The sequence below is a fragment of the Diceros bicornis genome, chromosome 33 (genome assembly GCF_020826845.1).
Source record: "Diceros bicornis minor isolate mBicDic1 chromosome 33, mDicBic1.mat.cur, whole genome shotgun sequence".
Classification (NCBI taxonomy): domain Eukaryota; kingdom Metazoa; phylum Chordata; class Mammalia; order Perissodactyla; family Rhinocerotidae; genus Diceros; species Diceros bicornis.
Window position 1 is genome coordinate 13764381 of NC_080772.1, and position 277527 is coordinate 14041907.

Here is a 277527-nt window from a genome sequence, read left to right on the forward strand (position 1 = left end):
ACGACTCCACTTACGTAACTCCCACATACTTGCAAAGACAATCTGAGAACTATAATCTCCTCAAGGGCTCTTTAAAAAGTCTCATCCATTCCAAGGCCTTGAGCTCTCATCCAATATAGGATACATCAGGATTTTAAGTCTAGATCAGAATCAGAGTTATTGTAGCAAGGGAAGCAAACTTGCAAAGCTCTCCAGTGCAGCGTCGTCTCTTTACACGTATGGAAACTAAGACCAGAGAGGCTGTTCTGACTAGGACAACGATATTTTTGCTTAGAATTTTATAAAAGATATTCAGATGAATTATCATAGATCCTAATTAAAAGAATCTTGAAGACAAACCATAAGCCGTTTTTACAACAGCTGGCTTTTTTTCAATTACTTTAAAATATTTTTCATCTCAAAAGAAACCTTTATGTCAAACACAATGATCTTATTTCCTCGTTGAGAACGATCTCGTATTTTGAAACAGAACCTTTATGCCCTTCTTAGGATCCGTGATCTCGTAAAAGTCGTTTTCCCACCGCGGTGTTGCCACCGTTGAGAAGACTCCGGGGCCGGGGGACCGGCGGGCCGGGCCCCCGCTCCGCACCCATTTTGATCTGTGCGAGGGTGGCGGGCAGGGACAGAGACGGCCGCGACCAGACAATGTCCTGCATTCACGGCGGCCTCGGCCAATCACAGGCCGGCGCCTCCCGGCCCCGCGCGGCGCCACCGGCCACGGCGCGGGCCGGAGGAAAACCTGGCCTCTGGGCGGCCATCTGCGGCCAGCCGGGGGAGGGCGCGCCGCGCTCCAACTGCGCCCGGCCCCGAGGAGGGGGCTCGGGGTGGCGGCGCCGCAGCGTCCCCTGGGGCAGGGGTCGCGCACGGAGGGCAGGACGCGCCGCCCCCTCTGCCTCGAAGGCGGCGCTGTCCCTTTAAGACGAGCCTCCTCCCGGGCCGAGAAGCGCGTCGGCGGCCCCGCCGCGGGGAGCAGCGACATCCGGGCTACCGGGCTGGCGACGACGATGGCCCCTCGGGCAGCTCTCAGTCCCCGCGGGACGCCCGGCTGCCCGCGGCTGGGGAGCGCCGCCAGGGCAAGAGGGGTCCTTCGGCGCCACGTGAGCCGCCAGCCCGGGCGCGCCCGGCCGCCGCCCGCCCCCACCTCGCGGACGCCCGGGGCCCGGACGCCGGCACCGGCACGCGGGTCACGGACGCTCCGCCCGCGGGGCCGCGCCGCGCGCGCCCGCCTCGGGCCCGCCCCACCCCCTGCGCGTGCACGGGGGCGGGGCGTCGAGGAGCCAGCCAATCAGCGCTGGCCGGCTTGGGACCGCCTCTAAAGCCCCCGCGGGGGGCGGTGCGGGGAGGGAGAACTTCGTGGGGGGCGCGGCGCGGTGAGGGGAGGCGGGCGGGGGAAAGCGGGAGTGCCGGAGGGGCCGGGAAGCTCGGCGCGGAGCGGACCGGCTGGGCTCTGAAGCCCCGCGGAAGTGAAAGGGGCGGGAGGGGCGCGGCAGCGCGTGAGAACCGGCGCGGGCCGGCGGGCGGGAGGAGGGGGGAGGCGCCGGGAGCAGGTGGTGCGGCCGGAGGGGGCGGGGAGGCACGTCCCGGAGATAGGAAAACCAGGGATGGACGTGCCCAGGTACTGAGCGTAAACCCCGAGTCTGTCAAGGTTAATTTATGCAGCACAGAGAACTTAAAGAAGTTGTGTACTTACTGGTAGAGATGTATTATAAGATTTTCCTCTGTCCGAGTGTTTTTTCTTTTAAAGGAAAGTGGGTGCGGGTTTTTAACGTCTGGTGATATTTTTTAAAATTGAAAATTGATCACAAAATTTTTCATGAGGGTTGGCGAAAGAGGAACAAAAGGCATTTAAAAAGCAAAATCCATTTCTGTGCTCTACTAAATATTTGAGAAAGCATGTATGTTTCAGCAATCGGATACACTGAGTTAATTTGTAGGGTAGAGTAGGGGGTGTATTGGCCGGGAGACTGGAGGTCAAGATTCACCGCCAGGTGGTCATGAACAAGCCCCTACCCCAAAGTCTCATTTTCCCCACCTGCAAAATTAGACCAATGAATTCCCCTACCTATTTCGCAGCATGTTTTGTCATTCAGCGTATATTTGAAGAAAAGTGGGATATAAGCATTGTCCCGCCATATGGGTGGGGTTCCTGGGGAGCTGTCTTGGGTCGCCTTTTCTCTGTGCACGCTCTGGGTGGTCTCGTTCACTCGCAGAGCGTCATCCTGCTTCCAGACCACCTTGCCCTGAGGTCCAGGCATATTTAACTTGGGTGCCACAGAAATCTTATAATCTGTGTTTCCTAAACGGAGCTCCACACCTTCCCTCCAAACTTCCCGCGTTTCCCATCTCAGCAACTGCATCACTACACTTGGCGATCAGCCTCCCACCCCATCCTCCAGTCATGAAGCCCAGGATCAATTGTACTTCCGTGATTCTTGTCTGTTGTCGCTCTTGCCCACCCCAGTGCAGGCCACCAGCGTCTTCTACCTGGATTCAGGCAGTTACCTGCTCACTGAGGGGCTTTGCCCCTCCCCCATCTCGACATTGCAACCAGATAGATTATTTCAAAGTAAAGCTGATTGTGTTACTCCTCGTTTAAAATCTTTTAAGGGATCTCTGTTGCCCTCGGGATAAAATCCTATCTCCTTAAATTTGCTTTATAAGGCCCTCCTAATCCTGTTTCCGTTTACGTCTGCAGCTGGGTCTTTTACCACGGGCCACTGTTCCCCGAGCTCCAGCCTGCCTGAATTGCTTTCAGTTCTCTCAACGTGCCGAATTCTCTCTAGCTTCTGCAACGTTCCCCTGTCTCCTTTCCTGAGAGGTGGCTTCCTTCCCTTCCCTCGTCTCTCTCCCCAAAGAGAGGATTAGAGGCGCCCATTGCATTCCTAGCTCTACAGTGCACCCTAGCCCTGCACTGCCGTCGCCTGTCATCCTGCCTGAGTTTACATCCCACGCCTTCGGAGCGGGGGCTGCATCCTGCTCACCATTGTTCCCAGTTCCCAGGGTGGTCCTGACGATATTGGTCGGAGCCCAAAAACCCCCTTTTAGAATACCAAGTGATGGGCACCGGAAACCAAAAATAAGTAGCCTTAGGTATCTACTGATAGTCATTTTATGGATTGCTGTATTTTTCAGCTTTGAATTCCTCCTCTTAGTCACACGTTTCTCTATAAGAACATATTTTTTTAAAAATAGGATATAACAAATTTTACTTAAACCAATCTGGTGTTTTTGTCACAATTAACTATAAATCTTTTTTAGCAGAAATAGTGTGTGTGGTTGGTGAAGTGAAATTCTGGCTCAGTGCCTGGCTGTTCAATGCGAGTGGGCAGAAATGTTCATTTTAAGCTCAGACTCTGAAACTTTAAAACTGAGCGGAAACAAATGCCCCAGTAATGATTAAGGGAAGGAGTGGACGGCAAGAGTGTTAAGCTGAGACTTCTGGTCCCTTGTTTATTATATTAATTTTTAGGATAGCAATTATCAATATGTTAAGAAATTGCTCTGCTACTGACAAAAAAAAATCCTGATACTCTTAATATTTTTCTTTTGTTTTCCTTTGTTTACATGAGATGTCAGTGTAACAAATTGAAATTCTCATTTTCCTTGTGGTCACTCACAGCTGGCAATACTAACATATGTACATTTAGATCTGTAGTATTTCTAACCACCACCCTGCTACACTCTTTCCAATAAAGTTAAACAAGAATTCTTTGTTGAGAGATGTAATATTTAGAGGGGAGGATAGGGGAATAAATCTTAACTACTACAAATTGTTTCCCTCAGCCTTACTCTGAAGGAGATCCTTGTTGGTTTTCTTATTACTGTACAACTAGTCTGTTGACTTTGTTACACTTTGGTGGAAGGGAGTGGAATTTAATAAGAAATAAACATTTTTGAAAAGAAGGGAGGGAAGGTTTGTTTATTTAGTAAAATAAGCAAAAAATAAATGAGATTATATAAAAGTAAAAGTAATGTGTTTAAAGTATTTAAAGCAAAATAAATGCATTATAATTACTTACTGTTTCCACAAAAAAGTATTCTCCCAGTATGTATCATATCTGTTTACAGGACATGCCAAATGATTATTATAAACAAATGATAAGAGAAAAATAAATGCTGGAGAAATGGCTTCTCTTGTGTATGTAGGCTGGGATAATTTCGAGTTTAGAAAACATTTTAGACGCTGTGATTTGGATAAAGTCCTATAAGTACACTTAACATTTTAGCTGCATCTTTCAGTTTTTAAACCTTTTTAAAAATCTTATTTCCAAACTTTATGGAGTGCTAAAAGATTTTTTTAAAAGTTTATAGTGAAACATTTTTTTAAATAGCTAATTTTAAGAGTATATCTACAATGAAATACATTTCAGCCGGATTTAAACCTGATTAGGTGGCCACTTGAAAGAAACACACATTTAAGATGAGATCTAAGATTGCCATTTGCTACATTTGTTGGTTTTAGCAGAGATTTCAAGTTAATCGGGCATTGAAAATAAACTACTAGTCTAGTAGAGATACACAGATAGTAGTGGCAAGCTCATTGCAGAGTGGAAAGAGGGTGGGATTTGGGATTAAAAGACTCAGGTTTGAATCAGCTAGCTTTATAACTTCTCCAAATTATTTCTGAGACTAAGTTTCCGCATTTATGAATTGGGCAACTGTTGACCATCTTAACCTCCTCACGGTGCTGAAGTGAGCATCACAGGAGCATAATGGATACTGCGCACCTGAAAACACTGGACAAAGAGTAGTTACTGGTACTGCTCCACGCTTTCTGCTTTGGATTTGGAGACATTTGGTTTTCATGGAAATCATAAAAATAATATCTATGTACATAAATAATATGTATATAAAATACAAGCAGTATGAAAAAAAATCTAAGAAGGAGATAAATTACTTTTTCTCAAACTCTGATTCCCTACTGGGGTTCATATAGACTTGCCTTTGTTCCTGGGTAATCGCTGATATTAGAGACAATCAGGGCACTCTCTATAAAAAATCATCATTGTAGTAAGTTTACAGAGGATTCTGGGACAGTCTAGATTTCATTATGCTCTACATATTATACAAGAGCAAGGTGATGTTTATGTGTGTGTAAAACTAATAAAAATGGATAAAGAAAAATAAGGCAAATATTTAAAGAAGTATATCTTGTTCAGTGCTCACTGTCAAAGGTTAAAATATGAAGATATTCTTCAATGACAATATTTGTTTGTTGTTAGTGACCCAGGATAAATCTGAAGGGTAAAGTAGCAAAGTAGCAACAAAAGCACTTCTATTATCCTTGACTCCTTCACCCAAGTTTGAAGTATTAGGCCAGTGGTTTATCACTCTCCCAGATTTGACTGAGAACTATATTATGTGCAGAAAGCTTTGGGGCACCCTGTATGGATGGTAAAATAAATACAAGATGCACTTTCTCTCAAGGAAGCTAAAATCGAGTGCTGAGAAAGAAAAAAAAAAAAACCCTAATATGTTTGTGAGTGAGCCTGCAGTCTGCAAGGGAAGGAGAGCTGGGGGGCGGGGGGTGGTATTCCCCAGAGGCCCCTCTTTCTTTGCAAGCCCAGGAGGTGACTCTGCCTGAAGACTGAATACATCACCCTCACCACCTGCTATTCTACCATTAGAGTCTCATTCTCTTAGGTCCTAAAGTTTTCAATTTTCTAAAGTTGCCCCTTAAAATATAAATCTCCCTGGAGGGGGTGTAGATGGTACTTTAAGCTAAGACCTAAATAATCTTTTGCCTGCTCAGCAGAGATTATTCTTATCCTGCTGAGACCAAGAAAGGGAGCAAGATGGATACATAAGAGAATGTCAACAGCAATGGTAGAAAGGAAGAAAGGATCAATGACCCAGGGAGGTAGGACCCAAAAATGCTTTGACAGTTTTGCCTGGGGACAGTCCCTCCAGCTCCTTTTCTGTGTCCGTGTGGCATCATGCCATGGGATTCCAGCCTCTGCTCTCAGGTTTCCAGGATCTGTTCAGCTGGCCCTACCCATATTCCTTGTCTGCCGTGGAATTCAGCTGAATTCACACTAGCCTGGTGGTAAACATGGTACTAGAAGGAAAAACAGTCCGAAGGTTAGTAGACTTGAGTTCTTTGTGACTTTGAGCCATTCAGACCTTCTACAGACTTCAATTTTCACACATGTAAAAGAAGAGAGTGGGTTACATCCCTATTTTGCCCTGAGTTTCTCCCTTCCCCTGCTAACTTCTCTCCCAACTCCTTTGACTGTAATGAAGCCTCCACCACAGGTGGTGAAAAACACGGCAGCTCCCAAAAGGTGGAAACAACCCAAATGTCCCTGGATGAATGAATACACAAAACGTGGTCTATACGTAGAAGGGAATTGTGTTCAGCCTTATCCATATCACTTTAGGCTGCTAGGAATGCCCTGTGATAGTGCAGTGGTGTGTCATGTTCCAGCATAGTTCTACTTGAACAAACCTCATTTCTAATTGTCTTTCTTGCAGCCCTCCAAAAGTACTACCCTCCCTCTGTTCCAAGTTTCTGCCCCAGCAGATCCCACTGCCTGGCATGCTGCTTCTCTCCTCTTCTTTGTCTGACAAGCTCCTGTTTGTTCTTCAGGTCTCAGCTGGGACCTCATCTCTGAGAAAGCATTCGCTGGTCCCTACCTTCAGGGGGAGAGGGTATGTGCCCGTAGCACCCTCTGCTTATTCCTCCTATCATAATTGTCTTACAATTTCCCCAGATGTGAGATTCATGAGGGCAGAGACTGTGGCTTACACATCATGGCATCCTCAGAGTCTGATACAGAGCCTGACACAATAAACTAGGTCACTGAATTTACTTTTAAGAACACATTGTTATAGGTTTGGTCTAATAGATGATAATTTGGCTTACAATTTTACTTCTGTGATTTTATTATATTATTATAAATATCATCATTACCTTTTATATTATCTCTTTTTTTTTTTTTACCAGCAACTAGTTAATTTTAATACTTTGTATATCGATTAGGATTAGGTTTGGCTGCACATAACAGAAAATCCTCCAATAGTATTGGCATAAACAAACTAGAAGTTTTATCCCAATCCTGTACAAGTTCAAGGACAGACAGTGTTGGACTGAAATGTGTCTCACTCCAAATCTTCAGGGATCAATTCTTTTTCAGCTTCACTTCTCCAACCCAAGGCTGTGCCTCCATCTCTGTGGTTAGGATGAAAGCTAGACTCGAATACCAGGCAGCAGGGTGAAGGACGGAATACGGAAAGGATAAAGGACAGGCACCAACTGTCTTTCTGGAAGTTCCTCAGAAGCTCACATCCAACATTTTTTCTTGCATACTGTTGGGCCGACTTAATCACACCTAGCTGCAAGGGAGGCTGAGATAGACGATCTTTCTTTAGAGCAGCCGTGTGCCCAGCTAAAGATTCTATTAACATCAAAGAAGAGGAATAATGAATATTGGGAGACAAAAAGAAGGGTAGCACATACCTAAGTTGAAAAAGAGAGATATATATATATGTGCCAACACCATAATCCAGACAAATCCAGATTTCAAATGTATTCTTCCCAACTCTTAATCTCCTTTGTCTAAAGGTTATGACATTTAAACTCAGGCGTAGTTACACCAAGCAAGTCACGAAATCTCCAGGTTTTTTTCCTATTTTCAGGTAGTGTAAGAAACACCTTGTCCTTGGGATGAGGCTCAGAGATAGGGTGAGGGGGTGTGGAGGTTAAGGTGTAAGTAAAGTGAAGGGCTAAATAATAACAAAGAAAGGATTTGACATTTGTATACTTCTAGTGTGACCCTTGAGACTCACTGGCTGGATTTGCTTTGTCCCGTGTTTTTTCTGGCTCTCTGGGGAGTGTCCATGTCTCTTCCCTTCGTGGAGCACCTGCAGTTCCGCCCCGGGAAGCTGGAGGTCTCTATTCCACCGCGGGCCACTGTGGACGCAGATGCAGTACCGGGTGTCAGCCGACGCCTCCAATCGCCCGGAGGAGGTGTCTTCAGAGGCCACAGAACAAGCTCTGCAGCAGGACAGAGTGCAGGTGCTGCCTGCTGGGGACCCAGGCTGCAGTCCGTCGGCCTGCTCTTGATTAAACCAGCCTTGTCGTCCTTGTCATCCTCAGCCACCAGCCCAAGTGTCAAGCCCTTTACTCACTGCTTCTCTCTTTTACCCTCATTCCCATACTTCTCTGTGCTTCTCACTTCCCCACCTGATCTTTTTTTCCTTCGCAATGCCTTCCAGTGTTCTCAGAAACCCTGATTCCTCTCGTGGCCTTGTCCTGCTTTTATTCTCCAAATCTATTCCACTTAACATCAACTTCCCCGAATCTCTAGCCTCATCAGAGGGCTGGCCCTCCATCTCTCTTCCTCAGCTGAGGACACTATGGTCCTGGCTTAGCTTCCTCCATCGCCCCTCCCCGTGGCTTCTTCCTCTCTCCCTGCAGACTTGCAAGAGCTCCCGTACTTGGAGAAAGGGCTCCCTTGTCTCTGCTGCTCTATCCCTTTCCTTTCTTTTGTTGCCAAATAAGGAAGTACACAGTATCCCCTGCTCTCATTGCTTCGCCACCACTCCTAGCTCATCCTTGTCATTGGGTTGCACTTACCTCATCTTTATGAAACTAACATGTTGACATCATCAGTGACCTCCAAGTTACCTAATCTGATGAAGGCATCAGATTCCTTGATAATAATGTGACGCCATTGTCATGCCCCTTTCATCAAAATTTTCTCTTGCCTTCTGTCACACTACATGATCTAGTTCTTTTCTTACCTTTTATGATCACTCTGATCAGTAACAAAACAACAATGCTAATAGCTAATGTTTAATGAACACATTTGTGCCAGGCAGAATATAAGGTGCTTTATATGCATTATTTCACATAACCCCTGTGTTAACTCTATGAGGCAGATGCAATTATTATCCCCACTTCACCAATAAGGAAACCATGGCCTGTAGGCTTATCGAGGGAAATGATGTGCCCACGACGACAAAGCTAGTAAGAATTAGAGCTGGACTCAAAGCCGGGTTTGTTGAATTCCAAACCAGTGCTTTTTTGCCTGCAGAGCATGCTGCTTCTACTCTACCTGATGTTCCTCTTGTCTTGATTTCACCTTAAATATGAGGCTTTCCCAGGATCCTCTTCTGCGCTACCTGCTCACCTGTCTATAGACATTTACTTTCTCAAGGAAGTGTTTGACTTTCATTGGGTAAACTCTCTCCTTTATTTACTTATTTATTTTACCTATTTATTATGTAACATTTTAAACATACACAAAAGTAGAGAGAATTGTGTAATGACTCCTCCACCCCCCAGGAACCATCACCCAAGCGCAACCACCATCCATATATGGCCACTCTTGCTTCTTCTACACCCCACTCTTCCCCATGCCCTACCCCTACTGGATTATTTTGAAGCAAATCTCAGAAGTCATATCAGTTCATCTGTAAATATTCCAGTATATATTTAAAAATATAAGGACTCTTTAAAAAAAAAACCTTAACCACAAAAACATTAATATGTCTAAAAATGAAAAAGAATTCCTTAATATCAGCAAATATCCAATCAGATAAAATTTCTTCAATTGTCTCATAAGTTTTTTTAAGAGTCGGTTTAATCAGATCAGAATCTAAATAAGGTCCACAAATTGCACTTGGTTGATGTGACTCTTTAAATCTCTTTTAAACTTTAGATTCTCTTTCCCTCTTTTTTTTTTTTTTCCTTGCTATTTATTGAAAACACCAGCTCCCTTGTCCTGTGTAATACCCCATATTCCGGATTTTGCTGATCACATCTCCATGGTGTTAACACATTTGTTTCCCCTCCCCCACAAATTTCCAGTCAACTGTAGTTAGATCTAGAGGTGTGATCTGATTCAAGTTCATTTTTTGGTAAGAAGATTTCATAGGTGAAATTATGTACTTCCATAATGCATCTCATTTATTTAGATAGCTTCTATATCTGTATTCAGCTTCATTCCTTTATCTTCAGTTAACTGCTAGATCATTTAGATTGGATATTCTGCCATCATCTCAAAATCAACATGTCTAAAAATAAATTTATCTTCCCCCACACAAGCTTTCCCTCTTGACACCTTCTCTGTTTCTGCCATTTCTATTGTCCTTTTAAAACACTTGGGCTCCAGGTCTCAGAGCCATCCTCCACTTTTCCTCAGCTCCCATATTCAGTCAGGAAGACCTGCCAGTTCTCTCTCCATAGTGTTAGCATCCTTTCCTTTTGATTCTCCCACCCATTACCCTAGTATAGGCTTTAAAAGTATTACAATACCCTCCCCACACTGGTCTCTTTTTCCTCAGTTCCACTCTGTAAACTGCCACTGGATTAACCACCTATACATCATGTGCTCCTTTTTATGTACTTCCTACTCACAAACTTTCGGTGGCTACCCATTATTTATGGAATAAAGTCTAAATTTCTGAGAGTACTCCAACACAATCTGGTCCCAAACTACATTTCCAGCCTACCCAACATAGTTCATGTTGCTCAGCATTAGATATTTTTTCCATAGCCGTGGAAACCAATTGACTTGAAAATGTTTAGACCAATGTCATATCTGACATCCTCTTTTAGTGTTGAATGTTTGAGAGTCAGATGAACAATTATCCAAGCACTGGAATAAGGCAAAACTTCTCTGAGGATAATCCTGGATTTGTCTCAAGGGACACCTGTGGTCCCACACTAGGGGAAGGGGAAGTTGCCTGTCACCCTGGCAAAACACTGCTTGCTAGCTTTCTCAATTTTCCTAATAGGATGTTCACTCTTCTACCTGTTTGTCTGGTCCTAAAACAAGTGACTGGCCATCAACCAGTAATATAGAGTGTCAGCCACCGAGGCTCTGCCCTCAGGTCTCTGGCTCTCATTACAAGACAAACACACAAACACCCAACAACACAAAGAACTCTCAGCTGGGAGACACGATATTCATCCACTCTTTCAATATCTTTGTTAAGGTAGACCAGTGAACATGTGCATCCTGGAGGATCTCAACCAAGATGCCCTTGAACATTATCCTGGCTTACACTGATCCTGCCCAGGGCCACAGCACACTGTCTCCTATTTGAATTCCCATGTGACACTTTCTTACCAAATTTGACAGAAAGAACTGGTACTCAAAGAGCTGGTATGCCACCCTTCATTTCACAGGAAAAAAACACATATGTATAGTTTTCCTTTTTACTCTGGCCATCAGGAGGCTCAGATACAATTGTAAAGCTCAGTAAGTGGTTAATCGTTTTGGTTAGAAATTTTATATTTTCCCATAGGTCCTGATTTCAGTTTCTATTTCTACTTTAATAATTTTGTGTTGTTATTCATTTTATAAGCTTCTTTAAATGCATTTTGGAATAAGCTGGTGTATACATTAAGTAAATAAAATACTACTACATTCCTCCACCTAGGCAGAGCTCAATTGATCTACCTCATACAACTCCAAGTTTGCTTATTCTGTGCCTTCTAATTGGAATGCTGTCTGGTTCTCCTCTTCCACCAGCCCTCCCTCTCCTCAAAGCCACCCATCCTGTATAGCTCAGTTCGAAGGCCCCTTCCTCCTCCGTAAACCATCCTGACTGCCCCAGCCTAGAGCAAGCCTTCCTTCCTCTGAGAGCCTTTCATGTTGTTTGTACACTCTTCATTTACCACTTCCCACACACTGTCTTTTACTGTTAGTTTTATAAACATTTTTTTAAATTTGAAACTAATGTGTGCACACAGTAGAAAATTTAAACTGTACAAGAGCGGTTGCATAGGAAAATATTCTGTCATCCACAGTTGACTCAGAGGCAACCACTATTACTAGTTCTTTGTGTATTATTCCAGACATTATTCCACACACACGAATACACATATACTACATACATACATGTATATATATACATATATGTGTATGTACTTGTAAATCCTTCCGTCTTTTTTCCACAACTGTGAACATAGCATATACATTTTTCTGCAACTAGACTTTTTTTCCCTCATATAACATTATAGCTTGGAGATTACAGCACATCAATACATAAATGTCTACCTTATTCTTTCTAATACCTGTATAGCTTCTATTGTAAAGAGAAACCATAATTTATTTGATTAATTATGCCATCATGGTCCACATCACTCTGATTAAATATACTCTTCTGAGAGCAACAGAGGGAATATGTCTACATTTAGCATGTTCTCCCACAAATCCAGAGTATAGTACTTGCCACACTGGAAAAGCTTAATAAATAAATGATTGTCAATTTTTATCAGCAAATAGTCAAGTGGCAAGTAATTCTATTTTATAAAATATTTTAGGAGTAACTTGAGAAAGTCGTATAGCATTGTCTAATCAACCATGTCTGTCTTTCACTGAAATTTTCCATGTTATAATGTATCTTTGTTATTATGTACAGCATGTTTCCGAAGGGCTTGACATTGAGGCATACTAAGTTTCAGCTCATGAAGAGAAGGGCTGAGGGGGCCCGATCCTGCGTCAGTGGCTCCCGGGGAAGGCGTTGGGTCCAGCCAAGGTCCCGCATCTAGAGACAGGAGCAGAGGATCCGCAGGACTAAGAGAACCATTCCAAAGAGAGAGCAGAGCAGTGTGCAAGGAAGCCAGCCTCAGTTCTACTTACAGGAGGTGAGGCCTTCACCACAGAGTGGGCAAAGGGACAAGGGGAGCTGGCGTGGACCAGTCTCAGGGAAGGAGGAGTTACAAAGTGTAAGGACCTTGGTTGGATGGGTCCTAGTCTTTAAAAGGATGAGGCTACATCCATATTCATAGCAGCATTATTAATAATAGCTACAAGGTGGAAACAGTCCAAGTTTCCATCAACAGATGAATGGATACAGAATGGATAAAGTGGTATATACAAACAATGGAATATTATTCAGTCTTAAAAAGAGAGGAAATTCTGACACATACTACAACACGGGTGAACTTTGAAAACATTGTGGTAGGTGAAATAAGCCGGACACAAAAGGGCAAATATTGTGTGATTCCACTTATATGAGGAAATTGGCAAACTAGAGTTGGCAAATTAATAAAGACAGAAGGTAAAATAGAGATTACCAGGGGCTGGAGGGTGGGGAGACTGGGGAGTTCATGTTTAATGGGTACAGAGTTTCTGTTTGGGATGGTGGAAAAGTTCTGGAGATGGACAGTGGTGATGGTTGCACAACATTATGAATGTACTTAATGCCACTGGCTTTTACACTTAAAACTGGTTAAAATGGTATTTTTATAGCATGTATATTTTATCACAATAAAAAAAAAAGGCATGAGGCAAGGGAATCATATGCACTCTAGAATATAGTGTTGTTTCCCAAAATTCAGTCATTCTTGTTCTACTACTCTGATCTGTGCCATCTCTGTACCCATATGTCCTATTTTACCCTCAGTGAGTCATTATTATTACATTTTTTTTTCCTGAGAGAGGTAAACGAGTAGGCTGTTGGTGAAACCATACTTAATTGACTTTAGACCCGGGTGACTTAGACGTGACTCAAGGGCAATGGCTTGTGAGGGCCCCACACAGCCCTGTGAGGACGGGAATGGGAACAAGGGTGGATGGTGCACAGCTCTGCGTCCAGTCAGCGTCTGCCTTTTCCATCCCATGAAGCTCCACCCTCTGCACTGATGTTAGCCGCAGCATTACATACTGGAGAGACTCTGGAGAGGAGCTCAGGAGAGGGGTTCACAGGGATTCTTGCCAGCTTTCTAAATGAAAAGCCCTAGTATAGCAGCTCAATCATATTATAAACACATTATGAACATATTAAAAAGTAATTACTTTGGAGGAAGTTAACTAGGTTAAAACACAAATTAAGATAAAATTAGGAATGTTTCGCCTTTCAGATTCAAGTATGCAGAATATTTTTAAAAAATTATTTTTGCCTTTCTGTATCCAGTCATGGCAGCATCCTAAATGCCACACTCATTCCGTGAGCATTTGCCTCCTATATGGCAGGCACTGCACTAGGCGCTGGCATGGACCCAACCTCTCGTGAATCTGCGTAGGGTACTGAATAGGTGGGCCCTGTGACTGCCGTGTTTCAACGTGGAGCAGTTAGGTAGAAAGGAGTTAGTGTTTCCACCCGGGAGAAGGGATTAATCATAATTGGTTGCATAATTCTCAAGTCAGTATTATCCAGAGCTGCAGCCTGAGGCAAGAGCTTGTGAAAATCAGGGTGCAGACTTGTCAGTCAAATGTGACTTTTTCCCCTTTAGAGCAGAGGAGAGTGTAAACAATTGGATTTAAGGAGTTCAGTTCCCAGTGGATCACGAGAAAGACAAGTAGCCTTGTGGCAGTTACTAGATTTCTGTTTGGAGAGGAACACTGATCGGGGGGGTTAGAGGACCTGGGTTGGGATCCCATTTCTGCCATTTCTCAGATTCCTCATCTGTAGAAGAGGGTCGTATGTACCTGATCTGCAAAACTCAAATCTCATATTCTATCTCTTGTGACTATTTTGACCAAGGAGGAAGAGGACTGGAGTGTCATGTGCTAGCAATCGTTATTGGCACATCACTAAACCAGAGTTAAATGCAGGGGTATCACGAGTTCTGATACATGAAGTAGGGAATTAGGCAATCTTAAATTATGACCTGTTCTCTTTTTACATATCGAAGTGCAACTTTGAGTTTGATATAGTTGAGCGTAGAATTGTCCAAGAATTTGCAATGATGGTGTTATGTCCCACCGTATGACATATGACATTGACCCTACTGAGGTAAGCAGAACAAAAGCAGCACCCAAGGCCTTGGCCTGGTTAACCCTGGAATCCAACCAAACGAGCCAACCAGCCACCCAGGAACTCAATGAAATAGAAGGAAGAGGAGACATGCTTAGTTGTTTCTGACATATTTATTTCCAAGAAAAGGATTTGAGATGGCTGGAATTCTCTATATATCACATTATATCCACAAACAACTCATGTTCTGCATTTACATGAAGGACCCATGATTGTGGCTACTTCATCGATAAAATGCAAGCTGATCTTGCCTGGTCCCTGGGGACCCTACTCTGGCTATATGGCCAAGGATCCTCCTGGGTCTCACTCCCCTGGGTGAATCTGGCAATTCAATATTTGTATTCCTTTTCTCCAGGGGTGAACATCACTTAAGAAAGTCACATAACTGGATGCCACTACAATCTCAGCTCAGGACTCAAGGAGTCTCAGCACTCAGTGTGAGTCCTTTTACTTTCTTTTTGCAGCTTCTTTCTTCCCTGTAGGGACTATTCCAAAGCTTGAACACTTTCCTCAAATCTCTTGACCATCTATGAACATCTCAATCTCAGTATATGATTAACCACTGAAGTAATAAGAAAAATAGAAGCTATTATAAATGCGTTTGCTTAACTGTCTGTCATCTCTCTCTACCCCAACCTACAGACTACTGTCATTTTCATCAGCCTTTCTTTGGTTTCAGAAAAGCAGATGTCACTCCTCCCATCAACCCTGAGCTTGACGGCATCTCCTCCCCAAGCCTTGCTCTCCTCTGGAGTTATCCTCTTCCTCTCCCAGCTCTTGTCTCTTACTCTAAAGTAATGCTCATCACCCTATTTTTTTTTTCCAAAAAAAACAACTACTACCCTTTCTTTAATGTGAGTTCTTCTCTGGCTATTACATCATCTTTCTTCATTTCATAACCAGCTTCTAATAAGAGTCTGAAGTCTACACCAGCTGCCCGCACTTCCTCAACTTCCATTAACTTTCTCACCCTTCTGCGACCTAGCTTTTACCCTCAACACTTGAAATGAAAAGGTTAACAGAGACCAAATCCAATCAACACTGTTCATTCCTTCCCTACTTGTTCTCTCTGTGACATTTGACACCGCTGCCCCTTCCTTCTAGATACTCTTCTCCCTTGATGTCTTATTTTTCCTTTCAGACTGATCTTCATGAGTCTTCCTCAATGGATTCTCTTTTCATGTCTCCCTTTATTATTTTTTCTACCTCTCTCTTAACATGTGTTTTACATGGATAAGTAATGTTCCCCAATGAATCACTTCCCTGGGCAGTCATGCAGTTTCCTGCTCCCGTCACATTGATTCTGGGCTTGATCACATGATTTGCTTTTGCCATTGGGAGATGAGCGAACATGAAGCCATCGGAGTCTTGATAAGTGCTTGTGTTTTGGGGCTTGCCCTGTTGGAACACTCCTCAGAGTTTACAATGTCATCTAGATGACTAAGATGAAAGACCAAGCGGAGAGAAAGGGAGAGAGAGAGAAAGAGAGAGACAGTTAACTACCCTAGGTTTTCAAACTGAGCCCAACCCCCAGCCAGCCCACCATAGGAATAATAAATTTTTGCTTCAAGCCACTAAGTTTTGGGGTGGTTTGGTATACAGTAATAAATAACTGAGAAAACATGGTATTTTAAAGATTCCTGTTATTAGCCTGCTTTCATTCATGTTGCATGTTTTTTCAAGCAATGTCTTCCATTCCAATGGATTTAAGTACCACTCAAACCTATAATTCTTACACCTACGTTTCTAGACCAGCTCAATCTTCTAAGTTCCCATCTCTTACTTAATGAGCATCCCCACTTGAATATTCCACAAACAACCTCAAATTCCCACATCAAAGCACTGTGTTCTTCCACAAACTGCTCCTGCCCCTTATTACTTATCTTGGTTAATGTTGCAGCTAGTTAACAGTCACTCAAGGGGAAAACTTAGAAGTGAATCTTCATTCCTTCCTTCCAGTCACTTACCAATAATCATTCATTAAATCTTATCAAGTATGTCATCTAAATATCTCTCATTTTTATTCCCTTATCTCCATCACCTCGAATGCTGCCCTGGTCAAGGCCTGTCATGTTGCCCTTTAACCATCACCCGTGTCTACTCACTGTCTCCCTGCTCCAAGGTTTGGTCCACACAGCCAACACATCCATATTTGTCTTGATGGTCTTCTTGCTGACAATTCTTTCATGCTTCCTTATCACCTATGAAATAAGGTAAGGATTTCTTAATACGCTACAAAAACCCTTCCGGACCTGGCCCTAGTTACATTTCCATCCTCATTTCCTGCTCTTTCCCTGTCTATGCTGTGTTCTGAGCCAAATTACTTGCAGCGCTGACACTAGCCACCTGCCCCATGGGTGTCTCAGACAGTTTTCTTGCCTGGTGTACCTCCCCACCCCTGCCATCTGCAGAGTCCTTGAGGACTCAGTTTAAATGTTACATTCTCTGTGAAGCCTCTCTGCCTCTCTGGGCAGAAGGAAAATTAGTCATCCCTTCTTTGGAGCTATCACTGTACCCAATAATACTACTATTGACCACATGTCAATTGTAATGATGTACTTAAATGTCTGTCACCACTAATAGGTTCACAGAGCTCCTCCAGGGCAGGGGTTTGCTTCATTTTCGTTTTTAAAGCACCTAGCACAGTGTGTGGTGCACAGCAACTGCTCAATAACTATTGAATGAATGACAGTATATTTTCCCACTTTAAATGTCTTGTAAAACTATCCTATTATAATTGACTAAGTTAGCATCATGAATTTCCATATATTAGTCTAGAAATGGAGACAATGAGAGATTTTAGATATTGCCCAATATTATTTAGGATAAGTTCGGTGACAACAACTCATGGAATATTGGGGCTGGTAACTGAGGGGAGAAGAGGCGAAGTGGCTGTTCCAGGTTGGCAGCAGGGCCACGTTGGAACCACTGCCTCAGCATCCCCATTAGGGCTCCCTCCAGATGGAGCACTGCCTTCCTCCACCCCAGGGCAGAGTGTTTCATCAGTTCTGCCTTGTCTTCCCTATGGGATGACAGATCATGTGACAAGCATTTAGTAACGTCTTGAGTCTGAACAGTATGAAAAAGTGGGTAATTGGTTTTATATTCTCCCTTTTCTTGTCTTAGGAGGTCCCCCTCACTCTTCTCTCTGCTTCAGGTCTAGTTTCCCACATTCTTCACCTTATCACAGAGATCTCTCTAAGTACCGATCTGACTTGTTACTCTCTTGCTGAACTCTTCAATGACTCTCCAAAACCTTTGGGGTGAAGTCTAGAGCTCTCCTTGTCTCTGTCTATGTCTTTAGTCTAACCTACTACCTCTCCACCCTCACCATTTATATGAGTACGTAAGCATTTACTGAGCATCTTCTATATGGAAGGCTCTACGCCAACTGGGGGTACTAAAAGACAAGACACAGTCATTGCCCTCAAGTAGCTCACGACCCAGTGAGAAGACAGGACAGGAATTAATTATAATTTAATGTAAAGTTGTATAGATGGAGATGGGCGCCTTTGGGAGGACAAGGGAAGGACAGCCAACTTGTCCTTGGGGGATCAGAGAAGACTGAGGAGGAAGACTGGCTCATCTTCCTTGTTCCACTCAGTGTGGAACCACTTGCAGTAACCTGTACTCATCAGGCTTCGCAACCACTGGACCTCTTTGTTGTCTGTCGGGAATGCCTCTCGCCCTCCTCGTTCCAGTGAACCCCTGTGCCGATTCAAGACCCAGCTTAAGCCTCCCTTCTTCTAGGAAGCCTGCTGTGCTGTCCCAGGCAGTGAGAATCACTCCTTTCTTTATGCTGCCTCAAACCACGAGCTCCTTGAGGACAGGGAGCTAACCTTGTCCTCCAACGCTATTAGAGAGTCTGGCATATAGTAGGCATTCAGTAAATGTTTGCTGAAAGAAAGCAGGCTTTCAACAAAATGTTTGCTAAAACTTAGCTAAACATGCTATCTTTGGGAGCCAACAGTGGCCTAAATGGAGCCCTAGTGGCTTTCTTTTCACCTGACACCTTGACCTTACCAATATTGACAGTTGCCAGCAAAAGCTTGTAGCAAGTGGTTCCACTATGAGTGGAACATGGAGGGTGAGCTTACATATCCAACTGAATTCTTTCCATTATGAAAAAATTACAGAGGAATGGTATGCTGTTATTCCATCGATGCAGGAAATGCTTTTTAGACTTTTCTTTTTGGTGCTTTCTTCAGCATTTATAGCCCTCTAAATATCTATACATTTGTTTTTTAATATTTTCAATGGCAGTAAATCTTCATCATTTAAAGGCAAAATATGTTGTTTGGAGTATGCCAAAATGATTTGGATACAAATTTGGTAAATGATGAAGTAGAATAATACAGTTTTTAGTGGAAAATAAGAGATTATGGCTCTAAAGGAAGTTATTTTCTATGACTTGCCAACTGGGTCTGAACACAGTTTCAAAAGATGAGTTCCAAAAATGCATCGATGTCCTCAACACTGAAATTAGCGTAACTTAGGTAATATCGTTAAGTTCATAACATTTGGAAGAACAGATAGGGATCCAGTTTTAAACAGGAGGTGTCCTAAAGTTTGGGTAATTTTCAGTTATGTTGGATGTACAAATTATCTTCCCCTTTACTCTTCCCTCTCCCCCCATGGAGTATTATAGGTTGATATGTTTTGGCTGTCTTCCCAAACAGAGACAAATATTTATTTGTCTAGGCAGAAATGTAGCTGATTAGTTTGAGTTCTTGGAAGAGACTGTTTTCATCCATTTCATGGGGCCTGGAAAATCTTTCTCAAATTGTCTTTGGTATTTTTCTCAACTGCTTTCTGCTGGCACCCACTCCAGCCTTTAATGCGCCACCTCCCAGGTCCCTACTACCTTTTCATGGCCCTCTGGCTACAACGAATTCAGGCCTGTCCCATTTCCCAAGGGCTCAGACTCCAAAATCACCATTTTCTCTTATTACTAAATCAAAACTACCAAGCCAGTAGATTGTAAACTCCAAGAGGGCAGGAATTTTGGTCTGTTTTGTTCACTGCTGTATCTCTAGTGCCTAGAACAATGCCTGGAACCTCTTAGGCACTCAATGTTGAATGAATGAATAAATCTCTACATTTGTTAGTTTCAGCTAAGTGTTGGGAGGAAAACAACCCATTGAACTAATTTACACTCATGTGTGAATGACCAGAAGTCCCTTATCTCTCTCTAAGGTATTTACATATTTAAAGGGAAAGCTTGTGAATTCAAATTATTCTCATTTGGGAAAACTTCAATAGTGAAGCAAATGGAGAGAAAACATTGGAGGCTAACGGATAGTGCGGGGTGGGAGTTAAGGAGGCCAGAGCTGCTCAGGAGTTTGCCCCTAAGGCTTTCTGCTTTTCAAGGCCCCTAAAGCTCTGCACCAGCACAACTTCTAAAGGCTTAGAGACTTCTCCATCATGGCTGTCAGGATGGTGGTGGGGATAAGGAGGGAGAATAAACTGGAGAGGGGCTGCAGGCTGTTTGTTTCCACTTTGAGCTTTGGCTGCATTATTTTACCATTTCTCATATGTTTCAAAGGGAAGTGTCCTAACTTTCCAGTCAAATATACAAGGGCAAAGGGGCACTTCCTCATAGTCACTTAATACTATTTGTTGATTACAAGTTAACTAATATACTTTCACTATATGTAGATGTCATTTTTTTAGATCGTAAATGGTCTTGAAATATAGGCACATCTGACAAAGAGCTGGGCTATACTGTAAAAGATAAATAATTCCTTTCATGCCACTTTTATGTCCTCTAATATAGTGATTTCTTTGTAGATATTGTGTCCTGTCTTTAACCTACCTCTCTCTCTATCTCCCTCACTCTCTCTCTCACACACACACATACACACCCAAAGCATACCCCATATGCTTTCATTGAGAGAGAGAAACTTAGTGGACATGTGAACCTAACCTCAGAATTCTGATTCTTGGTTTGATATAGGGCTATAAAAAAAGGTAAAATTTGATTTTAGTGTTTTCCAATTTTTTAATGTCAGAATTTTCTGTAGTGTCAATCTTCTTTCTGCTGTTTATCTGTAAATCCTTTCAATGAAACATTTGCCCCTTTTAAAACACCACTCAAATATATGATGAAAGGAAGCCAAAACCAGTGTATTTCAATAGACACTATAATGTAACAAATATTTAGGAACTTATTACTAATATTAGGAAAATAAATATTTTAGTGATTAAATCTTAGATAATCAAACTTAGTTATTGAATAGTTGTAGCAGTTAAACAACAAAATAGTTTTGATTAATTTTTTGTTCAAATAGAAATATTGTGATTACGGTCTTAGCACTACAGGTGGTGAGTGGGGAGAAAACATAGTTTGCATAGTTTTGCAATTTTCTTAGTTTATTTTGGAGTCCAACAATAGCAAGTGGCTTTACTCTGTGTCTATTATAGGACTATCTTTGGTTGATATAATTTCCTTCCTTGATTTAAAAAGGAATGTAATCTTTAACCTAATAAAATCACCTTAAAGTGTACAACTATTGACAGCCTAAAAGATTTGTAATTGCTCAGTGTTTTGCACATAGAAGGTGCTTGATAAATGTTTGTAGATCTGTTTCCTAAAAGGAAAACTAGTAAAAAAAAATTTCTCCATGTTTAATATTCATTTTTGCACCGGGAAGAGAAATAGAATACGAGGCTTCGATATGTAAGGCTAGGAGACCATATAAAAGTGCCATTTTGGCCAAAGAATGATTAAAACATTCTAGTCCTGACACGTTTAATAATGGGCACACAACCTATTTCTTTGTTTCATAACCATTGCGCTCTCTCCCTTTTTTGGCATGGTAACACATTCAACACAATCAACGCCATCTAGTTAAACTTTCTGATTTACTAGTGGATCCCGCTGTCCCGTCAACCAGGAGGTAGGAAAAGCGATGTGGAGAGGCCGGAGAAAACTATTTGAAATGGAGTGTGTCCACTGGAGATGACTGCATGTGGGAAAATAATTCCAAGTTGAAGGCTAATTACAGAATAGACATCCAACCGCTCGAGCCGCCGCCGTCCGCGTCGCGTTGGGACCCCCTGGCTGTGGCCGAGAGGACGGCTGCCGGCGCGGAGCCGCCGCTTCCTGCCCCGGGGCGGCGCACCCCGACTCCGGGAAGGTGCGGCGCGGGAAACGTGGCACCGCGTCCAGCCCGCGCCCGGGGCGCTGCCGCGGCGCCCGAGCGCTCGGAGAGCCCCGCCAGAGAGGCGGCGCGGCCGCGCACCGGCCGGCCGGGAGAGCCGCCCGCAGCGCCGGCGCCCGCCCGGGACGGGAAGTGGCGCCCGGCCCGCCCTCCGCAGCCCGCGGCCCCGCGCCGCCCCCTCTCCCTCGGCCTCCGCCACCCCGGCCGAATTCTTGCATAAATTATGCCAGGCGCGCCTGACGTCAGGTGGCGGCGCGCGGGCGCGGGCGCGGCGCGGAGGGAGCCGGCGGCGGGCGCGCGCGGCCCCGCGGCCTCGGGCGCGCGCGGCGTGCCGGGCGCGCGCAGGCGCTGGCGTGCTGGGCCGCGGCGGCGGCGGCGGCGGCGGCAGCGGTGGCGGCGGCGGCGGCGGCGGCGGCGGCGGCGCGGGGGTTGAGCCGTGGTAGTGCGGCCGCGCTCGTGCTCGGGAACTATCGGATTAAACTTGAATCGAGTGAAATTACACAAAGGAGCGCCGCTGAGGGGGCGGCCCGGGGACCCGGAGACCCCGAAACTCGCCAGAGCCCCGTTCGCCCCCGGCCAAGTCCGCGCCCGTGGATTCAGCCCCCTGGCCGCGGCCGCCGAGCCAACTCCGGAGCCCGCTCTGCGTTTTGTTTTCCGCTCGGCGCAGGGCGGCGGAGGAGCCCGACCGACCGACCGGGTGAGCGCGAGAGTTCGCCGGCGCCTCCGGGAGGGGCGGCGGCGGCAGGAAATCGCTCCGGGCCGGGGCCGGGGCCGCGCGCGGAGTTGGGAGCGAGGAGTTGGGCGTGTGCGGGGCGAGGGGCGCGGGCGGGCGGGGGCCCGGCCGGCGCAGGAGCGCAGCGCCGCCCGTGCCGTGTCCCGGCGTCGCCGCCCGCGGGGCCCGAACCCGCGCCCCGAGCGCCGCCCGGCGCCCCAACTTTTGCCTGCGTCCGCGGGGCCGGCGGCGGCGGCGGGGGCGCGCGGTCCGGCCGAGGGTCACTTCCTCGCATGTAAATGGCTTTTTGTTGTGCTGCCGGCGTAGGGGGGGACGGGGGACAGGAGGGAGCGTGTCTGCGCGCGGGGGAGCGCGAGCGCGTTTCCTCCCGCCGGCGCCGAGCACGAGTTGCCGGCTCCCTTCGAAAGAAAAAGGAAGGAGGAAAAGTTGGGCTGCAACTCAAGTGCGAGTGGGCGATGGGCGCGCGGGCGCGGGGCGGCTGAGCGGCGGCGGCTCGGGGACGGCGGCGACCCCCGCCTCCCGCCCCCGCCCCCCGCTCCGGACCGACCACGCCGCGCTCGCCGGGAGCGGCGGCCGCACCGGCGCGAACAAAGTGCGTCCCTCCTGGCGCGGTGGCGCCGGCCCGCGCGGGGACGGCCGCCGAGCGAGGTGGGTCGGCGGCGGGGAAAGTGCGCGGGGCGCCGCGTGGGGCGGGGGCGGCGCGAACACGCGGCGCTGGGGGCGTCCCGAGCCCGGCCGGTGCCGGCTGCGGGCGCGGAGTTGCGAGCCCGGAGCCGGGGGCTCCCGGGGCTCCCCGGCGGCTCCAAGTGCGCGAGGAGGAGAAGAAAGGGAGCGGGGCCGGGGAGAGCGCGGGGAGGCGCGGCGAGGAGGGGACCCCACCTTGCCGAGCTGGCCGGCCAACGGCGGTGGCGGCTGCATAATAACGACTTTAACCCCCCGAAGGCAATTCGGCTCCCCCACCCCCGAGGCCGCCGGGGTCAGCGCCGCGGGGGGGTCACCAGGTGGCCCCCGAGGTGGCCCGGCTGCGCTCTGCCCCCGCAGAGATCCGCCGTTCGGAGCGTGAACGGCCGAGGTGGCTGGAGGCCAAGCGGTCAGCGGGGAGAGGAAGGAGGGCGGCGGGGGACGCGTTGTTTGTTTGGTTCGCACCGGGGACTGGGCTCGCCGGGGGTGCGGGGGCGCGGGCACCCTGTGGGCTGCGGTGCGGGGTGGCTGCGTCCGCGCGGGGCGAGCGCGGCCCGGGGGAGGGGGGCGGCGGGTCCCAGGCGAGGGGTGGGGGGGTCGGGAGGCTCCGGGGAAGGAGCCGCCGGCCCCGAGCAGCCATCATTACCGAGCCGCCTTTCTCCGGATGGCTCTGCCTCGAGGAGCCCCGCGCCGTGGGAGCGCACCCCGAACTCCGGGCCGGCCGCCCGCTTTGTGAGCGCCCCCGTGGAGCGGGCGGCGCGGGGAGTGCTCCTGCAGTGGGTCGGACGGTTTTCTCAGAGGGCACTTTTAGAGACTGTTCACGCCTCGATTTTAAACTAGTTTTTTTCCCAGTCTTCTGAACAGACAATGGACAAAAGAAAAGTAGCAACCCACATGGAGAGTTTCCTTTTGAATTGCTAGAATTAGATACACTATCCAGCTCTCCACTTGCTAAGTATACTTTTTAGTTTCCCATTGTGCGTTATCTAGCAGTCGATTTAAATAACTTATCTTGAAATGTGTCCATCCTCTGGGCTTGATTTCTGGGATATATTAAATATTTTAATCTGTTTTTAAAGGATTATGAGAAGGCCCTGATTTTTATTTTCTAAAAATACTAATTTAAGTCGTCTTTGCCGTGGGCAATACCTTTCAAAGAGGTTGAGTGTATTTCCCCCGAATTCTCTCCCCATAAGGGTAGGGGGGAGTACTCCCTATACGTAATAATCAAATAGAAAAAAGAAACTTCTCTTTATTTCCTTACAGATCTATTCTAACGATGACAAAAAAATCTGACTGACTGTGACCTTAGCAGCATGGGAACCTGATTTATCACAGTTATAATTCCATTTAGATTGTAGTAATGTGGAAGTACTAGATAATTCTTGTTTCAGAAATAACTCGAGCCGCGATTTTATGAAGTTGAATCCGTCTCCCAGCCCCCAGAGTACATCTGTCGCAGAGTGTTTTTGTCTTGCTGTTGCACAACAGAAGCCCTCCAGTCTTTACCCTAAAATGGCAGCTTTCATTTGACTGGGGCCCATTCATTGACAATGATAATAAAGAGGCTGAAAGCTAGATGCTTGGGGCACGGAGCAGGACTCGGTTTGCCTTTCTAGGTGATAATAAGTAGGAGACATTTTCTGTCTCCCAGATTTATACACGAAAAGTTTGTTTTTCCTGAAAAATCTGTACTGTAGAAAAAAGTTACAAAGTAAACAGAATTTGGAAATAGAAAGGGGCTTGCAGCAAATTTTATGAACTAAATTTTCTTATTTTGCCTAATAAGTGGAAATATGGTATTCCCCGCTTTTTGGTAACCTGATAAAGGAGGTAATGAATTTTTGGGAGGCTTGTAACAGGTGAATTTCCTCGCCATGGCACTCAAGAATTGTTTTCTAGCACTGTGGATTTTATTACTTATATTCTCTTGATATTTTCTATTTTTTTCCCCTCTGTGCAAGCCAGTCAATTGAAACTTGAAGAATTCTATTCCAAGTTTTTCCAGATTCACATGAGTTTCTAGATAAGAAATGATTAATAATAAAAAAGACTGGTATGTGAATTCCAAACTGGAATTATATTGGTTTAATCAATGGATTTATTTTTAAATTAATTTAAAAAATTAATTTCTATGTTTTAATATGGAAGTCAGGATAGAGAAATGATACAGGTCATATATAGGTGACAGTGATGGCTGAAAACTCAAACATTATTTTCTTCTTTTGAGGAAAAATAACACTTTTTTCTCAAGTTGAAATTATAGAAGTCAAGTTTAAAATAACACCCCTAGTAACTTAGTTTTAAAATAATGCTATCATAGATTCACCTGTATTCGGTCTAGTTTTTAATCCGTTTGGCTTGTAGTACCATTTCCAAAACTTTTTCACGAGTCTTACTTTTATTGAGTTAAAATGAATACCCTGAGGAGGACCTTTATAATACCGTATCAAAGAAATGTTACAACTTTTTGTTTCATACAGTTGCAGTCAATAATGTAATATTTATAGTATAGTTTTTAAGCAGTTAGGGCAAAAGAAAAAGAATATTTTCATTTATGCGAGAATACAATCTGAGTGCTTCTCTGTACATGCTGTGTAACCCATATGAGCAATATAAGTGCTGAGTTTCCAGTAGTTATTTCTTTTTTTTTTTTTTTGTGAGGAGATCAGCCGTGTTCTAACATCTGCCAATCCTCCTCTTTTTTTTTGCTGAGGAAGACTGGCCCTGGGCTAACATCTGTGCCCATCTTCCTCCACTTTATATGGGATGCTGCCACAGCATGGCCTGACAAGTGGTGTGACGGTGCGCGCCCAGGATCCGAACCGGTGAACCCCTGGCGCACCCAGGATCCAAATCGCTGAACCCTGGGCCGCCGCAGCGGAGTGTGCGCACTTAACCGCATGCGCCACCGGGCCGGCCCCTCCAGTAATTATTTCAAACCTAGGCTTACAGCATTTTATTCCCTGTGCTTTAGAAAGTTTGCTTGCCATGCGGTTGCCATCCATTGAGTTACTTTTGATTCAGCAGTCATTGGCAAGCACTCACTGTGCAGAACAACAAACAAGAGGCAGTGCTTCCCCTCAGCGAGTTTACCAGCCAGTAGTTCTATAGGTAACTAAAGACTCACGTTTGACTTCTAAGATTAACTTTGAAGGTAGTAGTTGTCTTTCATCCTTTATTATCCTTATGTGGCCTTTTGGGTTTGATAGTAGACACCATGAGCATCTTATAAATATCTGCTACAAATAAGGCATTGCGAGAACAAAAATGCTTAGGGCTGAGCAAAGTGTGTGATTACAAAAAATGGCCCTTAAAACTTCAGTTTAGTAATAAAGTGATTCACTTCCAGTATTCAAATGGTTTCTAGATGTAAACAAACAAGCACTTGAATAGATACAGGTCACAGGGCCAAATGCACTAAAAAAGATGGAGAGGGAACATTTTGGGTGATGTTGAGAGGATGTCAGGAGCGTGTTGGCCCTGTGTGACTCTTTGTCTTGCTCATTCACATGGACACGTTTGTGTATCTTTCAAAAAAGCTATTCTTTTTATGCCATTAGAAATTCAGAATTTGGTAGTAGTATATCTTATCAGGTTTTTGAAGACATTATAGCTTTGTTAGTTTGAGAAAATTTTCCTTTTTCTCTAGAAAATTTCATTGTTTTGTCTTAGTCTTAAAAAAAAACTTCAAAGTTCAAAGATATGGTGGATGATGATAAAATATAAAAGAAATTGAGAGTAATTGATCACTTAATTTTTCTACAAAAATATGAACATGTAATGATTTGTTTTAACTTGGGTATTACGCAGGTCGGGTTGCAATTATGGCAGAAGTCCATAGCTGATTGTGGTGGTAGTTAAGAGCTGGGAAGGTAATTAAAAACACTACTACTGCCCTTTTATATTTTACTTTTATCAATATATTAAAATTCTTAAATGAAGCCACTCTTGTGTGATAAAAATAATAAATAGAAATAGGAAATCAAGGATATTGTCAAATAGGAATTCATCTTACAATCATTAGTGAATCTTTGGATATTTAGAGCGTGAGGACCTTAGAGAGCTAGTCTAACTTTCTCATTTTACAGATTAAGAAACTAAAGCCCGGAGAGATTAATTAAATGAGCTGCCTCTGGCTGGTCACCTGGTTGTCGCAGAGCTGTCTGGGTCACGGTGGTCTTCCTGGTACCTAGCTCAGTGCAGATGCACGGAGGGCACTGGTTTGTCTCTGTTGGGTGACTGAGCTGGCTCTGGAAGAGTCTAGCGCTCCCTCTCATGTTCTGACTCAAAAGTACCTTTTGGCTTAAGAATCCTACAGCACATGCTAACATGGCTGTTAAAGGTGTTCCTAACCCAACAGTAATTTATTTGCCCCTACTGTGTAATGGTTGGGAGGTTTTTTTTTTGGAGGGGAGTGGGGAGCTATGATTATCCATCTAGAAAAATGCAGAGATAATTATTCCAAGATTTGATTACTGTTTTCATTTTAGAAGCATGTATTCATTACCATAACTAGATTCCTATACTTTTTAACCAATGTTAGGTGACTGCAAATGTGATTGTTTTCTCAGTGGAGTATTTTTGGAAGGTTCTGTTTTGTTTTTAATTTGGAAATTAAAAAGCGTCTTTTAAAAAGTAGAAATAATGTAGCATAGTAATGAGGAAGCATGACTTGGTAGTAAAAGGCTGATTGGTCCTTGGGCTTGTTTGCTTATGCCAGTGTGGAATCGCAGACACTTTCCTAGTGGCCCTTTTAGCCTCACACTGCTGCTGTAGGTGTCACGCTTGGCTCTAGTGGCAGGTGACTCTGGACTGCCACCAGTTTTCCTGTTTCCTCTGTTTTCTTGTTCATCGGTTCAAGTGTTTATCGAGTACCTGCTGCCTGAAGGGTGCTGTGCTGTGTGTGAGTTAGGAATACAGTGGTGCCCTGAGAAGACAGGGTAGACCCATACAGAAAACTAGACAGAGCTACTGCAGTGTCGTAGGTGCTACTCGGTGGATCCCGGGAGGAGTGAGAATGACATGGAGATGCAACCAACCGTGTGGGGTGATGCCTCTTAGGAAGTGGCTTTAGCACCGCCATCCAAATAATGGTGGACGAAGAGGGCAGCACTAGCCAGCCTGGAGGGAGGCAGGGTGTTTGGGGTCTACAGAGAGCAGCTAGATGAGACTCAAGAGGCAGGTGGAGGCTTTGGGCAGGGCTTACAGGATACGGAATTTGGGAGTTTTAGAAAAGCAGCAGAGCCGCTGATGAGTGTTAAGCAATGCTTGACATGAGCAGACTTGTGTTTTGAAGAAGACTGAATTGGTGGGTGGGGAAGAGGAGGGAGAATAGGTTGGGAACAGCATCCTACCTGCTGTTGTTGTGGTCCATGGGATGGGGAAATAATAATGGTTTGGACTCGATTGGTGACCATGGCAATGGAGAAAAGTGGACAGATTCGAGAAATCTTTAGGAGGTTCAATGAATAGGACTTGAGGATAGATTTGTTCTCAGGGAGAGGAACGTGTCAGGGAATGTAGGTTTCTAGTATATTCCCTGCTTAGCTGGCTAGTGATGCTATTCACTGAGGCAGGGAGCATCTGACAAGGACCAGATTTGAGGAGGAAATTCGTCAGTTCTGTAGCATATGACTGAGGTAGCTGATAATGGACCGTGATACCATTGTTTCAGCCTTCTTTCCATTGCTAGTGGTATTCTAGAATTTCCCAAAATAATCTGTTAGCTTCCCTCAAAAGATATTGGTGTATGGTGAGCCCACCAAGGATTGCTTGGGGCCGGGGAGGGGGCGAGGGGGGAGAGGGGGCATGTCAGTGAAATGGGAGAGGGAGGGAACCTTTGTTTCTTGCCTCCTATGTAGCACTTTATATGAGTTTGCTCATTTTAGACTGAGAATAGAATCCTGTGGTAAGCAGACATTGCCACATTTTGTTCTTCTGTATCTCCACGTTCTGGAGGCCGCTTTCTGTTGCTACTTATGTATTGGGACAAGGTCCTTGGGCTCCCAGCAGATAGCTCGTGGTTCCCCCTGTGCTCTCAGTGGAAGGAGTTAGCTGTATTTTAGGAGCTGGGTACAGTCATACATGGGTGTGGTAGAAAGAATACATTGCTTAAATAGTTGTGGAGAGAAATACCATCGTTGGTCAGAATACCTACCTGTTTTTTAGTGGAGTAATCAACTAGTTCAATATGTAAATTATCTTAAAAGTCACTTTGTTCAGTTATTATAAAAAGTAGATTATATAGCATGGTTGGTAGCAAATGAGAGATGCTAACTGATAAATCCAGAAAAGCTTCTAAGTTGCTGACTTTAATATTATATGAGATGAATTATGAAAACTCTGAACATGTATCTTGAAATAATTTTTTGGGGGAGGTGTTTGTATTTTTGTTTTTTTGCCAGCTTATATAGGTAACGCTATCAGGCATTTATTTGTTACAGGTCAGGCTTTGATCTTGGTGTGCATAGAGATTCTTCCTGGACTCGTCTTTGGTTAGGGGTATATTTCAAAGGTACTTTTATTGATGTTGTTCCTCATAGGCCTTTCTGATGGCCATTGGGACTTGGTTAAGTCCGCCAGGGTCCTTCCTGCCTCCTTCAGCGTGGGCAAGATTGTGGCTTTACAAGTTAATTTAGGGACTTACATTGGTTGTAGGGACATGCTTCATCTGAAAGTTTTACTGTCACCTCAGTGGTTTTGAGGGATTATTTAGATAAATTTAAAATTCAGGGGTAGGAATGTTCCCATGTGAAGGAATAGTAGAAAAGCTTGGTGTACTGACTTCAGCCTCACATGGACATGTGCCAGCTACTCTGTGGCAATTTGCTTCTAGTACTATTTCTTCAACTTGCCAGTTTTAAAATTTTCAAAAACCTTAGAAAACATATTCTCTTGTTTGGCTCCATCAACAGTGTATTCTTACAGTTTAAGAAATCATTGCCTTCTCAGAGATGTAGACACTAAATGGAAAGCTGCTTGCAGGTTCCTGTGATGTGGCTTTTAGTGGAAGAATAAAGAGGATGTTTATTTGTCGTCTCCTCCCGCCACCCCCCCCCCCCAGCAGTGGCCCAAGAGGCAGCAGATTGGAGTTTTCCACCATGTATCTCATCAACATGGGGGGTGGGCAAAGAGCCACTGTCGCTGAGCACATGGGACCTGGGTTGCTACACCAGGCCTTTGTGTAGGGAAAGGCAGGGAATTAGACATGTGTGTTAATTCTGACGTGTCGCGTACTCTCCCCGGTATCCTCCACTTAAAAGTCAGAGATTTCTACACTGTGTTTGCAGTACGTCAGATAAAGGGTGCATGGTCCCTCGGTGATTGATTTTTCCCCTAGTTCTGTGGCAAGTTAGGGGGACTACTCTAACCCATTAAAGAGTCCACTTTGTTTTCTTTTTATCCTTCTGAAAGAAACCATAAACATTTTAGAGTCTGTTCTGTTGATACTTAAAACATAATTAGCAAACTTACATATTATTTTAACACATCTAAAAACTATCATCTTTAACATGATACTAAGCTGACAAATAGTGAGAAGTCCCTTGTAGAATTATAAACCTGCCTTTAGTTTCCAAGGCAGCCTGCCATTGCACTAAGTGAATAATAAAATCAATTTGAGCACGGTTAGCTGTACAGTCAAAAATATTCCTTAGTTAGAGAGTATTTTAAAGTGGATGGGGCTAGAAATTATTTATGGATGGGACCAACAATATATTGAAACTGTTAAGCCTAGATCCTCAAGGTGAACTTTTTTTTTTTTTTTTTTTTTTTTTTTACTGTTTCTATTGCATTACTTTATAGTCTTGTGTAGTTGACCTTGTTTGTGCTTGAAATTTTGCTTTGGCCAATTGCAGGTGTATTGATCTTGTCAGAAAAATTATGCAGACTCATCTTGAGAATTTAAAAATCTTGATTAGATTAAGAAACAGAGTTTATTTTCTCTGTTAGGTGGATGTTGGGGCAGTCAACTAAAATAGTGCAGGACATTAAAAATAACAGTAATAACCGTAACAACTAACTAACAGTTATTGAGCATTTCCAGTCAGGTGGGCGTTATGCTAAGTGTTTTAATGGATTGCTTCATTTACTCATCAGAACAACTCGAGGACATAGTAGACTTATCATCCCCATTTTACAGATGAGGAGACTTGGGCTGAGAGGTGAAACTGCAAGGGTCATACAGCTCTAGCAAGTGGTGGAGGAGGAATTTGACTACAGATTGGCTGGTCTCCAGAATCTGCCTGCATAACCACTGTGCTACCTCGCCACCTAGACTGGCTCTGAGGCTTGCATCATTGCTGTCTTCATAGGTAAAGGTCCATTAAAAATACCAGCGACACCCTGCAGTCCTGTATCACGCTCTGTTGCTGTATCCTATCAGACCAGGTTGTTTCTCTCCACACCTCCTCTGTTAGTGTCTGCTGCGTTTGTGGGACCATGTGTCTTAGGATGTCTTGGCACCTAAGATCGCCAGCTTCCATACTTTTCACCCTTAATGCTCTCCCTCTCCCATGGAGATGAGGAGAACAGTTGTTCCTGTGGAGGTTTTATTCTGTGGTGACTGAGAACTTGAGTGGTCACATCAGACAGATCAACGAGTGAATCATAAAAATGGAAATAATAATACTATCAACTACCCAGGGTTATAGTGAAGAGTAAATGAGATACTCCACCTAAAGCACGCGGTATGGCATTTGACATAGTATTTGAGTAGTTATTATGATTATTAGCTCACTCTTTTTTTTTTTTATAATTTTATTTATTTATTTATTCCCCCAAAGCCCCAGTAGATAGTTGTATGTCATAGCTGCACATCCTTCTAGTTGCTGTATGTGGGACGCGGCCTCAGCATGGCTGGAGAAGCGGTGCGTCGGTGCGCGCCCGGGATCCGAACCCGGGCCGCCAGCAGCGGAGCGCGTGCACTTAACTGCCAAGCCACGGGGCCGGCCCTATTAGCTCACTCTTAATCATTGAACTTACAAAACCATGTATCTAGATTTTATTTTTAATTTAAAAAGTCTCCATAATCCTAAATTGTGACTAGAAAAGAATGAGTGGCCTGAAATGGTGATTGGCTGCATGGTTTTCACTTTTTCTCAAGAGTAGACATCAAATTAATATCTATATGTGCCTTTATCCAGGTGTATAACTAGATGTTATTTACCTTATCCAGAGGCATACAGAAGTGATTCAGATATCCCAGATACTAAAAGTGACAAGTTTAAGGGAGTACTTCTTCCCTTTTAGCTATCAAGATATTCATCTGCTAACTGAATTATGGCTGTCTTGCTAGTAGACCAGTCATTTGTTCTTTTTCCCAGACCTGCAATTCTCCAAAAATGGTGGGTGATATTATCCCAGATGATCAGTGGTGGGGCATATTCCATCATTTCTGGAATATTAGAACTTTCCAATACAGATTAGAGAGGCACAGAGTGTTCTCAAAATCTGTAACTCTAGTTCCTCAAATCCCTGAACATTTAATTCAGCCCTTTCCTCCCAAATTCTGTTTATTGCTTGAGGAAGAGACAAGATGGGATCTAAAATGAGAGTAGTTTTGGGGTTGGGTCTGGGATAGGAGGAGCAACTAGAAGATGAGAAGGTTCCCTTCCCCTGGAAGGGTAAGACTCTGGGGTAGCTTCTTTGGAATTTGACTGCTATCCAGATTCGCATGAAAGTGGAAGGGAGAGAGTGTGGACAACTTTCATCTTATTCTGTTTTACTTTCACTTAAAAGTGACACTAAGGGAAAAATAAATGGAGCAAAGTAAACAGTTGATAAATATGGATATATGAGAGTTTCTTGTACTATTCTTTTGTCTTTACTGAAAGTTTGAAAAATTGTGTCAAAATCAAAAGTTTCTTAAATAACAGTGACTTTAAGGGCTTGATCTCAATAGCTAACATTTATGGAGCATGGACTTTATGTGAATTCCCATTTTGCTAAACTATTTATTTACATGAACTGTTTTCACTGAATACCAAAGTAAGAGTAACCAAAATGCTAAGGAAGGAACAATAATTGGCATTTTATAGGTGAGGAAATGGAGTTTTAGAAATTGTTTAGTAAATTTGCCCAAGATCACGGCTATTATTCGTGGAGTTGGCACTCAAATCAGGACAACCTCATTTAATAGTTTGTAGCATTAAATTCTGCGGAAATAGCTTTGGATGGTCCCATCCAAAATGGCCCAGGCCTTAGAATGGTAGGGAGAGCATATATCAAGGTCTTACACACCTGTGCATTCAAGGGCTGGCTCCCGGAGAGAAGCTGAGAGGCTCAAAGGCGTCTGTTAGTGGATTGTAGTCAGAGAGGCTTCTTTTCCTCAGATGTTCTATCTTATCAATTGCCAACACTTTCAACCTAAAAGACACACGCTTATTGCAAGACTGACTTATGTTCCAGCCCTGTTTTCGTTTATCAGTCCAAGACATAGCCAACATCAAAATAGCTTGCTACAGAATTGGCCTTCCTCGAAGTTTCTTTCTAGTGTTTATTCACTTAGCATCTTTTTCTCACCACACAGGACTTGAGTTGCCAAAGATGGAACCCAGGATGCTGCTTAAGCTCCCAGTCATAGTGCTCGTCCTTTGTAGATACATTCACTTGGGTGACTACGCAGCCTCTGTGAAGTACTTGCACACTGCTTCTGCTGACACACAAGGCAGCAGGTCGTCTTCTACAGCGACACACTGCATGGTGGAAATAGGTGTATAATTCAAAAGTGTAAACCAGTAGACTTAGATATTTTGGGGTAGACATGTGTTCCCTTCCCAGGGGATTTAAAAAAAACTAATAATATCCCCAATCCTGATACTACTGTGCCTCATAGAAATATTCTCTGGTGATATATTTCTAGATTTTGTACATGTTTATAGTTTTTTCCCTTCACAATTGGACAAACTGTCGACTAGCTTGAGTACAGTGAGCTTCTAGTTAAAACTTAAGTTTTACTATTTTTGGTGCGCTTAAAATTTTAAGTTTTGTTTTGATTGTGTTATGTTTCAGAGCTAGGTTTATCACCAGAATTAGCATTTTAAGTTTTCCATTTTCCCTCTCATTAAAAAACAAAATTAAAAATCGGGGCTGGGGTTGGAAACAAGCTTCAAGTTTATAAAGAACTTCGTGGCTATTATGGGCTGCTGAGAGCCATTCCGTTTAGAGTCCAGCAGGATGAGGAGAACTCTGTCTCACGTGCTGTCAGATACTCTCGTCCGGACACGATACAATTACGTAGTCGGGTAACTTCCGCACACGGTTGAGCCCCGGGTGGTGACGCTGCTATAACTGAGTTGCTAGCTGACGAGCAGTGCCCCTGCCACAGCTGGAAAATGCGTGTCGAGGTGTTGTTGACTGTCTCGGTGTGGTGGACAAAAGGCCGAGGAGCTGCGCAGAGCACCGGCTTTTGCTAGCAGAATGGTTGACGTTGAGGACGGTTCTTGGTCATTCTCTGCAGCTCAGGCTTTCAGACGTCGGGAAATGCCCGCATCGTCAGCATTACCCTCTATGGGTCACTGCCACAACAATAACGTTAGTAATAGTATATTCACTTGGCAAACCTGAAAATGACTCTTTACTAACTTCACCACCTTTAAGAAACTCGGCTTGGGCCAGCTATTGAATTTGTTGATTTGTTTCACCTACCAGCACTAGGCTAGAGGTGAGAAAATGGGTCTTTTGATTCAAAGAATTACAGCATTAATTCATATCCTTATGAAATTTTCCTGTGTATCTCTTACTCTTCCAATATTCTATTGTTGTGAAAGGAACCCCAGCTTCCCCTTTTCTCAGTGTTTTGAGACAGTGGCATGGAAAACGCTCATGCAGAGAAGCTCCGGGAGTAGTCGCTACTTGCTGCTGGGGGCTGAAGGGTCAGCCGGCTGTGAGCCTGGGCGTCTGCTGTGGTGGTCTGCAGCTTTTCAGCAGTGGTCTTGTCCTCCTTCCTTCCAGCTCACCAGGATTCAGAAGGAACAAAGTGGTTGTGCAGAGATTCTGCATCCAGTGGTCTCTAAGGAAGAGTAGAGTGGTGAGCTGGACTGAGGTAGCTTTTTCGTCTGTTGTCTCCAAAGGACCTGTAAAATGGGTCTGTTTAGATGATTTTGAGGATCTTACGTAATTATTTAAAAAGTTCATCTGGTAAAATTAGAATGACTAATAAAATAGGTATTTATTGGGCCTTAGAATTAACACAGTCACCTGGGGTGCTTGTTAAAAATGCAGATTCCTCAACCCCACAGCAGTTTTACTCTTGGAATTTTGTCTAGAATCTGAATTTTTATCTAGGTGCCTCTTATGTACTCTAAAGTTTAAAAAGCCACATGTTTGACCAATATGTTAGTGACACAATGAAAATACTGTGGAAATACAGAACAATTTAGAAGAATGGTAACTCATATATTTTTACAATATTTTTTGGGATTTTGCAAGTAATGTTTTTCTCTGACACATAAATGAGTGAAATGTAGCTGCTATTTGGCATACCAATTAATATAAAAGGTAAAGATGGACAAATGGTTAAGAGTTTGAAAGCACAGTCCACTTTAAAGGTGGTGTTAAAAGGGGTGGAGAATAGCGTGTTTTGTATTTATCAAATTTTATTTTCATTTCTGCCACAGAATAATTAAAAACTTGTTTTATGTGTAGTTCTAGTTTATGTGGTGTGAAAAACGAACAGATTTAATATGCAGCAGTAACTATTTTGGGGCAACTCATTTCCAGCAAGTATTATTTCCAAGGGCGTGTCATAAATTTAAAATGAGAGTCATCTCAAAGGTAATTTGGTGAGTGGGTTAGTGCTGTCTTTAAGGACTGGGTAGCATAATTCTCCGTAAGAGACAGGATGCTCATGTGCAAAGTAAAAGGAAGCATATACACAGAGCTCTTTGCTCAGCTCTCCGTCTCCCTTCCTTTCTGATTTATTCCTCACTCACCACCCCGTCCTCTTGACTCTCGTCTCCCTGGAACTGGGCACGAGCACTGTTAGGGTCCTGGGCCTTCCCTCTGATGATCTCTCGTGCCTCCTTCCTCTGCTTCCTAATCGCCAGGTGCAGCCTGGACTCAGGGTTGTGATCTTGGCCTTGTCTGGGGTCTAGTCCAGGCCCACAGCCTCAGCTCCTGTTTCTATGTGATTAACTCCTAAATCTGTATTTTTGTTTCCAGTCTCCCCCTCCCCGCAACTTCTATCCTTAATGTTCCCAACCTAAAACCAAAGTCTTCTAACACCTCCTCCTTCTCGCCCCGCATAACACAAGCCCGAACCTCCAGGCCCAGCTCTGTCTCCTGAAGCTCGGCTCCGCGTCTCAAGCCTGCAGTGGTGTCGTCCCTTCCTGGCTCCCTGGGTCCTGGCCGTTGTTGTCTGTTGCGGGCTCCTTCTCTTCAGCGGGCACCGCATCCTTGTGTCCTGGCATCCTTGCTCCTTCCACTCTATTGCACCCTCCCTGACACACATTTGGCTGTTAGAACTCAGTCCCAGGCCTGCTGGGCCATTGCTGTCGTTATTTGCGCTGGAGGAGAGCGGAGCAGTAACCAGTGTCTAGGGGAACCTCCCCTCCCTCCCTCCCTGCTCCTCTATGTCCTCCTTCAGTGCCCGGGCAGCTGCTGCCTCATCTCCCTGACTGTTAGTCAGAAGGACCTGAGCTCCGGCCCCTCAGCCCCTGGCGGGGCGCAGCTGCCTGCAGAGCGGGGCCTGCTCCAGCTCTGCTCCTTGTGAGACGGCCTCCATGAGGGAGGCGGCCTCCATGAGGGGGGAGGCCTTCGCAGGCAGCTGAGCCTGATGGGTTTAATGTTGAGGCTCTGTCTCAGGCTGGGCAAGGTTGCCCTGGCCTCCTCAGTGACAGGTCCCAAGCCCTGCTTGGCTGTCTCCCGGTTAGTTCAGAACGTGGGTGGGAAGAGGAGGTGAGAGTTATTCTGGCCTCCTCAGACCCCATTACTGTGCTCCTGGCATCCGACTGGAACATGTTTTCCTGTGGTAGCATTGTTTTGATAAGGTGCTTAAGATGCACTGTGGGTTAGTCCACTGCTTTTTGTAGGTTAGCACAGTAATGTCCATGTTATAATATTGTATTGGAGGGAAAACTAGTAAACTAGCAGCTGAAATCCTTTTGGGAGGGACTCACTCGCTGAAGTGAGCATGACCTAAAGAACTGTTTGGTGACACTGGAATCAAGGCTGATACCTGCCTTACAAGGCCGCTGTAACACAGCAGGTTTTCAGGAAACTGGACCTGTCCAAATTCATGTTAGCATGAGCTTTTACATAAAGGGCCATACGCAAGTCAGTTCTAGGAAGGACTTTAATGAATGCAAAGACATGGCCTGTAACGACAAGGAAAAAATTTGATAATGTTTTCAGATGTACACTCTAAAGAGTAAATGGCATTTTGTGTGTGAGACTTATGATAAAATCTTTTTGGTGTTTGGAAACATGGATATGCTTGATGAAAGCTGTTATTTTACTAACTCCTTTCAAAGATAGATAAGAATTATGAGTGTGCTGATCTTTGGAATATTCTTGCTAACTTTTTGGTATGACTTTAATGTTTGACGGTTTGCTTGTGTAAAATAATAACTTTGCTAAGTTCTGTGGCAGATACTAAAAATGTTATCCACAGCTCGGAAGTGCAGGATAACACACATGGGGCAGTGTGGAGCAGGACAGCACAGTATGTCATTAGTACTGTATAGGGTGATGCTCTCGGTGTAGTGCAGCTGGGAGCGGCCAATGCAGGGCTTGGTAGTGGAGAAAGAAATCAGGAAGTATGGCCTACGCTCTCTTTTGATAGGATGGAGAAACTGAGAAATAACATGAACAAAATTATGGAGATGCTGTGAGCCAAGGGTCCTGGCAGGAAACAGCCAGCCAACCCAGAGCAACCTGCAGGGGCCAGGACAGGGACCTTCGTCCCCAGTGCCCTCCCAGAGAGAGCAGGAGCTGGGGGAGAGGGACTCAGCCACTGCCACACACCCGCCCCCTCCTCCTCTCAGCCTCCTGGGATAGCCAGCCTGGGCTGAGGGAGGATCAGAGTTGGCTGGGAGGGGAGGGGCAGGGGTTGGAAAAACAAGAGGGTGGGCCATGGCGAAATTGGAAGTTCAGACAGAGTGAGATCCTGACTTACATTACATGATGGAAATGGAGTTGAAAGGTTAGTTTGGCAACGTGTGATGAATTGCAGTTGAAGAGGCAAAAAGTCAGAGGCTGTTGAAGGAGCCCAGCCAGCAGGCAGGGAAAATTGAAGAGGGGAAGAGACTCATGGAGAGTGTGGGGAGATGGGATGAGGAGCTGGTCATTTCCGGGGGCCCGGCGTGGAGCTGAGAATGGCTTTGAAAGCCTCTTTTCAGAACTGAGGTTTGATATTTTGAACTTAGATTAGATCCAAAAATAGAAAACATCGAAGGAGGGTAACATGTATAAAAAGATAAAAAGATCACTTTAGAAAGGTTCCAAAATAAATCTACTTCACTGATGAAGTTGTGCAACTTGCAAGTCAAGAAATAGCAAAATATTAAACATTTTTTTTTTTCTTTTTAAATAAAGTCAGGATCTTTTAAAAATGATTTTGGAACTATTTTCACTTTATTTTTATAAATATCCTTACAACATGGGCACAGACAGAATTCTGTAGAATATTAGTATTACTCTTTTGGAATCAAAACAGCACAATGGTAGCTAGATTGGGAGAGTGTAAGAAGGCTATAGAAAGACAGTTCCTACAAAGTGAAGTTCATCAGTTTACTACAGTTCAACTTTCTTTTGAATGTATGTGTTCTGATATTAGGAAGAATTGTCTCCTGTTTTATACTTCAGTCACTCTGCTGTGTGCATGTGGGTCTATTAAAAAGACATCTACATATTCTATGAGATAATACAGTAGAGAAACAGTGGCAGTCTAATAGAAAAGCGATAAAGGGTATAAGTAGGTAGTGTGTAGAAAGAAAATTTAATTGCCAATAAACATGAAAACTTCCAGATTATGGAGTAATAAAAGAAATGCAAATTAAAATGAGATACTTTTTTCACCCTATCAAATTAGCAAAAAAGATTTAAAAAATATTCTTGATATTGACAGAATATGGTGAGACTTGCCCTTTCACTGTTGTCTGAAGTTCAATAAGTACAAACATTTTGGGAAGGAATTGGAGATTATATGTATCCGGACCTTTATTTTTTTTTATTTATTTATTTATTTTTTTTTGTGAGGAGATCAGCCCTGAGCTAACATCCGCCAATCCTCTTCTCTTTTTGCTGAGGAAGACGGCCCTGGGCTAACATCTGTGCCTATCTTCCTCCACTTTATATGGGACGCCACCACAGCATGGCTTACCAAGCAGTGCGTCGGTGCGCGCCCGGGATCCGAACCAGCGAACCCCGGGCCGCCGCAGCGGAGCGCGCGCACTTAACCGCTTGCGCCACCGGGCCGGCCCCCAGGACCTTTATTAATGGTCATTCCAGTTGTATCAGTCATCTATCCTAAGGTAGAATATGAAATCCAATCAACTATGATGAATAAGAGGTCACAGCATTTTTTTCTAACAGGGAAAAATTGGGAATGGTTAGATCTGTGCTATATCCATATCATATGTTAGGATATTATGCTGGCGTTACAAATCATGTTTTTGAAAAATATAAAGCTTAAAAGAGTACAAAATAATATATTAACTATGGTCCCAATTTTATACACATTAAATCATAAGCATAGGAAAGGACTAGGGACAATACATCAGTTTTAAAAATGAGTAGTTTCAGGGATTGGCAATTTCACTTAGTTAAAAGCTCTGCTTCCAGAGTTAAACAGATCTGGTTTGAATCCCTGCCCAACCACTTAGTGGCTGTGTGACTTTGGACAAGGGAATTACTCGCTCTGTGACCACAGGCAGGTGTTTTAACTTATCTGAGACTCAGTTTCTTCGGCCGTAACGGGGTTGATAGCAGTACTGACGTCTCAGGCTTATTTGGATTAATGCAGCAGTGCACCTGAATACTTCACACAGTGCTTGTGGCGTTGTTAGCACTCAGCAAGTGTTAGTTATTTGGACTGCAGATGGTTTTTATTTTAATCTTTATTTTTTTAATATTTTGTAAATTTTAAACTGGAAGGTACTTTTAACAGTTAGGAAAAACCACCACCATCCAAAGAAGCTCTCAGGTACCTTGTACAGAAGGAAGGACTCTGACAGTTTTCTAGTATTTTGTGGTGTAGACAGGGACATCTTTTAAAAAGTAATCGTAACTAGTTTTATTTTTGAAACAAATACTCTCAACTTTTGCCTCTCAGGGTTTTCCTTTTTTCTGGATCACTTAACAGTACTTGCCTTATTTTTTCTATCCCAAAGAAATTTTGTTCTGCAGTAGGCTGAATTTAAAAGACACCCCTCCCCCACTTTTAAGTTTTCTGAAGTCAAAACAAGAATCATCTTTTAAAAAATTTCTATAGATGAGATCTGAATTTGGTTAATATTAACTGCACAGTTAGCACTTAAATTTCAGACATATTTAGTGCTAGCTTCTGTACATCTCACCTGATTGTTTAAATATGTGATATGATTCTGATATTTGGGAGGTGGAAGAGAACCCTTGAGACTTTGGAGCTTGAGTTAAAAGGCATCTTGTGTCTTGGAGTGAGCTGATGTAAGCTGGTAGGAAGACTTGAGCATCTGGAACTCCTTCACCTTGAAATTGTTTCTTTCTTGTAGAAGAAACACATTTGGGCTTCATGCAGCCAGCAGAGACTTTCAGGCTATATTTTCTTCACAGGAGGGTAACAGCTTTGCACCTATAATAAAATAGCTTCAAAGCTTTGGTCTCCTTGAAGTTATGTTACCTTTCATTTATCTCAAACATTCTTTATTATATCTTCCCTGGCAAACAGAGGAGGATAGGAAAAGAAAAAACAGATAAGTTGTTAACATTGTCCCCTAAATTAATGATGAATGAATGGATTGATGGTAATATAAAACTTCAAAACCATAGAATCCAGAATATATGGAACAACATTATTGTATTTCATCAAATGTAAGATGGTATCAATTGTAAGATAGATCCTTTTTATGATATATTGAAATATGAAAAAAGTATGTCTTAGAATCAATGAAATATAGTAAAATAAAAAATCAAGAAACCTTCAGTTTGCAGTCACTTGTATTTGTCAATTTTATTTACTGAACAAAAAGGAAAATCCCCAGAATGCACCTGAAATTGGAACTTAAGCCTTTAATGTTGAGCAAAAAGATTTAACAGCTGTACGTCACTTTAATTACACCTAGTCCCACCCCTTACACACCTTGCTCCGTACGTCGTGAACAGCACATATTGTACAGCATAGATGGACTCATGAATCAGGTATTTCAGCATGATCCTGCTGGGCCGTTGGACCTAATGTAAGCAGACAGTGGGCAACTTTTTATAGTCTTAATCTGCCAGACTGCTGTCAACACATTGGGTACCATAAAACAGTGTCACCAAGACTATTCCACAAGAGTGATGCCAAAATCTATTAAAACTCACAGTAAACCAAGAAATGTACTGCTAACCACTGAAAACCTGACTTGACAAGCAATCAAGTATTTGAGTATAGATTCTGAGTTTAGTACCAGGCTAATGCCCACATTGTCCATGTGCAAAAGTAGTAAACAAATGGTTCTTGTTTATAAGGAGTTTAAAACCTAATTACTCAGTGATACAAAGCGAGGAAGGGCCCCATTTAATTTTTTGTATCCAGGATAATTTGAGAGGATTTTGCATCAGATAGTGTGAGGCCAGTATGGAAAGAATACAGGGTAGGTAGGCTTCTCCAGACCCAAATGTGGACCTATATTATAATGAACTCAGAGATTCTTCTTCCACCAGCCATAGAAGGAAAAACTTCAGATAAAATGATAGCAATGTAAAGATTCCTTAAATAGATAGAGTCAGAAAGGTAGCATGGCGTAAAGGTGAAAGCCAGGAGCTCTGGAGTCAGATGGCCTGGATTTAAAGCTGAGTTCCAATACTTAAATGCCTTTGGGACCTTGGCAAGTTAATTAGCCTCTGTGCCTCAGTCTCCTCACTTACAGCATGGGGTTAATAATAGTCCCTTGTTCAGTGCCTAGCACATAGCAGTCATTCATTAAAACAAGCAGTTATTAATATCGTTATGGCTTGCTTTGTTTCTTGGTAAAGAGAATATGAAAGTGAGAGGTGTCAAGATTTGAGAGCCTTGGTGACTATTAGTATGACTGTGGAGGTTTCAAGTAAAGATGGTAGATAACGCTTTTCTTGGTGTCACAGCATTATGCAGCTTGAGAGCAGTTAGTTATTAACGTCTTTAAAAGAAAAGATTGAAAGTATGATTGTGGCAACTACCTATAGGACATTTTGCTAGTGTTATCGTGGTGAGGGGTTTCTGGATTTCCTCTTGTGTCATGTAGTTAAATGAGGAATGGTTTTAACATGGCAGTGTGGATTTAGGTTATAATGAAGTGTAGGAATTGTGCTTTGTATGACATAACTGGCTTCTCTGTTTTATCCCATAAATTCCTATATCTTAGGTGATAAAACCAAATATTTTAATGTCACCGAAAAATTCTAGAAGAAAAATCAAGAAGCACTGAGATGATTTCAAAATTGCCAAATACTGATATTTCAACTGTTTTGTTTCTAGTCACATAGAGTGAGCCACTGTGGATCACAGAAGCCTGTTATGTTGTACAAAGCACGGTTCCTACACTTCATTTAACCTAAATCCACATTGCTGTGTGATAGGTGCTGTTTTGTTAAAAAAGCCTAGGATAGCCTGTTGTGCTGTGGCCAGCCCTGTGTCTCCTCCATTTCTGTGGGCTATGTCCCAGCTCCTCTGTTTCCTTCCCGAGGGCCTTCTCTCTCCTGTTGGATGCGGTGGGAAGGGAGGTCATAGAAAAGTAGAGTAAGAAATAGGGCAAGACTTTAAGGAGCTTATAGTTGAATTAACTTTCATCTTGTCTTCAACCCCACGCTCCACTAACTTCTAGGATCATCCCTCACATTCTCTTCTCTCAGCCGCATTGTGGGTTAGATGACGTGGTTTTGTTTCTTGTTTGTTGTTGTTTCATAGCTAGAGATGGTTTCTATGGAAATATTTTAGATTTCAAACAGCCGGATTTCAGAAGATCATTAGAAATAAAACTAAATACTAAATTGATACTTGGTGATTGCTTGCCTTAGGCTCTTTCTAACCATACTGGCAGCTTTTCACCTTCACGAATTGTGTCTAGGACATTTCTAGAAGCCTGCCATCTTACAGTAATTGTAACAGTTAATAGCCATTCTGGAATAGATATATGCTATCTAACAGGTTATGGACCTTTTCATTTGATGCTGTGCTGAGACTGGATATTGACCTGGTGAAAACCAAGGTTCGTATATATCTCAACCCAAACTAGATGAAGACAGCATTAAACCCACAGGAATCAGAACCAGAGAATTAGGAGAATACTGTGTTTGGCCTAACATGGTGAGATGATGCCACATCAGGTGACTGAATAGTTGTAGAAACTTAAAAATATTGCCAGCTTTGATGGTGGCTGGGTACTGATTTAAACCAATCAAGTGGTCTATAAATATGACAGTTTCAGACGCTATGTCTGCTGTCAATAACCATCGGAGGCAGTATAACCTAACAGTTAAGAGCGTGGGTTCTGGAGTTAGAACCTGGTTCTAATTTAGACTCCTCGCTATACCATGTGACCTTGGGAAAGCTACTTACACTTTCCAGGCGCTGTTTCTGAAGAGAGGCCAGTGCCTGGCACACGCACTCTAAGTGGAACGATGGGATGGGGACGATGAGGACGACGGAGTTGCAGTTTTGGCAAGTCTGTCGTTACTTCAGAAGGCAGTGCTTTCCAGAAGTGGTGGGCTGGTTTCACAGATTAGAACAATCTGTTCTTTTGAATTTTGAGCTGAATGAGGCTTGTGAATGTGTATTTTTGGGCAGGAAAATAATCTGATGGAAAGTGAGCACATATACGCATGCAGACATAAACCTGAGTAATTCAGAATATCTTCTGTGATGGGACCAGATATATAGCTGCAGTTCAACCAGATCAGCAGACTGTGGGTAAAACTTAAAAAGAGTCACAATTGTGCATCTTTATAAGCGGCAACAATGGTTTAGTCACTCTGTGTGTGAGACAGCATGTGTACAATGGCCATGAGAGTATATGGCCCTGAAGCCTCAACAAAGTACTCAGGACATGGTAGTCGTGACGGAAAAGATCAGGGCTAGAGAGCCAGTCTTTTCCTTCATATGGCTTCATTAATCTGTAGAAAGTCTTACCGTCTCAGTATCTGAAAAGATCTATGGGAGTGAAGACTTGCACTTTTCCCCCTGCAGTGTTGGTTTTTGGAGACAGGACAAAATAAAGGAAAAAGCAGCTCCACCACTCACTGGTTTTGTGATTCGGAGATTACTTAATTGTTTTGATTTCGTTGTTTTCCTATGGGCCAATAATACTTCAGGGGTAGTGTGAGGATTATATGGGAGAGGGAGGGTGTGTGTGTGTGTTTGTGTGGGGGTGTGTGTGTGGGGTGTATAAAGCACCTAGCACAGTGCTTGGGCCATAGTGAGCACTTACTAAATGTTAGTTACTTTTTTCACCTGCTTGAATGCTAATTTTCCATGTGTGGTGAGCATATAATCTGGAAAATACAGGACATTTTAATTCAAATATTAGACCTTTTTTTAAGACTAGGTATCCCTCCTGATTTCTACACAGGTAAATATGGTTATTGTATCCATATCACACTTGGCCTCTTGTAGCTCTTATTTTGGTTTCCTCTTCATCTTAACTGTCCATTCCAACTTCATAGAACAACTGGAATCTGTTTAGTCCTCTAACTAAATAAAGCTTTTTATATTAAGACCTCCCAGCCGCAAGCTTGTGGGAAGGTGGAGACTGTGGTTTTAGTTGTAAACTTAAAATCTCTTATATGCATCCTTTCTCTATCAAAGCTTTTCAGTTGCCGGTGAACAGAATGTGAAAGTGACAAGGAGTTAGCTTATACTCTTAGATGCCTGTAACTGGAGTCTCGTATCAATATCTGTCCCCATGGCCAGGCAGTGTGGGAGGGACTACTCAAGGGAGGTGTGAGCAAATTGGGGCCATCACTGCAATTATCTTCCACAGTGAATGTGCGTATCTCTTAGTTCTTCTATAAAGTGCCTTTGGCCAATTGACTGGTGACAGTGCTGAAATGAAAGCAGTAGCGGAGAACGTGTTAGAATTTCATCGCTTTCTCTTCCTCTCTCATTGGTCAAAGTAGGGTTATGGGGAGGAAGCAAAAGAAGAAAACAAAACAAGAACAGAAGGCTGTTTGTGCTTTCATTCCCCCCCCCCCCATAGTACTTAAATCTTAGAAGCCGTTTTAGGATAAGTTCTTGAAATCCTATTTCGTTAAAACTGTTGTCAATTGAAATTATAGTCTCTACCCCATTCCCCAACAAGGAAAAAGACAAATTCATGATGCTTCAGTAACTGGAACCACTGCCAAACTGGATGTTTAGCTGCATCATAAAATTCATATTACATTCGTTCTTTGAGTGTAAACTGAATATTGTTCCAGTCCTCCTGGAAGGGCTGTCCCACCGTTCGGGTGCTATGTTGGACAACTTCTTCAGATTTTAATCACCCACATTGCTCTCTTTCCTTACGTTCGGCCAGTTATCAAGCCAGGTCTGTTGTTGTTCTGCCTCATCTCTGAAACAGCTCATGACTCCTATCTCTTCCTGTATCTGACTTCATTCTCAGATTAATCTCGATTTAAGCATGTCTCAGCTGCTGGATCTACAGTGTAAATTTTCACTTACTCTTTCAAGACCGTCCTCTCCCATCCTCCCTTCTGTTCTGTTCTCCCTCTCCTTGCCTACATGGCCCGACTCCGCTCACCACTCATGCTGTTCTCTGAGTTGTGCCCAGTCTTAGGACCTTTTTTCCTGATGCTTCTCACCCGCCCCCCCCCCTTTTTTTTAAATTTATTAAACCCACTCATAGAAAAAGTTCCCGCTCCGCTTGTCTGAGTTTCTGCAGTGCTCCTGTACTTGATCATTTGTTTTATCTCACTCTCTGTAAGGTATTGGCTATAGAATTAGTTGTTTCATGTTTATTTACTGATCCAGAAGAGTAATTATGAGTCTCTGTGGGCTGGGCATCATGCTGAGTGTTGGGATACAGAGGTGAGCAAAACTCTACTAGGTGTACAAGGCTAGTGAGATAGGTGGATATTAGTCAAATGCTCACACAAACATGTAAAAGTGCAACTGTAACAATTGTTTAAAAAAAGAAGGAACAGAATGTGATGCTGTGGAGTGGGTACAGGCATTTTACTGAGACACGGAAAGTCTGACGTACCTGAGGAAGGTGAGCTTGAGCTGGGGTCCTCCTGCCTGAAGACTAAGTGGCTGCACTGGGGAGAGCTTGGTGTGTACCCCAAGAACAGTGGGGAGCAATTACTCTGGTTGTGCGTAGATTGGAGAGGGCTGGAGATGGTGGGGGAAGACTACTACCTAGTTCAGTGAGAGGGAATAGTGATTTGTTCTAGTGTGGTGCTCATGGACAGAAGTAGATGAGTCTGAGAAAGATTTAGTAGGTAAAATCAATACGATTTGATGATAGATTGGATGTGGGGAGCCCTAGGAGGACGAAGGTGTCTTGGGTGACTCCTGGGTTTCTGGTTTGCCTAAATGGCTAGCTAGCTGACTGATCGTCGTGGAGCCACCTCTGGCCCACAGGGTACCTATGCAAACTAATAAGAGATGCCCTTTCTCTAGGGCACGTGGCTTGGCTAGTGGAGCATTGGCTGGATTTTTATATCTGCTTGCTTCCCCCAGTCCCTTGAGTAGTGAAAGGACTGTACAGTCCCACACCTGACTGTAGCAGCCCCTGACAGTCACCAAGATACAGGGTCACCAGCATTTTTCTCCCCTCCCCTCCAAACCAGGTGAGATTTGTCTACGATTTTTTTAATCAAATGGCAGAGTGTGTAAAAGCAAGTGGGAAAGACCCAGTTCAGAGATGTATTATATAGGACTGTATGGGAGAGCAAAGGATAGTTGGTGGAGTAAGATTCTTGAGAGGGGAAGAAGGGAAGGATTCCAAAGGTAGAGAGACGAGCCTTAACCGGCAAGAGCATAGCTGCTCTGTGGTGACAGGAAGGCAGGAGCAGTGGATGGTGGTACAGATGTTAGGGGGCATATTTAGCCTTCTGAGGGCTTCTGTTTTCCCTGCAAAGTAGGGAGTGAGATTACTTATTTATGCATTGCCCCTCCAACCAGGGTATAAATTCATTGAGGACAAAGAGGTATTTATGTATAAACATGCTTATTTGTTTCTTTCATAGCACTAGGTTCGTAGTTAATTAGTTGTTGGGTTTCATTGAAAAATTGGACTTAGTGAAAATTTAGACTTATTTGGGGTTAAATATGAAATTACGTGTGAAAGACAACTCACTGTTTTATCAAGTTTGCAAAAATATTAAATGCTGTGAACATGTGCCATACTACATTCTTCTTAACTACTTCCTCAATGTTGCCAACTTTGTTTATAAGATATCTGTGAATAAACCTCATAGAGTAAACATGGTAGGATTTTTGTAACAGTTTGATGCCTGGACTGGAGGGAAATGCACACCACCCACTCTTTGAGATTTAGATCTAAAGCACAAAGATAATGGTGACACACGTAGAAGAGAAAACAGGGGGAAAGGTTACATGGAATAATGGTTCTTTACTGGAACCCCTATGCATTGATCAACATTATGTAATAAAGAAAATCACTTTTGTACCATGTTAGATTGCTTACCAGGCACTTTAACAGTCATTGGCACTATAATCCATATGGCACTTTATGGGAGAAGAAATTCAGGATTTACCCAAAGCCACATGCATAGTGGATGGATGAGATGTACTTGATTCCAGTCTTTATGACCCCAAAACTGAGTCAAGTGCCTTTCCACCATGGGCATCCTCAAAAGATGAATTACTTTTTTTTTTTTTTTTCCCTTTTTAGTGGGCCCTAGCTGTGCAGTTCCAAATATCGTGGAATATCCAAATATTAGATACAAACCCAGACCTTTTTATACTGTGGGGCTTATGCTCATTTGATCTGATTGCTGTTGGGTGATGGAGCAAGTTTTCTGACTGATATTTTATTTGTTTTCTAATTATGCCTGTGCAAAATTATTTAAAGTAGTTAAAATTTGGATTAGGTGGCTGAGCCATTATGAATTGCTTAAATTGGTAACATTCAGGAAGTAGTGGGAACAATTTACTATGGCACATATTTATAGTATTTAATATTTTTAAACACTTGGTGAAATAGTGAGTTTTATGATACCAGGGAATGTAGTTGTGCTTGACTAGAATTTCACATATAATTATGTAGAAATAATTTAAACAGTATGCTAAAACAAAGTCTGAGCAGTTAGGTGATGAAAGAATAAAGAGTGATACTAGACCACTTGTTACGTAATTGTGTGTTCTGGAACTTCTTGTTAATAGAGTCTTGCTTTCATTGTTGAATAGTCATAATAAAAAGTAAGAATTAGAGTTGTAACATATAAAAAAATGAATTAGAGAGGTAAACATTTATCTTCAAATTATGAGGACAAAAGTATAGTAATTTAGCTATGATTTAAGTTTTAAATCTGTCAGTTAAAATGTTTTGCCATTTAAAAAAGTCATCATGCTGAAAGTTAATTTTCATATGTGAAGAAGAGGGAAGTTCTTTTAACGTTGTTTACTAATCTACAAAGATCTTTAAAAGTACATATTAATATTCTGCATAGGAACTCTGAATCTATGATATAAAATTTGATAAATGTTAATAAAAAACACCTTTGATGCTGTCTAGTATCCTCTTGGAACTTGTTTATTCCTGTATCCACAGAGGCTGAAATATGCAAATATTGACAAAACTAGATTTCTCAGTAGTATTTCAATTAAAATATTGTGAGTCCGTGCCTCCAGGAGTCTCCCTTGACTGGCAGCTCTCTCTCTGGAAAGGAATTTGACTGCTTTCCCTGAGTGACTCTTCTCTAGTCCTGCTAAAGTTGAAGATGGTAATTTACTATCTTACTGTTACATCAAACACTTGTTCCCCATGACATGATATAACTTAGATATGTCTCTCGATGTAACAGATGTCTCATATACTGATTAATGGATTAGAGTAATGAAAAAGTTTACAAGTTACCTTTCTATGAGAGTTTACTTTGAGGGATTTTAATAGTAATTATGAAGAATTGATTATCGGAATTGAGTAGCTGTTGATAGATAACTCCCCCAGTACTTGTTGACAACCTGCTGTGGCAAGGCCAGGTGTAGACCAATTCATATTTGAGTCAGACGCTAAGGGTATACTCTATTAGAGCATTATTAAGACCTTAAACTTTTATAATATTCAGCCAGTTAAAGTGCAGGGGCGAGTTCCTGGAGGAATTAGCTTTTGTGCAGGATTTAAAGAATGGATGATAACTGAGGAGAGTGGTGATGGAAAGGGGAGGAGGAAACAGCTGTGAGGAAAGCTACAAAGCTCTGTATTTAGGAAACAGGAAGAGTTTGGTCTGGATGAAATAGAGGAGATGTGAAGATTAGCTTAAGGAGGGCTTTTTGAGTGAGCCTGGGTTTGTTTTGTAGTCAGAGGGATCCCTCGAAGCTCTTCACACTAGGATTGAGGACATCAGACCTGTGCTTTGGGTATTAGGCATTCAGAATCACATCTGGCTTAACCCCCACTATTCTCCAAGTTACCCAGGGATACTGTCTCCCCTTCACTTTCTCCCCCGTGGACTTTCTCCTTGCAATCCTCCATATCCACAACGTCGTCCAAGTTTGTAGATTTGTAGTTATCTCCCGACATGGCTTCTCAGATCCTGCACATATTTCACTGTCTCCTGGCCTTCTCTCCTGGACTAGTGCAAAGACTTCTTACATGAATTCTCTGCCTGTTCATGTTCCAAAAGGCTCTTTAATGCCCACATGTCCACATTTCACACTTCTGTATACCCTTCTTTGTGTTTCCCCCTTGAAAACCGAATTGACTGCCTCCACCTGGCACTCAGGTCTTCCATTCTTAATGCCAACCTCACTTTCTAACCATAGTATCTACTCTTCTTTAAATATATTCTGTAGGGCCGGCCAGGTGGTGTAGTGATTAAGTTCATGTGCTCCTTTTTGGCGGCCTGGAGTTCACAGATTTGGATCCCCAACACGTACCTACACACCGCTCATCAAGCCATGCTGTGGCGGCATCCCACATACAAAAAATAGAGAAAGATTGGCATTGATGTTAGTGCAGGGACCTTCTTCCTCAAGCAAAAAGAGGAAGATTGGTAACAGTTGTTAGCTCAGGGCCAATCTTCCTCCAAAAAAAAAAAATCTATATCCTGTAATCAGGCTTAACTGGATTACTCATGGTCCCTAAACACGCACTAGTTTCCTTCTTCAGTGCCTCTGCTCTTGCTTGCCCTCTTTCGAGTACCTTTTTTCCATTCAAACCCTCTTTGCCTGTCAAAATCCTGCTCGTCTTCAGATTCAATTTCAAGTGTTACCTCTTCAGTAAAGCCATTTCTAATTCTTTCCAACTGAATGCAACTTCCTTACTTTATATTGTCTTCTAGTTATTTGGGGCACATGTTCCCAAGTGAGGTGCAAAGGTAAATATGGCAGCGTCTTGCCCCCACGTCACAAGAGTGTCCCTGTGGGGTCTTCACTGGCCCTTTCCTCTCCTGGCAGGACTCATTGCTCTATCCTTGGTGCTCTGTCTCTGCCAGCAGCGTGCTTCTTTGGCAGAATTTCTAAGATTGTATTTTAAGGGTTAGGATTTATTTCTAAAACAGGTAGTTATATTCCCTAATAAATAACCAAGGTGCTTTTGTATAGCTTGTAACATTTTGATTAACTTGATAAAATGGTGGATTCCCTTAAAGGAGGGAATCCTGTGTATACTTGACTAGAGTTTAGCATCAAGTTAGAGGAAGGTGGGGAAGGTAAATATAGTGTAAAAATCACTGAAACTTATTCCTCTTATTTTTGTATCCCCAAAGCAGCCAGCAGACAACCTCTAAGAGTAGATTTACAGATTTTGGTTTAATTAAAAATTAAAAACTCTTAGGTAAAAGTTGTTATCTTGTAACTAAATTATTATAGTGCTAAATCACATTGTGTCATTGTTACTTTCTTCTTTCCCTTCTGATTAGACTGAGTTCATCAAGAATTTCTGACTTTTTATTCCTAGGACCTCGCACGGTGTCTCTCACATCCTATACATGTTTAAGTTTTTACATAGAAATTGAAACTGTATTTAAGAGTGAAAGGAGACTTTAGTTACAATTCTTATCTCTAATAACAATAATAGTAGAAATTGACATTTAAAGATAGTAATTCTTTTATAGAGGAGTAAAAGGTATTTTATAATAATTTGTATAAATTTAAATATTTTTAATTTGTTGTTAGTAGTAAGGTATTTAAGACTGGAGATTCAGAAATATAGAAGTAGTAGTAGAAGTAGTTTTGGAGATTCTTTTAAATCTCAAGTTGTAATTCCCTTAGTAATGTTGTTTATGATAGCTGTTCTTGAAGTGATTACAAAAATGCACTCTTAGTTTTTGTGAGAGAATTCTCCAAATACCAAAACAAGGTTCTTCTTTACGTCTTTAGTTGCAAAATTCTCTTATGTTCATAAAATGGAGGGAGAGGTGAGATTCTTGAAAGAAATTTTAGCTATCAAAATACATGTTCTTCATTCATTGTAACTGTGTAGACTTTTTGATTTTTAAAATTCATCCTTGTCTTCCTGATGATGTTGGTTCCAGCTGCAGTGTTCTTTTCAGTAACACAAACACTTGTCCCTGAAGCACTAACCTGGTAGAGGACAGGTGCTCTGACTGCCGTGTGTATAGCTGAGTCACGAGTCAGCTGCACTCTGAATGCACCGGTTGGCTCTTTCTCTGCCTTGTGGAGAATGACATCTTGTCTTCCTTCACTGTACCAACTGTACTAAAGTTGGTAGATTACCATTCTAACATACAGTTGATTTTTGTCAAGTTTAAAATCAAGTTCTAATCAAGATCCAGAAACTCGGTGTCTTTTGTTGAGAACGTAGCTTTGTTTTTATCTGCTCTCCACTCCTCTGGGCATTGTTTTAAGAATCATATAATGCTGTACCTGAATCCTTAATCTTGAGGTATTTTAAATGTGAATATTTGTGTCATGGATGATTAGCCTGAAACTTTTAGAATTTAAAAATGGTACGTTTTTCTAAGAATAGAATGAAATATGTACCTCAAAGAGCAGTGTGGGTGGAAGAGGGCAACACCGAAACTTACGCAGGAGAGGCTCCCCTGAGATGTTGACGGATGGCTGTTGTGTCCACCTCCTAGATTCCTGCTAAAAAAGTTGGAAGGATACCTGATGTGTGCAACCACATCCATGTGTGCTCATGTCGATGGGAAGGGATACGTAAGAAACTATTAGGTTGATTATCTGTGGAGAGTGAGACTAAGGTTGGTGGTGGAAGAGAGAAATAAAACTTATTTTTCAGTTTTTACTCTTCTTTACACACCATAGATTATTTTTACACTAAATAAAATAAAACCAATCAACATCTGGTGAAAATGGTCAGTGATAGCACAGTGTTCCCCTCAGTTCTATAGTTCCTCGTACCTCCAAAGTCTTGTCCACAGGTGGACTGGGAGAAGGCTGCTACTGTTCAGCTTTATAGTAACAGAGTAAAAACTGAGTACTGTGTACCTTGCATTAAGGACTTTTTTTTTTTTTTTTGTGAGGAAGATCAGCCCTGAGCTAACATCTGATGCCAATCCTTCTCTTTTTGCTGAGGAAGACTGGCCCTGGGCTAACATCCATGCCTATCTTCCTCTACTTTTTTTTATATGGGACGCCGCCACAGCATGGCTCGACAAGCAGTGCGTTGGTGCACGCCCAGGATCTGAACTGGCGAACCCAGGGCCGCCGCAGCGGAGCATGCGCACCTAACTGCTTGCGCCACCGGACCGGCCCCAAGGACTTTTACTAATAGACTTATGTACAGTCCCACATTACAATTGTAGAGGAAAAGAATGGTAACTCTGGGGAAAGTGTCTCTGAGGCTTGCTAAATTCCATTTCCTTGTGGATGAGATGAGAAGGTTATAATGGAGTCCAAAGCGTTTTCTAGGCAAAGTGTGGCAGCCTCATCAGATACAGCTTTGTGGCCTAGTGACTTATAATGAGGGTGGCATGTAATTAGAAATTGTCCCTGTCTTTTCTGAGTGCTGATGAAAACCATGGCTCAGAGGTTAATTCAAATAATAATTAATATTGGTCTCTGTCAGTACAGGGTGGTAATGAAATCTTTCGTTATTTGATGACTTTGACTTTAAATGTTGGGCGAGGAGTGGAAATGGTGTTATTCCTCACACTAATTGTGGGAAAGCTCCAACAACGGAACACAGTATGGTAAAGTACGCTATTGGGAAGGTGTTGAGCACAAAATTTCTTTTTAGCCTGTAATTACTTAGAATAGAAGCTCTAACATGACCCGGAAATATTAGTGTTCTTTTTTTTTTTGTGTGTGAGGAGGTCAGCCCTGTGGTAACATCTGCCAATCCTCCTCGTTTTTTTGCTGAGGAAGACGGCCCTGGGCTAACATCCGTGCCCATCTTCCTCCACTTTATATGGGACGCCGCCACAGCATGGCTTGCCAAGCAGTGCGTCGGTGCGCGCCCGGGATCCGAACCAGCGAACCCCGGGCCGCCGCAGCGGAGCGCGCGCACTTAACTGCTTGCGCCACCGGGCCGGCCCCATATTAGTGTTCTTTTATTTCCTAAAGTGATAATTATTGAGAGTGAGATATTAGGAAGGCACTAGTAACTGATCTACAATTGTGGACTGAGGAAGCTTTCCCAGTCCTTCATGTTTCTGACTGTATGTAGTGTACATAGTATGCAGCATTAAATTACCCACTAAATATTAACAGATTACATATGCACGTTAATCTAAAGACAAAAACATCAAATGGCTGGTTGACTAGAGAACCTTGAATGTCCTTTTCAGCCTTGAAAGTCAGTGATTCCATAAGTTGGTGCACCACGTTTACTGAACGTTTTTCATATATAGAGTTGGGAGTCACTAATGGAGTAGAAGATACATAGTTGATGTAAGAAGCTTATTTGGAAATGCATAAATATCTGTTAACACAAATCAACTGTAGCATACAAAGCTGTAAATGCCAAGTAGAATTGTTTGACTGAAATAATTTTGGTGGAAGGAAGATGTTTAGGCAGCACTGCTTTTAAAAAATAATTACAAATGCTTCACTGAGCAACTTGTCTAACATCTCAGTTTTCCTTTTTTTTAAAATTATTTATTTATTTATTTATTTATTTAACGGCTAAGCCACGGGGCCGGCCCTCAGTTTTCTTTTTTGAAATGTTTGTTGGTAAATCACTTGAGCCTAATCTCTGTGGGTTATGTTTGGTATCATTCTAAGCAGCAGTATCTTTTATGAGGAAAAGTCACAGAACAAAAGAAGAGAACATTATACCAAGTTTGAGGTCTCTGAGATGCTTCAGATGCCCAAATAGTAGACCTTTTTCAACACACAGAAGTAGAAAGAGTAGAACCACCCGTCACGGGGCTTCCCTGGCCCGTCTTATTTCATTCACACACTCACCAGCTTCCCCCATGTTCTATATTATTTAGAAGCAAATCTCAGGCAGCATATTATTTTATTTTAAGATATTTCAATATATATCACTAAAAGGAAAGAATTGTGTCTGAATTAAATAGCTGTAGAAGCTTATGTGAACATTTTAAGGAAGTTTGTTTTTATTTTAATGTAAAGGCACTGTTCTATTTCAGGAGCGATTTGTAAATATTTTCTCAGCTGGAATATCGTGGGTGATAGGCAGTTCTGCAGTTAAGATCAATAGATTTAATTTGATTTCAGGAGCAGTCACAATTCTGAAATGAAAATGATGGGATCAAAACCTTGTTTTATTTATAGAGGCAACGCTACAAAGGGTGTTGGTTTCCACTGTTTGGAAGCCAGAGGCTTTGGGGAGGGGGCAGAGTTGAGGAGGAGCTCCTCTGGAGCTGTCACTGTGGGGGATAAACCAACAGAGATTCTAGAAGAAATCACAGAAGCAGTGTCACACTATAATCAAAGTGACTTTTCCCCAAAGAAGCCCAATCTTATCACTTTTCTCCTCAATACCCTATGTCAGCTCCTCGTTGCCTTCATACAGGCCCGGAGTTGTGACGTGATTTCTGAGGCTCTCTCACCACCAGCCCCTCTAGGACCGCGTCTTGCCCCTTGGCCTCTCTGGTTGCTGCACCGCCTCTTTCTCCTGCTCTCGCTCTGCCTCAGGTGCTGTGCGGGCCACTGCTTCTGCTTAGAGCCCTGCCCACCTGCCTGCCCTCACTGCTGGCTCCTGCCCCTCCTTCTTGGCTGCTCCTCCCTCAGGGGGACCCGCCCTGGCTGCAGCCCTGGTTAGGCCTCCTCCTCTCAGCCTCAGCAGCCTGTTTTGCTTTCATGGTCCTCATCCCACTTGTAATTACGTGTTCTATGTCTGCCTGAGGGGAGACGGAAATGTCTGTGCCTAGCACGGGCTTAGCTCTCATCAGAGAGGTGCTCAATAAATGAATGAATGGAACGACTGAACAGGCTGGTAAGGGTGCAGGTGATACAGTCAAGGGGAAGGAAGGGAAATTCTTTGGCAGCGACAAAAGAGTCAGAAATATTCTGTCTGAAACATTTGTTTTTTGTGTTTACGAGGTAGCTAAATGCACGTCTCCTCTGATCAGTGAGAAGTGTGACTGGAGAAAGACGTTCGAGTTCTTTTTACAGGTGGTGTTGAGAAACAGCAGCAACATTGACAAGATTTGCCTCCTAAAAGAGATCAGGGTGAACAGCAGACAACGTGGGGCTAAACTTTGGAGTGCATTTTTGATTAATAGGGGTGGATGAACCATTGCTGTTCTTCTAGTTGTATGTTTCCCTTATAGAATCAGCTAGACTCCAGCCGAGTGAGAGACTTCTCAGCATACAGATGGCCCCACATATATCCAGCTTCTGGTTGGTAAAGGGAGCTTCCCGACCTCTGGCTGCAGTTGAGTTCACGTTAGAAACCTTGTGGGAACAAGTGAGCCTTTTTTTTTTTTTTTTTTGTGACGAAGACTAGCGCTGAGCTAACATCCGTTGCCGATCTTCCTCTTCTTGCTGAGGAGGATCGGCCCTGGGATAACATCCATGCCCGTCTTCCTCTATTTTATATGGGATGCCGCCACAGCATGGCTTGACAAGCGGTGCGTCATTCCGTGCCTGGGATCCGAACTTGCGAACTCTGGGCCGCCGAAGCGAAGTGTGCACACTTCACTGCTATGCTACCGGGCTGGCCTGCAAGTGAGCATTTGAAACACCCTAGAACAAGGCTTCTACATTTTCTGTGTATGGGAACACTCTACCTTAAGAAAATAAATGGAAAACAAAAAAAGAGCCATGTGATATAATGGTCAAAACCCTAAACTAGGGAAGGAAGTCTACGCTCCTCTTTTGTTTCGAGCACTGCTACATATGGACAAAACACTTAACCGTTCCAGCCTCATTCCTGTGTTGATCAAAGGCAGGAACACTGGACCTTCCCAGCCTAGGTCATAGGACTGCAGTGCAGAGTCAGATGAACGAGGATGAAGTGCTTCCTGACTGACATCACTGCTTTCAGAACCTTGATCACCCCGCCGGCTTAGATGGAAACCTTGGGGTCCTGTTTGGCACCTCTCTCTCTCTCTCTCACACGCTGCATCAAGTTTGTCCTCGGATCCTATTGGCTCTGCTTGCACAGTATGTGCCGAGTCGGACAGCTTCTCCCTCCACTTCCACCACCCTGTCCCAGCGGCGTTCTCCCTGCGGGTATTGCCGCGCTAGCTCCCTCGTTGGTCTGCCCGCCTGCCCTTGCTGCCTTCAGTCTCTTTCCAACCGAGCAAAGTGTGGAAGTCGAGTGAGATCCTGCCCCTCCTCTGAAAGCGCTTCCGGGGCCACCTCCCTCAGGGAAAACCGCAGGCCGCCCTTCCCGCGCCCTCTGCCCCTGGGGACACTCCTCCCCTGGGGACACTCCTTCCCTGGGGACACTCCGTGGGTCCTTGGGGTGTGGGTCCAAGCCCTCCCTTGGTCTCTGCACTCGCTCTCCTCCCTGGCCTCCGGGCTGCCTGCTCCCTCCCTCCCTGTTTTCCATTCCCGCCCTTCAGAGTCCTTTTCCCTGGAGGCTTCCCCAAACCTCCCACTTGAAAATTGCGTCCCTTCCTTCAAACTCCCTGTCCCCCTTTCGTGCTGTATTCTCTGGTTTTACCTTTTAGTTTCCTGTATTTTATTTACTGTTTGACTCTCTCCTCACTAGAATGCACTTCAGCTCCACGAAGGGGGCCGTTGTTTACTGATGCATCCGTGGGCCCAGAACAGTGTTTGACACCTGGCAGGTGCTCAATAAATGTTTGTTGCATAAAAATATATGGAAGTTAATCATGGGAGGGAAGAATGTCATCAGTTTGCTGCTGTGTACTGCATATTTTTTGGCATGTACAGCAGATGAGACTTTATGAAGGATAGCAAATATTGTTATATGGCAGTGGCTTTCGGAAATTAGACATCTCTTCTCCTTGAGGTGGTCAAAATAGCAACATGATTAGCAAATTAGACTTGTTTCCCTCCTGTTTAGCTCTAGCTTAAGTCTTTTTTTGCCAGAGTAAACCGTGGGCGATGGTGTGTGTTTCCTCAGGGTATCACGTCAGGGCACATGACGTCTCTGTCCCGTTGACTGGTGATGTTTAGTTTGGTCGTTTGTCGAAGGTGATAATTTCCTTTTCAAGACGGAATGTATTAGAATTTCATTCATAACTTTGGTTTATTGTCAAATTAGAATTACGGTGATTTGCCTGCTTGAAAATGAAAGTATATCATTGTGATGTTTTCATTTAGTTCCTTGTTGGGTATAATGTAAACAGTTTGGTTAGTTATTAGACTTGGCTATACCTCTGTGTAAACTTTTCCAAGAGCTCAGAAATATTTCACTGTATATTTTGTTTCTCTAGATAGAGTTACTATGGTCTTGATATTCATAGGGCCTTGGCAGTCACACAGGAAGTAGCCCCAACTTCTCTTGGTCACGCTGTCACTCATGTGGTTATGTAGTTAAACCTTAGCTACGCCGGGGATGGGTGGGTGGGATGAGTTGAAAAGTATAAAATAACTAGGTGTAAAAGTTGACTGATTTAGGTTTGATTGTATGTTCATGTATAGCATCTTGCATTCTGGACCGTCGCTTGAGTACTGTGTAACACTATTTGGATATGGGAAAGAATTAGTTACATATGGGGTAGGGAACTTTGGAAATGACAGACTTCCTTTTTGATTCAAATATGTCTGAATTATGATTTCAGATGAGTGGACTGAAAATACTTTTTAAACTTCCAAAACAGGAATATGGAAAATATGGACATCTTTCATTTTGAACTTTCATAATTGTTAGGAAATTTAGGTAGATTGATTTTATACCTTTAAAATATTCGGAACGTGTGTGGGGTTTCAAAGATTCATAAACATTTTGTTCCAAAATTCCCTCGAAAGTGAAATATATATCAGCCTTGTTTGACACATTCTTATTAGTATTGAATAAGTATGCTAGCTATAGATTGTATTGTTCATAAATTATTACTTGATCAACTCTGTACTAGGCACTCTCGGGGCAGGGGGTCCCTGGGATAACGAGGGTGCACGGGGCACGCAGTCCTGCTGTCAGGGAGCCGCCATCCCTGCAGACTCTCATCACAACGTGCAGGGTGAGTGCAGCCCCGGGTGAGGGCTGTGAAGGAGAGCAGAGAATACATCGCAAGAGCAGACAACAGGCGTCCTCATCCCACGGTTGCTCCTGCTTACCTTAGAGGAAATCACGGCTTGGAGATTTCATAACCTGGCTAGCGTTACCAGCTAGCAGAACTTGGATGGAAGCTAGGTCAGTTTGACATAGGAAAAAAAATTGTGATAAATTATTTTTCTAACATCTGGCTGATTGTAAGTATGCTTATTTCAAAACATTCCTAGCATACAACATGCGTAAAGTAGAAAGTGAAAGCCCCCACCCCCAATAAAGTCTGGTGCATTAATTATTCCTATGAAAGATTTTCATAGTGTGAACATATTATACACATGTAACTGCCTTTTCTCACAATACTATGGCTGATCTTTTCATAGCAATACACAGAGCTCCACATTACATTATCTTTTCAAATAGCTCAAACAATGACATCCCGTTTTCTGTAACTTCGCTAACCTGTCCTCCTTTAGGTCATTTCCAGTGTTTCACTGTTGCAGATGGTGCTGCCGTAAAGATTAGCCGTTTACATACATCCCCATGCACCTTTAGGATACATTTGTAGAGAGGGTATCATGGGGTCACAGCTGTATGGTGCGTGTTTCAGGCATGCCCCGAAAGGCCATGTCAGTTCACAGTCCTTTCATTGAGGTAGGAGTTGCCGCTTTTTTCTGCACTCACCAACTCAGGACATTATTCTCCTTTGCCAATGTGATAGGTGCTCTTCTTTCATTCTCAGTGAAATCGAGTATCTTTCCATGTGTGCATTGGTCTTCTGTGTTTCCTAATGCCTGTCCTCTGCACCATTGTGCAGTCCGGCCTCCAGTGCCTGGAAGGGCTCTCTGCGATTGAAGGTCGATGTGAGCTGTGCTCTTTTTTCCCTTCTGGTAGAGAGCAGAGGTTAAGATGCTGGCTCTGAAAGCAGTCTTGGGGATTATTCCCATTGCTGCTGCTTGCCAGCAGTTGCTCCTTGGCAGGTTACTTAACCTTTAAATCCTTCGTTTCCATTTCTATATTGGGGGTAATGAGGGTTAAATGGAGTGTGTCTGAAGCCTTAGCACAGGGCCTGGCACAGGAGTCAATGCTCAGTGTTTGCCACCACCAGCATCAGACACCAGTGTGGAAAGTGACTTTAAGTTCCCCGCTTCCTCTTCCTGTGGGAATCCCGAGTCCTGCTCAACTGCCTTGGCTCCTTGTCTGTGCTGGAATTCCCTTGACAGAAAGGGAATTCCCTTTCTCTTTGTCCCTCCATGTCATGGGTTCTGCAGATGAGGTCCTGGACCAGCAGCAGCAGCCTTGGCCTGGGGCCTGAGCATTTTCCTTCTCAAGTTGGTTAGGGACTGAATTGTGTTCCACCGAATTTATATGTTGAAGCCCGGTATTTGTTTGGAGATAGGGCCTTTATGAAGATAATTAAGGTTAAATGAGGTCATATAGGTGGGGCCTTAATCCCACAGGATCGATGGCCTTAGAAGAAGAGAAAGAGAAAGATTTTTCTCTCTCCTCTTGTGTGCACAACGAGGTCATGTGAACATACGGTGAGATGATGGCCAGTGCAAGCCAAGAGAAGGAGTCTCAGGATGAAACCTACTTGGCTAATTCCTTGATCTTGGGCTTCTAACCTCTAGAACTGTGGGAAATAAATTTCTGTTGTTTAAGCCACTCAGTCTGTGGTATTTTGTTATGACAGCTTTAGCAGGCTAAGTTGTCCTGGTAGATGGGTGCCTGCCTGGGGTATCATTATTTCTAGGCCATGGTTTATACATCAAAATGACCTGGAGGGCTTGGTAAAACACAGATTGCTGGGGCTCACCCCAAGAATTTTGAATTTAGTAGGTCTGGGTTCACCTGGGGAGTCACGTCTCTAATTAAGTTCCCCAGTGGTGCTGGTGCTGTAGGACCTCACCTGGAGAACCACTGTCTGTCTAGGTAGTGTGTGGAAGAGGTTTCAGACAAGAGCCCAGAAGACTTGGGGTAGGGATATTGGTTCTTCCACCCAACTATGGAAGTCTTGTAAACTCTCAGAGACTGTTTCACCGCCTGCACAGTGGGAATATTATTTATACTGCTTATCTCATAGGGTTATTCAAGTTAAGATGCAGAAATAAAAACTTTTGAGTTCTGTTGTGATCGTCATACAAAGTGGTGGGGGTGAGGTGGGGGAATGTTGCATCCTTGTAAAAAGAGAAGAACAAACACATTAATGCCAAAGTATTTTAATAGTAAACTGCAAAGCAAAAGTAATCTATTCCCTTGCTTTTCTCCACTGGATACTGCCAAGTTATTTGGTTTGCTGGCTGCTGGAACTTTCTCGTTACCCACATCTCTTCTCTACATTCCCCACCCCTACTTTTCTCAAAAGCTAGGCATTTTAGCCAAGTAGCCGTTAGTGTACAGCCTGTGGCTTCTTGTCCTGGCTCTCTCTGTCAAGGGTGTCTGCGCTTTTTTGGTGGCTGTGGCAGTGGAAATGACTGAGGTTCTCATTCTCCATGGGTAAGCCTTGTGGCCCTGCTTTTCCTGTCCAGGGTAACGTGTTTGAAAGGTCTTTTTTTTTTGGTTTAGTTTTGCCATGTTTAAATGTTTTATGATGTAAAAGTTTTAAGTGTATATATAATTACAGATGTCTTATATTTTCAGTGATGTTGTCGACAAGTAATAAGGATGCTAATCATTTAGAGCTGTGTGGTCCTCAAATTTTGTGATCCCAGGGTCGTTTTATACTCTTATTGAGAACTCCAAAGAGCTTTTGTTTATGTGGGTTATATCTATTGATATTTACTGTATTAGAAATTAAAACTGCCTAAAATTTATTTATTTAAAAATAACATTAAATCCATTGCATGTTAATAAACAACATAATTTTTATGAAAAATAAATATTTTCCAAAACAAAAGTTTAGTAAGAATGAAGGGCATTACTTTATATTTTTGTAAATCTTTTTAATGCCTGGCTCAAGAGAAGGCAGAATCTGATAACTACTCTGCATTCCATCTGTTGTAATATGTTGTTTTGGTTGAAGAACATGAAGAAAATCTGGCATGCAAATTTATAATTGAAAAGGAAAGAATGTTTGAATAGCCTTTTCAGATAATTTGATACTACAAGAAAACTATAAGGAGTAGTTTGTTAAAAGTTACTTGCAATGTGGAACCTGAAATCATATCAGTGAAATTTTTGTACTTGGTTTCATTAAAATTCATTGGTGTATCTTGCACTTCGAATGGATTCTTTTATCTGTGCATGGTTTTGTAACACCATGCATTGATAATTTGGAAAATATTGGTTCAGTGAGTTACATAAATCTTTCAAATGTTGACACATTTCGTTATACAATATTTTAAAAAATCACAGTTGCTAATATCACCACCTCTCTAACCAGAAAAGTCTTTAAGTATTGGGAAGCTGTCAAGTTCTTGATGGATTCAGATTTTCCAAAATTCTGATTTTTTTACTTGAAAGCTCAAATTTTATCATTGGCAACAAAACTATCAATTGTTTTCCTTGAAGTGACAGACTTATTTTGTTCATTTTTGAGAAAATGCCTGCCAAATGCTCAAGTCTGAATAACCATAGTTTGTTGGTCATTTTTTTTTCCCAAGTAAGTATGGTGTTCTTTGAAGAAAGCTTGCAGTTCAGTTGCACAACCTATTTCTCCGTCTACCTTGAATCGAATAGTTTATGACATTAACCATAGAAGGACGCAGGCATATAGGAATGATGGCATAGAGAGCAAATATCTTTGTTTAGAGAAGGGCTACTCAGAGACATTTTGGGGAAGCAAGTACTCTGCTGGTTCAAAGAAAAAAATTTTCATAACATAGTTGACTTAATACACCAGAAATTATGCAAATGAATGTTGTTTCCTTCAGCATGGTGACCTTGGAGACAGAACACCGAGTTCAGTGATAACACCAACGGTTAGAATGTTTTTAGAATGCCACCTTTTTTGGAATTGCTTCAAGTTATGACTTTAGCTTACTCCATTGATTGTGTTTGGATGTACTGTTTTAAAATTGTATTGCCTCAAATGTCTGTTAACATTTTCCCAATGATAAATAAATACAGTTGTCTAGTCTGAGAGGATACTGTGGCCTAACTGGGAAGAAGTGAGATACGTTCTTTAGCAGTTTAGAATATTTATTACTGTAGGACCCAGCACTAGTCTTGGAGTCTGAGAGGTGTGGCTGAGTCTTTGCTCTCTCTCTGACTAGCTGGATGACCTTGAACAAAGCATTTAACTTCTCGCTGTTTCTCTGTAAGGTCAAGTGCTTAGACTAGGTCTTGAGTCTTTTAGCCCTCAGGTTCTGTGATTCCCACATTCTAGAGGCACGAAAGCGGGATTCCCTCCTCATCCGGGAAGGTGGCCTGTGGGGAGACTTGCTCTACAGTCTTCCCATCCCTTCTCACCAGCTGTGCCTCTGCCCCAGCAAGGGAGCAGGCTTCCTGTGGTTGTGAGTTTTAAAAGGAGTTATGATTCTTAATAGGGCAGAAGAGTCGGAACTTGGTATAACACCATTTGAGTTTTGTACTGTCACCTCCTGTAGTGATCCCTAGTATATTTGGTGGGTGAAACTGGGAGCAAGGAAAACTAGATGACTAGGTTAAGGTTGGTGCAGAATGGGGGGAGAACAACGAACGTTACTGTCTGTCCGCTGTATGCAAGATGTTTTGTAATGGCCCCTGGTGACAATTAGATGAAGTCACTTCTAAGCAGCCCTTTGAGGGAGGTGATGGGATACTTATTTTCATATTTTCATAGATGAGGAAGCTGAAGTTCAGAGAGCTGCTTATGGTTTTCCCCAAATTTCTAGATGCTGTTCTCTTCTGCCCACCTCCCCATCATGATACTTGTTTCTTCATTTTTTCTCTGTGACTGTTGTAAGCTTTTCTGAAGTGTTGAAGAGATGTCACAATTGGACATCATTAATCTTTGATAAGGGGTGGTGATTTTATAAATAAACTTTTAACATTTATGAACTTAATTTTTGATAATGGTCAATAAAAGATAAAGACGAGAAGATGCTGATGTGGGCCGGCCCCGTGGCTTAGCGGTTAAGTGCGCACGCTCCACTGCTGGCGGCCCGGGTTCGGATCCCGGGCGCACACCGACGCACTGCTTCTCCCGCCATGCTGAGGCCGCGTCCCACATACAGCAACTAGAAGGATGTGCAGCTATGACATACAACTATCTACTGGGGCTTTGGGGGGAAAAGTAAATAAATAAATAAATTATAAAAAAAAAAAAAAAAAGAAAATGCTGATGTGGAAGCATAAACTTGTGTTGAAATAGGGCCTCCCCAGGGATATATGTAAAACTGAGGGCAGACAGGCTTTGGGATGGGTTCAGAAGCAAACAACAGGATGTGCAAATACAACATTCACGTGTTTCCAGTTGCCTCTTCAGATCAAAAACTGGAAAGTCACATTTTTGTGGATTGTTATTGAAAAGAACTCTTCCTTTCTATTCCTTCAGCAGGCATGTTTATGTACTTGCTTTATCCTAGCCACAGTGAGAAGTAGTGGTGATAAAAAGTGGAGGCATGAGCTGTCCTCGAGGAGCCCACAGCCCCCTCAAGGGGACAGTGGGCACAGGGCCCTGTTGGCGGTGGTGGAAGTCTCCCGGCTGCTCCCGGTCTCCAGGGAGGGGACCCATTGGGCTTGTGTGCCGAAACCATGCAAACTGCAGAAGTGGTGCTCTGGGTTCCAGATAGGAGGTGATGTACTGATGGTGGGTTGTTAGGGAAGGAGATGTTTTAAAGAAATGTTCTATGGGGGGCTGGCCCGGTGGCGTAGTGGTTAAGTTCTCACCCTCCGTTTCGGGGGCCCAGGGTTCATGGGTTCAGATCCTGGGTGTGGACCTATACACCGCTCATCAAGCCATGCTGAGGCGGAGTCCCACATACAGCAACTAGAAGGAGGTACAACTATGACATACAACTATCTACTGGGACTCTGGGGAGAAAAAAAGGAGGAAGATTGGCAACAGTCGTGAGCTGTGGGCCAATCTTCCTCAAAAAAAAGAAGAAAATGCTTTCATTAAAAAAAAATGTTCTATGATCTCTTCTGAAAGTTTTTAAAATTGTGGAAGCTGACGTCAAGGATGGATTGAAGGTGAAATTTCTTGTGGTTTCTTGAGGAGAGAGCTCTTCTGTCTGCATAGTCAGGAAATCTGAGGAAAGTGTCCTAAGCTAGACCTTCAAGACTAATCATAGTGGAGAATAAAAATTTTTATATATTTTTTTATATTACTAAGCATATTTTTAGTAGGAATTTGAAGTAGTTATGTCTTCCTCACAGCATCCCTGAAGACGGCAGTTGACATTAACCTATTTTGTTACTGGAAAAGGAAATTAAAGAGGTTATTTCTCACTCCTGTTTGTTCAGCAAATAAATGGGAAATGGAGAGTATGTTTAGCATCCAGTTCTTACTTGAGAGCTTTATAGGATGCCTTGTAGCTATATCCTGAACCCTTAACTTGTTAATTTAAGGGAATGATTGCAGTTGTGTGGCCAGGAGCTTATATTGTTGGTGATAAGGGAGAGATTGTGTGCTGCCATCCTGTTGAGGAATAAAGGTAGCGTGAGGTTTTACTCTTCTGAGAAAGTTGCTTCAGGTGACTGCTTGGTCTTTGGACCAACACTCCAGACGTTCAGGGAAGGACCTGGGAGGCATGTGAGGCCTTTTTCCTAGAGGTGGTGCCAGCAGGTGTCCCACTGCCTTGCCTTCCTTTCTCTAGGTGGGCTGAAGCAGAGGGCTTTCCTGTGATGCCCCTTCATAGCATTACAAGTGAGCATGTTCTGAGAAATGATGGTTTCATAATCTTACTCTATAAACCAGGTGCTAATTTACCTTTCGGGGAGGACAGTCACTTTAGAATTACTAGTGGTTGCCGGGTAATTTTACGTTTAAAACTAAAGCTTCACTGAATTACTTACATAATATATGTGTGTTCAGTTCATCTATATAGTAACTTTTTATCAATTATCTGTGCTTTTTGAAATTTTGGTTATTTTTCTATCGATAGAAGTGTGGATTTCAGAAGAGAACAGCTCTACTTTGCATATTTCTAAGTGCAGAGCTACTTAGGTTAGTGTCTTAGAGTGGAGGGATGTTTGCCATTTTGCTCAGCCACCTCTCCATCTCCCCACTCTACAGATGAGAAACTGAGAACCAGAGAGGCTGAGTGAGGGCATAGAGGCCACACAACCTGGTTGACATATTTTGCACATTTAAATTTCTCATGTTAAAGGAAAAAGTGTTTAATCATCTGCATTGTGTGCTAATTATGTGCCAGATACTGTGCTAAGGGCTTTATGTATACAATCTAATTTAGTCCTCATGACTTAGAGGTAGATGGTATCATCTGTATTTTACAAATGAGAAAGGGAGGTTCTAGAATGGGATCTCATTTCAGAGTTGGTCTTGGACCTTAATGGGCTCATAGCGCTCTCTGCTTATGCCACTTTGTTCTGTTGATTCTTGGGGTCTTTTGTAGTTTTATACAAATTTTAGGGTAGTTCTATTTCTGTGAAAAATGCAATTTTTCTTATCTTGGAAAGAAAATGGACACTTTTATCTTCTTTCTGTATAGCATTTGAACTTGTTGATCACTTCCTTCTTAAAGAGTTTTCTTGGTGTTTGCTTTTGTCTTGCTGGCTGGCTCTTCTGCCTGCCCTGCAAGTGTTGGTATCCTCCAGGATTCTGTCCTTGTTCTTTTCTCTTGTCACTCTAAACATACTCTGTGGGTGATCTCATCTACTCCAAGACTTTGCCTTGCTTCTGTTTATCAGTGACTTGAACAGCCGTATCTTCAGTTCAGCTTTCTCTCTTGAGCTCTTCACTTATATATTGTACTGCTTACTGGATAGCTCTGTGTGGATTTTCTGTACACCTCTCCTCCACGCCATATAAATTCGACTTCTCTTCTGTTCTTCATGTTTCAGGAAATGGTATTACCATCTGCTTGGTTATCCAAGCCAGAGTGCTATCATCCTAGACTCTTCTTTATCTTCCAATATCCAATCAGAAACCAGGTCAGATGGTTGGATAGTTCTGTCTCTTGAGTGTCCTCTCTCCACCTCCTTCGTTGCTGTACCACTGTCTCTTACTTGAATTCTTGTAAGAGCCTTCAAACTAGTCTTCTTAGCCCTAGTCTTGTATCATTCCCACCTTTCCCAAGCTGTGATCAACATTTTAGTAAGGGGGATTCTTTCTAAAATGTACATCTTTTTAAACAACATAGCTTAAACGCTTCCAAGTTACTTCTCTATGAATGCAGAATGGGTTATAAGGCCCTCCATGATCTGACCTCCACTTAAACTATATTGAGGTGTTTGCAGACATCTGAGTGTATTCTGCTTCCCCAAGCCTCAGGAATGGATTTTTCAGTGCTCTCTGCTTCCCTCTTGCTCAGATCCTCTACCTGCCAATCTCCTACTTGCCCTTTGGGTCTCAGCTTAGACAGAGTCCTCTAGGCCAGCACTGCCTGTGAATTTTCTGTCATGATAAGAATTTAACTGAGCTCTGTATGTGCTGCATCCAGTTTGGTAGCCACTAGTCACATAAGGCTGTTGAGCGCTTGAATGTGGCTAGTGTGACAGAGGAACTGGCTTTTAACTTTTATGTAATATTAATAAATTTAAATTTAAATAGCCACGTGGGGCTAATGGCTGCTGTACTGGACACATAGGGACTGTTGGGGAGGGGTGCCTGTGTGCTTCTCAGCCCTCTGTTGTCTCCACCAAAAGCACTTTCCCCAAGAACAAGAAAATAGCTGATAGTATTGGAGGGGTCAGGAAAACCTCACAAAAAACAAACTCAGGAACTCAAAGCATATTTATACGAAGACCTAAGAATATTATAATACAGAAAAATAATTTTACTAAAAAATGGTTTTGATTTATCAAGAACCAGTTATTTTCAGCATATTCATAGTTACTTGTTTTATCCTGAATTTACATCTGAAATGCTTAAATTTAAACTGTGAACCAAAGGGGCCAGGTAAAATTAACAATCAGAATTTATTTCAAACATTTGATTGTTAATGGATGTCAGATAACATTATAGTTTTTATTAATACTTGATATTGGATTGTTAGCAAATATTAATGGAATTTAAAATAGGTGAGAACAGTTTAGAGAACTGGACTTTTTGGAGAAAGGGTGTTCAAATATAATAAGCAATAAATAGCATTAATGCGTTTCTTTCTGCACACCAGAGTATAGGTAGAACGTAAAGTGGGGAGAAGACATTGCTGGATTCTTTGGACCCTGTTGATGCGACACGCCCCAGGCCATGTTGCTCTGGAAGGTTCTCTCTGAAGGCTGAAGTGAGTCATTACACAAATAAGAAGTTGTAAAGCTAGAAAACTGTCACCAGTATGCAGTTCTCCTTGTAAATGGCACAGTATCAGTGGAGTGATGGAAGATGGTTTAATTCCCCATCCCAACCCAAGCCCTCTCCTCCCTTGGGTGAGTAAAATCTTAGGGAGGTAGTGCAGCATATTGACTCGCCCATGTTTTTGTGGCTGGAGGAGGGGGCAGTAGTGATAATACTGAGATGTTATGTAATGGCTGATTCCTTAAACATTTTTGAGGCACTGGGTCTGGCATTGGGAATACAAAGTGATAGGCATAAAACGCAGGGGCTTCCTCGATGCGCTCAGCCATCTAGGCCCAGTGGGCACATTTAAGGAGACATACTAGGGGAACATTTAAATTGTTCATTAGGAAAGAAATATTGAAATATAGTCTATATTCATAAGTTAATCTTTCAATAGGACATCATTTATTCAAAGAAAAATACAGAAAAATGGAAAGAATTCTTTCAAAAGTAAAGTAACAGAAAATATAAATTCATTCTACAAAAAAGTTATAAACGGTTCTGATAGGTTAAAAGCTGCTAACTACCAAGTTTGTATGCAGCCAATAAAAATTATTTGGATACTGATCTAAAAAATTTCAAGTACCAAATGGTGTTTAAAAACTTATAACTTTACCATGGTGAGAATAAAACTGTATTCTCAGCGTTTTAAGACCACAGAGCCTTAGGGCTCAGGAGCCTTGGTAGTTGAATGTGCAGAGTTCTTGACAAGTGACCCAACCCGAGCAGAGGGCTTGTAAGTGTATTCTTGAGTAGAAGCTTGAGATGGGTGGTCGGTCAGAATATTTTTTGCTCTTTCTACGTATAAGATCCAGTCTGGAAGGGGTAATGTAGGCAGTAAAGTTTTCTGTTTATTGAGGCACTTTGATTTGCATACAGAATCTTAAAGGCTGTTTTAGAAAATTTGAGATATGTTTTTCATAGTCACTGGTCTTTAAAGGCACTAAACTCTCAGTAGCGTAGTTGGAAATCTTTATTTATATTCTTCAGGATTGTTTTATAGGAAAAACGGTGACTATTTTCAAATCCTCTCTGGGAAGTGGACATGAAGTAGAGAATTTGGTATGTTTAGAGATGTAATAGATATGGGGGGGACACTTGAAAAATGAGGGTAGGTATAATATGACATAAATACTATCACTGATGGAACTTAATTATATATATTTCCTTATCTGGATCATAATTTTATTGGCAACTGATATATAGTAGTTAAACTCATTAAAACCACACAAATGGGTGGGTGCAGCAGTCTGAGGCTTCAGTGAACTCCGTATTTTAAAGTTGAGTAGGTGTCTGTTCTTTTCGTATTCTTTGATTAAACCAAGTACAGAATTCAATTATAAGGCTTCATGGGTAGCCTTAAATTATCTTGATCATCCTCATTATGTGAAACAAATGTTGCACCTTGTGGTAGCTCGTCTTCTCGCTTTGCCTTTTCTTGCATTACAGCCTCTTTTCCTTGCTAACTTGATGTGAACTTAATGTTGATCTGTGATCAAAATGGACACGGTGTAGAAGTTTATAACTACGTAAGTAGGTCCCTTTTCAAACTGAAATATAAAGTTTACAAGCGAGTTAGAATGATATCCTAATATCAGGAATCTTGTACACTCATGTAAAAAGTACGTAGAATTGGCTAGTTGGATGATTTTTAGGGGAAATATGTGAGGCGGAAGCAGATCATTACAATCAGCTTTCAGTGACATAGACTAGTACAGCTGTGCAGTAAAATAATACAAGAATTTGTTGTAGAATGCGTTGTAGGTTTTTTTGAAACGGATTTAGGTTATAAATTAATTTACTTAGAATAATATAAAAGATGTTTCATAAAGTTAGTTTTACCTACGGTGCACAGCTAATTGGGGGAAGGAAGCTCAGAAGATTCCGGGTAATGAGGAGAGGGGCCAGTTTAGGGTTGAGCCTTTGCTGTGGATGCAGGAAAATGTAAAGTTAAACATACAGAGTTTATGGATAAAGCTTCTGTCTTTTACCATATGCTAATATGAATGAAAGCATTTAATTTGGCTAAAAGATATATTAGGCTTATTTAGCTGCATGAAATTGATAGTTTTGATTATCAATATTTATTTTATTATTATAGTTTTTGATAATAGTTTTGATTATCTAATAGTTTGGATTATGGTGGCATCGTAGAACCTACTTACATTTATGATAAGCATAGGTATACAAAAAGTGTCCAACTTTGTTGTAAGGCAGAATGATTATGAAATAATGGATGCGAGACTGTTTACTATATATTCCAGCCTTAATTCCATTTCCTTTGTCAAATATCATTTATTTGAAATAGAAATTTGATACTGTAGTCACTGAATAAGTTACATGTGTTTTGTTCTGTTTTTTCTGTAGATTTACATTTTTGATTCTATGTGCAGTGTTCCAAAATACTTTCTCTAATACTCTTCTAAAGACCTCTTCAGTCCTCCTTTACAGTTCTGTTTCACTTTTATATTGCTTGCTTCCTTGATGGAAATTTGAATTTTTATAATTCCTGTGTATTTCTCTTTTGCATTAAATATGTTGTCTTAGGAAACTGTCCAGGTTACTGTGTGACCTTTGCCCTTGGTATCCTATGGCCTGTCTCTGTGCTCAGGTTTATTCATGATGGATAAGGCTCCCTTCTCATCACCTGTGCTCTGCTCTAGCAGAGAAAACAGAAAAATTATTTTCAGCTGTGGTGTTGCTGAAGGGTTTCTTTTTTTTCTTTAAGGAAAAGAATGTTGGTAGTGTGTATCAGAGAAGACTGTTTACACCCTTTTTCTCCCTGCAGGGGAGAATTGGGTACAGTTTTAAACTCCCCCTGGAATATGAGACAAGATCCCCTTTTCAGCTTTCCAGAAAATTTTAAAATGCAAAGAATGTAGGAAATTGCCAGATCAGTAAATCAGTGACAACTCTAGTAAGTATACCAAAAGCGTGGTTCTTACAAGAGCAGTTGACTGCTGTGTTTTCAGCCCCTCAGCGTGTTGCGCTCGTCCCAGCTTTGCATCCTCTAGTGGTTTAGGGTCAGCTATTTAGGAGTTTGCGGTCCCCAGGGCATCCCTGGACAGAGGATGGCCCTGAGCAGCCCCTTCCTTCCCTCCTATTCTATTGTCCCTCTTTGTAGGCTTGACAATCACCTGATATGTGTGTGTGTGTGTGTGTGTCAAGATGTGTATGTGTGTGTGTGTCAAGTCGGTAGCTTGAAATAGGTCTAGAGTGAGTGGAAAAATATATTTTCAAACGGCGATTTTTTCATTAGGCTAATAAACATGTGGCGTCATTTGGCTTTATAGACCAAGTTTTGTTTGTTTAAACTATCCCAGGATATTTTACAATGTTAAGCAAGACATACTAGGAATCACCAAATTTTTGTGAAATTTATATTACTCTTCCATTAGTCTGCATTAGAAATGTCCTTGCCAGGTGGGTTGAAATACATTTCTGGAGTTTAATTTTTCCTTGTCCCAAATAAATTATACTAAAAAAATTTCCATTTACTTATTTCTGGACCTGTCTTCATTTGCTTTCCCTCTCATCTAAAATAAAATTAATTAGGATAGCATTAGAAAGCTATGGGATAGATCCACATATTTTACATACATATCGTATTTACATATATAGATATGGTATTACGTATGTATATATAGGTGTCTGTCCTCATTTCTCTTCTGCCGTATAACACTCAGTACTTTATGTGTTAGTAGAACGTGTACTGCTCTATTGCTGGGCCATGCTAAGTTGTGTAACGGAAAGACCATCACCCCGATGTGTTTTCCCAGTGTCTGTGGTGGGAAAAGCAGGTCAGCTGTCTGCTGCCTGACTTCTCAGTGGGCTTAGTCTTGGAAGGAGTTAATTTCAGCCAGTGATTTTTCACTGTTGAATTGCAGAGTGTAAAGGTTGTTCTCTAAAGGACATCGATTTCCATGGTTCTAGTGCTTTAGTGGCACAACTTACGTATAGGACAAAATGTGCCTTTTGATCAATTTAGAAAAAAAATTAGTGCTGTGGCCATGCACTTACTATAAACTGTTAGCATGAGTGCTAACACTCAATTTCATTAGTTGCTTTGAAAGAAAACATATTAGCCCCAGCACTTTTATGTAGAAAAAAAGTCATCTTTATCTGAAAGGCAGCTCAGAATATCCAGACTCCTCAAAGTTATGTAGAAATAACTGAAAGGTTTCTGCAAGAAACCTTTGAAATAGTGTTATGTAACATGGCATTAGATATTAATGTTAACTGCATTTTTTTTTGTCTTGCAAAAATGATTGGCAAGCAGATGGTCGTATCTTTAAAATTAAACCACTTGTGTATGTCTACTCCTTATAAACCATTACAAATTAAGCTTTGTCACTAGGGTTGTTTGTAATTCTTTGGGTGAGGTTAATATAGTTTTTTTATCAGTCACGAATGCCAAGACTATCTTTCCTTAAATGTAAGGTGGCATATCTTTGTATTGCTTGCTTTGTAATTCTTTGGGACAAATTATTAGTTGTCAGTTATTCGTTCTCAGGGTGACTGAGGAGCAGTCGGAGCTATGGTGCAAGAGGAGCTCAGAGTCAGAGCTAGACTTCCCAGACTTTCACATGGGGAGGCATCACCGGGGTCCTTGTTAATAAAATGCAGATTCTGGGTCAGGATGTCTGGGCTGGGCCCAAGATTCTGCATCTCTCACCAGCTCCTAGGGGGTGCCAGTGGTCCCAGGACCCCCCTTCAAATGGCAAGGTTCTCGTCTGCAGGGAAAGAGGCAGGTAAAGAAGAATAGCAGTGCTTTTGTAGCTCTTGCCCCTGGTGCAGTGGAAATACTGGTGAGCGCTTCCAAATCAGGGGGAGGGTCAGGAAGCTTCCCCACATGGGCAGTAACAAAGGGACTGAGAAAAAAGAGACCAGACTGCACAGTGAGGGGTTAAGGAGGCAGATGTAGAGGCGAGGAAGGTGTGAGGAAGTGAATGGATGCGTGTGGGTAAACTTCCAGTGGTTTGACAGACCCAGCCTGGGTATTTGTGACTGTTTCAGGGGGCAGAGGGAAGGGAATCTGGGGAGTTGAGAATGGAGAGATCGACAGGGATTTAATTACGAAGTGCCTTCCACCTGCTGGAGCGTTTGGACTTGACCCTAAAAGCTGTGGGCACTCCCTTAAGGATTTTAATCAGAAGAGAGATGATGCATTTTATGTTTTAGAAGATCATTCAGTAAGCTGTGTGAACGTGCTGAGACTGGACTTGGGAGAACCATTCAGCCTTTACTGTTTTGTCCTTCCATGAAAGACAAAGCCGTGAAGGTCTGACTACATCTGAGATAGTGTGAATCCAGAGGAGGAGGGAGACTTGTGAGATACTTAGGAGGCAGAATTAGCAGGTTGGTTGATGGGTTGAATATACAGGATATCCGAGGGGTGTTTATTAGAAAGTGCTACATGGGACAGGGGCCACGTCTGTCTGTGTGTATACCCAGTGTCTGTTAAAATGCCTTATGCAAAGTAGGCACTCATTAAATATTTTTTAAATGAATGAGTGCTGGGAAGAGGGTTATTTTCCATCATTTGACTGGGTTGAAGGGGTGGATGGAGGTGGCATTAGCTGCTGTAGGGAATGCTGACATAGAGTAGAGCTTTACTTTGTACAATGTCAATTCCAAGCATAGTTTTCCCTATAAAAAATGAATATCTTTTCAGTTAATATGAGCAAAATTGGAAGTTACTTAGTGATATAAATGGAAGCTAACTATAAATGCAGTTCTTATTACTTTTTTTGGTTTTATTTTTATATGGGACTTGTACTACCATAGACCTTCTGAAGGTCTTCACATCCTGTTTTGTTCTTTCTACATCTTTTTCTTCCAATAAAATAGTGAATGAAAATAATGCACAAAGCCACTAGGAAAAGTAGTGGCCTTACGATAGCTATGTGGATTTTTGGTTGTAAAAATTAAACTTGCAAATACTTTATTAAAGGGCAGTGATAATATGGCAATTATAAGTAAAAAGGATTTTGAAATTAATTATTCCTAAGTTTCTGAATTTTGTATAGTTGAGAATCATTCCTAACATAATAAAAATAATTTATTGAGAAATAGAAATGTATGTTGGGAGTTATTACAGAAGGAAGAAATTATTTTTATTTATTTATTTTTTTGGTAAAGAAGATTGGCCCTGAGTTAACATCCGTTGCCAGTCCTCCTCTTTTTGCTGAGGAAGATTGGCTCTGAGCTAACGTCCATGCCCATCTTCCTCCATTTTGTATGTGGGACGCCGCCACAGCATGGCTTGATGAACAGTGTGTCAGTCCGTGCCCTGGATTTGAACCTGTGAACCCTGGGCTGCCAAAGTGGAGCACGCTAACTTAACCACAATGCCACTGGGCTGGCCCCCAGAAGGAAGAAATTTTATAGGTTGAAAATATAGTTCATTAACATAAAATATGATATATGCAAAGAATACTATAAATTTCATCACAAGGGGTAGGTATGGGGACCTTTAAAAGAATACTAACCTCTGAGCAGGGGAAAATATTTTTCATCAAAGAGAATTGCTACTATTTAATGTTGTCTTTGTCAAAAAATGTTACCTCTAAGAAGAAATATAGAGCAGCACTGTCTATGGAGTTTTCACAATAATGGAAATGTTCCATATGTGTGCTGTCCATATATGAACAGTAGCTGCCAGCCACGTGTGGCTGTTGAACGCCTGAAATGTAGCTTGTGCGACTGAGCATCTGAATTTTAAATTTCATTTAGTTTTAATTAATTTAAATAGCAGCATGTGGCTAGTGGCTGCTGTGTGGGACAGTACAGTCATAGTGCATCAGCACTGCCCAAGCATACTAATGAGGAAAAAAATGTGGTCTTGTCTGGGGGGTCCAGGAGGGGCATCTTTGCCATCATGAGGCAGATCTGGAACTGATGTTGGTAACTTGGAGCCATTTCCTGATTCTTTATCTGGGCCATTGTCCATTGGATCGATGCTTTCTCCCACAGCAAGCATTGGCCTGGCTAGACTTGCCTCTTTCCCAAGCGGCTGTTGGGGGCCTTTGGTGGGGATTGCTGTCCACAGGCCTCATGATCTAGCTGAAAGGACTTCACTGTGAATGGAGGCCCAACAGTGCTCAGCCCTTAATCTTCTGTGTGTTCACCTATCAGCTTGTGGATTCTTACCCTTCTTGATATGATTTGTAACCTTGGTGATCGACAGGCGTCTTAAATGGGGTATGCCGAGGGCGGTGACATATGTTTTTCCCACTGCTAGACGCTCCCTTGGAAATGCTGATCCATGCTTCCCCTAATCCCAAGATCATTGTCACAGTTATGTTGTATATCTGAGGCTGTTCGGAGGTGGAGGAAAGGGATTTAAAGAGAACAGCTATATAACAGTAAAATAGTCTTCAGCATCTAAAAGGCAGTTATCCTTTCACTTCATACTTGCCCACACGTGTTGGATATTTATGGAAAAGGTTTCCTTTGGATGGCGTTCTACTTACACAACTGGATAAAAAGTGGTTGAGCTCTAGGAAATATTTTGCCCATGAAAGGGGTTTTGTCTTCACCTGTCTCTCTGCTAGCTTTCCAGGTCGCTGTGATACTGGATCAAAACTTGGCTACCCCTATGCCGTCCTCTTGGAGGAGAGCATGGTCGTTAAGCATTGTTTATGCAAGTTTTGGGAGGTCAGAAATTCACTTCAAAATATTCACGTATATTTTACACAACTTATTTCTTCCATTTCGGTTTATTTGTACCCTTTGTGTTCATCCCTCATTCTCTATGTACCATGTACCTGTTTTTTGGATCTGCCTATTTTTCATCCTGCTTCTTCCCAATAAAATTAACCAAAAGCATCAGTATGGTGCTAATATGTGCTCGCTTCCTAAAAGTTATAGATAGTATAAATAAAAGTTGTTTTTGAAAGGAAACTCTCTTCTATTTGCTGGTCTCAGTAATTGTTTTAGTGACTTATCTCTGAGTAAAACAAACCCAATTTGGGCCTTTATATTTTGCCCCCACTAGTAAGCTGCCATTTCATCTGTACATTTCTCTTTCATCTTTGGGAATTGTTTGTCATTAAAATATTTTGTAGAAGATGTTTACTCCTCTCACTCTCTAAAAGAGTTTTATCATCTGTTAAATGAAGAGGGGTTTGGATTAGAAGGTCTCCAGAGTGCTTGCCTTCTCTGTGGTTTTCATCGTTGTTTTCACAGGGAGTCTCTGCAGGGTGGATGATTCTGTTCACTGAGCTGTCCTGTTGTGGCCCCTCCTCACTCTCAAACATAGGCGCCTTACGAACTGTCTTCCTACTCTCAGAAAGTACGTGCCGGTAGAGCACAGCAGTACTGAGCAGAAACTTACATACAGTGAAGACACAGTAATTTATTGTACTGTTTACTGTGTAGTATCACACACAGTTAAAACACCTGTCATCATAAATTACCAAGAAATATTTTGTAAAATGGTATCCTAAATTTTTATAATGTAATCCCCGAATCTTAAGCCTTATTTAAGAGATTCATCATTTACAGATGAATGTGAGCTCCATGAGGACTAAAGGGAATTTTGTTCTTATTCACTGATATAGCTGCAGCACCTGGACCAGTGCCTGGGTCATAGTAGGTGCTCAGTAAATATATTTTGAATAAATAAATGTGATTCAAGATTTAAATTGGTTTTTATTTAAAGCCAAATCAAACATAAATACAACTTGAATATGTATTACCCAGTGATAATTACGAGAATTATTTGGTAACTGAAAACTTGTATTTCTGTTTCTTCGTTTTAATAATCTGTAACTATGCTGTCCAGTATGGTAGTCACTACCCCCATGTACACCTTTTTTTTTTTTTTTTTTTTGTGAGAGAGATGAGCCCTGAGCTAACATCCATGCCAATCCTCCTCTTTTTGCTGAGGAACACTGGCCCTGGGCTACCATCTGTGCCTATCTTCCTCCACTTTATATGGGACGCCGCGACAGCATGGCCTCACAAGTGGTCCGTCGGTGCGCGCCAGGGATCTGAACCCAGGCCGCCAGCTGTGGAGCGCGCGCACTTAACCACTATGCCACTGGGCTGGCCCCATGTACACATTCTTGACTTGCAGTGTGGCCAATGAGATACACTGTAGTTGTGAAATACCTGCAGGGTTTACATTTTTGGATGCTATCTAATTCACTTTTTAATATTGGTTGCATGTTGAAGTGATAGTATTTTGCATATATTTGGTTAAATAAAAATTATTAAAATCAGTTTCACTTTTTTTGGGGATACTTTTAAATGTGGCTACTAAAAATTTAAAATTACATATATAGCTCTGATTTGGTGACTCTCTGAACAGTGCTGATCTAGACAGAAAATGTAGATATTGTATGTAGAGAGGTGGCGACCTTCAAAAAGGAGTTGTAAATGAATGTCTTTGATAGAAACAAAATTATATGTTGCAGCTGTGACTTGGGAAAGTGGGTATTCAAATGGTCTTGATCAAATTAAAAAAGACCAAAATAAATTAATTAGATTAGCTCAGATCAGAAATATGAAATCCAGCTACCAGATGGATTCCTAGCATAGTCGCCAGCCGAGTCTCGAGGTCAGAAAAGGGGCAAGAAGGCAGTGGTGGCTGTCTGAGCAAGCATGAGTGGTCACTAGTGACAGACGAAAGCCATAGCTTTGAACCTCTCTGCCTGGGACTCATTGATTGTGGTCGCAGTTGTTGTGGGTGACGTGTTTACTTGACACCAGGTAATGCTGTCATTTTTCATGCTGCCGGGAGACAGACTCAGTGGGAAGGAGTAGGGAACTGGAAACCCAAGTGTCAGGTAGGATTTCTCTCAGCGAGTGTTCCATTTTGTCCCTTCCCCTGCCTTAGGCGGCTTCTTTTCCCCCTTCCGCTCAGCCTTAAGCTGATATAAAGTAAGCATCAACTGTCTCTGCTTCTCCAGGCTGCCTGTGCCTCTGTCTCTGGGCTCAGAGGACTGGGCCATCCCCTCTCTCTGGTCTCCTTCCCCCGCCTGGAGCTGGCTGGGAACCCCATCCAGTCAGTAGCATGTCCTCCTGTGACATGTGGTGGGCCCTGGTGGATGAAGCCGTTATCCTGTAAAACCAGGCTATCCAGGACATACAAGTAGACATTCCCTTCCTTAAGCTAATTTGAAAAGTTATTTTGGTAAGTGGTTAGTCTGCATGGCTGGTTTAAGCTATTATCAAGTCCATTCCAGTATTTATTTCTTTGAAAGCTGGAATGAGCCTTGAGTAAATGAAGATTGACTGCTTAGGCTTTTTGGGAGTAATTTCAATTTATAAATGTTTGTTTCTTTTGGCACTGGAGATTTCTCCTTCTCTGTATTTTGGATTTTAAAGGAGTTGTGTAGTAAAGCAGCTTGTCTGTAAATAAAGTGGCTTTCATGCTCACCTTATTTTCACCCAGGTGACCTCTGTTTTTGGAGAAAGTAGATCAGAAAATTCATGGCAGTTAGCGGTGGAGTGAGGAGACCTTTGACTCCAGCTGACAGCTGTCACCTGAAAACTACAGACCTAGAGACCCTCTCAGGTGTTATGTCTGTAGTTCTGACAGCGAACAAGAATGTTGTTTACATTTTCTGTAAGCCAAATTCTCCCCTTGTTAGGACTATGTTAGAATAGGGCAGGCAGAAGCTGAGTTTTCATCTGTCTTAAGTTTTCAGCAGTGTTGGCTGGCCCATTGTTCGTTCCCATGCTCATATAGAGTGTGTCAGTAGAATTTATGACTGAGTCTGTTTATAACATCACTTTGGAAATTCTTCAACAAGACATTGTTTTTTCAAGTTGGGCAGTATCACACAATGCTTAATGTGCTTATGAAAGAGAAAAAAATGAGTTAAATTCCAAAGATGTTTAAGATTTCAGACATTTTTCCTATGTGAATTAGTTCTTTATTAGATTGTTGATTTAATTAGCATTCAACGAAAACATGTTTCTGTTTTGATTGTTGAAACATTCTTTAAATTTGTTATTTTAATCTGATACAAAATCTGTTAGGAACTGTTTGAATAAAATGCAGAGTATTAGGTAGGGTATATACTGTGTTCTGTAAACAGGATGCTGACGAATGTGTCTGCCCATTGTCCCCCCATCTGCCTATGTCCTGCTTTGTGCCAAAAGAGGTTAAGGCAAAGGTGAGGGCTGCATGGATATTTTGAACTTCATTCTGTTAATTTTCAGCTTTGACCAGTTTTGGGGGAAGTTTTCTATTTCTACTGATGAGAATAATTATCATCTAGAACCTGCCCATCCAGCTAGAGTCTCTGTAAGTGGTCACATGGGCTCCTAGTTCATGACCAGAGCCCAGAGTCTATGGGTGAATAATGAACCTGCGATTGGACTTCCTCCGCCGGCAGCGCACACAGGGACCTCGGTGGGCCCAGGGCCATGAGGGAGATTGGTCCTCTTGGAGAATGAAAGCTTTTCTTTTGGTCTCTTTCTGAATCTTGTATATTCCTGCGATTGAACATAATGAAATATGAGTTTATTATACTGTTTGCGACCTTGCTTTCCAGCGTCATTATGGACGCCTTCTTGTTCGATGCCTTTGTCGCTATTACATAGTTGTCTGTGGGCCGTAAATATCTAATTTGTACGAAATGACTGATTTTGATATTTGTATAATCCTCTAGTCAATTTAACTAAGTTCAGCTTTTCACAGCCCTCCGTGCTGTGGCTGCTCATCTGATTACACTGCTCAGGGGAATAAGGTTAAGGGCGGGCTGTTGGTAACCAGAGCATTTCCAGGGCTTTAGTTCAGCAGATGGGCTGCTTGGCTATATTCATACATCTGCTTGCCTGCTGTGGCAGCTGCTGCTGCTTCACGTTGTGTTCTTTTGTTCTGTTCCATCCAAGAATGGAACGCTAGGAAGTGTAGTGAATGGATTAATTTAAGGTTAAGGTTAGTGTTTTGCTTGCTTTCTAAGTAACCGATCATAATAATGCTTCTGGTAGAAGCTAATGAGTTTCTCTTAAAGTGAACTAGATTTATAAAATACAGCTCAGCAAGGGGGCTAGATTAGTATTGTTGATGGAAACCAAATTCACATGCATAAAATACTGGCAGTTTTTATCGTTTGTTCCTAATTCTTTGTTTTCTTCCTTCCTCTTCCCCACCTCCTGCTCCTTTCTAGGACCTATATCCAGACTTTGCCTGACACTGCAGGGTCCAAGAGAATTAAAGAAATATGGAATGACATGAAGAAGATTAGTTCAGGATTATAGGCTTTGAGGACAAACACCTCAGTGGAGTGAAGCACAGACAAGCTCCTGAGCTGTAGTTTGGAGGAGCCGTGTGTTGGAAGAAGATGGCGGATCCAGGAATGATGAGTCTTTTTGGCGAGGATGGGAATATTTTCAGTGAAGGCCTTGAAGGTCTTGGAGAATGTGGTTACCCTGAAAATCCAGTGAATCCCATGGGTCAGCAAATGCCGATAGACCAAGGCTTTGCCTCTTTACAGCCGTCCCTTCATCATCCCTCCACTAACCAGAATCAAACCAAGTTGACCCATTTCGATCACTATAATCAGTATGAACAACAAAAGATGCATCTGATGGATCAGCCGAACAGAATGATGAGTAATGCCCCTGGGAACGGACTCGCGTCTCCTCACTCGCAGTATCACACCCCTCCTGTTCCTCAGGTCCCTCACGGTGGCGGTGGCGGTGGTCAGATGGGAGTCTACCCTGGCATGCAGAATGAAAGGCACGGGCAGTCTTTTGTGGACAGTGGCTCCATGTGGGGCCCCCGGGCTGTTCAGGTACCAGACCAGATCCGAGCGCCCTACCAGCAGCAGCAGCCGCCGCAGCAGCCCCAGCCAGCTCCGTCGGGGCCACCTGCGCAGGGCCACCCTCAGCACATGCCGCAGATGGGCAGCTATATGGCGCGTGGGGATTTTTCCATGCAGCAGCACGGTCAGCCACAGCAGAGGATGAGCCAGTTTTCCCAAGGTCAAGAGGGCCTCAATCAGGGAAATCCTTTTATTGCCACCTCAGGACCCGGCCACTTGTCCCACGTGCCCCAGCAGAGTCCCAGCATGGCACCTTCCTTACGTCACTCAGTGCAGCAGTTCCACCACCACCCCCCTACTGCTCTCCATGGAGAATCCGTTGCCCACAGTCCCAGATTCTCCCCTAATCCTCCTCAACAAGGGGCTGTTAGGCCACAAACCCTTAACTTTAGTTCTCGGAGCCAGACAGTCCCCTCACCTACTATAAACAACTCAGGGCAGTATTCTCGATATCCTTACAGTAACCTAAATCAGGGATTAGTTAACAATACAGGGATGAATCAAAATTTAGGCCTTACAAATAATACTCCAATGAATCAGTCCGTACCGAGATACCCCAGTGCTGTAGGATTCCCATCAAGCAGTGGTCAAGGACTAATGCACCAGCAGCCCGTCCACCCCAGTGGCTCACTTAACCAAATGAACACACAAACTATGCATCCTTCACAGCCTCAGGGAACTTACGCCTCTCCACCTCCCATGTCACCCATGAAAGCAATGAGTAATCCAGCAGGTACTCCTCCTCCGCAAGTCAGGCCCGGAAGTGCTGGGATACCAATGGAAGTTGGCAGTTATCCAAATATGCCCCACCCTCAGCCATCTCACCAGCCCCCTGGTGCCATGGGAATTGGACAGAGGAATATGGGCCCCAGAAACATGCAGCAGTCTCGTCCGTTTATGGGCATGTCCTCAGCACCGAGGGAGTTGGCCGGGCACATGAGACCAAATGGTTGTCCTGGTGTTGGCCTTGCAGATCCACAAGCAGTCCAGGAACGACTGCTACCTGGCCAACAGCATCCTGGTCAGCAGCCGTCTTTTCAGCAGTTGCCAACTTGTCCTCCGATGCAGCCCCACCCGGGCTTGCACCATCAGTCTTCACCGCCACACCCGCATCACCAGCCTTGGGCACAGCTCCACCCATCACCCCAGAGCACCCCGCAGAAAGTGCCTGTGCCTCAGGTAAGGGAGCTCGGATCCTGCCTGCTTTACGGTGTGAAATGTAACACGGTGAACTTACCTCATAGGATTTTTCTTTAAACTTCATGAAAAGCTTATTCATTATGAGTTCCTTAATTTTTATTTTGTAAGCTGCCCCAGAATCTCATTTTTTTCTATTACTCCCTTTATTTACTCTTACATAATTATTGGCTTATGCATTTATTCGCCTATTGAAAAAGTCTTGAATCCTCCTCTCTCAGGAATTGTGCTAAGGATGCATAGATAACTAAGCCTGGGTCCCTGTCTGAAGGAGCTCTGTGGTCACTGCCAGCAGGAGGACAGACTTTGGACTCAGAACAAACGTTGTTTTTTTCCTTCTCTTTCTTCTGTTCTTTCTCTTTCTCTCTCCATTTTGAAAATACGTGGAAACTTTGTTTCCAACGAAATTTTACGTTTGTGGTTGTCCTTCCCACCACTTCTAGAAAATTATAATTCTTTTCTTCGGGAGGTTGCAAAATGTGTTCTTCTGTAATATTTATTTTACCAACTATTGAATGTTAGTGTGAACTTAAATTTCAGACTGTGGGAAATCACAGTAAATGATAACCCACAGAAAGTGTTTGATCTCCAAGAGATTTGGCTACCCAGCACTGAGACAGGAGTCTTCCTGTGTGTAAGCTGGGATTTTTGTTATCCTGCAGAATTTATAAGCAAACAGATTTAAGCTCTCATATTCATGAAGACATCTTTCCATTGTAAATGTTGGTGTTTGTGCCCTAGGTCTAAGAAAAATAAATTAATACGTATATGTACAGATTATTCAGAGTGTTATTCAAAAATACATATTGATCTTACACTGTGATTGCAACTCCGAGTTTGGACGGCACAGTCAGTGATTTTAGAGCTGTAAGGCACCATTCTTGTCGTTAATGAACTTAGAGTCAATTTGGGGAAACATGACCAATATGTGAAAATATAAAGCAGAGTAAAAGACCATCCGTGATGATGTGACAAAGTGTCCAGAGAGAGGAAATACCTGTGGATGAGGGTGCTTGGAACTTGGCTAGGACTTAGCCAGGGAAAGTGAACCGAGGCTGAGGCTGACGTTTCAGCTTGGGGGATAGTTCCTTACACGGGCATGGGAAGGTGAGCTTGCTGCACGGCAGGGCTAGATGGTAGAGGTCTCATGTTCTCTTTTAAGGAATTTGGACTTCAGTGGGGAGTCAGTGATATTGATTAGACAGTCCACAAGATGGCTCAGGAACCAGAAATGAATTGTGAGTGGGTGCTCCAGGCCTGTGAGGACAGTTTGGACTTGGATCAGGGAGTGGGAACAGAAGGATGTGAAGCAATGTGAAAACAAAAGGCTTTGGTCAGGAAACAAAGCCTTTTGGGGCATCCCAGTGGAGAGGCTTTTAGAACAGAGACTCAGAAACTTCAGCCTCTGTGGGCTTGGGGAAGTGGAGGTCGGGAAGGCCTCCTGGGGACCTCAGGACACAGCACATGCAGGGGTTTTTAGGGGTTTTGAGGAAGCTGCCCTCAGCATCCAGGACACTTGGAGATTCTCAGGAGGGGCCCCGAAGTCAGTGGGAGCCTCCTGGGCCTCAGCCGCCTGACCTGCCATCTGTGCTGCCCGAGAGAGAGCCACTTCTGTTCCCTCCGGGAGTCTAACCTGCAGCCAACGGGAAAGGGCCTCTGGGACCTGTGGTTCCCGGACAGTGTGAAAGGAGAGGTGAGAAAGGCAGTCTGGCAAGGTGCTGGAGAGCCGAGGGCCTGGGGAAAACAAAGGCAAAGGAATGAAAGGGAAAGATCAAACCCAGCTAATTTGTTCTCCTTTCTATCAACTTCAGGGCAGAATGGTCCTCCTTAGAGTTGACCGAACGTGCTGTCCCCGAGGCCGGCCAACCTGGGGGGCTTCTAGGGCAGAACTGAACGTGGCTTATTTTCCAGGAATTATTTTCTTCTTCTTTGGAAAGTTTCTCGTTAAACAAGGGATCTTTTCAGAGCAGTGGTTCGCAGACTTCTCCTTGTCTGACGTCTTCTTCACTGGAAGATAAACCCAGTTGGAAGGAGATGCCTGTGATTATAATCTGGTCCCCGATGGGAATTGCTGGCCTCCTCCAGCTGTCCCTAGTTTTTAGAGTGGACCCAGCATATCTCAAGGGCCTTTCAGAGGACACGTGTGACTGTGTGGCCTTTGAATCACGGAACGCTGCGGGGCTCCGTGTGTGCTGTGTCCTGGCTGGATGGTGGGACACCAGGCACATGTCTGTTTCTCTCCAGCTTCTCGAGTGCTCCATTGTAGGCAAACTCGGAGCCAGTGACGGGCTGTACATAGTACATTTGTGGTATTTTCATTATACGTACAATTGTGTTTTTTTATTTCACTCATGGTATTTGCTTTTTTATTTCTGCTTAACTTCGTGTCCTCTTCAGATTTTGAAGCACAGTTTTGAAGGCAATACTAGGGAGGTGTAAAGTCTTGGGAAGCACATAGACTTTAAAGTCAGAAAAGCGTCTGAATCCCAGCTTTATCCTTATTAGCTTGGTGACCTTGGGCAACTTACATAACCTCTCTGAACCTCGGATTCTTCATCAGTAAAACAGGAAAAATAGTACCCGTAACAAAGAGTGTTGAGATTAAGTGGGGCAATATATACCAAGTGCCTAGTATAATGTCCAGCTCATGGAGTATACTCCTATGTTAATTCTCCTCTAGGTTTTAGTTTCTGATCTCCTGAAATATAAACCTTGCTTTATAATTATATCATTTAACATGTAAACATATGTAAAATTATTTTATTTTTAAGGAACAGGGTAAATATTATGAAATATTGCCTTAGTTATGAAACTCTAAATTTGATTTGTGCAAATACTACCCCCTTTAGCCCATATTACAGGGTGTGATGAAGATAGTGGTATGGGTAATTCAGAATGCTATCACATAATCCTAAAAAAATCTCTCTCTCCCTCTGAATGACTCATATTCTATTCTAGCACATATATCTAATCATGTTTTGCTTTAGAACTACTAAAAGTATTTTGCATTTCCTCTGTGATAGAATATTGGTTCAAAACCATGCTGTGTAGCAGAGAAACTACCAGATTAAGTTGAAATATTGGTGTAATTTGCTGAATTATCACCATTCAGATATGCTTGTTGACTTTTTTATCTTGAGTTTTTCACTTTTTAAGAATAGAAGTTATGCTTTTTAAATGTTTCATGGGTTCTGAACAGATACTTTCTAAATTATATAACACATTTAAGTATCTTTAAGATAAGTTTAACTTTATATTGAAGAGTCAACAAGGGATAGTATTAGAAAGGCCAGAGTTCATCAGACCATAATGTTCATTGTGGTGTGTGGGCATATTCTTTAATGGAAGTTCTGGGCTATCCTGATTATTTGATAAAATTTATAGGGAGAGAAAAATCTCTTGGTTACTTTTCTTTCCAATAGCTGATTAGAACAGTGGTTCCTCAACTTTTTCATCTCAGACCCCTTTACACTCTTAAAAATTATTGCGGACTCCAAAGATCCTTTGTTTATGTGTTATATGTGTTGATATTTACTGTCTTGGAAATTTAAACTGAGGACGGTTTGAAATATTTATTTGTTAATCGTTTAAAAATAAAAAACCATTATGTGTTAACATTTTTAAATGAAAAATTACTGTTTTCCAAAACAAAAAAAATTAGTGGCATTGTTTTACATTTTCTCAAAGGCTGGATTCTCATGTCTGCTTCTGCATACAGTCTGCATACAAGTCATGAGTCTTTGGAAAAGCCCACTGTTTGTTTGGAGAGAATGAGAGGGAAAGGCAAGTACCAGCTCAGTGTCGGTATGAAAACAGTCCTGACCGCCCAGAGCCCGGGCCCTGGGCCCCTCTTCCTCAGAACTGCTGGCGTGAAGGCAAGAAGCAGACCTCAGAGTCTGTAGCTTTTGAGTAGAAGCACCACCGACTGGTTACTGATCCCGTGACTGTGGGCAGGTTACTTAACCTCGGGGCCTCGATTGCATTATCTCTCAAGTGAGGGTTGGTGTACCTTCCTGGTTAGAGGCATAGTGAGATTAACAGTAACGTCTTTTCTTTTAAATGCTTAACGTGGTGTCAGACGCATGGTGGGGTCTCAAAAATGATAGGTTATCATTGGGCAAATGTACAAAATTGCCTGTTGCAAAATCTTAAAAATAATCTCAGACTCTTATTTTAATGTTAACTGTTGTCAGAGTTGACTTCATTTCCTTGGTTTCAGGGAACAGTTATCAAATATTGAGGCTCCCTATATGCTACTCGTCAGGAAAGAGGGAAAGACCTTACCGGAGGCGGGGGAGGTGGTGCAGGCAAGGATCTGCCGTGGAAAGCACAGCACAGAGAGAAGCACTGCGTGCTTTGGGAGCAGCTCCTAGTCCACTCTTAGGGTGAGCGAGGCTGGGGTCTGGGAGGGTATTCTGGGGGGAAGTGATGTCTTGGCTGAGATGTGAAGGATCAGTCTGAGTTGAGAGGTGGATGGTTAAAGGGGGAGGGACAAGAGTTGAAAGCTTAGGAGATAATGAGTGCAAAGATGAGAGAGCCCCGTGGACCCTGAATGCCCCTCAGTATTACTGGAATGTAGGGGCTGGGGCTTGGGAGAGAGAAAGCCACACGGTCCCCCTGGGGGACCTTGTCAGTCATGGTGTGAAGCTTAGACTGGGTCCCGTGTCCATGGGGTGCCCCAGGAGGTTTTCGGCAGGGGCATGGCACCATGAGGGCACTTTGCAGCACCTTAGGCACAGGAAGAGAGCAGCGAATGGAGCGTTTATCATGCCTGGTGGACGTGGGTGAAACAACTTAGAAGGAAGACACATTGTCATTTTGTTCTTTTGAAGAGTTTATCTATGAAAGACTGTGGTTAAGTGTATTGTCCTTCAGGTTACAGGCAAATCTCCGAGTTTCTGAGTAATGTATACTGCACAAGTCTACACAGGTATCTCAGTTCATGGATTATGCTCTCAGATGGGCAAATTCTGGTGGAATTTTTAGGATCTGCACCATTGTATTCTTAGAATAAGTATATTTTTGATACATTTGTGCCCCATTCATTAATTTGGTCCTGAAATATAGTCATGGTGAAAAAGAACACAGGCAAAAAACTTTTAAAAGACTGCTAAGATTGAGGTGATGGGTAATAATTTCTGTGTCCTAATTTCCCTTGGGAGATTAAGGAAAAAAAAAACAACCTAGAAGAATCAGTGGTGCAACTTTTCCAGTTCTCTCTCTTTAAATAGCCTTTCTGGGAAAACGTTTTCCTGGTAAATCTCAACTAGAGTCAATATTCTACTGAAATTCCCTCAGTTCACCCAGTAAATACAGAATTCCAGACATGAGTAGAGCAGTTGGCAACTACTAAATAAATTTTTATGGAAAAAGTGGCCGTGCATCTCAAGCCTTATTTATGCAAATTGTGATCAGAGGTAGAAAAAAACGCCCTTTTAATAGCCAGTAGACGTATCCCTATGAATACTACTCTTGATATACTTTCACACCCCTAAAGATGTCTGGTAGAGAGGAGGAAACACAATCTCTAAAGAAAGCCCAGCTTTCACCTCAGTGGCGTTGGGGGCCTGTTCTAAGTGTACCCACGTTCAGAGGACAGGCACCTGTGCTGGGACCTCGTTGGAATAGGCTGCCCCTCCAGCACTCACAGGGGAGTCAGAGGAATCATCGCTTTCCCCCGTGCTGGTGGCTCACTGCTTGTTTCTTCACGACACCTTTGGTTGAAGCAAGCCATCCATCCCTGACTGCTATCTACTTTACTAGTCGATTGGCGGCCAGTGGTTTTTCATGAAGACTGTATTTCTTCTGATTACGTCAATTTGTATGTACACCAGCTTAATGAGCACCTCCCTGCATTTTCCCTCAGCATAGCTGGTTTATCCCAGAGGTCAGAGTTTCAGTGGGTTAAAATGGAAAATACTAAGTGTAGAGTTAAAGCAAAGGAAAAAATTCTACTTCATCTATTCTTTCACCCCAAGATCTGAAAGAATGAATGAGCCACATACTAAATGGTAGCCTTGCCTCTTAGTGGCTTTTATTTTATAAAAGGCTATTGTTTTCTATGACAGTCAGATATACTGTAGGTAACAAGAAGTTAGTTTTTAAATTTACTTTCAAAGCCTGGAGATTAGCCAGCTGCTAAGTGTCCCAAGTAGCCAATGGATTTTCTTAAGTTTTATTTTTTTAATTTTTTTTTGTGAGGAAGATCCGCCCTGAGCTAACATCTGCCAATCCTCCTCTCTTTTTGCTGAGGAAGACTGGCCCTGGGCTGACATCCATACACATCTTCCTCCACTTTATATGGGACGCTGCTGCAGCATGGCTTGCCAAGTGGTGCATCAGTGTGCGCCTGGGATCCAAACCGGTGAACCCCAGGCCGCCACAGCGGAGCGCGCGCACTTAACTGCTTGCGCCATTGGGCCGGCCCCTCTTAACTTTTAGTTTTTATTTTATTTTATTTTTTTTGTGAGGAAGATCAGCCCTGAGCTAACATCCATGCTAATCCTCCTATTTTTGCTGAGGAAGACCGGCTCTGAGCTAACATCTATTGCCAATCTTCCTCCTTTTTTTTCCCCAAAGCCCCAGTAGATAGTTGTATGTCATAGCTGCACATCCTTGTAGTTGCTGTGTGTGGGACGCGGCCTCAGCGTGGCCGGAGAAGCGGTGCGTTGGTGCGCGCCCGGGATCTGAACCCGGGCCGCCAGTAGAAGAGCGCGTGCACTTAACCGCTAAGCCACAGGGCCGGCCCCCCTCTTAACTTTTAAAGAGCCACTTTTAGATACTACATTTTAATCTTGTATCTTGGTTGCCTCCATTCAACTACATTTAAGAATTATTTATTGAGTGTCTGTTATGTGCCAAGCACTATGTTAAGGACAGAAATTGGTGATGTGGTGGAAGGTGGTGTGGAGATAAAGGCCCTCACTGAGATGGAGAGGGAATTTTGTGAAGTATAATCTTCTGGCCATCATTTCTTTGTGTACCTACTATGTGCTAGACCAGTGCTGTCCCATTGAAATGTAATGGGAGCTGCAAATACAAGCCACGTGTGTTATTTTAAATTTTCTAGTGGCTACATTAAAAAAAAAAAGAAACGGGTGAAATTAATTTTAGTAATATATTTAACCCAGTATATCCAAGATATTATTCCAACACATAGTATAAAATATTACTAACGAGATATTTTACACAAGTGTTTGAAATCTAGTGTGTGTTTTACATGCATAGCTCATCTTGGGTTGAGATGCATTTTAGGTGTTCGGTGGCCCCGTATGGCTGGTGGCTGCCATCTTCAACAGTGCCGTGCTGGACTCTTTCCGTAGCAGTTGCTTCAAATTCTTTTCGAAAACAAGTCAGAGTATAAATAAATTCGTGCACTTATAAATAAATAAAAAATTGTTTAGTTTAATTACGATAGTCAACCTCCAAGGCAGATGTTAGCACCCTCATTGTAAGGTTGGGAAAGTAGGAGCGTTGTTTTAGATATCAACAGTACGTGTAGTGTTGGAGGTGTGTGTGTACTATCAGTATCAGCTCATGAAAAGGTAGATTACTGAAGTGAAATTTCGTTTGTTTGGATTTCAAAGAAGGCTGTCGAATGTCTTTCTACTTTCTTGTAGGAAAAAATAGTGAGCTTCTCTGAAAGGTGGATTACAACCATTTTCAAGATTTTAATTTCAAGTTGGTTTTGGATATTTTTAGTAGTTATTTAGTTATTATTTTTTTCCCCTAACTCAGAATCTCTCTTTGCCTCTCTGTCACTAATGCTTGTTTCTTTATGAGACTGATTCTCCAAGGATAAGGGAGAAAGCCTTCATTTTTACTATTACGCATGCAGGGGCCTCCCCTTACTTTTTTCTGTCACCTCTTTCTTGCTGCTTTCTTCTTCTTCATTTTATCAGTCATTCAGAAAGGCCGTCTCTGGCCCTGTGGACAGTCGTTGGCTGAGAGAGGAGAATTGGGAAGTGGGTCAGGGAGTCTAGGGGAAAAGCATAGCTAGACCTAACGTGGAGAATTCAGTCTTGACATCTGACTATTAATCTCCATTCTTGGTAGTTATAGCTGTCAATCTACGGATAATCTCTAAGTAACCATGAGAGATGGCCCTTCCTCTTCCTTTGCTACTGAACACAGCACCTTGTTCTTGCAGCAACTTGTACTTGTGCTTTTGCCTTGCAAAACTGTAGCCCGTGATGGAGCATCACCATGAGTGAGGTTTTGTGTTTTCTTCACTTAGTGTAAAAACTATAGGAGAACCTTCTAGGAGCTGGGATGTGACCTGGAGGTGGTGGTGCTGTGGAGGATTTAAAGGGAGTTGGCAAAAGCCAAGAAATTGGCACCATTTAAAAAAGTCAAAAGTCAACATAGGTACGGAGGCACATATCACCCTGCTTGCTTTTTTCCTGGTTTGGATTGGATGGTGCGAGTGATGGCCAGGTAAGGCTGGGAGGTGTTTCCTTACGTCCTGTTTTAACGATTGAATCACAATCATCACCCAGACAGTTATTTGAAGCAAACATGCCATTTTGATGCTTTTTCATGAAGCGCATAGTATTTCTGATCTACTTTATAGCGTATTTGGCCTGTTCTCCTCCACTCCTTTCTCTGTTTAATTTAACTCTAAATAATGCTGTACCACAGATTTCAGGAAAATTCTTAGACTTTAATGCTGGGTGAAAGCAAAAACAGTTGTTTTGAGCTGGAACTAAGAGACATTAATCTCAAAGGCATTTTCGTTTTGTTTGTTTGCTTTGGCCATGGTCATAAAGAGTTGGAGAATGTTTTGGAGGTGCAAGTGGTGATGTTGGAAACTTTGTTAAGAGTTTCTCGAATGATGTTCTACTTATCTTGTGCCCTTCCTACCTCTTCACGAGCTGGCTGGAGCAGGTTTGTGGCATTAGTGTAAGAATCCCATCCTCACCCAGTTGATGGGCTGTGGAGTCCCTGCCTCTTGCTTATTGGAGGGGGCTGGGAGCATCGCAGGGGGGATTTCCCTGCTGCTGAGTAGGCAAGGACTTTCAGACTATTCTTTTTCTGAAAAATTTTTTTTTTGGTGAGGAAGAATAGCTCTGAGCTAACATCTGTTGCCAATCCTCCTCTTGCTGAGGAAGATTGGCCCTGGGCTAACATCCATGCCCATCTTCCTCCACTTTATATGTGGGACGCCTGCCACAGCATGGCTTGATAAGCAGTGCATAGGTCTGTGTCCGGGATCCAAACCTGCCAACCCCAGGCCACCAAAGTGGAGTGTGCGACCTTAACCCCTACGCCACTGGGCTGGCCCCTGAAACTTGTGGTTTTTTTTTCCGAGGAAGATCTGCCCTCAGCTAACATCTGCCAATCCTCCTCTTTTTGCTGAGAAAGACTGGCCCTGGGCTAACATCCTTGCCCATCTTTCTTCACTTTATATGGGACGCCACCACAGCATGGCTTGCCAAGTGGTGCATTGGTGCGTGCCAGGGATCCAAACCGGCGAACCCCAGGCCACCACAGCGGAGTGTGCGCACTTAACCACTTGTGCCGCTGGGCCAGCCCCTGAAACTTTTTTTTTTTTTTTAAAGATTTTATTTATTTATTTATTTTCCCCCCAAAGCCCCAGTAGATAGTTGTATGTCATAGCTGCACATCCTTCTGCGTGCCCGGGATCTGAACCCAGGCCGCCAGCAGCGGAGCACGTGCACTTAACCGCTAAGCCACAGGGCCAGCCCTGAAACTTTTTTTTTTGAAGTTATATTTCTGAATGTACTTTTTTTTTTTTTCTGAGGAGGATTCGCCCTGAGCTAATATCTGTGCCAGTCTTCCTTGCTTTGTATGTGGGTCGCCACCACAGCATGGCTGACAAGTGCTGTAGGTCTCTGCTTGGGATCCAAACCTGCAAACCCGGGCCACTGAAGCAAAGTGTGCTGAACTTAACCACTAGGCCACGGGGCTGGCCCCTCTGAATGTACTTTTAATGAAGGGGCAGTGTACATAGACTTAAAGTTTTTAGTGAATATGGGAATATTTGAAACTAAAGTTTAATTTTTAGATCACGCTTCTTGATGGACTCTTACAGCCTGAATATTCTCTTTAACTTAAGAAAAATCATATAAAGTTGTGGGATCATGCAGTTATGATATGTTTTTGCTGTTAATCTTGAAGACACCTCAAAATGTTAGTATGAAGAGATGGCCAGACTTTAATACCACTGTGGAGGTTAGTCCCCACTAATGGAGAATTTACTTTAGTCTTGGCATTTTTAATGTTACTGTCCATTCTCTGTAGTTACAGCTGTCAATCTACACATAATCTGTGAGTAACCATGGGCAGGGGTGGAACTGGGGCAATCACCAAGTAGGATGTGCTGAGGATGCTTTAAATTGGCCCGTTACTAAGCTGGCTGCTCCGTAATACAAAGACACGTTCACAAAGGAGAACTTTGTGAAATGCGTGGAGGCGTACCTTGCCTTAAAGGAGATAAGTGAGAAATCTTTCGGGAAAAGAGTTATTGAGTAAGTAGTATTTTGTTTTTGTCAGCTATGTCTTTGCATGTTTGCTCTTTTCACTGTAACTGTCTTCACCTGAACAGTGGGGACTGAACTGAGCACATTCACCTCCACGCTGGACTCAGACGCCACAGCTGCTCTTGTCCTCAGTGTTGTATGTGATGCGACTTTGGACTCAACCAGGTGTCCCTCTTACTTTGAAACAGTGATAGAAGACTTAGCTTTAGGAGGGAAATATTCCAAAGTCCGGTTTTGGAAAAGATCTGTCCTTAGAGCCCAGCTTAAAGCTTGCTCACAGCTTTAGTATTTGTAAGAAAGTTAAAAACCAGTATTTACATATAAATAAGGTCTCTAAGCTAGGGTATCATTGTTGAGGGGAAAAAAAACAGTAAGAGACTAGTAGTTCATAGAGCAAAAATGAGCCAAATCATAAGATCAGTTTTAATAAGTTTCCCTCGTTGAGGACTTGAGAATCCTTTTAACACCATGCTGTGTTAGGTGCTAATCAATATTTCATATTAAATATAAATTTAATTCCATGAATAAGTTAATGGGAAGAGGTGAGTGTCAGTTTGCTTTTTCATTTAGTGTTTCCCTTGTCATTTTTTAAGCATCTCATACCTCTGCTGTCTGTCTGGTGGGCGCACATGGCGTGGTATGGCCAGGGCTCTGCCCCTTGCCACTGGCGGGGAGGTACTGGGGAGACAGGATCACAGGTTGTGAAGACCATTGAGAACTGCATTTGAACCGTGCTCTTCTTAGCAAAGTGCTAAGTGCTCCCTGTGACTTAGCAAGAAATTGGATGCTTACTGAGCTTCCCCACACCTTAGTTTCCTGAGGATCACAATGGTACCAATTGCACAAGATTATTATGAGAATTAAATGCAATAATGGCTGTAAAGTTTTTAGCACAGCCTGTAGCATGTGGTAAGTCCTCAATGAATGTTAAATATTTTATTATAACTATTGTTAATGAGGTTGTTGAAATGAGCTCTTGGAATCCCCCCCACACTTCTACTCTGGTATCTTAAAGTAGAAATACTTTCCCTTATTTTGTAAAACAGAACATTATGTATCAATGCCTTAAAAATCAAATTATCACAATCTCCATAAAGCAAACAAAAATTCATAGTATTTTTATGGGGGGCAAAAATTGCTATCACATTACTGTATTTCTTTTTAATTGAATCTCTAGGAAATGGAGTACTGTATATAAAATATCAACTTCTTTCTCAGTGTTTCATTTCTACCCACTTTCAACCAAAGTGAAAATCATCACTTGGTTTTAAAAACTTCTAGCAGCAAAGGTGAAGTTGGCATTCTGTTTTGTATTGTGAAGGAGGTTCTTTAGTTTTCCCTCCAGCTTCCAAGAGGTTAACCCACTGAACTATATATGCACCTATATATAGTAAGTCTTGACTATGTTAAATATAAGTTTAAGCTTACAGCTGTTAACCACAAATTCGGTGATCCACTCCAACCCCGTTGTTTTTACCAGCATCTTCCTGTATTTTCATGTGCTCTCGCACACCTTGAGGTGATATTATAGTTTTGTTCAGTACATGTGTTCCTGTTGAGTAGCGCTGATGGCAGTTTTGAGCTCAGTTGGTTTGTGAGGGCCTTACCACTTAGGATCATTTTAATGTTTCTTTATCCTAATCTATTTTTTCTTTAGAAAGTAGCTACATATGTTTTAAAGTGAGACAGTTGCAAAAGAAAATGGAAAGGATTGTTGCAGTTAGATTTTAAAAATTTTAAACATGTTACTAAAGAAGGTGATTTACATTTTTGAGTATGTGAGTTTTACAATTTTGAGGATAATTTTTATCCAACTCATAACACTGTTGCCACTTTTTAAAGTTTACTATTTAGAGCTATAGAATTTTAGAGCTGAAGGAGGCGTTAGAATTGAGCCTGGAGCCCACGGTTTTGTTCATCGGCATGATCACAGTTATGTCTTCGCTTCAATTTGAATGTAAGAGAAAGGGCCCTTTGCTTATCATTTTCTAACTTTAAACACTACAGTTTTTCCCTTTTAATAAAAATACTGATGAAGAAAATTGAGATTAAAAAAAGTAAATGGAAAATCTATTAGTTATTGTCTAACATCCACCAGATGTAGTGTTTACCAAATATCGTGTATAATGTTTGTATATATTACTTTATTGAACCCTAATCAATACACAATCTGTATATAAAATTAAATGCTCCCTTCGTTTATGGACATACCACAGAGTGGTTGCAATCCAGGCCTGTCATATACTTTAATTCAACATTTAGGAAAAAAAAAATCCTTCTAAATATACTTAACTATACCTGACGTTTGTCAGAAGGTATCCAGTGTTTTCCAAATTTTTTTTCAAAGAAAGCGTGCATGTTCATGATGTCATGCTAATAGTGTTTGTAGAAGATGTATAGCCCATTACTGTCCGTACACTTTCTGTGATGATGAGAAGATTCTATGTTTGCTCTGTCCAGTACAGTAGCCACTAGCCGCATGTGGCTATTGAGCACCTGGAATGAGGTAGTGAGTCTGAGGAACTGAAATTTTAATTTTAGTTAATTTAGATTTAAATAACCATATGTGGCCTAGTGACTTACATATGGGATAGCTCAGGTATAACCAAACTAGACAAATTATTGAAATCACCAGAAAGTAAGATGTTGAGCACAACTAGAACTAGAAAAGAGTGTTTTGTTCTCTGTGTGGCTGGTGCAAACTTTGTGTTTCTACTTTTATTCTCTCTCACCTCCTACCAGATGGCCTTGCCACTGCGGGTACTCCGTATCTTTGGCCCTGCTAGAGAGTGATGGAGTATAGGGGCCATACATGGTAACGCTGACACACAGTTCACTTCGTTATTTTTGGAATAAATCTTTGCTGTGTACCAGCCAATTGTTGCTAAACACTGCTACTATTTTAAGTAATGTGAATAGAGTGTCTTGTTTTAAAGTATAAGTGGTATTTCAGAAACTTGTTTAAATTTTTTTCCCAAAGAAGTCCCAGTCATAAATGCTTCATATAAAACATTTATTATTATTTGGTTTTGTAAGTTAAAAGCTATCACATTTGATGAAATAGTTTTTTTCCTTGAAAAAGATTTCTCACAATTTGATATTAAATTCAATCTCTTCAGTCCTGGAAGAAAACATTTCAAAATATTTTCTCAAGTGGTAATGGCTGACAGCTGTATCTTGCTTATTGGTCTCCTAAGCTAGACTTTTCATATTTCCAGGTCGGTGTGTATAGCTGTGTGGATCTCTTTTGATCAGAAGGTGTTAGTGTCTTTATTTGGCATTGAAGACAAGCAGAGAAACATTAGTTGTTGTAAGATGGTACTTTAGGGTGAATTAGTTAGTCCTATACTAAGATTGATGTTGTCCCCAAATTTTATAATGTATGGTTAGTGGCAGAAGATACATGAAATTAATAGGAACCTAGGTTATACTCCTTAGTTCATAGCTTTCCGAAAAGGATTTGAGAGAGAGAGTGTGTGTGAGTGTGTGTGTGTGTGTGTGTGTGTGTGTGTTAAAAGAAACAGGAAATTGGATCCTGGAGCGGAAGAGTAAGGAAATATGCTGATGTTGGCCTTGGTTGCTGGGATTGAGTATCAAATTATATTCTGAGATTTCTGGTGAGTGTGCACAGTGAAACATGGCAAGATGTATAATTCTAATCATCAAAAAGAAGAAAAATTTTTTTTTCTGAGAGCAATGTTTTTTTCCTGGCATCAAATCCTATAAGAAATTTTATATGGCATATTTTATGTGTAAGAGATATTGACTGGCATCACAAATACTTTTCTTGACAAGAGTAGTTTTACAACAAATGTAGAAATAGTTGGTTTTTTTCCATGTGACAGCTCCTTCCGTGCCGCTTGATGAGACCGTCGGGGGGTGTAACACTCAGGGATACATGGTGAAGGCCGTCCTGGGAGGGTTACATGGATCTGGTCTAGGTGCGTGCATCCCACAGATCCTGCTTGGTAAAATAAGTGGACTTAAGATGCCTGAGGGGATGAGTTGCATGTCTTAGGCAATCTCCCCTAGATTTTTGGTTGGTTGATTAGGTCATGGTTAGGACCTCAATGGAAGATAATTTGACAAATTCTTTAGGTCATCAAGAGTCTAAAGTATTGTGAATATATTAAATGCCACTGAATTGTTTGCTTTAAAATGGTTAATTTTATGTTATGTGAATCAACTCATAAAAAAAAGTCTAAAGAACTAATTTTGCATCTTATGACTCTGTTATGGGTTGTTAGTATCTTCTGCACACCAGAATCACCCAAATGTTATCTAAACAAGGATGCCTAAGCAGCTGGCTGGAGCCTCATGGTTCATATTCTGAAGAAGCTCCTTAGGGACCCTGATGTGCGTCTAGGCTGAGAAGGGCTCCTGTAGAGTACAGTGGAGATAGTTTGGGCCTGAAAACACTTCACACTGGGTTTTACCACCCACTGTCCATCTGTGTAGAAAATCTCTAGTCATTTTCCCATAGCTGGTTGAGTGGTATACCTTGCTAGTACATCTACCGGATGAATTAATAGAAACTAGACCCAGGTAACTGAACAAGTTGATTTACTATATAGACTTATTTGGTACAGAATCATTACCTTTAGAAAATAGATACCAAACATGGCAGTGTTAGTTCTGGTAGAATGTATTTTGAACTATTCTCTTTTGACATTTAGATTTCAGTATTATTCTAGATAATAAAGCACAGTATAAAACATAAGAAAGAACACTTATCTTCCTGTTACGGAGGCAGGAGGGCATACATCCAGATCATCCAATAAACGATCAAATATCTACAGGTAACTGCTCATCTGTTTACAACTCTGTTTTGTTTAAAGTAATGCTCTTAAATATTGAGAACCTCAAAGAGCTTTTGTTTATGAGGGTTATTTCTATGTATCTTTAAGACATCAAAAATTAAAATTTGGAAATTTAAAAAATATTTATTAATTTACTTAAAAATAACAATAACAAGGGGCCGGCCCGGTGGCGCAAGTGGTTAAGTGCGCGTGCTCCACTGCGGCAGCCCGGGGTTTGCCGGTTCGGATCCTGGGCGCACACCGACGCACTGCTTGTCAAGCCGTGCTGTGGTGGCATCCCATACAAAGTAGAGGAAGATGGGCATGGATGTTAGCCCAGGGCCAGGCTTCCTCAGCAAAAAAAGAGGAGGATTGGCGGATGTTAGCTCAGGGCTGGTCTTCCTCACACACACAAAAAAATCAATAATAAACCCATTACATTAACATAAGTAACATATTTTTTTTTTTTAAAGATTTTATTTATTTATTTTTTCCCCCCAAAGCCCCAGTAGATAGTTGTATGTCATAGCTGCACATCCTTCTAGTTGCTGTATGTGGGACTTGGCCTCAGGATGGACGGAGAAGTGGTGCCTCGGTGTGCGCCCGGGCTCCGAACCCGGGCCACCAGCATCGGAGCGCGCGCACTTAACCACCAAGCCACGGGGCCGGCCCATAAGTAACATATTTTTGAAAATAAAAAATAATTATTTTCCAACAACAAATGGAGAGAGAAGAGTGGCATTGTTTTCTCTTTTTGCTAATGTTTAATGTCTGGCTTAATAGAAGACAGCTGGATTCCGTATCTGCTGCTGAATTCAGTCTTGTAATACGTTGTTTTGGTTGAAGTATATCAAGATAATCTGTCCTGAGCCAGCCCTGATGGTCTAGTGATTAAAGTTGGGCCCTCTTGGGCTGAGGCTTGGTGGCGTAGCAGTTAAGTGCGCGTGCTCTGCTTCAGCGGCCTGGGGTTCACAGGTTTGGATCCCGGGGGCGCACCAACGCACCACTTGTCAAGCCACGCGGGGGGGGGGGGGGGGTGTCCCACATAAGGTAGAGGAAGATGGGCACGGATATTAGCCCAGGGCCTGTCTTCCTCAGCAACAAGAGGAGGATTGGCAACAGAAGTTAGCTTAGGGCTAATCTTTCTCACAAAAAAAATAAAGTTTGGCACTCGCACCACTTTGGTGGCCCAGGTTTGTTTCCCAGTCGTGGAACCACACCATCACCCGTCTGTCAGTTGCCATGCTGTAGCAATGGCTCACATAGAACTAGAAGGACTTACAACTAGGATATTCAGCCACGCGCTGGGGCTTTGAGGAGGAGAAAAAAGAAAAAGAGGAAGATTGGCAACAGATGTTAGCTCAGGGTGACTCCTTCCCTGCAAAAAAAAAAAAAAAAAAGATAATCTATCCTCCCACATATAAGTAGTTGAAAAAAGGAGGAATATTTTAATACTTTTTTAGATAATTATGGATATTCTTCTTTAATGCTACACCAAAACTCAACAAGTGGTAGTTTCTTCCTTCCTTCCTTCCTTCCTTCCTTCCCTTTCCTTCCTTCCCTTTCCTTCCTTCCCTCTTTCTTTCTTTCTCTCTTTCTTTCTTTCTCTCTTTCTCTCTCTCTTTCTCTCTCTCTCTCTCTCTCTGTCTCTCTCTCTCTCTCTTTCTCTCTTTCTTTCTTATTTTTTTGTGAGGAAGATCAGCCCTGAGCTAACATCCATTCTAATCCTCCTCTTTGTTTTGCTGAGGAAGACCGGCTCTGAGCTAACATCTATTGCCAGTCCTCCTCCTTTTTTTCCCCCCAAAGCCCCAGTAGATAGCTGCATGTCATAGTTGCACATCCTTCTAGTTGCTGTATGTGGGATGCAGCCTCAGCATGGCCAGAGAAGCGGTGTGCCGGTGCGCGCCCGGGATCCGAACCCGGGCTGCCAGTAGCGGAGCGTGCGCACTTAACCGCTAAGCCACGGGGCTGGCCCGAAGTGGTAGTTTTTTAAAGGTTAGTTGGAATGTGGGATCTGAAGCTTTATCGGTTAACTTTTCATATACTGTTAATTAAAATCCATGTACTTTGAATAACTCTTGTAACCATGCTTGATTTTGTAACATCATCCGTTGATCATTTAGAAAATATTGGTTTGTTGAATTATGCCTGTCTTTCAAATACTGACACGTTCCTGGTATGCAGTGTTAAAAATCACATTTGTTGATCACTGTTGTCCCATTGGAAGTCTTTAACAGTTGGAAAGTTGTCTGGCTCATTGCTGTGGTCACAGGTTTTCAAAATTCTGAATTTTGCTTGAAAACTCGTATTTTAACATTGAAAATAAATAGTCAGTTACTTTCTTTGAAGTGACAGGCTCACTTTGTTCATTTCAAGAAAATTTCTGGCAGATACCTCCATCTGAATAACCATGATTTGTCTTTCACTTGTTCTTTCAAATAAAAATAGTACTTTCAAAAAAAAATTTCAACTGAGAACAATCACACAAGGGCTTTTCCTGGCAGCAGCCTTGGTGCCCGGTGTGCAACAGGAACGCTGCGCCCAAGCTTGCCCTTCCTCACACAGGAGATGAACAAGATGTGTACTCAGGGTTAAGAATGGCAAAAAGCAGCTTTTGCTGTTTCACTAAGGACATTCTTAAATGAACTGCCTCTTTTTTTTAAATGTGAGTTTGTGGCCACGAGGAAATAATGATTACTAGTACAGTTTGCTGTCACTGCCTTGATTCTGTTGATCCCATCAGTGTAAATAGCAACACAGTAAAAAAGGCAAAGATGGGGCCAGCCCGGTGGCGCGAGTGGTTAAGTGCGCGCTCTCTGCTGCGGCGGCCCGGGGTTCGCCGGTCCGGATCCCAGGCACACACCGACTCACTGCTTGTCAAGCCGTGCTGTGGCAGCGTCCCATATAAAGTGGAGGAAGATAGGCACGCATGTTAGCCCAGGGCCAGTCTTCCTCACCAAAAAAAAGAGGAGGATTGGCAGATGTTAGCACAGGGCTGACCTCCTCACAAAAAAAAAAAAAAAAAAAAAAGGCAAAGAATGTCTTAGTACATTATGAACAAGTTTTGATTGTGTGGATATCCTGAAAGGGTCTTGGGGACTCACATGGGGTCAGAATCCACACTTGGAGTATAGCTGGTTTTAAGGGAAATTCCAGATATCAACTTTTCCTTATAAAATTGAAAGTCTGTTTTAATCCAGAAAAAAAATCTAAACTGTGTTTGGGAGTGGGCAGGTAAAGCGGAATCAGGGTACTGATCCTCGCTCCCAGGTCCTATCCTGAGCTGGAGTGAGTCGAGTGCCTGCGAGAGAAGGGAACAGATGGATTGATTTTTGCCTTTGAGGGACCTGTGGTCTCTGATGCTCTTAGCGTTTTTTTTTTTTTTAATAGCCTTTTGGTGAGAGAGCATTTATGGGGAACACTCACTTTAAACTGGGGCCTGGTACTGGATAATTGGGAGCATTTCTCTTGCTCTGTAGAGATGAGCCCCTCAGTCATGCCAGCGTCCCTCTACATTCCCTGCCCCAGGGAAGTAGAAGACACCACGCTCTCCTCTGTTCTTAAGTCTATATTATGGAGTTAAAGAGTCTTCTAGTGAAAACTAAGTGTTACAATAGCGTATTTAAGCTAGAGTGTGAAGAAATAGGGTTGTTGAGAAAGAAGATGGTTTGCCCAGGTGGGCCTCAGAGGATGGCTGGGTCTTGGTGGGTCATTGGTTTGTTCATTTGTTCATTCATTCATCAGATATTTAGTGACTGCCTCGTATGTGATAAATGCTGAGAATGTAAAGATGAATGATTCCTTTTTCTTGCCTCCCAAGAGCTCAGTTGTAGCTAGCACCAGTGGTATGTGTGTGTCTGTATTGCTGTGTAGTAAGTGTTTGCTGAGGGACTGGAAGTGGCGTTTGAGAGAATGAGAGACATCCAGGTGTTGGCTTGAGGAGTCGAAAGATCTGGAACACTGGGATAAGCAGGTTAGGGGAGAAAACTCAAGTTTGGTTTAGACGTGGTAATGTGGAGATGCTTACTAGACTCAAGTGAAGATTTCAGATAGGCATTTGGATATAGGAATTTAGGGGAGAAGTTTGGCTGGAAGTATGAATTAAGAATTATCATTGTATAGATGGTACTTTCTGCCCTTGGCCCGGATGAGGTCATTTAGAGAGGATGGATAGAAGAGAAGTGTGAGGAGAGGGCCCTTGTGCAGTCCATCATTTAATACTCTAGACTAGAGGATCCAGGAAAGCACAATGAGAAGAACAGACAGGAAGGAGAACACCACCACCAGGTTCCTGGAACCCAAGTGAGGAGAGGGTTGCGAGGAAGGAGTAATTGATTGTGTCAAATGCTACTGTGAGGTCGAATAAACCGAGGACTGAATCTTACCAGTTTCAGTCTTAAATGTTAACCTTTTTCATATTCTTATATGCTTCCCTACAACATAAAGTGTTAACTCTTTCTTTAGTTGTTGAATTTTAGCTGAATTTTGAATTTGAGATAGTAATTCACCAAGAGATAGTTGTAATAGCAGTTAGCGTCTACTATGTACCAGGCTGTGTTGGCCCCTGAAATACAAAGATGAATGAGAAAAACCCTTGTGAACTTCCCAGACTTGTAATCTTAGGAGAGAGTGGACGTAAAGTTCTCATTGCAATGCCTGGCATGATAAATATGTGAAGACTGAATGAACACTGTGTAGAAGCCAATGATGAACCAGTTGCAGCTAGTTGGTGGTGAGACCAGTGTTAAAACCAAGTCATTGACTTTCAGTCTCCACTCTCCTTCTCCAGCTGACACCATCTTTACACATGTGAAAAATATCCAGTCTTAAAGCTTATGAAGATATTTATGGGAGGATGTCCACTTGAAAAACAAAATTACGGTGTGCCTTCAAGGTACCACACTTGAGTAGAAATCTTTCAAGTCAGGATGAGAAATCAGATTTCTAGGAGGGTCATGGATAGGGGATCGTATCTGTTTTTACGTCTTGCTTGTCCCACTTTCCTACCATCTGCCACCACTAAAAGCAAAGAAAATGAACTAGTGTGTTTGTGTGTGTGTGTGTGTGTGTGTGTTTTGAGGGGTTGGGGTGGGGTCTGTGGTGTTGCTTGAATTGGCACGGTAAGCATTTCTTTTAAATCCCACGTTTCTTCTTTAGGATGAACGTGAATTTTGCAGTCCACTCAAATGTATCATGTTTGCTTAGCAGTTTGATTATTTAACTCCCCAGTGCCCCAAACCCTTAAGCAAAAATTCTTATGTTTAAGGAAGAAGTGCTTTTTTGGTTACTTGGAATCTCTGTTGGTATGCTTGCCATGTACTCTTGGGGAAATGCTTACGCTGGTGGTTTCGTAACATTTCTACTTGTAATCAGAAATTTTCTTAAGGTCTAAATGTATGTCTCAGTTGGATAAAGTTGGTAAAATCTTGAAAAGCCTTTGGCCAGTGCTGGTAGAGAACATCTGCTGGAGAATTCCTTCTAGAGGACTGGAGATGCCCAGGCTTCCGTTTGGTAAGAGGTGAGGAGGTTCTGGCTGGGCTCATCAGGATAGGAATGTTCCCACAGTGTTCCCTTTTCCTACATTCCCGATGCCATGCGAGGGGCCCCGTTTCCCCATTTTTGATCAGTCCTTCACCAGACCTCTGGGTCTTAGCCTGTCTCATGTCTTCATGGACTCTCTGTGCAGGTTCTCTCGAAAAGTTCCTTCTTAAACCACGAATAAGCAAAGTCCTGTTTTCCTCTAGCTACAGCCCCTTCTTTCTCCTTCCCAGGCACAGTGAACCGGTTTTAGTTCCTCCAGACCTTTTCACCTCAGGGCTTTTGGCCCAGAATGTTGGCCTGTAGTTTAGAAATCACTTCCTCTGCAAAGCCTTTTCTGACCCACCAATTGTGGGGTCTAGGCTGCTCTGTGCCCCCACAGCAGGCTGTGCTCTGTCCACGTTGTGATCGCTCATCTTGGAAGGCAGCATGGCAGAATGTTGAAGAATGTGGCCTTGTTGTAGTCCTAGCTCTGTCATCTACCAGCTGTGTGACCTCGGGTGAATTACTTAGTGGCCCTGGGCCTCTGTTTTCTCATCTCTAAAATGGAAATCATACTAATACCTAGCTAATAATGTTGTTAGGAAGATTAAGTAAGATAGTACATGTAATGTGCTTTGAATTGTGCCTCATATGTAGTATATTGTCTGTAAATTACTACTACTGTTAATGCCACATTTCCTGCTATTGTGACTATATTTTTGCTAAAATACTCTGTCACCCCTACTACATTCTAATTTGAGTGAAATGAGGGTCTCTGTCCATCATCTTCTCTGTTGTAGCCTTAGTGCATGGCACATACGCTTTACAGGTGTTCGTTTAATGTGCAACATGCTATGACAGAGATGTGGGAGAGAAGAGTATCTTGAGGGGTTGTGGGGAGAATGATATTCAGAGATGTCCTGCTGGAGGGGGTGCCTTCTGGGCTGAGTTGTACCTGATGGGTAGACTGAGGATCAGGGGACAGAAGCCTTGAGGTCTCTGGGGAGTGTGGGCAGAGAAGACGGAGACTTCAGGAGCAAGGCCACCAAAGAAACAGAGCATCATCCTGGGCAGTGCTGTCCAGTGGGAGCAGGATGTGAGCCACGTGTGTCGTGTAAAACTGTCTAGTTGTCACATTAAAAAGTCAAAATAAAACAGTGAAATTGGTTTTAATATATTTCATTTAAGGTAATAGATGTAAAATATTGTTTCAGCATGTAATATTTTAATATCCTTTCAACAAACAGTATTTAATATAAAAATATTAAGATAGTTGGCATTCTTTTTTTTTTTTTTTTTTGTGCTAAGTCTTTGAGATCTGGTGTGATTTTACATTTCCAGCACATCTCCGTTCAGACTGGCCACATTCAAGTGCTCAGTAGCCGCATGTGGCTGGTAGCTGCCACATCGACAGTATGGGCCTTGGGAAAAAATAGTTGGGAGGTAATGGGTCTTGAGTTAAGGCAGCGGCAGTGTGGATGGAGAGATGTCGAGGAGGTTGAGTTGGACCACCGCATTTCTCATTTGGTTACTAGGCCAATGATGGCCTCACAGGTAGAAGAATTCAGGAAAAAGAGCGTGAGGTTCTTTTGTTTTGTTCCAGGAATAGAGTGGCAGGAGGCAAATGGTGAATTAAGTTTTGGAGTTGGAGGTTTTGGTGGGTGGTGGTAAGGGCATTGGGCTTCATGCATACAGGGCTTAGTCAAAGGTTTTATGATCTTGGGGCCTGGGAAGTGGAGCTGAAGCTCTTTAAACCCAGCACGGATCCCCCAGGCTGTGGATTCCCCTCCCAGCTGACCGCTCACTCAGGAATCCTCTCTCTGGCTCCCACCCTTTCTTTGGTTCCAGGAAAGATAGATAATCATCCCTCCACCCCCACCAGCAGATGGGCTGTGGTCAGAGCAAAAAGGAGAAGCTTACGTTTGTCAACGTTTGCAAGCATGCCTTAACCTTCCATCTAAAGCGACTGAAATATTTCCCAGTTCATATGCCAATAGAATTTTAAAGTTTGTTTTAAAATTTACATCTGGTAAAATCATAAGCCATTTCGATAAAAATATATGATCAGTGTAGTTCAGCAATTACTGGAAAATGTCTACCTTTTTATTTTTGGAGGTCAGATTCTGAGAACTTTTCTAGGTCTCTTTCCAGGGAGTGCTTTTGTTGGGCAGTGGGAATAGATGAGTGATTATAACTAGTTCATAGTAGAGAGGCGGTGTTTGTTGCCTGTTGAGTCTTATTTAGGATATTCAAAGATGAGGTGAGGCCCTCATCCGTGCATTCATTTATTTATTCGTTCATCCATCAAACACAATGTGCCCATCACTATGTGAGGTCGTGGAGGTATAAAAATGAGCTATTCTCCCGTTAAAAAGTCCCAGTTATACTGTGGTTAACTGCAATGAAAAGAGAAATGCGGACTTGTATGTGAGTAGATATGTGACTTAATTATTTGCAGGGCCAGGAAGACAGGTGACACTTGAGTCAGGGAAAAGGAGTGATGAAGGAGAAATTTGTGCAGATACAATGCAGAACATGGTCCTTTCGAAGGATGGCAGATGTTTCAGCCTTGCCTTGGACCAGTCAACAAAGTGTGCATTCATTTACTTATGCATTCACTAGTTCCACCTGGTTTACGGCACCCTTCCGGGCACCTTGGAGGTGCAGCTGCTGCAGGCTGTAAAGGATTGAGGTGGCAGGTGTGCCCAGAGAGCAAAAGTGTGAGCAGGACAGAGGGTGATGTGACGTCCGCGTTAACACTTGAAGGAGGCTTGGGGAAATTTTCTTATTCCACCAAGAAATACTAAGCCCACAGTGTGTATCAGTCCCTACTTTAGGTGTTGGGGATGCGCGCACACACGTGCACACACATATATTCCTGTGTAAAGATACTCCACTATATATATAAATAAGAGTGTAACATGCTGCTGTCCTTCAGGGGCTCACAGTCCAGAGGGCTAGAAGGATCTAATAATAATAGTCGAGCAGTGTGATAAATGTGTTACATGTCCTTGTGAGAGTATTTGATTCCGCCTGGAGCGATCAGGGAAGGCCTCAGGAAGAGGTTATGTGTTAATTGAGTTTTGGAGATTGAGTAGGATTTAACTGGGAGGGGAGAGTAGGAAGGGGCCTTCCAAGCAGGAGGAGTGACGTGTCCACAGGCACTGAGATGGGAAAGAGCCAGCGCCTTTATGTGACTGCAGTCATTAGCCTGCGGGGCAGTGTGTGTGGTGGGGAGAGGCCGGACCCCGGGCTGGAAAGGTGGGCCCGGGGAACGCCCTGAGCAGCCACGCAGAGAGCCTCAGTGTTGACTGTAGTTTACAGACTCTGCAAGGGAAAGCAGCACAGGTGATTTGCATTTTAGAATGATCTTTTTGCTGCGATACAGAAAGTACCCTGAGGAAGGCGAGCACAGTGGGAGGAAGACTGGCCGAGAAGCCCTTTGGTGCTGGCCTGCACTAGAGAGGTGTGGGTGGAGGGGAGGCCGGTCCTAACCAGGAGCTGGACGTGGCCAGTGAGAGTGAGGAAGAAGCAAGGTTGGCTGACTGGGAATCACAGTGACATGAACCAAGAGGGGAAAGCAAGGTTGCTGTTGGAGGAGAGAGATTTTGATTTTGATCCTAAGGTGCTGGGGAAAGTATCAAGTCTCGGGTGGAAACAAACATCTGGGTCTGCTGGACCACGTCATGCGGAGGAGGGAATCCTGAGGAACACCAAAACCTAGGGGAAAACAGAGGAAGGGAGTCAGGAAGGGGCGAATGAGGGAAGACTGGTCAGAGACAAGGTATAAAAGGGGATAATGTTGTGGTAGCAAAGAGGTTTTCCCCCTCCAACTTTGATTTTTGAAAAGTTTTGAATCTACAGAAAAGTGGAAGGAATCATACAATGAACACCTGTTTATTCTTCACTCCAAATCACCAATTGTTAACGTTTTGTCACATTTGCTTTAATCTGTTGCTGCCTAAGCCTTCTTGAAGGAAGCAAGGGAGGTAGCCATGGAGATATTTGGGTGAAAAGCTCTAAGGGCAGAGGCAGCCTGTGCAAACGCCCTGAGGTAGAAGGGCTTTTGCCCTTTGTTGTGTGACAATAAGCAAGAATCACTGTGGTTGGAGTGGAAGAGAGCAAGGGGGAGAATTGTAGAAGATGAAATTAGGGAGGTGGCAGGAGTCATTTAAGGCCTTGTAGGCCATGGTTAGGACTTTACATTTTACTGTGAATGAAATGAGAAGGTACTGGAGGTTTTGAATAGAGACGTGACATGATCTGCTTTACACTTTTAAAGGCTCATTCAGACTGTGTTGCAAATAGACTGGGGTGGGAGGCAAGGCTAGAAATCAGGGGGTCAGTTATGGGGGTTATTGCAGTAGTCCAGGCAAGGTCTCTGGTGCTTGGACAAGAAGAGTAGTGGGAGAGGTCATTAGAGAGTATTTCCTATCTATATTGAAGGAGGAGCCAACAGGATTTACAGATTGGATGGAAGGTGGTATGTGAAACTAAGTGAAGAGGCGGGGATGACTCCATGTTTCTGGAGTCCCCTGCTGGTGGAGTAACAATTTATATACATAGAGTTTGGTGGAGAAATCAAGAATTCGTTTTAGAATGCGTTGAGGTGACTATTGGGACATCTAAGTGGATATATCAAGTAGACAGCTGGATAGAGAAGTATAGCGTTCAAGGGAGTGGTCTGGGCTTGAGAAAGAACTTTGGGAAACATCAGCCTATAGGTAGGTAGTATTTAGAGCAGTGACACTTGCTGAGGGAGGAATCGTAGAGCCGCGATCAAACATGAAGGCTTGGAGCACCTCAGAAGTGCTAGATTGAGAAGTTGATGAGAAACCAGCAAAGAGCCTGCAAGGTGCGAGGAGAGGGGGCTGTGCTGGAGGTCACCTGAAGAAGTGAGGCATGAGCAGCTGTGTCAGATCCTGGTGATAGGTCAGGAGCAGTGAGAGGGAGAGAGGAGGCCACGGGAGGTCAGCTTGAGGACAGCCATTTTGTAGAATTTTAGTGTGGTTAGATAGAATAAATTCAAGAGTGAATGGGAGGAGGAGGAAGACAGCAAATGTTGTCACTTTTTTGAGGATTCTGCTCTAAAGGGGAGCAAAGAAAACGGTGGCAAGAGCTAGAGGAAGATGTGGAGGTCAAGAAAGGCTCGGTAAATATTTAAAACAATGAGTGGAAGGGTATTGTAGGTGGAGAGAACTGTGGAAAGGCAGGAGGCAAATCCGTGAGACACTGTGGTGGTGAATATCTGTGCACTGCAGCCCGCACTCTTGGCTGTGCCATGGGGAAATTGGGTCTCCTGAAGATTCCCTGTCCTTGCCTCCCTAAATTCAACACTGCCCCCTCCAGAAGGCTCAACAGACCTTTTCTGGGTGCGAGATTCCCTGTCCAGTGGCTCTTGTGTGTGATTTCTCGTGGTCCTGGGGCTCATGCTGAATGACTTCTGTTTTTTTTCTTCCTTACCTTTGTTCCTTCGCACTTCCTTGTCACCTCTCCATGATTTATTTGGTATGGATCTACGACTTCAGAGGTTCACAAACTTGAATGACTTTTATATACCTAAGCATTATTATTCTGTGCGTCCTGAGATATTTAATAAATATTATGACACATTCTATTGAGCAGAGACTGAACTTACTGTGAGAAAACCTAGTAGATGATAGTTAGCTATCTATGAAATGAGATTATGTATCATTGGAATACTGTTCTGCAAGTTCCCCTTTTTTTAATGGGAAAAGTAAATCGTGTATTTTAAAGTTTTATTTAGATTTCTAATTCTGGTATATCTTATTTAATTTTGAGCTCTCTATTGTAAGTTTTCAAATCAATTTTGTTTATCTGAGAAACTTCCTTAATATTTCCCTCTGAAGTTATCTCCACCTCCCCAATCCACCTTACAAATGCTTGTTTCTGTTAGATGTGTGGGGTAGTTAACATTTGAGCAGGACTAAAGCCAGATTTTAACAGTAGAGACCTAAAGTCTTCGAGTTAGAAGGGAATTTATAGTTCAGCTCATCCAATTCCTCATCTTACCGCTGAGGAAGTTGAGGCGTCTTGAGATGATTGTCTTCCCACTTGACTGTTAAAACCCCCACAGAGTAAATGGTCAAACCAACCCTAATAGTGAAGCCTCTAGTCCATCCTACTATTATTCCGTTTGACAACTTATCTAAAAAGAGCTGCCAGCACCTAGAGGAATATACCCAAGTAGACATCTTGCACTCTCCATCTAATGCTGTTGCACTCAGTGGGGGCTGCAGGCCCACAGAACCCTCAGACACCTCGTCTGCCTTTGGGCCATCAGGCCGAGGCCGCTCTGTGACTGCCTCCTAGTCCTGTTAGTCTAGTCCTTCCTGGTTGGAGGTAAATCCCTTCTGCACGTTGTTTCCTGTTTGCCAGGTGTCCCTGGGGATAATGATGGTAACAGATAGAAAAACTTGTGAGATTGTTCCCACGATAATTTCTATTTACATTTCTGAATTTGCTATAATAGAAGCTAAAGAAAACATCTTTGGGTTCTTGAATTAGAAAAGTGGTTAGTGTTGGACTATACGTTAGATGATGATTAAATTTTGCAACTACAGAGCTTATTATCCTAATACTTTTGAATAATAATGTTAAACTACCATGAAAAAGCCCTACTCCTTTGTTTGCTGATGTTCATACATATCAATATCGCTAAAACACACCATATTATTGTGAATAATTACATTCTCCTTTGTCCTCCCCTAAATTGTATGTCAAAAGAGAATAGGCACAAATGATGATACTTTGTCAGAAGTCACCTGAAGTTACGAATTTTCAAAATGGATGAATTTTTTTTAATATAAATAAGTTGTAATAGAAACAAATTACTCAAATACAAATCATTATGTAATAGCATCTTTGTAGCATTTTCAAATTGTTCAAATATTTTCAAATAGACCCAAGTATCTAAGAACTATAAAGAAGGCTGCCGAGTGGATGTTGGCATTAAGGTGCAGGGCAAATCACACAGCAGTTTAAACTAAACCAGCTCAGTTCAGAGGGTACTGCTGTTTTATAACCATATTTAAAAATCTGTTCCTCTTTTACTCCCTCTAACTGAGTTCAGGGATATAATGGATCCCATTATAGGTAAAAGGTCTGTGACTCAGCCATTGAGCTACTCAAACTCTTGGCTGTTTTAATTGCCACCATTAAAGCTTTAGTACTTTTATCTCATAAAAATAGATATCATTGATGTAAAATGTGTGCCTATTGAAGATACATCTGTATCTCTGCCCTCACGGTTAGCTAATCATCCGTTTGTATTTGAAGTTATGCAGACAAGAACTTGACATGGATCACAAATATGTTAAGATCCAGTGATTTAATTAAGAAAAAATTCATGTAGTAATAAGGGTAACATCTAGCTAGAATATCTTCCAAAAAGAAACTTATTTTGTTTTGGTTTGCATTTTAGCTACATTTAATTGCTAGAAGGATGGTAGATTTTTACCGAGCTCATTCTTAAGCCCAAGAGAATAATAATATTTCTGATTCTAATACTGTGACGTTAACAATTCAAAGGAGATATAGGAATCACTCTTTTGTCCCTATGTGACACATCAGTGTAAACTTAAGTATGGAAGTTGGCGGTGTTTCTCTGCCTACCTTCTGCAAAGGGGAAGATATCAAGGTGTGAAGGAAACTCCAAGAACACAGTGAGAGTTAAATGTTAAAATGTGAAAAGCTACTTTGTTCTGCGCTTTTCCCGCCAGTGTGCTAGCGAGTCACAGTGCTTTGTTATTCATATCGCTGTGCACAACAAGGTGAAATATCTCTAGAAGAGATCTAAAATGAGTGCGTCTCAAGAAAACTTCCTAACCACTGTGTTCACATTTATTTCTCCATAGTAAAAATAGAATAGCAAATAATTAGTGAGGCAGTTCATTAAGTTATTTTCTGTTCTGCAGTTGTAATTGTAGAATTGTATTCAGATAAGAGGAAAAAATCTGAATATAAAAGGGACTCAGATCTGAAGCAGTTCTAAAACTAAAACCTACCCACACGAAGCTCTGTGAGCTAATATACATAACCAGGCTTCCATTCTTGCCCAGCTGTGTAGATTCAATGATAATAATTTTCTCAGTTGCATAACATTGCTGTTTGTTTATTACTGCGTTATTAGTCAGTGAATGAACCTCCCTCTTTTTGACCCCTCAGCAGTGTTTATATTAATTGCTTTGGTATCTTCTGTTTCATGTGTAATTCCAGCTGGAAGAAGTCATGGGGACACAATCCCCTTTAAGTGTTAAACTGACTGTTTCTAATGTACAGTAAACTTTCTTTTAAAATAAGTATCAGGAACCCTTAATATTGCTTATAATGCAGTTTCTTATGTTTTTTTTTTTTACTTGAAGAGATTTTCTTTTAAAAATTCTATCCCTGTCTAACAGTGTCAGGCTCCAGCTTGCCTGTAACATCCACACCCTTTAATTCATCCAGGCTGTAACTGTCTGAGTGGGTCCCACCTCTGTCTAGTTGTTCCCTTACACCCAGCTCTCTTTGTCAGCACGTCTTCCTCCTCTTTGGAGAAACTTGAACAGGAGTACGTGAGCTACAGCGATTAGGTGGTAGACATGATGGTTGAGAACATGGTCTCTGCAGAGAGGTTGGCTGGGTTGAATCCTGACTCTTCTTATAACCAGCTTTTTGTGACTTTGGAAAAATTTATTAATCTCTTTGTGTGCCTTAGTTTTCCCATTTATACAGTGGGGATAATTTCATAAGGTCATTGTGAACCTGGAACAGTGCTTGGCACAAAAGTGCTCAGTGTTACCATCAGCAGCAGCATCATTACTAAGGTATAAGGAAATACTTTTGTGCTGTCTGTCTCTATGTGGAAGGATAAATGTCTAGCATGGAAAGGGGGATCCTGGATGAAAAAAAAGACAAAAAATTTCAGATGAGAGTTGCAGAGAATTTTAAGGTATGCATTAGTTGTTATTTGCTGCGTAACAAATTACCGTAGATTTTTTGGCTTAAAACAACATCCCTTTCTTATCTCCCAGTTTCTATGAGTCAGGGTTTGAGCACAGCTTAGCTGGGTCCTCTGCTCAGGGTCTCATAGCTTACAGTCAGGTGGAAGGACTGCATTCTCACCTGGAGTCTGGACTGGGGAAGAATCCGATTCCAAGTTCATTCTGGTTGTGGACAGAATTCCTTTCTCTGGTCTGTGTGACTCGCCCTTGAGTTCTCACTGGTTGTTGCTCAGGGCTGCCCTTTGCTCCTACAGGCTCCCCGAAGTTCTTTGCCATGGTGGGTTCCCCACTGTGGTTGTTTGCTTCCTCACAGCCAGCAACAGAGAGAGTCTCCGACCCCCAAGGAGGGCCCATCCCCTCTTTCCAAGCCCCCCTGATTAAGTCAAGCCCACCCGAGGTAATCTCCCCTTTGAGGAGTAACTGTAAACCAACTGATTTAGGACCTTACTCACACCTGCAAAATCCTTTCACCTTTGCCGTGTTCCGTTGGCTAGAATCACAGGTCCCCCGACAGTCAGGAAGGAGGTGCAGAGCATGGGGACATCTGACAATTCTGCCTCCTACAAGATGTGAATGAGTTTTTATAGGACCACAGTAGTCCACCATTAAGCATTTATTGCCAGCTAAATTTGCTAGACTCACAGTCTCTGAATCCTGGAGAACTTGCCTAGAGTGTGTAAATTAGCTTTATCACTGAGCTCCTTATAAATGGATTTTTTTCCCCTTAAAGATTGTTCTATTCCCATTTCTACAGAAACCCCTGGGACTGTTCAGTGTTAGATAAAGGCACACCTTCCTTTCAGTCTATTGAAGTTTGACTTTTTAAATTCATAGGAGTAGCATCGTAACTTACTTTAATGTTGACCTTTTTAGAGTAGTGGAAAGCTAAATGCAAACTTGGTATCAATTGCTTTTCCAGAGTCAGACTCCATGCATTGCACCTTTCCAGTTGAAGGATCAGATTTGCTCTTACGTATACTAGTGATAGCAAATACAGAGTAAGTGTACAGTAAAAAATAGTTGAATTGAACTAAGCTATTTTTAGTATGTAAATTTGGTCTTTGTCTTTAGTGTCTTTGAATAGGATCTCTTTATGCAAAACACTTTGACCAGCCCGGAAGCACTGCTGTCGTGTGTTTTGCTGAGTTTGATCCCTGGTAAGCTGGGTAGCTTCAGGTCTGGGTGTCTGCTGCCAAAGTCAAGCCTCCAAACACTCCTTGAGAACAATATGAACCTTAGAGCTAACCTGAAATAAGCCAGACAAATGCTTGTGAACTGGGAGTTGCTTCTGTAGATTCTCATTCACTGCTCCTTATTGAGTGGAGCCTACTAAGGGAAGGTACTACATGCAACGTAGCGAAGAAAAGAAAGAAAAAAGAGACGGAGAGAATAAAATAGACTTTGTTAAGGCCTCTGAGCATATTATCTTTTCTCTTTAGAAAGTAATGTGTGGTAAAAGATAGCACTTGATGACTTACTGCCTTAAGGAACTAAGAAATTCAGAACAGAAGGTCAAAGGATGACTGTATCTCCAATTCCTCTAAGGGGTTCATGTTTTAATTTGCTTATTGTAAGCCAGAGGCACCATGATGTCCACACTGCAGACCCTGCTTTTTCTTGGGAGGCTGCAGTTGGAAGAGAATGGGTGTGGTCTTTATGGGTGGGCAGGCCTGCTGCCTACAGGGGGCTGCCCCTCTGCTGGTGGCCCAGGAGACTGAGGAGTTATTCACCATTCCTGTGATAGGCTTTGAATTATCTTGAATTTGTGGTTGTTTCTGTTTCTTCCCTGCCCAAAGTAGTAATGGGTTCTCTTGGCCCCTCCACATTTCTCTTCCTTTTATTAAAAGTTCGTTAGGAATAGGAGATTCTCAAGATCAGGAACACAGTCTGATTGCCTGCAGAAAGTTTTTGGAAAACTAACACATGTAAAAACATCATTCAAGTCTTGTATAAACAATTAAGCTAATTTTTCTAGGCACTTATGGAGAAACATCAAAAGTATGTTTATTTTAATTTAACATCAGTTAAACTCTGTGCCCTAGGGCTGTGTGTGTGTACAAACATGTTATTTCTCTACATGGTCCTTAAATGCACACCTACTACTTCATCTGGTGCTAAGAAGTGGAATTGATCTGTTACCAAACTGGCGAAAAAGACTGACTACGTTAGATTCCTTAAAATATAGTAGATTGAATTAGAAAAAAATCGTAGAAGCTGTTCTTTTTAGGTGGTTTGGGGAGAGTTTTCAAGGTAGGGCAGGAAGTGGGCTTTTCATTTTCTGATTCTGGAAGACTTGGTTCAGTTCCTGGGACAAAACAGATTGGTTGAATTGAATTCTACTTCTGTCAAACAGGGTGATTTTGAGATTCAAACTGGATAATGTTTGCTAGCTGCAAAGCACTAGATGAGTATCAGTTCTTACCCACATTTTTATGTTTTGTTGAAAAGTTAGTGATTCTCCAGAGCTTTAATTTGGAACTAAACTAGAGTTCTCCCTTGACCCTTCAAAGGCAAAAAATCCGGATTTATAGTCAGTCAAAAGCCATTTAAAGCCGTAGATGAGGGTTAGGGTTTTAGAACTGAGGCCTTTATGGTTTTGGAGAAAGACAGCAAGCTGCACCCCGGGCTTGTGCTGTGACCACAGCGGGGTGTGGAGGCCTCCTTGCTGCCCCTCTGCAGCCTGGCATGGACGATGGCTCTGGGCTGGCCGGTCACCTTCACACTGATTTTATAGCCACATCTCCTGGGTTAGCATTCCAGGTTTGCCATTTTCTAGCTGTATAACTTTAGGTTCATTTTAAATCTTGAGTTTCCTCATTTATAAAACAGCAGTAATTTCACATACCTCACCACCGTCATGGGGTTATTACAGCGACTGGACGGCACATCTAAGTGTACAGTCCGTGGTTTAAAAAACACCATTCAGTACAGTGTCCCGGGATGGCCTCAGGACTTCCCTGCAGGTAGTGGTGTCCCCTCCCTAACACCAGGGCTGTTCCCCGTCGCCCTGAGTGGGGCCAGGCTGGAGGCACCTTGCAGGCGCCGGAGCCTGCAGAGCTCACCTTCTGGCCGGCACGTCCCGTGGCTGCAGGGAGCACCCAGCCCAGGGGTGGACAGCTGGGTAGGACAGAGACAGGGAAGGGCAGAGAGTGAAGGACGGTGGACAGATGCCTGTTCTCCTCCTCAGGGAGGGAGTCCGTTCCACTTAGGATTTCTCAGACACTTAGAGAAGGGTTTAGCATCGGTGGAGTTTCACTGCTATGTTCTAGTCAAACTGACTGTAGCAACACCACAACACCATAGTCGCCTTTCACACGTAAAAGTGTTGTGTAACAGTTCCTATGATATAGTTCCGCTCCTCAATATGCAGATGGTGGTCAGCATTCAATATCTGATGTGAAACTATGTAACATTAAATTTACATGACCAGTTGATTCATTATTTTCATTAATTTGGACTCACCTAACTCAAAATGTGTTTATAATTTAGATGCCATAAAAGTGGCTCATGTTAATTTGTAGTTATTTAAAATTTTATTTGTATGGCATATCTATTCTTAGGACAGCTTAAAAACACAAGCAGAAAACCAAAGCTTCAAAAATGCTTTCATGAGATATTTAATTTTTAAATGAGATGCAGTAGTTTTTTAAAAAGTTTTCGGTTCTAAAATTTAATGATTGAGGTACACACTAAGATAAATTGTTATGATATTTCAAAATTCATTTTATTTAACTTAGTAATTATCTTGATTGTGTATGTACCAAATTGTATGTGTCACTGTTATATGATTATACTGGTATTCCTACTTTATTCCTACACATGAGCATAAAAGAAACTGCCAATTCAGAGAGCTGTTTCAGTGCATTTTATATAAAATTATATTTGTTCGTATAGTCATATGCTGTCTTTTAAAACATTTGATAACCACTGCTTTGAGACAGTCTCTCTCTCTCCCTCTGTCTCCTGTTATCCCCTCCACAGAGGTGATGGATTTGCCCTGCTTTAGCTCTGTCAATATAATCCAGAGTATATTTTGAAGAACATTTTCATTCAAGATATTCTACGAAAAAGGATGCCACGCTTAAGTACCTCTAGGGCACACTCTGTGCTGTCCCCCCTCAGAGTGTAGTAAGGGATTGGAGAGTTTTGCAGTAAAGAAAACTGTTTCACTTTGGTTAGCCCTGAATTCTCAAAACTCAAGTGACCCAAGTCCTTTTTTCATGTAACACCTTTTAAAATCCTAAACTTAAACAATGTTGTTCTGTACTTTGCCTTCTCAAGTCATATGACCAACAAGCCTGATATCGTTCATTTTTGTGTTTGTGTTCATAAATCATTCAATAAATAATTTTTCCTCAAAATTATTAAGATTGAGCTGAATAAAACTAAGTGGCATATAAAAGGCTTGAACTTGAGGCCCTGACTGTAATAGTGTCCCCCTTTATCTACGGGGGACACCTTCCAAGACCCCCAGTGGATGCCTGAAACCGAGGATAGTACTGAACCCTATGTATACTGTGTTTTTCTATACATACATACCTATGATAAAATTTAATTTATAAATTAGGCACAGTAAGAGATTAACAACAATAACTAATAATAAAACAGTTATAATAATACACTGTAATAAAAGTTACCGTAAATCTTAGTGACCTCAGCATATGATTTTTTTTCTTTGTTTATTAAGTTGAGAACTTTCACCTTTTCACTTAAAAGAAGCACCTTACAGCTTCTCTTTGGCATATTTGAATTGCCAGCATCACTACTCTTGTGCTAGGGGGCCATTGTTAAGTAAAATAAGGGTGACTTGAACACCAGCCCTGCGATACTGAGACAGTCGATCTGATAACTGAGACGGCTACTGAGTGACTCATGGGCGGGCAGCAGACACAGTGTGGATGCACTGGACAGAGGGGTGATTCACCTCCCAGTGGGACAGAGCAGGACAGTGCGAGATTTCATCACACTACTCAGAATGGTGTGCAATTGAAAACTTATGAATTTTTTATTTCTGGAATTTGCCATTTAATATTTTGGGACCACGGTTGACTGCGGGTAACAGAAACCCTGGGAAGTGAACCTCAGATAAGGGAGGACTACTGTACCAAATTTAGTCAAACAAAATATTTCAGTCCTTGATTCTCGCCTTACTATTTTGTATCAAAGAATCAAAGTTAAAAATTATTTCAATTGACCCTTCAAACTCATGTCTCCTCATCTTGATCTACTCTCCCACAAAGAGGGCTTTAAAAGCTTGCTTGTGATACGTTTTTATGCCTCGGTAACCCAACCTTAGGCATGGTGTGTTGTTCAGGCTGGGGCCGTTGAGGAAGGGACCCCTACCTAGCACCTGCCTCCCTTCAGTCCCAGCCTGGCTGACTGTTTTCAGGAACCCTCCTTGGTGTCAGCCTGGGTTAGCTGCTCTCATCTCCCTGGCAGGTACTGTGGCTGCCTTGTTGACTGTTATATCCTCAAATATTTGTTAAACCAGTAAATGCATTTGGCACCAAATTGAATGCATCTTCTTTTTATCAATGTCGTTGACAAGAAAAGATAGTTAGAATCTCAATAGGATGTATTGAACCTTTGCTAGATGCTCTTTTGAACACTTGTACACTCTTTTGGATGAAGTTTGAGCTTCAGTTTCATACTGGAATTCCTTTTTAAAAGAGTGTAGAGGGATCACAAACCTGGGGAATACTGGAAAAATGAAAGTGCAGAATGCTCGTGACAGAAATGTGTCTCCAAAGCCGTTAAAAAAACAAAAAGTACTTTTCAATCTTAAATGACTATTTTTAAAAACCATTTAAATCATAGTTTATTGTGTTTTAAGCTTGTATTTGTTGTTACTTGGGGCTTCGTTGGCCTGCCGCTTTTCCACCACAATCTTAGTTTCTCTGAGAGCACAGGTGCCTCTCTTTAGCTTAATTTGTGGGGAGGGACATGTCTCCCAGAAGTACCATGTTACTCTTACCCAGTGTGTAGTATCTTTTCTCTATTATGAAGTAGTAGTTTGATTTTAGACTTGCTTGTATCACTCAGTAAATAAAATGTTTGCCCATAAATGTCTTATATTACAGAATGTTGTTAGTTTGCAGAGATTATACATGTTGGAAACGTTGCACACTGTTCCTGTTACACTGCTCACTCACGTTCCTTGACATTGCTGGCAGGTTGAGGCTTCAGTAATATAATTAAGGCAAAATGTGATTAAATAAGATCACTTTTTAAGCCAGAAAATACTGATGAATGTGGAGGGAAGGCCTACTTGAAATAGATGAAAAGTTTCTTTTTACATACTTTTCATTTTCTTCTGATGAATGCTCCTGAGCCTTTTGGGTTGCATTTGCTTAAAGATAACAGAGGAAATGCCCTCACTTCCCCCACCCCAGCTCTCCTTTAGTTAAATTTGCATCCTGTCTATTCTTCTGTTTTATATAAGATAACTTGTTTGTGTGTTTAATTTATATGTTATGAACAATGGAGTTAAGGATAAAAACAATTTTCTTTACTTTGTGGTAATTTTTTTAACAAGAAACACACATTGAATCATTTTTATTTATAGTTTAAATATCAGTCATTCTGTTGTAGTTCCAAAAGCCCATGGCACAGTCCTTATATACTCTATAATATGCCAGAAGGCATATGGAATTATGGTAGAAAGTGATGTCAAGCAGAAAGTCCTATAAGGTGTATTTAAAAATACCTTTGGTGTCTAACCTGCTCCACGTTTGCTGTAATAAATGAGAGGTTTTAGGAATGCCCTATATGGTAATATCAGATGTTAATGGCATTGATTACCTGCCAGGCAGTGGGAGTTGATGGGAAAATATCCGCTGTAAAATTAAATAGCATTAGAGAAGACTGTACCACGCATGGGGGCGGGGGGGGGGGGCACGGCGGGGCCTGGAGACTTTGTCAGGGTATTACTGTGAGCTCCAGGTTTTTTCCCCCACATGATTAAGGCAGGCCATCTGTTCTTTGTTAAATGTTTACAAAAACAGCTTTTCTCTAAAAGATTTAAGGACGTGTGGGTCTGGTAAACACTATAATATTTCTGAGCACCTTTTTCACCCTATTTCAAATAGTATCAAAACATAATTCTGCTGTGTATCAAACAGGATTAATATCTTTTTTGTATTTAATCTTTACTTTTTTTCTTCTTATGGAAGATTAAATTTTTAAGGGATAGTAATTTATGGCTTCATTTATTACTGAAAGGAGATCTAAAGTGATTTGTATGCTACAGTGTGTAGATAAATTTTCGGTCTTTTTGTGTTATGTGTTATATGCTTTTCCTAATTCATAAACGTGTGCCAGGTATCTTGCATTAGGAGCTGGCACTTGGTGATTGGAGTTAATACTGGGCAGATTAAAGGAAGGTACATGTACCTGGAATCGGTTCACCATTCTAAGCTTTAAGCATTGTTTACTGCTAGACTTTTTCCTTCCTCTTCCAGGAAATCCTTTTTCTTTCATTTTCTGAAAAATAGCTTGTCCCAAATAAGTTTGATATCTGTGTCTGTCCCTTACAAAAAGATACGTTTTTTTCCTTTGCACTTACATTAGGAAATAACATGTAACAATTAACTTGACTTCAGCAACTTAGATATAATAAAAGAGTTAAATCAGATCCTGTTAATTCTCAGGTAATGATAATTTGGACAGCGCCTTAGTTGACATTTATTAAGAGCATTTGTGACGGAAAAATAGAGCGCGAGTGCATAACTTTTTCCAGGGTTTGGTCAGCTGTGTTGTCCCTGTATGGAAACCTGCTCCTGAACACAAACTTCCCTGTGTTCTTCCTCAAACTTCTGCCCTTGCTTCTCTCTATTCCTGTGTCTCCTTACTCTGTTTCAGGTTCATTCTCTCTCAGCCATGACTAAGAAAGGCCAATATGTATTTTAAGATTTCTTAGTACCATAGGATTTTGAAAGAGACTTTGGAAATCATGTAACCAAACCCTTCATTTTGCAAATGAAGAAAATGAACCCTAGATGAGTGAAATGATTTTCCCCAGATAATATAGTTAATGGCAGGGCCTGGACGAGAATTTTTGTCTCTTACCTTGTAGTTCTGGGCTCTTTCTTGTATTTATACTAGTGCAGATGGAGAATTGAATGTAGGTTTCTTTAGTAGCCATGGTAGGTTTTAGTGGCAACAGTAAAACCAGTTTCTTTACAGACAGTGATTTTTTGAACACTTTGGAAATCAAATGAAACCTGTGGAGCCTTTCCTAGCAGGATGCCCGTGTGTGAGATTTCAGGAGATGGGCAGACTCAGAAGAGGACTGGATTTAGGACGCCCAGATTCAGATCTCAGCTCCATTACCTCCTGTGTGGCCACACAACTGCCTCACACTTGACTTTCTTTTTGAAAGATGGGGGCAGGTTATCACCCGTCTGTGGTGAGAGTCAGGTGAACCAATCCTGGGAGCATCTAGCTCAGTACATGGCGTGAAGTAGGTGCTCAGTCAATGTTGGCTGTACTGGAATGTAATTTATAGCACTTTGTGATGGTGACCCAAGACTTCTGGGTTACTCTTGAGTCCTCTGCAGACCTGGGCCTGGGCTCTCCTGCCTGCTCCGCTTTTGGAGGTGGTGTGGTGAGGGGTGTGGGCTCTGCAGTCATCAACTTGGATGTGGGTCCCGGTTCTGTCACTCACTGTCTGTAGCTCCTTGGGCACCGTACTGCATCTTAGAGTGTCTGTGTTCATACCTAGCTCTTAGGGCTGGAGTGGGGATTGAATGGTGTCAGGGGTGTAAAAAGCTTAGCACATGCCTAGCACACAGTAAGATGGTTCAGTGAACACTAGCAGCTGTTATTGTTGTTGCTATTTATATTATACTTATTGTTAAGTGTCTGGAGAAGCATATGAAAAAGGCAGAAAATGATTGACGTTTACAGATATAACATTTTCAAGTATTTTGTTGATGTGTAAAGGCTCCTTAGATGTCATAATTGACAGTGGAGATGATACGCCACCCCTGCCCTGGTTTGGATCATGAGTTGTGAGGCTGAGTCACTGACTTAGTCATTCAACATCGCATCCCAGTTGGTGGTATTCTCTACTGGGTATAGCCCTAGTGAATGTCAAAAATCTCCTGCAAGGCATGTCAAATTGACTATTTGGTTTCTCTCTTCCTCAGTGAAATTTGGAAATGTGTGGGTTTAGTAACATAAGAAAAACACTATATGCGTTTCATATTAGTACAAGAAATTTAACCAATCCAAAGTCATTAAGTTTGGTATGTGCTTTTAATTTGGCACTTTGATATCATTTAAATCTGAAATGGCCTATATTGAGTAAGATTTATGTATATACACTTTGATTTCAAACTTTCACAGTACCTGAATCTTATAATGCGCAGTACTTGTTCTTTTTAAAAGTACCTTAATTATGTATCTTTAGTTTGAGTTCCTCTTCCCACATGGGGAAAAGAATTCCACTTAAATTCATTCTTTGTGGTTTAGCTTTTCTCTTGTTTTGTCATTCACTATTTCCTACATAGGCTGCTAAGAAGATGGACAGTCTCTTCAGCTCAATGAGATTTTTTTTTTTCTTGAATGGAAGTTTGTACTGTATTACTAAGTTGCCCTTTTAAACTCTGTTTATTTAAAAGCTTTCTTGTTAAAGAAATATATTTTTTGGATGAGAGAAGATGATAGATTTTACAACTGTATAGTTGGTAAAATATTTGCTACCTTGAGTATAGAGTAAGTTTTAGAAACATCAGCCACTAACTTTCAGTTCCTTTCTTCACTACGAAGAATGATAAACTAATTTCAATTCCTATTTGTGTCTCTCAGCATTCTCCATCGGAGCCCTTTCTAGAGAAACCAGTGCCGGATATGACTCAGGTTAGTGGACCGAATGCTCAGCTAGTGAAGAGTGATGATTACCTGCCGTCAGTAGAGCAGCAGCCACAGCAGAAGAAGAAGAAAAAGAAAAACAACCACATTGTTGCAGAGGATCCCAGTAAAAGTTTTGGTAAAGATGACTTCCCTGATGGGGTTGATAACCAAGAACTTAATAGGAACTCACTAGATGGGTCCCAGGAAGAGAAAAAGAAAAAGAAAAGGCCGAAGGCAAAAAAAGATCCGAAGGAACCGAAAGAACCCAAGGAGAAGAAAGAGCCCAAGGAACCCAAGACCCCAAAAGCCCCCAAGATTCCCAAAGAGCCAAAGGAAAAGAAAGCAAAAACTGCCACGCCAAAACCGAAATCCAGCAAAAAGTCAAGGTAGGCTGTGGGCAGAAACAGCTGCCAGCAAACCCGGTACAGAAGTGAGCACCACCCAGTTACAACCCATGAAGTGGGGGCGGGGGAGTGCTTTGATTTTTGTCCTCATTGTTGGGCTTCTTTCTCTAATATCCAAACTAAAAAGTTAAGGTTTTTATGCATTTTGAAATTTAGGACTCAGTTATTATGAACCATTGATTTGGATGGCAGATTTTAGAAACTTTACTGGGTAAAAATTATTTATTATTTTAAACTTCTTTGTTGTATTTTTGTGAAAATTTGTCATTTAACAAATAGAACCAAGTTACCAGCATAATTATTTGTAAGCATAGACCAGCAACCTCATTTTCAGTGACAATACAAAACTGGGGAAGAAGGATTATAGAAGCAAGACAGGTGACTATATTTCACTAAGCTTTTCAGCCCTGCTTCTCAGAAGTTGAAACAGGAGAATTAGTTCTCTCCACTTGGCGGAGTAAGCCTTCCAGGGGCAGGGTTGAAATGCCAGCGGGCTACGTGGGAGAAATTAAGTAGCAGCTCTCCGTTAGAGATGCATGCAAGAATAGCGTGAATGTTAGATTCTAGGAAATAGTCTCCTCCACTCCATACTTCCCCTCCGTACTTCCCCCACCAACTCTCTGACTCCCCAGAAGGCGTGTTTACTCAGTAAGAAAAACTGAGAGGAGAAGACATTGAAGACTAATTTTTTTCATTTGTACTGAACATTTCTTACAACTGTTCTGAACCAGTTCCAAACATCTGAATCTATTTTTCAGAATATGGCTCATGTTAGAAAATATAGTTTCCAGATGGAAGTATGGTGATACTTGGTTAATCTGAACCTGTTTGCAAACTCCATTAGAAAACATGTTCCACCTCCTACCCTCATGTGCATATGCACATGTGTGTGTGCATGCATGCACGCTCAGTTCTGCAATCGACATGCTGAGTGTGAACTATTTGAGCTTGCTGGCCTGTAACCCTTTTGCTTGTAGGCTTTTCTGTGTGTGTGTGTGCAGGTACATAAGGAGAGGACATGATTTCTGTGACCAGAAAGATGCTGCTGCAGAGCGAAAGGACAAACTTGGATTTTCAACTTTCTGCTAAAAATATCTAAACAACCCCAAGCACATTATTCTGTAGTGTTTTGCAAGTTTGAATCATGGTCATTTAAAAATTTTTTACCATCAGTACTTTTTTTGATGCCAAAATAACTGAATTGTATTCAAACTCAGTCTTACAGGTAACTTCATATTTGCATTTACTTATGAACGTTCTTTGACACCTTCGTATGTGGTCTCTTAATTGAAAATCATTATTTTTTTGTCATTGTAAAACTCTTTTAAACCCACAATCCATTATAAATTCTGTTTTCATCTATTTAAAAGTTATTTTATTAAGTGCTTACTATTTGTAGATGCTGTGTTAGGGATGTGAGCAAGGAGGACATGGTTAGAATTTGTCTGACTTATGAGGGGTTCTTAAAATATGTAATTGCCTAAATCTAAGTATTGTGCTAAATCTAAGTATTTTGGTAGGAGGAAGTGTGCTCATTTCTCCCAAGGAGAAAGAAATCAAAACAAAATTTAAAAAGAATGTATTCTTTTTTTTTTTTAAACTTAAAATGTAAGAGTCTCTGTTCTGAAAAAGCGTTCTAGAGCTCAGGAAATACATCACCAAGACTAATTTTAGCCTCAAGATATATCTGTCTTCAGCTTCTATCTTAATTTTTTGAATCTATCACCTAATGATAAAAATTGATAAAAAAGAAAAAAAAACACTGTATCTGGGATCTTGTCATGAATTTCCAACTGTCTTCTTTTAAGTTCTGAGTCTACATCAGACTGGCCCTATCTTTAAAAATGTACTTGGGCATACCCTACCTCCTGTAGAATATATTGGGCACAGATATTAAAATGCTATATTTAACAATGAAACTTGCTAAAATTTCCTTGACAACCATAAGCAATAAACCGTAAACTGTTAGGAACTTGGGACATCAGATCCAGCCAGTCCTGGGCACCCTGTGCCTTCTTGGTACAGATGCAGATCCTGTGTTTATCCACTAGAGAAACCTTCAGTGCAAGCCTTGTCTGCGCGCTTTCAGCTGCCCACGCTGATGTCTGAATCTTCTCTGCAGAGTGACCGTTTGGCATTGCTGAATCTGAGTAATGTCTTCACGCTAGAGTCACATGGTTTTTGGTAGGAGGAAGGCATGTGATTATTTTCTCCCAAAAAGAAAGTTCAGTACTTTTTTTCCCCTTTGTTGCTTTTGATTAATAGTCTCAGTTGATGCCTCCTATAGGTGATAGTTGTTTGTCCACAAGTAGTGTGAAAATAATTGAATGAAACACTTGTGTTGACTATGGAGATGGCGAGTGAAAAGGGAGCTGATGTACTGTGGCCTGGAGACTCAGGAGGCCACGGTGAGGGGCATCGGGAGTGTCTGTGGCACCTGTTGGCCCTCGTCACTTGTCCACTTGTAGGGCCCCTTGCTGATTTATGATGAAGTGCGGTGAGGACCTTCCTGAGCGGCTTTCCTGTCGTTGGTGGTCAGACGGGGATGGCTGTCCAAGAATACGGTAATTGAATAGAGATTTTAAGTAAATTAACAAACCAGTCCATTATTTTGTTGGGCCACAGTGTTTCTGTTGGTTGAGTGTGTTGAGCTGTGGTCTTGTTGTTCTGCTAAGTCTAGAAAGGAAATATCAGCCGCGAAGCAAGGATAATTAGAATGCATACAACTACATGTAAATTCTGAATAGCATTGCAGAATAATTATGTAAATTGAATATGCAATGATGAAAGTAATAGGGGGTTTGGGTTATGTTAGTACTGGAGTTGAATTGCCATAGCAGTTTGCTTTTAAGCACTGGAATACAGCAGTGGCAATTTTGTTTTGCAAAATGTTATGTGATACCAGTTATTTCCATCCTTGAATAAGTTAACTTGATGAATTTGTTTATACAGAAAATAATTTTCCCACAGAGGGCTGAAATAGAGGGAATAAACAGAAATGAAATAAAAAATTTAGTGTAGCACTACACACATCTTTCCTGTTCAGCATCATCGTTGGTGAGGTTCTGCAAACAAACGTGCTGTCCTTTGAGCGGGTGGTGATGGAAGTGACCCACTGGTGGTCTGGCTTGCTCTGCATTGTGTCTGTGGCAGGGAGAGCGCTTGTTCTGCGTCATTCACACACTCAGTGATAAAGGGCATGAGAAGGGGTGCCTGTCGTCAGTGGAGCCAGTTTTCCTTGTGTGCCTTTGTGGTGTCCTTCTCACTATCTGTCATCCCACCTTCTTCCATAAAATGGCTGAGACTTGAGTTTGTGGCCGTTCCCAGCAATTGGCCCTTTTGGCAACCAAAATACAATTACATTTGTCTTGCCCGTGCAGGAGAACCTAAAAGAATCTGCCCAGAAGCTGTTATATAGAAAGGTTGTGAAACAGAAAAAAGTGTTCAGCATTTCAGAAAAAGACGTTTAAAATCTTGATGAGGAAAATGGGCCACCTTCCGCTTTTTTTATTCGAACTGCATCTTTTTTTCCCCCTCTTTCCCTGTTATGTTAAATATATATTTTTCTACTTGTTTTTCTTGCGCTCTTCCTAAGTGTCCTTATACTTTCAAATATTGGCAGTTAATATTGAAAATAAAAGCTAAGACATTCGTGGGCTGGAGAAGATGCTGTTTTGCATATGGAAGGATTCATGGAGCTGAAAGATGAGGATTTGCATTCTCCTTGTCAGTGTGTTTTCTGTTGCGTATGCATGGGCCTTGTGAAACGAAAGAGAATTTGGAGGAAGTGCTTCCTTTGAATGGCTCTTGAAGGATTTAGTGGTCCATTTAGCTATATAAAGATTCTTTGAATGTACATGAAGAAGGGAACTTGGCCAAAGATTGTGACTTGACTACTGAAGCTTCAGTTAAATGAAGCCATGGAGACTTGCTTCTAATGCAGTTTCTAGGAACACGTCTTGTTCCTTGCTCTGTTCTCCAGCCTCGATATTAAAGTTAGTAGAAAACTAGAATGCTGCTTCTCAATTAAGAGTGAAAATATTTTATTTTAAACTGGAAAATAAACATACTGCTCTTACTTTAAAAAACATATAAGGTACCAAAAACGTGTAAAGTATACTTCTTGTGCACACACTGTCATTATCATTAATATTTATGTAGCAACTTTCTTCTGAGGAACTTAGCTTTTCAGATATTGTTTTCTCAATTATGATCTAAGAGAGCAGCAGCATTTACCCGAGAAATATTTTTATTCAGCCAGCAAGCCCAATGGTGGTGCATTTGGTGAACTAATAAATATTTTATAATGCGCTCTCATACATGTAAAACTTCTCAGTAAAGATTAGACACAAAAACAAACTATTAAACTAGTTTTGCTAATAAGTACAGAATACCTAGATAGTCAGGTATCTCCCCATCAGGTACATAGGTAGTAAATTAAATTAAACCCACAGTTCTTCTTCTTTCTATTTTCTTGTTCTTTCTTTTATCACATGCTATGATTTAGTCTTGACCCAAGACACTGGATAATTGGAAAGACTGAATTAAGTATTTTGGACACTGTGCCTGCAGAAGAGGGTGTACATTTCTTTAACGTGTGGTCACAAAATGGACTTTTGAGCCTTTTCAGTGTTGGAGAGGAGCAGGGAAGAAAAAGTGTCCGTGAACATCGTGTGTCTTTACCCAGTGGCCTGCCCTGTCCAGTCTCTGGTTCATTAAACTGAAGCTCTGGGTCAGGGATAGGACCACGTGCCCCCTTTCGTGCTGGTCTCAAAGGTTATCTTCTCTTTGACAAAGGGGCCATGGGGTCTTTTTAATCCCAAATCCTTCTTTCCTTCAGGATAACCACCTCAGAGTCTTTCCATTGCCAGTGCAGGCCGCACTGTGAGCCTTCCTCCATCTGATTTATCTTAAATCAGCTGAATGAGCAATGGGGGGAGTCATCAGTAACTTTTTAGTACAGACCCTGATATCTTTGACAGCGTGTGGTTCCGTTTATACTCATTGGGGAAGAGAATGCCTAATAACATTGACCCTTAAAAACAAGTTCTGCTAACTCGTGCTCTGTGCTAGATGCAGGAATGGACCACACTGGGCCTGCTGGAAATTTGTTTCTGCCTGTCCAGTGAGCTGTAGTGGACTTCAAAGCAGTGGCTCGCTGCCACTTTGGTTTGTGTGGGAGAGGGTGATGTAGATCCCACTTTCAACTCTGACTGCACCCATCAATGAAAGTTGAAAGGTGACAAGGCCGTGGGCAGCAGTGGGATGTTCAAGGGGGATTTTTCTGGAGACACGTTTCTTTGAAGTCTTTCTTAAGTGGAATTTTAGGTGGAGCGTATGTTACCATAGTAGATGTGGCTGTGATGTTCGAGTTGGAAGATAAAGGGCAGAAGGAATCATAGACTGACTTTTAAAATTATTGTTAAAAATATCTATATATATGAAAATGCTTTTGAAAAGTATGAAATTCTGTACAAATGCAAAAAAAACTTGATATATAAAGATTTTTTTGCTAGTTGTCTTCTGCCTATATAAAGGCCCCTTTGAGTCACTGGATGCTTGTGCGGAGCCCCACTGTAGGAGCATCAGTCTCTGAAGTGCCAGCCCTCACTTCAGCCCCTCACATAGAACTCTATGTGGCTTAGCTTTAAAATGTTCAATAGGGAAAAAGAGCGTGTGAATTAAGAAAAAATACACTGTTCTTTTTTTTTTTTTTTCTGTGTTAGAAAGACAACACCCTTAAACTTCCATTAGAGTACTAATTTTATATGTAGCCCTGATTTCTGTAGGAATAATATAATTTCATGGGAGTTGGGCTTCTTCTGTTAGGGTGGGTGGTGATATTTTCTCCTTGTTGGTTTTACCATTTGCTCTGCCCCATTCTCCACCTACCTGTAGCACCTGATGAGTATGTGGGTGGGCAGTACATCTCGTCTCATTTGTTGTATTAGCTACCTGGCAGATCAGAGAGGGTAATGATGAATCTAGGGAGTGGGGTTCTGACTGCCAAAGTCACCCTTACTTGTGCTCCTTCCTGGGTTGTGGGAATGCTGTGCATAAATGAGTGGCATCGTAGAATTTGGCATAAGCAGTCAAATGTTTGCCCTACTGTTTGGCACTTGGGAGAATATACAATAGTAAAAGGGTGTTGAAAGGCATACTTTGTGCATCAGTTTTGCAATGTCTACTTTATTCAGTTCTTTATGTTACATGACAGTGCCAGGCAGTGCACTGTTGAGCTTCTGTGATCACAAAGCATCTGATAGCATTAGCTAACTAGGCTTCTTTTCCATCTTACTTCTGGCAGATCTTAATTCAATCCATAAAACTCAATAACCTTTATATTTTCAATAATAATTCTTGACTGAGTGATGAGTCTTTTTTTTCCTCTAGAATGTATTCAATATTAAAAATGGATTTGACTGTTTCAAGAGAGCTTTCTACTATACTCTCTCTTTCATTTTTTTAACATTCTTCTTTTAAAAATGCTCAGCACCGTAGCCCTTAGGACAGAGTTCTAATCTTATTGGAAGGCTACTCAGGGATGATCCCAATTAACAGAAGACATTCATCAGGAAAGGTTTCTGAAGCCTGAGGGATACCCCAAAAGGCCAGGCCAGCCCTGTACTCGTAAGGAGCGCTCCACGAGGAGGTTAGACACCTTGAGGCCAGTCCCAGGACTTGAACGTGGGCTCTGGAACCAGACAGCTTCTAGCTCTGGGCCTAGGACTGCAGCTTTTTGGGTTGAGCGTGTAACCTCTTTGACCTCCGTTTCCTCATCCTTGGAAAGTTTGGTTACAAAATGTAAAGGTGAGGCCTGTTGCATTTGAAATGCACATTTTATATGAAAGCGAATTAAGTTTCTGTATCTTTTTAACTTGCTTTGCTATTCCTTTCCTAAAAATGTAGTCTAGTTAATGCGTTTAGGGAATACTTGATGCTATAACAGCTACTTAGGGTAACAAGTTAGATTAAATTGTTTGTCTTAGAGGTGTTCCATCCAGTGATTTTCAGAGAACTTAAAAAAATAAGTGTATTGATAATAGATTTTCAATTTGTCATTGCAATCATACATTTGTTATTCAGAAGTAAAATAGAACCTCCCCCCCCCCAACTCTTCTTCTTTCTTTTTCTCAACTAGAAGAGTAGGGCGAAGCATCTGTGGGTGGAGTTTAGGAGTTGGGGCTGGCAAGGCTCCTGCTTGGAGTGAAGCATATAGACGCCAGGCTGGGCGACTCAGATCACCCGGAGGCTGCCTGTGCCTGGAGCAAGCGGGCATAAGGGGATCGGGCCCAGGGTCTGGCTCCTGCCCCCCATCCTGCCCAGGTGGCCTTGTGGAGAGTCTCAGGTGTTTGGGCAGTCTCCTGAGCATTCCTGGGGCCGTCGCCCCAGAGCTCTGACTGCCTTGGTGTGAAGGTATTGACCTTTGCTTTTATTATCTGTCCTGCAGAGTTTGTTTTGTCTCTGTCCTCATTAGTTTATTCTGTCACCTGCATTTTACTGCATTCTAGTTTAGCTGTTAAATAAATTTTAGTCTTAGGACTTTATTTAAAATTTTTGTTTTATGTTGTTGGGTTAATTTTACTTGATAACTTATCAGATTTTATGTTGCCCTAACTGATCCTTTTAAATTTCTAGTACTTCATCTTGTCTCTTTTTCAGTTTGCCTCTTTATCTGAATTTTCTTTTTTATTGTTTAAAAACTTAGAGGAAAATCCTGTACTCTTTAAGTTGAGAGGCTCAATGCTTTTCTCTCTACCAGCATTGGGCCCTTGACCCTAACTGTTTATTCTGTATTTTATTATGTCAGGCTAGAGCTTTTTGACTGCAATATGCGCCAAACATGTCTCTCAGTTCTCACCCATTAGGTTCAGTTGTTTATTAAAAAGCCTTTGAGAATATGAAATATGAGGATATGTTTCAATACCTTTTGCTCTTCTTCTAAAAGATTACACTGTGACATTTTGGCTTGAGTCCCTGAAAACGAATCTGTTGAATCTTTGTGACCCAAGCCTCAAGGTTGATTTTCCCCAGTGTGGTGAGAATCATCACTGACGATTCCCATCTGAAGGGTGTGTTTGGTGGAGAACTCCCTCCATTGTCCAGACATCTTCGTTAACTGTGACCATATTCTTCTCTTCAAATTTGGTTCCACCGTATGGATCCTTTTCAAACTTCCTTCTAAGAACTTAGATTCTTAGGCTGATGCTAATATTTAATATTTAATATAATATTTAACTGCCTTCTATTTTGTAGTAAATCAGGGCAACTCGCTGGCTTTCTGAAGTTCTCCCCTTTGCATAAAGCCTTGTTTAAAAAGCCTGCACTCTTTCTTGCCAAAAAGAATGTTATCTATCTGCTGTATCTTAGCTGGGATGAATTCATCCAATCCCATTTCAGTTAATATCACTCAGCCCATTGTTGTGGACTCTTACAGCCAGAAGCTGAATGTGAGTCTTTCCATAAGGGTAGATTCCTTAGAATGTTCCTCCGTATGACAGATAGTCCTCTCTGAATGCAAAGTTTGTCTTCTCCTAATACTTCTTTCTCAGAGTTCTCATCAAGATGGTGTGTGCTTTGATCACAGTGGGGACAATCGCAGAACTTTAGAGCTGGGTCTGGCAGAGGTGACCTAAGTGTCACTTAGCTATGGACCCTGAGCAGGTCTGAGTGCCCACCAGTGACCCCCTCTCATGATGAAATGTGAATGTAAGTAAAGTTGGTGGAGGGACAGTGGCCCTTCCAACCACCAGCAGCATGCCCAGAAAAATGTGCTTCTTCCCAGATGACAAGGGCTTGTCTAGCTTCAGGAGTGGGTGGCTCTGCATCTCAGTCGCACCAGCAATAATGGGAGATAAAGATCAGAAAAAGCTCTGTGAGCGGGGAGGAGAAGTAGATAGATGTGCTGGTTTGGAAAAATGACTAAGTTTCACTCTATTTGGGTAGTACTTTAGCCCAATTTTACTGAGTTTCATCATAAAGGTAGAATCTATGTGGGATTTTCTTAAACGAGTTAATGAAAAAAGCACTTTGAGTAGTGCCTAGCACTGTATATGTGCTGTATATGTGTTTGTTGTTGTCACTGTTACAGGATACTTGGAGAAAGACACACACATATGCACACAACGTTGGTTTTAATGCATTGCAGTAATGTTACCACTGAATTCTGTGTATTTTAAAGATCCCTTGTGTGGGGTACATCCTGTGGTACGTAGGTGGAGTGAGATCTTACTAATCCAGACTGTGATGGCCAGAAAATGCTTCTCTGAATGAGTGATGTCCAAGTCGAGTCTTGCAGATGAGTAGACAGGGGGAAAGTGGAGGTAGTTCTGTATGTCTGCTGTATGAAGGGTAAAGGGTTTGGGTTGTGAGAAAAGTAGAAAAATAAAGTTAATGTTGCCGGTTGCAAAAATTGCAGAGGACCCTGTATGCCAATACTGAGAATCTCAGATGTTAGTATATATGGGATTGGACCTTATGTAGAATTATCCAGTCAGATTTGCGTTTTAGCTGGTTGCTCTGGTGATGTATGGAGGGTGAGTTTGCCGGTGATGTGTTCGTGGCAGTACCATGTCGCTGAGCTAGGGAATGTGTGAGGCAGAGAGGTTCAGGAGAGGAGTAAGGGCAGATGTGATTTCTCCAGGGCCGAGGCCATTCAGAGCTAGAATTAGAAAGTGTTCCCCGCACACGCCTACTCTCTCTTATGATCCTCACTCGGAGGTCGCTGTGTGGGGCCAGCATTGGCTGAGCCCGTCAGTAGCCATCGCTGCAGCTGCTGGAGGTGCCTTGAAATTCTGATCTGTACCAAGTAGCTCAATGGCCTCATCCTCAATATTGTGTCAGTTTAAGTGCTGTTCCTTATTTAATAATGTTCTCTTCTCCCCAGCTGAAAGAGCTGCCCTCTTTGTGCATTGCAGCATTCCAAATTATAATTTGGAAGAGGAATGTCTGTATGGTGGCTGTGTTTTGGCTTTGACATTATAAAAGACTAGCTTTGAACCTTACAGATTTAAATAATGACTCTGGATATGGAATATGTGTCCTTTCTCTGGCCATTTGAGAGTGGGTAACCCTGCCTGTGGATCGTGAGGGTGATGAGGCGGTGGGGAGGCAGGTGTAATAGTCAAGGTGGGAAAGGATACCTGTCTCAACTAAAGCAATGGTCGTAGGCATGGAGAGGAGTGGCCTTTCGGATTGTCTGGTGGTTCTTTTAGCTTGTGTTGAGGACTCCTTCCATTCATGTTGACTAGATGAAGTGATCGTGATGAAGTGGGGTCCTGTCCATAAGTCTCTGCAGGTGATTCAGCCCAAGTGGGTCTGAGCCATAGCCAGAGAATATGTTTTCAGACTTCCTAGAATATGTTCCCAGCTGCCTGCCTTCCAGATGTGTGAATGTTGGCCATTCGTGCCAGATACTGCCAAGGGTTTCATCCATTATCTCATTTAGACTTCATAATGAATCTTGGAGGAAGATATAATTACTGACCTCATTTTTATAGCTGAGGAAACTGAGGCTCAGGGAAATTGACTTATCTGGGGGTCACGGACAGGTTATAAATGGCAGAGTTGGAACTTGAATAGGGTCTCTGACTCAAATCAATGCTTTTAACCACCATTCTGTATTACTCGCGTTTGTTGAAAGAAAAACTTTGACTTGGGCTTTTTTTGGGCAAAGGGGTTTTAATATAACACTTAGTTGAAAATCCGAATTAGCTTATTGCAAAATGTAGCAAAGGCAATTTAGTTTTAAATCACTTTATCGTAATGTCTTTGGGTCAACATTGAAGATTTTGTAGCTTTTCTGACTTCTTAGCATGTTTTTGGTTTGTATATTGATGTCATGAGAAGATGTTAGCATGGAAATGCTTAGCTGTCTCTGAGCAACAGGAATAGTGCAAGGTCTAATGAGGTTAGAAATCTTTCAGTAATCAGATCTGGGATGAGTGCTTGCCTTGGCTACAGGCTTTTTGTCTAAGTGTTTGGAGAGGGCCTGTGCGACTTGTAGCCATCTTAAAGGTTCCATGTCGTTCATTCTTGGGAAGGGCAGATGGAAAATCATTAGTACTTCTCTCCTTTGGCAAATTGATATTTCATCAAACTTGGGCTCTGGTGGGCTTCAGGACAGTAAGCCTTTTCCTCGTATACGGTGGCTCACACAGGGTGCAGCAACCCCACTATATTAAATTGTGTGCTTCGCTCTGGTGCAGAGAGGTCACTGTGAAAAACAGGAGCTGCCAACTTCCTTTACCTGGCAGTGGTTCAACTCTGTGACAGGCCTACCTCTGATTTAAACAAATTTGAGAAATATGTAAAGTTTTGGAAGCAGTTTTGCACTGATTTGATAAAAGAAACCACAAAACACTGCAGCGCAGGTGTTGAGAATGTTTGAAAGCTGATTGAGGGAAGCAGATGGCTTTAGTCAGTGGCATCCAGCCAAAAGAGCAGGTGCTGGTCATGTGACCGCTGGTTACCAGGGTAATCTGATTGCTCTTGGCGTGCAGATGAAAGGAAAGGGGCCCAGCGTTCAGCTGTAGTATTGTATAATTTGTGGCAGTTAGAGCGGAAATAAATGCTGGAAATGGAGCCTCATAGTAGGGGAGACTTCTGTCCATGTGTAGCGTAAACACTAGGACAGTTGGATGAGGAACTGTTGTGTGGATTTTTTTTTAATTTAAAAAATATGATTCTTTCCATGGATCTTTTGAGGACTTAAAGTTTTTAGGACACTGACTTTTTTTTTTTTTAAATAAAAAGAACTCTTTAAACCTAACTGCCGTTGGCTATAATCTTGAATTGTTGTAAGTTATTTCCTTATGTGGCTATTCACTATGCTAAAATGTTAAAACAAAATAAAAACAAGCTCTGAATATTTAAAAATAACTAGTTTAAGATTATCAAATATTTTATTTCTTCATTCTAAAAATATATTTTAGGTGTGTGATGGATACTATGTTATATTAACAAATACTTTTGAAATATTTTACATGATACATGCTTTACTTAAAAACATAAATGTCTTGGCCTCGTTTCCTTTTGTAGTAGCTGAGGCTGGAAAAACATGCTGTTTAATGCATTCTATCAGCATAGTTTTCTAGGAATTAACAAACTTCAATAAATAAACTTTTAAAGGTTTTTTTCAAATATATCTTTTCAAAATGTATTAGAATTTTAGGCTCTCTATTAGAAATAGTAAATATAATCATTACTGAAGTTGGATTACTTTACATGTTGGATAAGAAATGATAGTTGATATTAGAAAAGCTTGGGGCCGGTTTGGAAATTGGAATGGAAGGAGGCACTCAGTGTACATTCTCAAAGAAGGTCAAATGGAGGTTCTAAAGGTGATGGTAAACTTAAAAAAATCTTATCGTTAGAGTTTATTCATGTCTTTTTACTTGTGTAACATTCAAATCCTATTAACATTTGACAGAAGTATACTATGAAACATGTACTTTAATTACTGGGGTGGCTTTGCTTATATTTTGGTATTTCGGAGACCTAGCTTTTGAAAAAAAGGCTATTGTGATTACCTCAGAAAATGCCTGACACCAAAATAAAGCTTATTTTTAATTAAGAACAGAGCATAAAGTAAAATTATGTAGAATAGGAAATTTCTATATATTTTGTTATATTTTAAAAGGTTGCAAATTGGATAAAAATGTAGCTGGATGATATAAAAGAGGACACCTCGTAGTACTGGTCAAAAAAAGGACTTAAATAGGAATATTTAAAACTATCTTCAAGAGACACAAAGAAATAATCATTAAATTCTAGTTTTCCATGACAGTTCTGCACCTTAAAAACTTGACAGCAAAACTACTACTTAATCTGATTTTTCATTATGATTTGTTGAATTGGCAGGGATTTTGCATTGCCTAGATGAACAAATGTACTCTGTGTGATATTAGGAGTTTTTGCAAGCAATGTCTTTTTAATTAGGTCAGATATTTGCTAAAGGTCATCAATATGGGGTTTTGCCATAAAAACTTAATTAACTATAAATGGCCAACATGAATTGATTTATCAGTTGTCATTGATACTTTAGGGATATTAATGTGGGAAATATAAGGCATGGGGCATGTGGAAAACCTCATTAAAAAGTGAACACTAAGTGATGCACTTTGAATTCTAGTAATAAGAAACCTGATTCAGAAGCAAGTGCTTTGAAGAAAAAGGTCAACAAGGGAAAAACAGAAGGTTCTGAAAATTCAGACTTAGACAGAACGCCCCCACCATCTCCTCTTCCTGAAGAAGATGAGGACCCAGGTGTTCAGGTAATACCATTCTTCTGATCCTGAGCCTTGGTTATTTAGCACGGGTAACTTTAGCCGCATATCAAGTACACTAGACCTGCCCTGTCTTTGTTATAGAGCTGCTTTAAAGATGGCTCTATTGTTGTCTGGAACATTATATCCATCGTGACGAGAGCTGGGGGGCCAATGCGAGATTAAACTCCTGACTTTTTGGTTTTGTGATCTTTGACTCTGTGATAAATAAAACTGAGAATCTTCATTTATTTCTGTACATGTATCTTTTGATGTTTATGTGTTATGATGTTAATATATTGTTAATGTATTGGTTCATTTAAAGCTTCATTCACATTTGTAATTTTCTCCGAAGTTTCGTTGCCTGTCAGTTCTTTTATTTTGCATAACAAAAAATCAAGATGTAATCTGTAGCTTGTCTTAAGGTTTCTGACACTGATGGTCAGAGTTGAGATGTATTCACGTAATACTAAAGTTTCAATGAACAAGTCAGTAACTTTCTGGATGATAATGCTGCAGAATTTTCCAGTGTTAGATTCTCCTGACTTTGGGAGAATTTTTTAGGAATCAGTTGAGAAACTAGCCCTGAAATAAACATTAGAGATTTAGGATTCTTGTGTGTAAAACACACAGCCTTCACTGATTGGCCTGTAAGGTAAGGGATCCTTGCACATGATCACTAAAAATTATTTCCTTGTTACATTCTCTGGAAGCGTGCCAATGTGGTCCACTGGGATGGCTGGGAATGTAGCTTCTGTGAATGACATCTAGATTATCAAGGAACAGTTACCGGGGAGTCCTGCTAAAATAAGAAGTCAGCCCCTACAAGTTTGCTTGACTTTTTCTAATCTTTAGTACACACAAAGTATTTTCTACTTGCACTCCTACCAATTCTCTTAAAAGTTAGAAACAAAATATTTGCAATATACAGCTCTATTCTAAAGAATTTCAGATAGGTGTTTGTGTGTGTGTGTGTGTGTGTGTGTGTGTGTGTGTGTGTGTGTTGTTAGTAGAACTGCCTGATATCTGTAACTTCACAGAATGGCCTTACCTAAGAGGACCTGAAAGGGAGAGAAAAGAGAGAGAGAATGTGAATGAAATGTGTTTTGGTTTAGTTTGATTCTATAACTAGCATAGTGATACCTCTGGTAGTTTGGGTTAATTTTGTAATTTCCTTTTATTTTCCATGTCAGTGGAAAGATATTGGCAAGGTAAGTAGATGTCTTTTTTAATTGCTTAGGGAGTTTTATTTTTATTTTATTTTATTTTATTTTATTTTATTTATGTATGTATGTATGTATGTATGTATGTATGTATGTGAGAAAGATCAGCCCTGAGCTAACATCCATGCTAATCCTCCTCTTTTTGACTGGCTCTGAGCTAACATCTATTGCCAATCCTCCTCCTTTTTCTCGCCCCCCCAAAGCCCCAGTAGATAGTTGTATGTCATAGTCGCACATCCTTCTAGTCTCTGTATGTGGGACGCGGCCTCAGCATGGCCAGAGAAGCGGTGCATTGGTGCGCGCCCGGGATCCGAACCCGGGCCGCCAGTAGCAGAGCGTGTGCACTTAACGGCTAAGCCACGGGGCCGGCCCTCTTAGGGAGTTTTAAACTAAAGTATTTTAATGATTTTTAATTTCATTTTTATGCTCAATGGGTGTTTTTTCCTGAATCGTGTTGGTTTAATCTAGCACCTTTATGACAATAGTATTTGGATAATGTTAACAAGATTTATTCACACACGTGAAGAAAGTTCTGTTGCTCTTTCACAAATACTGCTGCTGTTTTTTAAAAGTCTAATTGTATTAATGCAGACTCAAATGGACTTGATGAAATACTAGTGTCTTTTCTTCTACATTTCAGTTATAGGACAATGCTAATCAATTCAAATGAATGTCGGTGCATCCTTTCTAATTGGCTAGTGTTTAACTGTTATGGGTTGAATAGCTAATATAAGTAACCACACAAGTAGATCTGACTTTGAAGACATGCCTTTCTCAGTGTGTCTGACACAGGAAGTGATGCTGACTGCTTGTTTATTGTGTTTCTTTCTGTAGCACATGCATGAAGGGCTTAAAGTTCTTGAGTTTTGTGCTTGACTTGTTTAAACTTTAGTAAATGCTCTGTAATTTTAACAAACTCAAAATTGTGTCATAAAACTACTGCAACAGTGAGATTGTGGAAACATTTAAATCTTCTCTTCAGTATACTTGTTTTAATTATAAGTAACTTCTAAAGCAACCTAAGTTTAACAAATTGACCTATTTTAGTGTCAATTCAAAAGTTTTGAGTTATGTTAAATGCAATGCTTATGTTTCATTTTGATTCACAAAAATCTTTCAAATAATAGTTTAACAGACTATAGAAGTATAGTATATTAAACCACAACAGAAGTATATTATGTAATAAATTATTTTATATTGTGAAATTATAAAAGGAACCTTTTTTTTAACGTGTCCTTTTTACCCCTTTCCCCTTCCCCTACCTCCCTTTCTGGTAAACACCAATCTGTTCCCTATATTTATGTGTTTGTTGTTCTAGTTGTTGTTTTGTTTTTAATCTTCCACATATGAGTGAAATCATATGATATTTAGCTTTCTCCATCTGACTTATTGTAAGAGGAACCTTGATACCCAAAATAAATGAACTTAAGATCAGTTATTATTTAGAAGGTAGAGAAGCCATATAACATTTAAGAATTTCAGAAAATTGAGTTTTAATTGTATTTTGGGATTTTTTTAGTGTTACGATGTGCCCTCGTACCCACTGCTAACTAACTCCATCACTGTTGCACAGATTTGCAACACAAAGTTGATATGAGGAGAAACTTGCATTATAAGTTATATCCACCAATACATAAATTTCTATTTTAAAAAAAATAAAAGGACCCTGATTTATTGTGCTGGAACATTTCTTTAATATCAGAGTTTAGTGTAAAGTGGATTTGTCTGCGACTCTGTCTGAGGGTATTTAGTTACTTACACTGGAAGAATAGTGTGACAGTGTGGCCTCAGCCATGGGAACCTGATGAAACGTCACAGATGTTCATCAGTAGCACTTTCCTCCTTACAGTAATGACATAAAGATGAAAATATAGTTTAATCCATTTCAGTTTAGTTAAACTGATACATCAAATGAAATATAGGTATTATGCTAAATTTCACAAAATTAAAATATTATTCCTGATAATAGCCTTTTGTATCTTAAAGAAATTGACATTCGAGAAGTGAGGGATGGTAAAGTGGGTACAAGAGCAAGAGTTATTCTAGATCAGCTTTGGGAAGAGAGAAAGGAAACTGTACAAGGTGGCCGGGTCTTGCAGCCTGATTGCTTTCTGATTTTTCTTGGGAAAGGTGGAGCTAATTAATGATGACTTTAATCCTGCTAATTGCATTTGGCGTTAATATGTGCTGTGCACTGTTTTAAATGCTTTAAATGAATTTCCTTATATGATCTTCACAGTGTACTTATGAGGTAGTTACAGTCGTTAACCCCATTCTATAGACCAGGAAACCGAGGTCCACAAAACATCTTGTCCAAGGTCACACAGTAGTAGTCTGGGCTAATTGAAACAAGCAGTCAGCTCCAGGGCCCACAAGGTCAGACTTGCCTCCAGTGATGTGGGGAAGAGTCGAGCTTGCCAGAACCTCTGCATACCCCTCTCTTTGCTTTAATACTACCTCCACTTGTGAGTGACACCCTGGTCGAGTGAAGAATTACGTTTGTTGTTATTTCCATTTCCCAGTTGAAGGTCGCATAGCTGGGAGTGGCAGAGCCATGGCCCTCCCATGCATCTGACTTCAGATTTCCCCCCATTTCCATTATATTCATTACTACTATGATGTCTTATGTGATTTACAGGGTTCAAGTTATCAGCTTTTCTTTAAGATAATTAAAAAAAATATGTACCTTATCATTCTGAGGAGTTATAAAGAGCATCAGTGATTGCTTTCCAAACTTACTTTGTTGGGTTTTTGTTTCAGAAGAGACGTTCCAGCAGGCAGGTGAAGAGAAAGCGATACACTGAAGACTTGGAGTTCAAGATTTCTGATGAGGAGGCAGATGACGCAGATGCTGCTGGGAGAGACTCCCCCTCCAACACCTCGCAGTCAGAGCAGCAGGTGAGTGTCCAGGTTTGTGTGGTTCTCGCATGCATTTTATAAGATGGGCTGGAAATTTTATAGCCGGAATCCGAAAAGTCCCGTTGAAGCACTGGACTTTGAGCCGGGAACATTCGTCTAGTGTTGGCTGACATGCTGTGGGAAATTCATCGTTTAGCAGTATCTTTTAAAAATCCCTGTTCACCGAAATTTATTTTTATACAAGGCTGTGATATGTAATTTGACACAATTTTGGAGAATTAATGGTCTATGTTGAGGAAGAGTGAGAGCTAGGATTCAAGGAGGCTGAATTTACCTCTGAGAATTCAGTGCGGTAGCTTTTGGGACTTTAATAAACTACTCAAGCTTGTCTCCTGCTGTTAGGCACCATAAGAACCCCTTTATGAAATTACTGCCTTGTAGTACCCAGCAGGGCATACTTTATTTTCTGTGCAATGTAAATGATGGATAAAATAGTTTGTATAAAATGTGGGTAGTAACGTAGGGTTGATTGTTGTGCACATGTTTTTTTTTTTAGTACCCTTTTCTTACTGTACTTTAGTTAACAAACTGGTAACCCATCGAAAAGTATATTAAATGCAGTTTTGTATTTTATTTGGTAATTTGTGCTATGTTAAGTTGTGATAAAACGTTTCATGTGACCTCCATAGATGAAAGCTGCCTACAGTAATAGGATGATGAGTATATTTACCCCATGGGTGTAGATGAGGAAGAGTGGTATTTTTGACTGCATCATGCAGAGATTATTTTCTTTTGGCAGCTGGAGTTTCTGAATGCTCTCTAGCTTTAGGGACCCATGCTAGTCTACGTAATTAAACCACATAATCATGAAGTTATAAACACAGATCTTCCTTTTGCCTTTCTGTGCAGTGGGATTTTTGTTCTTTTTAGTTGTGTTTCCTACTTGTGACTTTGTACCCAGTGATTTAAAGGGTATGAATCTAAAGGGTATGGATATAGATGCAAAAGGGAGTCATTTCTTGCTTTTATAGCTTAGAATGAAATGTTTTCCATTTGGATTGATTCGTTCTACTTTATTTTTTAGGAATCTGTTGATGCAGAAGGTCCAGTGGTAGAAAAAATCATGAGTAGTCGTTCAGTAAAAAAACAGGTAAGCACCATTTGGAGTGATCAAAACCTATGGTGTATGTATGACTCTTACATTATTTTTGTTTTATAATTTCCTTTAAAAATTTCACTATTGTAAAGTAAAACTTCTGGTGATATTTCTAATCCTGTCTGATTTATTAGCCTAATATAAATCTTTGAGATATTCAGCCCCAAATGAAATTAAAATCTATCAAACAATCAGTGCTTATTACACTAGTTATAGTAGGCAAGAAGCTCAAAAGTCTCCAAAGAAATGTGTAGAACTTTTAGAGTTATAGGCTACCTTTTTCATAAAAATCATAAACATGAATTTACCCCTGCGCATGGAAGTTCTGTTTATTGTTTTAGCTAGTAGGTGTTTTCTATACTTTTCATAACATTTTTTCATATACAATTGAAATATTCATTAATATCTTTATTTTGTGAGTGCAGAGGTGAAATACAGAGCTATTTTCAGTGTGATTTTCGAAGATACTATGACTTATTCTTCATAGTTTTTCAGAAATCATGTTGATCTGCAAAGGTGAGCTCTAGGTACCTGTCACTAGCCCAATGACCTTGTCATTGAGGGGCACATATACTTTGTGACAAAGAGTTCCAGTGACACTGTATTTTCTTTTACTGATGGAAATTCCCTGTTTCATCCCAGCCATATCCCTTCTTGCCCAATTTGAGAAAATACTTGATTTAGTTTGAAGAATTACATAGACATCCAGGTGTATTTACATATTCCAGTATACAATTTTCAGTGTCTCTAGAAAGTGATCTTCTTTAGATCTAGGTGTCTGTCTTCCAGCTTGGCTGCTTGTCAAACGCACAGTTCTTTTTTTTTATTTGCTTTCAAGGTGGGTGGAAGTACAACTTCATTGTTTTGACATGTAAAATAAGCTTTTTTTTTTTTTATAATAAATTATATACCAAGTGTAACTTCCCAGTGAGAGACATGAGGAATGGAGGAATTGTGGGACTTAAAGTGAGATCCCAGGCATATCAAATAGGAAAACCTTTACTATTCAAATACTACTGTCTAGACATCCTTGAATGGTATTGCACCAGCAGTAAACTTCTCTTTACCTTTGTTGCAATACTCTTTGCTTTTCTATTGTGTTATTCAAAGTGTGGATTTTTATCAGAATATACAACTCTAGTTTATATGAAAATAATCTAGAACAACATGTCAAGATATTTTCAAATTGAGTGTAGGGGGTGGGGTGTGTGGCTATCTAGTGATGGTGACTCTTTGAACATGAGGATTTCCTCTCTGACGAATTAAATGATAAAATCTCAATCAGATTTCCACCTGTTCAAGCAGAAATGAGCACTATTTAACTCATTAGAAAGGTTGCATTTTTGTCTTACTAATGACTCTGCAACTGTTAATTTGTGAATTATAGGTATATGGTAAAATTTAAATACTTGACACGCTTTAAAGAATAATCCCCTTCACTGAATTGAAGTGACTTGTTTGAGTAAATAGCATGTGGTTTGGATGGGATATATTAGTTTTCATTCAACTGATAGTGCTTCAGCAGGCATACTCAGCAGGTTTGGGGGTTGCAAAATATAATTATTTCTATTATTCAGAGCTACTTAGACTATGCATTATGTAGGACATTGCTTTCTCCTTCTGTTTTGCCCACTTTAGAGCTTTTTTTTTTCCCCCTTACCTACTCTTTAAAGATAGGTACCCATGATTTAGGAAATAGGTATTGTTACCATTTACAGATGACTAGGTTTATCTTATCATAGGAGATTAAAAATCATTATAATTGTACATGAGAGTGGAGTATTTGTCAAGTTGGTGAATTTTAGGATGGAGAAAATTAATGGAAAAATTTCTCTGGAAGGGGAGATATGCCTTGAGGTATGATTTAAAGTAAGGAAGAGATGTGGAGCTCATTGAATTTCTTGCAGATTACTGTATTTCATAAAGGGCAATAAAAACCCATTAGAAGGTGGTAAACATTAGCAGGTATTAACTTTTTAAGCTGCTGGTGTTCTTGAAATAGTTACTTTAGTTATCAGCTTTAATAACATTGGAGGAAACTGTGGCAAATAGAAACAAAAGGAAATTTGAGATTTTCCTGTGGATTCTAGCTGTGCCTGCTGGTCTGTTTCCTATTAGCATGAATAATTGAAGAAGTGGCTGTGAGAAGGTGCCTTTATCCCCCCCTGGCAACACTATAGGACTGGCTATGCGCTCTCAGAGCCTACCCTGCACAGTGCTGACACGTAGTGGGGACTCAATTAATGGTTTTCAAAGATAGTGGACCTCATCACTGTAGCCTAAGAAGGAAAATCTCTTTTGATGGAGTCGTGCAAACTCACAGAGCTCGTCTGGCAGAGCCTCCCTAATTTGGGACTTCCCGCTAAATAGGGAGGGCTCAGGCATTTATGTATAAACCCAAATTAATGTGCATGAGACCCAGTGGACGGGACGTAGTTGATACTGGTATTTGAATTTTGAGATAGATTTAAGAATGGACTTTTGGACTGTGTAAAGGTTAATTCTTTTGTTGTCCACATTTAGGCATCCTCTGTCTTTGGGGAACAATTCAAATCCTTTTTGTATCAGAAGGTCGAAAATAATTTTAAAAGAGAATTCTGACTATATTCCCTAAAATTCTTTATTTTTCTCTAAGTTGACTACATGTATATTTTCTTTTTATAAGAGCTCATTTTAAATTCCAGAGTGTTTGTTTTAATCCTCTTTAGCCGAACCCAATAACAAAAAAAAATACAGCGTAAGGAAGGCAAAACTCTTCATCTCATTTATTATTGTCCTTCTTTTCTCCCAAAGTGAACTGTGCTTTGGGGTGTCTCATACAGTATACAGTAAGTTGGGCCAGAAGCAGGAAGGGATTCATAGCTTTGCCTTGTTGGTATCTTTATTGAGGCACTTTCTCGTTCTGTTGTGCATTAACAGAATTTTCCCTCTTTTACACTGTAATTTAGGTTTGTTTCCCCAGTGTGACTGCTGTTAGTGATAGGATGCTTAGGAAAGGTCATTCATTCTTTCAGGCTACGGGATTATCATTTGCTGGGTGAATCCAGGTGACTGGAGGAGTCTGTTTATGGCCTGATCAAGGTTTCTGGTTCATAGGAACAATGGGACAAGTATGGCTTAATATGTTTGGAACTTTAAATATTAAATGAATAATAAGGATTCTGATAGACTGGTTTTGGAGTCTAATGAAAAGATATACAAATTTCTCAGATTATTCTGTTGAACACATAAAATTACTTTAGGGCTGTCAAATTTAATGATAACTATCCAAGAAATAAATTCGAGTAGGTATTTTGTGTATGTAGAAATAGTGTCTTTGACTCAGTTATTCATTATATGCCTATTATAGAAGAGATTCTGAAAATTGGGGCATTGGGGGTAGGGGTTGGGACTGTTTTCAACTATCACCAGAGGCTGGTCAAACTGACTGCCATTTAGTGAGTAATTAAATTGATGCTCCTGAGGGCTTATGAATTCACGCACTTTTGTTAATTATTTTGCTATTAGTAAAGCAGACGAGGTCAGCATGATCATATTTGTATGAAGTGGAAGGGTGCAAAACAGCTCTACTTAAAATTCTAGGGTCAAGGAAGATGGTCTGATATGTGTGGTCGGTTAAACAAGGCGCAGGCTTGTAATTTGGGACATCCAAAAGAAATAGGTCCTGCAACAATTCTTCGCCAGCTCCAGGTGCTACTAAATGAGGTCTTGGAACCTAATCGCTTCCTCCCAGACAGCTCTAGACCCTCCTGTTAGGCATCTCCGAGGCAGGTTCCCAGAGGAATAGCTGTTCATGACAGGAAAATGGGTATTAACGAGAGTCAGGGACAGACAGTTGATGGCTGTAAGAGTCAGAGCTTTCTGGGAACAGAACAGAGACAGAATGAAAACTATCTTTTTTGTTCAAGAGTTGATCCTGTGTGCTTTGGTGCCCGCTTAGAAATTATGGGACAATGAGAATGTTTAGAATGAAACGGAAAGAATGGTACAGGAGGAAAGATTGGGCAAAAGGAAATCAGGAAATAAGAGAGCATAGAAATAGTGAAGCTTATCTTTTTACCACCTCAAAGATATGTAATTTTGAAAAACTCTTGCATAATTGAAAGAAATATAGTTAGCAGCAAAAGAGTAAAAACAGTAGACCAGACATTTGAATTCCATCGTAGGTTTGTATTTCATGAGAAGCATCAAAAGATCTAGGCTCATCTTGGCTTTCCATTTTCCCTGGTTGTCTACTGTCTTATCTTTGCCTTTCTACCAGAATCTTCAGTTCTATACGAAGATAATGTATCCTGAAATGACTGTTGAAATGTAGGAGTAGAATGGGGTAATACTGGGGCTAGAAAAAAGTAAGGTGGGTCCTGGATGGATTCTCTCTTGAAATGACTAGAATTTATTTCTAAATTAATTCCAGGTTTATGTTGCTGGCTCTTGAAGGCATCCAGCAAAGGTTTCTTTTCATTTTGGATAACTAAAAGTCCGGGATATAAATGATGTTCTGAATACATTGGTTTAAAAGCTGGTTTATGGTTATGACCATTTACAGATCCATTAGGGCAGAACCAGATATTAATGGGTTTTGACCACATTCCTGAATATCCTATCTTCTTGTTGGTGATCTCTAGGCAGGTGGAAAAACTGTTTAAAAATTATGGTTTAACTGAACATGTGCGAGTTTCAAAGAAAAGTTTAAGTTCACAATCTTTGGCAATAGTTTGAAGATTAAGGATTGAGGGAAAGCGTCGTTTCCACAGCAGACCCTGTGCCAATCTGTCATCCAGTGGACGTCTTTGCTCCTTTGTCTGTCCTCTGCCGTCTTCCCACTTGCCTTCATGTTCTTTGCAGCATCTCTGAGGCGGCTTAGCAGCCAAATGTGACCCTCCAGGCAGGCTTGGGTGCTCTTGTAGGAGCGTAAAAGCAATCCCTAAACATCTGTAAGTGGTGTTTATGTTTTAGGTCCCTGATGTAGCTAATCAAATGTTTCAGAAGAAAATTACACATTACAACTTGTTTAACAGCCTAAAACCAAAAAGGAAAAAAAAATATTGAAAGAGATGCTTAAAATATCATATGAGCAGCGTCTTCTGCACACACTGCAGTCGGTAGGATCAAGGGAGATGTTATAGATAATCTTACCGCTGAACTCTTGATTTGGCTGACGTGTATCACAATTTTTAACCTCACCTCAATGTAGTATTTGGAGTGTGAATTTTATTTGGCTGCTATGTGTGTGAGACATCTTGTCTGAGAGGTTTTAATTGTACCATTGAGTAAAACTAAAACTGTGAATAGTGATGCACTGAAATTACAGTGTAAGAACAAGGTTTAGTTTTATATGGTTTCTTGTTTAGAGTTATTAACTATATGGAGGAATAAATGTCTTTTAAATATTTTAAAACATTACAAAACCCACAATGTAAAGTTGCCATGAGGCAGCCAAAAATAATACATATGGCATTCAGGAGAGCCCTTGCTAATTGGCTGCTGCCTGAGAAAATGGTACACTTGGCGTCTACTTAACACTGTGGGTTTGGCAGAAAGCCAAATTTGGGGTCAGGTTGTTGTGAATGAAGCTGCATGTGGTTAGGGAGGAGTTAAAATGATTCATGTCTTAGAAGCTGTAGCACGTCGAGTAGCGTGCACGGGCCTCACGATGTCAGTCTTCATATCCCTGGCCTCCCACCCGCTCACAACGTGCTCATCTTTACAGGAACGTCCTGTGCTGCTTTTATCATCCCTATTTTGTGTTCATATGGGAGTAAATCATTACTTTTGGAAGATTCTCGTAGATGGTTTTAAGTATGTGCCTGAAATTTTCTTTTGTTGCAGAAGGAATCTGGAGAGGAGGTAGAAGTTGAGGAATTCTATGTGAAATACAAAAACTTGTAAGTAGATTGTGATCTTTTTAAAACTGGGAAATATGTTTTCAAAGTACTAAACAATGATTTAAAAAAGAATTGGGAACCTAAAAAAAGAATTGGGAATTGGGAAATTTTGGTCTGGTTTATTTACTGCTTTGGAGGCCATTGCCTACTAACTTTTGTATCTTCGATATTTTATGAATTTGGTTTTTTCTGAAAGATGTGTAATTGGTGTAAAAATTGACTAACTTTTGTGTATAACCAAGAAGTTCTCTTTAGAGGGGATAAAAACTCACACAATAATAGAGATGTGAGTAAAGTAACATTTGCCCCTCCTCTGAGGATGAATTTTACTCTGTGGGTCGCTCTCCCTCCCCTCACGTGTGCGTGGATGCCAGGCACTGGAGACGAGAACTCCACTATGAGGAGAAGGCTCTAGGAAATCGTGACGTCACTCACGTTTTGAAATGCAGTGAGCTATGATTTGGTTTATCTGTTTTTGTTTCTAATTTTTGTTTAGTGAGTTTGCATTGCATAACTTTTAAAAAACGAAATTGAGAAATACAGTGCGTTGTTGTTCTGCACTGCAGATGTAGGCAGTGTCCTAGGACCTCACACACACGTTGATGAGGCAGCGTAGTTTTAAGGATCAGTAGTCATCCTGCCGAAGCAGACTGAAAGGTTATTTTCTAACCTAAATAACAATCACAGAGCAAGGGCAAAAATACTCATTGGTAATGTAAAAATTAAATTTAGTTTAGACTTTTTAAGGCAAAGTACTCAAGTACCATATTAGTAAATTCTAGGGTTTGATGAGAGGCTTTTGGGAATTGTTGCCAAAAAAGCCTAAGAAAATTTACCCTCCCCTAGAAAAGAAAAGCACCAGGCGTCATGGTTTCTGTCATTCTCCCTTTTTGCAGTTGGCACTGTGTTAATAAACTGATGCATTTCTGAAGTTTTGTGAGCAAAACCTTTTACCAAGTAAAAAGATGAAAAAGTCTCTTATTAGTGTTATTATGAGGGTTTAATGAAACAGAGTCTGGCAATAAAAAATGCTCGGTAAATATGAGATGTCTTCATTTTATACTCAGAGCATGATGAGTTTACACATGTGGAAATTATGCATATGACATGATTTCCTGTAGTTGTATAAGGAGAGTGGTAAGGATAGGTAAGGGAGAGATAACTCAGTAAGCCGGAGAGAGAGAGTTCTCTGGTAGATTCATCAAACTCAGAGCAAAAAAAGTTTAAGTATCGCTTGCCAAAAAGTGGCACTATGAGACAGGCCTGCGTTCAGGTCAATGTGTGGCAGTGGGGCCTGAGGGGCTTGGTTCACGGGAGACATCCAACGCAGCTGTACCCAAACCCAGAGCGGGACACAGTGTTCCTGACTAGGTACCGCTGCCAGGGCAGGGGACCAGTCATCCTTCATCAGTCAGATGAGCTGAGGCAGAGGTAGTTCTAAAAAATAGCTTTCCTGTCTGATATTATTGAGATCTAAGGGAAATTAAAATTTCCATTAAATTACCAGTTTTTGTAACCTTCTATTTTGACATAATTTCAGATTTACAGAAAAATTGCAAAAATAGTACAAAGAATTCATGTTTTTCTTTTTGTAATTGAAAAGTATCTTGTAGAAAGATACTTGGAGACTGTTAAATATGATAATGGTTGCTAAGTGGTGAGTTACTAATTCCATCACTCCTCCTAAATTTATTAGTTGGTTTTCTACTGTAAGGAAGAGCTTTACCTTCTTACCTGCTTGCTTATTTATAACTGTGTAGACTCGTGGAGTGTTATTTTATTCAATGGGTCGTAACTGTTTACTATCATATCATTATTTACTTTGCTCACATTATCCCAGATTTGGCCACTGGGAGCCCCTTCAAGCTGCTTCCTGTTTCTTTTTGCCTTATCCCCATCCTTCTCTCAGCACTTCCTTGCTTTCTGGCACCAGTGTAATTTCCCTGTTTTAGGTGGAATCGGTTATTTCTCTAAGGAGCTTTGGTTGTTTTCACTGGAGAAAGGCATTTAGAAACCAAGATTTGAGTACTAAGTGTGCTCACTGCTGCTGGGGAGTCATTGTTCCTAGACCGTCTCTGGATAGTGCTAGCAGGGGCGTGCATGTGCACGCTTACATGTAGCTACACGTGCATGCACGTGTGTATATATGTATGACATATATATACACACGTTACATACACACATGTATGTATTTATTACATATATACACACACTTCTACATCACAGGGTTCATTCTGTCCTTTCCCTTTGCAATATTAATAACTCTCTTCTTCAACCACAAGAAACCTGGCTCTTATTATCCATAGTATATTTGCTTATTTGTCAATCGTAGAATATACAGGAAGTGGTTTCAGAATTACTAGACCATATTCCTGTGAAAAAGAAGCCTGCTAACTAGAGTTCATTCAGTGTTTAGAGTTTTTTGTCTTTAGCCTAGGGGCATAGAAGCTAAATACTTTGTTCAAAATTTCCTTGGGTTAGTTCTTCTCCTCTACCTGCCCCCTTTCAGTGTGGTTATGTTATTTATTTGATACTCAGTTTGGTTCATTAGTTTCTGTTTGTGTTTGCATTCTGTTTTTGCTCCCTTTCATCCTAGTTGATTTTATTTCTTTTTTTCAAGTTCATTAGATATTCACGTGGTTCAAACGTCAGAACTGTACACAAAAGGATATTCGAAGAAGTGTCATCTTCCCTTCCTTTCCACCGCATTCTTACGTCTCATTAATCCTAGATTTATCTTTTGTGAAATTTTGGCATGAATATGCAGATATATCTATATATCTATATATCTATATAGATATATACACACACACACACAAGCACACATATACATATATAAATTTTACATGTAGAAAATATATCTTATTTCTCCTTTTTTACGAAAGAATAGCATACTATCAGTACACGCTTGCACTTTGCTTTTTTCACAATGCTATATTCTGGATATTACTTGACATAAGCTCATAGGGTCTTCCTCGTTCTTTGTTACAGTGGCATAGTACTCCATTGCATGGCTGTATCATAGCTTATCCAACCAATTTCAGATGTGTGTGGGCATGTAAATGGCTTCTGATATTTTACAGTTACAGATAATGCTGCAGTATATATTCTCATGCCTGTATATTTTCAAATTGTTAGAAGCATAGATTCAGGGTGAATTCCTAGAAGTGGGATTGCTAGATCAGAATGCAAACATATATATGGTTCTGTTACATGTTGCCACATTCCCTTCCATAAGAGTTGTGTCAGTTTGCATTCCTTCCAACAACATATGAGAGCACTTGTTTCCCCACAACCTTTCCAGTACAAGTGTGGTGTTTTACTTTGTGTGAGAAACTGTATTTCAGTGTAATATACTAGCATTTTCCTTCATTGTGAATGAAGTAGAACATCTTTTCATAAGTTTACTGGCCATTTTTATATCTTGTTTTGTCAATTGTGTGTTCATGTCTTTTGCCCATTCTTCTATTGTGCTTCCCTCAATTTTTAAGAGTTCTTTATATATGTGGGATATTTGTCTTTAATCTGTGTTGTATTTTGCAACTTCTTTTCACAGTTTTGATTGTCTTTTGACTTTGTTGTTTATTGCATCGTAAATTTAAAAAATTGTTTTATGTAGTTGGATTTGTTAATCTTTCTTTTATCAGATCTGGCTTTTGAGTCATGGTTAGGAGGCCTTTTCCTACACCCAGGTGAAAGAGGAATTTGCTATGTTTTCCTCTCGTACTTGTGTGGCTTTGTTTTCTGTGTTTAGGTGCCTGATCCACTTGGTGTTTACTCTTGTGTATGGTGTAAAGCAGGGCTCTAATTTTATTCTTTTCCAAATATTATCATTCCAGCACCATTATTAAAAAGTCCTTCTTCGCCTCAGTGATTTGAGATGCAACTTTTATCATTTACTAAGGTTGCATGTTTATTTGAATCTGTGTCTGTACTTGATTCTGATCCTTTGATCTGTCTATTCATAAGCCAGTAGCACACTATTTTACTTATAGAGGCTTTATAGTATATTTTAATATCTGGTATATCTAGTTTTTCTTAAGAGCTTTTCCTTTTTAATGTTTTCCCAGATATTCTTACATGTTTATTTTTATATGTAAGTGTAGTATTAACTTGTTTAGCTCCATAAAAATGCTTGTTTATATTTTTATTTACCCTGTGTTAAATTTACAAATTTCTGATTTATGCTGTTGAGTAATGCTATCTAAAAACAAAGATGTCTTTCCAGTTGGTTCAACTCAATTTTTGTGTCTTTTAGGAGGGTTTTAAATATTTCCTTATATAAGTTTCATACATTTCTTATTAAATTTATTGCTAAGTATTTTATCTTTGTTGATATTGTAAAAGAAGTTTTCTCTAACGTTGTATCTTCTAACTGGTTATTGTTTGTGTGAATGGAGACTATTGACTTCCGTAGGTTAATTTTATATCCTGCTACATTGCTGAATTATTTTATTTTATTGCTTGAATTAGTTGTCTGATTGATTCCTTAGGGTTTTCCAGTTATGCAATCTTATCATCTGCAGATAGAGATGGTTTTGCTTCTTATTTTCCAATTACTGCTCCTCCTCTTGCTTCCTCTTGTCGGGTGGCATTGGCTAACGCCTTGAAGATGATATGGAATGATAGTGAGACAGTGGGCATCCTTGCCTTGTTTCTGATCGTAGGAAAAGTCAGTAGTTTTTCCCCATGTGTAGAGCAGAGTCACTGACCAGAAATGTCAGCCCAGGTTACAAGAGGGAGAGCAGGGCTGGACCCACTTGCCCAAATGCCTGTGTCCACCTCATGGCCACACTGGCAGTGCTTTAAAGGCACGTGCACCTCAGTCAAGACGAGAGTACTGACTGGACACGTGCCTTTTTCTATCCAATAATTAGGAGACTAGAATAGATTATTTTTATAATATTTGTTTCTGATTATAACAGTATTGCATATTATTTATTAAAAATTTGGAAAATACAAGTTGAAAATAGAAAATAAAATACTTGCAATCTTACCACCTAGAAATGATCATTATTAACATTTTAATTCACTTTCATCTAGTCTATTTTCTGTGTGTATGTGTATACAGGGTGTATATCAATTCATATCTGTATAAGGCATATGCATTTAAAGTCCTAATCTCCCTCAGTCAATTGTAGGACTAAATCAGTCTTACCTTTGCAAATGCATATTAGACATTACATAAATATAAGTGAGATGGTGCTTAATATCATAAGCCTTTTCCATATCATTGATCATTTTTGAAAGATTTTATAATGGCTGCATAATTTCTAAGAGTAGTAGAACCTTGATTTTGAAAGAGTATGTATTCAGGCACCTCATTTCTTTTTAATGTCATCACCAGAAGGAGAAATAAAGAGTCCGTAGAGGCTGTCAGGGGCGGGGAGAGGATGATGGTACAAAAGAATATTGAAATACCAAACAAAAGACTGTCAGAGGTGCCATAAAACATTACCTATATACCTGTGAATCTCGGGGAAGAGAAAGGGAGAGTGGAGAGTATTCAAGTTAAGGTTAGAGAAGACACATCATGTGCTCAGAGCAGGCAGATGATGAGCGCGCAGGGGAGGAGACTTGCCCAGTGCAAGGACAAGGGTAGATTTTAGGGAGTGAAAAATTCACAAGGGACCAAGGGACATCATTTCAGAGCTCCTGGAAGAGCGAGGCTGGGAGAGCAGGAACTGATTAGGAGCTGGTCGGGGGGCATGGGTGTTCAGAGAGCCCTGGTGGTCCTTTTCTCCCCGGTTGCTCTAGAAGGACAAAGTTAGGTTCACCTTTGCTATTTTAAGTTTGAATTCTTTTAACGTGATAAAAAACCTTTTATTTCTCAATTAATGATAAAAGCCTCAAAACATAAATTCATAATTAAGGCCACCCTCTGGTGCTAATTGTTTTGTTTTGAAGTGTAATCCATTCACTTATGAAAACAGCTTGTTATTAGGTCCTTTTTTTTTTTAATGGGAAATAGGTAAGAGAGGTGGCGGCTTAGGACAGAAGGCAAATTTTAGACACTATTATTGATGTTCTTATTCTCAAATAATAATAATTATATTGAATGTTACTCAGCAGCCTCTATGAGTAATTAAACAGGTTATTTTGTTAATTTTTTTTAGTTGATTTTTTTGGAATGATAAAGGACATATATAATGAAGGATTAATTATTTCTTACGTGTTTCAAGTATATTATTTTATTCTTTTAGCTCTTATCTTCATTGTCAATGGGCATCTGTAGAAGATCTGGAAAAAGATAAGAGAATTCAGCAAAAGATTAAACGATTTAAGGCAAAGCAGGGCCAGAACAAATTCCTTTCAGAGGTATGAAATACCTGGTTAATTTTCTAAAGTATTTACTTTATTAAAATGTTCTGAATTTTGAATTTTAGTTCAGTAAATTATTAAGAAAAACTAGTTTGCTTCATTTGGTGCTGTTACTTGCATATTGGTTACTGGTTATTGCTAAAAAAATTTGTAAACAGGAAATTTCTCATTCTTCCTGTTGCTTAGTCTAGAAGATACTGGTCCTTATATTATGTGGAAATATGATGGTATGATTAAAATCTTGTAATGAAAGTACAGTTAGTAGATGGTGAAAAAAGTAAGTAGACAAAGTTATATTAAGAGTTAGGTTAAAAACTCTACAGTAAGTATCAAGTACATGTAAGTTCTAGGATATAAAAGTTTATTTCTGTTGGGGAAGACATGTGGCAAATTATTTTGTTCAAGTCAATGCCTGATTACAGAGAGTTTGCTCAACTCATTTTCACAAATGATGTGCTGTGGTACAGAAGTTGATACAATATCTTTGCCAGTCCCCCTTTATCCTAGGTTATCAGTTATGATGCAAAGGTAACCAGACCTAGGGCAGGGAGGAAAATCTGCATTTTTTTAAGTGCCAAGTTCCCTTCCAGCATAGTCAATTACATTAAAAAAATGCTTTCACAAACTGCTTACTGGGATCTCTGAACTTTTGATCACCAATTAGGTTTTACTTTCAGCCTCACATTGAAAGATTAAACTTGCTGATTTATTAGTTTTCCTCTCTATAAAGGAGTTAACAGAATGTAAACTGTAAAGAAGTGTGAAATTTGATGCAAAATAATACCTGTTTAACAACCTTCTTTACACCCCCACCCCTTTTTGGAGATGGGGGCTGGAAACAGAAGAGTGTTCAGTACTCTTATGTCATAAAATCCTTATAATCTCAGGTGACAAGTCTGTGTTCTCCTGGAATCTGATTTCCATGCTCCCAACAGGCTGTAAAGTCTGTGTTAGATGGGAGATCAGGTGGTGGTGGTTTTACTGGATGTGTGTCTGTGTCACCACCTCTGTTGTTCCGAGGATTCAGCTTCTGTGCAGTGCAGGAATTAGCACTGAGGAGAGTGGAGTTACTTGAATGTGACTCACTCTTTACATCTTGGAGGATATTAGGTGATTCTTTGAGAGGGCAGTTTCTAAGAAAGTACTAGGAAGTTCAAATTTTTTGTGCCCTTCTTGGTGAAACTGAAGTTAAATGTTGGTGACATTGGCCAAGTTGAAATCATTAGCTTCCTTTTAGAAAGAGACACCGTATGTTCTGCTGACCTTTCCTATGGATGAGTCGTAGGGAAAGGGGAAGAGTGCAATGGCAGGGCCCTCGCCCCCATCCTCAAATCTTGGTTCTGTTTATTACATTTGTCTGGATTATGTTTCCTGGCATCAGGTGCACTCTAGGGTCTTGTGCCTGGCCCTAGCTATGTAGCCTATCTATTTGGGTCTATCTATGTGAATCACCTGTACCAAAGTTAAAATACATTATCTTGCTGGTAACTTGGCAGCTAGAAATCTTAAATTTTGTCCTGAATGGAAGCAGCATAGACTTGAGTCTGAAAAGAAGGTTCAAGGGTTAGCAGAGGAGGATACCAATTCCCTTATTCTGTTTCTCTTTTACACGCACACAACACCTCTATACCCCACACCCCACACCTGTCTGTCGTATCCCATAGATGGTCCTGGTTCAGGTATTCCGTGGCTCTGCTACTTGGGGATTTTCTCTTGTGACCACTTTTTTATTCTTTGTTTCACCTTGGGCTTCCTTAACAGGCTGCTGCAGTTAAAATCTATATTCAGAAAGATCATCGAAATTGAAAATTGCATCATATGCATGATGGCATGGATTACTTGCTTGAAGGATAGAAGTGTTTAGGAATAAGGTTAAGGATTTTAATTCAGCAATGAAAACTTCTGTTTCCGAACAAGTCTTAAAGAGAGCTTTTATCATCAAAACCTATTTTATGAAAGTTTTAGTTTTTACACTGTATGTGGGTAGTACATACATGTTCTATACCTAAATCCAGAAACTTTTGACACAGCCAGTGCTTTAGTATATGAACATTTTAAATTAACTGAACATTTCAATGAATTTTTTTGCCTTACTAATCAACTCTTTGTAAAGGCCTGAGGCAGTTGAAACACATTTTTGTATTTCTGATTTTTGTTTCACAATTCACAGTTCAAAGCATCCAAACCAGGCATTTTAAATGGGCACAGTAGCCCAGAGAATGTTTGTCGTCCTTGAGCCAGCTGTGACTGAAAAGCGTTTCAACCTACATTTCAGGGGATACGAACGGTGTCTGAGTGACTTCTAATATGTCTTTGCAAAGCATTTCAAGGCAGATATATGACTGATAAATTAATCTATAAGGACACAATAATGTGTCTTTTGTTTTCTAACTTGTGTGACTCTCACTTCTTTAAAGTATGGCTTAGTCTGTAACTTCCCTTTGAGCCATATTCTATTCTTTTATTTGAGATAACTTTGCACTAAGCAGTATTACTTTGCTTTTGTAAAGATTGTTAATATATTGCCTAAATAATCCAATTATTTAAGCCTCATTTATTTATTTTTAATACTTTTAGCCAAATGCTCTATGTTCAGTACAAATAAATCATTAGAGCACTTAGATTAACTACAAGACCATATTCAAATGAGGTACTAATATTGATTGGCAAAGACAATCAAACATCATAAACTTTGTTCACCGTAAAATATGAAATTCAGTGTTTTTAGCTTTTGAATAACATTCTATAAATGATGCTGTAAGGCATCAGACAACTCCAGTAGTTATGAGTCTTTAATAGCACTTACTGTGCATGGCTCTGATTCTTTATCCCAAGCTGTAGTTTCAAGAATGCTAAGTGCATTGCATGCCATAAGCCTTTTGGATTGCTCATTAGTGAATTGTAATTTCACACTTCATTTAAAATATTCTTAAACATTCTTTCACAGTAAAAAGGTTTCACACAGTAATTAAAAGACCCAGTTAACAAACTCTGAGAAGTTTGATTTCCTCATGGGGAATGGTTTTGCTAAATTGTAGCATTTCAATTAATATAATAGAATTTGCCAAATATAAATTTTCTATTGCTGTGACCCCAAATATTATTGCCTGGTGAAAAGTGAAATAGTGTTTACTCTCAGGAGTTAAATAAACATTTTAACTTTTTTTTCCTTTGGTACAGATTGAAGATGAGCTTTTTAATCCAGATTATGTGGAGGTTGACCGGATAATGGACTTTGCACGTAGCACAGATGACCGGGGAGAGGTAACAGAACATCATTTGTGTTGGGGGCAGTGACTCAGACAGTTTATGTGTGTTTATGGAGAGTGATTGTGGATTCCTAGATCTGGTCCTGGTTAGAGCCTTGGATCATAACACACTTGGTCTAAATTTAACTGAAATTATGGACTTACTGTTAGTTTTATGACTTAATAGCACAAAATATGTTTTATGTTTAGTCTGAGAGCTTTTTACAAGAAATCAATTTTTAATATGAAACAAATACATTGACATTTTGCACAGTTCCAGAATGTGGTTAAAGAAGAATTCAGTACATTTTGTTGTAAATCTATTCTGTAGCATGAATTTCCCTTATATAATTAAGAGTGCTTTTGTAGTAGAAGGGAGTTTAATGTTGTTTAACATTGGACATCCTTAGTGAAGTTGATGAGCTTCATTTAATGTGGTACACAGAGGATAATATAAAATATTTCTCTTTATGAGGTCCCAGTCTTGGCATTCTCACGTTGCTTTGCAAAACCGTATGAGGTTGTAAAGAACAGTTGATGGGGCAGTAAGAGTAAAGACAAGTCTGGTGACTTCCTGAGCATTGTGTCTCAGTAACGATATGCCCACCCACCTTGAGTTCTGTCATTCTTAGCTTCCTCGTGTAAATTAAATTTTATATAGTGTTTGGATCTTGCTTGTCTAGTGAGAGTCTGCAGTGACCTCCCATTTTACTCCAAACCCTGTATCATGAAGTTCATGATGTTTCAAAGACCGTATCTGTAACGTGATATTTACTCTTGTGGTTTTGCTTAGTTGTACTTAAAAAAAAATTGTTTCATAGCATATTTACATAGTACAGCAAATGTTTTTAACATCACAACGAGGTCAGTGTACCTTGGTCATGAAATGAAGGTCAATAAACCCGAGTATTTTCTAGAAGAAAGACAAAGGAAATCCTTTTGATCTACGTTACCCAAAATGTTTTGCTCTCTAATCCTCTAGAACTCAAACACATTGTTTTAACGTGATCAGATACAAAGAGTATCTCTCTCTTTAAGAAAAAAATGGAGATCCTAATAGATTCAAACCTGTTTCTCATTCTTTAAGAAACTAGCCAATTATGTAAATATGTGAATACACTAAGATGATTTACCATATAAGTCTGAATCAGACACCTGATGAATGATTTGCACAGATAAGAGTAAGGCTCAAATTCAGCTCTGTTATTTACCAGCTATTTTTTTATATTTTTTGGCTTTTGAACATTACTTACCAATGACTTAGATAAAAATTAATCTGTTCTGATAATACTCAATAATACTATTTTGAGTTGAGACTCGAGACTTTATAACTAGGGACTACTGTTCAGTGGTCATAGTTTTCAAGCTTCTACCAACTCAGACTTACTGTTGCTGGGGTAGTGTCTATTGATAAATGAAGTAGAGCACATGTTTTTCCTTTATATATATATATATATATATGTGTGTGTGTATATATATATATATATATATATATATATATATATATATGTATATAGTGGTCAAATGAATCCAATTCTGATTTGTTTTAACCTGGCCCAGCCTGTGACTCACTATCTGGTGAAGTGGTGCTCACTGCCTTATGAAGACAGCACGTGGGAGCTAAGGCAGGACATAGATCAAGCGAAGATCGAAGAGTTTGAGAAACTAATGTCCAGGGAGCCGGAAACAGAGCGTGTGGTAAGCACTGGCTAATGGTAGAGGATTTAATTTGAAATAGCATAGCTGCGTGGTCTTTGAGAAACCACTAATGGGATTTACTATATTTGAAACAGGAGCGACCTCCTGCTGATGATTGGAAGAAATCGGAGCGTTCCAGGGAGTATAAAAACAATAACAAACTCAGGGAATACCAGTTGGAGGGAGTAAACTGGCTGCTTTTCAATTGGTACAACATGTATGTAAAACATGTTTTTCTTCATTTTTATAAAAGCCTATAGCTCTTCTCCTTTGTACTTATTGAAAATATTATTCAAATATAACATTTTATTTTTTATTTATTTATTATTTTAATAATTTTATTTATTTATTTATTTTCCCCCAAAGCCCCAGTAGATAGTTGTATGTCATAGCTGCACATCCTTCTAGTTGCTGTATGTGGGACGCGGCCTCAGCATGGCCGGAGAAGCGGTGCATCAGTGCGCGCCTGGGATCCGAACCCGGGCCGCCAGCAGCAGAGCACGTGCACTTAACCGCTAAGCCAAGGGCTGGCCCTTAACATTTTAACTAGTGAGAATTATAAAGAACAGCAGGCATTGGAAGTATGCTTAATATTTGTTTAGTCAACAAACATTAATAGAGAGATTGATAGAAGTGTGTAGAAATAATTTTTATGTCACAGAATTTTGTTTGAAAATGTGTTTTATTGAATCTAGGAAAGCATCTAAGATATGCATTTGTGAGTGTAATAGTATATATTTTGTGACAAGAAAGCAGTATCTAATATCTGTACTTACTAAACTTCCCTTGTTTTATTTCCTTTCCAAAGGCGAAACTGCATTTTAGCAGATGAAATGGGTTTGGGAAAAACTATCCAGTCCATTACATTTCTCTATGAGATATATTTGAAAGGAATCCATGGCCCTTTTTTAGTGATTGCCCCATTGTCCACAATCCCCAACTGGGAAAGGGAATTCCGTACCTGGACGGAGTTGAACGTGGTTGTGTATCATGGGAGTCAAGCTAGTCGTCGGACCATTCAGTTGTATGAAATGTACTTCAAAGATCCCCAGGTAAAGCGTCACAGGTGGTATTTCTTGTGCTTATTATGTGCATTTTAAGGCACTGGATATTAAAATGGTCTCAGACATTTAGGGGGAAGTTCTAGCTTTTGCAAGATTGAGAAATTTGCTTTAGATTTCCTACCCAATTTATATTTGTATTATATTTCTACATCTTATGATTATAGCTCTTTATTTTTAAAGCTTTGGTTGTTCTCATTATTAGATTAGAACGAATGAAATTTTTTTTTATCATGGATGACAATTGAAAATCATTTACTGTATTGATGTGCTAATTGGTTTTCTTTTGCAAGCCTAAGAGAAAGCTAAACAAAAAGTGGCATTATTAAATGTGAATAGAAGGATATTTTGTTATACTGTTACTAGAAGTGAAAAATATTAGGCATGTAGTATTGAATGAAATACATCCAAAGGGAAGAATTTGTACTTTGGCTTTTAGTAGCAATTGCTTTGACTTTTTACTTATTCTAGTTAGGTGTATGCAGTTATTCTATGATATTCACAGTGAAGCATTATAAATGACAAAGAAGGAAGAATAGTGTGTGCTAAAATAGTTTTAAGCTATGGGTGGTAAATGGAAGTCCTGTAACTGGAAATAGGACAGAGTTTTGTTTTACATGTTTGTTTGCTTTAAGTGTAAAATCTGACCTACAGTTAAATACTTAAAGGAAAAATATTGAAATTTATTTTGGTATTTATCTTTAGATTTGGAAAATTGTTATAAGTTCTATACTAAGTGAATGTGTTTTCATTTTAGCACTTTAGAAGTAAAAATAAGTTATAAAAGTAAAAAAGTTTTTAGAAAGTTAGCTTAGTACATAATCCCTTTGGCCTTTCACCCTTTGGAGTCTGGAGGATGTAACTGGAGTGGGCACACTTAGTGGCACTTGACTGCATGTGATCTGTAAGGAAATTGGATCGGAAATTGTGCTAACAGTTTTCGAGCTTCCTTTTGAAAAGGAAAGGTTTTAAAACTCTGTTATACCATAACAGCTTAAAACCTCCAAAATACTCTGAAAACAAAATATGTGTTACCTAAAATAAAGATAAAACATAAGTATTTATTCCTTATTTATTTATGTTACTTATTTATCCTCAAAGATATTAATCTAGCCTTTAATGCTAAATAATAATTCAGAGTTGTTCTCGTAGGGTCGAGTGATAAAGGGGTCCTATAAGTTTCATGCCATCATCACTACATTTGAGATGATTTTGACTGATTGCCCTGAGCTGCGGAGTATTCCATGGCGCTGTGTAGTCATTGATGAAGCCCACAGGCTGAAGAATAGGAACTGCAAGCTGTTGGAAGGACTCAAGATGATGGACTTGGTCAGTGGTGATGTTGGTGATTCCACTGAACTCCTAATAGAATTGTTACTGCCTCAATATTCCTGCTGCTCTGAATTTTGACTGATGCCAGTGAAGGGTGTTGGCAAAGTCTGTCAAATATTGTGATATACATCTTCCTGAGCTTTCAGTCGCTCAAAAGTTGCTGCTGTCTTCCTGATTCTTACATGGTTGGCTGGTGTCTTTGCACAGTTGTAACACAGCAAAGTATAGTCATGATGTTTTCGCTGAAATGAGTTTCAAGTATTTGCTTTTCCATTTCGTTTATAAATACTGCCATTTCATAAGCTGGTGGGCCAAGCTTTAGCTCAGTGATGATAATCCAGTTATATTCCAGGGCTCATAGGTTTTGGCATGCTGGGGCCAGTAGGACTTATATATGCAAGTTCTCAGTAAGTTGGGTCAGTATCTGGAATTGGTCCAGTTTGCATAGACACTTTGAAGTTTGGGGCATTACCAGACCTTGAATTTGATCTGCAGGTTTATTTTTATTTTTTTTCATTTGTTTGTTTGTTTGTGAGGAAGATTGTCCCTGAGCTAACATCTGCCAATCATCCTCCTTTTTGCTGAGGAAGACTGGCCCTGGGCTAACATCCGTGCCCGTCTTCCTCCACTTTATATGGGACGCTGCCACAGCATGGCTTGACAAGTGGTGCGTCGGTACGCGCCCGGGATCCGAGCTGGTGAATCCCCAGCTGCGGCAGCGGAGCACGCGCACTTAACCACTTGCGCCACCCAGCCAGCCCCTGATCTGCAGGTTTAAATCACACCTATCCCATACTCTTCCAGCTTCCCAAGAGATGCTCAGGTCCTCCTGATTAGATTTTTCTAGATTTTTTTTCAGTTGGAGTGTCGTGGGATAACGTGTTGTAGAAGTGGTATAATTTGATTGATTTTCCATTCCATACTGCTGTGTGTATGATTTCCTAGAGGAAATTACTACATGACCTCGGTCATCCTCAGGCTTCTTTTCACTCTATAGTTTACAAGGTGGGTTTTGATCACTTGTTTTCATTTTTAGTGCATATTTTAAAAGCAAAGTTATTAACGTTTAGCATGTCTTGATGTTTTTAATGAGTTTTTAAAAAGTACAAGATTTTAAAAATCCCTTTAATGTTGACTTCTGTAGATCAATTTGATCTCTTGTTAATTGAGAGTTTGAGATGGGAAGGAATAGTCTATATGCTCATGGCTATAAATTTTTTACTGAAGGCTGGTACTACTGAAAGAACACTGAAAAGCTTTCCATTGCGGCTGGTTCCTTGAAGCAGCTTCTTTTCTTCTTAAATTAATGGGATTGAATTAGCCAGCTATTCTTTTAATTAAAAACAAAGAAAATCTAGTTTTGTTTGGGGGGAAAAAGTCTGACTGAATTATCTGATTTAGGGTGGGATTTCCCATCCTAAGACCTTTCTCAAAGTAATTTATAGTATTTGGTGGCCAGTCCACAAAACAAACTAGAAATGGTGAACGGTTTTGAAGACATGGGTAAACATGAAAGAGAGAAACTCTGTGACTGTGTTTGGTCTCTCCAGGTGATGCTTTAGCATTACATTGAAGTAAACCTGTATTTGCAGGTAAACATTAATGCTCATGAAATATCTAACTACACCTGCTGAGCAGGGACCCATCTTCACAGTGGTCCACGTGGGAGACAGTCATAGCGCCATTTCCTGGAGGCTTAACTGGTCACCTGATGGAGTTTATCTAAGTTGTTTTCTATTATTAGTTCATATGTTCCCAGATAGTAGATTCTTACTGTAAAACAGTCCTCCATTGGTGAGTACAGATTAGTTTAACTCTGTCAACATCAAACAATCTGATTGTCATTGGGAGGCTTCAGAGGATTTTCTGTTTTTTTATAGTAATACTTCATTAATGGATTAGAATCTGTTATCCAGATAGTTTTTCTGTTACATATTGCAGTGTTTGCTAACCTTTTTCACATAATGGCACACATAGAAAATGATAGTATTTGTTTTCACACTGGGGTAAGCAGAGAAGGCTGCCCACCACCACAGGTGCCCAGTCCTGGGATCCTGACTGTCACAGCCCTGCTGGCTGCCTGAAGGACTTGGCATATCTGTAACTCATCCATGGCTCACCAGCTGGGCAGCTCCGATTAGCAAATGAACAAAATAATTGTTTTTCTGATGATGAAGAATCTTTATCTCAGAAGAGATGTTTTCAAGATGGAACACATTATCTTTGTTCAGAATTAGCATATGATTGTATTTATCCAGTTCTGAACAGCTCATTGCCTGGTCTTTACATGCTTACTTAAAATAAACTTAAACTTATACACTGGCCACTTTTTAGTGGCCTTTTTAGTCTTCTTTCCTAGATTAAGTCACAATGAAAACAAATAATAACTATATCCAACTACAGAGCAGGTCATAGGGAACAGCTGTTATGTGCACTAGACTCAGTTATGATGAAGATGGCAGTTGATGAGGATTATCTTTGAGTGCATTTTCAGAAAGGAAAGACCTGGGGCCGGCCCGGTGGCACAGCAGTTAAGTGAGCGCGCTCTGCTGCTGGCGGCCCGGGGTTCGCCGGTTCGGATCCTGGGGGAGCCCTGACACACTGCTTGTCAGGCCGTGCTGTGGCAACGTCCCATATAAAGTGGAGGAAGATGGGCACAGATGTTAGCCCAGGGCCAGTCTTCCTCAGCACAAAGAGGAGGATTGGCAATAGATATTAGCTCAGGGCCAGTCTTCCTCAACAAAAAGAGGAGGATTGGCAGATGTTAGCTCAGGGCCAATCTTCCTCACAAAAAAAAAAAAGAAAAAAAGAAAGGAAAGACCAGTGAGTGTCTTCAGCTCGCTCATCACAAAGGAAATGCTTGTGAAGATGATATGTTGAGGGACATTTATGGTCTTCACTGTCCTCCATAGGACCTCTGGAAAGCAAAGCTGTCTCCTTGTCCCTCACTGACAAGGAGGGGATTCTCTGGAGGTAGTAGTAGTTCTTCATTGATTCTGTTATCTCATCTTTCATGGTCAGGAGGCCTCACACGATTTAAAGAGTCTGCTGAAATGAAATTAAATGGACATCACTCCATCAGAGCTAAAAAGAATGGTAACGTTTTCAAGCCAAAAGCATATCTACTGGCATAGTTGAGCTTGGAGGTGATAAGCTTGGTAGCCCGAGTCTGTTAACGTGACATTTTGTGATACTGTGTATATTAATCACGTTGTTTAGGGGCTTGCCCTGTGGCGTAGCGGTTAAGTGTGTGCACTCTGCTGCTGGCGGCCTGGGTTCGGATCCTGGGCGCGCACTGTCGCACCGCTTCTCCAGCCATGTTGTGGCGGCATCCCACGTAACGCGGAGGAAGATGGGCTCAGATATTAGCCCAGGACCAGTCTTTCTCAGCAACAAAGAGGAGGATTGGTATGGATGTTAGCTCAGGGCTGATCCTCACAAAAAAAAAACAAAAAGGAGGAGTTCCTCTCCTTTTTTCAAACAAGTTTATTTTGAAATAGATAAGTTAAAAGGCTCTTTCTGAAGTATTTGGTTAGAAATTCAGGATTTAACTCGGTCATAAAGGATATGAGAAAACTGGAAGACACTCTTTAGCAGCAATACAGCTCTCTTCCACTGCAATACCTCTTTTCCTGACTCCATGACGGTATTTAAAAAATTCTTAGATAAAGTAATTCAGAACTTGAGTGTGTTAGGGCCTGGAGCCCACGTTACCCTCCAGTGTGGTTATACATTAAAATTCCTGAATGGATTTGCAAACTCCTTACTCTTGATGAGTTTAGTGAGCCTGAGGATGATGGTGGTTTGTGTATCTTCCTGAATCAGAGAGCTCTTTATTGAAAGGGGAGAAAAGGAGGAATAAAAGCACATTCTTCACCTCACCTTCAAAGAGCTTCATTGACACATAATATGTGGTAGATATAAAGAAAATTAGCATGTCCTTAGTTTTGTCAGTCATCTTGTATTTACTGAGCATGTACTCTCTGCTTGGCGACCAAGTCTTGTCAGAGTCCAAGTTGAGTCAGAATATTGCTTTTGAATCTGCTAGAGGTATAATTACTTTCTGAAATAGTTTTATTAGCTATACTGTGTATCAAATGGCCAAACAGAGTAGAAAATAATAAGGCCTTTAAGATTAATAAACTCACTATCGTTAAGATTGGTCACTGCAAAACAGCTCGTCCGTGTTGGACATAGAGAAATAGAAGGACAAGGGTGCAAATGCATAAGGGAAGTTAGAGAAAAAGCTTGTAAACAGGAAGAATTATTTTAAAGAAATGCCTAACTTGGTTTAAAGAGACAAAGTTAGAAATAGTATCTGTTAAAAAAAAAATGATTGTGGTATTTAAAACCAAGCTGACCTCTCTGCTAGTTTGAAATTTTTGCAGAACAAAATAGTTTTTCATATGCTGTTGCGTGTAGAAGAACTTCTTTTGTCTCTAAAGTGAGTCATGCAGGAAGCAGATGGGGAGATGAGAGCACTGTTGATGTAGAGAACAGAAAGAGGCATGTAAGCTTTATATGAGTCTAGGGATTTTAGGAAAAATCTTAAACTTTGGTGGGGAAAAAAGCGTGGAAACTTAGGGGACTTGCAAAGCCATGGCACTAAAATGTTGAGCTAATAACCCCAGGAAGAAATGAAATGGCAAGACACATTTACAGGGTCTGCAGAGTTCCAGAGAGGCCCCTCTATGTGTATGTCTGAGGCAGGGACCGTGTTTCCCTTTATCCCCACCTCTGTGCCTAATTCCTAGACTTCACGTAGACTGGGTGCCGCGTTAACGTTAATGAGTAAAAGTAGGAACGTGGGTGTCTAGAGAGGGGCTTTGGTTTTCAGAAGCCATTTCTGTTAGGGCTTGAGTTGCTTTCCTTGTATTCCTGCAGGAACACAAGGTGCTGCTGACGGGGACCCCGCTCCAGAACACTGTGGAAGAGCTCTTCAGCTTGCTCCACTTCCTGGAACCCAGTCGCTTCCCTTCAGAAACCACCTTTATGCAAGAATTTGGTGATCTGAAAACAGAAGAACAGGTACTTAGCGTGTCTACTTTGTGTTTTAGTCATATAATTGAAGATGAACCCATGAAATGGCAAAGCATTAATGTTTAACTATTTAAAAATGTGAATTATATCAGTTTTTGCCCACTTAGTAGACAAGTGAGCTTTCTGTCTCCTTTCCTTGAGCATTCTGAGTCTTCGCTATGGAGGTTCTCTTGTTTGTTTGCTCTCGTGAAGGGCTGTGAGATTTGTGGAGAGGTTACATACCTCTTCATGTCGTTTCCAGAGGCTGCCGTGCTATTCAGGTTGGTGGTTTTGCTCTGTATTCTTTTGGGGATAGTGTCAGAAGTTGCTGACATTTGTAGAGCTGTTTGCCTCCTGCAATTTTGAGGTTCTAGTCTTATTTCTTAACTCTTTATACTTAGTCATATAGCTTACTTTTCTGAGTCTACATATTTTCGTTTAGAAACATGGGTCATAACTACCCCACAGGGTTTCTGTGAGAAATAAATGAAATATTGCGTATGAAAAGGGACTGGTTACTTTATACAGTGTAAGAGTTGTATGGGTATTCGTTATCAGGCTCTATGGAATAAATATGGAGATATGCTGGAAATCTTGGCCTTTATATCCCTCCTCCACCAACGTACCGTCTGCAGCCTCTTAGTTTAGTTCAAAGTGAAGTCTGTTTTGTTTTGTTTCGCTTTTCTTAAAATAAAAACTATCTGGTGTGCTATATCCTATTTCCAGTCAACAGAAAAGAGAACCAGAGAGACGTCTCTGCTTGCTCACCGGTGGAGGGACTAGATGACTCCTGTCTTGCTCATTCTGTTAGCTCTTTCTAGAAAGGAAGGGAACCGAAGCATAGTACTCCCATGGCATTGTCTCTTCCCCCTCCCTCTTTATCCCTATGGCTTAAGACAAACAGAAGGGAAGGCTAAATGAATAAATTGGGTTCTTTTCTGCTGTGTACTTTTCAAGCCTTCTGGCTGTTCAGGACTCCTGGATAGGTGAAATAGTCCATTTGAAATGGAATCATTCAACCTTCAGGCACTTCTGTTATGAAAGCTGAAAGATTAGTGCCTTCATACCCTTACTGGGTTTTGACAAATGAAAATGAATGGTAAATAAATAAGATAATTCTGATTTTTCATGTTAGGATATGTTTTAACATGCAAGCAAATCATGATACCAGTATTTACTTAAGGTCCTTTTTTAGGTGCAAAAACTCCAGGCTATTCTAAAGCCAATGATGTTGAGACGTCTCAAGGAGGATGTAGAAAAGAACTTGGCCCCCAAAGAAGAAACTATTATTGAAGTTGAGCTAACAAACATTCAGAAGAAATATTACCGAGCCATCCTTGAGAAGAATTTTACCTTTCTTTCCAAAGGTGGTGGTCAAGCTAACGTACCTAACCTTTTAAACACTATGATGGAATTACGAAAGTGCTGCAATCATCCATACCTTATTAACGGTAAGCCTGCCCGCTTGTGAGCTGGTTTCAGTGACTGTCGAAGCACCAGAAATCCTTTTCTCCCTCCAGACTCAGGATGTTATGGTTTGTAGTCATTCCTGCATCCTGTCCTCTCAACGTCGGTTTCACCAGCTTCCTCTTCTTTCTGATGCCGCCTTCTGTGGTGGCTGAAGGCGAAGGACCACTGCCCCCCACCAATCCCAAATTCAGACCTCACCTCGCCGTTCTCCTACTTCCACGTATCCACGTCTCACCCCTTGAAAGGAGGTGTTAGTGCTCCATGGCCAGAAATCATCAAAGGTGCAAACAGCGAAAGAGCAGCTGGCCCCTGATTGAGATGTTCTTGCTCTGTGTGTGTTTACATCAGAGAATCAGAGAGGAACTGTGGTGTGCGAAGGCAGCTGTCAGCTGTCTCACGACGTGGATAGGAGGAAATTTCTCTCAGACGAGAGGGCTTTACCACCTATTCCCTAAGAATGAGAGATTATCTTAAAGCTTTGTTAATAATTTTGTCCCTGTTACTGATGAGTACTTTATGGTCTTCCTGTTTTCCTAACTAAATTGATAGTGTTTGTAACTGATACAAGTAAAAACCTGTATTAAATACTTCCAAAAATCATTAGAGGAATAAATATTTCATGCCTATGATGTGTAAGAGACTCTGGAGAATACAGGAGCCTTCACTTTGTCAGGGATTGGGATTAGGAAAGCCATGAGAAAGCGATGGCATTGAGACAAGCCTGCAGGGATGAGAAGGATTTTGCCAGTCAGGGTTAGGAAAAGAAAGGGCATTTGGGCTGATGTAGTAACATGAACAAAGAGGAGGAGGCAGGAAAGCAGAGGAACTTGCCCAGAGTATAAAGTACTGTAAGGAACAGTGGGACAGTGAACCTTGGACATGCTGGGAAAGCCTTAAGTGCCAGGTTATGGAATTTTGGCTTTAGTCTGCAGGCAGTGGAAAACCATGGTTAGTGTTTGAGCTGAGAGATGATTGGAAATGTGATTCAGGATGATTGAACTGGCAGCATCGTATAAACAGATGGGAGTATACAAAGACAAGACAAGCTGCAAGACCAGCTAGGAGGCTATTGCTGTCGTGAAGGCTGGAGTTAATATGGGTTCAAGAAAGGTGATAGCTGGCTAACTTGGGGTGCTTGTGTGCAATTATAATTGGCCAGCAATGCAATTGGGTTCCCTTCCAGGGGAGAAGGAAGAAAGCCTGGTTTTGTCTTTATCACAGTCCATGAGGTTCAAGGGCAGCTGAATTGAAGAGTCCCTCCTCTTTCCCCTTTTCATAACTTATACACCTGTCAGCCACCTCAGATCCAGAAGTTCCTGTTACTAAATGGCAAAGTGGTCCACACCTGGAAGGCAGTCTCAGCATAGCAGCCAAGGTCATTGCTGTGGTGGGGACATCATTGAATTCCCTTTTCAAACTTTGTGCTTTTAGCTTTGTCTTCTAGAGTATCATGTGTGATAATTATATGTTTACACTGCCAACCTGATAATCACCGTGTGTTTAAGAGCCTGTAAGGCCATTATGGTGAGTGTCAACCAGCCTGTTCCTGAGTTGGAGAGATGGAATTGGGGCTCAGGGTGATTGATGGTATGAGTAAAGCACACGTGTGTGTGTGTGTGTGTGTGCGTGTGTACATGTGACACACACACTTGTGCATTTCATATCTGGTAAAAAGAAAACGATGAATAGTAGCCTCCAAGGGGAAAGAAAAGGCACTCACAGAAGAGCTTAAATGCTGCCCGCAGGATGTGTGTGAAAGAGGTGATCTCAGTGATGGTTGTTAGACATCCACTCCCACTTCTGTCCAGTTTACCTTGTTTGGTTACGTGCTAATTACATACATTGAGCATTGCAGGTGGGAAGTCCCTCCAAAACACAGCTGGTGGGTCTCTTTCTTGGCTGGTTGCTCTCCAGGGTCATCCTATGTAATTCATTGTTTGCCAGGAGGACTTCTAAGGCTTGGATTTGTGGCCGTTGTTCCATTTGATCACACCTCGAGGTCAGTTTTTCTGTCCTTACAGCAAGTTATGAAGTGTCTATTAAGCAGGGATTCTTATATGCCTTTATGTTGGGAAATTGTAGTAAAAAAAAAAAAAGACACACACACATTAGGCGTAACTACTGCCCAGATAACTTGGGTAGACGTTGTGTTTCCCAGAGGTTGCTCCAGGGCCAGTGCTGTCCATTTTCACCCACAATCTGGAGTAGAAAGTATACTGACGTAATGCCAGCTCCATACACGTTTATTGAGCAGTTACAGGGATGTTTTCAGTTTTGGAGGTAAAGTTGAAATTTGCATTGGGCGTGACAGAGGAAAGCAGCCCCAATCAAACTAAAGTTCAATACAACAGTGCACAACATTTCTAATTGTGGAAAATGAAGCAAATGTGTGCATAAACTGAGAGTGGCAACATAGGCAAAGCAGAAGAAAAAAAATTAGAAGTGATGGGAGAACACGAACTATGTAAATAAGAGATGTTTTTAACGTGTGTGAGTGTTTTTACTGAAGTGCTCAGAACAGTGTGTGCGCTGTAAGCACCTGGTCAGTGTTGCTAGTTGTTTTTCTTGCTGAAAGTTAAGCAGGTAACTAGGTAACATAAATGGAATTACTCTTATTGGCCCAAGTGGAATGTCCAATTTTAGTTTCCCGGTGTGAGAGTAAAAATAATGTTGAAAACTTGGTCAGGGTCCCCTAATGATTAGGGGTGACTGAAGGGTCTGTTGTTGTTGGGGTAGGGGAGTGCAGGGGATGGTGTAGGAAGAAAACAAGACTGAAGCTTACAGGATGGGTGAATTTCAGAGAGAAAATAGCAACTTGTTCTTTTCTGATAATCTTCAAAAGAAAGTAATTTCTTGTTTGTTTGTGGCTAATATAGCTAGATAACATTGCAGTTACTGCCCTCGCAGTGAGCATCTGTGTTAAGTGAAAGGACTTCCACATTTAGTTCAAGTTGTCTTTGATACACATGCACATACACATTTTTAAGAGTGTAGTACGAGCAGTGCCTTAGTTAAGAGCAGTGCCAATAAAGTATTCTGGCTTGCCGTAACCTATTGCCCATTCATTTTCTGATTGATATTTATAAATCTAACGTCAAAGTAAATCTTTAATTGGTAAACTTGAAAATTTGGGAAGGTAGACATTGTTTTTCTCCCCAACACCTTCCCTTCTCTTTAGTCTGGCCATAATAAATATAGCGCTAAAGGGATCATGTAGGAAATACATTTGCTGATATTTTTAAATGAAGTATTTCTAGTGTAAACTGCCTACCACTTGAAGAACCTGAATTCATAACAAAGACCTGAACTGCTTAATTCAGCAGTAGCTTTTGTCAGGTAAGAAAGAATGTACTTTTATTTTTTTACTGTTCTTTGTAAGATGAGAAATTATTAGTAGCATTGAAAAAGAAGGAAAGTTATTTTTCTTGTCTTTGAATAAAGTTTTTTTAAAAATTTCTCTGCTAATTTGAATTATTTATATTTCAAATATTTTGCTAAAATAATTCAAACATGCCTGGTATTTATTTTATCAAAATGATTATTTCATTTTGAAAACTCTTCATTGACCATTAACTTGTTTTAAACTAAAACAGTATATTTTATTTTGATTATGGATTATAATCATAATATGGGTGAAAAATAACTGTCCAAATATTGTACGAGTAAAATCTATTTCTGAATTGCAAAGAGCTTATAGTATATTGTGCAACAAGATCAAACTTTTTAAAAAGACCTAATGTAGTATGTGGACTTCTTATCCCAAATCTAGAACGTAGATATCTAAATTTCGTGTTTTGGAAAACATTGTTCACCTTGATTCAAGAACATTCCTGCTAATGCTCTTAAACAGCGTTTTGTTCTTTACCTTTTCCTAGTAAAACCTTTGCTTTTTTTTTCCCCCACTTAGAGAAAAATCCTGAATATTATTAACATTTTATTCATTGTGGAAAAGGAAGTGGGAGTCTAGCAGTTCTGGCCTAGCTGGCGTTTTCTGCCAGTCCCTCCGTAAGAAGTAACAGTGTGCTTTGCAGAAGGCCTTAGTGCTTGGAAGACATTAAGGGACTTGAATCTGTTCTCAGTGAGATTCTTTGTTGATTAATCATTAACAAGCTGTATCTCTGGATATGACCATGTGATAACTTAATTTCCACAAGTGCCCTTAAAGTGGAAATCGGATAGCACTTTGGTTACATCTGCTGCTGCTTGCAGAAGTGCTGTCCGAGTTGCTGTGGTCGCCTAACTAAGCTCACCTTTAAACCCTTTTGAGGTTTATGTATCCCCAACTTGTACATAGTTAGTTCCCATGTTTAAGACAGTGGTAGGAGGAGTGGTTGAAAATTTCTGGCCCCGTTTAGGGCTGAGAACCAATCCCACTAGATGGATTTGTTTGTTTGTATTTTCTAAAGAATAGTTGGCCATATCCCCTGTCCTTAGGGAGAGGGGCTGAGCACAGCAGCCATGCCCTGATTAACCCCAGAGATGGGAGGAGGCAGACCAGTGCTACATAATTCTAGTTAAGCCACCTAAGCAGTTGAGGGAAGCTTAGCCTGCTGCTTCCTGAATAAGCGTGTGTTTGGGGTCAGGGAAGGAAGCGGTAAGGACTTTGTTCCTTAGGAAGATGTCATTCCCTTGAGGCTTCTCTCTAACACACCAAAATCTTTGAACAAGCAGAAATCTACGTGGGGCTGTGAGATAAAGAGTTAGGCATAGAGGTCTTACATGAAACACTTAGAGGTTGTTTTGTTTTTAAAGCTTTGGATAATTTAAGATAGAATTTTAGTACCTTAGGAAATAATCGGATGAGAATGAATGTGGAGGGTGATGTAGAGAATGCAATAGAAGATGTGTGCTCAAGTTCCCCACGAAAATCCCTAAAATTTATCCTGAAGACTGAATTCTCTTTTCTTGCCATCCTTTCAGATGTATTAATTTGCAGTTATACACACAAACTACTGCCCTTGCCCTGGAATGGTTTGAGCTCCATTCCCTTGTTTCTTAGTTTCCTAACAGATTTTGTTGTTTGTGTTTATATTCAGCTAGTAAACAGTTCTTCATTTCTTTAGCAATTTAGGTTCCAAATTTTCTGTAGGTATCTGGCCCTTGGCTTGTTTCTGCCACTTCTGGCTTGACAGTCTGTTGTTGAAATTCAGTTTCTACAGACAGCAAACATTTGTTTGTTGGAAAATGTGGTTTTTTTCCCCCCTAAATGCCTAAATGTGTTGTGCTTAAAACTTTGATCCCTTTTGTACTGTTGTGGTTTTGTGTAGACCTAACTTTGAGTAAGTGGATGGATTCATTTTCATAAACATGAGTATGGTGTTCTGGTTCCTACAGTTTGCAGTGGGTTTTGAAAGCAACTTCATTGTTTTTAGTAATAAAAACCTTTTACAGTATTCACGTTATGCTGTCCAATCTCTGCAGGTGCTGAAGAGAAAATTTTGGAAGAGTTTAAAGAAACACACAATGCAGACTCTCCAGATTTTCAGCTCCAGGCGATGATCCAGGCTGCTGGCAAGCTAGTGCTGATTGACAAGCTGCTGCCAAAACTGAAGGCTGGTGGCCACAGGGTGCTTATCTTTTCCCAGATGGTGCGCTGCTTGGACATACTGGAAGACTACCTCATTCAAAGACGGTGAGGGCCACTGTACCATAAGAATAAAAAGGAAATGAAAAAATGACCTTTCATGGGGTCCAGGTGGTTTACCTCAAAGTGACATTTGTGATAAAGGGGGTGAAGTGGGGAAAATGTGTCACATCTCTTTTTGAAAGCTTAGATGTACACGACAGCTACTCTGTATGATGACTGCAGTGGGATGCTGCATACTTTTGTGGGCAATTTTGTTTCCCATTTCTTTCTTTTGACTAGGGGAGAATAGTTCTTACCTAAAATTGAAATGGTTATTTTACTTAAGAGGTGTCAGCTATTTTTAGAGTTTAGATATTTCACGGGAGAGGAAGTAAAATGAAATTTAATCTTTAGGCATTTGACCAATTGTATGAAAAACTACAACAAAACCTATTTGCTTTGAAATTATTTCTGATAATATCATTCTGTTAATATATATCCCACATTGGAATACTTTCTTAAAAATAAAAAAAGGAACAAGTCTCTTGTAGCTGTTTGTCAGGCCTCCTTGTTAATCCTGATGTTTTCTAGGTACCCATATGAAAGGATCGACGGCCGAGTCAGAGGCAACCTCCGTCAGGCAGCTATCGACAGATTCTCCAAACCCGATTCCGATAGGTTTGTTTTCCTCCTGTGTACGAGGGCAGGAGGTTTAGGCATTAATCTTACTGCTGCTGATACCTGCATCATCTTTGATTCTGACTGGAATCCCCAAAATGATCTCCAGGTAAACGAGCAAGAAAATCTTCCTCGTGCCTTTTTCTTTTTTTTAAGTCATTCTACTATGACAGAGAATCGCCGGTCAAACCAATAAATTAAAGTCGTGTAGTCACTCAGGTGGTGTCCCATGATAGGGGCAAATGAACCAACTAGTAATCAATTCATTAGTAATGTAGAAGTAATTTCTTAGTATGTTAACCCTCTCCTAAACTGCACCTCTATTTATTGGAACAAATGCTCTCATAACTGACAATTGAGTCTTTTCTTTCTTTGGTAGCCATTAATTTCCTTTTCATTCCAGGCTCAGGCTAGATGTCATAGAATAGGACAGAGCAAATCTGTGAAAATCTACAGGCTGATTACAAGAAATTCTTATGAGAGGGAAATGTTCGACAAGGCTAGTTTGAAGCTCGGTCTGGATAAAGCTGTGCTGCAGTCCATGAGCGGGAGAGAAAACGCTACCAACGGGGTAAACCATACTTGCCCAGATCGTTATTTATTCTGGCTTCTGACTTTGTTTCGCTGATAGTGAGAAATTATCCAGCATCTGATTATTTTTTGACCTCAGTATTTTAAGCATATTTTGTCACATTTTCCTTTGTATAATTCAGGTTTACCCTCTTGAGAAAAATGAAACATTTGTTTAGTCTACAAATATTTCAATTCTAAATTATTTTAAATATTTCTCTAAAACAGGTACAACAGCTTTCCAAAAAGGAAATAGAGGATCTTCTACGAAAAGGGGCCTATGGTGCCCTCATGGATGAGGAAGATGAAGGGTCTAAGTTCTGCGAGGAAGATATTGATCAGATTCTCCTACGGCGAACCCACACGATCACCATTGAGTCTGAAGGAAAAGGTTCCACGTTTGCTAAGGTGTGACTCGATCTGAAGACGCAGGTTTCCTATAAAAGTGTAATAGTGTAACGTTTATCTTGAAAAGTGCCCACAAGATGCGTATATAATGCTTACTTTATATTGCGAATGGAGAAATTATTACCTCTAATGAAGCCCCTAATTACCCCTATTACCTCTAGTGAAGCCCCTAATGCATAAGACATTCTTTGTTTGTGTTTTGAGTTCTCTTCCATGTATGTGGCACCATTCGTCACCCTCACCGTGTCCTCATATCTGCTTCCCAGCTCCACAGCTAATCCTTTACCTGTGTCCTCCACCCCATCGTCTCCACTTCCTGAGCTCCTACTCCCTCATCGTCTTCCTTCTTTCCTGAGGGTCCTGATTCCTGGCGTAGCCTCTAAGAATGAATTAAGTCACTCCTATCTTGAAAGAGCCCCTCATCTGTTTTCCCCTCTGGCTGCGACTCCATAACTCTTCTTGCATGGCTAAAATCCACACAAGCATTATCTACACCAGCTGTCTCCGCTGCCTCCCTTTCTACTTATTTTTCAACTTCCAGCTTGCACCCCTCCCCCACCTCTCTATCAGACCAGCTCTGGCAAAGGTCACCAGTGAGCACTGAGCCACTCTACCGAGAGCTCCTTCTGAAGCTTCACCTACGTGTTGTTCCACCCTTTCACACCCAGGCCCACTCTCACTTTCATTTTTAACAGCTTTATTGAAATTTAATTTACTTACCATAAAATTCTCCTATTTTAAATGTACAATTCAATGCCTTTACTATATTTACAGACTTGTGCAGCTATCATCACGTCTAAGTTTAGACCATTTCCATCACCCCAAAAAAGTCCTCTTGCCCATTAACAGTCAGTCCTTCCCTCCTCCTTGTCCCCTTCCTCTTCCCCCTCCAAGTCCTTGGCAACCACTAATCTATTTTCTTTTTCTATAGATTTGCCCACTCTGGACATTTCATATAAATGGAATCATACAACATTATAGTCTTTTGTGTCTGGCTTCATTCACTTAGCATAGTGTTTTTGAGGTCCATCCATGTTGTAGCGTGTATCAGTAATTCCTTCCTTTTTATTGCTGAACAGTGTTCCATTATATGGGTATACCTCATTTACCAGTTCATAATGGACATTCGAGTTGTTTATCCATTCACTAGTTAATGAAATTTGAGTTGTTTCCACTTTTTGGTTATTATGAATAATGTTGTTATGAACATTTGTGTACAAGTTTTTGTGTGAAAATATGTTTTGATTTCTCTTGCCTATATACCAGGAATGGAATTGCTGGGTCATATGTTAACTCCATGTTGAACCCTTTAAGGAACTGCCAAGACTGTGTTCTAAAGTGATTGTATCATTTTCCCTTCCCACTAGCAATGTTTTTGGGTTCTAATTTCTCCACATCATCACCAATACATTTTATTGGCTGACTTGTTTTTTCAGTTATTTTATTGAGATCATAATAGTTTATAACATTGTGTAATTTTTGGTGTACATTATTATTTATCAATTTCTGTATGGACTTCATTGTGTTCACCACTAGTAGTCTGATTTTTATCCATCACCATATATATGTGCCCCTTTATCCCTTTTGCTGCCTCCAGCCCCTTTGCCTCTGGTAACCACTAATCTGTTCTCTTTTTCCATGTGTTTGTTTATCTTCCTCGTATGAGTGAAATCATGCAGTATTTGTCTTTCTCTGTTTGGCTTATTTCGCTTAACGTCATACCCTCAAGGTCCATCCATGGTGTTGCAAATGGGACAGTTTTCTCCTTTTTTATGGCTGAGTAGTATTCCATTGTATCTTTATACCACATCTTCTTTATCCATTCATCTATATAAGGGCATTTGGGTTGCTTCCACATCTTGGCTATTGTGAATAATGCTGCAGTGAACATAGGGGTGCATAAATCTCTTTGGATTGTTGATTTCACGTTCTTTGAATAAATATCCAGTAGTGGGATAGCTGGATCATGTGGTATTTCTATTTTTAATTTTTTGAGAGATCTCCATACTGTTTTCTGTAGTGGCTGCACCATTTTGCATTCCCACCAGCAGTGTATGATGGTTCCCTTTTCTCCACATCCTCTCCAACATTTCTTATTTTTTTGTCTTGGTAATTATAGCCATTCTGACAGGTATAAGGTGATATCTCATTGTAGTTTTGATTTGCATTTCCCTAATAATTAGTGATGTTGAACATCTTTTCATGTGCCTGTTGGCCATCTGTATATCTTCTTTGGAAAAATGTGTGTTCATATCTTCTGCCCATTTTTTGATCGGGCTGTTTGTTTTTTTGTTTTTGAATTGTATGAGTTCCTTTATATCTTTTGGATATTAAACCCTTGTTGGATACATGATTTGTAAATGTTTTGTCCCAGTTGGTAGGTTGTCTTTTCATTTTATTCCTGGTTTCCTTTTCGGCTGACATGACTTTCACATCCTTTGTTCATCTTTTGAGTTGTGTTTTTATTATTGAATTTTAAGAATTCTTTATATATTCTGGGTAAAAATTCTTCATCAGATAATACAATTTGCAAATATTTTCTCCTAGTCTCTTCTTAATAGTGTTTAATTTTAATGACGCCCAGTTTACCCATGTTTTCTTTCATTGTTTTTACTTTTGGTGCATTGTCTAACCTAAGGTTACAAAGATTTGCTCCTATGTTTTCTTCTAAGAGTTTTAGAGTTTTCACTCTTATGTTTAGGTCTGTGATCCCTCTCCAGCGAGTCTTTGTGTGTGGTGTGAGATAGGGGTCCAGATCCCTCCTTTTGCTTGTGGACATCCAGTTGTCCCAGCTACTTCAGTCTTGAAAGACTCTTCCCCTCTGGGCTCTGGCCCAACATCTTCTCCCTCACGTCTTTCAGCTTTTTTTCAGGTTCTTTCCTCAGTCCTCACAGGCACGTCAGATTCGGTATGTGCAAAACCAAATTCGGCCCCCTGTCCCTCCACCCTTTTTGTGAACATACACACCCCTATTTGTTCCTCAGGTAACAGCATTCAGATGCCAAAGTTGGATGCAGAGGTTTTTCCTGGCTTCCTCCTCCTTCGTGCTTCACATCCGCCTAGATTCTAACTCATTTGATTTTATCTTTTAAAGAATATCTTTCTAGACTGGCTCCTGTTCTCAGGCTTCATTATTTCCTCCCTAAACTACTATAGTAGCCTATTCTACTCTGGTCTACCCTCGATGCTCCAAGACATCGGTGTGGTCTAACAGGTGACTGGATATGATTGTATCCATCTTGAGATTATTCCCATTTTCAAAGAGCTCGCTCAGGATAGAGTTCGGACTCTGTTAACAGGACATGCAAAGCCCTGCTTGACCTGGCTTCTGCCCACCTCACCAGTCTGACCTCTGGCTACTCCCCCGACTGCCCTCATCCCCTACCACACGACTCAATTGCCTTTCTTCTCCTCTGTGCCTTTGCACAGGCTATGCCTTGAACGTTTCCATGTGCTGAGCTTTTAACATTCTGGTCCAGACATTATATTCTGGAGAGCCTGTTCTGTCTTCCCAGCGATGCCTTCCCTGTACCCCTACCCCCACCGCCACCCTGCCTGACCTGGGTTAGGGCCCTCCTCTGTATATCAGTTACATCTGTGCAGATCTTTGTTGCCTGTCATGTATTACGCTGCACTGTCATTTTCTGTTTCGTGATCTGTCTCAGCCCCTGGATAGGGAGCCACCTGAGGGACAGCCTCTCATCCTAGTCCCATCAGCCGCGGCGTCTGGCTGCAGTGGGAGAACGCGTGCGTGTCTGAGGGAATGAATAGATGAAAGCTGCTTCGCATTGTGCCTCTGAGAAAAGCATCTCAAAGTAATTCACGTTTTTTCCTCTTTAGGCCAGTTTTGTTGCGTCTGGAAATAGGACAGATATTTCCTTGGATGATCCAAATTTCTGGCAAAAGTGGGCTAAGAAGGCTGAATTGGATATTGATGCCTTAAACGGGAGGGTGAGTGAGCGGTCTCATTCAAACCTTATCTGATCTAACCTAAGGGTCCGCTTTTCAGAAATTTCAAATGTATCTGCTGTCTTTTTTAGAACAACCTGGTTATTGACACTCCAAGAGTGAGAAAGCAAACCAGGCTGTACAGTGCAGTGAAAGAAGATGAGCTGATGGAATTTTCAGACTTGGAAAGCGACTCTGAAGAGAAACCTTGCATGAAGCCCCGGCGGCCCCAGGACAGGTCTCAGGGTTACGCGAGGAGTGAGTGCTTTCGAGTTGAGAAGAATCTGCTTGTCTATGGGTAAGTTGGACTCATGTGAAAGATGGAATTTTATTTTTAAAATAGACTTCCAATTGGCGTAGAAACACTACATCTGTGTTTGTATTTCTGTGATTCCGCATGGCACAGTCAAGCAAATGCCTTTGCAGCAGCTCGGACGGGGTCCGGAGTCATTTGGTTAAAGTGCTCAAAGTTGTTCAGATCCTCATGGATTTGAAGGGGTGCAAGTTTGTCCCTTAAGGAATTCCTTAAGGAATTATGTCAGACCCAAATTTACTTGTTGATTATTAACAACTCAGAACGAAGTCTCAAAATTACAAAATCTTTTCCTACTTTACTTTCACATAAAGTTTATGACTGTAGTAATCTTTTAATATTTTTCTGTTATAAAAGTTTGTTTAAAGGCAATCATCTCACTTGTAAAGTTCTTCCAACTCATCTGAAACATAAATGGATGGTCATTTCACCTCTCTGAATGTGGTATCTTTCTCTTGCTGGACTACAAGTCCTGAAAGGCAGGATCCACATCTAATTCATCTCTGAATCTCCAGGGCACTCCCCACGGTGCTTTGAATGGCAAGGTCCTCAGTAAATATCTGTATCCAAATAAGAGTTCTCTAGCATAATGTGGGACTGTAGGCAAATTCCATTCGAATAAGAAAGTGCCACACAAATGATATTTCTACAGATCTGATGATATCCTGTCTTTGATCATTTCTTCCGGTGGATCATCATTAGTTTCAGAAGAAGTACGGACATTCTGTTAACATGGCATACAGGGCTCTTATCTGGCCCTTGTCTGTCTTGTTGGTCCTTTCCAGTCCAGGCTTCTGTTAGGACAGACTGCTTCTCCTTCAATGTGCCGTGTTCTGTCCCACCTCTGTCTTTCCTCAGACCCTTCCCACTGCCTAAGGGCTTGCTTTTCCCCACACACATACCCAACACACAGATTTGATCTGCTCGACATCTCCTGTCCTTGGACGTCCAGGGCACCCTGCACCAGAGTCTGGCCTGCACTTTCCGTCACACTCATCACGTTGTTTCATGACTTTGAGTAGTCGGCCTCTCTTGCTAGAGCCCCAGTTACCAGCTCCTTGGGGGCTGGAACTCTTTCTTTGTGTCCTCAGGGCAGAGTACTGTGCCAGCAGACACACAGTGAGTGCTGAATCACTGGTTGTTTATGGAATTAATGAAGTTCAGCTGAAGCCCATCTTATGTCTCAGCAGCTGTGTCACCTCTACTGATTATCTTCGGAAGCTGGACACTCTTTCCTGTCTGTTCTCACGTGGCGGAGAGACTCTCCCCATCTAAGCCCTTTGCCACTTGTGCCTGCTTCCATGTTTCAACCTAATGATCAAAGTTGAGAGTTTTGCTGGTAGCCCTGGAAATGCACCATAGTGACTCCTGAAGCTGAGAAGCACGCTCAGGGCACCCTCTCTTTCAGTGGAGCCCTTCCTCCTCCCATGGGCATCGCTACGTCTTGAACACCTACTGTGTGCTGGCACTGTGCTGGGATGCTCTCAGACACCAGAGACACAGCTGTGGGCAGGGCTGTTACAGTCCCCACCTCAAGGCAGGCAGGGGAACAAGTGGAAATGGCACTAAACTGTGACAATGCCGTGGCAGGGAAGCACTATGCAAATGGAGCACAGAAGCATGTCTCCTCTCCTTTAAGATACACTCCGGTATCATCTCCCCACTTCCGGGGCTAGATGGAATGAAAGAAGGAATTCACAGAAGGGGACGTGTATAGTCTGTGACTTGATGGAAATCATGAATTAACTGGGGTAAGAGGAAGTGTCCGGCGTTGGGCAGGGAAGAGAAGAGGGTTCCTGGCAGGGAGAACAGCGTGTCCAAAGGCCTAGAGGTGAGGGCCAGCCTTGCAATTTGAGGAACTGAGAGAAGTTCATAGAAGCCAGAGAGGACCAGACTGGGGCCAACGGCAGGGCCTGCTGGGGCGTGCACCGTGCTTCTCACAGGCGAGGCCTCCCCACAGAGCACGGCTCTCAGTCCTCGAAGAAGGCAGTGGGGGAGCCCATTCCTATCCTGAGCACTGCCGCCCTGGGGGCCCAGTCAGCTCTAACCTGGGAGAGGATCTGCCTAACTGCTGTGTGCGCTCACTCCACAGCACCCAGACGGAAGAACACGGCACTGTGTTTAATGTGGGTTGTGACCCTGAATGGATGGTTCAGGTTTAGCAGTGCCCTGTTCAGTTCTATCCACAGTCCTTTCTCCTACCCACTTTACATGAGGACCTGAGCATTGGCTGAACATTCTTCCTGTCACACAGTGGTCTTGTACTTGGGACTTAGCCCTCCCTATCTCAAAAGGAAACTCAAACCGGTTGACAGTTTTCATTAATTCTCATGGCATCCCTTTGAGGGGGATTAACGCAGCTGTACTCCTCAGCATTGCATCCTCGATTTGGGGTAGTCACACCCCGCTCAAGTCCCTGTTCGTCTCAAATGGTTGGTCATCATCAAAACATGCAAACCATGACCGAGTGAAGCAGGGTCTAAAACGTCCAGGTCCCGGCTTGCTGTCGTGTCCTGAAAATTGCTGCCACTGCCTGAATCTGACTGGGCGAGCCTGTGTCGGGTTATTTCAGTGGCAGTTCAACTCCTGCTGGGGGAGCAGTGACCTTATGGCCCACTCCATAACGGGTGTTTTTAACTCTTGCGCCCTAGATTGCCGTCCTATCACCTGATGTAAAATATTGCTAGTTTTGACCCAAGATTTCCTAACACTGCTGTCTGGCTGTGAAAGTAAAGCCCCAGATCTAAGCTGAAGGGCACCATCTGCATGCTGAATGTTTGCTTTGCAGTTGGGGCCGGTGGACGGACATCCTTTCCCACGGACGCTACAAGCGTCAGCTCACTGAGCAGGACGTCGAGACCATCTGCAGGACCATCCTCGTGTACTGCCTCAACCATTACAAGGGGGATGAGAACATCAAAAGCTTCATCTGGGACCTGATCACGCCCACGGCGGACGGCCAGACGCGAGCCTTGGTCAATCATTCCGGTAGGTCTGCTTCATGCTCTTCGTGCTGCAGGGTCGCAGATTGCCGCCGGGGACCCTGGTGACACAACCGAGACCCCGTGTTTCCCTGCCTCATATGTCGAAATATCTGACTCTGACACTGTAATTGGGGTTGTAAAGAATGTCTATCGTTATTTTTACTGCGATTCTAGGTTTATCAGCCCCAGTGCCGAGAGGAAGGAAGGGGAAGAAGGTGAAAGCGCAGAGTGCGCACCCAGTGGTGCAGGATGCCGACTGGCTGGCCGGCTGCAACCCGGACGCCCTGTTCCAGGAGGACAGCTACAAGAAGCACCTGAAGCACCACTGCAACAAGTACGTTCTGGAAGGGCAGGCGGATGGCGCTGGTTTCCCTTCATGTTCATGGATATATATACTATTATTAAAACTATTCGACTGTAGTCACTGTCTTTGCACAGCCTTACTGGTTTTCTTAAAACGTGATGCCACGTCGTGTGACAGCATACCTTTAGATGACCGGTTGTTTTTATTGTGGTAAAAGACACATGACATAATTTTACCATTTTAACCGTTTGTAAGTGTACAAGTCATTGGCATTAATTACAGTCATAATGCTGTGTACCCATCAGCACTATCTATACCTAAAACCTATTCACTGACCCCAATATAAACTCTGTTCCTATTAAACAATAACTTGTCCTCCCCCTTCCCCACCCCCAAGCCCCTGGCAACCACCATTCTACTTTCTGTCTCTATGAATTTGCCTATTTTGGGTACCTTGTAAGTGGAATCATACGAAATCTGTCTGGCTTATTTCACTTAGCGTAATGTTTTCAAGGTTCATTCATATCGTAGCTTTTACCAGAATTTCCTTCCTTTTTATGGCTGAATAATAGTCCGTTGTGTGTGAATCATGGGTAGCTTTCTATGATCCCACCTTCAACTGACTGCTTTCAGTGGAAGGACTGGGGAGTTTACATGTTATTTTTTGCTTAATGCTACCTCAGTTGCTGGCTCCTTTTTTTCTACCTATGAGCTTAGAATCATATTCCTTACCTTTAGTTCCAGAACCTGATTATATATAACTGAAGAGTATTGAATCTAAATTCATTTCATTGCTTGGAGGTCTGTTAACTGTCTACATATTAAACTACACCTAGACATCCTGATTCTTCCCTTGCTCTGAGCGTGCATTTTTCAGTGTCGGTAGTACAGGCAGCCCTGCTACTGACCAGCTCTGCTACTTCCTAGCTTTGTGCGACCTTGGGCAAGTTCCTCAAGCTCTTTGAGACTCACTTCCTTGTTAGTCGGAGTTCTACAGCAACTGAATGAGCAATTGACTGAGGTAGGATATAAGTAAATGAACGTGTATCTCTCTTTTAAGAAATAGCAATGCAAGTCTGAGCACAGAATACTGGCAGCATGCCAGGCCTTCATATGGCTCATCTGTTTGAGTTGTCTAAGAGGAGTAGTGCTGTTTTCTCCCGATTTCCCTGACAAGGAAACTGAGACTTGGGTTGAGTAACAGCTAGTCGAGGAGCAGAGCTGGATTGGAAGTGCAGGGCAGGTGAGGGCAGTGCCCTTGCTCTCCACCAGCCCTGCCCACCTCAGAAGCCTACCTCCTCCCCAGGTTGCCACACACCTCACGTGGAATGATACCTGGAGAATACCTGGTCCTCCCGGGTTGCACTGCCTCATCACTTTTTGAATTACAATAGTGCTTTCAGGGCCTGCCTTTGATCGCTATCCTTAGATTTTGACTGACAAATGTTTTCCTTTTTTGAGTCTTCAAATCCATTACCTCAAGCTGTTGGTGCCTCAGAAAGTTGTTACTGCTGTAGCATAATAGTTTTCCCTAAAATCCTGCCCTGCTTATAGCTATGAGAAAACTTCTGTTTCCTTGTGGTTTATGTGAACTTTGGGTCAATAGCCTTGTGAGTTCTGGATTCAAGCAAACTAGAAGTGAAGTGGTTTAGTGTGGGAACAATGGCGTCTGTTCCCGTTCTAATGGTAGTAATAGCTTCTGGAGGGTACTCTCTCTAATTAGTATGTGAGAAGTGACTAGTATTCTTCACATCTGTCCACTTGGTCTCAGAAGACTGGCAATGCCTTCCATCTCCTCTCTGGGACAAGCAAGTAGTCCACTTGGTCTTCCTAGTGTATCATGCCCTGAGACTTCTTGGGATCTAAAGTGAGGAAATATTTATGCCTGGTAAGAGAGAAATGAGAGCCACATTGGGGGACCTCCTAGAACATCGCTAGCAGGTTCTCTTCAAGCGCTTCAAGATGATGAGCGACAAAGACAGAGGAACTGTCTCGGGTTACAGGAGATGAAGGGCAGGACAGTTCAGTGCTGTGCATGGACCTGGGCTGGGTGCTGGTCCGGAAAATGGTCACTGGTGGGGCAGGCAATGCAATGCGAATGAGGTTGGGGACTCAGTAGTCACGTCTTCCTTAGGGTCAGGCCACCTCCCGTCTGCACTGTTATCCTCCCAGTGCCCACCATGTGTTCCACGGGGCGCTGAGCTTGCCAGTTGCATTGGTTTGAATTTTTCCTCTGGAAGAAAGGTGACATTTATTGTTAGTTCATGAAAGTTTCCACATAACTAAAATTCCTCTCGAAGAAGAAAACTGTTTCTTCTACCTGAAGGGAGAAAAACCATTCGAATCACTTCCACTGTACTGAGTTTTGCTGTGAAGAAAAGAGAATCCCGCCAAAGGTGAAGGGTATTTCCTGTGGAACTACCCTTCCTGAGCCTCCTCTTCGTAAGGTGACCCTGGCCAGCAGGTTCTTCTCCAACCAGAGAAGAAACAGGGCGCCAGCCACGGAGGCCCGTACTGTCACTTTTCTTTAGTCGGTTCAGTGCAGCACAGCCAATGCTTAATCTTACCAAAAGAAAGAAATCTTAAAAAATTAAAATGAGTTATCCAAAATGATTGCTTACCTTGGAGCATTTTCAGGTGTTTACAGCCTCACACTTTGCGTGTCTAGAGCCCACGGTGGCCAGGAGCAGACTCCTGGTGGAGAGGGAGGGGTGTCGTGGGGTACCTATTCACGTATGATTAGGAGTGGTCTGTTTTGGTGAAGCTGCCCCTAGTTGCCGTTTTGGTGTTTTCAAGGATAATTGCCGTATCCTGGAAAAACAGTGTCAAGTGGTGGAGTCAGAAGGCCTAATTCCAAGTGGGCCATGCTCAAGGTGACTCTGTGACCTTGTATGTGTCACTGCTATTTCCCTCAGTTTTCACATGTGTAAAATGGAAATTGTAACCTGTCCCACTTCATGCTAGGGTTATTGTGAAGATCAAAGGAGCTAGTTTATGTAGACGTGGTGCATGGCTTGTGAAGGGTTCTGTAAGTATGTGATGGGATTACCCGGCTCGGGAAGTAGCGCTTGGTATGGGTTGCTCACGGCCTGGGAGGGTGTCTTCAGCTCTTAGTCCCACCTGCGCTCCAGGGGCTGTTCAACAGGAGATGCCAGACTCGGAGTAGACACAGGCCTTTGGGATTTACCAGGTGGGCTTTATTGAAAGAATTATGTTTTAAGCCACGGAGGCAATCCAAGTGAGATTGAAAATCTGGTTCCTGGAATTCCAAGCGTTTTTCAAGACTGATTCCTTGAAAATAGCTAAGAACTTCAATGAATTAGGCACATTTTCATCTCCTTGGTAAATTTTTATCATTATTTTTTAAGCTACAACTTAGGCTTCCAGGTAATATAAACTAGAAGGAATAAAATATGTCTACTATTCCTTAAGGGAGAAGAGTGAGGACCCACCCCTACCCCAGCCCCATCGCCATCTTCCTTTCTCAGAAGCAAAGTTGTATAATCTGAAAAACCTGACATTCCATATTGAGGGTTTATTGTAAGGTAGTAAAACCAGATTTTATATCTCGTTTATTCCTACAACTTCTGATGTGCTTCCAAAAATGGTATTAAGGCAGCAGCTGAGGAAATTTTATGAGATAATGAAGCAGAACAGTTACTGAAAGCCATCTGCTCAGTTGTTTACAAACTTGCTTCAGTACTTCAGAGGCAATGGTAGGGTACGTGTCTAAACTTCACAAGCTGCACTAGGTAGAACTAAATGAAGTGCGCCTGGGCCGGGCTGAGCGCGGTCCCTCTCTGTGCAGTGCGAGCGGTTGCCAGGCAGGCCTGTTGGAAGCCAGCAGAAAGCACCACACAGAGGTGATTATGTGCCACCATCTGTCACGCTTCAAGCCTACCATACAGCATGGCTAATCAGCCTTGGCAGGATGATGGATGAACAGCAGCAGCTGCCAAAAGCCACTGTTGGCAAACAGTCCTGAAGTTAAGAACTTTTTCCCCCCTCTGTCTTCCTCTCCAGGGTCCTGCTGCGTGTCCGCATGCTGTACTACCTAAGACAAGAAGTGATAGGAGACCAGGCAGATAAGATCTTAGAGGGTGCTGACTCAAGGTTAGTGCAAGTGCACATTTGTTCTGTGCCTCCCTGCAATAAGCCGGGTAGTTGGAAAACATCACGGATTGTGTTTCAAAACCTTCATAAACCATTAGTAGCGCATCTCCTTTTTTGCATCTTGAATACATTATTTGTCCTGTGAGCTTGGGGATGTGATGAGGATTGGGAAAAGCCTATTTGTATGTACGTGTGTACAGATAAGAAGGTGTGAACTAAATTGCTGGTGTTGTGAGATGACCTTTAAAATGGGACACTGTGTGATAAATTCATTTCCGATCACGGTGGAAAGTGACTGACTTATGCCCTTTCTTTTAACCTTTGCTCATTCCTCCACGATGCTCAGGTGCTTATCGGGGGAAGGGGGCACGTGAGCACGTGGGTCATGTTCGTTACTTGGAATTCTTTTTTAATACTAGTGTTTGTTTTAACTGTTCCATAAACACTTGTCTTTATAGTGAAGCCGACGTGTGGATACCTGAACCTTTCCATGCTGAAGTCCCTGCCGACTGGTGGGATAAGGAAGCAGACAAGTCCCTCCTAATTGGAGTGTTCAAACATGGTAAGTGACATTTCTGTTTGACCACATCTTGACTGTGTGGCTTTGTCTTTATTTACAGCTCTTTGCATATCTCTTTTCCAAAGTCATAATATTAATGAGGATAGTTCCAAAGGGCTCTTGGCGCCTACCATTTTCCTGTACTAAAAATCTAATATGAACTGTAAATATCAGATGCTGTTTTTGAATGTTTGTCGAGTATTTGAGAAGAAAACATTTCTTTCTTGGCTGTAAATAAAACCAAGACCGTATTTGTTTTAATAATAGCCCAGTTGTCCTATAGGTCTCCCTAAACTTTGCTTCCAGCACGGCTCCCCTTGCTAGCTCTGCCAGCCCGTGTCAGAGTGGACGGTGGGCTTAACCTCTGCTATTAATCTGTACAAGTGCCTCCTGGGCTTTGTTCCAAGCAATATTTCACAAATGTCAGTGCCGAGAACTCGTGGCTCCCCTGAGTGGGATGCAGCCTTGTTAACTTTGAAAGGCTGGGGTTGCAGAACTGGCATGATATATACAGTGAGCGACTCCTGATTATAATCCCAATTCCCTGGAGGTCGCGGAGGTATGCTCAGCAGCCCCGCCTGACTAAAGGGAGAATGATGGCTTATAAAACCTTTCGTGATTGCAGCTTGGCTTGTGGGTCTGCAGCAGTTAGGAGCGGGGTGTTGTGGTACACATCCTAATTGAATTGTGCTGTTCTATCTGTGTACTGCAGCCGTGTTTGGTGAGCGCAGCCTAAAAATCATCTTCCCGCAGTGCACTGTTGGGATCTGCCATTTCCCATCTAGTCAACTTGGGCAGTCAAAAAGCAAATTGCAGTTTGAAAACCATAGAGGGAACAGTGTCGTCTTACTGACACGCATCATCCTAAACCTAATAAGACAGGTGCGCTGGCCTTGTAGACAGGGACTTTTCAGCCAGCGGTGCAAGTTCCTGCAGGACGGAGGCTGTTCACAAGGAGGATGGGGTGGGCTCGGAGTACCACCGCAGAGGTCAGAAAGGAACACTACGAAGCCTTTTAAATGTCAAGCAAAATTAGATCTTGGGGAAAAAGGGTCGAAAATCTTCTTAGGCATCTTGCAGTTACTCTGAACCTGTTGTTCTGTTAGCGTTTGTGACCATTCAGATAACATCCCTGAAATGTAACTTGGCCCCCAAATCTGCCCTGGAGTGAGTGTTCTGTAGAATGCTCTACTGAAACGAGGTTTGTGTGCATGCCCCATAAATGATCATCTCCACTGAGAAGCCAAGTTCGTGTGGTGTGGCAGTGCTGCGATTTTGTCAGTGACAGGGCTGTCATTGTTTCTCTGTGTGTCCACCTTGGGCTGGTGGGGACGGCGCAGGCTATGAGAAGTACAATTCCATGCGAGCTGACCCCGCACTGTGCTTCCTGGAACGAGTCGGTATGCCTGATGCCAAGGCCATAGCTGCTGAGCAGAGAGGAACAGACATGCTAGCAGATGGCGGTGATGGGTAAGAAGGACATTTTAAAATTTTAATAAACTTTATGTCAGTATCGCATCTATTGGCAGGGTTCAGTTCTTACCCTGCACTGTGCACTACATTGCGTCTTGTTGAAACTTAAGTGATGTTTACCAGTATAGTTTGTTTATGTATCATAATAACTATTTAAACACAATGTATTATTTAAATAATCTGAAACTTGTCTTTTCCACATGATGACAGTCTCTCCACCCCAATACCCTCCTCCTCCCACAGCTGTACATTTTAAACACTGATAGAGTTGCTTTTGATGTCACACCCAGAATTAAAAGTAGCGTTAGGCAGATTGTTGCTCTCTCCCAAGCCCCCTTTGCTCTCTTACGGATCAGTATGATTTAAACATTTTTAAAAATTTTATATAGGGGAGAATTTGATAGAGAAGATGAAGACCCAGAATATAAACCAACCAGAACGCCATTCAAGGATGAAATAGATGTAAGAACTTGAGTATATTGACTTTTATAGCACCAGTAAAATATTATATGCCCGTATAAGACTTGTTAAACTTTATAGATAATGGCCTTTTCTTTAAAAGATAAAGCAAAATGAAACTGCAAATTAAAATAATTCTGTTTCTCCCTTTGTTTTCAAGGAATTTGCCAATTCTCCTCCAGAAGATAAGGAAGAATCCATGGAAATACGCGCCACAGGTACGGGTCCGGAAAAGCCCATGGAGCAGAGCAAGTGTGTGCTCTGCAGGCATTATTCATGTGTCAGGGGCTTCTGCTCCTTGATACTGGTGCTATCTTAAAATGTTATTTCATCTACACTGACTCAGCTCTTTTGTGAATAATTTAAATTCTTGTTTATTGTTGGTTTTTCATTACGTTGAATTTCTTTGATAAAATAACAATTTTTTTGATTATCAACATTTATATACTTATGTTTTACACCAGTTAGTGAAAACTTTTAGGCATCTTTAGAAATATATCTCTTGGGAGTAGGGCATTTGCTAAGTATCTGAAATATTGCCAGTTTATAGAGAATACTGACCTTTTGCCTAATGTAGAATCGTTAGCTAACAATTATGTGATTATTTTTTATGTTCAAGATTGTTAATCTAATACATTACAGGAGAGCACCCTTATAATGTAGTTCATGGAGTAACGTATATTTCTTTATGTAAATTTAATAAATAAATTTTTTTTTTCCTCTAAGGAGCTAAAAAAGAAATAGTGTATAAGTTCCCTACTAATATTATTCCTTATTTATATTTTAAAAATGAGGGCCCACAGTGCCTTTTCCCACACTGTCATTTGAATGTTAATGAGTCATCCTGTTTTGATGGAAAATCCTGTGTATTGCAAGATTGCAGCTACACATTTCAGAAATATTCTTTCCACTTCCCCAGGCAAGCACAGTGAGAGTAATGCTGAGTTAGGCCAGCTGTACTGGCCTAACACCTCAACCCTGACTACCCGTCTGCGCCGGCTCATTACTGCCTATCAGCGCAGCTATAAAAGGCAACAAATGAGGCAAGAGGCCCTAACGAAGACTGACCGGCGGAGACGGCGGCCTCGGGAGGAAGTAAGAGCACTAGAAGCGGAAAGGGAAGCTATCATATCTGAGAAACGGCAAAAGTGAGTTTCCTCAGGGTTTTTACTCAACTCCTCCCACACTCCTCTCTTCTCTGCTCTTCTAGGCCCTCGAGGCAGGAATCACATCCGAGATGAGGACCACCAAAGAAAGCCTCACTGCATCAAAGCAGTCTGTCCCCTCATCCCCAAAATAAGTACCATGCATTAGGTTTAGGGTAAAAGAGGAAAAGCAATAATAAACTGTAAGCCTTTTTACTCAAGTACAATTCAAGCTAATGTCTTCTTTCTAATTAGGTGGACGAGAAGAGAGGAGGCTGATTTTTACCGTGTGGTATCCACTTTTGGAGTTATTTTTGACCCTATGAAACAGCAGTTTGACTGGAACCAGTTTCGAGCCTTTGCCAGACTTGACAAGAAGTCTGATGAGAGTTTGGAGAAGTACTTCAGCTGTTTTGTGGCCATGTGTAGGCGCGTGTGTCGAATGCCCACTAAGCCAGATGACGGTAGGTTCATTCAGTAACAAAAGGTCTGTACTAAAAGGCCAACTGAGTGAAGAATAAGTGACTGAACAGTTTAAAGCATAGTTGGTTTTTTCCCAAGTAAATACAATTGTTTTCATGTTATAGAACCCCCTGACCTCTCCTCCATGATCGAGCCAATCACAGAAGAGCGTGCCTCTAGAACTCTCTACCGCATCGAACTGCTGCGGAAAATACGAGAACAGGTTCTTCATCACCCTCAGCTGGGAGAGAGGCTGAAGCTCTGCCAGCCGAGTCTGGATTTGCCCGAGTGGTGGGAATGTGGAAGGCATGATCGAGACTTGCTGGTTGGTGCTGCTAAACACGGGGTCAGTCGGACGGATTATCACATCCTCAACGACCCCGAGTTATCCTTCTTGGATGCACACAAAAACTTTGCTCAGAACAGAGGGGCCGGTAATATATCTTCCTTGAACCCACTGGCAGTTGGGTTTGGCCAGATTCCTGCAGTCGTGTCATCCGCTCACGTTCAGGATGAAAAGGTGGTGGGACAAACAGAAGGCAAAGTGGAGGAGTCGGAAAACGCAGCTGCCCGAGAGAAACCTGTGGGGAAAGAAGAGGAGGAAGAAACGGACGGTGGGGAAAAGGACAGTAAGCAGGAATGTGAGGCTGAGGCCAGCTCTGTAAGAAATGACCTGAAAGGTGTGGAGGCCGCTGCAGATCCAGGGCCTAAGTCTATTTCAGAAAAAGGTTCTGAAGAGGATGAGGAGGAAAAGCTGGAGGATGATGATAAGTCGGAAGAGTCTTCCCAACCTGAAGGTAATGCCTGACCCTCCAGGCCTCTCTCCTGATTCCACAGGGCAGTGGTGACGTGCAGTGTTCTCATGTCATGTGACGGGGCTCTTTTTTTTTAAGGGTAATTAGGGTATATTTTCTTCTGTGAAGGGGTAAGTTCAGGTTAGCTTAGATGTGTGTTTTGCTCTTTGTGGCATGTAAACATGATATTTTGAACAACTTAAACTCACAGGAGAGTTTTACAGACACGTAACGATTTCTATGTTAAGGATAGGGGTTAACTTTATAGTAGCGGTATATTAAGAATTCCAAGTGATTTTAATTTAGACAATTAAATGTGAGGGAGAAGAGACATTCACTGAGTAAATATTGGTAATTATTTTAAAACATGATGCCTAGGTTATTTAGTTTGAATTCAGAAGTAAAGGGCAAGAATAGAATCTAAAAACAGCCAGTTTTCTGTCTACGTCACAGTTAGGTAGCTGAACCTGGCACAGAATAAAAATAGGGCACCATCTTGTACTAGTCTGCTGGAGTTGCAGCTTTGAACTGTAGCCGACATGTTAGCCATCTGTGTGGAGGGACATAGGCTCTTTGGGGTCAGAGATTTGGTTGTCGTTCAGCCTCCTCTGAGGTTTACTTGCACGATGACTAGTGATGTGACCTCCGTAAGCCTCTGCTTCTTCATCTATAAAATCAGGAAAACACCATCTACGTGAAAGGGCCATTGCAAGCTTTAAACAACAAGATTTGTAAAATGCCTAATGCCATTCTAGCCGTTTGGTAGGCACTCAGTAAAATGGAGCTGATTCGTATTCGGACATTCAACTCAGTCCTTTCTGAGCTTCTTTTTCAGTGGCATTCTGGTTCTGAGTAATCCACATTAACTTGTTTCTCAGCAGGAGCTGTCTCTAGAGGGAAGAATTTTGACGAAGAAAGCAATGCGTCTATGAGCACTGCTAGGGATGAAACCCGAGATGGATTCTACATGGAGGATGGAGATCCTTCAGTAGCTCAGCTCCTTCATGAAAGAACATTTACCTTCTCATTTTGGCCTAAGGTTGGTGGGTTTTCTTATTTTGTTTTGTTTTGTTGACCCAAAAAGAGTTGGATGGAGGAAAGCATTCTAGCTTGATTTTTCAAATAAGTTTAAGGTAAACTTTAACACAGTGTATGAAGACTGTAGATTTTTCTCATGTTTTTAAAGAATGATCTGGAGAAGCCCAAAGGAAAAATTCTGTAGAATACTTGTGCAATAAGATAGGAAAGGTAACTTGAAGGAACGCTAATAAGAAATAGAGCTGTGCATGTGGGTCTTTAGCTCCTTGAGGTTTTATAGATTAGTAGTCATATTGTCCAGTATAGTCTCTGGATTATTGTTTCAACAGACTCACTCTTTGGCAAAATAAAACGTGTGGATCTTTTTAAAAACATTTTTTTATTGTGGTAAAAAACACGTAACATATATTTTACAATCTTAACCATTTTTAAGTGTATAAATAGTTCAGTAGTGTTAAGTATATTCACATTGTTGTGAAACAGATCTCCAGAACTTTTCCATCTGGCGTGACTGAAACTCTATAGTCATTAAACAACTCCCCTTTTCCCCTCCCCCCAGCTCCTGGCAACCACTATTCTACTTCCTGTTTCTGTGAATTTGACTACTTTAGATATCTCACATAAGTGGAATCATATCATATTAGTGCTTTTGTGACTGGCTTATTTCACTTAGCATAATGTCCTCCAGCTTTATCCATGTGGAGGCACGTGACAGAATTTCCTTCCTTTTTAAGTCTGAATAATATTCCATTGTGTGTATTTATACATGTGTGTATGTATGTATACATTTTCTTTATCCATTCATCCATCATTGGGACATTTGTGTTCTTTCCACCTCTTGGCTTATTATAGTGCAACTATGAACATAAATGTACTAATATCTCTTTGAGATCCTGCTTTCAGTCTTTTGGATATATACCCAGAAATGGGTGGATTGCTGGATCATGTGATAGTTCTATTTTTAATTTTTTGAGGAACCTCCATACTGTTTTCCATAGCAATTGCACCATTTGACAGTCCCACCAACAATGCACAAGGGGAAAATGTGTGGACTTTTAAAACTGTGTGTTTTATTTATTTTTTTAATCCAAAGCAGAACTTTCAAATTTAAGACAACTTCATGTATTTGGAAACCTGTAATACTTTTAACTCAGGAGAGGATGGTCTGTTGACCCATTTGCTCCAATACATTATGAAATCTAAATATAGTTATCTGTAACCAAAAACAACATGGAAATTACTTTTTTGGCTAACTAGCATAATTTTATAATAACATCCCTGTGTAATTTGGGTCTGGTTTTCAGGGTGAGGAAATAATCATGCTAATCACCATAACGGGGCTGTCTGGTTCAAAACAAACAACACAAAAATGGCTTCAGTCAACTCATCCTCAGGCTCGTCTTCCATAGTGTTAGTTGTGTAAGAAACAATGTGAAATTTTTAACTGAAGAGTGTACTATCAAAGACATTTTTTTTATATACCCACTTTGTTCCCTCGTTATGCTAATCTCCCTTATTGAGTATAGAAGGGAGTTTCCCAGATCAGTCAAAAGGTCTATAGTGGCAGGCACTTTTAATCTATGGAAACTGGGTCTAAGAGCTGTAATTAGAAATTTTTAATGTACACGCTTCAATGAAATTTGAAGTGATAATAGGTGGGGAATGCAAATTGACATTCATTAGGTGTTCCTAGGTTGGTCCCCATTTCGTAATGCTGAACTTTATTAATAGTGACGCTAATGATGTCCCACTGCCTGGGACAGACTGCAGTCCAGCCCGTGGATGCATTTAGCTCGTTGAGAAGCTAAATGCAGGGTTCCATTGTTACCTGCTGACGTTCACCAATAATTCTTGAGCTTAAATAAAAGTTACTTTTAAAATATGAGGACATTGTAGAGGTGGTGGTTATATAATGTTTTCTAATTTATGTGATTCAGTCTTCGTAATTGAAAAATATTAAGTTTTCTGTATTGGGGGCACCTTAGGACCTTACACCAGAGCAAAGCAGTTTTGGTGGATTTTGTTTATTTACTTGCTTATTTGTTTTTTGTTTTTTTTTACTTTTGGCCCACTGATTGACTTTTAAACCTTTTATACTCTTTAGCATCTTGATGGAAATATTTATCTATACTTTTCACCAGATCTGTGTTACGGTTTCGTGTGACTTTTCTTCTCCCTCCAGGATCGAGTAATGATAAACCGATTAGACAACATCTGTGAAGCAGTGTTGAAAGGCAAATGGCCAGTAAATAGGCGCCAGATGTTTGATTTCCAGGGCCTCATCCCTGGCTACACGCCACCCACCGTGGACAGTCCCCTGCAGAAGAGGAGCTTTGCCGAGCTCTCCATGGTCGGCCAGGCTAGCATTAGTGGGAGTGAGGACCTCACGACTTCTCCTCAGTTGTCAAAGGTAAGTTAGAGCAGTTGGCTTTTGCGGTTCAAAGGTAAGCTCCCTAAATCTTGCTGTAGTTAGGAAGCTTGTGTTTCACTGGTTCTACTTAGAAGGAAGATGGCTGCTGTTTCCTCAGCTCCTTTCAACCATCACGACTGTTTAATGCCTTAAGCTTGTAGTTCTTCATTTCTGAAAGCCAGCCCGTATAGCAGATACAGTTTTGGCTCATTATTTTGTTGGAAATTTTCAATAGGAAGACGCCCTCAACCTCTCTGTCCCTCGCCAGCGGAGGAGGAGGAGGAGAAAAATTGAAATTGAGGCCGAAAGAGCTGCCAAGCGGCGAAACCTCATGGAGATGGTTGCCCAGCTGCGGGAGTCTCAGGTGGTCTCAGAAAACGGACAAGAAAAAGTTGTAGATTTATCAAAGGCCTCAAGAGAGGCAACAAGCTCTACCTCAAATTTTTCATCTCTTACTTCAAAGTTTATCTTGCCTAATGTCTCGACACCAGTGTCTGATGCCTTTAAGACTCAAATGGAACTGCTCCAGGCAGGTCTGTCACGCACACCCACGAGGCATCTGCTTAATGGCTCCCTAGTGGACGGAGAGCCTCCCATGAAGAGGAGGCGGGGACGGAGGAAAAACGTGGAGGGCCTTGATCTGCTTTTCATGAGCCACAAACGGACGTCATTGAGTGCAGTAAGTTCAGGAGCTCACTTCCCTTGTGTCTGCCCACACTGACAGCCAGGGTCCCTGCTCTGCTGACGGTGCAGGTCTGTGTTCCTCTCAGTGACGTAATATTAAAGCTGGCTTCTTCCACTAAAAAAAATAGAATTACAATGAGCAGAGTCACGGTTCTGAGCTGGAAAATTGTGTTGAACGTTGATCCAGATCACTCAGCCTGAACCAGATGTAGCTTGAGGATTTATTCTTCCCAAGATCCTGATGTATTGATGTTCTCGGAAGACTAGCCCAAAACAGAAATGTGTTCTTCTGAGCCTATAGTTGTTATCTCTGAATTCTTGAGGTGGAAAAAGCTTCTGCTCTTAAAAATATTGATATGTTTTGGGCCTGGCATTTATTAGACGAGTATAAATGTTTAGTTTCAGGCTTAAGATTTGTGTTCGTATACAGAGCTAGCGATTGCAAATTCTCCTCCATAACTAGATATTTTAAAAATCTCAACCGAGTAAAGATCTTTGCTAGTTCAGGTTTGAATGCAGTGTATGTACCAGTGGATTTTGACGTTCTCTTTTTCAATTGAAAGGCAATGAGAGCAGGTAATCAAAATAACTCTCTTCACTAATCTGCTTGAACCACACCACCTAAAAATGTGCCACCTCACTGATGACGAGCGTTTTCCCCACAGAACCTGATGACATGCAATCTTTTTCAAAGGGCTAATTAGTACTGGATATTTTAGCCTATCAGTTTGAAACCCGAATCAGCGTGGTGGTGCTGGGGCTCATTGTCTGTGCGCGAGGAGCCACTGCTCCAGGAACTCTGGGCCCTTCCCCTGGGCAGCGGGACACAGTTTGGGAAGCTCTGAAATTTGAAACTAAGGGGAGGCATTTATTTCAATGTGTTTTTCCTTATTCCATCTCTGTTATTATTTGCTCATTTTCTATTTCTTGAACCTAGAGGAAGCTTAATAACTTTCAAAGAGTAGGAAAGGGTGTAGTTGGGTTAAAGTCTAGAAATGACCAAATAGCATTCGATGAAATTTGTCAGCTGGTGGGATCTGATTAAAATGGAAGCATCCAGGTGGCTAAAAGTTATTTTTCAGCATTCACCGTCAATGTACATCAGTTGTAATAATGGTCAGTTTTGTTGAGCATATGATTACTTTTAGGATCTTGTAAAAACATACTTTGCGGTGGATCCACTGTGACTGGTTGTTCCATAAGTTAAAATATCATTTCTGGGTGTGTGGTCCCCAAAGTTGTATCACTAGTGATTAGCCTTTCTGCTTGAAACCACCTGAACGCTTTGATAGATTTTGTTCACTGAAAATCCTTTCTCCATAAACAGCAACAAATTGGGGAGTTTCTGCAGCTCACATCTCTCTTCATTTGCTGTTTGTGTTTAATATTGGAATCACAGCACATGCTTCTCTGTGGACCAAGGGTCAGGAATTAGCAATCAGTGCGACCTAGGTGCTGTTTTCCTATTGCAAGTGCACATCCTGTGTTACACTGATGACTGACTGTATTCATTTCACATATTTTAAGCTGTCGCCAAGAATTTATTGATATTTTTCTTTCTCTAAAGTCACATTGAGCAGCCCAGCTCAAGTCTGAGAGAACTCCTAATAGATGTTGGAGAATGTATTTTAAGTTTTTTGTTGTTGTTGTTTTGGGTTTTTTTCACACTGTGAAATGTTGGAATTTGCAGATTCCTCATTTGGTGTTGTGGAGGGTTACGTGCATGCACATAAATACAAGGACAACACTGATTGCTCTATAAATAAACTGAGTAGTGAGGAGGTATAAAGGTTGGCAGAGTTACTTGTGTGGAACAAGACAAATCCTGAAATCTTGTGTTATGTCAGCACTCAGACTAGAGACCATTTTGTGTTGCCATGAAGAATGAAGGTGCAGTCATCATGGATTCAGCAACATTGTGGGCACCAGCCCTGCCCCCTGTGCCAGGCAGTAGGATGTGAATAATAAAAGCCTGACAAGTGCTTGCACTAGAGAACTCAGTGTTTAAGATGGGTGACAGATAAATAATAATATATCATAGTTGTGGGGCATGCCTGGGGTACTTTGTGAGCCCAAAGGAGGATTGGGAATGGAGGGAGGAGGATATGGGGAAGAACAGATGAGGATTTTCCCTAGAGATGGTAATACTTTGGTTAAGTTTTGAAGATTGTGTAAGAGTTGGTCATTTGAAAAGAGGGAGTGAAGAGAGCATGTGCAAACGGACTGAGGCCAGAGAGAGCCTATCACGTTTGGTAAACTAAAAGTTATTGGCCAGGGAATTTGGTGAGAAGGCGAGGTTCAGCAGAGAGGAGCTTGGAGACAAGGTAGGATGCAAATCATGGAGGACTTTGATTGCCATTCTAAAGAACTTGGATTTTATCCTGAAGGTGATGAGAATTCAATTATCGAAATAGTTGAAATAGGGGAGTGATATCATAAATTTTTGAACTGGGAAGAGTGTATTTTAGAAAACGGACTTCAGTATAGCAGTGTGGAGGTTGGATTAAAGAAGCAAGGAATGAGAATCAGGGAGAGCATTTAGGAATATTGTGGTGATGTGGGTGGGCCGTGATGAAGACCTGAACCAAAGCTGGAGCAGTAGGAATGGACAAATGGCTGACATAGAAGATGTCTGGAGGTTGAAATAACAGAGTTTGAGGACCAGTGGCTGGACAATGGTAGAGTCTAGACTTCAGCCATGGGCAGTCTTTCCAGTGTGGCACACATACCTAATGCAGAGTATCGTACTACCAACAGAATTGTGCTGTCCACAGAGTGCCAAAAAGCTACGTGTAAACTGGCTTTTGGAACTGCCCTATAACTGATTCTACAGTGTGAAGAATGATATTAAAGTTTCACCTTCTAATTTGATAGCTATTCCAGAACTGACATTGTCTCAAATAATTTTTGTCCCTTTTTGATCAAGGGTAGTATTTTCTTGGGATAGGGCATTGTCAGAATCTGTCTTCATGTGAGAATTCAGACCCTTGTCAACTTTCTGCAGGAAGATGCTGAGGTGACCAAAGCTTTTGAAGAAGATATAGAGACCCCACCAACGAGAAACATTCCTTCTCCTGGACAGCTGGACCCAGACACACGGATCCCTGTTATAAATCTCGAAGATGGGACTAGGCTGGTGGGGGAAGATGCTCCTAAAAATAAGGATTTAGTTGAGTGGCTGAAGCTGCATCCTACTTACACTGTTGATATGCCAAGTTATGTACCAGTAAGTATTACAAAGTTTAGAGTTGGGAGGAACCTTGCTAGGATAGTCCATTACATTCTCCCATACAACATAGAAAATCCCCGGTCCCTCAGCCTTTGGCTTGAATGTCTCCTTGTCTCCAACATTTCCCAGTTTTTGTCATTGTATATTCTGCATTCGAGAAACTAGCATCAGGTCTGTCCTACATGAAAGGCAGCCTTGTAGTTATCTGAAGATGGCTTTTTGCCTATTACACATTTCCTTTCCTTCTACCACCAAATAGCCATGATTTCTTCAGTTATTCTTTACATGACATAGTTTCTAGGTGGTCTTATTATTGGGGTAATACTCATGAATGCACTGTAATTGGTCTCCAGACCAGGTCTCACCAGCACACAATACTAGGAAGCTGTTACTTGCAGAGATTTGAGCAACTAATGTAGCCCAAGACTTTATTAGTTTCTTTTGAAAGCAACTACACTTATGCCTTATATTAAACATTAGACAGTATCTCCAGATGATTTGTTACATAAACTGTTTGCTAGCTGGCAATGCAAATCTTTCACTTGCTATACTTATATAAAACTTAAATGTAAAATTTTACATTTTATTTTGTTTAGTTCAGCCTGAGTTGAGTTCCTGCCACTGAGAATGCCACCTCCTGCAAAGGTCCTTTTATCCCTGGGGTTGGTTATGTACAGTCTTGTGTCATCAGATGTGACATCTTCTCTGTATTCATTCAAGTCACTGACTAGAAATTAACAAAGGTACTAGAAAAAATTTCCTTAAAAAATACCAAGACTTGGTTAAACACTTGAAGAAAAGACTTTAAGCAGGTTATTGATAGGCAAAAAGAAAAGCAAATTCTCAGCTTACATATTCTTTTAGTAACTATGGTTACTAAAACCATAAACTATGGTTTCTAATAATTAAAACGATTCTTGAAACTTCCATAGTAATTAAAAATGACTTGACTGTACTCTTTGTCATTTATATAGGAAAGAGTAAGTACTAAATACATATTTTTTTTTTTTTTGCAGAAGAATGCGGATGTGTTGTTTTCTTCGTTTCAGAAACCGAAACAGAAACGACACAGATGTCGAAACCCTAATAAATTGGATATAAACACTTTGACCGGAGAAGAAAGGGTGCCTGTTGTCAATAAACGAAATGGGAAGAAGGTAAACTCTGGGAAAGGGAATTGATCTCTCTGTGATTTCTTAGCCCAGAAAGAAGTGTTTTATCCTGACGTCTTTTATAAGGAAAAAGAATCATGTTTCTTCCAGAATATATGTATATGTGTGTATATATATAGATGGGGGAGGAAGAGACGGAAGGATCTGTGTATTTTTAAATCACTTTTCAAATGCCTCTCCCCAGATGGGTGGAGCTATGGCGCCTCCAATGAAGGATCTACCCAGGTGGCTGGAAGAAAATCCTGAATTTGCAGTTGCTCCCGACTGGACTGATATAGTGAAGCAGTCTGTAAGTACAAACTGCATTTCTTTCAAGAAATGTATCTATACAAAACTGTTTTGCTGAATTTTTCTTTATTTTCTGTTGGTCATTAATTATTCAGTTATAACTTATTCTTAGCTTAAAAGAATTGACATACTACATTATTTTCATACATCATTAATACATCATCATTTCTTGTATCAATACATCATTAATCCAAAGTGGATTAATTTGTCAGCTCTATTTGAAAGGATTGTGTAGAGGTATGTATTCACAGTCTTGCAGGTGGACTGGCTGTGGGAGGAGTGCCCTGGGTAAACCTAGTTAACAGCCCATCTCTGGAATGGGATTTATGGTGGTTGAGATCTTTAAGATTAACTGTGATTTCTGATTTTAAAATAAACAAGCAAAATATACAACAGTTCTGCGTAAAAGATTTTTTTGTGATTAGTTTCTTTTTAAAATTAATTTGTTAATGATATGTTGATTCTTTTTTGTTTGTTTAAATTATACAGTGAAATAGCTTATTTTTCTTTGGGTGTATGGTTCTGTCAGTCTTAACACGTGTAGTTTTGTGAACTGCCACCATAATCAGAATACAGACAATTCCATCACTCCCCCAAATTCCCCTTTATTATTCTCTCCCCTACCACCCCCGGCCCCTGGCTACCACTGATCTGTTGTGCATCCCTAGAGTTTTGTCTTTTTGAGGATGTCAGATAATCAGAGGTATAAAGTACATAACTTTTTTGAGATGACCTCTTTCACTCATCATACTGAGATTCCTTCAGGTGGTTCCATGTGTCCAAACCTTGTTCCTTTTCATTACCGAGCAGTCCTCCAATTGTGTAGCTATACCCTGGTGTGTGGTTATTCCTTCCCCGTGGAACTCCTTTCACGGGGTTTCCTTCTGGGCTGTTACCGTATTTTGGAAATTATGACTAGAACTGCTATAAACATTCGTGTACAGCTTTTGGTGTGAACATAAGTTTTGTTTCTCTAGGATAGATACTGAAATGTAATTTTAATTAATTAAATTTTCATGTTTTCAACCACCCTCTGATGTACTATTTCTCAAGTTAGTTATAGATGCAGGTAACCTGACATTTACCTCACTGATAGAATAGCCTTTAACAATTTTTCTGCAATTCAGCATAATTCAATGAGCTAATGTAATGCTAAAATATAGAATTTTTGCTTTCATAAGCTTTATCATTGAGCTTTTAGAATGGAAATAATTATGTATTTCCGTTGAGAATGTCAATTTTCAGATCATCACAAAAGCCCACATTGAAATTAAGTTTTCTTTAGCAACTTTTATAGCCACTGCTTGCCCTCCGTTTCCTTCAGGGTTTTGTTCCCGAGTCGATGTTTGACCGTCTTCTCACTGGACCTGTGGTGAGGGGAGAAGGAGCGAGCAGAAGAGGAAGAAGGCCCAAAAGCGAAATCGCCAGGGCAGCTGCAGCTGCTGCTGCTGCTGTGGCCTCCACTTCAGGAATCAACCCTCTGTTGGTGAACAGCCTGTTTGCTGGAATGGACCTTACGAGCCTTCAGAATCTCCAGAATCTGCAGTCTCTCCAGCTGGCAGGTCTCATGGGCTTCCCTCCAGGACTGGCAACAGCTGCCGCTGCTGGAGGCGATGCTAAGAATCCTGCTGCCGTGCTGCCCCTGATGCTGCCGGGCATGGCGGGCCTGCCCAACATGTTTGGACTGGGCGGGTTGTTGAATAACCCTCTATCCGCTGCTACTGGAAACACCACTACTGCTTCGAGTCAAGGAGAACCGGAAGACGGCACTTCAAAAGTCGAAGAGAAGGGCAATGAGAACGAAGAAGAGAACAAAGACTCTGAGAAAAGCACAGACGCTGTTTCGGCTACTGACTCTGCGAATGGATCTGTTGGTGCTGCTACTGCCCCAGCCGGCTTGCCCTCAAACCCGCTCGCCTTCAGCCCTTTCCTCCTGTCCACCATGGCTCCAGGCCTCTTCTACCCGTCCATGTTTCTACCTCCAGGACTGGGAGGGTTGACACTGCCTGGGTTCCCTGCCTTAGCCGGACTTCAGAATGCCGTGGGCTCCGGCGAAGAAAAGGCTCCTGACAAAGCCGAGGGTGGCACCTTTCAGGAAGAAGAGAACCTGGAAGGCAGTGATGCCGAGGAGAACCTGGATAAGACTGCAGAGTCCTCCATCTTAGAAGACGAAATAGCACAGGGTGAAGAGCTAGACTCACTTGATGGGGGGGATGAAATAGAAAACAATGAGAATGATGAATAACCAGTACCAGTTCCAGTTCAAGTGTTTAAAACTTTTGACAAGTGGTAGTCCTACTGTTTACACTCACAGTTAATGTCCATACCTAGTTTTATAAGCTGTTCTGTAACATAGTGTAGCAAAAAAAAAAAAAAATTCCAAGTCATGTTATACAGGTGTGTCAAAAGGTATCTCGGTCATTAAGTATTGTGCAGTGCATTATTTATTATCCCTAGGAGAGATGAAATTCAAGAGGTGATCATGTCTTTTTAAGGAAACTTACATAATGCTCTGCTTTTTTTTTTTTTTTTTTTTTTTCCTTTTGGTACCATTGGTATTATAATAAAGAGCAATTTGTAACTGAGGGGCACTAATGGAAGGAAGTGCTGCTCAAAGGAAGTATGAAGTTATATATTTAATTTTTTAATTTTAATTTTTTTGCTGTGAAGGTCAAGATGAAATTTACCGTACATATCATCCTTGCTCATTTGTTTCCCTTTTTGACTGTATGGGGGTTCCCACACTTGCGCATATACACACATCCATACACTCTGACAATCTCCACGTTGGTGTGAACGTCTCTGTCTCGAGGCGCAGCAATAATAAGGCAGCTGTTGAATGTGAAGGGTCCCTTTAACCTACTGGGAGGGTTCTTGCCAGACAGAACTACAGTTCCATTGTCTCGTGGTCTTGTAATGCACTGGTATAAACAAAATAAATAGATGAATAAATAAAGAGTGAGAGAAGAGAGAATCAGGTACCTTTTTTAAATTAAAGGACTTTGTTACTTTAGCCACAAAGCTAAAACAGCATTACCTCAGCTCTAAACTAGCCTTGAAGTTTACAGACATGACTTTGTAAATGTATTGTTTTTCTTTGTTGTGATGTCCTTTTATTTTTTTCTTTGAAAACTGCTATCATGTAAGATAAAATGTAAATTGCTGCCAACTGTAGTAATGATGCTTTTAATAAAAGTGACCCATGATATGCAGAGATGTAATTATAGAATGTAGTACGTAGGGCAACTGGCGTTCACTCTATTTTTTGTATTCGCAATAGATGCAAATACAGCGTTCTGGCCTTTGTACGGTTTCTTGATATATCCTCCTATACTCGATTAGCTGTTACTCATACGCTAAACTGATTGTCTTCAGACTAGACAGGAGGAAAAAACCTTAAATTACCTTCACTTAATCCCACTCCAGATATCTCAACAGAACCACGCACAAAAACCTCCTATTACTCCCTCGAAAGGGCATCTGAGACTGAGAATACTTAGAAATGTGTGCAGCCTCTGATAATGTGGTACACTAAAGAACAAAAGGGCAAAAGAAAAATGAGGCTTTAATAGGCACGATATCTAGGTCATTTATCCTTGGTTAATGGGTGGAAGAACACAATGCCGGAGTGTCAGCAAGGGACACAAAGGCGGTCTGGTGTCCTGCAGACCAGTGCTTGATGCCAGAGACTGTGGAAAACCCGTGTGGGATTAAAAGGGACCCACTTAAGCAAGCTCATGTGCACGTGCACATACTCGTGCATGCACACACGATCGTGCACGCGCACAGTCTTGAGAGCTACTGATTTGTGCACCCCTTTATGATCTGTGATATTGAAACTAAAGTAAAATTTGAGATCTTCTGTTTTCACCTTTATGTCACCTGGACAAACACAAAGCCACGTTTCCGTGCAGTGAAAAGGAAAGGAAGAGACGTGGATGGAGTTCTGTGTCCACTGCGTCCCTCCACGCCCTCCCCAGTGTACACATGCAGTCCATCCCTCACGAGCGGTCACGAGACAGGTTGTCTAAACTCGTTTTTGACAATGAGATTCGGTTAATTTATATCCCAAGATGAAAATAGACCCATTATGATTCTGGAAAAGGAACAGCTTGAAGCCTCCGCTCTGGAGAACCTATGGCAGATTTCATCCATCGTCGTTACTATTCTCTCTCGAAAGTTAACAAATGGGTGGTGTGCATTGGAGGAAAAGTGCCTTTAAGAGAATATCTTCTGAAATGGAATTCTCTGAACATGGAAAAGAAGACTAGATCTGTGCCAAGTATAGGGAATTTAAGTATTTAAATAACAGATAATTTAAGCCTTAAAGTAAGACTTTAGGTAGGGAGAATATGTTTAATAAAATGAGTCATAAAAGGGTCTTTTTCTAAAATTCTTTATAGTGTTGGAAGTTTTCCTCTGACTTTCTGTAAATAGAGCATACAATGTGACTCTCTTAGAAGAAAGTGCTAAGAGCAGTGATGGTCTTCAAAGCAAAGGCATTGGTTGCTTGTGGCCAGAAGGAACCCTGAGTAGATAGACGGGTCAGTGGTCAGCTCTGCGTTACCTGGGATTCATTGGTTCACACGACTTTAAAGTCATTCATATTTCCACGTTGGAAAATGCATTTTTTTTCTTCTAATGGAATTAATAATATTAGGTCTTAAATTTACTTTAAGAAACATTTTAAATTAAGTCTAATACTTAATAACTAGTGTGCTTGGTGTCACTTAAGCGCTGTGCGTGCTCATTGCTGCTTAGGACCACTTCTCCTCTGTGAGGGAAGTGCTGTTCTTCTGTGAGGAAACTGAGACCTGGAGGGTTTGAGTAACTGGCCAACAGGAAATACAGGAGCTGGATTTGAACCAAGGCTGTCTGACCTCGGAGCCTACTGACAGTCTCCTAAAATACTGCACTCGTAGGTCTCTGAAAGAAAATTAGCATACAGTGGTGGTTTGGAGTGTTTGGGGCTTCTATATTTTTATATTTTCCCCCCTCAACCCTCTATAAGGGATCTTAAGTTGCAGATTGGAATTAAGAGAAAGTCTATATGAAGTAGAGCCTGGAATAGTGTGAGCTCTGACTGGGGAAACTTGAGTCCCAGTTACCTCATTTAAATTTGGATTTATCTTGCCCCATGAATATTTCTATTTTATAAAGAAATCAAGTCTTTAAAAAAGATGAACTTACTCCAATAAGCCTTAGAGCTAGTAAATTGCAAACCTGGTGTTTGGCCCAGAGTGATGGAACCCCAGAGCCCGGGCCCTTCCCCGCGGCCCTGGTGTGCTTCACGTTCATCGACAAGCATTTATTGGGTGCTCTGTGCAAGAATATAGCAATGGAAACAAAACAAAACAAAAAGACTCGTTCCCCGCTGTCATGGGGCTTATCTTCTAGTAGGATGAGACAGGTGATAAACAGATTACAAATAAAATGTAGATTGAGTAGGACTGTTAAATAAGGTGATGGAGTGGTCAGGGAGGGGCTGTCTTGAGGGACAACTCTGCTTACCCCTGAATGATGAGAAGAAGAGCTGGCTGGAGAATGTTCCAGGCAAAGGAAAGAGCTAATGCAAAAATCCTGAATAGAGAGTGAGCCTGGAAGAAGAGGGGGCCGGGAGTCTGTCTGCCTAGAAGAATTGGGAGGCAGGGATCAGGATGGCCCTGGTGGAGGGTTCGGATTTCCTTTTAAGGGCTGTAGAAAGTGCTCGGAAGGTTTTCTGAAGGAAAGCGATATGATTATATTCATGTTTTTAAAATAAATAATTACTATGGCTGCAGTGAGGAAAAAATGGCTTGTAAAGAGGAGTCAGGAATTCCAGCTGGGAGACGGCTGTAGCAGCCTTAGATCAAGGTAGTGTGGGTAGTAATGTAGACGGAAAGCGGTGGGTGGATTTGGGATATATTTTGAAGAGACAGACCCTCCAGTTTAAATTACATCAGTTATTTGAATTTACTTTTCAGGATTACTCCCAGTGATAATATACCCAAAGGTAAAACCAACAGACGAAACATGTTTGCTATGTTTTGTTTTTGTTTTTAAGAATTCCACGATTAGTGTTACAGGAAAAGATACTGGGAACAGAAGTTTTTCCTTCCATGTCCTGTTACAAAATTATCTTTTTAGTTCAATGAAAATCATTTGTTAATTATCTTTGGGAAGAGTTTTTAGAAATTATTTTCAACGGAGTGGAGGTAAGAACATGTGTGCATTGTTGAAGTGATTGTGTGTGGTGAACATCACTGGGTCTCTACAGCCATCAATAAATTTAAATTAGGAAGCAAAACAATGTAAATGACTTCTACTAACAAGCACTTAAAAGTTAGAATATGTCTTATTCGTTCAACTTGGCTCTCTAATGAGCAATTTTATGTATTTTCTTAGCACACATAAGATTTACCACAGTTTTATAGACGTTTTATAGTAAACTACATTTGGCAAAATAGATGAATAAATTACCTTTTGGAATATTTAATGTAAGACTGCTTCAGTGAAAAGTTTTTCATCATTGAATTTTTTGTTGGGAGAGTCACCCAATTTGGAGATTTTTTTGGTAGGAGTTAGGATAGTGATTTTCAAAGTGTTTTGGACTATTTAAGTCATTTTTATGTTTAAGGTTTCTGCTCAACTTTCTTATTGCTCCCATTCTCATTCTTGAGTCTCTAAACCAAAACTAAAAAAACATCTTGTGTGTGTGTTGGCAACGTAGCCCACCCTCCGAATGGGTCTGTTGGTCTGTAGGTCTTAGTTTGGATCTACCAATGTCGAGTTGTATTTTAATTTGCATCCCCTTAATCAGTGAATGCTTACCATGTAATTTAAATGAAATTGAAGAATAGGGTCATGACAATTAAAATTTCAAATATTCTTTCATCTGACATCTTCATCTTCAGAACAATTTACTCTTATAATTTGTTTAGCTCCAAAGCTGATTGAAATTTTCATCAACTGAGCAAAGATGGCAGAATCTGTCCCCAAATGCTTACAGACATGTTATTTAAGTGTAGTGGTGCCTCTTCACAGTAGGTTTCTCCCTGTGAGCCTTTTACTCCTGAGGTCTTCACTGGGCTCCAAGATAAATCTGTCATGGTGAATTTTGAGTTACAGCTGAAGGACAGCGTAATAGATTTCTAATGTATCATAAAGAGAAACACTAAGTCAAGATGTTGCTCGGGAATCACTTAATGTTCTACTTTAGGTGGCTTTCTCCATTGTCCCTTGCCCGCCTCTGCATTTTGATCTGAAAGCTTGATTTCAAAATTACAAATGAGAGAAACCTGATTCTTTTCTGTGACTGGAGCCAGGTACTGCAGTGGCTTCACATCCTTTGCAACCCAAAACCATCTCATAATTGTCAGCCACAGTTCGAGAGACTTCAACTTGGATGTAGGCTGGAAGACTGAAACCTAAGCTGGCTGTAAATTTAATAGTTTTGGGAGTACACATCACAATTTAGAAGAGAAAAGGCATCCTGTTCAACATGTTTCACCCTGTTACCTTAGGAGTCAGGAAGCTCTTTAATATTTTAGAATTCAGCATTTTTGTTTGTTAATAGGCACTGTGAGTTAATCCACACCACACCCGGGTGACTTAGGTCAGTGTTCTTGCCGCCACCCCTTTACCTGGTGAGGCGGGGGTCACTTGCCCAAGGCCGAGTGGTAAGACGAGTGGTGGAGAGAACTAGAATTTCGACTTCTCCAGTGTAAGCTGTTTCTAGTGGTGGACTATCTGTCTTAAGTATAAATCCGCCATTCACGTTAATTCAGGTCTATAATCTTAAACAGAAACCCAAAACCTAAAATAGAGTAAGCTACACACTTTTTAAATAACCTTTGTTATAATCAGAAGAACAAACCAGAAGGTTCCAGAATCTCATGCTACAAGACAAAAATACTAATGAAGGATGGCTGAAAGATATTCAAGTTAAAAAAATATTTAAGCAATTACGAGCATGCTTTACATCCAGGCTGACTTTATGATATAACCTATGCAACGGATAGTCTCAATAATTTTGTACGTTACTGAAGGTTATTCTCTAGGATTTTTGGATAGTGAATCTTGTTTCTGCATGGCCCTAAAAGGCAATTCTAGCTGAGTCTGGAACTTCAAGTTCCTGCAGGGATGGGAAATAGCCCCAGCAGCATGGTGTTGCTTCATGGGTCTCCACCCACAGGGCTTTTCTGGGCTGTGGGAGCACTCAAACCAGATTTGCATATCTGTAGCTGCAGAACGAATGTTCTCTCACTGGGCTTGGGGGCCCTGTGAGGCAACTCCAGGATCCTTTCCATCTTATTGTAAGAGTTCCTGGAAAATGAGAGGCAGCCATTGTGTTAACTGCGGATGCATTGTTCTTCCCTAGACGAAGCTGGCCTGTTTCTCAGCTCCTCCGTGTCTGTTTCTTTAGCCATAGCTAGCTCCTGAGGAGCAGCTGGACTGACTCAGAATAGCCCGAAGGGTTCCATAAAACCATTTAAAAATCTCCCTTTCCCCCTTACTCTCCAACACGTAAAAAAGTTACAAACAAACCCTACACCCCCTTTTCTTTAGAGTCCCATTTTGTACAGAACCTGTGTGTTCTGAGAGATGAAACAGAGGAATACGGCAATGGCAACTCAATGACAAGGTGCTGGGCTCTGCCCCTCGGCCCCCAGCCCACTGCTGAAGAAAGACCTCAGAATACATGGCAGTGGGAGGGGCGAATACAATTAAAGCTGAAAAATGTCCCTTTACTTGTCAGCCAAAAAGCTGTGTATTGATAGGAGATGTACAAGTATCAATTGTTTATTACCATTACTATCCTCCTGTTGGGGATAGGTAGTGCAAAAACCTGAGTACTGTTTATGAAGTCAGGGAGACAAAAGCTTTTTGCATTTATGTTGTTTTCCAATGTGGTTTGGGAGTAGGCCAAATGAGCAAAACCACGCTGACCTGTGAAAGGTGGGAAGGCACTAGGAGACCAAGGTGTAAAACATGCAAGAAGAAAAGCAACTTTGAGAATCACTTGTTGTTTCTCCTTGTATTTGGAGCTCAAATGACTAAATGGCTGAAAACTCATCTCCGGCTGCTGTGTTTCAAACACACCTGTCCTTATTTCCATATGTATTTGTATCAGAAAGCCTGCTCAAAGTAGTTTGCTATTTTATTTTGGGGTATGGTGTGGCATTCAGGCATAAGGAGAAGAGTACAGGGGTGAGGGGAGTGATGGCAGTGCCCTGCTATTGGACGCGCCCCAAGATCTCAAACATACGTGGATGTGGCACAGTTATTCTCCTGGACGAAATGGATCATGGTGCCCCTCCCTGCCCTCAAGGAGACACTGAAATCCACCATAACTTGAGGGCGTAGGCAGACTTACAGTTTTAACAGCTGTTACAGGTACAAATTATCCTAGCCAGTGGATTGTCAGTTGTGGCTAAATGTATTGAATAATTAAGAAGGTAGCCTGTAGATCCTGGGAGAGGGCAGGTGACATGATTGGTTGTCGTCGGCTCCAGGCAGTTGTAGCTCCCTGCTCCCGACAACCTCATCCAGAGCACAAACAGCTGGTTTTCCTTGAAGGCGAGGCCATCTAGGCTTCTGAGTTATTGCCAAAAAAAAAAAGTCTAGAAACTTGAGTTAAATGACTCACACATCAGCCTCTCCTGCGTGAAAATGGTCACGATGCCACTTCTCTTGAAGGTGCCACCAACAGTGATCTAACAATGGCAGCAGAAATAGCATCCCTGCTGCCAACGTCCACAAGCTGATTTCCTTCTGGTCTCGGACAGTCTTGCTTGATGGAGTCAAGGCAGCCATTTTTTGCTTGGGCCTTCCTACATGAGGCCTCCCCTCTCTCACAGACAAATGTCATGGAGTCTTTTTGTGTATTAAGGACACTTTTTTTTAAGCTTGCAAGAGAAAGGGAGTAATAGGCATCATTCTCGTCCTTAAGCAGCAATGCATTGGCAAATATTTACTGTGTAGCTGGGGGATATGCTGGGGCGGTGAGGGACAAAGAATGTAGTCAGGGTCCTTGATCTCAAGGGCCTTAGCATGTTGCTGACGTAGTTTATATAAATAACACATATCTGCCTGCAGTTTACAGATTCCAAAGCATTTATTCGTGCATTATCTCCACTAATACAACCTTGAAGCCGCAAGTTAGTTGTGACTTTAGAGATTAAAGATATTAAGGCTCAGCCATCCAAGGTTAGCAAGTGGCTTAGTTGGGTCTTGCAGGCAGGTCTTTGGAACCTAAAGCCAGAGATCTTTCTGCCACATTATGTTTCTTTCACCAACAGGCAACTCCCCCGTGCACGGTGTGGCAGCCCCGTACACTCTTCTCTGAGGCTCACCTTCCTCATTTGTAAATTTGGAATGATAATAATTCATAATACCAATCATGATAGTGCCTTCCTTGTAGTGTTGTGTAAGGATTAGAAATAGTGAATATGCAAAGTCCTTAGCGTCTGGCACTGAATTAACACTCAATAAACGATGACTTTAAAACCATCATCAAATGAGTTCCAAAGCAGTGGCTAGGAGAATGCAGTCTAAAAGCACTGAGGACGTGGCTGGGGTGATTGGGTCTGTAAGGAAAGTTCTCCAGAAATGAGGCTGGTGCCAGTCCTGAAAACATAGTTAGTTCTCTGTTGATGAGAGCAATGAAGAGCCTGAGAGTGAGGGTGGGTGTGAGGCTTCCCAGAGCATTGGCTCTCATACACTAAGAGAAATGCAATTAGTACTGCTCTTTGAAAAATTGTGCTTTAAAACAAGGATTCTGACCTTGGGTCCCTGGATGGGCTTTGTGGGAGGGAGGTGAAGATGGCCCCAAATCCCCTGAAGTTGGACTCACAATTGTGTGTGTATTTTTCTTTCCCCAGTTTCATCTGGTCCTCAAAGCATCTATGACTCCGTCTTTGAGAGGGTAGTGGGAAAGAGAGCCAGAAAATTAGATTTGAGTTGATTGGGGATCACTTTTAATTCCACTTAGAAATGGAAAACTGATGAAAGACCAGTCCCAGAAGAGGAAAAACCAGTTCACAGTTAAACTGAGCATTGCCCCTAATGCCTCCTGGGCAGAGGACTCAGCTCTCCATGGTATGACAGCCGGCAGTCGTGGTATGACAGCCGGCAGTCGTGACTGCCTCCCTTTTCTCCCGCACCAAGTGGGGATGGTAACAGCACCTACCATATTGGCCTGTTTTGAAGACTGCATGAGATAATGCATGTAGAACTACTGAGCAGATCTGGCACAAAATAAACACTTGCACAATGTCAACTATTGTGCATACTGTCCCTGCATGATGGTGGTACCACAGAGAAGGTTGTCCCCGTTGTATCTGTCCAGTCCTTGTCTGAGTGTACGTGTTTGTTTTTAGTGGAATGAATTATTTGCCTCGTTCATTAGCATAGAAATTCAAGGCAATCTACTACACCTCTGGGCCTCTCCCCTCGGTCCTTGCACAAAGCCAGAAGACAGAAATGACTCCTTTTCTCCCTGCCTGGCTTCTGGGAGCTGGCCCTGGGACCTGAATGGCATGCCTGCCAAGCTAACCCAGGTTCCTGGTCGCCCAGGTGTGCCTGGCCCTGCCAGATGGCAGACAGCGCCCGCAGTCACCACTCCCTCTGCCCCAGCACGCTCAGGTCCCGCACTGGTGTTCCTACTCGCCCTTCAGTATAAAAATCAAATCAAAACAAAACAAAACAAAATGGCCGTGGAGAGTTGCCCTCAGCTTTCCATCCCTATGAGGAAGAAGCTGAGGTGGAAGGAAAAAGGCCTTTCTGCATTAGTTGCTTGCTTTTGGAGGAGTCTGAATTTCTGTCGTCATCTTTAACAAGTCCATCATGCTATTTGCTACCATGCTGCTCAGTCCTGAGTGCTGGGACCCCCCACGGCAGCGACCCCTCGGGGTGCAGTGGGCGGTGGAGGCAGCGGGCTCAGCTGTACTGGACGCACATGGACTGTGGGATGAGGTCCTAGGCTCCGAGGAGAGGATGAAATGCAAGCAAACAAGTCCTGTGCCAGGAACCAGCTCTTCTTCGCCAAAGTTTGGTTTAAAAGGACACAGAGAGAAAGGTTTTGCTAGTTTTAACATCTCACACCTGGTAAAGAATGGCGATTTAAACACTTATAAGAACTGGACCTATTTGTTTTTAATCAGGTGTTCTTATGTGTAGATTTTCCACTAGAAAAAGGCATACTGTGTGTTATAGGCTGAATTGTGTGTCCCACCCCGAATTTCTATATTGAAGCCCTAACCCCAGTACGTCAGAATGTGACTCAGTTTGGAGATAGGGTCTTTAAAGAGATAATGAAGGTAAATTGAGGTCATATGGGTGGGCCTAATCCAATACGACAGATGTTCTTATAAGAAATGGAGATTAGGAGGAGAAGTCAAGATGGTGGCCTAGGCAGACTCTGAACTCACCTCCTCCCGCGGACACAGCCAAATTACAACTACTCATGGAAAAATTACCCCTGAGACAGAACTGAAAACTGGATAAGAGGAACTCCTGCAACAACGGACAATTCTAATTGAGGTATAAGAGGCAGAAACTCCCTTCTGGAGAGGATAAACACCGCCTTCACAAGCCACCAGCTTCACGGCCGCCAGGGAGCAGCCCACAGGTCCACAGCCTCCCTGGAGGAGCGGGGCCCTGGGCTGGGGAGTGCCCCCGCTGGGGGCATTTTGTGGAGCCAGCACAATCCAGACGAGTGGCGGAATATCTGAGTTTGCCTGCTACTAAAACATTGCGGGGTACCCCCAGCAAAGCTGCTTCACAAAGACATTAAAACCGGCTCTTAAAGGGCCCACGCACAAATTCACCCATTTCAGGAAGCAACCTAAAATCACCAGAAAGAAAGGTGCACAGAGACTCACCTGATAGGCCCTGTGTGCATCTCGGTGAGAGGTGAGACCTCTCCAGGGACTGGGACATTGGCGGCGGCCATTGTTGTGGCCTGGTGAGGGCGTGCTGACACAGACGCCATTGGAGTTCTCCCTGGGGCCTGCTAGCCCAGGTCTGCCCCACCCACTAGAGCACCGATTTAATCCAGCTCAGCCAGGGCAAGCAGCCCACCCTAGAGACGGGCCCCACCCAACAACAAGCCCTCAGGCAACTTGTGGGCCTGCATAGATTGGTGACTGGATTCTCTGCAGCCTGGCAACTGAGCCGACTTTGGTGGTGTGGGGCGTGCACAAGGAGTGGGTGGAGAGTGTGGGGCCGTGGTGGAGTGTGTGGGGCTCCCGCTGTGGAGAGACTGGGTCTGCTTCGGGAGGTTGTGGCACGCAAACGGGGCAGGACTGTGTTGACTGTGTGTGTGGACCTGTGGGCAGCAGAGCTTGTCAGCTGCAGAAGACTTGTGCTTCTCAAAGACCCACATAGGGGGTTTGCCCCACCTTCCAAAGCCTGAAACAATTGGGTGCTCCCATGCCTCAGGCCAGCCCCACACAGCTGCAATCCTCAGAGAGCTGACAAGAGACCTAAAGGCTGGAGGCTTATAGCAACTGTAAGCCCCTGAGCCTAACAACCTGCCATCCTGGGGGCCTACTCACTTAAAAGAAATATTGCAACACAAATGTGGTATTAAAACTTGTAGCCAACTGTGCTGGGGCTCCCCACACCTGATAAAGAGACTGAAGGGCCCACAACAACTACAAGCAGCTGAGCATTACAACAGCTGGCCAGGAGCATAACTCGGCCTCCCTGGGCACCTACAGGGAGAGCAAACAGGCCACAACAGAAGGACACACATAGCCCACATAGGGGTCACACCTGGAACATTGAGAACCGAGGGAAGCACACAGCAGGCCTCCTAGGGCATCACTTATATAAGGTCACCTATCCAAGAGCAGGAGACGTAGCTGACCTACCTAATACATAGACACAAGCACAGGGAAAGAGGCAAAATGAGGAGGCAAAGGAATACATTCCAAGTAAGGGAACAGGGCAAAACCCCAGAAAAGGAACTAAGTGAAACAGAAATGAGCAACCTACCTGACAGAGGGTTCAAACAAAGAGTGTTAAGGATGCTCACTGATCTGGGGAGAAGAATAGATGAACTCAGTGAGAATGTCAACAAAGAAATGGAAGATTTTAAAAAAGAACCAATCAGAAATGAAGAATACAATATTGGAAATGAAAAATTCACTAGAGGGACTCAAAAGCAGAGTAGAGGATACAGAAGAATGGATCTGCGAGCTGGACAAAAGACTAGAAGAAATTACCCAAGCTGAACAGGTAAAAGAGAAAAGAATTAAAAAGAGTGAGGACAGTCTAAGGGACCTCTGGGACAACATCAAGTGCACTAACATCCGTGTTATAGGTGTCCCGGAAGGAGAAGAGTGAGACAAAGGAGCAGAGAATCTATTTTAAGAAATAATAGACAAAAACTTCCCTAACCTAAGGAAGGAAACAGACATCCAGGTACAGGAAGCACAGAGAGCCCCAAACAAGATAAACCCAAAGAGGCCCACACCAAGACACATCATAATCAAAATGTCCAGAATTAAAGATAAAGAGAGAATCCTAAAAGCCGCAAGAGAAAGACAAGTTACATACAAAGGAAACCCCATCAGGCTGTCAGCTGACTTCTCAACAGAAACCTTACAGGCTAGAAGAGAGTGGCACGATATATTTAAAGTGCTAAAAGGAAAAAACTTACAGCCAAGAATACTCTACCCAGCAAGGTTATCATTCAAAATGGAAGGAGAGATCAAAAATTTCCCAGACAAGCAACAATTAAAGGAGTTTGTCACCAAGAAACCAGTGCTACAAGAAATGTTAAAGGGACTGATTTAAGGGGAAAAGAAGACCACAAATAGGAAAAATTATCTATTTCAATGATAAGAGGGTAATGGATACAAATGCACAAAAAAGAGGTTAGATATGATATCAAAAACATAAGAGGAGGGAGGAGGGGAGTTAAAGAGTAGAGCTTTCAGACAGAGATCAAACTAAAGAGACCATCAATTCTGTGTAGATGGAGAAAGGAACAGAGAAGGACTACTAAAACACTGAGAAAAAATAAAGTTAAAAAATGGCAGTAAGTACATACTTATCAATAGCTACTTTAAACATCAATGGACTAAATGCTCCAATTAAAAGGCATAGGGTGGCTGATTGGATAAAACAACAAGACGCATATATAGGCTGCATACAAGAGACACACTTCAGACCTAAAGACACTCACAAACTGAAAATGAAGGGATGGAAAAAGATACTCCACGCAAATGGCAATGAAAAGAAAGCTTGGGTAGCAGTACTCATGTCAGACAAAATAGACTTTAAAACAAAAACTGTAAAAAGAGACAAAGAAGGGCATTACATAATGATCAAGGGAACAATCCAACAAGAGGATATAACACTTGTAAATATCTACGCACCCAATGTAGGTGCACCTAAATATATAAAGCAATTATTAACAGACATAAAAAGAGAAATAGACAGTAACACAATAATAGTAGGGGACTTTAACACTCCACTTACACCAATGGATAGATCATCCAAACAGAAGATCAATAAGGAAACATTGGCCTTAAATGACACACTAGAACAGATGGACCTAGTAGATATATACAGAGCATTCCATCCAAAAACCGAAGAATACACGTTCTTTTCAAATGCACATGGAACATTCTCCAGGATTGATCACATATTAGGCCACAAAACAAGTCTCCATAAATTTAAGAAGATTGAAATAATAGCAAGCATCTTTTCTGACCACAATGGTATGAAACTAGAAATCAACTGTAGGAAGAAAATCAGAAAAGCCACAAATACGTGGAGATTAAACAAAATGCTACTGAACAACGACTGGGTCAACGAAGAAATCAAAGAAGAAATCAAAAAATACCTGGAGACAAAGGAAAATGAAAATACGACATGCCAGAATTTATGGGATACAGCAAAAGCGGTTCTAAGAGGGAAGTTTATAGCAATACAGGCCTATCTCAACAAACAAGAAAAATCTCAAATAAACAATCTAACAATGCACCTAAAGGAATTGGAAAAAGAAGAACAAACAAAGCCCCAGAAGAAGAGAAATAATAAAAATCAGAGCAGAAATAAATGAAATAGAGACTAAAAAAAAAAAAAAATAGAAAAAATTAATAAAACCAAGAGCTGATTCTTTGAAAAGATAAACAAAATTGACAAACCTTCAGCTAGACTCACCAAGAAAAAAAGTGAGAAGGCACAAATAAGTAAAATCAGAAATGAAAGAGGAGAAATTACAACAGACACCTCAGAAATACAAAAGATTATAAGAGAATACTATGAAAAGCTATATGCCAACCAATTTAACAATCTGGAAGAAATGGATAAATTCTTAGAATCATACAACCTTCCAATACTGGATCAAGAAGAAGTAGAGAATTTGAATAGACCAATCACCAGTAAGGAGATTGAAACAGTAATCAAAAACCTCCCCAAAAATAAAAGTCCAGGACCAGACGGCTTCCCTGGTGAATTCTACCAAACATTCAAAGAAGACTTAATACCTGTCCTTCTCAAACTCTTCCAAAAAATTGAGGAGAGGGGGAAGCTCCCTAACTGATTCTACGAAGCTGACATTACCCTGATACCAAAACCAGACAAGGACAACACAAAAAAAGAAAATTACAGGCCAATAACACTGATGAACATCGATGCAAAAATCCTCAACAAAATACTAGCAAATCGCATACAACAATATGTTAAAAAGATTATACACCATGGGGGCCGGCCTGGTGGCGCAAGCGGTTGAGTGCGCGCGCTCCGCTGCGGCGGCCCGGGGTTCGCTGGTTCGGATCCCGGGCGCGCACCGAAGTACTGCTTGGTAAGCCGTGCTGTGGCGGCGTCCCATATAAAGTGGAGGAAGATGGGCACCGATGTTAGCCCAGGGCCGTCTTCCTCAGCAAAAAAAGAGGAGGATTGGCGGATGTTAGCTCAGGGCTGATCTCCTCACAAAAAAAAAAAAAAAAAAAAAAAGATTATACACCATGATCAAGTGGGATTTATTCCAAGTATGCAGGGATGGTTCAACATTTGCAAATCAGTCAACGTAATACACCACATTAATAAAATGAAGAACAAAAATCACATGATCATCTCAATAGATGCAGAGAAAGCATTTGACAAGACACAGCATCCATTTATGATAAAAACTCTGAATAAAATGGGGATAGAAGGAAAGTACCTCAACATAATAAAGGCCATATATGACAAAGCCACAGCTAATATCATCCTCAATGGTGAAAAACTGAAACCTATCCCTCTAAGAACAGGAACCGGACAAGGATGCCCACTGTCACCACTCCTATTTAACATAGTACTGGAAGTCCTAGCCAGAGCAATCAGGCAAGAAAAAGAAATACAAGGGATCCAAATTGGAAAGGAAGAAGTGAAACTGTCACTATTTGCAGATGACATGATTTTATATATAGAAAACCCTAAAGAATCCACCAGAAAACTTTTAGAAGTAATAAATGAATACGGTAAAGTTGCAGGATACAAAATCAACATACAAAAATCAGTTGCATTTCTATACACTAACAATGAAGTAGCAGAAAGAGAAATTAAGAATACCATCTCATTTACAATTGCAACAAAAAGAATAAAATACCTAGGAATAAACTTAACCAAAGAGGTGAAAGACCTGTACACCAAAAACTATAAAACATTGCTGAAAGAAATTGAAGAAGACGCAAGGAAATGGAAAGATATTCCATGCTCTTGGATTGGAAGAATTAACATAGTTAAGATGTCCATACTTCCTAAAGCCATCTATAGATTCAATGCAATCCCTATCAAAGTTCCAACAACATTTTTCACAGAAATAGAGCAAAGAATCCTAAAATTTATATGGAACAACAAAAGACCCCGAATAGGTAAAGGAATCCTGAGAAAAAAGAACAAAGCTGGAGGTATCACACTCCCTGATTTCAGAATATACTACAAAGCTATAGTAACCAAAACAGCATGGTACTGGCACAAAAACAGACACACAGATCAATGGAATAGAATCGAAAGCCCAGAAATAAACCCACACATCTATGGATAGCTAATCTTTGACAAAGGAGCCAAGAACATACAATGGAGAAAAGAAAGTCTCTTCAACAAATGGTGTTGGGAAAACTGGACAGCCACATGCAAAAAAATGAAAGTAGACCCTTACCTTATACCATACACAAAAATTAACTCCCAATGGATTAAAGACTTGAATGTAAGACCTGAAACTATGAAACTTCTAGAAGAAAACATAGGCAGTATGCTCTTCGACATCAGTCTTAGCAACATATTTTCAAGCACCATGTCTGACCCGGCAAGAGAAACAATAGCAAAAATAAACAAATGGGACTACATCAAACTAAAAAGCTTCTGCACAGCAAAGGAAACCATCAACAAAATGAAAAGACAACCTAACAATTGGGAGAAGATATTTGCAAACCATACATCTGATAAGCGATTAATCTCCAAAATATATAAAGAACACATGCATCTCAACAACAAGAAAACTACCAACCCAATTAAAAAATGGGCAAAAGACCTGAACAGACATTTCTCCAAAGAAGATATACAGATGGCCAACAGACACATGAAAAGATGTTTAACATCATTAACTATCAGGGAAATGCAAATCAAAACTACAATGAGATATCACCTCACGCCGAATGGCTATAATTAACAAGACAGCAAACAACAAGTGTTGGAGAGGATGTGGAGAGAAGAGAACTCTCCTACACTGCTGGTGGGAGTGCAAACTGGTGCAGCCACTATGGAAAACAGTATGGAGATTCCTCAAAAAATCAAGGATAGAGCTACCATATGATCCAGCTATTCCACTGCTGGGTATTTATCCAAAGAACTTGAAAACACCAATGTGTAAAGATACATGCACCCCTGTGTTCATTGCAGCGTTATTCACAATAGCCAAGACTTGGAAGCAACCTAAGTGCCCATGAAGGGACGAATGGATAAAGAAGCTGTGGTATATATACACAATGGAATACTACTCAGCCTAAGAAACGATGAAATCCAGCCATTTGTGACAACATGGATGGACATTGAGAGTGTTATGCAAAGTGAAATAAGTCAGAGGGAGAAGGTCAAATACCGTATGATTTCCTTCATTAAGTAGTAGATAATAACAACAACAGACAAACACATAGAGACAGAGATTGGGTTGGTGGTTACCAGAGGGGAAGGGGGGAAGGGGGAGGGTGAAAGGGATAATTCGGCACGTGTGTGGTGATGGGTTGTAATTAGTATTTGGGTGGTGAACATGATGTAATTATGCAGAAATAGAAGTATAATGATATACACCTGAAATTTATGCAATGTTATAAACCAATGTTACTGCAATAAACAAAAAATTAAAAAAAAAAATAAAGAAATGGAGATTAGGACTCAGACCCGTACAGACTGAGGGAGGACCATGTGCAAACACAAGGAGAAGATGGCCATCTACAAGCCAAGGAGAGCAGCCTCAGCAGACACCAACCCTGCCAACACCTTGATCTTGGACTTGTAGCCTCTAGAACTGTGAGAGAACAAATTTCCGTTTTTTAAGCCATCCAGTCTGCAGTACTTTGTTACAACAGCCCTAGCAAACTAAGACCCTGTGATTTTTCTGAATTCATATAGTCGTAGTTTACAAGTCTGGCCAACCACATCAGAAAAGGAAACAGTAACAAACCACCACGTGGAAGTAAAAAGCGGTATAATGTCGCGGTTGGCCTGCTTGGCCAATTACAAGTCGTGTGCCCCAGGGCAAGCGGCTCCAATCTCTGGACCTGTTTCCTTAGGTGTAAAGTGGACATGATGATGATGATGATGGTGCCCACTTGATGAGCTCGCAGTGAAGGTTCAACGTTAACATGTGTAAAGCGTGTAGCAGTGTACCCACACCTAGAAAACACTATCCGAGCAATTATTTTGTTATTATTACAAACCTGAAACATGGCTCCAAATCTGGAACCTCCTGCCTTCCAGATGTGTGACCTTGACGAAGTCACTGCCTCCCTGCGACTGCTTCATTTGCACAGGGAAGACCTCAGTGACACTTGAGGACCCTTTCAGCTTGAACATTTTCTTATTCTCATAAATGTTGGGACGAGCCATTCTGCAGGGAGTAGCGGAACATCTTGGTGAGTTGTGAGGAGCATAACACTTTTTGGGCTTTCTATGTTATATGTGTTCATGGTTGACAAACCCAGGTAAATGGGGATGCCTTTAATAAGGAATGACCTTCCAAATGATTCCCTTAAAAAAAAAAATCTGTACCCTTGGATTCTATAGACATTGACACAAAAAGGAAAAAAAAGCAAACTTCTACTTTTAAGCCGTGCAAAGTGACTGCAGTAAATCTGTGTAGGTATCATCGTGTTTGACTTTAAGAAAATGGCTGAGCTATGGGCAAGGTAATTCAGGAAGATATAAATGGCTGCATTATAATAAGCAGACACCTATTTTAAGCATGATCTATGTTTTTGAGAAAATTCATTGCAATGAGTCTTACAATACCAACCTCTCCAATGAATTTTTCATGTCTGCATACCAAGATATATATAAAACGATTGTAATCACACACCTTTGGGGCGATGCTGAGCGCCAGCTGTTTCGGGGATGATTTATAGGTTGCCACGCTCAAGGTTAATAATCAGGAGAAACAGGTTACAGTATGCAATGTATTTATGTCAGGTTAGAAGTTCAGTTAGTGGAGATAGCATGTTATAAGGAAGCACACACCTTTAATTATTTTCTAACCACCCCTCCCCACCCACATTTCTCTGCAATAAACTAAAAATAAATGATGTTTTACATGGGGAAACCTCTCTGCCAAGCATATCTTCTGGTGGCTGTTGGCTTTATTTAAAGGAAAACCACAGCTAGGAATTATTTGCAGTACATATGAAAACACAGCTTGAAGGTACTTAAACATCTGTGCAATGGGCCTGCATGTAACGTGTGATGGAGTTTTATAAACACTGAGGTAATTATGCCTTTATTGAATGCTACCAGCAGGATTTCTAGCAGGAGTTTCAGAGATGTGGCACATAGAAGCCACAAGTCAACCTCCCAAAGTGCTGAAATGTAAATTGTCTCCCTTGGGAGACAAAAATTATGGCATCGGGTTCATAAAAATCTCAGAAATGTTCCCTTTTTGAATTGAGACAGAAATTTCTCTTGTCCTAGGAAACTTTTTTTTATGATAAATAAGGAGAAAATAATTTTTTTCTGTAGAGGTTGAGTTCATTGTTTTCCTCACTCTTCTTCATTGATCTATACAAGCCTCTCTTTCATTTCTTTCTTTATTCTCTTTTACTCTAGTTCCATTCCCTCAGCTCTGAACCATCTAGAAGATAGCTTTCTAGTGTTTATCATATGTATCTATGTGTTTATTTCTGCTTATATTTTTTCAAAATGTGTTGTTTTGTGTGCATATACATGTATTTAATTATGTAAATGGTATTTTGTTATGTATCTCATTCTACTTTTTAAATTTTTGTGAGTTTATCTTATTTTTAACAGCTTTATCGAGGTATCTTTTTTTTTTAATTTAATTTTATTTTTTCCCCCAAAGCCCCAGTAGATAGTTGTATGTCATAGTTGCACATCCTTCTAGTTGCTGTATGTGGGATGCGGCCTCAGCATGGCCGGAGAAGCAGTGCGTCGGTGCACACCCGGGATCCAAACCCAGGCCTCCAGCAGCTGAGCGCGCGCACTTAACCGCTAAGCCATGGGGCCGGCCCTCTGGAGGTATCATTGGCATACATTATACTGAACAGTTTTAGGTAAGTTTGGACATCTGTGAAACCATACCCCCCCACACAATCAAGATAATGAGCATATCCATCACCCCCAAAGTTTCCTCGTTTCTTTTTCACCCCTCTTCTTGAGCATCCCTATCCCCTCATCTCCAGGCAACCACTGATCTGCTGTCTATCACTATAGATTTGTTTGCATTTTCTAGAATTTTACCTACATGGAATTATATGGTGTGTACTCTTTTTTTGTCTGACTTCTTTCACGAAGCATCATTGTTTTTGACATTGTTTTGACATTGTTTCTTTCTGTGGCAGAGCAGATTCCATTGTGTGGATATACCAGTTTATTTACCTAGTCACCTGCTGATGGACATTTGGGTTATGTCCAGTTTCTGGCTATTACAAATAAAGCTGCCATGAAGAGCCAGGTACTAGTTTTCTAATAGACATATATTTTTGTTTCTTTTGGATAAATGCATAGGAATGGATTGCCTGGAGTATATGGTACATGTATGCTTAACTTTTTACGAAGCTGCCAAACTTATTTCCAAAGCAGTGCATTATTTTAGTTTCCCACCAGAAGTGTTTGAGTATTCTAGTTCCTCCACATCCTCATCAGCACTTGGTATAGATAGTCCTTTTAATTTTAGACATTCTAATAGGCACATAGTAGTATCTCATTATGGTTTTAATTTGCATTTCTCTAATGACTAATGAAGTTGAGGATCTTTTTAATATGCTTATTTTCCATCTGCATATCTTCTTTGGGGAGGTGTCTATTCAAATTTTCTGCCCTTTTCTGGAGGAGGGTGTTTGTTTTCTTATTACTAAGTTTTGAGAATTATTTTTATAATCTGGATACAAATGCTGCATCAGATACATAATTTGTAAACATTTTCTCCTAGTCTATGGCTTTTTTTCCACTGTATTAATAGAGTCTTTTGAAGGGCAGAAGTTTTTAGTTTTGATGAAGTTCAATTTATCAATTTGTTTTTTTATGGATCACACTTCTGGTGTTGTATGTGGACTCTCTGTTCTGTTCTATTGATCTATTTGTCCATCTTGATGTCAAAACCACACTGTCTTGACTACTGTAGCTCTATAATAAGTCTTGAAGTCAAGTAAGATAAGTCATTCAACTTTATTCTTCTTTTTCAAAGTTGCTTTAGCTGTTCCAGTTCCTTTGTAATTCTATATAAATTTAGAATCAACTTGTCAGTTTCTACAAAAATCCTGCTGGGAATTTAATTAGGATTGCATTGAATCTATATACCAATTTTTTTTTTTTTTTTTGTGAGGAAGATCAGCCCTGAGCTAACATCCATGCCAATCCTCCTCTTTTTGCTGAGGAAGACCAGCTCTGAGCTAACATCTATTGCCAATTCTCCTTCTTTTTTTTTTCCCCAAAGCCCCAGTAGATAGTTGTATGTCATAGTTGCTCATCCTTCTAGTTGCTGTATGTGGGACGCAGCCTCAGCATGGCCAGAGAAGTGGTGCGTCGTGCGCGCCAGGGATCCGAACCCGGGCCACCAGTAGCGGAGCGCGCGCACTTAACCGCTAAGCCATGGGGCCGGCCCCTATATACCAATTTGAGCAGAATGACATCTTGACAATATTGAGTCTTCCAGTCCATGAACATGATATTTTTAAAAATACTTTTTTCTCTTAACATTGAAAATTATAAGTTTAATTAATGTTGCTATGTGTAATCCAGGATAGTCTCGCCATCTCAAGATCCTTAACTTTATCACATCTGCAAATTCCCTTTGGCCATGTAAAGTAACAGTCACAGGTTCCCGGGATTAGGACAGGGATGTATTTGGGAGGCATTATTCAGCCTACCACGTGTGCAGGCACCCATGACATTTTGGGTACACACTTTCCCAGTGACGGACACCAGGTTGGCCCCTACTCCCCACCACTACAAAGAATGCTGCAAAGAGCTTCCTCATTCATGTCTTCTTATGGACTATTGTACAAATTTCTTTAAGATTTGTACCCAGGAATGAGACTACAGGGTCACTGAAGCATGCATACACTTACTGTGGCTGAGCAGTGACTGGTTCCTCTCCAGGAAGGCTGTACCAGTCTACCCTCCACCAACCGTGAATGAATGTTCCTCTGTCTCCATGTCCTCACCAACATTTGCCATTGTCTGTCTTTCTAATTGTTGCCAGATGTAAATTTATGTCCTGTGGTTTTCTTTCCGTTTTTCTAATTACAAGAGAATTTGAGCATCTCTTCGTGTTTATTAGCCTTTTTGGTTTCATTTTGTAAATTGCCTGTTCAGCTCCTTTGCCTATTTTTCTATCGAGATGACCTTTTTCTAGTTAATTTGATTTTATTGAAAAAATCAGTCTCCAAGCCTATATCAGAAAGATCTTCTCCTAGATTTTCTTGACTTTTAAATTTTACATTTAGGTTTTTATCGATCTGGATGTCACCTTTGTGTATGCTATTCCATAAGGAATGCAATGTGATTTTTCTCCATACGAGACAGTTTCCCCATTACCAGCTACTAAAAATGCCATCCTTTCTCCATTGGTTTGTAGTGCCACCATTATCATGTATTAAGTTCCTGTGTGTGTGTGTGTGTGTGTGTGTGTGTAATATTCCATTAGCTGCTTTGTTCTTGCACCAAAATCACAGTTTTTTTTTCTTACTATGGCTTTACGGTATGCTTCATTATCTAGTATGGAAAATCCTCTCTCTTTACTATTTCTGAGATGGATTTAGATGTTTTATTCTTCTGCATACATCTTAAAATAAGTTTAAGTTTCTCAAAAATTGGATTTCTAATCCTGATTATGGTTGCATTGAAATCATGGGTTAAGTTAGAAGCATTGACATACTTAAATGATTAAGTCATCCACCTAAAAGCGTGGGCTATCTGCCCATTTTTTTCAGATCATCTTCTATGTTCTTCATCAAATTTAGTTTTCTCCACAGAAGACTTCAGGATTCTTGATCAATTCATTGACATTTCATAGATTTTGTTGCTATTATGAATGAAGTATTTTATTTTTCATTAAAATTTCTACTTGGTTAGTTTCTGGCCTAAACAACTGTTATTGATTTTAGTAGGTTGATCACACTGACAACCTTGCTAAAGTCTTGATTAGTTCTAATGGTTTATCGTTGATTTTTTTTTCCCCACTAGGTAGATGATCATTTATCTGCAAAAAATGCCGGTTTATTGCTTTAGAAAGCATTTGTTTCCCCCAGAATCCTTTGAAAGCTTCATTGCCTTAATTAGGGAGTCTCTCATTCAAGAATCTCTACTTTTCTTATTAAGTATAATAACATTTGAAATGTACTTAATGATCACTCTCTGTCATTTTAGTGTACCTGTGAGGAAGACAAGAATAGAAGAGTTGTAATTTACAAAGATGTAGTTACTTAAAATTATTAAATATACACTCCTTGCTGAGCTTTTCTCTCTAGAATTCTTTGTTTGGTCAACACTTTAAAATTTACTTAGGAAATATGGTGAGAGGAATAAAACTCAGAAAACTTGCAGAATTAAAGATAAAACGTTTACAGTAATGATTTCATGTCCCAAGTAATTTTCCTTCTTTCAACATTCTGGAGATTACTAAATCTTTTTCTTTTTCCTCAAGTTATTTATTTAATATAGTCGGCAATAAAGGTTGGGTCATTTTTCCGAGTCAATTTCACATCCTGTTTTTTAAAGGGAACAAATAACTTGGAACACTTTTTGAGCCCCACACATCCAGGAAGTGTGTGTTGTCATGGTTTATACTTGCGTGGTTATCCCAAAGTTATTCTAAGTGTTTGCTATGTCTTAGTTCATTTAGAAGTTCTGCTTCTTTTGACTGAAATATTTGAGGGGAACTATTTCTAGGTCTGGTGCTGGTAAAATTTGGGATCTGAATAAATTTCCATTCTATGCAACATCTATCAACTACTTCATTACAAGACATACCCCAGAGATATGAGGGTCCAGGAGAATTGCAGTCTATAGCCCTCTCCTTACACACTGAGCATGTTGGAGCTGGAAGAAATCAAGTCCAACCCAGATGAGAAAACTATTTGCAGCCCACACAGCTATAGGCAGGTATTAACACTCAGGTGCACTCTCACCCCAGTATTCCTTCCACCAGCACACAAAATGTCCTTCCTCCCACCTTTATCCAGGTGAAATCCAGTTAAAGTCATCATCAAGGATGACACAGAAAGAAGAATGACACAGAAAGAAGGGGGCAGATATATCCTAAATAATAACTAACACTGTATAATTTTAGGTATTTTTCCTTAAGAGTCACCTCAATTCAGAGAAAACAGAGATAATGATAGCTAACATCATTGATCCTTGCTTTATGCATTTTATGTGTATTATCTCATTTAACTTCCACAAAGCCCTATGATATGGGTGCTATTATTGTCTTTCCTAATTTGTAAATGAGAAAACAGGTCAGAAATGTCAGCTTGCCTAAGATGCCACAACTAGAAAGTGACAGAGCAAGGACTTGACTTAAGAATTCTCTGATAGGTAAGTCTGTGTCTTGAACCGTCACCCTACAGGTGGGCAGTTTTCCTACCTCCATTTCACAGCTATAGACCTGAGATGAGCCCAGTGTGGCAGAGTTCTTAGTTACAAGTTATGTCTCGTTTAAGCAGGAAGAGAAAACTTCTCAAAACTCGCCGACTCTAGGTTCCAAGAACATTACAGTCCTATGAGGCATCCTAGGGAATTTCCGGGATCCCGTCCATACTGGATCCCATGTTGCATTATGGAGCGACAGCTCCATTTCCACTTCATGAGCAGATCAATTACTTCAGTCAAAATCCATAACACTCCCACCACCACCACCACCACTACACACACACACACACACACACACACACACATACACTTTTTTTTTTCCCTCTTCCCCCAGTGGCAGGAGTATCATGAAATGTCCAGGTGTGACAAATACATGGTCGAAATACAATGGAACTTTTTGCTGCCTCGCCTGGAAGAAGCATGCTTCCCTTGTTTATTAAGACCTCTAAACAAAACCCAGAGCTGTGGAGGCAGAAAACAAATTGGTTGCAAGTGATCATGAGGTCATACCATTCCCATGTCCACCCTATTCACAGGTGAAAGGGCACCATATATTGATTGCTGGTTCAGCACATTCTGTATACCCTAAGCCATTGGTTGCATGGCATGAACTCAACCATTTTTCTAGGTCGAAACTGGTTGTATACTGGCAATGTCATTTGGTTCAATTTAAGAGCAAGATTTTTCTTTCTACTTTTACTGTGGTTGGAACTGAATCGTCAATAGGTCATTCTGCTATTCAATAAGGACAGCTACTTCTGAGAAATGCGCTGCATGGTAAACTTGGCAAATCTCATGGACATCACCTCATTGTCTATCTTCTTTCACTTAAAAGTAAGTGCTTTAGTGAGAAGTAATTTTATGTGAATGTGAGATACCATCATGATTAATAAGGCATTCATTAAGGCCGTGTGGTCATGTAGGAAGAAGGAAAGAAACACAACCCAAATCTAGAATAAGTGTTTATTCCAGTGAGGACGAACTGCTATCTCTTCAATTATGGACAGGATGCAATGTAATTAACCAGCTACCAGGAGGCTGGCTGCTCCTCTTGGGTATGGCACCTTATTGACACTTTAGGGTTCATCACTGCTACAAACATGTTGGATACTCAGCCAGCTGAGGGCATGCCTATGTTTTGAAGCCCGTGCTTAGCTTCCACCCTCCATGGCCACTTACTTCATGATCCTGTTGAGTGAGCACTGGGTTGCCAGGGATAGCGGTTGACTGATACCAAGAGAATAGGTCATCACATCCACCTTATTAAAGAGAGCCTCCTCCACCGTGAGGAACTTTTGGTGAGTATTTACATGGCCCTCTCTGTGCCTGTTCTCAGAGGTCAATCCATATTCTTTCCCTAATCTGGTCAACAACTCTTAAATCTTACTCTTTACTATTTCTTTACCATAGGACCAAACAATTAACTACTGCCCATATAGCCTGACCTCAGCTCCTATCTCCTTTGAGGTAAAACAGAGAATGAAAAAAAGCCAGTTATACTGACTGGGAAGATTTCTTTTCTTTACTGCCCTTCAAGGCCTCTCCTGAGTTGAGTGTAACTCTTCAGCAGTCTATTTCTGACTGGCACACCAGCATATTGTACAAAACCATATATGTGCAGATAAATTTTTTTTTCATTTTTAGTCAACTGATCAGGAGAATTCTCCGTGAGGCCCAGGTGTGGGTTGAGGGAAGGTCATAACATAGTAGGAGGATGTAAGCTGGAAGCGCGAGCCATCTGCTCATATAATTTTCTTGTGTCTTCAGGATCTGTTCAGCCTGAATGATGGGTACTTCTGGGAATGCCTGAATTTGTGGCCAGGAGGATGAGATAACACTCACTTCAGGATGTGCAGTTCAGGTTTACCTGGTGTTCTTTGCTTGGATTTTCAGCATCCATCAGAGTCCAGGAGCAGTGCCTATTTCTCAAAAGAAAAATAATTCTTGACAAGAGATTGTGGCTTTTCTTCTAAAACCTCAGGGCCCCTGCTGTAATTTTATATGGAGCCTAGCCTCATCTGCTACTGATGATTTTTGGAACTATTGGATCCGCTGTCATAAGGCTCAAGTGGATGGGCTGTTTCTGCTGCAGACTCATCCAGTTCAAGACTAGTTGGGCCCTACTTGAACCTAGTAGCCTTTCAAGTTACCTGGTACATGGAGGGGAACGGCACTACCATATGCAGCCTATGTTGCTTCCAGACTCCAAAGAAGTTCACAAAGCAGTGTGCTTCTTTCTTAGGGGCTGCAAGGTGCAACAATTAGTTCTTCACTTTTGAGAAGATATCCCTTCCTGCCCCCATGGACCTCCTAGAAACTTTACTGATGTGGCCTTTATTTTCATGGGATTATATCTGATACCTTTGGCTTACTATATCTTACCAAGACATCTATGGAACCTGCTATTTCCTGCTCTCCAAGTTCTGTTATTATGATGTTACCAATGTAGTAGACCAGTGTGGGGCCTTTTGGGAAAGAGAGATGATCAGTGACCCTTTGGCATAGAGCCCTAAAGCAAGATGATGAAGAAGTACTGCTGCCCAACCAGGCAAAACCAAACCTCTCATGTTCTCTACTAACTGGGGTGAAGAAAAAAGCATTTTTTAAGATCAGTACCTGCATAGAAGGTACCAGAGACTGTGTTGATTTATTTAAGGAGAGACCGCATCTGGAAGAGTGGTGGCAATTAGAGCAACCACTTTATTATAATCCACTGTCATTCATTCTCCAAAACCCATCTATCCTGTGTATCCTCCTGAGGTCTGTTGCCTGTAGCCACTTTGGGTTCCAATTCCTTTATCAATGAGCATCCTTAGTCAGAAGCAACAGAAACTGACTTTGGCTGATTTTTGTACTGTACAACCCCCTACAGCTTTGGTGAAAGAACTTATCTCTGCAATTCTGCCAGAATAAAGCATAGTTTTTGATTTACTATTTGCTAGGACAGTCTCTATGCTTCAGGGACTTTCATCCAATTCTTTGACCATAGTAGCCTTTACTCCACTTCCGAGGGAGAGCCAAAGTGAGGGTTATACTAATTGTTGAGATGACACACTTACTACCAGAAGGGTTTAAGACTTTGGTCAAAACTCTATTTCTTACCTCATTCTCCAAAAGCTCCCCCTCTGACTAGAGGACTACAGTGGTGTTCTGGATCTCTAGGAGTGGGTGTTTTCTAAGACTACCAGCAACCCAGCCTATAGAAAATGGCAACTCTAGTTTTGCCATACAAAACCCTTGGCCCTCACCTCCTCATCAAGACCCATGCATTCCTTGATGCTTTGATGAAGACAGTGTTTTCTTAGGGCCCTCTTTGGAGATATGATAAGGTTTCATTTATTCACTTATGATAAATCTGCTCCCAACATTCCTTTCTCTCCAAACTCCAAGTCTTTGGATTCCTTCAACTACATTTTATCAGCTAATTTTTGGCATCTCAATCTCATTCAGCAGGGACTGTCAGTGAGTACAGACATCAGTCAACTAAACAAACAAACAGCTGAAAGTGTTCCCAGCTGCCTGCGCTAACTCAGTGAATGCAGACTCTCTGGAAAATACTCCTATATCAATTAAATAGAGTTCAGTCTACAAATATGTACTTCTCTCCTTGACATGGTTCTTCAGAATACATCTCCATATGTATTTGTCAGATTTGTGCTAAGATAAATTACTCATTTTGGTAGGTCAGTCTTTTCTGCTTAGGTTTGGTGTCATACTTGACTTTCCAGAACATCCTGGGACCTGACCCTAGTTATAGAGCAAACTAGAAATCTAACAGATGTAAGTATGGGGCACAAGGATGATTTTTGTTCAGATGAAGTCATTGAGGGGGTCTTCCACAAGGCAGAATTGCTTTGTCAGAGAGGAAAGAATGGACTGTCATGGCCTTTGTGGAAGGCTCAGTGGGAGCCAGAGGATCCTAGTACTCAGAGCCCATTGGGTCCTCCCCAGTTCTCCATTCCAACTCCTAGGCTTTTACTCTTTCCTAATCAATGCCCTAAATTTTGCATAAAACACCTAGTAAGGCTGTGACTTCAACTAGGAATGTAGTTCATTGGCCTGCAGGATCCAACTGTGAGTTTGGCTTTTGGCTTCCTCAGATATATGGCTTCAAGAAATAAGAGTTTATTTTAACACTCATACAAGTCCCACATTTTCTGACTATGCTTTGGGCCAAGAATTTACATATTTGAGATTTCTTTAATTGTCCATCCCCTGTAGAGACACCCACCCCACCATCAGATCCTTCATTCCTATGGCCTTCATGCCATTGTTTGGCAGCAGTCACCTGTTCCCCTGAAGCCAGCCATGAATGGACACTTTATTTGGAGGGCAGCTGGTCACAATGAACCATTTTGCCACCATGCCACAGGACCCGACAGAGTCACATCCTTACCTGGATTTTTTTTCTGCTCTCCCCCAACTAGGCCTGATAACCAATCCCAGATTTCCCTTATTACCTCAAGGTCTGTTTCCTATAACCACTTCTGGTTCCAATTTCTCCATCTGTGAGCATTCTTAGTTGTAAGCAGCAGAAACTTACTGTGGTTGATTTAAGCAGAAAAGAAACTCACTAAAAAAGATATTGGGAATCTTGGAGAATTTCTAGAAAGGCGAAAGAAAAAGGAATAACACCTCCAAATTACACCACAGAATCTGTCCAATGAAGACCCTATGGTTATTGTCTCCCTGTACTATGTGTTGCAGCTCCCACCCCTGACCCCATTGGCCACAGTCATGAGACACAAGAACCAGCCCTGTGGAATCTGCTTTCCCAGGAACTTGACTTGCTACAATTGTCACTGTGTCAGAGAGAACTTCTGTACCTCCTGATATGACGCACTGCAAAGGATACATTACCTCTGAAGTATCCTTCCCCTAATGCAGGACCTCAGTCTAATCACGAGAAAACATCAGGCAAAGCCAAACTGAGGAACATTCTACAAAAGAACTGCCCAGCACTATTCAAAAGTGTCAAGGTCATGAAAGACAAGGAAAGACTGAGGAATTGTCATGGATTGGAGGAGATAAGGAGACATGACAACTAAATGCAATGTGGAATGCTGGATTGGGTCCCGGAACAGAAAAAGGACATCAGTGAAAAGACTGGTGAAATCCAAATAAAGTCTGCAATTTAGCTAATAGAATTATACTAATCTGACTTTCTTAGTTTTGATAATGGATCAGTTATGTAAGATGTTAACATAGGGGAAGTTGTAGGAGGAGTATACGGGAACTCTGCATTATTTTGGCAACTTATCTGTACATCTAATATCATCTCAAAATAAAAAATTAAAACCAAAAAACAAACAATATTATGCCCTGCAGCCCATGGCACATTTGAATGAAGGGTAATGCTACATTTTCTCCTCTCCAACTGCTGCTTCCCTGAATTATTACATCAGGGTTAGTAGATGCCAGTGATGAGCAGGGAGAGGAGGGGAAGTTGTCAGGGGTGAGAGGGAGAGAGAGAGAAGTGGACCAGAGAGGGCGGGGGAGGAATTTTTAAGCAGGCCATTGGGATGCCTTAAATTCTGCCAAAAAATGACTCTTTGCTTATGGGATGGCTTTGGAGATCATGATTTATCAATCTGGGATTAGGAGGAAGAATACTCCCTGGGATAGTAGCCAGTCTTGCACACCTGAACTAGTCTCTTATTTAGAAATGACTTTCCCCCTAATTACAGTCCACTAGAAAGTTCTGTGATTATGGACATGTTCTATATCTGTGCTGTCCTATGTGGTTGCCACTAGTCACATGTGGCCACGGAGCACTTGAAATGGGGCTCCTGTGATGGAAGAACAAGTTTAAACGTAAATAGCCACAAGTAACTAACGGCTGCCGTATTGGACAGTGCAGCTCTAGTAACTGGCTTACTCTTTTTTCTTTCCTGGTAAGAGTCACATCCTTACTTGGATTTTTTTCTGCTCTCCCCCAACATTGAGCCATGATATGGCTCAATACAGGCAAAGAGAGATAATTTTAAAGATGTGTACGGGGCCTGCCTGGTGGCATAGCGGTTAAATTCATGCAGTCCGCTTCAGTGGCCCGGGGTTTGCCGGATCCTGGGCGCAGACCTACGCACCGCTTATCAAGCCATGCTGAGGTGGCGTCCCACATAGAGCAACTAGAAGGATGTACAACTACGACATACAACTATCTATGGGGCTTTGGGGAGAAAAAAAGAAAAAAGGAGGAAGATTGGCAACAGATGTTAGGTCAGGGTCAGTCTTCCTCAAAAAAAAATATGTGTATGTTATCTATCTGACCAACTACCCAAACTCCAAAGACATGTTGAAATAAGAAATAGCCGGAATGAATAGTTTTACAATTGGTAAATTGGTAAATGGTGGAATTTCATAGCTGGGAGACACCTTAGAGCTTGTCTGTTCCAACCTCCTCATCTCACGGCTGAGAAAATTGGAGACCACAGAGAATATGTGATTTTTCCAGGGTCAAGGGTGAGATAAGAGCAGAGGCAGGATAGAACCAGGTCTCCCCAGCCCCATTCCGGGGCTGTGCATGACTGCATGTGGCCTCACCCACCTAGAACTAAAGAGTACATCTGCAACTCCATTCCTGCTAGCCCTGCATCCGTACCCAGGAGCTGTGGACGCACGCCCTCCACTGCTCCCTCAACACCTCACTTCTCTCTAGCTGCCACCATTGAGCCTCATCAAAATATCCCAAATTTGATGTTTGAAGAACAATTCCTTTTTAACAAAAAGCGGCAAAGCCGCTGTCTTTCAGCCACATAGTCTGTCTTCTGGCCCCAAGGGAGAAGAACTAAATAATAAATCCCCCAGAGGATACAGAATCAAGGACACCAGAGAGCTTTCTCATAAATTGCCTCTCCATTACAATTTGAGTATATTCACAACGGAGAACTCTAAATAAGATGAGGGAGAGGCTAATTCATTTTATAAACATCGCTTTAAATCTCTTCATGTACCTGAGACATGAAATTAATTATGACTGTGATGAAATGGAAAAAAAAAAAAAGAATTGTTTAAAACTGTAATGAATATTACCAGAGCTACTTTCTTAACCAGTTTACTTTCCAAAGATGAGTAGATGATTTCACGAGTCTAAATCTCCTTATGCAAAGGCAGAAGACGGCAAACCACAATTAATTGGGTAATTCAACAGAAAATATATGGGATAATCTCATCATCAAGGAATGGCTCTTTGTTCTTCTAAAGCAACCAACACAGTTTAAGTCCCCTAGTGGGGCAAATGTTGGGAAAACCGGCCCTCAAATGGAAATATGAAATTGCAAAGATAAGTAACCATTTCTTAACCAGTTTGTGTGTGACGGAGCCTGTTAATGGAGATATTCTAGATGTTTTCTTTCTGGTGTGAAATTGGCGTCCTTGAAAAGACCCAGGTCTTACAACTTCTCTTCTGGAATGTAAAGACCAAAGCTTCCACTTGTTTATCAAGAGAGATCATTCCAAGGAGTTTCACATTTTATGCTGCTTCATTTGAAGAAGAGCCCACTTTGGTGAAGATTCAAATTCACCTATTGACTTTGAATGCTTCTTCCTTCTTTTGCTCAAGGTCTTTCCGAAGCAGGACCCTGAAGCCTATGGTAACTGACAAGCCTAGTATGTGAATTAATTTCTGCTGACTGTAAACACAAACAACACACCAAAGTGACATCCTGAGCATTCTATACAGCCTCAGGATGCCCAGAGGAGAATGGCACTTTGTCAATGATCTATACACACATCAGTTACCACAGGCATGGCATTGTAATTTAGGATGGGAGAGAATATATCATAGCAGCAACTAATTTTACTGAACATTTTCTATTTCTTTTCATCCATTTTCTCTTATAATCCTCTGAGATGGCAAGTATTATTATCATCATCGTTGATGAGGAAACTGAGGCATAGAGAAGTGATGTGATTTGCCCCAGGGCATAAAACAACCAGTTGACAGAGTCAAGATTTGAATCCAGAGTTACCTGACTCAGATCCTGAGCTCTTAACCATTATCTTAGTCTGCTATCTTTTGGAGGAAGGAGGAGTAAAGAGATCCAGAACCAATAGTTAATAGGGTCCCATGCCCTCCGTCAGATTGCTTCTAATCTGTCAAGAATGTTCCTTGGCTCCACTCACCACGTCACCCCCTAATTCTCCCAGATGGCAGATGTGGCTCCAGAAAGTTGATTGGAACATTTGCCTTCAGTGACTTTCACTCCTTATTCATGCTCCTTCCTTTTACCCCCATCCCCATCCCTCCACCCATACTCTGTGGTCTCAATTTTTCTAGGTCCTCCTGCACCCTCTCAAATCATATCATGTCTCTGTCCCGTCTGGGTTCAATGTGTCACGAAAGTGCTAACTGAATCAAGTCTCCTTCTTTTAGGTGAATCGTAGGCCCTGAGGGCACAGTACCTTTACTTCCTGTGTGTCTTGAAGGTGGGCATTTTCACTACACTGTTTTCCCCTGGGCAGAGCTCCCACAAAAGTGCTCACTTGGTAAGATGAATGGTGGTCAGGGAGGAAATGATACATGTGCTGGTTTTATCATTGACTATTACAGTTTTCTTGGGAAAGCCAAACATTTGCGTTGCTAAACTCTTATACTTTAAGTATCCTAGAACTATTTTAGAATTACCATAAAGTTTACTTTCTGAAAATACCTCCTTTAGCTTTCCTAACATGCTGAGGAAAAGGCAATCCAGAGTCAAAGTATTTTCCAGATAGATTGACCTGGCAGTTGATATTTGGGCGGTGATCCCCGTGCATGAGATTTGATGGTGACAACTTAGCCCGAACTGACGGCAATATTACAGCATAATCATCATATGCACATTTGTCTTAGTGGATTTGGCAATAAGCAGTAAGACCAAAGAAAAAAAAAGTTGGGGGGTGGAATAGCAACATACTAGTGCAGGCAATGTTGTCTGCCCGCCCACTCAATGAGCTACCCCCCTAGAAGGCTGCGAGGGGAGTCAGAAGTCTGTCATTCTCTCAGTGGGTCTCAGTTGCCACGTGCCTTTGTGGTACACTCTCTGTCACTCTGACATTTAAAGAGATGGGTTCTCTACGAGCACCCACATGTAAACCCACACCACAGGTGGTGCTTTGCTGAAGGAGCAGTGATCTGTCCAGAAATAAGGACCATCGGGATGTATTGGACTTTGGAGAAACTCTTTCCAATGTGGCAGCTTCCTAAGGGTACTTGTGAAAATTTGGCTTTGCCCTGAGAGCCTGAGATGGGACTTCGCTGGATGATGAGTGTACCAGGTCCCGATAGTAATAACTGTCACTTGCTAAGAAGCAATTGTATTCCAAGCTTCTTCCTTTCAGCAAGCGTCGTGTTAGGTTTCTATAGTATATACCAGAAATAACAAGGTCTGATCCTTCCAAGCTGTACCCAATTATGCCATTGTCCTCAGCAGCAAGTGCCCTGCAGTATCCACTTTGCAGGCGCTCATTATGATGCCTGCACTGTATCAGAGAGGCCTCGAGTTGGCCTCGCTTTCAGGACTCGGGCTTTCTCCCTCTACCCTTGGCTCTACTTTTTTCTGGGCTGACTTCTCTTTGGGGCCAACTTCCTCCACATGGCGGCTCCTGGCGATGTTAGCTTCCCAGCTGCAGCACAAAGAGCTTCCCTTTACGGAGAGTTACGGTAACAGTCCTGGAAGGCAGTTCTCTGGGCTCTCATTGACCTGGTTTGGGTCACAGGCCCATCCTTGCACCAGTCCCTGTAAGCAGGTAGATGTGAGGCTCTGATTGGCCAGTCCTGGCAATGGAGCTAAAGGCAGAGCTGGGTTCAGTCCACTCCCCACGAAAACAGAGACTGGATGCAGGGAGGGGAGGTGCTCCAGGAAAATCATGCTGCTGCTGCCTGAAGAAGGGACAGTGGATGCTCACAAGCAAACACAACCCACATCAGCTTCTCAGATTCTCTCCATCCCCTGCTGCCATTTCTCCTGTCACTACTCTCTAGTCTCTCTCTCCTCCTTCTTCCCTTTACCTCCTAGACTATTAACTTATGGCTTTTCCTGCCTCCCAACTTCCAAGCCTTCATGCCTTCTGTTTACCTTCTTCTCTGGGCCTCTTTCCATCTCTGCTTACTCCACTGTAATTGTTCCTTTTTAATATCTCACACTGCACTTCCCGGAAAGTGTATCTAATTGGGTGTGTTAGCATCTAGTACAGAGCTTCCATATTAAGCAGCGTGGTCATGTCAGGCCACCTCATAGCCACGAACCAGCCTGCAGATTGTTTCCTTTGGTCAGACCCCTTTCCCTAAGACAATCCTCCAATATAAGAGAGCCATGAGTTTTGTTATAAATCCACGTGGAAGGTACAATCTTTGGCTTCTTTGCTCAGAGAGCACAGCAATCAGAGCTTTATGGCCTAAAGAACAGATTTAGTATTTTTCCTAAAGGATCAGCCCCCATTATTATTTCCAGTATATGCCATATAAACCTAAAAGACATTTGCTGAAAGCAAGATCTTTGTAGAGTAGAGACAATTTTTTATCACTCTACGTGATTCCACTGTTGGGTGGATGACTAGATGGAAACTCTAGAAATCTACAATCTCAATGACTAAAGGAAAATGGGTTTGATAAGAAGAGGTGAAGAGGGTTGAGAAGGACTATAAGGTGAACACGAGATGGTTTTTTTTTGAGGAAAATAAAGGTTAAAAAAGACATTGCTCAGCTCTTCCACAGACACAGAGAGTGCAGAACCTGGTGGATGGGTTTCAATAGCAGCAATAAACAACCTCATTAAACCACAGAGTGCAATACTGAGACAAGCTTCTAAGCACATGTTCTCAGGTGAGGTGATGGAGTAAATGCCTGTTACTTCAACGGAGTCAGGGCAATTACAATTTACAGTTTTCTCATTTGAGTTCTAAAATATAATATAAATGGGAAGCCCAACACTTCTTTGATTTCATTTTAATAAAAGAGCCTTCATTTTATCTACCATTCTGTCTTCCACCCCACAGTGATTACTAGTGGACCAGAACTACTATGAGGCCAGCACAAAATTTAAGGAGGCCCACCCTCTCAGGTGTCAGCCCTGCACTTACACGAGGCTGACAGTGCGCGCCTCCTTAAATTTTGTGCCCTGGGCTCCTGGCTGCCTCACCTGAAACCTGGCCCTCTGCTTGGAAGGGTGGTGGTTTCACCTTCCTAAAAGCAAAACTTTCTGGAGTTTGGATGAGCTCAATCACTTTATCCTGCTCCTTCTGACCTGGGTTAACTGACTCAAACTAAAAATGAAGAATTTCGTTTGAAAGTGTGTGAGACAGAGAAGGTAAAAATGCAGATTTTTCTAAACGTAAAAACAAAACAACGATTTCATTTTAGCTCAGTTTTTTTCTTTCAAATCCCTGTGGACTATCAAAACTCCTCCTCTCCTGGCTGGATTCGTCCCCTGAGCTGCCAGGGGGCCACTTGTGCTCTGAGCATCTTCCTATCGACAGTCTGCTTGCTATAGTCCAAGCACTTCTCTAGACAGCTCATGTTCCCCTGGCTTATTAATAATTGGCTGCAACCTTTTCAATTTTCCCCTCTAATAGTCTTGCAGAGTTGTGTTACTTACCGCTTTATGAGCTCAATTCTTCTAGATTTTTACATTACTCCTCTAATGCCTTCAGGTAAATTGAAGGATCACCTGAGTAACTCTACGCTGATGAGGAAGGCTTAAAGGCAAGCACCAGCCTGGACAGGACCAGGATGTTCTCTGAAAATGTGGCTTAATTGTCTCTAGGCTCCTTGACACATTGCATCATGTGTGGCTTTCCTCCAGCAGTGAAAAAAGGTTCCGCAAACAAGTATTTCCCCCAGAAAACAGTGGGACCGGTTATCCTTCATTTTCTCACTGTCTGAGTGGCACCATAATATTCATTTAGTCAATCTTCCACTTCCTAAGAGGCCTTACTCTCTAGGTTGAGTGTACCTTCTAATAGTAAGCATGGAATTTCCTTGGAAAATATTTCAGGCTTCTTGCCCTACTAGAAATAGTTATGTCCATTCAGGAAGATTCTTCCTCAAATATTTATTCCTGGAGGGAAAATCCCTAGAAACCTTGACTTTGGGGTGTTTATTTTCAAGACTGTATTAAAAAATAACTGCTTTTTGATTAATAGTTATAAATCATGTAAAAAATATCAGAGGTTGGTGTTATAACTCTGGTATGGGGTGTTGTGAAGAAAGGAGCTCTTTCCCTCTCATAGGCTCACAATGTCCTGTTTCGTTTCAGTTTGTTTGTTTGTTTCAGTTAGGGTCAACCTGGAGATGTCATCAAGGGGGCTAGGGTCTATATGGCCATTCAGGCTGGTCTCCTAGGGGGCACTACCATGGTGAGTCCCCAGTCTGGTCCTGGGCTTCTTGGGGCAAGAAATGATTGGGGCTGGCCCCGCAGCCTAGTGGTTGAGTTTGGCGCATTCCGCTTTGTCAGCCCAGGTTCATGGGTTTGAATCCCAGGCACAGAACTACACCACTCGTCAGCCATGCTGTGGTGGCAACCCACACACAAAATAGAGGAAGATTGGCACAGATGTTAGCTCAGGGCTAATCTTCCTCAAGAAAAAAAAAAAGAGGAAGATTGGCAATGGATGTTAGCTCAGGGTGAATCTTCCTCAGCAAAATAAAACAAAACAGAACAAAAAAGAAATGATTGGTTAGGGCACCTGGAAGTGTTTGGCTTAGAACTGCTTCTTCCTTAACCCTAGCCCACAAGAAACTGACATATCAACTATAAGTCCAGTTAATTCATATTTAATGCAAAATATATCAACCACATGGTCAAGAATATGTCCAACACTGGTGGCTGCTGACGTCCATCCATAAAGGCCTCCTGCCTCCATCTCCACTGCAAGGAAGTATATCCCAGAGTGCATAATAATATCGTTCATTAGTCAAGTCATCCTCTTCCTCTTTCCCCTCAACAATGTTGGGGAGAGAGTAACAATTTATGGATCTAATTCCCTTTTAAAAAGTTCCCATGCTGATCATTTCAACTCTTCAAGTGTCTTTCTTGAGATTGATTCACTTCATTCACTCACTATGATCAACCCAAGTTCCTGTTTGGTGCCATGATATTACCTTCCTGAGAATGTTGGCTCATCACTCTGGGCCCGGGGTTTTAAATTTCTGTAAGCCATCCAGTCACTGACTATCCCTTAGTTTCTATCATGTCTACAGACAGCTGATCTCACCCAGCACATTAAGATTTTCCACATGTCACAGGGGGCCTTCCTGAAGGTCTGAAAGGGCCCTGATGTTGCCTCCATGTACAGACAATTTTTACAACCACACAAAAAAGAAGAAATGATTGATGTATCTATAAAACCAGAGCAAACTGAAGGTTCATTTACCTACCTCTACTGAATTTCGACCTCATTTAAGTATAACGGCAAATAAAAGTTACAGAGAAGTCTCAGGATTCAAAAACTCCACCCCCCAACGCACATACACACACACACTTCAACATAAGAAAGTGAGTGAACTAGTGAAAATATAATTGTGTGCTAAAAAACACTGAGAGTGCGTGTAATCTCTCTTGCCTATGTTTTCACCATCAAGTCTGGATGTTACAAAGTTCTCCTATAAATCTCAATTTGGTTTGAATATTTATATTACAAAACCTATCTGATAGAAAGGTAGACGGTGCCTCATTTATGCTCTAAGCAACATGCTGAAAACACGTATCGATGCCGGTTTGTGTGGGCAGGTTAAACTCTCACAGTAGCCAGAGATGATTGATAACAAGACCAACTCTGCGTTGTTTCTCTGCAGCCCACCTTCTCATCCCCTCCCCCTGCAGCAGAAGTCGGCTTTCTTTCGCAAGCATGAAGACTCAAAGTAAAAAAGGGAGCAGTGGTTAGTCAGAATGCTCTCCTCACTGGAAAACCACCACTGGAGGGGCCGGGAAATGACAATTTTCAGCCTCCTGTGGTATGTGAATTATGAACCCTACACAGTGTCATGTGAAACCAGGGAAACTCATATATTTCAGGAAAGTCTCCCCCTCCCCTTGGGATTGTTGTATTTGGTTCTATGTGAATCGAATTCCTGTAGTTTCCTCCAGAGCATCTATGGTTCCTGCCGGAAGGAAACAGAAAACTTCAATTCTCTGAAGGGAAGCCACTGCATGGACAGCCTGCGGGCCTTTACTGGAAGGCCTGCCTCATTTCCTTGGTAGGACACGCAGGTTTATCAAAGCTGTGAAAGCAACACGAAGATAAGACGGATGACGTTTTCCTTGTTACAAAAAAGCTGGCCGCTTACTGCCTGCAGAAACAGAATCCTGGATTTTGAAGGGATTCCAGCAATTTAAGCATGAAAACACCCCTCCTTTTTTATTTGATTTTCACCTTTCCCTTGGGTGAGGGCTGCTTATGAGTTAAAGATTTAGAAGCACTACAAGAATAGGTCACTGTGTTTGTGGCTACATTTGGCTCCTACTATTGTGCAATGAAACCACGTTCTGCCGGTTTCCTTAGGTAAGAGCAGAAATGACTCGATGGAATGCCCATTGGCCTGTGCTATGTGAAGAGACAGAAGTGAAATCCTCAAATACTTTGAACCCTTTAAAAAATCCGAAATAGTAGGAAACGTTGCACCTGAAGTCACAGAATATTTTAATGTTAACCTATGTGGCTGGAATAAATGTGCAAGATGGTGTGTTAATCTCTGATGTAATTGGAAATATCACGCTTATGTAAATTTAAATTGTTCACAGGATGAGTTCATTTTCTATAGGTTCCAATTTGATTTTAATGTTTCTTCATGATCATCTGTGTTTGTCATTTTGTTTTTGGTTTCAATCAGTGCCAGCAATCTGAAAGAGTCATTGCCCCTCTCCAGGTCCAGCTGTATGACTTTTGGCAAGTTATTTAACACCCTGCACCTCAGTTTCTTCATTTACAAAGTGACGGTAATCATTGTATTCACCTCCAAGAGTGCTTCTCTGTTTATTAATTTAACAAATACTGTTGCCTGTTCTAGAAGCACCAGGCATCGAGGATGCAGTGGACAGCAATGCTGAGTGTGTCCCCGTCCTACTGGCTCATGGCTCACGGAGGGAAACGAACAAGAGAGCAAACAAAAAATAAGTAATTTTACATGATATCAGGTGCTCTGAAGGAAAATAGAGTGCTAGTGTGATCTGATTGGTTTAAAGGAAGGTCTCCATGAGCTAGAAACATTTAAATTGAAGAATGAAAAAAATTAAATTAGTATACCAATGTATAAAAGAAGGCACTTCTTGAAAATACTTCATTTTCCAGAAACCATAACATTTACTTCTGTGAGATCTACTTCTGACCCAAATAAGGATATATATGGGTGGAGAGAATGTGTGTTTGGAAAACTAGCATTATGTACTAAACCTCAAGCTTTGGGAAAGTGTCTTTGTTGGCTACAGAAAATCAGAATGTATGTAGTCCATTCTCCTTGCTCCTGGGTGGGCGTTTAGCCCCTAATGACATCTCCTCACCCTTTAGGCAGTAGGACAGAGCTGCAAAATGCTGAGTAACTGGGTGCACTCTCCTGGACCTCTTTAAGCCTGTTTTCTCATCTATCACATGGTTGTAATAATAATGCCCTCCTTTTAACGCTGTGAAGATTGAGGGAGAGAATTCATTGAGGTGCTTCTGTAGTGTCTGACACAAAAAAAGAGCTCAACAGTTAACTGTTGAGGTTATTATTATTTTTCAAAGACCAAAGTATCTACTCTCCTTTATTTGACCCATTTGATTCCAGATGAAAAGGATAGTTCTGGTATTGCAGGTAGAACTGCTTTGGTTGTCAGAAAATTTTAGTGTGATGACCTTTGACATTTTATCTATGACCCTAATTTGACCCTTGAGCTAGGATGAGACCTGGAAAAGAGCCCCGGGGGCACTGGCTCCAGCTGTCTAACCTCAAGTCACAGACTCACAGCTCTGTGCAAGGTGGCTCTCCAAACGTTGCTGGAAATTACAACTTAGAGTTTGATAAGCCCAGGGGTCTGGGGTTTCAATTCCGTCTGTCCTCTGCCTTTCTAACTGGCAGTAATTATCTTTGTAATGCTCTAATGCTAAATAATGATGCTGCTAATGCACGCTGCACTTTCGCGCACAGGTGCCAGCTGTTACCTCGCCGGGCAGCTGACCGCGCTGTGCGCATAGGCGCATTCACTGGGCCCAGCCTCTGCCCACACAAACAAAACAAAGGCAGCCCCAGCCCTCCTACCCCACCCGGCCCTTCCCCCTCCGCCCCAAGGAGGCCCTTCTCCCTCCTTGCCAGCCCTCTCTCCCCTCCTCTGCCCCTCCCTTGCCCCTTCCCCTCACTGCCCTCCCTCCCACTGGTGGTTTCTTCCTGCAACAGAAATCCAGGAAACCACCCCCCACATCTCCTCTACCCACAATTTTCTCCAGGGCCTGACTCACACACTTCAGCTCGATTTGGAGTTCCCTTTTCTCTGTCCCATGAGAATCCCCAGCTCTCCCATTCGTTTCTGGGAGTACAGGCTTGCCAGATAAGGTTGCTTATTTCTGAGCCTCATAATTGACCTTTCATCAAAAAAAAAAAAAAAAAAAAAGGGCATATTGAAGACAAATTACCAAAGAACAAATGTGAGGCTGTTGGCTTTTCTCACACACACACACACACACACAAACACACAAAGACCCTTACACATCCGTCCGCAGAGCCGCCTTCAGCAGACAACATGTGCAGGATGACTCGCTTGCTCGGTAACTTTAATCTCGTTAATTCATTGTTTCTGTGGTGCCAGTTACAGTAGCTAAAAGGGCGGAACAGCAGGCCAATTTGGCACACAAACAAATTTAAATGTGAACCGGGGGGTTTGCCCACCTTATGATGAGTGGTTGACTTGCTGCCAAAAAACAAAACAAAAACAATAGATGGGGTTGGTGAGGGTTGGAGGACAAGAGTTGCAGTTTCTAAACAGGGTGGAGGCTCCTTTAATCTTGACAGCACGAATAATACCAGGGGGTCACAGCACATCTGCTCGGGAGGAGAGACAAAGGGCCAGGTGGGGCTACCGTGGCCTGCGGGGCCGCGCAGGGCGCGGGCGGAGGGGCAGTGGCTGTGCGCGCCCGCCGCAGCCCCCGCCGCACCGTTTAACCTTGACTTCTCCCTCGCATCTGGCACGGGAGGGAAGCCGGTCCAGATGGGCGTCCTGAGTGTGACGACGCCGCGCCCGCCCCCGCGCTCTCGCTCAGATGTCGCACGCTGCTCGGGGGCCCCCGCCACTCCGCCCACGAAGGCCGCGGGCCCTGTGCGCCCAGGGCGGCGGGCGCAACCTGCCCCTTTCCCGCGCGCCCCTGGTGTCCCCCGGCACGGCCCCGCTGGGATCTGAGCGGCGAGGCCGGCGCTGGGTGTTCCTCGGGGGGCCCCGGGAACAATGGCGAGCCTGTGCTCGGCCGGCTGGGGGGCGCGGGCCCCGCGGCTGGAGCGCCCCGCAGCGCCGAGCTCGGAGCCGTCCCGGGGCCTAGACCCGGCCGCCCCGCGGGGCCCTGGGGCCAGGTCGGGCGGGGCATCCGAGGCCCCGGCGACCCCCGCTCCCGGACAACAGCGTCGCCGGGGCCGGGCAAGTCCGTGGAGACAGACCACGCAGTGACAGGCCGGAGGCGGCTCGAGGGATCCATAATTTATGATGTTGTTCTTACCAATCCGGTTTGGATTTCACAAGCGTTCCCTGTTTCTTCCCATTTCTTGCTTCCAATCCGTCCTTTTGGAGAAAACTTCTCTTCCCCTCCCCAAGACAGTAGCAGTTACCATATCGAATTAATATAATAGGAAAAAAAACTGAGTTTCTACTTGAGGGATTGCCTGAGTGGGGTAAGGGAACACAGGTAAGGGGGCGGGGCTGAAAAAGGCATTGCGTAGTCCACTGTGTACCTTCGACTAATTTTACCCAAGCTACAGAAAAAAATAACTTATTTCCAGAGAGTTGGGGTGGGGGGTTTGTGCTGAGAGGTGGTGAGCACAGATCTTCCCCGGCCACTACCACCTGTCATTTTCCTCATTTGTAAATAAACCTCTTGGTCCTGAGTGATTTTTTTTTTTTTTTTTTAGCATTGCAGGCTCGCAAAAATGATGACTTGGGTCGCAGGAAGGGAAGGGGTTAATTGCTCCTCCGCGCAGCGCCTGGTCCCACTGATCCCTGCAGGGGCCTCCATTGCTGCAAGGCAAGCTCCGGTGCTCCTAAGGTAGGGTACACTGAGACTCCCCTTGGCCAAGGATGCTCCTGTTCCGAAAATTCCTTAAACTGCTGTAGTGATTGGGGAAAGATTTGTGGATTTTATCAAGTTTTAGTGCAATAAATGAGTAAGTGAAAAACACAACAAAGGACCCCATACTAAGTTGGGGGGAGTTTTCTTGTTACCTTTTCCTATTTTTTTTTCTTGAAAAGAAATTTATTCTAGGCCCTTTCTTTTTCTCTTTTGGACTGTTTGGACCCTGTGTTGCTAAATAGAATTCAGACCAGAGAGCAACTGTTGCAAGTGCTTGCTGAGGCTGGAGCCAGTGAAGACTTGAGAAAGAAAAGGTTGGAAGTGGTCAGATCCATTCTGATTGCTCCACATGCCCAGAGGCCCCAAGCTCAGGGCTGCTCCCGTTCACCTGGGTTGAGAAGGGAACAGGTCTGGGAAGATCTTCAACCTCCAGAGCCAGCAGCCCCTGCAGATGGCTGGGTCATTATGTGGTTTACAAATGACCACGTCAGGTTGAAGCCAGAGTCGCTGTGGTTACAGGCAACCGTGATTAGTCACACGGTTAGTGACCCACTTATGGCACACCCTCTTTTAAAAAGACATTATTCAATATCTTGCTAGCTTGATTTCAGAAAGCTTCCATGTATACAAGGAAAATGAAGACTGCAAGTGGTGGGGGATTGAAACCTAGGGTGTGTATTCACGTTTGCCAGGAGTTGGTTTTCTGAAAAGGAGCAGATCCAGGGTGTGACTTTTAAGGCAAGTACAATTTCACCAAACATTGACTCGAGATTGCTTTCCAAGTTCAGGTGTGGCCGTTTCTGAAGGGAGTCTGGGAGAGAAAGAGAAGCACCTCCCAGTTACCCTGAGAGCTTGGACTTGGCTTGTCTATTCGCTGCCATCTGTAAAATGAAAGTGGGGAGGCAGGAAGGGGAAGCAGTACCCTACATAGGAGGCTTGTGTGGGTTTTTACTTTTTAAAAATAGCATTTCTTTTTACCACAATGGCACAGGAACTTGTAAACATGAATCCCCAGCAATAGTAAACAAATTAGTCGAGGTTCTTTTATCTGAAAAGTAAGTAGAGCAAGTATCTGCCTGTCTCTTCTCTCTCTCCTCTTTTTTTTTTAGAGAAAATGCAAAACAAAAATTCCCCCTCCTCTTAAAGGCTTCTTTGCTTGTGAGTGTTTGTCCAGGAACAAATAGTCTTTTATTCGAATGGTCTCTAAAAGTTCATAAGCAAAAAAAAGTGTCCAACGTCTGGTTGCCCACAATGCAGTCTCTGGCCACATAGTGAAGCTTTTCTGTCCTGAATTTGTGATCTGCTATCAGAGTCCTTTAATTTCTCTGAACAGAAGGCTCTTTGGGAGAAGAAAGCTTGGGGGTGGGGAGCAATGTTGGAATCAGTCTTTTCTTCCCCCTTTGGCTGTTTTCTTCCAGTCAGAAAGTAGTGCTTGAATTCTTCTGATCTTTCCCAGCATCGTATTGAGGTGAGGGCCAGAGAAGGGTTAAACGAGGCCACGGGCAGGTTTCCCTGCTGGCCTATTTTACTGGGGTGGAGCAGCTGGCCAGGTACCACCTAGGAACTGTTCAGAAAAAGGAGCTGCCCTACTCCTGATGCCCTTTATCTCCTTTGGCGATTTTCCTTTTACAGTGTGTTTTATACAATCTTCAGTGATGACCGTCTTTTTAAAGTCATAGTTTCCCTTTAACCATTGGGAGTTTACAGATATTCCCAACATTCCAAATGTGGTAGCTGGTGAGATGAAAGGAAAGAAGCAAAGCACTAGGGAGAAGAGGGACAACCATTTTGAAGGATGGGCAAAAATAATTATTTGTAACTAACTTTTAATTGCTTATAAACAAATCTTCTTTTAACATTTGGTCACTTTTTGTGGGGTGAAGCTTCGATTCAAAAGAATTCAGTTGGACATACTTTGATTGAGCAGCCTCAATAAAAGCCAAGTGCTTTCCTAGGTGTCAAGGATACAGGAGAGAGCAAGACACCCAAGGCCAGGCTCTCATGAACCTTGTATTCTAGTCTGGGAGACAGCGAATAAGTAATTCTTAAAATAACTTTTGGATAGGGATAAATGCTTTGAAAATTATAAAAGAGAGCAGAGAGAAGGCCTTTCTGAGGAGCTGGTATTTGAGCTGAGATCTAGAAACAAAAGAGAGGCAGCTATGGGCCACTTGGGAGGAACAGTGCAGGCCGAGAGACTCCTGAAGGCCTGAAGCTGGGATGAGCTGCCTGAGTAGCAGCGACAGGAAGAAGCCCGAGTCACAGGGTTGGGAGAACTAGGCCTGAGAGGAGGCTCAGGGTTCCTTCACTTTCAGATTCTTCTGTATTCACTAGAGTTGGCAATTTGCACAACTCCAGGGGGTGCTGCCCTAGCTTACAGCCTGCCTGCAGACAGCATCTGCCCTGATTCCTTTCCACATGCAAACCAGCAAAACAGCTGAGAGGTCAGACGCTGTCCCCTTTTCTGCCAGTCATCTTTGCCTTGACTTGAAAGACAGCAATATTGATTGAAAGCAGAAGACATAGCTACTGTAGAGCAAAAAAATGATGTCTGAGATGGGGGAGGCAGGGGTAGAGACGTGTGTCGTGTGGAGTTGGCCAACTGGTGGGGACAGGCTTGGGTTACATAGTTCTGAGGTGAGAGACCCATGATGTGTCTACCAAGACCAACATTTCCCCTCAGGAGAGCTTTGTGCCCACCAGAAACAATCCCCTCAGACCTGGGTGTGGCCTTCCTGTCTCCCAGGGGCCTGACATCCAGTCCCTCAGATCTGCTTCAAATTTCTTCAGGAGGCCTGGGGTGTCCCTCACTCACTCTCTCCAGTCTGTCCCAGCATCCAGGGTGGGAGTTGGCAGATTTGTTTCTTCTCTCTCATAAAAGCACCAAGTCACCTCTGAGTTCCCTGGGAAAAGAGCCCGTCTCTCGTGAAAAGAGCCCATCTCTCTCCTCCCCTTCCTGCTTTTCTCTTTCCTAAATCTAGAGTTTTGATGAGCAAGGGTTTTCTAGTTCTTGGGTAGAACATGAAGGAGAGGAAGAAATGAAGGAATATTAAATGAGGCAACAGGAAAAAAAGAACTAGGAACAGGGGGAGGGCGAGGCAACTCCTCTGATTTTATCCCCTGGTGTCTAAGTTTGGGAAGGAGAATTGTTTTCACCTGTAAGCAAACTCATGCACTCCTACAATTGACCTTTTCTGGCTTATTTTCTTTTTTTATGGTCACCTCCCTCCCCCACAGCTGTTTGCCTCTGGCAAGCCCCTCAGCAGGGTCTCTAAATTGGCTGGACTGCCCACATCCCATTCCTCTCAGGGCCTCTGCCTCCTTCCTGGGTTGCAGGGACTTTTGCCACAGGGGCTCTGGGAAGTGGGTGAGCTGTTCTGGTCTCAGCACTGTCAGCTCTCACTGGCTCCTGGCCATTGGAAAGCACCCAGAATAGCAACCCTGGGGCTGCGTTTCCAGTCAGGCAGGGGAGAAGCTCCAGAGACGCCTCCCTTGCTCAGGCCCAGGCAGAGGCAGCAGCTGAGCAGAAACAGAGACAGGGTGGCAAGGCCTGGGGCTCCTTCTCTTACTTCTCTGTCTCTCCCTCTATCCTTGCTTCATCATCAGAAGGATATCCAGGCTTCCTATCTCTTTCAACTTCAATTCTCATCCAGAATAGAGACTTCCGTTTTATTTTGTCAAGCCACCTAGAGTCACAGAAAACTAATATATCCCCTGTGCCATCTCCCAAGATCCAGCTCTGGGTTCCAAGACAATGGGTTTGAATCCTAGCTCTGCCTTTTACTGGCCATACGGCCTTGATAAGTTGTATGATTTCTCAGAGTCTCAGCTCATTTGTAAAATGAGTATAATAATAGCATCCCTCTCATAGAGTTGCTGTGAGAATTGACTGAGATCACTGATGAAGAGTTCCTCGAAACACGCCTAGCGCGTGGTAAGGGCTCAAATAACGTGATCACCATTGAATTCCTTCTTAACCTCTCTCCTCCCTTGGCTTTGTAACCTCACACGATGTTTCTGGATCACGTCTGATCTCTGCCTTCTCTGTCTCCTTGAAGTTCTTCTCCCAGTCTTTGCTGGTCTTCTTGATTTAACGGGGGGAGTGCCTGTTGGCCCTGTGTTTGGCTCACATTGTAGAATCTCCCTCATCTATCCTGCAACTATCAACTCCACGTGGGTCACCTCCAGATTGTCACCCCCCAGCCCTCATCTCTCTGCAGATACTTCCTGCAACTCCAAGTTCCACTTGGACTTCTCATGCCATCACAAACCCAATCTGTCTAAAAACCAAAGTATTGTCTTCTCTCTAAATCAGAAATCCTCTCCCAACTTCCAAATGTTTGACTCCATTCTGGGAGGCATGCTGGTTCCATCTTCTCTTGAATACCCTTCCTTCCAGACACTTTCTCTATCTTGAGACTCTGGGTCCAAAGCATCTTCATTCTCAGTGGCTCCCTCTTATAACCTCTCTTATTTCCTTTCTAAGACCATCATACACATCTAGTTCCTGAGTGCTTCGTTCCTGTCATGTCCTCATTGCTACCTAACCTGCCCCCCAAGTCCAAGTTCTCCTCTCTGATCTGGGCTGCAGTAGACTGCTCGGCCCCCAAAGGCAGCCTGTGGGAGAGAGAGAACAGTCTGGTCTCTTCTATCAGCCATCTCTGTGCAAGAACTTGGTTTCCTCATCTCAGTGATATGCTCCTGCACATGTGTAGTGGAGATTCTTTGGCTTATGTCCACCCTAAATTTGATGTTAGGAGGAGGGACTTCTGGAAAGGCCTGTAAGATTGATTCGTATGAAGACCCAAGAGGGTCCTGGGGAAGGACTCACTGTGAGGGCAAGGAGAGCCAAAGTGTAATCAGAGTAGTGAGACTATAAGCTACTGGTCTTGTGCAAACAGGGAGGGGAGATTTCAGGTATGCTAATAATAGTAACAGTAAATATTATTATTAATGTTGTTCTCTGGCCTCATTTCCTACCTTCCCTTTTAGAGTCTTGTACCAGATTCTAAAAGAGTGTAAGCTATAACAAAAATGAGTAGAAGAGCTGCTCCACTAAAATATCTAAGTGTTGTTCTGATCATAATGCATTCATTCCTCCAGTCCTTCCTAAACATGCCCTGTGGGCTCAGCATGGGGGATATGCTTGCATGGAGTCTACAGTCAAGCAGGGGAGACGGGTAATACAAACAAGTAATGACCATGCAGGTCGGCACGTGCTATGGGTGGGCAGGTCCAGAAAGTCACAGGACCACATATTAGGGACACTTAAGCTTAGAGAGTCAGATGAGGCTTTGTGGAGGACATCGACTCGAAACTGGGACATGGTACGAGAGCAGGAGTCAGCCAAGTAGAGGGACAGTTCCACGTGGAGGGCAACAGGGTACACAAAAGTCCTTCAGGCAGAGAAGCATGACATTTTTGAGGAACTGAAAAAGGTTCAGCCTGGGCAGAGCGTGGGTGAGGTGCTGAGAGACAGGACTGGAGAGAGTACAATGAACAGGGCATTGTAGACGGTGCACGTGAGTTTTGATTTTACCCTAAAAGGCAAAGGAAAGCCGTGGGAGGGTTTATATGCTGGGGTGTGTGTGTGTGTGTGTGTGTGTGTGTGTGTAACGGTCAGACTTGAGTATTAGAAGGGTACTCGAGGGCCGGCCCCGTGGCTTAGCTGTTAAGTGCGCGCACTCCGCTGCTGGTGGCCCGGGTTCGGATCCCGGGTACGCACCAACGCACCGCTTCTCCAGCCATGCTGAGGCCGCGTCCCACATACAGTAACTAGAAGGATATGCAGCTATGACGTACAACTATCTACTGGGGCTTTGGGGGAATAAATAAATAAAATCTTAAAAAAAAAAAAAAGAAGGGTACTCGAGAGGAGCAAGACTGAGGCAGATAGGAGGCTGCTGCATATGCCAGAGGCCAGGTGATGGAGCCTGGACTAGGGTAGTGGAGGGGCAGAGAAATGGATGGAATAGAGCAATATTTAAATGGACTTGTAATAGGTTGGATATGGGAGGCAAAGGAGAGGGGAAGGTCGAGGATAACTCGCAGGTTTCTGACTTGAACAACTAGGAGGATATTAGTGACACTCGCTGAGTTTGGGAACACTTGGGGAAGTGAAAGGGGAAGGGGATGGGTTTGCTTTTGTACCTGTTGGGTTTGAGGTTCCTGAGAGACATCCAGATGGATGAGTTTGGGGATATTGGTCATCACTGGCATGGCCAGGAGAGACTTGAGAAAATCATTCAGATAAATCATGTTTATTTCTGCTGTAGTCTGAGATCTTTGGGTTGTAAGGAAAGAAACTCACTCAAACTAGCTCAAATAAAATGTGGAATTCTTAGGACACAGAGAGCTTCGTGGGGCCTGTTGCTCATAGGAAAGCTGTGAGGATGGGAACAGCTCTTCTGGACTACCCAGGGCAACATGGCCACTTGTTCCTTCGTTTCTGCTTCATTCCCCTCTGTGTAGACCAGTCTTCTCTGCTCATCCATGAGGCCTCCATCCTCCATATCTTTGCTCTATAAAGAGCTGATCCCTGCTCTTGCCCCCTAACCTAACATCTGAGTTGGAAAACTTATTATGGACTTCACCACAATTTATATATCTCTTTATTCAAATTCTTGAGAAGTTAACAGCATGGCGTCTTTGGGTCAGGTGATCATCCTTGGTCCAAGCAGTGACAGCAATGTGTGTGTGTGTGTCTATGTATGTGTGGATATGTATATGTGTGGATCTGTGTACATGTATGTGTGTATGTATATGTGTGGATGTGTGTACCTGTGTGTGTGGAGGCAATTTTGTGTGAGGGGAGTGGTCAGGTCAGTTGTACTGTTGAGTACTGAGCCGTTGGTCGGACAGAATGTTGATACATTATTTATTTACTTGTCTAACCTATTAAAAGTTAATTCTGCTGCTACTGTGTGTTCTGTGTAGCAGGAGGAAAGAGCATAGGGAGACAAACTGAGTCTGGGTGTCTCCTTTCCCAGTACGATCTTGGGCAGTTTATACATACTCTCAGAGCTTCAGTTCCCTGCTCTGTGAAATCAGTGATACTGTCTACTGCCCCAGGAGAGAGAATTAAATGAGATACCACCATGAAATGCTCGACAGATGGTGGGAGGCACTCAGTGCCTGCTCCTTTCCTCCTTTTCCTTCTCCTTTATGCTTGTTCAAGTCACTGTTTTTTCCCAGAAAACAGGAATTGTACTTAAGTCACTTTCTTAATAGTGATTCCTATGCGTGAATATTAACAAATGTTTACAGAATCATCATATATTTTATTCCATTAAAAACTAGTTGTAACCATTCAACAACATTTTTGGAAAATTGAGATGAGGAAAAATTGTTTACCCACAATTCTGCCATCTAAATAAAAACTTGTAAACTTTGTTGTTTATTTCTTTTCAGCTTTTTTCCTAGGCATTTTTTTTTTTTACATAAATAGAACCATAATTTACACACAATAAAATGCAGTGTTTTAAGATGTTTAAACATAAATTATTTGCAGAATGGAAAACATATTTTAAAAGCATTTAATTTTCATAAATCTAGAATATTGATTGGCATCTTCCTCTAATTTCCTGTTTTGTCCAGAACATCTCCCAGATGGGGCAGAGTTCAATTAGAACCATATTTAATTCTACCAAATTACAAATATATTCCAGGCAAAAGCTATGTCCATTCAACTGCACTTTGATACATTAGATTTAATGCAGGGCTAATGAGGCCAAGCCATAAGTTTCATCCTTACACGAGCCAATTAGCCTTACTAACTACCACAGCTGCCGATTTCCCCCAAATCTTGGCTTCCCACCTTGCAAATGAATGGCAGGGGTCACCCTGGAGATTGAAAGAGAACATGGAGAGTTCACTGCAAATCCATTACCATCAGTAGACAGCCAACTCAAAGGCTTCATCTTTGAACCATTAGGTGAACTTGGGGGGAGGATGCTTAATAGGCACAATTACAATATTTCATATTGAACAATGGTTGAATTCTAGAATGAAAGTTCCGGATCCAGCTAGAACAAAACTAGTCCAGATCCAGCTCTTTTCGAGGATGGTATATGAAATAAATCTCTCTAGCTTCCAATGAAGTAGGGGTCAGTAGCTTCAAACACTGATGGAAACTAGAGAATTCCTTCAGCGGGCTTTTCTTCTTTTAAATAACACCAACCCACTGGTTGGAGTTAGTAATTCTGAGAGAAGTGTAGTTGCTGATTGTGCTATGACTTGAATGAACCTTGGAGAAGATCCTGGAAAGTACTTGCGAGAAACTGGAGAGATTGGGAAATATGCCCATTAACCCATTTACCTGTGCTCATCTTAGAGCAGACACACAAATTTCAAAAATTCTGTTTGAGAAAAACGCATCATGCTATTGGGGAAATTTCTACGGTTACACTAAACGTCCGAGCACCTGCGCTGAGCGTGACCAGTCTCAGCTCTACTGCGATGCACTTTCTGTGCCCTGACATGCTTTCTTTTCAAGATGACTTGCACACACAACCACCCCTCCCTGCAGCTCCATGGAGAAGATGTAGGCTGCTGAGAAATTCATATGTGGGCTCTGGTGACCTCTTCTACCTGGGTGACAGGGGTTTGGGCCATAAGGATATTATGCCTCACCCTCTGTGTTTCAATGCTAAGCCTGGAGAAGGCAGGGACCTTAATTCTTCTGCATGGTGGCTATTCGTCAACACACATCTGCCGTGCAGGTTTAGTCATACATTCGAGGAGAAAATTTGTACCACCAAAGGTCTTGGGCTGCTTTTGTAGCATGTGGATTTTTTTCCTCCAAAGTCCTCTTTTCTCCTCCTTGCGAGACCAACCACACGATTCTGGCTCAAACCTCACGTTTGAAGCCCAGTAGACCTGCTGTTTGAAATTGTTTGTTGCTTGTTACCACATTGGTGGCATCAAATGCCCTTATTGATTTTTTCCTGATTGGTCCTACCTGGGACAGGATCAGCTTCATAAATGGGACATCTTGTGGTCTGAAATATGCGATTTGTTTTAACAAACCACATTTAACCCTCATCTCTCCCAGGGAACCAAGGGAAGGCAATTGCTGAATTTCTTCCTGGCTCTCTCTCCCTGACCCTTCTCACTCCTCCTCGTGCCGCCTTTTTCCTCCTGCCATGTTCTCCCACTGCTTACAAACAAAAACCTGCAAACAATACTCACTGAACTCTCAAATCATTCCCTGGGCCCCTGAACCAGACAGAACTGAGTCGTTCTGGCTGCCCAATGAGTGGAGGATGTTGGAAAAAAAGTACCATTGTGCTAGTTAAGGGAAGGGTCAGGGAACCGAAAAGACTACAGCTGGATTAAAGTGCTTCTGGGCTGGGATTCTCCTTTTTAGCTATCCAGAGGCATAAATTAAGGACTGCAAACTTTAAGATATGGCAAATGAACAGAAAACAAGGGGTTTTTGCTGTTGTTGCTTTATTTTTAAGTGAAATTCCTCTATTTCCTGGGAATTTCAACATGAAGCTTTACATATTTTTCATGTCAGTTCTATTCCCTGCCACCTTTGTTTTCCAGCCTGCCTCCCCTTAACAGCTGGACACATCACCATTCCATTTTTCTATTGGTTGTGACTGAAGTAGCTTGAGGTCAATTATTTCCCCAGCAATTGACAAAGAATCTTGACGAAGAGGAAAGTGACATTGTCCCTTAAACAACACGGCTCCCTCCTCCCCCTGCCCTCCCGGTGGAGAGGAGGGCAGGCTTTCCTTTTGCAAGGAGCCCAGCAGGGCAGAGGCGTGGGGTCTGTGGAAGTGCGTGGGTAACATATGGCAAGTAGAGAAAATATTTATATTCATGCGGAAAGAGCAGAAGAAGATCCAAAGAAGGTCATTCCACAGAGATTTCAAGCAGGAGACACGCAGCCTTGATATTCTGTCTTTGGCCCGGATACCGCAGAAAATTTAAAGAAAGAGTTTTGTTTTGTTGCTTTCTCTGCCACCTTCGTTCCTCTTAATTAAATTTTAATTGTTGGCAATTTGAAAAAGGGACTATCCCTCCCCCTAAGTTCCATGAAAGTAACAAACTGGCCCTTCTCAGGGCTCTGCCAGGTTCCCACCGCCTCCCCTTCCCCTGCCTCTGCCCCCAAGACCAGAATTCAAAGCCTCCCTCTCTGGTCGCTTGTCCCCTGGGCCTGTCGGCGTTTCTTCCCTTGTTGTTTTGATTGGGAGACTGGGTAACGGGGCGCACAGAACAAGTGGGCATTTGGGGCAACTGGTTCTTGGGGGAAGATGTAAATAATTAATCGGTGTTAGCTTACTTTCTGATAAGCCACATGAAACTTCTGGTGCCTTCTCCAGGGCTTTCCAGCCGGCATTTTGCATCACAGCCTCCTAAGAAAGGTAAAGGTCCCTCTTCTTGTCCCCCCGTGGGAAACTCGCGCCACCCAGCAGGGCCACAGTCAAACGCGCGCGGGAGGGGCCGTCTGCCGTGTGAGCGCCAGTCGGGATGCGGCTCCCTCCGACCGACAGACACGCAGACTGGTGGACACACGTGCGCATCTTCCCGCGCCCACGAGGCGCAGCTGCGCGTGGCCGCCCTCCGGCGCTCGGTGCCCTCCCCCAGCCCCGAGACCCGGAGGGGAAACGTGGGCTCGCCTGCGGGGAGAGGAGAGGAAAGCGAAGGGGAGGGGCATTTCCCATCTCGCCGCCGTCGAAAGTTTACTCCTCCTTCCTGGGGTGCGCAGGAAGAGATGGCCGCAAGGGCAGGGAGGTGCGAAACGGGGTGCTTTGGAAGACACCCCCAAGGCGGCAGAGCGCCAGGGCTCTGCTGTTTTAACTCTGGTTTGGGGACTTCTTACTCTCCACTCCTCCCAAATTTCAGTTCCCGAGGGAGAAGTAGTGAGATGGGGTACAGGTGCGTGTGGGTCCCCACTTGGGAGGGGTCCCCCCAGGGTCCCCTCGTGAAGCAGCCCATAAACGAACGGCCCGCTGCACCGAGGCCGCGCTTAATGGATTCTTGCAGATAAAAGAGCCCGGCTACCTTTCTTTCCTATAATGGCCCCTGAGGCTAACGTCTTAGAGAGGAAACAAAGGGATTGTTTTACAGCACACGTGGGGGTGGGGGGAAGTGGCCCCCGCTTCTTAACCCTTCGCCTCCCGCGGCCCAGGCCTCTCCGAGCCTCGCACGCGCACCCACGGGCGGGACAGGGGGAGGAGACGACGGTGTTGGAGGGGGCCGCCCTGGGACCCGGCCTCCGGCTCTCCTCGCTCTCTTCCCCGTCTTCTTGGTAAACTTCTGAAGGGGCGAACAGAAAAGATCAGGGGACCCAGGTCTTTCGAGCTGCAGTTTTGAAAGTGAATCCAGGGGGGAGCACCCTAGGATCCACGCGTGGCACTGCGGTCAGGGCCTCGGCTCCTGGAGGCCGGACGTGCGCCGAGAGCACCCAGTGGAGACCCCGGGAAGGCCTCTCCGAAAGGCGGCCTGCATCTCGCCGGGGTGTTGCTCCAGGGCTACTTTGCGGACACACTTCTTCAGGTGTGAGTGGCATGTACGCCGGCCCGGGCGACTCTTACAGGAAGTTTACATTTGAAACTGCCGAGGGAGACAGAGGGAGAGAGTCGTAGTCGCATCTGCTTCCTGGCTTTTTGTTCTGGCTCCAGGAAAAGATCAAAACAATAGTTAAATAGCAATTGAAGACAAGTGATGTAAGAAATAAACAACTCAACAACAAAAATGCCCACAGGGATGGTCTTTAAAACCCTTTATTATGGAAATAATCGCACAAACACTCAAGGAGAGAAAATGGTATCATGCAGTGGCTCTTAAATTTGAGCAAGCATCAGAATCAAGGAGCAGAATCCTCTGGGGGCCTTAGGAAAACAGATTGCTGGGCCCCACCCCAGAGTTTTTTATTTACTGAATCTGGGGTCTCCTGCTCCAGCCTGAGAATTTGCAACTTTAGGTAGAGTTCCCAGATGCTGGTCTGGAAAGGGCACTCTGAGATCCACTCCCATAATAAATTCCTTGTAACCTTCACCCAGCTTTAACATGTATAACATTTTACCCACTATGTTTCTTCTATCCCCTCCCCCAACTTTTTGGTGTGCTGGAGACTTTTAAAGCAAATCCCAACATCATGTCATTTCACCCATGTGGATGATTTTTAATTCATTAGTTACTTAAGCCAAGAGGACTCAAGGCTGTGAGAGCTACTGGAAAAGCCTTTATATGCTTCCAAGAAGTTCAACCTCCCTTCTGGTCATTTCACCCTGGTGCCAAGCCCAGAGCCTCTCTCAGTAAAAGCCACACCTGCACCTAGGTTCTGAGACCACCCTTTAGGAGTTCCTCACCAGCAAAGTTTGTCAGATTCCTGGAACGCTGCTGGATTTTCCAGCAAGCTGGCCTGGTCTGGGGCACCACCTGATCCCCGTCTCTCAACTTCGGGTCATTAACCCCAGTCTGTCATCTTGTACTCCCATGACCATCATTTGCTCTCAAGTGTTTTCTTAACAAGGCATCTTCCCACAGGACAGAGCTTGGAACCTCAGAGGGTGGGGTGGTACCCACAACCGTGCAAGCCCACAATGATATTTTGAATCAGTTCCATCCTTCTCTGAGGATTCTAGGCTCACACCCCATGGGAAGCAGCTATGGGCTACCTGCCCTGCCCTTTCTTACAATTACTGGTGTTGGAAAAGGGGAGATTCCAGCCTATAGCTTCTGGGAATGACCATCATTGAGGCCCAGCTTAACCTCCCTTCAGTGGTGGGCCCTGTGCAATCTGGCTGTGCAGGTTGCTTTTCTTCAGAGAGCGCTGAGTTCCTCTTATATTCCACTCGGCTAGTCTTCAACGTGCAGCCTCCACCCAGGCTCCTTGATCCTCCATTAGGCCACTCCAAGAGAAGCTTCCCCAACTCCGTTTAGGATCCCTCCTCCCCCACTGCAACTTTCTCATCCCAACCCCTCGCAGTCCTACCCCCAAACCAACCCTCAGAGATTTCTTAGGCTGTTAAGAAGTTCACTCTTTTATGTATCGGTTGTTCTTTCTCTTTTCTCTTTTCCAGACTCTCCAGGAAGCTGTATGAATTTTTTCTTTCTCCATCTACTGCTTAAGAAAGCCCTGGGGATGGAGTAGGCTCCTCCCATTCTGGAGCTCTGTTCCTAGTTTCATTTTGTCTCATCTTCCTATGTTTTTCTTCTTTTGCCAGCTTGGAATCAGCTGCCACTTTACTTTTTTCTCAAGGGTCCTTCAACTTGCCTTTGCTCTTCTAGCCTTTCTCAAAGAAAATGCAAACAGCACGGGTTTGCTCCCCTCTGGGTCCTGTTGCACCTAATTTTGTTTGGTCCTCCCGCTCCCACGTTGCCAGTCAATGTAGCAGTTTCTCCACTTCTATGAGGAAGGGGTCACATGGGGCTGGGGCAGGACTTGGTATCAGACTTGAGTTCCAGTGCTGGTTCTGCCTTTTAATAGCTTGTCTTGCTGGATTCAACCCTGGGACTTCAGTTGCCTTGTTCATTCATTCAACAGATAGGTATGAGCCTCCACCGTGTGCTAGGTGCTGGCAATACAGCAGTGAACAAAACAGACGTGGCCTTGCCTTCATGGAGCTTTTATAATATACAGTTATATAAAAATTATACATCTTAGTCAGGGAGACAGACATTAAATGGGAGAAGTAAGTAAAACGGCAGTTAGAGAGTGGTGAAGTCCCGAACAGGATGAGGATCAGAAATGTGCCGGCAGGGGTTGGTGTGGATATTGTAGGGAACGTAGCCAGGGGAGGCTTCACGAGAAGTTGACATTGAGCACAGGCCTGAAGGAAGGAGCTTCATCTGCAGAATAGGGGTAGGACTATTTCACAAACTTGCGAGGAGACCGTGGGCTGAAGTATGTGGAAGGTGTGCCCACAGACATAGAGCCTCTTGCCTTTGTCTTGTCTATGTCTTCTTCTAACACTGCAGTTGGTTAATTCTACTGGGAACAGGTACAGAGTTAGAGCCCTCTGATGGCATTGGGGACTGTTTTCCCTGTCACTTGCTTTCTTAGGTCAGCCCTGGCCTGGAGGTGCGCCTCTGTGGGAAGCCCGGCTCGTCCCTCCCTAACTGCTAGTCCTCACGAAAAGTGTCGTCACTGGGGAGGCTGGAGGAAGCACCAATGGGGAGGGCTGTGTGGGTGTCACTCTCTCCCTTACATTTTTGTGGCCTCAATGACAATGCAAAGGAAGTGATAATGCAGAGGCTGATCTTTAATGAGAGGAGGTAACAGTGGTCATGGGAGAGTTCCCCATGAGAAAGAGGAGGAACTGTCTGGTTGAGGCAGCAGCTGAAACTAGGTTGTAACCGCAGCAGTGAGTTGTTGATATTCATTAAAGTTGCTGGGCCTTTTCGCCATTGTCCTACGCGCTCTTCCTGGTTGTTTGCTAGACCAGAAATCCTTGGGGATGTTCAGCCCCCTTCCCTGTCTGCACATCGTAGGTGCTTTTCAGAACGCCCTTTGTCTAATGCTTATTCGTTCTTCCCACCCGTTTGAGGTCACCCTGGGTTCTGGGCTGCAGCTGTTTTCAACATCTCTTGCATGCAGTTTGGTCCACAGATGGCCATGTTTCTTTCAGCCTCTACTCTCTCTTTTGAACCTTTCGGGAATGAGAAAAAGGTGAATTGTTTGCCTTTTCAACTGTTGGTGGATCCTGGTTATACTGACTGAAAACTGAGGGGTCTAGTGGCCTGCTCCTCTGAAGTAAAACAGCCTGAGTCTCTCTGTTCTCTTTGTTGTTGTTGTTTAAAGCTGTCTTGGTCACGACATAAATGAGCCTCTGTGCAGCTGCCACTCCCTACACCCGGTCTGGATGGGGAAGCTGGTGTTTAAATCCAAAAGCAAACAGTGCTGCTGCCCAGAAGCCATCCTTCCCGTTAGGGCAGGAGATTGCGGCTGCTCTAGCAGCTGTGGCAAGGCACTGGCGTGTTTGCCAGGTGAGAGCTGTAGGAATGAGCCATCAGAGGTCTGATCCTGGAGGAGGCTTCCTGCTTACAGTCACTCTGAAGAACCTGCAGGCATGCGGGGTGTGTGAGCGGGTGCTTCTCGTCTCCTTTGTGGAAAAGTGGATAGACTGTTAACCAAACCTTCTCGGAGAGGATTCATGCGGCAGGCCAGGTTGGAGGGAGCTATTCCGCTTAACCCTGTGTCCTGGGCTCACTCTCAAAGCATCTACGTGAGGGTAGCTGGCTGGCAGGAAGGGAGAAGCAGCTGAGGGAGAGGATGTGGTTACTTTGCAAGACCCTGTTCTGTTACAGGATCAAAAAAAAAATTGTTGCAAAACACACTCATGTTACAATTTAATAGACCTGTAGTCATTAAAACAGCTTGTGTGTGTGTGTGTGTGTGTGTGTGTGTAGGTGTTTTCCTGGGTATTATATGGAGAGTCTTGTGGTCAATGACCGTTTAGTGTGATTGGTATAGTATACCAAGAAAGGAAATTATATTTCATTGTATCACTTTGTTAGGGTTCCCATAACAGGTGACCACAGACTGGGTGGCTTCAACAACAGAAATTTACTTTCTCACAGTTCTAGAGGCTAGAAGTCCAAGATCAAGGTGTCGGCAGGGTTGGTTTCTTCTCAGGCCTCTCTCCTTGACTTGTAGATGGCCACCTTCTTCCTGTGTCCTCATATAGTCTCCTCTCTGCGTGTGTCTGTGTCCTAATCTCCTCTTCTTATAAGGACACCAGTCATATCAGATTGCAGCCTAATGACCTCATTTTAACTTAATTACCTCCTTTAAAGACCCTACCTCAAATATAGTCACTTTCTAACTTCAGCATATGAATTTTGGGGGGCACAAGTCAGCTGATAACACTCACCAAGAGTCATCATGACATAGCACAAGGCTTTGAAGTTTAAAAAGTATAAGGGCTTACCCGTCAAAAAAAAAAATTGAATATATTAATAAGATTTTTTTTCCTAAAAAAATATCTAAAACATTTTAGTACTTTTCAGAACCAGTTATGCTGCAAGATTTAAAACATTCAAATATAAAACTAAGCAACTTAGGATAGTAGGATTAGAGGTGATTAAATTTGAATGTTATTGTTATATCACCTTTATCATTAAAAATTATAAATGCAAAGTGAATGGAGATGTTGCACATGTATTACCCTTGGAAACCATCTATTTCAGTCTCTTCGTTTGGAGAAAGGAAGCTGAGACGGAGAGATGGAGTGAACCGCCCAGCCCCCAGGCCCCGCACTCTGCCTGCCCTGGACAGGTAGGCCTTGGAGCAGAGGTTGTTGGTTGGTTCGAAGATTTACACAGGCCAGCGGAAATAGACTGGAGGTATTAAATGAGATCGTCCTCTGATCCTGAGTTGGGACTTTTGCTACATTTTCAGAGAATACTTTCCTTTGTTTGTTTTTCTGATAAATCTTGAAACCACTGCAGACTCTTCCGCAGCCCCCACGATCTCCAGATGAGACATGCACTGTCTCATCTTCCTTCTCATCTCCACCCACAACGCCCACGCAAACAAGAGTTGAGACAGGTTGAGTACTAGAGTCCTTCCTGAGTCTTCTGAACAGAGTACTTTATTCCTTTCTGTGTAAAAAACGACATGAAAGCATCCCATGGGGGGCTGCTTGTTTCAACAGGAGGCAGGCGTGGCATCCAGAAAGGCTCTGGGCTGGTGCCTCAGCCCCACTGCAGGGTACAGAGCTCCTCAGAGCCACCTGGGAAACCCTTCCTGGGATTCAGGAACCACATGTCAGCACACATTTATCAGGAGCAGCACAACACTCTATAATCCAGATATTTGGGATCTGGTATGAATAAACATTTTAGATTACTTGAATGTCCCCTGGAGGCCAAGTAGTGACTTCATGAATCAACTGTTTCCTAATTGCAATGAAAATTCGGATGCACAGATGTTTATTTACAGGTTTGAGGAAGGATACAGTATTGTTTGATATGTGAAAGGGCTGATGTGTTCTGTTTTTAAAGTAATTCCCTGGAGTCCTGAGGTGGATGGTTTATTTCTCAATGACATGGTATCCGTTGGCCTGTTCCTTGCTGTCGTGACCCAACTTGCCATCTGCTCTGAGAGACTCTGGGTCTGTGCCCGGGATTGTCTATTAGATCTCACAACCTCTGCCTTTCCTTTTTTCCTTTTTCCAGAACATGCAACTTTCACCTCTCATGCCCTCACCTGGTCCTCCATGACACACTCTGGGAACATGACTCCTTACTTCTACCTTAATGCAGGTCTCAAAAGTTTTCCTGTTCTTGATTTGGGGTAGGATGACTACTCCCAAATATATAAATATTTGGAGATTTTTGAAATCATGGTAAAAACATGGTAACAAACACAAAACCATTTGAACCATTTTAAAGTGTGCAGTTCAGGGAGATTAAGTACATTCACAACGTTGTGCAACCATCACCACTGTCCATCTCCAGAACTTTTCCACCATCCCAAACAGAAGGCCTGGACCCATTAAACATGAACTCCTCGTTCTCCCCTCCCTCTAGCTCCTGGTAACCTTTATTCTACTGTGTGTATTTATGAATTTGCCTATTCTAGTTACCTCAAATAAGTGGAATCATGCAGTATTTGTCCTTTTGTGTCTGGTTTATTTCACTTAAAATAATGTCTTCAAGATTCATCCATGTTGTAGCATATATTAAAATTTCATTCCTTTTTAAGGCTAAGTAATATTCCATTTTATGTATATGCCACATTTTGTTTATCCATTTCTCTGTTGATGGACATTTGAGTTGTTTCCATCTTTTTGGCTATTGTGAATAACACTGCTATGGACATCAAATACAAATATCTGAGTCCCTGCTTTCAATTCTTTTGGGTATATACTTAGCAATGGAATTGCTGGGTCATATGGTCATTCTATGTTTAACTTTTTGAGGAACCACCAAATCACTTTTAAACACCTCGTTATAGAGCATGGTCACCCGGCACATTGCAGTCGTGTACTTATTTGTGAAAGCAGGATCACTGTCTGTTAGGGACAGGATTTCAGAGGTCATCTGGTCCACTCACTTCCTTTGATGGTTGGGGCTGAATGGCAGGGGTTTAAGCATTCCCTGGAGCCAACCAGGCAGAGTTGAATTTCAATTCTGATACTTACTAGATCTATAATCTTGGGTGAGATACTTAAACACTCTAAGCAACAGTTTCTAATGAGGAAAATGACATGTAGTTTTTGGATTGTTGTGAGAAATAAATAAGACAATGTGGTAAAATGCTTGGCACAGATCCAGTTATGCGCAAGTCCTCAATAAGTGGTAGTCATTGTTGTGAGTGTGACCATATTTACAAGGATGCTGAGGCCCAGGGAAGATAACAGTTCTCTGGTTGCTTCTTCCCATAGCTGGTTCTAAATTTCTCTGTACATGGCTGTCTTTATACGTCCATACCTTACGATGTAGTTTAAGCTAAAATCCTCCTGTGAACCTTATTTATCTCCTCTGTCATGTTCATGCATATGGTTAGTTGATGATTCTAATCCAGCTAGAACGTTTCAGGAAGCAATGTGACTTTGCACCATTCCACTCTGCTACTTACTAACCATGTGGCCTCGAGTCTTACTAACCACATATAATCCTGTGTTCTGCCATAATATGGGGTATCATACCAAATGTACAGGGCTGTGGTTAGACCTATGGAAAACACTTAGGCGAAGCCCCAGCACCCAGGCACTCATTGAAGGGCAATCTCCATAGTTCGTCAAAACAAAGACACTGGTTGTCAGATGGACAATTTAATTATTACACAAAGCTAAGGCGCCATGGACTGTAAAATGCGCCAGCATTCCCCAGATGTTACAATGAGGAAAATGTGCATCCTAGAATTGATGAAATATGGCAACCACCTTTTGGTGAGGTCCTGAGTAAAAAGTCATAAAGGAATAAAGAGAAGCTCAGAAAAGCCTCACCTTTTGGAAAAGGAACAAAAGAACTGAAGCAGTTCTGCTTTTCCTATGATTAAATTGGGGCCCACACCTGGGACAGCTCTCTTACCTACTCATGTCCAAAGAATTCAAGGAGAAAAAACTTCTTTGGAAATGCAGGCTCAGCTCTGGCACACACAATGGAAGAAGGAATGCTTTGAAGAACAATTGCTCTCCCTTTTTCACTTGTCCTATGAAATGGAAGCAGTGACCTTAACCCATGGCCTTGGCTGGTGGCTGGGGGTATGAGTGGGGAGAAGAGTCATCTTTGGTCTCCCCAGGTTAACCAAATCCAGCTGCCCCTACACTTCCTATTCGGGTATCTTACACAATGGATTCATTTGAAGGTGCCAACTGTGGGTGAATGACTCACTTCTGAGCCTCTGAAACACCAACTTGTTGGGTCTTGATGGAACTTTAGAGGTGACTTCAATAATGGCCTTGCCTATGAAACACTCATATTCCCACAGCTGGTGGCTCACGTGGTAGGAGATTCTAGGACTTTGGAATCTCTCTCCAGGGCACACGTTGGCTCCCATAGTTTTATGAACAAGGTTGGCCTTCTGTTAGGGTTGAAGAGGATCACTGGTGATGTTCCACAGACTGCGCTGAGTGCAGGTGACTCGATTAGTGAGGGTTTTACTCCTTTTGATAGAGAGTTAAACTTTAATAGCTGTGACCCGTTAGCAGTTTGATGGTTAATAGTCTCTTCAGATGTTGTCTTCACTCCTCAAACTCTTCACTCTCAGTCAGCAAACACTCAGCATTTGCTATGTTTCAGGCATAGTTCTAAGCACTTTTACACTGAAAAAGGTCCTATTGATGTTCCCATTTTATAGACGTTGGTTAAGCATTGCGGTAACTCGTTCAATATCATGCACCAAGTTGGAACTCTGACTTTGGAGACTGAACTCTCAACCCAGTGCTTTATGGCCTCCCTGACTTGTTACCTCCTCCCCAGAACAAATAGAAGCCATCAGATGGGAACACTCTCTATCTTCCTCCACTGAACTTGACAAGCCTGCCTACATCTGCACCCCATCTTCCTTCCTTGTGCCTACCTTGTGCTTCTCCACAGCTCCTTGCTCCATCTGTGCTCAGGGTTACCCTTGCCTGCCTTCTTAAAGGCCTCATTCGATGACCATAATCTTTCTTCTATGTTTTCAACCTCTTGTCATTTACCGACTCCTTTCCTCATTTAAGTATGTCCCATCTTAAAAAAGAAATGCCCCCCATCACACCTCCCCACGTATGTCCATGTATGCTCCATGCTTACTGAATAGGTCATGTAAATTCCTGCATCTATTTTCCCACCTTGCGTTGCCACCCTTTTGCAATCAGGCTCTACTGTTGGCATCCTTTGAATGTGGTCTTTCCAAGGTCACAGTGACCTCCATGCTGCTAAATCCAGCAAAAGCATCTTAGTCCTTATCTTCTTGACCTATCTGAGCTTCTGACAGTGCTCCCCACTCCTTTCGTGTAGAAATACCTCCTTTGGCCTCTCTGGTGTGCCTCCAAAGTAGATGTTGTTTTGGGCTACTTACCTCTTGATCATCCTCCTTTGGAAAAAGAACCCCTCTTTTCCTTTCAGAAACTCCCCTTTCTTACTTATGGGGCTGTCCATGTAAAGGCTGGTCTCTCTCAGCCTGCCCCAGGCTGGCTCCAATACCCCGTTAGGAAGGAATGCTCGTCTCCTGCTCCTTATTTCCACAGGGAGGGATTTTCACAAGAGCAGTGGTTCCCAAAGTGTGGTCCCTGGGCCAGGGGTATCAGCATCCCTTGGGAACGTGTTAGAAATGCAGGTGCTTAGGCCCCACCCCAGACTCACTGAATCAGAAACTCTGGGGTGGGCTTAGCAGTCTGTGTTTTACAAGCTCTCCTGGTGATTTTGACTCACATTAAAGTTTGAGAACGATCGTAACATCCCTGTGTTTTGTGGTTTGTTTTTGCTTTGTTTTAGGTTTATTGACGTTTAATTTACAAACGGTAATATTCACTCTTTTTAAATGCACAGTTCTAGGAATTTTAACAAACGTATACTGTGATGAAATCAGTATCGTTAACAAGATATTGAATACTTCTATCATCCCCCCAAATTCCCTTATCCTCCTTTGAATTTAATCCTTCCCTTCACCCCCAGCACCTGGCAACTACTGATGTTATTTTTTTTCTTATAATTTTGCCATTTCCAGAATGTTGTATAAATGGAATCATATAGTATGTAGCCCTTTGAGACTAGCTTCTTCCCCTTAGCACAATGCTTTTGAGACTCATCCACATTGCCGTGTGTATCAGTGCTGAGTTCTTGTTTATTGCTGAGTAGTATCCATTGTGTGGATACTAGAGTTTGTTCAATCATTCCCCAGTTGGTGGGGCATTTGGATGGTTTCAAGTTTTTGGTGACTATGAATAAAGCTTCTATAAACATTCACATACAGATCTTTGTGTGGACATATGTTTTCATTTCTTTGGGGTAAATACTTAGGAGTGGGATTGCTGAGTCATATGGTAAAAGTACATTTAGCTTCTTAAGAAACTGTCTTCCAAGGTGGCTGTACTATTTTGCACTCCCATCAGCAATGGATGAAACTTCTAGTTGCTCCAGGTCCTCATCAGCACTTGGTATTGTCAGGTTTTTAAATTTTGGCCATGCTAATAGATATGTACCAGGGATTTTCTTCTTCTTCTTCTTCATTATTCCCAGGGGTTGGAGAAGGGGTGGGAAGTTGGGTAGAGAGGTGAATCATCTGATAGGTGAGTTTGGGACAAGGCCTGTGCGTCTCAGCTTCTGTCTCTCTTTCTGCCTGCAGAGAAGGTGCGTTACGACGAGAAGGTGCACCATGATGCCATGTGGCAGGCTTAGCTGCGCTGGTTGTGTTCCCAGGCTGTGCCTCTGCTGGACAGCTGCTGGTTGTCCAGTGTTGCCTGCAACTGGGGGTAACTTTTATTCTTAGGTACAATATTAGAAAGCCCATTTTTGCCAAACACATAAGCCATGTGTTCAGTGTAGCACCCCCCGCCCCCCCAAATCTGACATGTGGACTCTGTTTGTCTGGCTCCTGCCCCTGTCTCTCAATTGATTCTAACTTTGGGGTGAGAGGAGTCCAGTCATCTACCTGGACTCTATAATTGGTTTAGTGTTGGCAAGTGATGGGAGAGGAACTCTCCTGTGAAGCTAACATCAGGCTGGACCTGCTGGGAGCTATCTTTGCCATCATGTCAATAGAGTGTATGTGAGAGTAAAGGCAACGCAAGGAAAGCTGAGCTGAGAGATGGAGAGAGGAAGGAAGGGGTGAAAGGGAGGAGAAGACAGGGAGGGAGAGAGGGAGAGAGAGCACGAATGATGACATTGATGACATTGCTTCAATCCCCCAGGTGTGCCTGAAATGAGTTATATGTTCTACCCTCATCTTTAGTTATGGTGAACTGGTAAATCCTCACTTATGGTTAAGTCAGTTTGCATTGGGTTTCCCTTCCTCGGAACAGAAAGGGTCAATTTGGCATAAATGGATGAGAATGTGGGTTCTGGAGGCAGCCACCTGAGTTAGAATCTTTGCTCTTTCCGTTTACTATCCGTGACCTTGGGCAAGTTACTTATTCTTTCTTTGCCTCAGTCACCTCATCTGTAATATGAGGATACTAACATGGTAATACCGCATACAGGGGTTTTAAGGATTACATGAGTTAATATTCGTCATCCACTTAGAACAGTACCTGGCAAATGGAAAGTTCTTAATAAATGTTGGCTATTATTAATACAACCATATTCTTAGTTTTCCTCCTGCCTTGCTCTTTCTCAGAATCCTTTGAGACTCTTCCTCATCTACTCATCAGCTAAATATTGGTGGATCCTCAAGTTTCTGTCCTAGGCCTTCTCCTCGTCATTGCACACTCTCCCATGGTTCGGCTACTATCTATATGTTAGTAATTGCCAAATATATATCTCCAAGCTTGACCTCTGTCTCATGGTGCAGACCCAAATATCCAATTGCTTGTTTGCTCTCTCTAATTAGCTGCTGTACTATTTTTCTATTGCTGCATAACAAATCACTACACGCTTAGTATCTTAAGCCAACACACATTTATTATCTCATGGTCTTCATGGGTTAGGAGTCCAGGCACGGCTTATCTGGGTCCTCTGCTCAGGGTCTTACAAGGCTGAAGTCAAAGTGGTGGTTGGGTTGTGCTCTCATTTGGATGGTTCAATGGGTGAAGAGTCCACTTCCAAACTCACTCAGGTTGTTGGCAGAATTAATTTCCACGCAGCTGTGTGACTGAGGGCCACCCCTTCTTGCTAGCTATTTGCTGGAGACCATCCTCAGGTTCCAGAGGCTGCTCGCTGTTCCTCACATGGCTTTCCCAACGTGGCTGCTCACTTCATCAAGCCTGAAGGAGTCTCTAGTTCCAGCTGACTGAGAGTCTTACATAACATAATGTAATCACAGGAGCGACGCCCCATCACCTTTGCAATACTCTGTTGGTTAGAAGGAAGTCACAGGTCCCTCCCACACTCAAGAGGAAGGGATTAAACAAGGGCATGAGCACCGGGAGGTTGGATCACGGGTCTCTCTGGAGTCTGAGTGCCACAGATGTCCGTAAGGATCATCAACAAGCCCTAAGGGGGCCACACCACCTCCTGACTACTCTGCTCTCCTTCCAGCTTCCCTGGGGTAGCAAATGGCACCACCCTTCAAACCAAATGCCCAGAGGTCATCTTTGATTCCTTCTAATCAACCCCTCAAACAATCAGCCAACAAGTCCTATTGATTTGCCTCCTAAATACCACTTGATTCCTCCATTCTCTCCACTGCATTTACCACAACAACCTCCTGCTTGCCACCATTCTTTTCTTTCCACAGCAGCCAGAGCAAAATTTCTGAAGTGCAATTCTGATTGTATAGTATCCCACTTAAAACCCTTTAATAACTTTCCATTTACCTTAGGATAAGGTCCAGATTCCTCAACGGGGCCCAGCAGACCCTTTGTCATCTGGCTTCTTTCCTCTCTCCAACTTCCCTCACTTCTGGCCTTTGCATTTTCTGTCCCTTTTGCTTGGAACACTCTTTCCTTCCCTCTCCTTGTTAGTCCTACTTGTCAGTCAGGACTCAGCTTGCCTGCCGTTTTCTTGGGGAGGCCTTTCCTGACTCCTCAACTACATTAGTCCCTCCCTATCCCCCCACTTCCCATGCTCAGAACCCTGGACTTCCATGTTCATGACACTCAGCACACAAAGTGTTCATTTCTTGTTCCCTTGTCCTTATTCTCCTCTAAACTGTAAGCTCTGTGAGGCTGGGGACACCCTCTCTGGTTAGCACCATGCTTTCAACACTATAAGCCCTCAAATAATTGTCAAGTGAATAGAATGACGGATGAAGACTTGGATCTCAGCCTACCCTTAAAAATATTCCCACTCTTCCCTTGCAGCAACATCCAGCTTTCACTCTTAATGGGCTCTGTTCCAGTTGGCAGACCATTTTAAATCGAAAGTAATATATTAATAGAGGCACCTTTGTTTCGGGTAATATTTCTTTCCTATTATGGCCAGTCCAGTCTCAAGACATTTCCTTGTTACTGTTATACTCCAGTGACACCAGTGCTGGGACATCACCTATTTCCTCCTTATGTAGTGTTTGTCCTTTTGCTGTGTAATTGGAATTTTGTAAAAATAGCTGACCAACTGCTGTACATATAGTTCTGTAAACTTGCTGGGAACAGGCCCTTCTGTCCATCCTATGGAGGGGCCCACACCTGCTCCTGGGACATTCCAAGAGATGCTCTCATCCACTGAGAACAGAAGGAGCATTTGTTCCCTGAGCCCTACTTTGGAGGGACAGCTGAGGCTGGGCCCAATCCAGCCAGGTCAGCCTGTTCCTGGGCATTGGGTCTATTTTCACACAACAAGCAATTGAGCTTAATTGACAGGTGTGAAGTATGTCCTTTCTATCCCATCTCTCTTCACTTCTGTCTTATGGATGAGGCCGACTCACTTGGGAGCCCAATTAGCATGTCATGTTGGGTATGTATGTGTGTGTGTGAGAGAGAGAGAGACAGAGAGACAGAGAGAGGTGTGTGTGTGTGTGTGTGTGTGTGTGTGTGTGTGAGACAGAGACAGAGTAGTAGAAAGAGAGAGAGAAAAAGAGAAAGGGAAAAAAATCTCAGGGAAAGAAAGATGGAGAGGGAGACTCAGAGAGAGGAGGGAGAGACAGAGAAACAGACAGAAGGAAACAAAGAAATGGAGAAGCAGAGAGCTGGAAGTAGAGACAGACAGATAAGAGGGCAGACGGGCACGGTTGGTGGCCTTTTAGTTGGGTTAAGTGCACACAAATGGAAAATGGGGTAGTGTAGAATGTCAGTCCCATCTGGAGGACCATGTGTGAAATAAGGCAAAGTGAGCATCTGAATGGTCGTTAGCATATTCCTAATGGGCCGGGAGTGAGTTCTGGGAGGGAGGTGGGCTGGGACACCTGTGTTTCCACGGCAAGAGGCTTCACCCTTAGCCCTAGTCAGCGCTCTTGCACATACATGAGGCTGAGGAGATGGTAGAGTACCCACCAAGTCATTAGACCATGGCTAGGATGTAAGGGCCCGTTCTGCATGGGGTGAAATCATTCTCTTGAATTTTTAGGAGTGGTCCTAGCATACAGAGATTCTGGAAGCCCGAGGGAAGGCTTTTTGTCCCGACTGGCTTCAGAACCCCACCGAATGGGGCAAGGTGTCAAGTCTGCATAAAGCATGTGCCAATCCTCATGCTCTTCATATGTTAACCTATTTAGTCCTCACAACACCCTTATGTTGTAGATACTATGGTTGCCCCCATTGGGATGAAGATGAGAGGCACAGAGAACTAACCTGCTTGCTCAGTGCCACACTGCTAGTGAGTGGTGGAGGTGTACTTGGAACCCAGGAAGTCAGGTTCCACAATCGGTGCTGTTGACCACTATCCTACCAATAGAGATTCAGCTCTCAAACTAAATTCAGCTCTTTCAGAGTCCTTACCGGAGAGGACAGAAGAGACAGTAGAGTAGAATGGAAAGAACTGACTTCCTGCCCCGTTCTGACATTTACAGCTGTGAGATTTCCAGGTGGTCTCTCTAAGCTTCAGTTGGGGCCTATGACTAAGTGCACAGCCTCTGGAGCCAGAGCAAGCTGGGCTCACACCCGCTCTCTCCCGCTTACCAGCTGGGTGCTCCTAGACCTATGCTTAACCCATCTAGGCCAGAGGTTCTTCCTGTGTCAAACGAGGACAAAAATAGAGCTGTCCTCATGAGGTCATGAGGGTTAAACAAGGTCATGTACTTAACAGCTTGGCCTGGAGTAAACCCTCAATAAATGTTACCTATTATTACTGTCTATCAAATGGTGGCCCTTCCTATGCATATACTTATTGTAGGGATGATACAAGGTAATGAATGTGAAAGTGCTTTGTAAAATTTTCTGCCCTGTTCAAATGTTAGATAGTAGTATTGTTGTTATTCAATACTGAGCATAAGGTACGTGTGAGGTATATGAATTAATAGCTTTAGCTGATAGTCGGCAAGACAAGGAGACCACTGTGGCGGGGGGACGGCTAATGGGAGGGGCTGGGGGGAGGACTAGATAAGTAACTGTAATACCAGGGCAAATATGGGGAGTGCCACAAAAGAATTTCAACACTGCACTCTGGAGTCCAGGAGAGAAAGGGATTGGAAAAGTCTTAATTAAAAAACTAGTTTTTGAAAATGATATGAAAATCCATTCATTCAGTGCATATTGAGTCTCCACCCTTTGCCAGTCATTGTGATAGATGCTGAGGATAGAGGGATGACCAAGATGTAGTCATGGTACCTGGGAAATGGTCTTCAGGATGAGATTTCAACGGGGATGGGGGGAGTCAGGAAGGGAATTTCAAGAGGAGGAAACAGGGTGAGCAAAGACAGAGGATGAAAAAAGGTAAGTAAGCTTTGTAAAGCACCCAGTAGCCTGCTGTGGCTGGTATGAAGTTTGTAGACTAATGGAAGGTGAATCCAGGAAATGTGCTGGGGCCATATTTGGGAAGTTTTGAATGACAGTCTGTAATTACTTTGAAAGTCATTGGGGAGCCATTGAAGGGCAATAATATGACTCTAGCCACATAAAGGCCACTCTCAACTATAAATTCACATTAGTGCAACTTATTTTAGCTAGTTTAGAGGTCATGTCCTAAATATAGATGATTGTCTGTCCCAGAAAAGTCCTACTCAAAACTTTTTCAGGGCACGAACATGTACATTCAAAGTCTTTGAGGGTGACATTTAGTCAACTGCAATAAACCAGCAATACTTTGCACTTTTCACAGATTTACTGTGCACACACAGGCACGTACACACACACACACACACGTGTTAGTAGACTACATTTTAGAGTCAGTTCTGCATTGGGGGGTAGTTACGTGTGTCATTTTCTCTTTCAGCTCCAAAATTTAATGTGTCGATATATAAAATTCAAGAATAAATGTATATGGCAGGGTAATTGATCGAGAATTAAAATATATGCCCACAGAACATTGGCAGGCTTTGTCTCGTGACATTTGGGGCTCTGTTCTTTGCAGTGTTTCTTTGTGGTAAGAGAGGCAGATTAAAGATCGCTGCAAATCAAAGTGAGGCTTTCAACTTTTGAAATGAACGCTAGCTTGTCTTTTTCCACTTTTCATACATTTGCATAGATCTGTCAACCAAATTCTGAATTCTTTTAAGAGTAATGTTGAATACAAAGTTTCGAACACCCGCGTACCACAAAATTGCTTTGCCCCTCTCTTCTTCACTTCACACCCCCACTGCCCTTCCCTTCACCCTCTGCAGAGCAGGCTTCTCTCTGAGGATTTCACAGGAGCTTGAAGAGGCGGAATCAGAGCCTTAAAAACCAACCAACAGCTGCCAAACAGAATTTGCTGTTAGAAACTGACCCCTCCCTGCCACTGACCCTTCCATGTGAGTTTCTGTGTTTAATTGCAATTCCGCTGACAGTTGGCAAAATGTATTTTCAGATGCTTCTCAGTGAAACGCCTGAAGTTTCTCCTGGTGGGATTCAAGTAGTCAGGTATGGATTCTTCTGGGCAGAAGATCTGCTGTTGGCTTTGGCAGGGTTAAAAGGCCTCTGCGTGAGACCACCCTCAGCAGGGTGGGAGAATGGAAACCCAACTTTCTCATCACCTTCAACTTTGTTTATGGGTGGTCACAGCGATCCAGTGGTTCCTTTGATTCTGATTGGCTGCCAGCCACCAGCCACCCCTCAGTTTTGCAAGAAGCGTCAGCTCTGCTTGCAATGGGTAACTAACCACAACTATCAAGACCTTGGGAGAAAACAAAACCTTGGGCCAGGCAGGGTCTTGATTTGGTATATGTTTTGTTGTCTGTTATTTTTAATTCCAAATTAATAACACAGATCAAGCCCACAGTTAAATAACACATCTGCCTGGGGTTTGGGTAGCGATTCACAATATGTTTTTATTCATTATTGCTTTAATTATGGCTCAGAATTCTTTTGAATCTCTCCCAAGTAACAGGTGGTTTTCCAACCATGATAAATGCTGGGTGCTGCTGAGGATAAGGCTGTTAGGCATTGTTTTCCTAGCTGTGGTTACACGTAGGCCCCAGGCAGTTTCTGAATTAGCAGCCTGCAGCAGATTGGAATTCCTAGGGGACCCACTTAACCCTTAGTTCTCCCAAACCTGTTTTCAATGCACTGTGGGGTGGGGGTTTCTGTTACACCCAGTTGTGAGGCAGATGTACTTTTTGTATCCTGGGAGGTCGCAGGAGGGTTCAGGTAGGTCAAAAAGTTAATATGTCAATGTTCTGAAGGGTGACGAGAGTAAGAACTTGGTGTGATATTAAAGATGATTTGAATTTAGATTTTTTTAGAATAAAAGCATTCTTTTATATATCTGCAATAGATGATAACAATTAAATAAGTCACACATGAATCATAGAAATTAGAGCGAGGGCAAAGACCTATTAGATCATCTAGGCAATTCCCCAGCTCACACAGAATTATTCCCCGCGGTATTTTCAGGAGAGCTTTGTACAGCCTCTTTTGAAAGACTTGAGCAATTGGGGCCTTCAATTATTTCCTCAGGGAGATGCTTCCCCTTATAAAAGGCCACAGTGTTTTTCTCCTTAGCCTGATATTCAAGCTAAAAAAAATGTCTATAGGTTATATGCAAAATCATTTACACATGAGATGGATTGGAGGCAGAAATTATGCCTACAGGTCTCCCAGAAAACTGTGCATGCACTTGGCATTCTTCCACGCACTCTCATCTCTGGCTTTTATGGCTGAATTTGCACACTCCTTGGAGGAGGTAGTACTGAAATATCCATTGGAAGCCTCTCTGCTTCCAATATCACTGTCACAAACTGCTCAGAGGTAACACTGAACCCCTTGTTTTGAAACAAGGGGGAAAAGAGTTTTTGAATAAATTCTGTTCAGACTGTCCCTGTTTCCAGGGTCTAGAATACTCAGTCATCCAGGAAATAGCAACTGCTTAGAATTCCTCTCTCCTTGAAACAAACTGGTATTGTCTTTCCGGGGTTGTTTGTATTGGAGAGGCTGCGGATTGCGTGTACACATGCCCCGGGGCTCCAGGGCAGACCCTCCCGCTCCAGATTCTCAGTAATCCTGGGCAGGGAGCTGCTGATCCAGCGCCAGCGGAGCGCACACACAGCTTCCGGCTGAGTTACCACGGTTGGTGTCCCAGTGCCCTTAAAGGGCAGTTTTCAGACTAAGAAGTGAGACTGTGTTTGGAGAGTTGTAGACACTAAAAGGGACGAATTGCATAGATTTCCAGAACTCAGGAATCCTGTGATTTGAATACCTTCTCCTATCCCATTCCCCTTACCTTTCATTAGAGTCCCGTCAACATGCCACTGAGCACGGAAATGGGGAACAAAGAAACAAGCTGCCTACCCTAGAGGACTTTATGGATAGGTGAGGCAGGCAGGTGTGGAAATAATCTCATAGCACTGAGGTAAGGGTATGAGAGAGGTAAGCAGGAAGCCTGGGGGTGGGAAACTTCCCGAGGAAGTGCAAACAAGACAAGGAATAACAGGGGCCGAGGGGCAGAGGCCTGTGAGGCAGAACCAGGGGCGCACCTGTGAGTGGGGTGGGGCGTGGGGGAGGCAGGGCAGTGTGCCTGCCCACGGTGCGACCCTCAGCAGTCTCTGAAAGGGACCTCCTGTCCTCATTTGCAGATGAGGACACCATGGTTCAGGAAGACAAGGCGGCTGGAGCACAAGTTCAAGGTGGGCATATTTATGGCCTCCTGGAGGGAGCAGGTGGCCGTAGGAGCTGCAGAGCCCTGGGGAGCTCCAAAGGTGGCCAGAACCTTTTGGTATCCACCTTGAAGGGACAGAGGCAGGGACCTCTGTACCTTAGTTCACGGGAGAGAAGAAATAGTTTCCTGCAGAGTTAATCAGCTCTTATGATTAGTTAGAATGACTCATGTCGAGGCAAAACCAAGTGCCTTCTGCAGACTGCCCATCCTGACCAGGGCTGAGTCAGCTGGGCTGGTGGCAGCCACACTGAGCCTGTGGCCATGGCCGAAGCAAATGCGTAGCTTTGTGGTCATGGCCCATGTGATATGTGGGAAGCCATGGGGAACCATCCTGTCTCAGAACTGGGGGGAGGGAGGAGAAAGACCAAGAGGCAGCAGCAGTAGCAGAGGCGGGCATCGATGTTTGTCTTTCATCAAGTGCGGGCACTGCTTCTGCTGGAATGACCCAGCCTCTTTCCTCATGCCTTCCTCATGCCTTCCTTAGCCCGGGTGTGGGGGGTGTTTCCCTCTGATTGGTGAGGTGGTGAGAAGTGAGCATGGCATCTTAGCTTTCTCAAAAATTTGTTAGCCCACATATAACGGGTTCCACCCTCTCCTTGCTCCAGGGGCCGAAAGGCCGGGCCGGCTGCTTGTTGTAGATCGTAGGGTATAAGGCGATGGTTTGGGCTGTCTTCAGGTGTAAACTGTGGCCATTTCTAAACTGTGGTATCCGATTCAGACGTACTAGTAATAAAGTTGCTATTTTGAACAACTGTGTCTACTTTGAACTGATTCTGAAATCAGAGATGGAGGAAAAAGTTGTGATTTTCATCGCTGAAAAGCTAACAGTGCAGGATTTAATACTGGCATTTGAGACAGATCAAGTGAGGATTAGGGCTGGCGTTCAGGGAGAGTTGCTTACTGAGAAGAAGGTGGACACATGAGACCGTAACCTGGAACCCAGCACAAGCTCAGTTATCTAAGAGTGAGTTTTTGGGGGCCGCCCGGTGGCGCGGTGGTTAAGTGCTCACCCTCCGCTGCGGTGGCCCGGGGTTCGCAGGTTCGGATCCTGGGCGCATACATATGCACCACTTGTCAAGCCATGCTGTGGCGGCGTCCCATATAAAGTAGAGGAAGAGGGGCACAGATGTTAGCCCAGGGCCAATCTTCCCCAGCAAAAAAGAGGAGGATTGGCATCAGATGTTAGCTCAGGGCTGATGTTCCTCATACACACACAGACACAAAAATATTTTGGTTAAATAAATTATGGCATGTCAACACAATAAAACATGATAATATCATTTAAAATGATTGTATATATGTCTAGGTTATCATAAGGTATTCACACTCTATTAGAGGCCAAAGCAGATAATAAGACAGTATAATTGCATTTTTGGTTAAAACGTGCATGCATAAGAAAGAATGTGGAAAAATATAACCCAGACTATTGATAGGTCATCTCTGGGAGAAGGATTAAGTGGAATTTTTTTCTTTTTTCTAATTTACTGTGTTAACTTTTTCCTAAAATGAATATGGATTTCTTGAGTAATTAAAGAAAGTGGAAGATTGCAAATATCTTGTCATACAAAAGAGAACGTATGGTGGAAGGAAATAGTGTCGGATCTAGAGTTAGAAAGATCTGGTTTAGAGTCCCAGTTTTGCTCCTACTAGCAAGTCACCTTGACACTTGGATCTTTTGTTTCTTAGTCCCACTGTTGGGGCCTCACAGCAATGCACAGCGAGACAGGCTGTCATGTGGTGGCCCCGAAGGTCCACACGTGCTGATGTGTCAACAGGGCTTGGTCCCCACAGCTTTGCAGGCTCAAAGTCTTGATTTTGTTATCACCCAAGAGTGGATCAGGGATTGACTTACACTAACAAACTTCATAAATGACTCCTGTATAAATTAAACTTCATTTTTATTTTACTTGATAGTGGGATAGAGTGAGGAGGCAAGGGGCTGGAGTCCTGAGTTCTCCATCCAGTGCATTCTTTCCATGGAGGCAACGACATGGGAAGCCAAACTACAACAAACACCTAACTAATAACAATGATAAAAAATTTCAACAAGAATAAACAATAACAACAACAAAACCTTGCTGGGTGAACATGGGCTCTTTCAAGTGTTCAACAAATGATTCTGATCACCTAAGATATACTAGGCTTTGGGCTAGATGCTACAGATGCAGTGATGACCAGTAGGCATTTCCTTGGTGGATATAACATTAGAGTATTAATTACTGTATAGTGGCTGGGAGCTTTGGAGTCAGATGGTCCAGGACTCCAGCTCTCCCACTTCCTCCCTGTATGGACTTGGGAAAGCCATCTAACCTCTCTGAATCTCATATTTTTCACTTCTGAAATGGAAATAGCCCACCTAACTCATAATCTTGTTTTGAGTGTTAAATTAGATAATATTCGTAAAGTGCAAAGCACAATGTCTGGCACATAGATGTGCTCAATAAATGGTGCTGTAACAACTATTGATACACTATTTTAGCTCCACACATCCATTTTTGCAAAAGGTTCTACCAGGACTTGCTAACCCTGGGTTTTGTCAAGCTAACCTCATTAAGTTAGTGCTTGGACGGGTACATCTGGCTTTTATTTCCTTGACTTTTTTTCCCTTAAACACCCACTGACATTTCTGATTATTACATTTTTTCTTTTAAATATGTTAATTCCATCAATTAGACCAGGAGTTGGCAAACTCTTTCTGTAAAGAGACTGAGAGCAAATATTTTGGGCAGAAAGAAAAAAGAGCAGCAGCAACAGAAGGGGGGGCTTTGGGGCATGTCAGATGAGGTGATGGGGACATTTGTTGCCACATGGGCACTGTTTCTTCTGAAGTGATAGTCCCAACCTCTTTCCTTGCATCCTACTCATCCCTTCTTATCCTGTTATCTCTGTTGCAAATACTCAACTCTGCCACTATGAGGCAAAAGCAGCCATAAACTATATGTAAATGAATAAACATGCCTGAATTCCAATAAAATTTTATGGATACCAAAATTTAAGTTTCATATAATTTTCACTTATCACAAAATATTTTTTTTCTTTCATCCCTTTT

General features: G+C 42.1%; 2 protein-coding genes across 7 annotated transcripts; one reads left to right on the forward strand and one right to left on the reverse strand.

Annotated features, from left to right (window-relative positions):
• The first annotated feature begins 22290 nt into the window (after nt 1-22290).
• Nucleotides 22291-203042, forward strand: CHD7 (chromodomain helicase DNA binding protein 7). 6 transcript variants are annotated; one of them, XM_058528758.1, is made up of 39 exons: nt 22291-22575; nt 31436-31613; nt 80673-82508; nt 122163-122593; nt 135744-135885; nt 139860-139997; nt 141043-141108; nt 146944-146999; nt 153203-153317; nt 156501-156584; nt 158129-158266; nt 158362-158483; nt 159075-159318; nt 160480-160656; nt 165544-165687; nt 166874-167129; nt 172570-172780; nt 173306-173501; nt 173796-173963; nt 174191-174370; nt 178211-178321; nt 178411-178616; nt 181420-181619; nt 181790-181949; nt 185943-186032; nt 186491-186594; nt 187932-188061; nt 188454-188526; nt 188684-188741; nt 189443-189671; nt 189924-190132; nt 190256-190927; nt 191803-191963; nt 194145-194372; nt 194608-195051; nt 198061-198282; nt 199302-199442; nt 199642-199746; nt 201070-203042. In XM_058528758.1, the coding sequence occupies exons 3-39, from the start codon at nt 80847-80849 to the stop codon at nt 201988-201990; spliced, it is 8994 nt and encodes a 2997-aa protein (XP_058384741.1). In that variant the 5' UTR covers nt 22291-22575; nt 31436-31613; nt 80673-80846; the 3' UTR covers nt 201991-203042. The 6 variants fall into 6 exon arrangements, with proteins under 6 accessions (XP_058384741.1, XP_058384742.1, XP_058384739.1 ...); XM_058528759.1 differs by having other exon boundaries at nt 31436-31607; XM_058528756.1 differs by lacking the exon at nt 31436-31613.
• On the reverse strand, nt 23050-50159 carry LOC131396632 (basic proline-rich protein-like). The gene is made up of 4 exons (XM_058528995.1): nt 50061-50159; nt 41573-41664; nt 23939-24063; nt 23050-23897 (listed from the first exon to the last, which is right to left on the reverse strand). Exons 1-4 carry the CDS (start codon nt 50157-50159, stop codon nt 23050-23052), a joined length of 1164 nt encoding a protein of 387 aa, XP_058384978.1.
• Nucleotides 203043-277527: the final 74485 nt, after the last annotated feature.

What these genes read in the sequence shown, in the direction of transcription:
- LOC131396632 (XM_058528995.1), bottom strand. Translation starts at nt 50,159, where the DNA reads ATGTCGGGAGATAACTACAAATCTACAAACTTGGACGACGTTGTGGAT. An exon ending in TTCACGACGTACGGAGCAAG is followed by an intron (nt 24,064 to 41,572) that starts GTGTGTAAGGGG and finishes GACCCACTGCAG; the next exon opens with GAGCACTCCCCGCGCCGCCC. An exon ending in ATCCGGAGAAAGGCGGCTCG is followed by an intron (nt 23,898 to 23,938) that starts GTAATGATGGCT and finishes CCTTCCCCGGAG; the next exon opens with CCTCCCGACCCCCCCACCCC.
- CHD7 (XM_058528758.1), top strand. Translation starts at nt 80,847, where the DNA reads ATGGCGGATCCAGGAATGATGAGTCTTTTTGGCGAGGATGGGAATATT. An exon ending in CTTTTCAATTGGTACAACAT is followed by an intron (nt 158,484 to 159,074) that starts GTATGTAAAACA and finishes TCCTTTCCAAAG; the next exon opens with GCGAAACTGCATTTTAGCAG. An exon ending in AGAGTCTTCCCAACCTGAAG is followed by an intron (nt 190,928 to 191,802) that starts GTAATGCCTGAC and finishes CTTGTTTCTCAG; the next exon opens with CAGGAGCTGTCTCTAGAGGG.